General features: G+C 44.4%; 1 protein-coding gene across 7 annotated transcripts; it reads right to left on the bottom strand.

The window, feature by feature from the left end:
• Window positions 1-56,011: 56,011 nt before the first annotated feature.
• Window positions 56,012-278,995, bottom strand: TBC1D1 (TBC1 domain family member 1). 7 transcript variants are annotated; one of them, XM_022566225.2, is made up of 22 exons: window positions 278,768-278,992; window positions 262,464-262,971; window positions 158,559-159,017; window positions 156,525-156,614; window positions 155,042-155,146; window positions 154,027-154,159; window positions 148,959-149,050; window positions 141,492-141,602; window positions 136,166-136,294; window positions 134,352-134,438; window positions 130,590-130,870; window positions 128,605-128,763; window positions 127,640-127,759; window positions 126,515-126,654; window positions 92,777-92,962; window positions 86,703-86,864; window positions 82,288-82,446; window positions 77,272-77,516; window positions 75,083-75,242; window positions 67,448-67,617; window positions 60,178-60,351; window positions 56,012-56,520 (listed from the first exon to the last, which is right to left on the bottom strand). In XM_022566225.2, the coding sequence occupies exons 2-22, from the start codon at window positions 262,878-262,880 to the stop codon at window positions 56,320-56,322; spliced, it is 3,780 nt and encodes a 1,259-aa protein (XP_022421933.2). In that variant the 5' UTR covers window positions 262,881-262,971; window positions 278,768-278,992; the 3' UTR covers window positions 56,012-56,319. The 7 variants fall into 7 exon arrangements, with proteins under 7 accessions (XP_022421933.2, XP_089767899.1, XP_089767901.1 ...); XM_089911773.1 differs by lacking the exon at window positions 134,352-134,438 and having other exon boundaries at window positions 278,768-278,995; XM_089911775.1 differs by lacking the exon at window positions 156,525-156,614 and having other exon boundaries at window positions 278,768-278,993.
• Between the last annotated feature and the right edge of the window lie 9,363 nt (window positions 278,996-288,358).

Here is a 288,358-nt window from a genome sequence, read left to right as displayed (position 1 = left end):
TTTTCTTTTTGTTTTTGCAGGGCAGCCATCCTTGACACAAAACGAAACTCAAGCTTATGTACAGTTTTAGGAGCCCACTTTCTCCCACTTCTTGAAAAATGCATCTATTTGTGTGTGTCTAGTCTTCTGGTTCTTTCCTTACTACCCACGGTTTTTCAAAAATTACTGGCATCTCCTCTTCCATCACAGCTGAGACTTTTCTCACTAGAGTTGAATCAAGGCTAAGAATAGGGGCTTCAGTTGCCAAACAGACCTGCGTGTATGTCCCTGCCAGGCTATTTACTTCTGTGAGACTTTGAGCGACTACTCGATTTGAGCCTAAATTCTCTCATTGAAAAATAGAGATGACAATAATCCTACCACATAAGATTTTTGTGAGGCTTCAGCGAGATACTATATGTTAAGTACATGGCCCAATGCTGCCACCATGCACATTCCACACGTCCCTATGGTCGATGGCATCATTACTCCCCTCGATCACTCCTCCAGGGATTGATATCCTTTGCCATTTGCCTTTGCAGTTCTCCCCACTAGACATGTTATGTACTTCCCATCCCATGTGTACTGGGCTTGGCTGGAATGTGATTGGCTTCAGCCAATGGATTTGTTCAGAAGGGACAATGGATGATCTATTTCCTCTCTTCCCATCTGTGCTTCTGCCATCACCAAGGGAAGGACCTGCCCTGGAGGCCTGCTGGTACCAGCAGAATGCAAGACTCATGGAGCAGACCTGACCCAACCCACAGCTTGGAGCCATGCCCAACAGAGCTCAGCCTAGATCAGCCAAAGCCCAGCCAGCCCACGAACACAAAAACAAGAAATTAGAGCTTACTGTTGTCCACCACAGAGTTTTGCAATGGTTTTGTTAAGGACCATTACCGTGGCAGTAATTTATACTTACCTTGTCCAGGGCTTAGAGATTTAAGCTTATTTAAAGCAGTTAAAGGACTCATTTCTCTTAACTTCTTTTTTTTTTTTTTTTTGAGATACAATTGGTATATAACATTATATTAGTTTCAGGTGTATAAATAATTCGATCTTTGTACACACTACGAAGTGACCACTGCAATAAGTCTAGTTACCGTCCATTACCATACAATAGACCCCCTTATCCTTTCGGCCACCCCCAAATCCCTGTCGCCTCATGCAACCACCAATCTGTTTCCTGTATCTGTGAGCTTTGTTCTGTTTCATTTGTTCATTTGTTTTGCTCTCTTAGATTCCATATATAAGTGATATCACAGGGTACTAGTCTTTCTCTGTCTCACTTCTCTTGTACTCCAGTCCCCACTAAGACTCAGTGTAATGGAAAGGGAGAGGGTTTTAGAACCAGAGAGACTTAATTCGTATCTAGCTTCCACACCTTACTGGCTGAGTAGCTTAGGGCAACTCCTTTAACTTCTCTGAGCCTTGGTTCTTTGTCTATATAATGGGAAGGAGAATACCAGCCTCTATAGTGTGAGGGCTAAATGGCATTATCTATGTCATACATGTGGACATAACATGGGTTCTCAGGAAAGGTGAGTTGCTCTCCCCTTTTCATTATAAGTGTGTTGTCCTTTATGCAATTTGGAGAGCCTCATCTCCAAATCTGGACAGAGTAGACAGAAGTGAATAGAGTATGGTTACCTCCCCTAGAACGTAGGGGTTGAGGTATCTAACTTTGTCTCAGCCTTTGGTTCATTTCATTCACGTTTATGTGGCACCTGATACGTGCCAGACACTGTTCTAGGCCCTGGGAATCTGGTAGCCTGTAAGGCAAATGAAGCCACTACTTTCATGGAGCTTACATTCTAGAAGAGGTGAACGTAGATAATGAACAGGAAGATAATGAATAACCTAGATAATTCCAAATAGCGATCAACGCTATGAAGTAAACTCAAGGGTGATGAGATAGAGTGGGACAGAGTGGGGGTCAGGGGGCAGGGAGGGCTCATTGAAGCAGCGATACCCTCTGTTTTCCAAACAGCAGAAATGTTCCTCTCTAGTCCTTGCTCCACAGTCACCCAGAGAAGCTCTTTTTGTCTTCAACACTTATAACAAGTTGATTTTTCTTCTTTCCTTAACTACCTGCCACTGTTGGTACAGATGCAAGCAACTCTTCTAAATTCACACCTGGTCTTTTCTTTCTCCCTCCTCCCTCTGTGCACATCTGGATTCTATAAGGTACCTTGGGCAACCACATCCATCTTTTTAAGATACCACATCCTTTCCTTCCTCACTGGCACCATTTTTAGTTCCATACATAGTAGAGGCTCCATTTTTGAAGGCTCACACCGTGTCACGCCATCTTCCCTTAAAGAACCTCACACTGATCTCACCTTTGGACATTTTGAAAACTGCTTCTTTGTAGCCCACAATATTTGACTATCCCTCCAGTCCCCATCCGGGCTGTTGAGAACTTCACGTTAAATGAGAGGACCACCTTAATGGTCCCAGCCCACGTCAACCTCAGCCTTCTTCATGGGCCAGAGGAGAGCTCACATGAGCAGTTCCCCTCACTCCTGACAGGTGAAGTCGTCAGGTAGTTTTCTGAGGGGATGATGTTCAAGCTGAGAGCCCAAAGATGAGAAGCAGGAAGACCTGTGAAGAGTCAGAATGGAGGCGGAGGGAAGAAAGGTCACATCAGGGAGAAGGAACAGTATCTGCCAAGGCCCTGAGGTGGGAAAGAATCTAGTGGGTTTGAGGAACTGAAATAAGTCTGTTGGCTGGAGCCTCACACAGTGGGCGGGGAGAGTGGCAGGAGGGGAAGTTAGAAGGGCAGCTCATTGTCTCGGACATTTGTACACCAATGGATTAACCATGACTATTAAGCAAAATGAACTTGAAATCCTAACGCGAGAGGGTAAATCTACGATTTGGTAGGGTTGGATATTTTGGAACAAGTATTTCCAGAGTGCCTCCTGTTTCCAGGATTGGTATACGGAAATCCATGGTAGATTAAATAAAGTATCTGATCGAATGAGAAAGACCATCAGTCACTGGTCAGAAAGCTGTTTATTTGCTTGGATAGTAGATATGAAAATTTCAAAAACTCAAGCCCTCCATGATCTCACCAGCTCAGCCACACTTTTTCGTTTTTGCCGCCGCTTACTAGGACCTGTTCACATGCTGAGCGCCCTCCCTTGCTGTAGCCATCGCATGGGCCCCAGTTTGTCACTTCGTACTTGTCCTTGCAGCACACATTGCTCCCCAAATGCAGCATCTCCTACACCCCCGTGGCTCTACGGTCTCCACAATTACCACTTTTGAAGGGCATCCCCCGCATTTGTTAAGAAGAAAATAATTTTCTTCTCCTTTAGCAGTTATGAGGCCATGTTTTGGAATCAGACAGGTCTGGGGTCAGACCCTCATTTTGCCATTTACCATCGGCACAACTTTGGGGGAACTGGCCTCTGGAAGTGTCAGTCTTCTCATCCATGAAAAATGGGACAGGGACTCTCACGCCTCCCAGAGTGGCTATGAGAACTAGATTGAGAGAGCGAATACAGTCAGCCCTCGGTATCCACAGGGGATTGGTCCCAGGACCTCCTTCACGTAACGAAATCCATGGATGCTCAAGTCGCTTATACCAAATGGTGCAGTACGGCTAGCCTGCTGTATCCGGAGAGATGGAGGGCCAGTGACCATGTAAACTAAACCTGGAGGCTGGTACCCAGTAAGTAAATGGAAGCTATTTTATTAACAGCATTATGTTTATTATTCTCCTTTAGAAATTTCAAACAGGATATATCACAGCACAGAGGAACTCTGAGTGTAAATCCCTTCTTAGTTTCTCGGCAACATTCAAGACCCATTGTCCCCTCCTTGAGAAGAGCCAGAAGGGCTTGGGAGATCTTCTCCTCAAATCAGGCTACAGCAGTGCCCGGGCACTCACTCCACATTTCTGCAACCCACCCCACGCCCTGGCCCTGGTTTCCCTCCAAAACAGGGAATTACCTTCCCTAATCCTATTGCTTTCAAGGGGGGGGGGTCCATGTATCACCACGTTTTATAATACCACGTAAAGGCTTTACCGACACCAAAGCATTCCTCCGACCCCTGAAGGAAAAACATTTACCAAAGCTTCCTTCAGGGGGAGTTCAGAAGAGCAGATCCTTTACACGCAGAAAGCACTGCCCACCACCACTGTCCCCCTGACCCCCTCAGGGGCTCCTGCTTATTCATATCCTCTTCCTACAGGCCACGGATGCCAATCGTCCCTTTCTCCAAATTTAAGGGTGAATGCTCTTCGTAAAGTACCCAGAGATATTTGACACCTAACGTAATGACAGCAAGTTGTGTGTGTATATAAAATAGCCAATAGGACGGTTATTATTCCTGTAGGGAGGTATAAAAATGAGTCCGTATAATTCTCTTCAGCAAATCACTTATTAAGCACTCATTCATTTGGGTGCTTCTTATTGAACAATTATTGTGTGTTAGACGCTGAGGAGGGCACTGATACTAATCATGCATGGAAGAAACCTCTGTATGCTGACAGCCTAATGAGAGCCGGCGCAGGCAGAACACCTGCATAGGTATATATTTACACGTGTACTAATATGTATATATGAGTACGAGGAATAGACAGTAATGCCAGAAGAAAGGTTCGGACAAAGTGTTACAGGAGTCCAGACAGGGGACACATTCACTTCAGCTGAGGCCTGCCCTCACCACCCTACTTCCTATCACAACCTGCTCAACCCTCGCACTTCTAATCTGCCTCTTCCTGCTTTCCCAAGGTACTTATCCCCTTGTAGTATACCATACAAGTTATCTATTTATTGTTTTTTTTATCTGTCACCCCCACTAGGATGTAATCTCTCTCCACGAAGGCAGAGATTTTTGTCTGTTTTGATATATCCCAAGTACCTAGAATAGAGCCTGGCAGATAGCAAGCACTAAATAAGTTTCCCTAAATGAAAGACAGGCAGAACAAGTGTGAGAGACAGCCATGCATCCATCCATTCATGGAATAAGCATCTACTGAGCATCTTCTCTATGCCCAGCATTATGCTAGGCCCTGGAGATGTAAAGAAAGGACACTTTGCTACCCCTCTAATGGCTGGCAACCTGGACAGAGGGCAAGAGCTTCCTGTTTAGATAAACAGTGTGAGCAACGGCTCCAGAGACAGAAGTTTTAAGGAAGGTGCAAAGCGGCGTGTGATGGGGACTAAAGCTGAAGAGTCACCGTGGGCACCAAGTCCAGGGAGTGAGAACCCCTGACGAAGCAGTCCATGCTGACAGCTGAACAGTTGCAATCCTCAGCGATATAAGCTCTGTTTTTAAATAACTCCCTTCGATATAGACATAAGACTCCATCAAAACCAGATAAATCAGACTTAATCCGAGAGGTGAAGTTCAGTCCTTACAGCCTGTGTAGTTTTCAGGCTTCATGCTTTGCCTGTCTTTAGGTCACAGAGGAATGCGTTCACACATGCAGACACACACAGAACACACTCAGGCTGCTTCCAACTTTGCACAGATTATTCCAGCCAAGGGAGGAGAAGGCCAGGTGAAGTGAATACACCTGCCTGTCTTTAATTGTCCAGCCACCTTGAGAGGAGTAAGGATTGCTTATTCAAGCAGCACGTTTCTGGAAAGGTGTGGGCTGCAGCTCCAAGACACCATCCAACTACCCCCACCTCAGGCCTGAGTACAACCAGCCATCAGGATCACTTGCTGGGCCTTCTGAGGGCCGAGCTCAGAGCCAGGCACAGGGGAAAGTCAGAAAAGAAGTAGAAGAGAGAGTCTGAAAAGCTCACGTCTGACCCCAAAGAGAGAGAAAGGAGATGCTACAAAAATAGATGCTTATAGCATAATTAGATTGGATGGCTATACTGAGCGCTGGGAAAAAAAAATAGCATACAAAAATAATTCTGTTAGATGCTGACTCTCTCCTATATATAGCGAACACAAATAATCATCCATTTCCCCAGTTCACCTGTTTTCTGAGTGCCTGTTTTTAAATGTTGCATTTTCTTAAAAGCTCACCTCAGAAGCAAAAGTTCTAGCGGCAGTCACAGAGGAATGTCCAGCCATCAAGGTGAGCTGGAGGTCCCTGCAGGGGGAGGGGAGATCGGAGGGGGGTTTTGCAGGAACTAGGTGATTCATCCACAGGGGCAGTCAGGCCACTTGGGCAACATCAGAAGCATGCATTCCAACTGCTGGTACTACTGGGCTCTCAGTGCTGTTTCCTGGGACCCCAGAGCACTCTCCGAACGTTCCTGCCCCTCACCCCCTGCACCTGCTCTGGAGTTCCTTAACAGCATCACTATCAAATGCCCGGGATCAAAGGTGGGAAGAGACTACCTACGTTATGTGGTATACAGTCATTTGAAGAACACAAATCTCCAGGTAACCATGTGGTCCCAGGTTTGACACGCTGTCGAGGGTGCCTTTCCCTGTGTGTCCAAGTGTGACTGAAAAATCGCAGTCTCTCTTCCTCTAAGCAGCTCAGCCAAAGAAATGAGCCCCCATAACACATCAGCATGGCTGACCGGGCTGCGGCTAGGAATGCATGGAGGGAGGGGCCGGGCAGATGTGAGAGATCACTCTTCTGACGGACAACAAAGTGCTAAGAGACTTCCAAGCCGAGTCTTGTCAGGAAATGCAACCTGGTGTTAACCCTTGTAATTCTACCCAAGAAGCCTCATTTCCCATTTCTTTTTAATTGTTTCCTCCCTCTGTCCGTGGGAACAATTTAAGTCACTCTGATGCCCCATTAACAGCCTATTGGATGACAACAGACCAGAAAGAGAAGACATTCCAGAAATAGGAAACCACCGTGAAAAATGCCTGCTTAGAGTTTCATCAAGTCTCGGGTAGCAGGACCACTCCCTGGTCATTGAATTGTTCGGAATGTAAGGGACTCTGAAATAGCAGTGGAATATATTTCTGGTGGCCTTCCGGCTGCTCCAGACAGGGTGTGTGGGTCGGATCATCCACATCCAGCAACGCCTTGAGTGCCTGCACCATGTTAGGCATTGACCATTGCTAAGAGCTGATATCTGGTGGAACCTTACAGGCCAGATACTGGGCAAGTGCTTCCTTAGGATACATTACCTAATGTAATCCTCCCAAATATCTATAAGCATCTTTCCATCATGACTCCCAATTTATGATCAAGATAATGACGGCGGGGCTTCCCTGGTGGCGCAGTGGTTGAGAGTCTGCCTGCCGATGCAGGGGACACGGGTTTGTGCCCCCGTCCGGGAAGATCCCACATGCCGCGGAGCGGCTGGGCCCGTGAGCCATGGCCGCTTAGCCTGCGCGTCCAGAGCCTGTGCTCCGCAACGGGAGAGGCCACAGCAGTGAGAGGCCCGCGTACCGCAAAAAAAAAAAAAAAAAAAAAAGGTAATGACGGCACTGAGAGGTTAAGTAATTTTCCCAAGATCACAGAGCTGAATCCTGGAAGAAGCCAGGATGGAGCCCCGTTCATGCTCCAGCTTTAACTGCTACACTCCACAGCCCCTAAGAAAGACGCCCAAGGAAGATTGTGCAACCTGCCCTGAAAGTCTGTTCCAGGCTTTGCCCTCAGAAAGTCCCTTAGAGTGAATTTAATTGTCTCTAACTTCCCTTACAGTGTATTTCCTCCTGCTCGGCTGGAGAAGAATGAGGCAGGGACAGCTTCTGAGAAGAGTGAGGAAGGAGGGGGGGGTCCCCGGCGGCACTCTCCCCCGAGCAGAGTCCTATTTACATCCTGGTTGAGGTCCCCAGTCCTTCCCACACTGGGAGAGCTCAGGCTCATTTGCCTGCCCATAAGTCAGAATTCTGCCTCTGTTGCAACACTTCCGGCATTTTGTCAAGCTGACCCCGCTCCCGGCAAAGGACGCACTGTGCTTTTGTGTCCATTTAGATAAGAGGCTCTTAGGCCGACAGTGTTTTCCCCACTTTGGAACCTCCACCAACCTGGGGGTTCAGTTCTGCTCAGCACTGGCTAATACCACAACCTTAAGTAGCTCTCTAGGTCAATGGAACAGGCCTGAAACACAAGATGCTGTGTCCTACAGCACCATCAACTTGTTCCCCAGGTCTGGGATGGGGCCCAAGAATTTGCATTTCTACCAAGTTCCCAGGGGATGCTCCTGGACCAGGGACCCTGCTGTCTCCCGAGATCGCTTTACAGAATTCTTGGTGCTGCGGTAGCACCAACACACCATTCCTATACATCCCAGCTCCAAACACAATTCCGGTACAACGTGCTATTTAAAACCTCAAGGAGCACAGATAGGTGTGTGAGCTAAGAGGTAGAGGGAGTGGAGAAATGATGACACTGACCCCAGGCTGAATGGCCATTTACGAATAAACCGCTCAAGGCCTGGGGGGACGGAACGAAGAGTGAGCTGAAAGGGTTTTCGGAGAAAGCCTTGTTTACAGCCGGGCTTTCCACCTCCTTACTAAGAGTACCAGAGTTGGTCTGGGCAAAGCCAGCCCTGCCCAGCCCAGCCCAGCGCCTTCTCTACTTCCTCAGGAGGGAGTCAGTTGACCTTCCAGCCACAGCTCAGTGGCTGCATTTGCATTCTCTTGCCCGGGCAAGAAGGGACGGATGGATGGTCTCCCTGTCTTGCCCTGCCAGCTCGTTAGCATCCTTCATTGATGTCTTGGTTGGACCCTGGATTTCAGGATAAATCACTGAAAGGAAGAGATCTTGTCTCTCATCTGCAATCACTGACCCTTCTGAAAAGCCTGGAGGTCAGGAGCTAGAAAATAGAGTAGGGGCCTGACACAGTCCACCCAGGGACTCAAGCTTCTCTTGTCTTACACAAGGGGACGTTGCTCCCTCTGAGTGGAAATCCCTTTCTCCTTGGCCTCTTGGTGAACTCCTAGGCTTCCTTCAAAACTCACCTCAGGCCTTTTGTCTGTGGGAAGCAATCCCTCCGCACAAGGTAGAGTCTGTCATCCCTTCCCCTTTGCCTTGGATGTGCTGCATTTCAGGCTTCCATGTTGTTTACAAGTCTGAGTGACAGGAGAGGAATTACTAGCCTCTAAGTATTTGCAGCCTGGCTTCTCTCTCCTTATCAGCTAAATAGGCTCTTCCCACTTGGTTACCACCTCTCTCTTTCTCTCTCTCTCTCTGGGCATAGTGATCTCCCTTCCAGGATTCTTCTTTTCTGTGATGTAGAATCAAAGCTGGGAGAGAAAACTGAAGAGACAGAGGAAAGAGGTGTTGAGAAGAGATGAGAGGTGTATGGACTAGGGCTAGGAAGATATTTTCTCTAAGACAGAAAAGGAAAAATTGTATAGATCAGGACAGTTTTCAGGAGTCTTTTAAAGAAAGAGTGCCAGGGCAGGCTCAGGGTGTGAGGAAGTGGATTAGAAAAGGGAAGAGGTTGTATTGAGGGGAGATCTGGGTGTCCATGAGGATTCTAGTTACCAAGTTTGAAAGTACAAGTAATGGACTTAAGTTACTCTGAAGTATCTTTTGGTGGCTGGAACCCGGTCTCTCTGATGCTGCTCTGGGACTGGACCACATGAGTTATGCTTTCATTGGGTCACATCCTTGGGCTTCTCCCATCTTTCACTTTGCTGTTCCCAGTGTCTGGCACAGAGCCGGTGCATAAGAGATGCTCAGAAAAGTTCAGCTTTTTTCCTCCCTTCTTTCCTTCTGTCAACCCCGAGCAGCCCATCAGGCTGAAATGATGGCAGAATGGAGCAGGAACTGACAGGGCAGCTCGGGGGAGAGAGGTAAATAAAACATCCCACTAAGTCTCCCTGGACAGAGCGAGAACCAGCTGCATATTGCTGATCTTGGCTGGGAGCCCACCATTTACCAGCCCCCTCTGGGCCTCTGGGGTATGGCTAATTAAAGACATGGTTACTCATTTCATTCCCAAGTTGCTATTTAAGGAAGTAGAATCATGCCATTCCTATAAGGCCTCTGACCCTACCCTAGAGGCAAACAATGCCGGGGCTTGTCCGAGTGGCTGTAAGTACAGAGCTGTTGGGAGAGACCCGGGAGGGGGTGGAGGAGGGAGGAGACAGGAGGCCCTACCACTGGGCCAGCTGCTGGATTATCCCTCCTTCGATGCCCTCCTCTCTCCCTCCCCATAAGTGGCCGGGATCTAGTGACAACCACTCCCTGAGCCCCCTGCCAGGGCAACTCCTGTGTTTTCTGGACACACTCAGAGTCACACAGCTGACTCAGAAAAAAACACTAACAATCTCATTTTGGATTTCAGCAGCAACTTGGAACATTTGGGATTTTTCAGTTATTTTTTTTTTTAAGAAGTGAAGAAAACATTGCTTTTAACCAACAGACTTACTGAGATCTGCTCTATGTCAGGCCCAGTGCTAAGCATTGGGAAGAATGAATAAAAATAAGTCCTGCCCTCAAAGAGTGTCCAGTCTGATAGATGAAAGAGATGCATAAACAAATAAATTACACTAACATGGAATAAGTGTAAAGGTAGAGTTATGTGCCAGGCACACTTCAGAGAACGTGGTGATAACCTGTAACTGGTAGGGAAAGAAAGGTGTGTGGAGAGGGGGTGAGGGTGGGGAGGTCTGAAGTGGGTTTTGAGGTGCAAATAGGAGCTCATCAGGTAACCTAGCAAGGGAAGAACATCCCTAGCAGGGGATATTCAAAGTCATTTAAATCATGGAGAAACAGGTTGAAACCACTAGTTTCAATGGGTCTCAAACTTTCCTAACAAATAACTCATACAGAAGATTAGAGTGAATGGAAGTTCTCAATTTATTATTGAGAAATAATTGACATACAGCATCATATTAGTTTCAAGCAGCAAGAAATTTCTTAGACTTTTTAAAAAAATTTTTAAGCTGCACAAATTATGCATTATGGTTTATGTCCCACGTTTCAACATTAAAATAAGGTTTTCAATTTCTAGCAAGATTATTTAACTTTCCAAACATACATCGTCAAGTAAACTTGATCGTCCACGAAAGGCGGAAGATCTACATTGACCCCCTGAGGGAGAGAAAGGTAGTTTGTACCAGCTTGAGAACTAGAAAGCCTTTAAAAGAAGGCTGGAGACCAGAGCTCTGTCTCTGAATGTACAAGCGATTTTTCACTCTCATATTTAGCTGTTGGCTGGGTTTGACCCCAGTTACAGTATTTTCCAAACACCCCTGTAGAAGTAAGTGTGGCCTGGTGCCTGATGAACCATCCTGGTTTTTGCAGGAATGGAACTGCTCCCCTCACGCTTGCTCAGGCCACGACCCTCTGGGCTGTAGTGTATGTGGTAGGGGTGTGGTGCCCGGGGAGAGAGATCACAGGCTAGGAAGGCAGTGATTACCGCATGGAGATTTCAGAACACAGAGGAAGATAATTCTACATTTGTGCTAGAGCATTTCAAACAGCAAATTTAACATTCCCACTTTCTTCCATGCTAGGGAACACTTGGCATTTCGTGTTCGTTGTCAAGGGGGAGGTACAGTACAGCCTTTGAGAGGGTCCTGGGGAGCCCATCTTCACCCAGAGTACATGATGAGGCAGCTCTCCAGTAACCATGTAACAACCCTTAATTTAATGATGCTGGGGGAAAGCTGAAGGGAGAAGATCTATTTTTTTCAATACAAACCAGACTCTGAGAAGCCCTAGCACTGGAATAACAAAGTTGCTTCCTCCTTACAGTGGGGGGATGGGAAATTAAGCAGAAGGGTGCATTGGAGGATAAAGGACAGGAAGACAAGAGTGTCTGGACCCTACAAAGAACCTTCTATTCTTTACCCATTATTCTAATTTTTCTTCAATAAATCACTATAACTTACATGGGCCCATGGAATTTTGTAATACATTTTGTAATCAACTTGTTTCGTAGACAGGAGTCCCACCAGACAATATTGGCCCAGGCTCTGCACATGCTAGGGGCAATCCTGCTGGGCACCCTGTTTTGTCATTTTTTTCCAAAAGCTCCCCAGTTGATTCCAGTTTTGTCCCAGAGCCAAGTGTCCTTGTACCAAAGGCAAGCAGGTAGATGTCCATGCCTCTGGTTTCAGCTAGCAGTGTCGAAGCACTCCAGGTGGGGTTAGAGGACGAATTGTGTCGTTTCCCCCCTCCACCCCAGAATTCGTTTGTTGAGGTCCTAACCCCCAGTACTTCAGAATGTGGCCTTATTTGGGTATCGGGTCATTAAAGATATTAGTTAAGATGAAGCCAGACTAGAGTAGGCTGGGTCCCCTAATGCACTAGGACTGGTCCCCTTATAACTTTGGACACAGACACACAGAGGGAGAGCAGCATGTGAACGTGAAGACAGAGACCAGGGTGATGAAACTACAAACCAAGGAACGCCAAAGACCGCCAGCAAACCACCTGAAACAGACCCTCCCTCACTGTTCACAGAAGGACCCAACCCTGCCGACACTTTGACCTTGGACTTCTAGCCTCCAAAACTGAGACAATAAATTTCTGTTGTGTATGCCACCCAGTTTGTAGTACTTTGTTACGGCAGCCCCAGCAAACTAATAGGGAGACAGCCCTCAAGGGAACCGAATGGAAGTTCGGTAACAAAGGTTGAAAATGGATCGAAAGCAAAAACAGAAAACAGAAGCAGAATCTCTCCAGGTAATGAGAGAATTGGAAATCATTGGAAACTATCTGGAAACTCAGAGAACCAGTGTTTCGTTTTTTTTTAAGGCACTTAACTCTGCTTCAGGAAGCATCATAAATCTCCTCAGTGAACAGTCCCAATCTGCTGATAGCTGGTGAGAAAGCAGCTGTCTTGCTTTGTATAAAAGCTCCTACACTTCCTTCACTGCCTTGTTCGTTTCAGCCTGTCAGGCCAAGGAGAGATAATTGCATTAAATCACCTGGCAACTTAAACGCTCTCCTTTTTAGAATCAAAGAAGCCTTTCTCTTTAATCAGTTAAAAACCTGAGGTCTCCCTGGCAAGTGGGAAAGCCTTAGAATTAGGGGTTGGCCAGGAGCTGGATTCAGCAAGAGAATTTCTGCATACAAAAGGAAGCTTCTGGTGGGCCCTAATCAGGCCCCTTGCAGAGGAACCCACTTGGTGTCCCAGGGGGCCCCAGACAACCGTGCCCTGTCCATCTCCCACCAGATACTGAGTCCTTTGAGGGAGAGGACTGTGTCCCTCACCACAGGCCCTATTTTCATGACTGTGCCATTGAATTCCCCTATCCAGCCCCTTCCTGGGGCACCGAGATTGTTCTTCCTCACCTGATTCCCATATAACAGAGACAAGGATAAACAGAGCTTGCAGCCTGCAGGATGCAGAGAGAGGGCAGGAAATGAGCTTCTTAACAAGGCATTCGTGGCCATTTTCAGGGTCATGCAAGCCAGATAAAAAGATGATAAACAAATTTAATTAGGGTCAGTGAAAGGAGAATGGGTGTTGAACTTAGAAATTAATTTTTGTTTTTGAAGATGTAAAAAGAACCTTGGAGTCCTTTCCTTCTTTTGACCTATGGAAATCTTTCTCTAACTGAAGAGGCTGGGACTCACTCATCTTCCTACATAAGATGTGAGCAGATCTAGGGAGCTTTAGACAAGGCTTTTAAAATAAATGCAAAAGAAAGAAACATATGTCTTCCATCCTGACAGCTCTTCTCTGGTCCCCTCCTACTCTAGGACTTTTCAGTGGGTAGACTTGGAGGGGGGAAAAAGAAATTCAAATATGCAATTAATTGTTCAATCCCAAGTCAGTTTCATCTCCTAGCTCTTTAGCAGGTTGCCTGCCAAATCGACCACTATCCACTACTGTTCCCTAGACATGCCCTTGTTCAAATATGTGAACACCTGGTACCATTCTAAGTTGAGCCCTGCTGCTCTACTGACTGCCTGGATCTCCACTGCTGAGAGGAAATTCGGCCTTGCGTAAAGGGCTTCCATAATAACGTCTCAGATTTGAGTCCAGGTCCTTCCCTGGTGCAAGTTACTTGACTCTGTAGGACTTGGTTTCCTCTTCTAAGAATGGAGATTCGAGTGGCTTCACAATCTTCTTGTGAGGATCCAGCAGAAGAATAATAAACAAAGAGTGCTCCTTATATACTGTGTCAGGAGAATAATAAGTAAAGCAAGCTCCTGGTGTGCTCCTAATAGATGATAAATAAAGTTCCTCGTTCACTATAGTAGGTGCTCAAGAAAAGGGCCTCCATGCCACATTGTCTTCCCTGCAGCTGAGCTGTGGGTCTGATCCTTCTCCCCCTTCCATACGGACAGGGGATGAGACCAGTGTTCTCTATTCCCCCTGCCCCGACCCCTCTAGAGGTGGCTCTGAGCCTAGGCTCCTGTGCTGTGCCTTCTGAGAAGGGAGCTAGTGTGGATAGAGAATGAAAAAAGGCAGAAGACTAGCCCTTTCCATTTCCATTTCAGAGAATCAAACGAAGGAGACCCCGTGTGCTGGACTTTAGTTCCAATCAGGACACATGGGTGGAGTGCAGACCGCACGTCGAGGCTATGCTAGGGCCTGAGGATGAAGAAATGAGTAAGACTTGGTCCCTCCTCCGGCCTCTCTAGATCTCCACGTGCCGCTGTTTAAGAACGCAAGACGTCTTTCAGTACATCCATTTCCTAACAAACTGTCACGATTCCATATTTTATTACACTACTTCGGTTTATTTTTATTTCAACAAAAAGATTTATGTGTGCCAAAGAAAAACACATTATTTTTTCTACTCCCTTAATCCCTAAACCTCATTGACTTTTAAGATGGAATTAACTTCTAATGATATAAACAGGAAGTAACTTTCTTTTTAAGTTACTAAGTAAATAAAGCCAACCATGTTCTCCTTGTGATAATTTGACAAAATAGTTTTTAAGTCCTGGAGAAGAACTTGTTCTCGAATTGACTAATTAAAACTCACTTAATCTAATAAAGTAGATTGTTTATGGACCCCCTATAATAGAGAAAATTTTATTAATTTGAGTTGAGCTACAATATGAACGTAGAGGAAATAACCTGCCTTTTGTGAGGAGAACAAACATGCTATATGTGGAAACTCTCACTTATCCACACCGGATCTTCAACTGACCCCAACAGCTGTGTTTACAAAAAAGCCTCCACACGCCCTCCACCCCCTTTTTTAAAATTGTTTTATTTTGTTACTTTTGAAAATTTTTATTTATTTATTTTTGGCTGTGTTGGGTCTTCGTTGCTTCGGGCTTTCTCTAGTTGCGGTGAGCAGGCGCTACCCTTCGTTGCGGTGCGCAGGCTTCTCATTGCGGTGCCTTCCCGTTGCAGAGCACGGTCTCTAGGCGTGCAGGCTTCAGTAGTTGCGGTATGCGGGCTCAGTAGTTGTGGCGCACGGGCTTAGTTGCTCTGCTGCATGTGCGACCTTCCTGGACCAGGGATTGAAACTGTGTCCCCAGCATTGGCAGCACACGCCCCCTTTGACTGGGTGCTGTCTTCTCCAGTTAGGAAATGGAAAGCCAAATCCCCTCATTGATGGCTGGTCATGTTTTTCCTCTGGGAAGATAGCATTTGCTTTCCCGCTCCTTTTTCCAGGTCAGAGCGATCTTGTTCTGACACTTCCTCTCTTGTGCAGCAGTTTCCCATTGAAAAGTGAGAGCATTCTGGCCAGCTGGCTTTGCCCGTGCCAGCTAAGGGAGATCAGGGCAGAGTGGGAGCTGGCACAGTCTGGTAGTCCTCCCACGCGGAGGACGCGGCACAAAACTCTCCCTCCCAGGACCCCCAGAAGAGTGGCTGACACAAGAGTGGATCGTCATTTGGGTTATGGGGACTCTAAGAACATGCTCCTCGGAAAGTTACATGTGTGTGTTACTTATGTATATATCTGCAAAGATATAGCCATGACTCTCTCTACACGTTCAAGAAAGAAGCTTCAGCTGAGGCCAACAAACCTTTCCCTAGACCCTAGATGTCTCTAAGGAACTTGCTTTAATTAATAAATCAGAATAGTTTGCATTTAACATATCAAATAAATAGATGATAGATACATAGGTACATTGATTGATAGATAAATGGATGGATGGATGGATAGATAGCTAGCTTTGGAAGTCAGATAGACCTAAGTTTATACCAATTATTGGCTGGAGGAGCCAGTATTAAGTTTCCCTAAACCTAAATTTACTCGTCTATAAAATGGGTTCAATTACCTCTCCAGACAGTTTCAAGGCATAAATGAATGAGTGTATGTCAAGTGCTAATTAACGTAACTGCCATAAAATAAGCTTCAATAAACAGGAGCCATTATCAATTTCATTCTTATTGGAGAACAGTTAATTGGGGGCATCTCTTTGAGTTCAGGATTTCAGCTGCCGAGAGACAGACTGGTTTCATGGGAAGGCTCTGATACACCTAGGTGTAAATGGATACTTTCTGCAACAATGCACAGCTTAAGCGGGGCCAGTCACCTGGTGGTCAGATGTTTCCCAAGTCCTGAGGGAGAGACAGTTCTGCGGGGGGAACCCGGCTTGGTTTCCTGGTTCAAAAATCACACCTGTGAAACTTGATCCAGGTGGGAAGTTCTTCTGGTTGAGTCTGCTGAAGCAACGGTTGGTTATCAACTTATTTCTCTGGGTCACTCTGAGGTCATCTCCTTAATTAATTTAAAGGCCAAGGGAAGTCACAAAACCTAGCTGCTCAGCCTTTGCCTAAAAGTCCATCACAGCAGCTCTCCTGTGTTCACTGCATACGTACTTGGTGCCAGGCACCATGCAAACAGCCTTATGGCCATCAGTTTCTTTAATCCTCCAACAACCCTCCAGCGGGGCAGCTGCAATAATCCCCATTTATGGATGAAGAACCTCAGGCTTGCAAAGTCCAAGGTCACAGCTAGTAAGTGCTGGAGCCAACACTGCAGGTAAGTGAGGGAGCTCTTCCCAACTTCACAGAAAACCATTCATCCTGCTTCTCTCTCCCCTGTCACGTGTGTTGATATTGCACCTGAGAACAAAAGGTTTAAAATTCTGATTTTTCTCCCCTGCTAAAGAGCAGCACAGCCTATTGTAATCAGGCTTGTAACCTTGCTCCGGGGTCTCTAGACTCTTCCTCCAGTCCTCTTCATAGGGCATCTCTGTTTACCCCAGTCCCTGCTCAGGATTCTTTCTGGCCTTTCAAAAAACAACTGGCAACAATTTAGCAACTAGTTTAAATCCCTTTAGTTTGGCTAAGATGCCCCTTTTCAGGGGGACCTGGTTGGAGCAAGAGTGCCACCTGCTGGAATACTTGGGTCACTGCCAACACACATTCCTTGGGCCAAGGTGGGCAGGCGGGGTGGCTGAAGCTTAGCAGAGAGGGAGTCGCAGTGTTCGTGCTGCCCAGACCCTTCCTGGGCAGCTACGAGAAATAACTCGTGTCCGGGCACCAACTTACTGAAACTCAAAGTCTTGCTCAAATACAAGTTTGGGACTTTCAGGGAGTCCATTTCTTGGCTCCAAAGCCTAGGGCTGGGATAAGGCTAAGGCAAGTGGGGCAGGGCCATGCAAATAGAGGACTGCAACCCATCTTTGTTGAAAATTGTGAAGTCTTGTTTGTCATGGGTTTTTGCATTTATTTTGACCTCTTTTAAGTGCGTTAAGATATGACTTATCTCGGGCTTCCCTGGTGGCGCAGTGGTTAAGAATCTGCCTGCCAATGCAGGGGACATGGGTTCGAGCCCTGGTCCGGGGAGATCCCACATGCCATGGAGCAACTATGCCCATGAGCCACAACTACTGAGCCTGCGCTCTAGAGCCCGCGAGCCACAACTATTGAGTCTGTGAGCCACAACTACTGAAGCCCACAAGCCTAGAGCCTGTGATCCTCAACAAGAGAAGCCACTGCAATGAGAAGCCCACGCACTGCAACAAAGAGTAGCCCCCGCTTGCCACAACTAGAGAAAGCCCATGTGGAGCAACGAAGACCCAACACAGCCAAAAATAAATAAAAATAAATAAATTAAAAAGTATATATATGACTTATCTTGATTACTGAGTTGTTTGGCAGCACACACTCTCCCTTACATTTTACACCCACTGCAAAGCCCTCATTTGCCTCACGCTAGTATCGGCCCTGCTGCAAAAGGATTCAGTTTCCTTTCAAAGCTCTGTCTGTAGATAAGCTACACTCAAGAGTCTCCAGGCCGAACGCCCACATCAGGTCACCAAGCAGCTCTGTGTCTACACTGGGTCATTCCAGTCCCCTGACCTGCAGCCAGGCCAGATGGGGAGTTCTTTACCTGGAGTGTATGGGAGGGTTTGGGAGGGAGGATAGTTCTGGGAACTCCTGAAATTTTATGGAAAATTATGTGCATTTGCTGGGGAGATGGTTTATCACTCTCCTTCCAATCTCCGAGGAGCTTTGACCCCATAAAGGGTAAGAATCACTACAGTCTTTATAAAAGCTTCAGGCTTTATCAAGGGTCTATGCAGGAAAGAGCAACAAGAAATGTCTTCCCATGTCTGCCCTTGTAAAACAAGTGTCAGCTGCCTGATCTGTAGTCTGTAAACAGTGCTGGGCAACCGTGATACAAAGATCCAAGTGTTTCTCAGAGTTTGGAGAAGGGAAAAATTGCACTCTTTTGATAAACTGGAGTCTCAACTGGACATTGAGAACTGAATAGTTCCTCCTTTAACTTTGCCTTCCTTAACTTTCACTCCCTGCTGAAAATCTCTCTCAACCTTGCCATTGTTTTCAGGCAAAGCTCTTTTGCAAGCTCCAGACTCTCCTCTGGAACAGCCTTCCACCCTCTTGGCATCCTTTACCCATCCTTCAAGATCAACTTTCTCAACATTTCCAGGCAGGGCTGGGCCCTTACACACTCCCGTTACCCTGCAGATGACTTTTCTCCATTGATTTGCATATTGATCTACCTTGCCCACAAGACTGTGAGCCCAGGAGGGTAGGAACCCAGTCTTCATTTCCATAGCCCCAGCACCTGGCACAGAGTCGGGGGGGGGGGGAGAGAAAAAGTTGGACGAATAAATAAACAGATCTGTGAATGAATGAACAACCAACCCCCCCCCCACCCCGCGCCTTCTGATCCTAGATGAGGACGACAGTGAGGCTCCATAGACACTAACAGGTCATTGAGCCCGGCTGAGCAGGACCTCCTCCAGGAGCTCCACCCTGGCTGGCTGCAGGCCCCTGGCAGCTGTGCGCTGAGATCACACCGCAGCGGCCCTTCGCAGTCACTGCTACAGCCGGCCCCCTCGCCCTGCTTTTCCTTCCTTTTGCTGCTCCCTGGTCCAGAGGAAGAAGTAGGGAGACACTAACTGGGGCGAATTCAGAGGCGAGAGAGTGGTCGCTGCAGATGCCAGCTGTGCGCCTGGCAGGGTCCCGGAAACCTGAATCTTCTCCGGGGTTCTCTGTCCTTACCATAGTGAGGACCCAAACGGAAAAACTGTTTGACTCTTTCGAACTTCCTTCAACGGCAGGAGAGAGCGAGCCACATTTCATGCCCAGAAATGCATTGTCCGTGAACCTAAACAGCTCGCTTTTCTCTGCTTCCTCCCACCAGAATTAGAGTCACAAGAAGTCTGATAAAATCTCCGAACGGACGACCGCTCCAAGCGCTGCTGGTCCCAAACATGGTTCAGAAACTGGAAAGAGAGCAGGGAGGAGGGGCAGCTTCATCAGCTGTTTCTGTTCCTCCTCTGAAGGCGGCACAGGCCTCCGAGGAAAACCCTAGGCCCGGACATAGCTGTGCGCCTCACTGAATCGTTAGACTGGCCACAAACGAGAGAAAAATTTCAAACAACAAAGAGGATTTTTCCGTGGTCTGCTGAATGGGGTTGGCTTCTCTTTATGTTTTGGTTCCTTCTGGTGGCAAGGCCTCACCTACGTGGTTTCCTCAGCTTGGGCCGCCTTCCCCAGAGAGCCACACGAGCCCTACACAGCCCCCCGCGCGTTCTCCCCAGGAGCTCTCCTCAAGGAGGCAAAAGATTTTTTTCTTAATGTAGGTAAATCCGGAAAAGACTCAGGGTTTTAAGTCATTGTTTTGTAAGCAACCATTGCACCTTCTCTTGTCCGCTTCTCAGAATTACTGGTCCCTTCTCCGAAGAACACAAAAGCCCACGCAGGAAAAGAAAGGACTGTCCCAAATTTATAGCTGGGAAAAGGGAAATCTGTTACTATTTGTCCTCAAATGTTCACCCAGTCCAAAGTCCCCACCTCTTCCGGAAGTCAGGTAGAAACAGGCCACTTCTCCCAGACCCCAAGGTTCTCTGTCCTGCGCGTGTCTTTTCGGTCGCCCTAGATCTTAGATCTTTCTGTTCCCTTTTGTACCTACTAAGCGAGTAATAAATATTGATTGACTGATAATAGCCAAGTCTAAAGCCAAGGGCATTTCTATAAAAACAGAAACCGTTTACGAAGCGCCACTCTAAGCCAGGCCCTTTACTTCACGTTTAATCCTCACTGCCATCCTGTAAGGTAGGTGTTTTGATTCTGTTTTGCAGATGAGAAACAGAGGCTCAGGAGGATTCTGGGCTTGTAAGCAGCTCCTCAGGGGCGGCGCTAAGCTTGCGAGACTGTCTGACTTACAAAGCTTTGCTCTCCGTCACTTTGGAGTTCCCAGTGTTTCAGCAGATGGCCCAGGGAAGCTTTCACTTACTGACACGAGGGACTTAAGGGATCAGGACACCATGTAAAATGTAGCTGGGCCCAGAGCAGGGAGAGGCTCCCTATATGCTAGAGGTGCCAGTGCTTTTGCTGGCAGAGCTGCACGTCCTGCCCAGGCCAAGCCCTTGTTTCTAAAGTTCTGCCATTCCCTCCTAACCATAAGCAGCTCTTCTCACTCCCGTCCACCTTGGGTGGGTATCAGACTAACCCTTGCTTTGTCTCCTCCGACTAACCAGCCCTGTGCTGAGTGCGTGGCATGTGTGGTGGTTCTGAGGATGTGTGTGTCTGCTGATACTCTCTACAATCATGCCCATACCTGATATCTCTGAACCTATTCCAACATTCTCTACTATAGAAGACAGACTGGACCTCAGAATCCTTCTTAACACAGCATTCCAGGCCTAGCCACTACCAATCATTTAGCCTTGCCTGAGATTAAGCCTATTTGTCATCATTGGCATCACAAGTAATCAATAAAATTTAACTTCCATTTCCTTCTATCCTTCTTGCCTGCCTTCCCCAGCATTTCTGGGATGGATAGTGTGATGGATGGACGGATGGATGGATAAAAAAAGAGAAATTGAGTTCTCGTCTTACAGAGGAGCCCTGGTTGGCACCACTCTTAATTCTGCTGACTTCACTCAATGCCAATGCCTCCTTGACAAAACCTGCTCTAGCATGAGGCATGTTTTGTGGCATTTGTTACAGGAACTGGTGAGATTCCTGGGTCACTTGGAGGCCATGGAGGGTCCTCAACGTCAGCATTTTGCTTCTCACTCAGTCTCATTTCCTCCCCCTCTAACATATGCTTGAGCTTAAAAACATCCACTCACCCCAAACTTCCTTCTTCTTTTTAAAGCTCGAGCTGACAAGAGAAATTTCTTCTCCCACTCACCTTTTTTTTTTCTCTCTGCAGGGGAAAAATACAGCTCCGCTGTGGGGTGTGTAGGAATGGCCAATTAAAAACTCTTCTGCGTCTTTGGAGCGATCGGCATCTTTAACCTATGCCATTAGCTACATGGAGTTTCTGAATCATCCCATGTTTTTCCAAGGCCCTTTCAGAAGCCCTGACTTCTGGTTTTGAACCAATCCAATGATGGTGATATCAGGATATTCCTTCCCTTAGCAAAATACCACTCTGTGTTCAAGAGGAAGGAAATGTTAAGAAATTCTTATTCAAGAGAAGAGGAATAAAACAGCACTTACAAAGCAACATTTTTGAGAATTGAGTAGAAGTAAATCAGAAGCATCTGGACTGTGTGCTGTTAAAACATGCTTTTGTTTCCCTAGAAAGGAAAAAAAATACTTGGAAAATATACCTTTTATAAAATGACACGTATTGGAAAATAGCTGAAGATTTTTCAGAAAATCAAAATGTAGCATAGATGGCCCAACCCTAGTTATAAATATCCTGGAACCAGCTGGGGAGCAAAATTAGGCGGTAAAATGATTGTATCATTTGTTGTTCCAAGCTGGAAATGACACACGTACACACTGCTATATTTAAAATGGATTACAGGGACTTCCTTGGTGGTCCAGTGGTTAAGAATCCACCTTCCAAAGCAGGGGACACGGGTTTGATCCCTGGTCAGGGAACTAAGATCCCACAGGCTGCAGAGCAACTAAGCCCACGCGCTCTAGAGCCTGCGTGCCACACTAGAGAGAAGCCGCACTGCAACTAAGACCCGACACAGCCAGATAAATAAACAAGTGAATAAATTAATATCAATAAAATAAAATACAATGGATAAGCAACAAGGACCTACTTATAGCACAGGGAACTCTGCTCAATATTATGTAATAACCTACATGGGAAAAGAATTTGAAAAGGAATAGATACATGTATATTTATAACTGAATCAAGTTGCTGTACACCTGAAACTAATACAACATTGTTAAACTATATTCCAATATAAAATAGTTAAAAAAAAAACAGAAGAGGAGGGAACACTTCTAACTCGTTCATTCTATGAAGGCAGTACTACTCTGATACCAAAATTCTTCCCTCATTTCTTTCAAGAGTCTGCCCTCCCTGACCCTTCTATATAACTACAGCATCAGCATCAAAAAACAAACATACAGGGTTTCCCTGGTGGCGCAGTGGTTGAGAGTCCACCTGCCGATACAGGGTACACGGGTTCGTGTCCCGGTCCGGGAAGATCCCACATGCCGCGGAGCGGCTGGGCCCATGAGCCATGGCCGCTGAGCCTGCGCGTCCGGAGCCTGTGCTCCACAACGGGAGAGGCCACAACAGTGAGAGGCCCGCGTACCGAAAAAAACAAACAAACATACAAAGAAAACTATAGCATCACTCACACACACACACACACACACACACACACACACACACACACTTATTCCCTCACCCCGATTTGTTTTTCTTCATAGAACTTATTACAGTTGATACATATTTATTTGCTTATTTGCCGACTCTCTTGTCTCACTAGAATGTAAGCTCCATCAGAGCAGGAAATTTGGGATTATTTCCCACTATTGAATTCTTCATGCCTAGGAGAGTGCTTACCACATAATAGTTGCTCATAAAATTGAATTGAATGAATAAATAAATTGTCTAATCGTCCTTCACTGAGAAAGAAGAGAGGGAAAGCTAGAGAGGACCTAGGGATGGCAGAACTCCAGGACACAGCTGATGAGAAGAAAACAAGCCTTCAAAGCAGATAAGCAAGAAAGTGTTGTGTCAGGAAGACAAAGGGAAATGGGATTTCTGAAAAGCAGGGAATGGTCAGCAGTGTCAATTAACGCTGAGAAATCAGGTACAACGAGACCGAGATTGTCCACCGGGTTGAGCTGCGTGATGATCACTGGCCACTTAGAGAGAGTCATGTGGGACCATCAAACTGCCGGAAGCCAGAAGCCAGTCTGCCTTGAAGGGTGGATGAGGGGAGGCAGTACATTCTAGCAATATCTTAAAGATGTTTTCCTGTAAAGAAGAATGTACAGAGATGGGGAAGTTGCTGGACAGGGTGAGACAAGCGAGGATATTGTGTTTAAGTGGGAAAGACCTATGGCTGTCTACAAGGCAACGGGAGGAACCGAGTTGAGAAAAAAAAAGTTGAATATTCAGGAGAGGCAAGGTTCCCAGAAGGGAAGGCATGGGACCCAGATCAGGGGACTTGCCTAACAAGGGGTAACATCTCCTACAACTCAGACCGCAGACAAACAAGCCCCGCAGAACGGATGTGCCTCACCCACCAGCCCCAACCAGGACCCAGGTCTCCTGACATCCAGTCCAGAGCTCTTTTTACTATGTAGCTTTTCTCTCTTGCTCAGATTAGAGTGTTCAAGGGGCAGTGCGAAAGTGAGAGGAATAGAAACCAAATCCGATGAGTAGAAAATGCCAATGGTAATAGACTTTGGCATTTAAGACTTGGAGGGAAGGTACTTCTTCCCACGAAGTTGTTCCCATCCCTGTGGTGTGCAGCCCATCAGCACAATGGTCCTCCTGCAGCCCTCACTCACCCCTGCCCAGGACGGTGGAGGGACTTCCCTGATTGGTGAGTCTGCATGCACGGCCTGGCCCTTTCCTGTCTCCTCTTCCTCTTAGGAAATAGCAGTGAAGACATGCTCTAGTTGGCCCTTGATCCCATGGGGAACAGAGCAGGAAAGCTTCACTCCACCCCTGCCCTGTGTGGAGGCCAGCGGTGGTCCAACTCTGCCCGTGGCCAGATGGGCAGTCTTGCCAATACTTGGTCTCACAATTAGGAAATCCATTAGCTCACGGATACATTCCACTTTCTCCCATATCAACTTTATCAGTTGGAAAGATGATTTTGGTCTCCATCTGCCTTTCTCCTTTGTCTTTTTTTTTTTTTCCAGTGGGTTCAGCAAAAGATGAGGAAGAAGGATGCTAATTACTCCAACAGAAATTATACTTTTTTTTTTTTTTAGAAATTATACTATTAAAGTTGGCTTATGAAACTGGATTCTCAAAGTCATTCTTTTCATGGTATAAGGGACAAAAAAAAAATCGTAAAACACAATAGGAATATTTTCTGATGTAATTTAAACAATGACCATGCATTCTTTTCAGAGAAGAAGGGCACTGGTAGTGTAGAATATGAAAGCCTGATTCCTTCTGTGGAAAACCGCAAGGACCTGCTTTCTTAATTCAGTTGGATCAAAGTGCAAATTCACAGTTGATAACTTTTTCCAACTCATTCCAAGGTTCCACTGTTTTCTGTCTGGAAACAGACATGGCCACATCCACAATTTCAAACTTAAGAAAATGACCCAGAATCATCACAACATGTGAAGGGGCCTCACAGCAATAAGCGTGCTGCGAGGGCCAGAGAGAAACCTGCCAACATGCATTCTTTGTTGATGAGAAAAATGCGTCAGCAATTGTAAAACTAGGTGTTGGCACCATATTTAGCCATGGATCCAGACTTCAACTCCCTTCTCTCCAGCTTTTTCAGTGCCAAATACTCAATCCTAATAATCATTTCAGAAACAGGCACTATCACCTTCTCCAATTACTTCAGTCTCCATATTTCAAACTGAAAAACACTGGCCTTTAGTGTACAACTCCTCTCTGCTGCTCCTAAATGGCTCTTTGGAAATTTACCAGATAATCTTAAGTCTATCAGTAAAGACAAAGATTATCAGTAAAATCCCTCTTGCAATTTTGTTTGCAAGCTATATTAAGAAACGAAGAAGCTGGGGATTATTCAAAGACTTTATGGCACATCAGAACCCATGGGAGTTCAGAAGTCCAGGGTGGGCAGGTGGGCTGAAGGAAGCACTGCTAAACTCCGAGCAGGGCCATGTAATCCCACACCACCCGGGCCCTGCAGTGAATGGCCTCCAACTTTCCTCTAACCTTGCAGCCATTGTTCAGATTCAAAGTTCCCAGAGAGAAGATCTGGCCCCTTTGGTTTCTAAGAGGCAGGCACTTCCTCCACCTGCCACCCTCTTCCAAAAAACAGCCCACGGTGGGAGGCTCACTAAAAGGAAGATGAAGTGCTATTAAAATGGTGGGATTGGGCGTCAGGGTTGGGGGCAAAGCTGGGCAAGTGCCCCCCATACCTGGGCCCCAGTGGGGAGTCCTATGAGCATCAATTCAGTGGCTGCATTTATTACCGAGCCAAACATGGGTCTGCTCAACTACAGGAAGTAAAACCAATCTACTGACACCAGGTGGTGGTGAAGGAAAGCACAGCATTTATTGCAGGGCACCAAGCAAGGAGCTCAAGACAGCTAGTGCTCAGAACGCCCGTACTCCCCAAGGGGTTTCAGCAAAGCAATTTTTTTTTTTTGGCTGCACCGCGAGGCATGCGGTATCATAGTTTCCCGACCAGGGATTGAACCTGCACCCTGTGCAGTGGAAGCACGGATTCTTAACCACTGCATGGCCAGAGAAGTCCTAGCAAAGCATTTTTAAAGGCCAGGTAAGGGAGAGGCATCCCAGGGTAAGTGATCAGCTCGTGCACAATTCTCTGATTGGTTGATGGTGAGGTAACAGGGTGGTGTCACAGGGGTTAACATTATCAATCTTTAGGGGCCAGTAGATCCGGGGGCTGTGTGCTCACGGTCATCGAGTAGTTAATTTCTTCCATTTGGTGGGGTTTCACATACATCTGTAAAACAACTGAGGAAATGTGCATCAGATACTATTATCTAGGTCCTTCAGAGAGGAGCTAAAGCAGAGGATATGGGTGAGGGGTCTGTCCCAGGAAGGCCCCTAGGGTCCTGCTCGGTTAGCAATTCATCCAGGACTGTTTGCTGCATGATGATCCTGGAGCTCTCGTTCATTAAAAGTTCATTCACTACATGATAATTGAGCCCATCTGGGTGAGGACACATCGGTGAACAAAACAGACACTGCCCCTGCCTTCATGCCACTCACAACCTCCTTAAATCATCCACCTCGAATGACAGACCACTGAGCTCACCCTTGTCGTCAAGAGCCCACAGTTGCTGTAAAACAATCCCATCCAAACCTCAGCCCTGGTCTCATCATAGAAAAGTGAGCTCCGTGTGCAAGGAAACGCAGAATGTGATAACGTCACAGAGGACAGATCGCCAGCTGGTGACCCGGGGGGTCAGCACAGCTTGTTGGAAACTTTGTAACAAATTTCTGATATTGGCACATGGTAGTTCAAACAAATCAACATTCCCATTTCGGCAGATTCATTTGTAAGAAATAATAATTCTCTATTCAAAGAAAGCTGAGCTACGTGTGTGAGTGAACGTGTGTGTGTATCTAGATGTGTTAGCTCACAAGTATGAAATGAGGAAGAGTGCACTTTTCTCCTTGTTTTTTCATCTAGGCATCCATGGTGGTCAACGTCAGGGAAAAATTACAAGGGTCGGGGGCTTCTGTGTCCAACTCTCTAAATTAATTATCTGCATGGCCTTGGGGAAGTTACTTAACTTCTCTGAGGTTTTTTCTCTGAGGTCTGATGAGATTTTCCTCATCTATAATATGAGAATAACTCTACCATTTTTCATGCACTTACCTTGCACCAGATGCTGAAAATTTTAAGTATATTATATAGTTTAATTCACTCCCTCAAATCCATTAAGGTTTTATTTATACTGATTTTACAGATGAAGAGTCAGACACAGAGCAGCGAAATAACTTGCCTAAGGTCACAAGGCTGACAAGTGTACAGGAAGTAGGATTTTAACCAGGGATGTCTGACCCCAAAGCCCACACTCTCCAGCACCTCATTCTACTATGTTCTTGCAGGGTGTTTCTGGTAGGACAGGTTCGACTGCAGGTGATCAAAAAACTCAAAATTCTCCCTCACAATTTTCAGGGACTGCAGCTCCATCTTGGTGCTTTACCATTGCCAACAATGTCAGCCTCCTGGTCTAAGATGGCTGTTCACGTCCAGCCATCATGTCCACATTCCAGTCAGCACAGAAAGGAAGAGACAAAAAGGGGCATGTTCCAGGACTTCCCTGGTGGTCCAGTGGTTAAGACTCTGCACTTCCACTGCAGGGGGCACAGGTTCAACCCCTGGTCAGGGAACTAAGGTCCCACAGGCCCCACATGGTGCAGCCAAAAAAAAAGGAGGGAGGGATGTTCCTCTCCATTAGTTATACTTCCTGAAACTTGCATGCAGCACTCTGCTTACATCTCCTTGGCCACATGGGCACACACAACTACAAGTAAAGCTGGGCTAAATGATCTAATTGAAGGAAGTCATCTGCCTAGCTTAAAAAACAAGTGGGATTCTATTATTAAGGAGGAAGGGAAGAATGGATACTGAAGGACAAGCTCCATCACACGGGGTTACTGAAACTATGAGGGATAGTGTATATGAGATACACAAGTAGGGTACCTAGTAGGTACCTGGAAGATAACACTGTTTGCTATGTATTATTGTTGACCTATATCTGGCTTCCTGCGGAACACATGGAAAAAATCATGAATTCAAATCAGACAGGAAAAGGTCACAGGAAAAGGGTAGGAGAAGGAAACATTTTTAAATCACCATGATATATGTACTGGGACCTCCCAGTTCACTCGCACCAAAGTGCCGCCTTTGCTCGTTTGCAGCATCCCCGGGACTGTGTGGAGGCAGATGAGTAGATGCTCCAGCAGCCATCCCTAGCTGGACCGGTCCCCACCACATGACCTGCTGGATGATGCTATCACAGGCGACTCTTGGTAAGTAATGTCTACAGCAGCCGTTAATGGAAATGCAGTTTTCATCACAGTAAGAAATTGAAATCTCAGCCAGCCTCTGTGGGTGCCACCTGACCCATCCCTCATTTCTCATCAGATAGTGTGTTATTTTCATTCCCCCTCCCATGATTAACCTTTATCCTGAAGGGTAGAGGAAGCAGGGTAATTGAAATCCCCAGGAAATCTTCACATCATACTGCCATTTAACAATCTTCCTCAACCATCCTGATACCAGGGCTCTGAGTAAGTAGGAAAGGACCACTTTTAATTTGAGGAGGAGATATTATCTAGCACAGAAGGTTCCCAATGGCTGCCCTGAGTTGAAGTGACAGACACGCAGCCAGTCTGGAAGGGGAAATAGGAAGGGGAAAGAGAGAAAAGGGACCCACATCATTGAAAAGTTCTCAAATGTATGGGACAGCTTCCCTTGGGTGGCACGGACGTATCTGGGGATATGGACACTATGCCTGCCTCCCCCAGCACAAAGTATGTCTGCAGCTCAGTTTGGCTTTTGCTCTTTGAAATGCAAATGATCTGTGGCTGCACAAATTTTCTCCCTTGTTCAGAAAAAACTGAACTGAACACGATGCAGAGCTGCTCCCTCAGATGCCCCTTTCCTCTGAATTCCGGGTCATTGTCCCTCAGCTCCCGATCTCTCAGAGGCCCCGTGTCCTTCCTGTCACTGCGGGCTCCTCCCTTGCAGCTTTTATTTTTGCATCACCCACTCGACAGAGTAAGCAAGGAGCTAATAGATTTGCAGCAAAGAGAACATCTGCCAAGCCATGCAAGTCAAGACATTCAGTTCTTTAATTTTGTTGAGAAAGCAAAAGCACTGGTCATCCTCCTTTCGGCAAAGGCCCACTCTGCTTACAGCTTAAGGTCTTATCTCTTCCCTGTTTTTTTCTGCCATGGCTCATTATATGACCAAATAGATCCTGGCTGCCATTTTCTTAGCCCAGAACTGATCCCGTATCAACCATGTGCAAGTAATTTCCAGAAGGGAAACTATGGTAAAATCAGGAAGGAGAGAAACTTTGATTTTAGCAGACAGCCAGAATCAAAGGCTTCCCCTAACCTCCTGCACCCTGACATGTTGCAGCCATGACCAATTCGACATGGATTGGTGATGGGGAGATCCACCTAAGCATTCCAGAGAGCCAAAGTCCTTCTGCGTTTGATTGCTAAAGATGTTCGAAGGAGGAAAATTGTCCTATCCCTCATTTATTCATTCATGTGTTCTCAAATTCTTCTTCTTGCTTATTGTCTCTCTTTTAGGGGACACCTCTTTTCCCACCACTGACAGAAGTTCATGGGCACTGGAACTAAATCCATCTGTTCATCTCTCGGAGGGCATCCTACCCCGACTTACAGGTAAACTGGGATTCTAGGCTGGGGATCATTTCACTGTTCATTTAGTTGGATTCGAGTTCCCTCTTCGAGGCTGGAAGCGTCCTCATCCCCACTCTTACCCTAAATCATGTTTCATTTGCATCTGCATATCCAGGACACAGTTGAGCCTTTAATAGCAGAACCAACAGGAGACCAGCAGAGTCTGACTTATCCTCACCTTCTCCTTTGCATCTCTGAATCCAGTGAAACCACTTGATGCCCTCCAAGACCCCAGGTATGGAGCTGACCTTTTCTCCTTGGCCTCCTGCCAGCAGTGCCAGAGGACAGATGGTGAGCCAAGGAAGGACAGAACCACAGATCTTAGATTTCATAGTTATGAGGAAACTTGGAGACTATCCATGCTTGTCACGTTACAGAGGGGAGGGCCAAGGTCAAGGTCAAGCGCAAACCCGTGGCAGAGCCAGGCCCGGAGACCGAATCTCCTCCCAGTTCAGGGCTCTCTCTGATGTACCCTGATGAAATGCTGGCTGATTTGAACCAAATGACATCCCCCAACGCTAGAGCTCCCACCATCATGGAAAGATATCAAAGAGACATAAATGTAGAACAGTTGACAGAGAGAAAGGGGGAGGAGATTTTTTTTTTAATTTACGGACATCTGGTGCTACTATTGGCCTATTCACAATGGGGAAGACTTGAATGGATCTGAAGGACGGGAAGAGAAACTGAGCTTTGGAACAGGCCAGCATGGGTCTAAATCCTACCTCTCACGCTTACTAGCTGTGTTACTTAAACATTCTGTGCCTTGATTTATTCATCTGTAAAATGGAGATAATAATACTATCTACTCAAAAAGTGAGGATTAAATGTCATTTCATGGAAAGCACTTAGCAGAGTACCTGACACATAGTTAGCTGTTGTTACTATGACAAGGGAAGGGAAGCATGAGGAACAGCCAGGAGAAAGCCACAGCACATCTGTCCAGCCTGACTGTAAGTAAATCGCCCTCCCTATTTCTGGTAGTGTTGCTGGCAGACAGTAGAGTGTGATGAAAAGGGCCTGGCTTTAAAAACTGTATTAGTTAGTGTATGGTGAAGCTGCTATAACAAAAAGGCCCCCAAATACCAAGACTTAAAGAACAAAGAAGATTATTCCTCTGTCACATCATAATCCAGATGGGGACTGTGCTGGTAAGTAAAGCAGCTCTGTTATTTACAGTTGTTCTAGAATCTTCGTTCTTTGCAAGTTGTTGCTCTGCCATTCCCATCAGGATCTTGTCAAACTGAGTCACCACCACATCCAGATTTTAGCCAGCAGGGGAAAAGAAGAGAGCATGGAAGAGGCACCCATAAGCTTAAGGTTCTAAGAAGCAGCACAATGATTTCTGCTCACATTTAAAGTGGAAGAATTTCATCACATGGTCACATGTAGCTGCAAGGGACGCTGGGAATGGATTCTAGCTAGGCAGCCACAAACCCAGAAAGGTGGGGAGAGCAAAACTATGTCCAAATCCAGTTCTCTCTGTTACTAGTTGTGTTTGGGGGCAAGTTATGTGACCTCTTCCGCCTCTTTTTGCTCATTCATTTAATCAATCTCCATTGTTACTTCCTCTTTCTTTCCAAAAGTACTTCCTGAGCACCTGCTATGTGCCAGGCACTGGTCTAGGTCCAGGAGATACAGTTTTGAACAAGACAGAACAAGCCCCTTCCCCTCTGAGGCACACTCACTGCCAGGCTAATGAGGAGCCTTTCAAGGACCTTTTCTTTTTATTCTAAATTCATATTCATTTTCATGTTCAATTTTCTATTCTTATTTTTTAATTAATTTTCTAAACAAGGACCTCAGATATATGTGTTCTTCAGGCCCCACAGAACTTGGATCTGCCCCTACTGCTCTCATGGAGAGAACTTCCTAGTTGGGAGAAAGAAGGTAAACAAGTAAACAAATTGGGAATTCCCTGGTGGTCCAATAGCTAGGACTTTGCACTTTCACTGACAGGACATGGGTTCAATCCCTGGTGGGGGAACTAAGATCCTGCAAGCCACATGGTACGAGCAAAACAAACAAATGAACAAAAAAAAACAAGTAAACAAATAAACATATACTGCATTAGATGGTGATGAGTGTTAGGATGTAAAACAGAAAGGCAGGATAAGGGGAGAGAACACTGCTATATTTCACATGGTTTGAGATCCTCTCTGAAGGGGTATCGCAGAAATTGAACAAGGGGAGTAGTTCCTACTTTTTACTGTGGTAAAGACTACTGTGATTCATCTTCTTACACACAGATCTTTGTGTATGCCTCTGATTATTTTTTTAGAATTTATTTCTGGTAGTGGAGTTAATGAATTAAAGGGACAAATGTTTTTAAGGTTCTTGAAACCACGTGCTTCTGAATCCTCTCTTTTTATTGAGACTTCTCTTTAGGAGTATCAAAGAAGCAATGGTAAAGACCTAGATTTTGAGGAACTTTAAATATCCTTTTTTCAAAACTTAAAGAGGCTCGAGATTTTTTTTTGGCCATGCCACATGGCTTGCGGGATCTTAGTTCCCTGACCAGGGATTGAACCCAGGCCCCGGAAGAGAAAGTGCCGAGTCCCAACCACTGGACCACCAGGGGATTCTCAAAGAGGCTCAAGACATTTAAGGGTTACTTATATCTGAACAGTCTGGGCTTCTCCATGCCTTAGTTCCTACCTTACCTATCCCAAACACCTATATATAATTCCTTATTCGAGAATTATGTCTTAAGTCACAGAATTTTAGTGCAAGAGGGAACCTTGGTGCTGACGAGTCCATTCCAGTTATGCCTGGCTTACCCTAGCTTCACGGTGAGTTTATGGTCAAACTAAGATAAAGCCTCAATCTCTCGATTCCTGTGTCTGCAATCAAAACCGATCACAAAATGAAATATGCCTGCTGTGTTTTGTGACAACGGAACTTAAGGCAGAAGTTTTAAATAAATACCCACGGATAGGGCCTGCCAGATCTACCCACCTTGTAGGTGGTTGTGAGCATAACAAACGTAAAGTACATAGGACTTCAGCGCTGGAACACTGTAAGGGACATTTAAACGTTAGCAATGGATACTACTTTGGTGGCAGAGCAAGGGGAGCGTCTCAAGACCAGATGTGGGCCCCGTGGGAAGGGGAACAGGTATGGAGTGCTGTGGGGTGATCAGAAGACCTCGGCAGAGAGGGGCTGGCTGTTACACCTTTGGCAGCCCTGGAGCTGGGGCAGGAGTCACATGAGACCACCCAGAGGGATGGAGAACTTCAGCCTGGATCAAGGGAACCACAGGAGACAGGGGCCCAGCTGGAGACCTCTGCAGAGCCCGTGCCAGGGCTGGCTTTAATCATATGCCAGGCCACCCCACAGAGGCCAGCTGCCGGCCCAGAGGGCTTCGGCCACCCAGCCATGTGAGAACTATCTTATTCCCTTACCTCTCCCCTTTCTGGGCTTCATTCCAGGCATGGAGGGAAACAGCAGCTAGCAAGGGGAGGAGGGGAACAGAGGGAGAGGAGCGGAGAGGAGAGGAAAAGGACCATGTCCCCTCTCCCAGGGCAGGCTTCCAGGACCAGGCCGGTCTGAGCCAAGGGAGGAGGGAAGATTGAAGGCTCGGTTGCAGAGTTTTAACGGTTACTTGGGACTTGGAATGCTAAGATCTGAAGTGAGCCTACTTTTTGCAGCTCAAAGGACCTTTTTAATTGCCTGAATGTGACAGTAAGTTCCTTGGCTTGCCCAAGTCATCAGCAGAGGTAGAGGGCTTCTGTTGCTATCAAATAAAATTTAAAGAGACAATGGAGGACCCCACAAAACTCGAATCTGCCCGTACCGCTCTTATGGAGTAGACAGGTGATAGGTAGATGATAGATAAATGATAGATAGATAGATAGATAATAGATATATACATACATAATACACGGATGATAGATAGATATGTATATAAATGATAGATAGAGATATAGATCCATAGAGACATACATACAATGTATGATGATAGATAGATAGCTAGATAGATAGGAGAGCTGCATTTTGTTCACAATTCCTATTTCGTGCTTTTCCAGTGTGCCAGTACACATAATTTTAATAGTCATTCTGGTTGTGTCACACACATGCATGTTATTTTTCTAGACAACCACTTTCCACTAAGAGGACCCACTTTTATTCCACTCTAGCACGCTCACTCATGAGTTAAAAGTAATTCGGGGGCTTCTTTTTAAACTTCACCTTCCTGATTGCACACATGATAGTCTTATTTTCTATAATCCTTTCACTCCCTCGAGCCCACACACATTATATAGGCCACTATTACTCTGAACTCGACTTAAGCTTAAATTGCGATCATTGACTCCTAACGTCTCCGAACCATAGAGTCCCACACAGTGTTTTCATGGTCCTCGAGGTCTTCCCCATCACCCTCCACTGACGGCCTGTTCAGATTCCACTTAATCAGTTCACTTATTTATTCATTTACTCACTCATTCATCGTTTGTCGGATTGGGTACCTTCTTCATGCCAATCACCCTGTGGGGTGCTGGAGATATAAACTTGAAAACTGAGTGATACACAGTCCCTGCCCTCAAGGCACCTACCATCTACTATTCCATGATACAGTGGATATTAAAACATTGTGATAACAGGGGATAAGGACAATGTTGGCATTACAGGCAAGGTGCAGTGGGCGCACAGGAGGGAGTAATTGACTATCCTTGGTAATGGGTCAGATCAGCTGCACAGAAGAGAGCACCAAGGAGCTGAAAGGGTCAGTAGGATTTTCCCAGGCAGCTGAACAGGGTGGGGCAGGTGGAGGGGACATGCAGGAAACACCAGAAGCTAGAAGAGGCAAGAAAGGATTCTTCTCCACAAGTTTCAGAGGGAGCATGGCCCTGCCGACACCTTGATTTCAGACTTGTAGTTTGTGGTACTTGGTTAAAGCATCCCTGAGAAATGGATACAGGCATCCAGGTGGAGCTGTCCAGTTGAAAGGTATGGATGAGGTCAGACCAGTCTTCTTCCAAAAGCCCAAGGAGATACACCTGAAACTAATACAACATTGGACATCAACTATACTTCAATAAAAATAAATTAATTTAGCTATTTAAAAAAAAAGCCCAAGAAGAGATGACCAAGGACACAGAGCACACTGGGGCATATGCTGGAAGAGATTTATTCTGCCCAGGGTGGACAGGCGAAAAGGGGATTGAACAGGGAAGCTTCACGATGAAGATGACATTTGAAGAGGGCTTTGAAGAATCTTTTTGTCTCTTAGCTGATGATAAACTCCTGGGAGCCCGGTCTACAAATCTATTCAAGTATTTGACAAATATTTATTCAGCACTTTGTGTTGAGCTCTGTGCTAGGCTCTGAGAATAGAACGGTGAGCAAAACAGGCACAGCCCCTGCTCTCACGCAACGGATAATCTGACGGAGAGACAGACTAATTTCTGTGAATACAAATAACCACCAGAAAAATACGTAATCATCACTCTGATAAATGATATGAAAGGCAATTACCAAGTGTTAAGAGAACATATTGCAAGGAAGTTGTTCAAGCCTGAAGGCTGTGAAAGCGTTTTTGAGGAAGTGAAGGGGGGGAAGGGTGGCTCGTACAGATTTGAGGATCTGAAAGACAGCCAGTCTCACTGCAGGACAGAAACAGAGGGACAGCTGATGCTGGGAACAGGCAGCAGCCATGGCTCAAAGGACCTTGAAGGGTTTAGTCTTCATCCTACAAGTGACGGATGGAAGGGAAATGCAGTCAGTGAATTTCAGCAGGGGCGCCAACAGACAAGATCAGATTCGGGGGTTTTGTTGTTGTTGTTTAGATCACCTTGATGAGAATAGTGGGAGAAAGTCAAGAATGGAAGCAAACTGAACCATTAAGAAATTCTTGCACTTGTCCAGCCCAGAGCAGATGGTCTCTTGAACAAGGTGGTGGCAGTGGAGAAGGTGGATTTAAGAAGTGTTTCTCCAGGTTCTCAGTGAAGGGAAAAAAAATAAATGAATGAATGAAACCAATGGCCTTTATCTGCAGCTATTCCATATTCTTCTCTGTCTTCAGGTTTTAAAACACTGTCTCCCTGAAAAGTGACATTGATGTCTCCATATGAAACGTCTTGACATCTGATAATGACGACTCAGTCCAAGAAGAAGGGGACATTAAATGGCGTTCTGGGAGATGGTGAGACTCTCTCCAGTAGGGGAAAGGGAAGAAGAGAGAACAAGAGGTTGGACCCCTGAAGACTTTCAGAGGCCATGGAAGACCCAAGGCAAGGACCTATCTGAAGAAAGCGGTCCCTACATTACCTGCCAGCCAGTAAGCTTCTCTCATCTGATACTCCCCAAGGAGCATGATTCACAGGCACCGTGTTCGGAGGAAACATAACGTACAGTTGAGCTCCCCTGAAGCACCCTGCAACACAGTGTTAGCACCTAGAAAGCACCAAAGTTTCTACAGTCAGATTTAACTCCTTTGTTGCACTTAAACTCTGGACATCGCGGATGAGAATGGAGTCCAGACTATGGCTTTTGCATGGCAAGAGAGGGTGTGCTTCTTCCCAGGGGTGTGGCACACACCTGAAGTTCTCCCGAGCATCGGCTTCCCCGCGCCTGAAGGAGGCAAAGCGGTAGTCCTGAATGACGAGAGACTTGGCCAGCTTCTGCAACTTGGGATGTGTTGGGTTCAAATTGTTCACTCAGTTGGGTACCTAAGACGCTGCACTAGGTGGGCCTGGAATTCCCTTTCCTCCTCCATCGTGACAGGGAAGGATGGAGATTGGAGGAATGAAAGGCAGCCAGCCGTCTTTGAACACCCAAAGTGTCTCACAGCTGATAGAATCTGAAGAATATGGGGGAATTGCTTCAAATCTTACCCTCTTACTATTGTTCAATAGATGCTGGAATGGACTCTGGATTTAATTTAAAATGAATACTATGTTTTCATCCTAATTAACCACACAACAGAAGCTACTTATGAAGTGAACAGGTGACTCAATATTTGTTTAATAGTGACATCATATTCACAGTTTTGCCCAAATTCCAATGACCTTGAGCTCCCCTTGCCAAATGGCAGGACCTGAGTCCTCCTTTAGAATTTTCCCATTCTTCTTGGACAGTCCCAAAGGGGTGTTGGTCTCTTGGCCACAGGAACTGCACAGGGCTGTCCATTGGCTTTTTCTGCAGAAAAAGTCCACAAAGAAGACCCTTAAGGAAACCTCCCTGTCACCACGGCTGACAGTGCGGGGACTGTCAGCAGCCCCACCCCACGCTTATCCACAGAGAAGTGTTACACATTTATTCCTTTCACTAACTACATCAGAGCCTCAGCCCTCACCTGCCCAGACGCACGTGCACACACACACACACACACACACACACACACACAAATGCAAATTATTATATGCGTGGAAAAGGAGCCAAAAGGTCACACACCAAGGACTTTTCATAACGGTGAAGACTCCCGGAGCACGAGTGTCTGGGTGTTTCTCATTTTTGTCTGCTGACATATCCGCTTGCTTTGCTTTCTTGCCATCATTTTGCCTTGCAATGCTCTTTTTATTTTGTATTAAGGAACATTTTGTATTTTATTATATAGTGCTTTCATTTTTAAATATCGTTTTAGATATTAACATTTGGCTGATAACTGGAAGCCCTCCAATTTATTCTGGTCTTCCTGTAAGTTGCACTGAACCCTTTAGGAACTGCTCTGAGTGTTATCTGGCTTAGTGTTTCAACCTAACACGGAAGCTGGTGAGAGCTGGCATCTGTGGGCCCTCACTGCATGCCAGGCGCCGTGCCAAAGGTGCTTTCCACGCACTGGGCCATGCCGCCCTCCCCGGAACCCTGGCGGGCACTGTAACCCCCAGCACAGCGATGGGGAAACAGCGCCTGGGCGGAGTGGATGTCCTCTACAAGGCAGCACGGTCGATAACAGATGCCTTGTGCAGAGACCCAAGCTGTACTGGAGCCACGAGGTCTGCTGGATGCCCTTCCGAGGGCATCTGTTAGGGCACTAGAGTGGGGTCTTCCTCAGGCACTGGCTGGCTGCTCTCTCAGGGGAACATCTCTCCTCTTACCCCAAGCTCCTGCATCGCAGAAAAAACTGAGAAGGGCTGGGCCCCTCTGTGGAAACTTGCCCACTCCCCACCCACAGGCAGAAAGTCAGCAAAACTCAGCCAGCCCACGTTCAGAGCCGCCGTGGTCCTGCCAAGCCTGCCCCACCCAACCTCCTGTAAGAGCTCCAGTCGACAGGCCCAGAAAAGCAAACGGGCCTTCTTGGGATAGAGAAAGGAAAAAACCGCGCAGCTGCCGCCTAATTGGCATTCTAAACAGCTAGAAGCTTCCAAGCGCAGAAATGAATTAAATAAGCTTTTTTTCCCCTTTCAGGGTGGAGTACAGCCTCCAGGTTTCCACCCAAGTCACACCCTAGCAGCTGGTATTTTATAATATCTAAATGCCAGATGGAACCTGCCGGGGTGAAACAGAAAACAGAGAGCTGGACAACAAAGGCCCTTCAAGCCCTTTTGGGCCCGGGAGCAGATGCCAACCCCGAGGGAGCACCTGGGGACTGGGCAGGGCCCTGAGGAGGGCTGACCCTCCTGCCCAAGTGGAGCTCCCCCAGCCAGCAGAGAGCACGCTGTTGGATGCTTCTCCTACATCCCACAGCCCGTGGCACACGGCTGGGTGCTGGGCAGGGACTGGGGCTCTACCTGTTGGGTCAGGAGCAGCCAGCAGAGGCCAGGAAAGCTCACCCGGGCCAGCAGCCGGCTGTGGAGCAGGCCAGACCCAGCAGCTGGGTGGGGGGGGGGCCTCGGGTCCAAGCAGAGGCTGGAACAAGGTAGAGCAGGGTGCAAAGGGGGGACATGAGGCAAACCCTGATTTCCTCTCTTAGCTGGTGTGATTTTCTGCCTTATTAACCCCTGGGGGACTCTGCTTCCTTATTTGTGAAACACAGGCAGTAATTACATCAACTGAATGGGATATCTGAGAACACTGAATAGACAGTAAGCGCCTAGGATAGTTCTGTAGCATTGAAACAGCAGCTGTTCCTATTGGATTTTTTGCCCAGATACAAAAATGCCTCTGTGTGACTTACAGGGCAAACGCAGGTCCCTCTCCTCCTGGAGGGCTGACAGCCTTGGAGACGGATCACATCACAGCTTCCCAGTTCCTGCCCCTGATGTGCCAATGCAGACCGGAAGGCTGGCCTGAGCTAAACAGGCACCTGAATAAAATCCGGTTAGTATCCTGCTGCCCCTGCTGCCCCTGCCGCCCTGGCCCGCTGGTCGGCTAGCGAGTGAAAATTGTTTCTTCCAAAACAAAAAGCCCGTCTCTCATTCTCTGATGAACTCCTCCCTCCTATGTCAGTGTAGCTCCACTCTGCTTTTCTCTAGGAGCGTTCCTGACATTCAGACCAGTCCGAAGTTTCTTTCAGAGTTTCTAGAGCAGTGCTGTCCTATGGAAATATAATGCCGACCACGTAGGTCATTTTAAGTGTTCTACTAGCCCCATGAATGAAAAGAAACAGGTGAAACTAATTTTAATAACAGATTTTTATTTAACCCAGTATATTGAAAATAGTATCATTTCAAAATGTAATCAATATAAACCTTAGTAAGGAGATGTTTTACAAAATCTGGTGTGTATTTTATGGTACATCTCAGTTTGCTCTAGTTACATCTCAATTGCTTGGTCCGCACATGTGGCCAGTGGTGACTGTATTGGATGGCACATCCTACAGCGTTGGCTTGATTTACTGTTGGTCTACCGTTGGGGGACCTCCAGCTTGAGTCTTTGATGCCGCCTGCTCTGAGGTTCTGACAAGGGTAGGGATGTCGGGAGACAAGCAGCGTTCTGTAGCAGGCCAGTGTGAAGAGTCAGGAGAGACTGCCTTCTCCTAGCCAGTCCCTCGACAGTTTGGGTATTAGTCTTAGGGTGAAGATGGGTCATGGGCACTGTGAATAAAACATAAAAAGCTGGGAACCCCCTGGCAGTCTAGGGGTTAGGACTCAGAGGGCCGGGGGTTCAATCCTTGGTCGGGGAACTAAAATCCTGCAAGCCTCGCGGCGCAGTCCCACCCCCAAAAAAAGCATTTGCTGGGCTTCCCTGGTGGCGCAGTGGTTGAGAGTCCGCCTGCCGATGCAGGGGACACAGGTTCGTGCCCCGGTCCGTGAAGATTCCACATGCTGCGGAACGGCTCGGCCCGTGAGCCATGGCCGCTGAGCCTGAGCGTCCGGAGCCTGTGATCCGCAGCGGGAGAGGCCACAGCAGTGAGAGGCCCGCGTACCGCAAAAATAAATAAATAAAAGCATTTGCCCCCAGAAGAGCTAGGGAGCTGAGCTTTGAACAGCCCTCACCGCTTCAGAGGAGTTGGGTTCTTCCCCTCCCTCCAAGCTCTTGCAGCTGCAGTGAAGGTTGCAGTCGGGAGGAGGCTGTCACTGTTGAAGAATAAAAGGAACCTCCCAGGGAAGGGGTCCCATGCGGGAAGGAACAGGAAGAAAAAAGAGTGAAAGGGAAGAATCTTCAGATCACCAGCTGCAAGGACATTGGCAGCCTTTTCACACAGCCTCAGAAAAGCCTCTTTGGTTTCCAAAGAGTCTGCAACATTTTTAGGCTTGTGGCCTCTGAAGGCTCAGTGAGCCTCTGCCTGTTAGAAATAGTTTCCAAGACCTCACATGAAAAATATTTTCTTTTGGTGCTCTGAGGACCTGAGCTCACTGAGGTCTCCTCCTACCGGTGAATGCCGAGGAAGGCACTCCCTGACTGGTGAGCTGCTAACAGCCACACTCACCCCCATTAAACGACAGGATTACGATGCCTGTCTTGTGCAGAAAATGTGAGAACCTTCTGGAAAACTCTGGAAGGGGCCAAGATGGGACTTTGTGGCTGGTGGCTACCAGTCCTGAAGCCGTGGAGGCAACGCGTGGTTTTGCACGGGTCCCCACCCTGCCAGAGCCACTGGTTCCTGGCACAGCCCTGGCGGCCTCCCAAGCCCTGATTTGGCCTAGCTTTCCGAGGCATTTGCCCTCTCTGTTGACTGCTCTTAATGCAGCCTGCCAAGCCAGTTACTGAAAGGATTTGGAATCTGAGGAGTAAGAAAAATCACCACCTATGCTCTAGGGGAATTTATGGGAACAGCCTGAACAAAATGACCACTTCCAGGCAACCTGGCTGTAGTGCAGCCCTGCCCTTCCAGAAGCACCACTTGCCCCCAAATTGAGCCGGTGGGCAGAGCTGGGCCTCCCCTGATTTTGTCTGGGCTACTCTTATGTCCGTCCAAAAAAAGACCACACTGGACACCTTGTCCCAGAAGATATAAGGTCCCAGAGAAATTGCTACAGCACACTCTCCTGAAAAATAATTTCCTTTCTTCTTATCACCATAAAATCTCAATGATTAAAATGCTGAGAAAATGAGGTTTTTCTGATAACTGGCGTTTTCTGGTTAACAGGAAACTGGTTTTATTTTAACCAGTGATGCTGAAAATCTCTGTCCCCTGGACCAGGGCCTGGCCTGTTTTTAATCATACAGGACCCTGCCGGGCTCCAGGGCATGGTGCTTCTAGACAGCACGGGCCGTCGATGTAGAACACACTGAGTCAACCCTGATTCCAGGCCTGCCGCTGGCTTCTGGCATTCTGTTTCTGTTTGGTGTTAGCCGGACCCTTTAGACGAACTCATTTTGTTGTAGTTATGTCGCTTTACCCTAAAATCTAAGCATAACCCTTCAATTTGAGGGCCCAAGTTAACTGGGTTCCACTTGAGAAGTGGCTCTAGTCAGAGCAAAATGTTTTAGGCCCACATCTAGCCCCTGACCACATTTTGACTACAGGATGATTTTAGCATTCACTTGGCAAGGGCATTTCCATTGGGCTCCCCATGAATTTGCTGAAATTCTAGTTAATTCTGTAGTGTGTGATTGCCTGGTTTATTTGTAAGAACTACCCATCGGAGCTGAGCTATTCTGTTTCTGGAGCCGCTTATACGATCGCAGTTATGAAATGTTTATTTTCTTAGATCAGCTTAAGCTGATAAGGCACTTTTGAGCCATTAAGAATCTTGTAAGTCAAGATTGTTTCGATAGATGATTTTTCTGGTGGGGGGTAAATCAGATGAATCAAGGCCTCTCCCTTGATTGGGCTATTATCTTAAATGTGTGTGACCGTCACATGCTCCTTTGAGAAATGGTGCTGCCTCCTTAGGAAGATCTGCTGCCAGCTCGCTCTGTTTCCTTTGGCTCACACCCAAGGACCCAGAGAGATGAGGCCACCCCAGAGAGGCAGAGGGTCAGTCAGGAACGTTCCAGGGCCACAGGGCCCGTCTGCAACCACGCTGGGCACAAGAGGCCACAAGAAAATATTCCAAATTAATGAACATGGAAGAGGCTCACGGATTTAAATCCTCAGCACAAATCTATTTGAAGACAGGCCTTGCCCTCACAAAACTGACTTTCCTGTGACGGAGACAAATCGAGAGGGAAATAAATACGCAATCTGCTGCTGAGGGCTAAGTAACAAGGACAGAGAAAGCAGGATAAGGGGAGAGGAGGTAAAGGGGAAGAGGGGGCAGTGGGTACCTGTCAGGCAGGGCGGGCAGGGTGGCCTCTCTGAGAAGTGACCTGAATGGAGAGAAGAAATCCAGTGCTTCCAAAGCAGAGGAGCAGGGGGTGCACACGCCCTGCGGAGGGAGTGTGCTGGCCGCCGGAAGAGCAGAGAGATGGTGTGTCTGGAGAGCAGCAGGTGAGGAAGAGATAGGAAGGAGGGAGAGAGCGGGGAGGGTGCAGAGCTGGAGAGCCTCTCAGCAGAGCCACAGACTGTCCTGATGTCCATTCTTTCTGCCTCTTTTCAATAATGAAATCGCCCGCCGCCTCGGCGGGGCTCGTGGGCCTCTGCTAGCGACCACATCTTGCAGCCTCGAGTGCAATGGAGTGTGGCCACGTCATTAAGTTCTTGCCGTTGCACCATGAATGGAAATGGGTTCTGCTGCGTCTCGGTTCAGTGCTCACAGAGTGGGTAGTGTTCCTCCCTCTCTTTCACCCCGTCCTACAGGTGGAACCCAGACCTGGTGCTAGGGAACCACCTGGTCCATGTAGACCAGGGGAAGGCCCAGGCAGAGGTTCGGAAAGTGGGGTCCCTGGGCCTGTGACATCAGCATCACCTGGAATCTTGTAGAAATGCAAATTGGGGGAGCGCCCTCCAGACCTACTAAATTAGAAACTTTGGGGGTGGGGTGCAGCAATCTGTGTTTTAACACACCCTCCAGAGGATTCTGATAACCTCGGGTCTCACAACCACTGCAGGCTTTCTCACCATTGGTAATACTGACATCACGGGCACAAACTTCTTTGTTGTAGGGGTCTGTCTGTGCCCTGTGGGATGTTTAGCAGCAGCTCTGGCCTCTACCCACTAGAACACAGTGGCACACACCCTCCCCCTACTTGTTACCACCCAAAATGTATCCGTACACACTTCCTCTAGTATGTATATCTTCTTTTGGAAGAAGAGATAAGAAACTAATAAAGTGATTACCTTAGGGTAGTAGGACACGGGTGGAGGGGGCCTTGGAGGGCTTCGCTTTTGTTTTGTATATTTCTGTGGCACGCTCGAGTTTTTACCATGTGTATTGCTGAAATAAATCTCTAGGCCCAAGATGGGTCCGCTCCTTCCCAGGGTGCCGGGTCAGCAAACTGAAACTTAGATCTAACATCCACATCCCATAAATGCTCCGCTTGACCAGACACGCAGTGTGTCCAGTCAGCCAGTTCCCGAAGGCCAAGCCAGCTCCAGGCCTCCTCACCCCCAACAAGGGTGGCTATGTGGCCCCAGACAATCAGATGTTTTCTGTTTGTCTCTTGCTCGTTCTTTTGTTTTTTGGGGTTTTTTTTGCAATACGTGGGCCTCTCACTGTTGCGGCCTCTCCCGTTGCGGAGCACAGGCTCCGGACGCGCAGGCCCAGTGGCCATGGCTCACGGGCCCAGCCGCTCCGCGGCATGTGGGATCTTCCCGGACCGGGGCACGAACCCGTGTCCCCTGCATCGGCAGGCGAACTCTCAACCCCTGCGCCACCAGGGAAGCCCCTCTTGCTCGTTCTTTATTCTTTATCCTATAAAAGCTTCTTGCCGTCTGCCCCATTTTTTCAGTTCTCTGGAAGCAGATTATCCATTTCATGCAGTGTTAAATAAAGTTTGTATCATCTAACTTGTCTTCTTTAATCTTTTTTCAACAGGATGTAACAATAATGGGGAAGAAATGTTTTAGAAAGACTACGTATTGAAAGAGTGGAAACTAGGTTTCTTTACCACCGTTCTGACACCGACTCCAGCGTGTGTGGGTTTTCCCACACCACCAAGCAATTCCCGGATGCCTGCAGGGTGTCCTACAGTTCAACTCAATTCTGAGGCTACCTGGAGAGAGCATCAGACCCCGCAGGTTAAGGGCTCAGCCCTTAATGTCAGACCCTCCCGCCACTTCAGATGCCAACTGTCAGTCCAGGTTGACACCTGCGCTTCTGAGGGGCTGTAGATTGGAGGTTCCCACGACTCCCAACTTGGGTTCAATCAATTTACTAGAGTGGCTCACAGAATTCAGGAAACCAGTTTTCTTACTAGATTACTGATTTATTACTTAAGGATATAACTCAGGAACAGAGCCAGATGGGAGAGATGCATAGGGCAAGGTATGGGGATAGGGTTTGGAGATTCCAGCCCTCTCTGAGCACTCCACTCCCTGAATGCCCATGGGGTCACCAAACCAGAAGCTCTCAGAATCCAAGTCCTTTGGCGTTTTTATGGAGGCTTCATTACATAGGCCTGATCGGTTAAATTATTGGCCATTGGTGATTGATTCAACCTCCAGCCCCTCTCCCCTCCCTGGCAATCAGAGGTTGGGACTGAAAGTTCTAACCCTCTATTCCTGGTTGGTTCCCTTGGCAACCAGCCCCCCTTAGGTGCTTTCCAAAATTCACCTCATAACATAACAAATGACACCTTTATCAGCTTAATCACAGGAAATTCCAAGGGTTTTAGGAGCTCTGCTCGGAGATCAAATATATATTTCTTATAATAAATCACAAAATCACACTTCCTATAGAGCTTCTCAGCATCCGTAACATGTGCTAACACATTTTTAATCTCCAAGGGGAGCCGAATCCTGGAAATGCTGTGCCTCAAAACACTTCCAGAAGCACCCATCTGGCCAACACTGATGCCTTGAGCTTCCTCAGTGCAGGAAACAGTTGAAGGTGGCCAAGGCTGGGCATTTCACTGGACGCAGGCCAGTCCTTCCACTTGGGTGAGACATGCACTCTGAGATATGACAGTTCTTTCAGCAACTTTGGACTGGCCCCTGGAGTTTTTGTTCTTGAGAGGAGTCCTGCAGGTAGTCTTGGTCTCTCTGGTTTGTACCTCACTTTGTGGATGAACCACCTGCAAGTTCCCCAGGAGCTGGAGGAATGGGGGTTTGGGGGCTCCACCGCCCTCTAGACCCCATTCCCCACACGGCCCACGGCCCCTGGACTGAGCTAGCCATCGGCCCTGCAGGCTCCCTCCCGAATGCTTTGCCTTCTCCCGTCCCCTCCAGGTGTTGAGGCAGATTCTCCTCCTCAATCTGCCCCTTTTCAGGGGATGGGGAGGAGGGAGGTAAGGGAGGATGAAATTTTAAACCCTGGTGATCATTCATTTCTGATCTTTTCCACTATTTATCCCAAAGTTCCTCAGGCACACAGCACACCTAGTGGTCTATTAAAAACAGTGGAAGTTGGCTGTGGGTTTGTCATATATGGCCTTTATTATGTTGAGGAAAGTTCCCTCTATGCCTACTTTCTGCAGGGTTTTTATCATAAATGGGTGTTGAATTTTGTAGAAAGCTTTCTCTGCATCTATGGAGATGATCATATGGTTTCTCTCCTTCAATTTGTTAATATGGTGTATCACGTTGATTGATTTGCATATATTGAAGAATCCTTGCATTCCTGGAATAAATCCCACTTGGTCATGGTGTATGATCCTTTTAATGTGCTGTTGGATTCCGTTTGCTAGTATTTTGTTGAGGATTTTTGCATCTATATTCATCAGTGATATTGGCCTGTAGTTTTCTTTCTTTGTGACATCTTTGTCTGGTTTTGATATCAGGGTGATGGTGGCCTCATAAAATGAGTTTGAGAGTGTTCCTCCCTCTGCTATATTTTGGAAGAGTTTGAGAAGGATAGGTGTTAGCTCTTCTCTAAATGTTTGATAGAATTCGTCTGTGAAGCCATCTGGTCCTGGGCTTTTGTTTGTTGGAAGATTTTTAATCACAGTTTCAATTTCAGTGCTTGTGATTGGTCTGTTCATATTTTCTATTTCTTCCTGGTTCAGTCTCAGCAAGTTGTGCATTTCTAAGAATTTGTCCATTTCTTCCAGGTTGTCCATTTTATTGGCATATAGTTGCTTGTAGTAATCTCTCATGATCTTTTGTATTTCTGCAGTGTCAGTTGTTACTTCTCCTTTTTCATTACTAATTCTATTGATTTGAGTCTTCTCCCTTTTTTTCTTGATGAGTCTGGCTAATGGTTTACCAATTTTGTTTATCTTCTCAAAGAACCAGCTTTTAGTTTTATTGATATTTGCTATCCTTTCCTTCATTTCTTTTTCATTTATTTCTGATCTGATCTTTATGATTTCTAACTCAATTTCGTTTCTTTTTATGGCTGAGTAATATTCCATTGTATATATGTGCCACATCTTCTTTATCCATTCATCTGTTGATGGACATTTAGGTTGCTTCCATGTCCTGGCGATTGTAAATAGAGCTGCAATGAACATTGTGGTACATGACTCTTCTTGAATTATGGTTTTCTCAGGGTATATGCCCAGTAGTGGGATTGCTGGGTCGTATGGTACTTCTATTTTTAGTTTTTTAAGGAAACTCCATACTGTTCTCCATAGTGGCTGTATCAATTTACATTCCCACCAACAGTGCAAGAGTGTTCCCTTTTCTCCACACCCTCTCCAGCATTTATTGTTTCTAGATTTTTTGATGATGGCCATTCTGATGGCCATTCTGACTGGTATGAGATGATATCTCATTGTAGTTTTGACTTGCATTTCTCTAATGATTAATGATGCTGAGCATTCTTTCATGTGTTTGTTGGCAATCTGTATATGTTCTTTGGAGAAATGTCTATTTAGGCCTTCTGCCCATTTTTGGATTGGATGGACCTAGAGTCTGTCATACAGAGTGAAGTAAGTCAGAAAGAGAAAAAGAAATACCATATGCTAACACATATATATGGAATCTAAGAAAAAAAAGAAAATGTCATGAAGAGTCTAGGGGTAGGACGGGAAAAAAGACACAGACCTACTAGAGCATGGACTTGAGGATATGGGAAGGGGGAAGGGTAAGCTGTGACAAAGTGAGAGAGTGGCATGGACATATATACACTACCAAACGTAGGGTGGATAGCTAGTGGGAAGCAGCCGCATGGCACAGGGAGATCAGCTAGGTGGTTTGTGACCGCCTGGAGGGGTGGGATAGGGAGGGTGGGAGGGAGGGAGACCCAAGAGGGAAGAGATATGGCAACAAATGTATATGTATAACTGATTCACTTTGTTGTAAAGCAGAAACTAGCACACCATTGTAAAGCAATTATACTCCAATAAAGATGTTAAAAAAAAAAGAATCAATTGTTTCTAAATACAGACAATGAACAATTGGAAACTGGAATTTTAAAAACAATATATAATAAAAAATTGAAATAAAAATAAATAAATAAATAAACCCACAAACACAAAATAACTGTTAACGATGAAAACTTATTATGCCAGGCCTTAGTATGGCCTGACTTGGAAATTTAGTTTCAGAGGCTTTTGTGAATATACCAAGGAAAGAGGACTTAGGTGTATCTTATTCCCACAGGCCACCAATAAATATTTGCTTAACAGAGAAAATATTAATATACAGTACAGGAGAGAACCTGACAGATGCTTAAAATTACTGAGTGATAGCAATGCTCAAACTCATCTGTGATCAAACACTATGAAGTATCCTCCTAAGGATAAACTTATTACAAATAAGAAGTGAAAATTCAATTGTGGAGATACTTTCAGTTTCAGCTCTGATATGCAAAAAGCTTGGAAGTTGTCGCTGTATTTTGTCCTTACAAGATAATGCTGTACAAAATGAAAATCAATGACTTTTCTCAGACGTGATTAATAAAACATGTAACTATGAAAGAATTTTAAAACTGTAAAAAACAAACAAACAGTGGAAGTTAACCAAGCCCAGCCTTCAACCCTTGCTACCCAATCAACAATGGTGATCATTCTGCAGCTGCAAACATCAAATCCTAATCATTTCTTTCCTCATTAAATGAGTTGATAGTCATCTAAGGGGCCCATAACAGGGCCTGCCTGGCATGTTGTGACTGCCGGTTTTATTTTGTTTTGTTTAGCCGTTATTATACCATCATACGCGACACTCAACATCTCTCACTATTTAACAGCCTCTGGAATTATCCAGATTTTCAATGAACAGAACTACACCGTGATGTGGAATGAAGAGAGAAGCAAGTGGCATGACCCACAAAGTAAGAAAGATCTCTACAACGATGGGAAAGTGAGAGTAAAATAGAACTATATATCCACAGAACTGTAGATAAAGTGATCCCCTTCACAGCCACGGATGCTAACTCAGGTGTCTTCAATTCTGTACTCGTCCAGTGAGACTTCCCCCGCCCCCCCACATACAAGTGGTTCTCAAATTTTAGCACAGATCAGAATCCCTCGGAATCCCTTGGAGGGCTTGTTAAAAAAGAACACTAGCTCCACCCTCTACAGTTTCTGAATTAGTAGGTTGGGGTAGAGCCAAAGAATTTGCATTTTTAACAAGTTTTCAGATGCTGCTGATGCTATTGGTCTCAGGACTGTACTTTGGGAACCACTGCCCTTCAGGTGAACTTAGACCCTGGCATTTAAACATGCCTTTTGCTTGAATCAGGTCATGGGTCCGGCTTGTCAACATCAATCAAGGTCCTGTCACTCATCGTGTTTGCTCTGAGGCATCCTCGCATCTGAGAGGCACGCCCCCTTTGACAGGTCCTTGTACAGGTCACTGATGCAAATGTGGACCAGGCTGGCTAAGGACAAAATCCAGGTCAGGTTAATTAACCCCCTAGCTTTTAGGCTCACGTCAATTCACTATAATTACAGCCATAGTTCTCAATCCTGATTAAACTTTAAAATCACAGGGGAAGCTTAAAAAACAACCAAAAAAGAAAACAAACTTAAAAACTCCAGGTGATTCTAATGTGCAGCTAGGGCTGAGAACCACCATCTAGAGGTCTTACCGGTTTAAACTGTTAAATCAACCCAGATGAACTGTCCTGCCCATGTAACTTTATTTAAGTTATTGTGAGGGATGCTGTCAAAAGTTTTGCTGACATCAAGGTATGTTTTCCTACCCTTTCAAAACCATAAAATTCTATTGGCCTACGATGACATAGTTTTAGGGAATCGTACTAATTTTAAAGATCACCTTTTAAATATGTTTTACAGTCTGTTGAGGAATTTTGCCTGGGGTTGATTTCAAACTCACAGAATTGGATCCCTTTAGTTTATATAATCCCAGTGTAATGATAGCTAACATTTATTGCTTACTAACTTTGTCTCAGCCACAGTGCTCAGTGCTCTTCAAAAATATTCAAACAATCCTATGAAATAGCTTTTATTATTTCTATTTTACAGACGCAAAATCAGGGTTGGATTCTAGCTGACTCCAGGGCCCATGCTCATAACCACTAGTGTTGCCTCTATTTATAATTGCCAGGCTCCATCTTGTTCTTCAAATGTTTTATGATGTCTTACAAGGATGTTAAAGATATGAGGAGGCATGAAAGAACTGGAATAAAGACAGACCACAAAAGCTCAAAATGAGTCATGGGTCAGAGCAAAATTCTTGCACATTTGCTAGCTGAAGGGTCACCGGGTCTGGCTTTGAGTGTTCTGGAAATGTCAAGTCAAAATAGGATCACATGTTCAATTGCACAATTGACATTGGATTGAACACAAACATTGCTCAGAAGTACCTGGGAAGCCCTGGGGCTTCTTAAAGACACTGAGGATTAAAGGAATGTCTGCAAGAACATCTTCATGGTCCATGCAGACAAGAGTGTCACAGGACTCAATAAACCATAATTTACACCATCCATTTCCTCCCTTATTAAAAAAACCCAAAAAACTGGGAATTTTGGCTAGCTTTATAATTCTTCAAAGATTTCTGCATTCCCATTTCCAGTACCCCTTCCACCACTGGCAACTCACTCCAAAAGAATATTAACAGCAACTGAGCAAGTCTTTGCTCTCATGTTCTCAGTACCCCGGAATGTAATTTGAGCAGTCAAGACTTGGAGTTTCACAAAGTTTCTTGACTCGCCTTCCCTTTTGGACTCTCATGCATCAAATCACACCTAATTTTAAGGAATGAGGTTTCCCTTTGCATGAAGTTGATGTGGCCGTGTCCACAGGCTGGCTCTCAGGTCTGCAGGTGAGGTTAGCATAAACGGAAATAACAATGTCACTCCCCATCAGGTGCCCATCACAATGCCCACTGCACCAACTCATCCCTCCTTGTAGCTTGATGATGCCAAGTAAAGAATAGCAGATTCCCTTGTGTCAGGTGAAACAATCAGTGATGAAGCCAATAATTTATCATTTATATGTATGAGACTATACAATAATGGGAGTTTTATCTTGAAAGATATTAGTATTTTCTTGTCATCTGAAAAAGACATGGTGTTAAAAGTGATGGGGTTTTTGAAAGGAGATCTCTTGACACAAGATTCATGGTTAGAATTATGCATCCTTTGGAAAGTACTCTGCTATCTTCTAACATTAAACCACCCATCTCCTCCTTAGCTGGTTCCTTTTCCTTTTTTTTTTTTGCGGTACGCGGGCCTCTCACTGTTGTGGCCTCTCGCGTTGCGGAGCACAGGCTCCGGATGCACAGGCTCAGCGGCCATGGCTCACGGGCCCAGCCGCTCCGCGGCGTGTGGGATCTTCCCGGACCGGGGCACGAACCCGTGTTCCCTGCATTGGCAAGTGGACTCTCAACCACTGTGCCACCAGGGAAGCCCAGCTGGTTCCTTTTCTTATCCTTTGGATCCCATCTTGAGCACCGGTTCCTCAGCTGAGCCTTCTCTGACCACTCTGTGCAGGCAGCTCCCACCCCATGACGGATTTTTGTTTACTTATTTCCATTACCTATCTCCCCTGCTAGACGAAAGGACCGCAGGCATTTACCTTGTGGTCTCAGGACCTAGATCAGGGCTTGGTTCATAGTAGGGGCACCATAACCACCTGCTGGAAAGAGTGAAAACCGTCAAGCAGGTGCACATCAGTGACTGTGCAGTTGGGCTCTGAGGGGCAGGTGGGTCCAATTCTACATCATGAGAAGACAACAGGGCTGTCCCAGTATTAGGAGTGATCACAGAAGCATATGGGGGGAAAAAGAGGGATCCTGAGTGAAAAAACTCATTTTATCCTTTCTAAGAACCAAGATGAATAGATGATTAGAGCATATGAAATTCACGAGCAAAGCTGATTACCATGTACCGCAAAGGAAGGAAAATGGATCATGAAATCCTTGGTGGAAAGTACAGGAAGAGCTGAAGTGGGCAGAACAACATTACGTACATCGGTCCCCCCTCATCCCACCACCAAACACACCTGCCTGTACGTCCCTCACGTGCTGCTTTACACTCTGCCCAGATCCCCCGAGATGGCACCGCAGGACGTCACCCTGCAGGGGCTAAGAACCAAAGCCATAGTTTAACGGTGGCCAGCGTCAGCTTTTCCCGCAGTTGGAAGAAATGAGGAACACAGAGGTTTAGAAAGAAGTGCTGTCTAGAAGAGCAGGAAGAAGACACCCCAAACAGATCCAAATACGGAATAAGACAAAAACAACGGCAGGAAGATGTAGCCAGGAGAGTGAGGAAAAGCGGATGAACCTGACTGCGAGAAAGAACAGGACAAAGCGGTCTTCCCGTCCCCTCGTCAGACTGTTCAAGCTAAGCCAGTGGTTCTGAGGGGCGGCCCTGCAGTCAGCAAGTGCATGGCTCACAGGGGCTATTTGTACCACGCACACTGCACAGCTCCCCTCTTCTCTGCTCAGCCCAGCACTTTGCAAGCTCCTGGAGGACAGCAGGAAAGGGGCACAGCGGGCACAGGGGCGGGCGAGCGGGCAGCCACAGGGAGAAGGAAGACTCCCACAGCAGCGTCTCCTCCACCCTCCTCCTCCCCGTGATGGAGAGCACAGGGCTCCGAGGAGGGAGCCCAAGGAAAGACTACTGAGAATGTGCGATGGAGAGGGCTTTTTCAGAAAAGGATGTTTGAAGCGTTGCTACTGTTTAGGTCATCTCTTAGCCAAAAACTATGTGAAAGTGCTACTCAAACGATCTTGGAAATGCTTTTATAGCTTTCCAAATGAAGAGTTTGAGTGCTTTAAAGTCCCTGATTTAAAATATAAAACTCTTAACACATTTTGATTAGTTTACATTAGTCTGCCCTTAGAGAAGATGGAAATTTACTAGCCAGGTTTCAACAAAAAGCTTTGCACAATTGGCGAATACATGTGAATGAAAGACCAGCATGCTTCAATGTGACCAGAAGTGCCCTTTCTGCATTTAGAGGTTGGAAGCCACCCTGTTTTCAGCCATGGCAGTGTATTCAAACTAACCATCATACTTGGCTGAACTTGGAAATTCACATCTGAATTACTGTATCACAGTCTTAAAACAATATTTAAAATGAAGTGTTTATTGTCCTCCTCAGAAACACTGGATATCAAACTTTCTAATCATCAGTGGTTTTAAACTATTTTGCTCCACCTCATTTAAAACTTCTATCTTATGATAAAATTTAGTGAAATTTTTAAGTAACTATACACAGAGTGGTATAAATTCAAAAGCTTTGCTAATAAGGGTTTACAACCAAAACAGTTGATTATTCACTTTAGAGATATGAAGGCAGTTATCTATGAAGCCTAGGTTCTCAGAACATTCTTTTTTCATCTTTTGTTATCGATTTCAAATAATGACTGCGGTTGGCTGCTCTATATATCCTAGCTCTTACCTCTCCCCAACCCTTCTGATCATTTCTAAAGACGGCAACAAAAAATCTTTACATAGTGGAAAGTTTCACTTCTATAAAACCAAAGGCAATTAATTGTGTTGATTTTTTTTAACATGACAATGCAAGGGTTTTCAGACGTCTAAAAGTAAAAAAAGAAATGACTGTCAAGAGCAAAACTGTCCCCAGTCAATTCAGACCCTGTGGCAGTAGCGTTCCTCTGCCCTGGTTCTAACTCATGACAGATTAGGGCCCCTGCAGACCCTACATCTCAGGAGAGAAGCTGAGCTGGGCTTCTTACTATACAGATCGCCTTCCTGGAAAGTGAAGCAGAACTTTCCTGGCCTTGAACCTTAATGCCGTCAGAAATGATTCCCAAAACTCACTGGAATGAAAGCCGGGTGGTGTCAACTACCTGGCAATCGGGAGGCTGAAGCCCCACCCTGACCCTGCAGGCAACCATTAGCTGGTTTCTGAACCTCTCTTCTCCTCACTTCTTCCCTCTGTAAGATGAGGTGGAAGGTAGTTTTCCAGTTTGAAATAGCAGGTTCCCTCCAATCCAAGATAATCTGGAGCTATTCCAAACCCTTAAAGCAGTTTCAGTTTAAGACAATGTGGCCTGTAAATTATCTTCCCACACAGAAAGATTCTGGATCTTAATTTGTAGACTGTTTGGTAACACTTTGACAGAGGGAAGCAGGTGAAGGGTTGGGGGTGGTCCCAGTTGTCAGCTGTGGCTGCTGCAGTTTTTTTAGTCTTCAGCGTTGCACCATCAGTGACAAAGTCAAAATCAATCTATGAATCCGAGCCCTGCGGATCACTCATCATATATACTTAGCTGGAAGACCCCTGTCAAATAACTCACATACGCATGCTACCATTCGGGTTAGGCAGGTTCCAAAATTATGGTGGTTTGTCTTCCGTCAGCTTGGTTAAGTCAGGACTACCTTTCCTTGCGTCCCCTTCCCCAGTGGTTCTAAATGAGAATCGGCTCAAAGACATGCTTGTGTGATTTTTTGGAAGGTAAAGTGATGCAAGGGCCACTCTTCTCTGAGGGTCATCATAGTCAGGTGTGGCGACCGATACACATGAGGTGCTAAAGGTCCCAGCTCATCCTCATTCTCCTCCGCTCTACCTCCAAGTTCTTCTTCCCAAGTTCTGACTTTGAGGCATGACCTAGGGTGGTTCCAGGCCCACCACCAGACACTGGCCGTCGACGCGGAGATGGTTACTACATGGCGGCTGCAGCTGCCTAGGGCCCCGCGTGCCCCACCCCCCCGGCCCGCGTCAGCATCTGTGTGTGTTCCGCCGCTCAGGTGGGCCCCCTGGGGACTCCTCTTGGTCTGCACACCTCCTCCTGCACCCTCCCCTCTGCAGCTCCTCACACAGCGGTGTCCGCTCTCATTCCTGAAACAGCTCCTGCATCCCATAGCCCTCAGAGCAACTCTTCTCCCCAGATTCCCCAACCAAAACGAACACAAATCCCCAAATGGACACTGTTGTTCTATCTACGTGTAACTCCTCAGAGGGCCCCAAACCGAGTGTTCTGCATAGAAGCTGTTTTTCTATGTGTTCTATGTCACAGTGTGCTTCCCAGGGGCTCAATGTCTTTGTCTAAGAGGGTATGAATTGTACCAAAAGACAGACAACCTCCAAGTGCACACACACGTGTGCACACAGTTGTGTGTTGCGAGGAAAACATAATAGGAAACTTTCTTAGTTTAAAACCTTGCCTCTGCGAATCCTCAGGCAGTGATGTGAACTGAGACTCTGTCCCCAGCCGCCCAGAGGCACAGGCGGACTGCCCAACCTGTAATCACAGGCCTGTGTCCCCCGTCCTCTCCGCCCAGCGCGAACTCACAACAGTGCCCGCTGGCACACACCACGGGTGTGGCTGGTCTCAGCAGCCCTACTACGCACACCCGCGCACAGGTGTGCTGCACTTGGGTAGCAATACTGGGTGTGCAAGACGCCAATCCCTCAGAGATCTCACTGCTGGTTAGGCCACATTCATACTCTCACCCACAGGCGTTCACCGGGCAGTCCTTCACTCCTGGGCTGAAAAGCAGAAACCCAACGTTTAAAAAACAGAAAAAGAACACCGTAAAAGTGCGGGCATGAATTATTTGTTTTATTGCTTTTTATTTAACGCAGAGTCGATGTTTTTGAGTAATGGTAATAAGATGCCCCAAATTGAACATTATTGAACATTTACACAGTAAAGTATATGGAAAGAAGCCCTCAAATGTGAACTCCTTTAAGTTGTAGCTGGTGGAACAACACAGGATAAAGGCTACTGGGCTTGTCATCATGGTTTATGACATGGGGAACAGCAGAGCCCCCACTGTCAACCAACTGTTTAGGCACCAGCGGCAGCACGTGTGCCTCCCTTGGAAATGTCTTGGGAGATCTAGAAAGATTCCAGATATGAAAGCCCTTCCTCACCCCTCAGGCTTGAAAGAGACGCCCACCACGGAGGGTGTGTCGAAAAACTCCTGTGGAAGAGAAGTAGTTACGAAGATACAGTAAAGAAATGGTTCTGCTGTCCTGGAAGTGAACTTGCCTCCACGGCTCCTCTCTAACCCACCACCCGCTCCAGGAGATCATGGGGAAGAGCCTCACATGGCGACCAGATGACACCAGGGCCACTGAGAGCAGCCTTTTGCTGGCTGAAGGCACCGGGTCCTCATCATCCTGAGGGAGGGGGTCGCTGGGTTGTGAGTTACATTCAAAACTCACATCCCACCACAAAAAACTGCTCTCAGCTGCCGTACAGTTGATGCAATTTCAGGCCGAAAGTCTGAAGGCTTTGAAAGCCCCAGAATGTCTGGGACCCCTGGAAGTCCTGATATGCAGGGCGACTTCCTCAAGGAATCCGATTCCCAAGGGGTGGAGACTCAAAGGGACACACGGCTGCATTACATCACACGACAGCAAAAGTGAATACACGATTCTGAAATATGGATATGAAACACCACAACAAAGTAAACCTCTCAGACTCTACAACTGCAGGCCGCACGCTAGCAATACCTGGCAGAGTCTAAAAATTGGTGACTTTCCCATAAAACGTTTATCTACAATGACTGTGATCAATACTTAAGGGCTAAGCAAAAAGTATATGAAAACTATTCTTCTTAAAAGACGAACTTCATTAAATACCAAGCACAGTGATCAAATATAAGATGTCAAGTTTAAATAAATCGCTTCCGATTTTTCCCAGTGGTAATCGGGGCTTCCACAACAAGAATGGTCACGGGCCAACCGCACCCCTGCTGGTGACACTGAAGGTGTAAGTCACACAAACCCTCCTTGGAAGAACGAAGGGCCACATGTCGGCCAGAGGAATCATCGCCTCCAGCCTCGCCGGCTTCTGAAATCCCACAGTATTATGAATGCCCTTTACAGACACAGCGATACTGAAGAAGGAAACGATAAAGAAACACAAAGGTGCTTTATTTCAAGTCCATGCCATCTAAATCTACTGAGCACAGTAACCGGGACCGGAGAGGGGACGTATTAGAACCTAAACGACGACAACAACACCAGGACGTTCGCCCCCTGCACTGCGAATCTTAGTTCAGAAGAACCCGCGCGCTGGCAAGCCAGTCTCCTCCCTGAGAAGCACGCTTCACGCTCCGTTCTCCCTCCGGCATCTTCATCTCTCTCAGTTAAGGCCTGGACAGTGTCAGGGCGGTGGTGAGCCGGTTCTGGAGCTGTGCTCTGGCGGGGGCTGGGCTCCGGCCGTCAGTGGTCCGCAGGCTCGGGTGGTACGGGGTCAGGCTCTGGGCCGCCCAGCTCTGCCGTCTGCCCCTGGAGCCGCTCCACTGTCCGCAGCAGGGCTGACCTCTCCAGCTCCAAGGCCAGGGTCGCTTGCTTCAGCTTGCTTTCACTGGTCAGGAGCTTCTCAATGGTGGTTTCCAGGCTCTGGATCCTCCCATTAGCCACCTAGAGAATAAAAGAAATGAGAATGGAACTGCCCGGGGAGAACATGGGAGATCCACTCTGCACTCCACTGTCCATTCTCGAAGGCACTCTGGAGCCCTGTTCTGGCAGAGACACATCTCTCCACGTTTACTCTCAGTTCTGGCCACAGTGGAAGACTCCTCGCAGGTGGGCTGGGCCGCCCCGAGATCCTCCAGCACCCTCTTCCCCTGTCGTGGCTACTCTGGAAGCCGCCTGTGGAGATGGCGGCTTCCCAGTGCAGAGGGAGCCCGATTCCCGAGTCACCCGCTACAGGAGGACAGCTGTGAAACGGCCTGAGAATGCTTCGTGGAGACACGGTGGAGGGTCTGCGGTGCTGAGCCCTGGGGTCTGGAGCGTTGTTACTGCAGCACAGTCTGGCCCACTCTGACAAATACGTGTATTTACAGGTACAAACTGATTTCAGACAGACCATCAAAATGGTTTCTATGTGAAGGCCCACGTAGTAACAGCTCTCTACTCTGAACCTTTAACAGTAACAAGGACGGGCATTTCCCCGGGAACGTGTGTGGAGCGCTCAGGGTGGCCGAGCTCTGCTAAGAGGGTCACGTGCATGGCCTCACTGGCCACAGACGCCAGCAGTGTCCCCACTCCCACCCGTCCGCATCCTCAGCACACAATCAGTGTCAGGCCGACCTTCCAGGTGCTTCTCTCTTGCAACGGACCCTCCTCTTCTCTCTAGTCCCCTCGGGCTGGCTTCCCAGGCAACCAGTGAGTTGGCCCCAGTGAAGCGGAGGAGTTTCCGGAGAAAAGCAGCCTCCTACGTTGCTGTCCCCGGGCCTCCTGGCCAATTCCAGCTCTCCGCTGCATTCTCGAGTGCTCGGGCCCGGGGTCAGTAAGGCACTGCAGTGGCTCGCTCATCTGACCGGCCGTCTACGTGTCCCCGTAGATTTTAGGTGGGAACAACAGTACATATTTTTTCTCTCGTTTTCAAAACAAGGGAAGCAGCTTCTTGAACAAGACAACACTTGTGCTAGACAGACAATTCTATGACTCAAAGCCTAGGTCTGGCTGTGACACTGGAACACTCTAAACAGAAAGAAGAAAGGACTGAGATCCTAAGTTTGCCGGCTTACCAGGCAGGGGGCGGTCACGCTGAGTGGGTATGTCCAAGCAGTCCTCTCCGACCCTCACACTCCTCCCCACGGTCAAGGCCTGGGACGGGTCCCACCTCATCCCCTCCAGGGACCACTCCTTCTGAAGGCCACAGCACTCCCAGGGGCACCTCTCAGCTTAGCAGTGAGCTGATGTGCATGGTCATTTACTGGCCAGCACGAACATCAGGTCTCCTCCTCGGTGAGACTGAAGCTGTCTCACAGAAGAAAACACACCTCACCCTGCATGTGGGTCTGGCCTCCCAAAGCACCCGGCTCACGGGCACTCAATGACTGGTAGTGGATTATTCCAAAAAATGCACGTCCCTTAGCATTTGGCAACATCAGACATGTCTAAGCAATCGTCGTAAGTACGCTGCTGGACAGAAGAGCTAAGACAGTTTAGTCTCCAGCGGCTAGATGACATTCTTAAGTGTTTAACAAGAAAAGAGATGGGGTTTTGGTATGGTCCAACAACTGTATGAATGGAACAAAGCCAGGAAGCAGGTCAATTTTGATACTTGGGCAAAAAAGCAAAGATTTATGTTGGAAAATTAAGTATTGCATTGAACAGCTATCCCTGGACTCTGAAAACTATTTTTAAAAAAAAGAAAAAAGGGAAAAGAGGTGTGAGTCTCACAGAACTTATGTGGTCTGGCTGAAAGTAATTCCACATGACTCAGAGGGTAATGAGAAAACTATATGCAGGCACCCACAAACGGACACACCACAATCCCTAGCCCAACTCTTTGAGAGCAGCAGTGTCTTACAAATTTTGGTGGCCTCTGGCACCCAGCACAGCTGGAACCGGCATAAGCTCTAGTCTTCAATGATACGTCCAGAAGCACAGAGCCACGTGGTCAAGAGAAAGATCATTCCAAGGAGGACATCTGTTGTTACCAATCACCTCTTGATGCGTTTCTTGAGGACGGAGATGTCTGAGCAGCTTTTCACAACTCCCTCTCTTCACAAAAGGGGTACAGTATCACAGGAGCAGCGCAAAATTACTTCCCCTCTTCATCACAAAAAACCCACATGGCATCAGCCTAATAAAATGAACCTTTTATTTGCGCAGTATCCTAACGAGACACATGCTTCAACTTCAAATCTGGGCTTTGTTAGAAATGTTTCCATCCTGCCGTACTTCAGGGACCTACTGTTTGTTTGGAAGGCATTTAAAATTACCACCTACACTGCAGACCCTTACATGCAAGATAAGGCTCTCCGTTCCCCGGCACCTCCCCTTCAGGTTACAGCTAAGACACCCTGCAGAAATCGTACTCAGGCATACTTTCAAGTTAGGACAGCTCAATCTTAGAGGAAAAAAGAGCTAACTTTCGGAATGTGACTGGTAGGCCTGGGTAAGGATAGACTTTTCTTTGTTCCTCTACAGCGAATATCTACTAGGTTTCTACTGGGGTAAAAATCCCTGCTGGGGGAATACATTTTAGACAGGGGTTGATTTATTAAGCTCCAAATGCTGGCCTTTCTCCCATCACTGCCAAGCTTGTGTCTACAAAGCAGCAACTTTCTATAGAGAAAAACTAAGAGGCTTAGATCAGGATGGAAAGCTTATTCTCAGGACAGACCAGGAATACCACAGAATACATATTTTGGAAAAAATATGAAGTTTTCTCCACAGCAAGCTCAAAAATAATTTTTTAAAACACCCCCTTCCCCCCCTCCACACACAATTCGTTAATAATGACAGCTTTACCACCCATATTGACATTTAAAAAGCAGACTGTATGGTTAGTTTATTCTATCTGATTGTTAGAGGAGTGCTACCCCCTACCCCAACAAAAAGGCACCTTTTTGTCCCTGTCGCACAGATGAGGGAATCAGAGCAGAGCAGGTGACAGTATGGGTGACACTGGACCTAGCAAGATCTGGGTCTCTGGACTGCGCCTCTGTGCTAGCTCCATCTCTCCCTCCTGCACGCACGTCTGGGTTTGCCTTTCTACTTACTGTATGTCCTCATCCGCATTTATCCATGGTAAGACGGAAGCTTCCAGAGGGGAGAACTGTGTCCCTTCATGAACTGAATTTTTGCATTGGCACCAGGGACGCACGAATCCTGATCACAGGCTCTGGTTTACTCTGTTAGGGAGATTCTGTGGCACTTTCCTCACTCGATATCACTCCGAGGACCTAGCTGGTTTCGCTCCTGAAAGCTCATGCCTTTGACTGTCTCGTCATGACTCAAAGCGCAATCGCTGGCTATTCGGCTAATAGTGCGACAGCACCCTGAACCCAAGTTCAGCTCTGGGTCTGTCTCCTGAAAGGGTTAAGTGCAGAAATAGCCTCTCAGAAAGTTCCAGGACAGTCTGACCTTAGCAAAGGATAATCTGTCTGCTTCCTAACAAAAAGGAACAATTCTCCTGGGCTACCTTTGATCCCAACTACAAACAACCAGAAGAGAAAGGGGCTGCGGCCATGGGAAAACCCAGCCCGCCGGTGCCTCTGGTGAGTTAATGAACTACCATACACTCAAGGTTCGGGAGGCTACCTTGTAAATATGCCCTACCTGCAGTTGTTCAAGGAGGTCAAGGTTCTGTTTGCGTAAGCTGCTGTTGGTTTTCTCTAATCTGTCCATTCTTCGGTTGTCACTGAGAGGAGAGGAATCGATAAGTTCTTCCTGAAGCACATGGTACTCAACTTCATAAGCTTGTAACTGTTTAGAGATGTCCATCACAAACACCTGTGACACACAGAAAAGTCATCAGGCACTGAAAATGAGAAAAATCACACACACACACACACACACACACGACCACGTCGACGGGTGTCCACGAAGCACCTACTCTGTGCCTGATACTATCAGTGATAAACAAGGAAAACTCTCTGCACTGAGAAGGGAATAATTTTACTTGGGAAGAGAGGATTTAAGAAGCATTTGGGGGTCTTCCCTGGTGGTCCAGTGGTAAAGAATCTGCCTTACAATGCAGGGGATGTGGGTCTGATCCCTGGTTGGGGAAATAAGGTCCCACAGCCATGGGGCAACTAAGCCCGCCCACCTCAACTACTGAGCTGGCACGGCTCAACTAGGGAGCCTGTGTGACGCAAACTACAGAAGCCCACGCACTCTGGAGTCCATGCGCCACAACTAGAGAGAGAAAACCCGCACGCCACAGCTAGAGAGAAGCCCACGCACCACAATGAAGAGCCCATGCGCCACAACGAAAGATCCCGTGTGCCACAACAAAGATCTCGTGTGCCACAACCAAGACCCAATGCAGCCAAAAATAAATTAAATAAATAATATATTTTAAAAAAAGAAGCATTTGGAAATAAACCAAAGGTAACAGCAAGTGTAGGTCTCCGATACTCATTTTTCAAAAGCCAAAACCTTCTTTTTTAAAATGCTTATGTGAGTTTATTTTTACTTCTTATTTCAGTACTTAGATCATTTTTCTCTGAAAATTCTATTAGATTAGATTCACAACTATGGGTCAAAGAGAGAATAAAACAAAACAGAAGAATCACAACCCCATTTGCTCAGTCACCAGGTCAAAGTTTAATGATAGTTCAGTTGGATTTTCAGAGTTACAAGAACAGCTAAGTAATGGAACTGTTTACTAAAAAACCCTATTCTGCACACAAAATATGCAGAAATGAGCCAAAACCCAAATGTCACCCACATAGATGAGTGAATACAAAACAATGCCTGAGTTGCCTTCCTTTCCATAATAGTAACAGTCATGAAAAAAAAAACCACTCGTGTGAAAAACAACCCCAAAGCGCAGAAGTGAGTGAGCTGTTCATATCTGTACTTTCTCTTGATGAGTGAAGTGAGCTGGAGGGAAGCTGGGACGATGAGGCGTCAGAAGACGGAGGCTGCTGCTGCCCCAGGCGTGACGCCCCAGTGTGGATTTGAGAATTCAGTCACCACATTAAAAAAGCCAGATCAGAACACACATCTAAAGAATGAAATGAGTCTTTATAAGAGCAGAAACTAACTCTTCACAGCATCTCCTTAAGAAAGAAATTCCAACACAGTTAAAATCAATGAAAAACTCACTGCCCTTGATGGTACCCTGTTAGCATTCAAACACGAATGAGTCCCATCTTTCCTGAAATCAATTTTCAAAAACCATGTTTACTTTCTCACCATTCCCAGAAATCTTACTTTCTCTTCCAATCTTATTTTCTCTTCCTTGAGATTAATTTTTCAGCTTCCTGGTTTTCAATTTAATTCAATGGCTAATACTAATTAGGCACAAAAGTCACTATAGGCCAAAAAAGTAATACACATTGTATTTGTGACGTGCGTGCGTGCGTGTTTGTGTGTGCAGTTGACTGCGTTGATCTGATTCTCTGCTGCCCCTCAGAGCGACCGTGAGCTGGCAGGGATTATCATCTCTATCCTACAATCAAGAAAACTGACTCAGAAGCTTTCAGTCAGCCCTTGAATGGGGGCTCGGCTGGCGACTCCCTGAATGACCCTGAGCAAGCTACTTGACCTTTCCTGGCCTCAGTTCCTGGCCTCCACCACATGGAGGTGGTAACACCTACCTGACAGCATAGCTGTGGGGAATCACGAGACACAGGCCTGGCAAGCTGAGCTGGTGCCCTAACTTTTAGCTAAGGGATCTGCTTCCACACAGCTGTCACAAAACCCCTCCCATCCAACCTTGTGCTGCAGCAAAATGACAAAGGATGTCACACCATGGAACTTCTGAACAGCTCAGAGCAAAGACCACACACATTAAAACCGAGATTGCTGTGGCATTAGTGTGTAATTATAAACACGGTGCGGGATAAATGTCACACACATTTTTTCTTCCACAGAGGTTTCTAAATGAGCTCCTAACCTGGAAAACCTGGGGACAAAATCTCTGGCCTTTGATCCAGATTGATGAGCAGTATGGTTAATGGCTCTCAACCGTGCACAGAGCGGAGTGCTCGCCGAGGCCTACGTTAATCCCCAGGAACCATCCTGGGTCACAATCATCTCTGCTTAACTGCATCATTACCCTCCTGGCTGCCAAAGCACACACACAGCCCTTGCAGTCGTGCCTGGGAATTTATTCCCGACCATGGCAGCATATGGCTGGCGGTGACAGGAGCGCCCTGGTCCTCAAATGACGCTTTCTCACGTTGCTGTATATTCTTCATAACCATAATTATACATGGCTTCATGGTATTCTACCAACTCGACGTATCAATAACCATGTTAATCCAGGCATCAAATGCTGGATATCCAGTTACTTGTAAGTTTTTGTTATAAACGACAACTTTAAACATCCTCATATGTACGGCTTTTCCCATATTTTGGATTATTTCCTAAGCATACATTCCAAGAAATGGGATTACTGAGTCAAAGGGTACAAATATTTTACTGGCTCGTGATACATATTGCCAAATTGCTTCCCAAACGGGAATAATCCACATACAGTGCCATTAGCAACGTAAGAATGTGCCAGATACAGTATACCCTTGGCACTGGGTATTGGGATTAAAATGTTTCATTCTGTTATTCTAGGAAGGTAAAGCATTATATGTTATTTAAATTTAAATTATGCACGAAGCTAAATATTTTCCCAGATATCTGCTTGCTAGACGAGTCTCCTCCTTTAGAGAGTTCGTTTCTGTTCTTGGCGCGCCTGCTCTTGGAGACTTAGTGTTTCTCTTTGCTGTCTGTGGACACTCTGTAATGAAGCCATCAACCCTGATGGCTGCAGAACTAGTCACATACTTTCCACCCTCCCCACCCCCAGACCCGTCCCCCCAGCCTGGTGGTCCCAGTGGCATACCAAGAGCTGGATAGGGGAGCCTCTGCCTGGGTATCAAAAATAAGGGGGTGCAGTGTCTGTGGTGAATTTAAAAACAAAAATAAACCCAACTAAAAGTTGGTCTGCTTTTTATTATCACCACATGCAAGCAATTCTAAACAATGTCAGTAGTAAAGCACTCCTCCCTGCCGTACCCCACCCTCTTGGTACGGCACTGACTGGCCTTTTAAAAAACTAATTTTCAATAGTGCAAGCTGCTCAAGCAGTAAGGGCTCCTCCCAAGGCAGAAGGGGCAGTCTCACCACTGTGGTTCTGAAGAGCATCTTTTGAACAAAGGAACGTTGTTAAGATTCTGGTTTCTCTCCTACAAGCTCAACTAGAACACAGACTTGTCTGGTGTGCTTACTATGAAGTCGCTCACAGCAGAGCTTTCCAACGTGCTCGTGTGTGTGTGTGCACGCGGGTGTGCGTGTGTGTGTGTGTGTGTGTGTGTGTGTGTGCGCGCGCGTGCGCACGTATCTCCTGGGCATCTTGCTGAAATGCAGATTCTGACTCAGCGGGTCTGGAGTGGGGGGCCCAGATTCTGCATAAGTTCCTATGTGATGGTGCTGGTCTGGGACCGCACTTGGAGCAGGGCCCAAAGGACGCTGAAAATAGGCTATTTGCCCCGTCCTCCAAAGCCCCCCTTCACCTGCTCTCTTCCTTACACTGACCTGAGGCTGCACAGGCACACGGCACTTGCTGTGATGAGATGACACCCCTGACCTCCCTCCTCTTCCTTTCTGTTTATTCCCAGGGCTTCCCCCTTCTTGTGAGGCGATTTTTATGGCTCACGTTCAACTGACAGTTAAGTCACGCTGAGGAGCTGCCACAGAGCCTCAGAGACCCTTGTCTCCACGCCCTGGACTCTGTCAACTCTGGGCCTGCCCCTCGGTGGCGGCTCCCAGCCTGGCTGCGCTGAGTGGGAGCTCCAGGGCCCTGTCCTTGGGGACTCTCCCCACCCTGGATGCAGACTGTGTCCCAGCGGCTCGAGCTGAGGCTTCCACGGAGACGGTATTTAATGAAATGGAGCCTGGCTATCACAGAGATCCAGCCCAGCTCCATCCTTCCACACACAGGACAGCAGCACGCAAAGAACGCAATGTCACTTCCACCCTGTGGGCTCTCCAAGGCTGCAGAGAAATCACGCTGCCCCTCAGGCCTCCCCACTCTGAGTAGAACTTGAGACTAGAGCACCCTCTGCAGGGAGGGGATGGGAGGGGGCAGCGAGCAGGCAGAAAGCTTGACAGCCTGCAGAGGTCAAGTTCCAGATGGAACACGTTGGAGGCAAGGAGGGCGGAGAGCTGCCGGGCCTTGAGTCTTGTTTCCCAGTGAGACCTGTGGCAGGCTGAAAACCTGGACCTCAGATGCAGGTGCTGTGTCCCTACTTCCAGTCCCCGCGCCTCCGCCCCCCCACCCCGGGGAAAGCTGAACCGGCACCTAGAACGTCTCTCTCGCTCCCGTGCCTTTGCATGTACTATAATGGGGGGTTAGCTGACTACAGCCCGTGGACCAAGGCTGTCCCGCCACATGCTTTGCAAATAAAGCTTTACTGCAACACAGCCGCTTCATTCTGACCAATACTGGCTCTGGTGGCCTTCATGCTACAGAGGCTGAGCTGACCTCACGTGACTTTACGGTCCACAAAGCCTGAAACACTTCCTCCCTGGCCCTCCGAAGAAAAGGCCCAGCTGAACTCAACTCCCTCAGCTCCCCGGTCCCCACTCCCCACTCACTGCTCACTCCCTGCACAGCCCGCTCCTGCAGCCCCTGCACAGCACCACTGGAGCTCCCACCACTCTTGCAGTTACTGGTTACACGCTCCTTTTCTACACAGGATGGGCTCTGGTGCCCCAGAGCACGTTACACTCTTGGCTCTGCCACCTCGTACAGGGTGCTGGGCGTTTACTCCCTCCGGGCCCCAGAGTTGTTAAGGAGCCAATGGAATAAAGCATGCCAAGTTCAAAACGGATGCCTCGAACAACTGAGGCACACACACAACTGTCCTCTCTCCACACTGTGTCCATTTCTATTCTCCCAACATTAAAGAGCACCTTCACACCCTCAGTAGGTATCCCTTACAGACGAGGGGAGGAAAATGGGTTTTTTTTTTCTGGGGCTCCATATCCAGAAGGTAACCACATGGGTGAGGCTGCCTGCCTTTTAGCCAGGCCCCAGGCAGCAGGTCAGGGCACTCACTGGCACAGACTTGGCTTTAGGGAACCAAGGCTCTTGCATTCTCCCCTGCAGCCAAAAAACATAGGTATGTGCAATGAAAGCTCTAAAAGGGAGGAAATGCATGGAAATGTCAGAAAGTAAAGAATCAAAGGGTGGAGAATTCAGTCTTAATACACAGGTAGAGTCCAGAAAATCTCTGATTAAATGACACCCGCAGGCACTTGGTGGAGCTGAGTAGCTGCGAAAGCTTTGAAGTGAGAGGGCCTGAGTCTGAAACCCTACTTTTCCACTTCTCGGCAGCATGACTGTGGGCCAGCTAATCAACCACTTTGAACCCTAGGTTGCTCGTGGGTTAAAACCACTTGTCCTCTCAGGAATTCAGTCACGACTGAATGAAACCATGTGTGCATATGCAGAGTCACAAAGAACCTGGCAAAAAGCAGGGCATCAACAAGCCAGAGCTATTCACACTGAGAGGAAGGCTCCAGGGAAGTAAAAGCCTCTCAATTAACTGAAGAAGAAAGTGCAGAGACGAAAAGAGCTGCTCCTTCACGTAGGCAAATGAAATGTGCAGAGACCCGAAGTGGCACCCAGACGAAACCGTCTCCCTCTTCCAGCCCAGACTTGCCTCCTTTTCTGGGCTCAGCACCTAAGGAGGGGCAGCAAATGAACCACAAACTGCTGCAACTGCGTGCAGCCCACCACTCTCAGACTATCAGAAACCCTCAGAAGAAGGATTTTTTAAAACACGGCTTTGGGCTTCCCTGGTGGCGCAGTGGTTGAGAGTCCGCCTGCCGATGCAGGGGACACGGGTTCGTGCCCTGGTCCGGGAAGATCCCACATGCCGCGGAGCGGCTGGGCCCGTGAGCCATGGCCGCTGAGCCTGCGCGTCCAGAGCCTGTGCTCCGCAACGGGAGAGGCCACAACAGTGAGAGGCCCGCGTACCGCAAAAAAAATAATCACGGCTTTATTTCACTATTTGCTTTTACCCAATTGCTCTATGTTTTCATTACATTTGCAGGTGAGGTAAGTTCTAGGCTAATGAGAGGCCCCGACTGCTGAGTCTGTGGGATCTCTGCACTGGGCACCTTCTGGAGCACTCGCCATCCAGCCTCCGGACACTTCCAAGGGTGACCTCACCCCCTGTCAGGCAGCTGAGTCCTGCATGGTCAGCAATCATTACTGGAAAATTCTTCCTGATACACAGTCAAAATCTGCTCCCACTCCTAAGCCAGGCCATTAACAACTGGTCGAGCTGCAATTCCAGGATCACCTCACCCTCAACCCCTAACATTTCAGAGAGTGATACATGCATACATGCAATGCAGTTCTGCTGCATACAGATATCAGAGGGACTAGAACCACAGATGAATGTGGGACTGAACTCTATAAAACACACACACACACGCTCTCCAGAACAAAGTTATAGAATATACACTCTTTATCACAACTTCATATCAACAAGTTAAATTTTTAGAAAATTCCAATTAATGCCATTTCAGCACAAAAATCAAAGCACTCATTTTACAAAAGCCTACGTTGAATAAAAATGTATGTATTTCAGAAGGACAAACGCCTTTTAATTGTAAGAAACTACCGATAGTTTGTGCTGGTTATCACACCTACACACTCTCAGCACGCGCACGCGCAGACACACGTCTGATCATGGAACAGGGATTCGAGATGTGCCTCCCACGAGCGGAGCATTGCTGCTCAGGACACAAAGCGGTAGGAAACTGCTCCTCCTCAACAAAAAAAAAAAAAAAAAAAAAAAAAAAAAAGGAAATTCAGCTTCTGCATATCCAGAATCGCTGGAACATTTGGAAGGTCCAGACTGAACCATACCTGACTGATGGTCTTTTCCATCTGCACCAAGCCCAGGTTGGGTAGCGTGCTTTTTATAAAGTCAACTATAGTTTCTAGGTTTTCATGTTGCAGAATCAAGGGCTTATGGCTTCCCAACAGACTTAAAGCCACTTTAAATATGACCTCTGATCCCTGAAGAAAGATCATATCTGGGAAAACACAGAAAAGCAGAAAGTTAAGCCGGACCAGATTCTGATGAAATGGCACTCCATTCCCCTTCACACACATCGAAGAGCAGGACTGTGGGAAATGCAACCCCAAATTATAAGATCCTGGTATTTCAGACAGGGCTGTCAAGACAATATAGCAAATAATAAGTAAATATGTAAATATATATGTAAATATACATATATTATATATACTAAACTACTGCTAAAATTTTGTCACAGGTTCAGATAAATCTGTTTTTCACTCCAAAAATATATTAAATTCAAACATACCTCAAAAGTTGAAACTGTGAAAAAGAAAACTTTTCATTAGTCTATTTTTTCAGGAATCCTCTGGATTTCAAAGGAGTTATTACTAAAACATATATTTTTATGAGTAAAACAAAGATGTGTATAAACACTCTATCCTAATCTCTGCTGCTATAAGTGAAGAAAACGCCCCTGTTTCCTCTGCTTTGAAATAAGGGGTTGAATTAAAAGATCTCTAAAAACTGTAAAAAGCCTGCACCATTGCAAAAGTACATTATTAAACACTTAACAAGTATACTGAATTTTAGCATAATAATGGAATAAAAAATTTTTTCCCTCTGAAGAATTCAAAGAACTCTATCAGGGTTATTTTCTAGTTCTTGCCATTTTTTCCCTTAGAATGGTTGGCGAATGTTAACAATCCCCACACCTACGGTGCACAGGGAGAGGGAGGGCAAGTGGGGCCCCAGCCCAGCCCAGCCCAGCCCAGCCCAGCCCAGCCCAGCCCAGCCCAGCCCAGCCCAGCCCTGGCTCCACCTTCCCCAGAGTTGAAGCCATTCAGAAAGAGACTCCAACGTCCTGGGGCTCAAGCACAGCCCTAATAACTAAATGTTGGGTGACTAAATTGGGGAAAGTTACCTAACAACTGGAATAATAATGTAAGAAGAAATGTAATTTTAAAAGATGGGAGCATAAATCTAATTAGAGGCAACTGTCAATATTCTCTTTTTTTTTCTGGGGTTGCTGCAGGAGAATGGAAGGGACAAAGAAGCTGTACTTTCCATCAAGTCAAGGAGGACAGAAGCAGGTGAGAGGGAGAATTCCCAGCCTGTGCCTCTCTGGGTGGTTTAGGGGGATGAGAAGTGAAAGCCGTTAAGAAACAAGCCACTGAGCGCAGGCTGGACGTGTCCCAGGGTGGTTTGTGGATGGCATAAGGGAGACACCCAAGCACCGGCTGGCTGGGTCAGCCCCAGAGATGCTGCGAGACCATCACGTGAGCAGACCTGGCGCCCGGCTGGGTGCAGCCCTGCAGGCAGCCGCTCCCAGAGAGCCCAGGGCCACACTGCTCCCTCAACTTCACACTGCTCCTGGTTCAGGGCAGCTCCACGCAACTGAAAAGGACAGATGCTGCCTCCTCAAGTCTGGCTGTAGGGGCTGGTAAGATAAACCGGAGAACAGATCACATCTTTGAAATCTGAGCTTCTTAGGGGGAGGAGTACATGTATCGAGGCAGTGCTATGGAAGAATAGTCCTGTGAAATGTCTGATTTAAAAAATATGCAGTCTACCCATGCAATTCACCACTACAGAAAACATAAAGATCTAACATTGCGCTACAGGAGCTTCCCTGGTGGCGCAGTGGTTAAGAATCCGCCTGTCAATGCAGGCGACACGGGTTCGAGCCCTGGTCCGGGAAGATCCCACATGCCACAGAGCAACTAAGCCCGTGCGCCACAGCTACTGAGCCTGCGCTCTAGAGCCCACGAGCCACAACTACTGAAGCCCGCGCGCCTAGAGCCCGTGCTCCGCAACAAGAGAAGGCACCGCAGTGAGAAGCCCGCGCACCGCAACGAAGAGTAGCCCCCACTCTCCGCAACTAGAGAAAAGCCCTTGCGCAGCAACGAAGACCCAACGCAGGCAAAAAAAAAAAAAAAATTTTTAAATAAAATAAGATTGCGCTATAACTAAGACATATTTTTAAACAGAAATGACATTTCCAAAAACAAAGTAAATTTGAAGTTTCTTTGGTTTAGACAGTAAGACTTCCTTTCAATATATGAACATTTATAGCTGAATGGCATCTATCAGAATCAATGTCAAGGCATTCTTTGCAGGGATCCTGGGGAGTGGACTGCACTACCAGACCAATGACGTGCTATATAGCTCAGAATCTTCAGTCTCTGGGGCAAGTACCTTAAATTTAGATATAGTCCCACATCTAAGCCAGCTAAAATAAATAACAACTGGGGAACTTTTATGAGCACAATCAAATACACAATCCACATCAGGAGCCTTAAGATTAACAACGGTCTTCCAAGTTTTCTTCCTTTAGGATCTTGGTTTTTATAACAAATCTACTGACTAGTAGAGTGCTTCCTGTGATTCTGAACTTTTCCAAACTGTAGGAAGAAAACAAAGGGAAATCTGGAGAGGTGGTTTTTTTCTTTAACTCTTTTTTGGTTATCTTAAAACCAAAACAAAACAGAATACAAAAGGGAAGAAAATGCCCCAAGGAAAGGTGGCTGCCGAACCCAGCCTTAAAGAACCAACAGAAACTCCCCAGTCAAGAAGTCAGGGAGTAATACTCTGCGCAGAAGAAAAAAGAAGGTGGAAATGCAGAGGTGTGAAAGCACACAGCGCGTACAGGAGCCCACAAGGGTAGGTAAGGCAGGAGCCCTGGTCATGGGGCCAGGCCATTCTACCTTTACCAGCGAGCACACACCAAGGGCACAGAAGGCCTTCTCTTCCTCGCTCCTGAGTAGGTCAGCGTATTCCTTGGTTGGGAGATGATGCCAGTGAGACCCCGGTTATGGGTCTGAGCCTTGCAAGGAAGGGCTAGAGTTAACTTTAGATGGAGAAAAGCCACCTTTTAAGAGCCACTGACAAGACCATGCTGATTCCCAGCAGCAGACGCCCCTGTGCATGCTGCCAGCGGCAAGATGCCTGACTCACCAGCACTCCTGGAGGCCCGCCCCAGGTGCCCATCCTTCTGACGACAAGCCGGCCAGTGGTCTGCACGAGTGAGGCTGGGAGAGCTCAGCCCCAGAAGCTTCTGTTAGACTAAGGAGGCTTCAAATAAGGACTGCCTTTCGGGACATGATTGAGGAATGTGTCTGAAGGATTGAAGGAAGGACCCCTCAAAGCTTTGCTGAGAAGAAGGGGCTCCTACATTTATCTGACTACACTTAGGGGCAGCATCTGTATCCCTCAGAGACAATTAGCACACCTTTTTCTCCCTCTGCAAGTTTTAAAAATTAAGTAATTTTTAAATAATACTAAAGAAAAAGGTTACCTATAAACCCACTGCCCCAACCCAATTACTGTCATTTTTGCCCATTTCCCAATCCCTATACATTTACATACTAGAATTTTAAAAAGTTTTTTTAAACAATAGTCTCCTTGGAAAAGTGAGTTGATTTCCCTCATTTGAAAATCACTGCACAAGGAAGTGAGCTGCTAAGTCTTTCAGCAGCGCGGCAGGAGCCCAGCTCACAACGCTGTGGCCGACTTTCCTTCTCTCCTTTTTTAAGCCCACCTAGAAACAGGCAGAGGGGCTCATCAGGCAGGCAGTAGAGGGACCTTAAATTCAGCTGACTCCACCACTTTGCAAACTGTTTGCTGAGAACGCCACAAATAACTACTTTGCTTTGAAGATACTTCGGCAACCCTGCTATCATGGTAGCATGTATGGGAACTCTACCTGAAACTCCCCACGACATTAGAAGTGCCCCCTTTTCCTATGGGGGGAAATGACCAAGGCAAAGCACACGGCCAGGAGGTGAACTTATCCTACATCCCTTTCCAGCTACATTTGTCTCTGTCGCGGGCCAGCCCTCTCCTGAACTTTCTCTGGGAGGCTGCGGTCCTCCAGCTGTGATATCCCCACATTTCACCAGGAACAGGCAGGAGAGAGATCAAGGATGCTGACAGCCTTGCGGTAAGATGACAGGGCAGACTGCGCAAAGACTCACTTCATTACCGCTGTATCGCGTTACCCGGAAGAGCCCTTTTCCCTGGCCACCCAAACAGTCTTGTTTCCCCAGGCTAGTTTAGTCCTGAAGCCTCTCAGAACCCCTCCCTACATTACAGGTGGCTTCTGTGTTTGGCCAAACCCTGATCTTTAGATTCCACCTCCTCTCTCATCTACTTGGCAGCACATCCTATAGAAAACGTCAGGAGCCTAATAACAGCACAGCCACCACCTCCATCAGGAGCAAGGCAGGTCCTACTTTTCAGACTTTCTTCCCCCAAAGGCAGACATCAGGAGGTGAACAGAACAAGCGTCTCTCCCAGGACCCCTCTACACCCAGACCGGAAAAATACAGGAGGCGGCGATTTTACATTATGTGACACCTGACATCCAGAAGAGGGTGGTTAATTACCATGTAAAGGTCGAGGCACGGGCATCACTGGCAGCTGTCCCTCCAAGTAGCGTATACTTAGTTCGAGGTAAGCTATTAATCTATATATGAGCTATGCTGACTGCGTTACTTACATATAAAATAGTGAATAGTTAACAAAAGTCCACCTGTTTTTAGGTTTGATCCAGGCCTAAGGGCCTATAATGAAATGGACCCCAGGCCAAAAAAGCCTACAGTATATGTATGAATGGCAGGCTTTGGGATTTAGAACGAAGCTACCCACCAATGCGGAGCTAAGTCACCGATGCTAAATACAGAAATGGTTTTTAAAAAATCCTATCTTTTCTATGCACCTTACCAATAAAATGGTTCACTTTTAACTACTGATAGATGGAATGACCTCACAACACAGTGCTGTCTTGAGTCCCCACTTCCTGCCTATAATCTCAGGAGCCCTGAGCCCTTAGCCAGCTAGACACGAACCCACTCAGTGCAGCGGGGGTCTGTGGGCTCCAGGACTCACAGAGACTGGCATCGTTATGCATAATGTACAAGAAACTCCAAGACCCACCTCTGACTACATAATATCGAGAAGAAGACCCTGCTTTTACTGGCTTCAGCTTTACTTATGACGTCATGAGGATGAGCAACACAAGCGCTGTCATTTCCAAAGCAGATTTTGTCTGTCTGATTGCTGTTAATGCCTCTTACCCACTTCTGCAGTGAGGAAAGAGCTCTTCCCCCAGAGCTTTACGGCCCTAGAGCCCAGAACTCTGGGCAGCAGCAGCTCCCGTGCCTGCGGCCGGGGCAGTGACACTCGGCGCTGACCCTTCAGCCCTTCCTGCTCAGACCCCTCTGTAGAGTTTTCTTCGCAAACAGTGTAATTCAATGCTTGAACTGTTTTCAAACCATCTAATAACACTCTCTCCTCCCCCTTTCAATCTTCACTGCTCTCCATTACCCTTTCGGAAAAAACACAGTAAAGAATCAGGAGAAAAAGTGAAGCAGACTAATGATTTTCTTTTCATTTCCAGAGTAAGAAAAGTAAGAAACACAGAAATGTTTGGCAAGAAAGACTGAAGCCTACAGCTAAACATCTTGTAGTTTCTGTGACTCTTTTTTGGTAAACTAAGCAGGTAATTTTGAGGACTTTTAAAAAAAAATTATGGTATAAAACCTTCATGAAATCTCACTAATGATTTGTTTAACCAGGGAAAGGGTGTTTAGTATCAATTATTTTCAGTGCTTATTTTTTTTTTTTAGGGACGGAAAATAAAAATCAATTTGGGGGGCTTCCCTGGTGGCGCAGTGGTTGAGAGTCCGCCTGCCGATGCAGGGGATGTGGGTTCGTGACCCGGTCCGGGAAGATCCCACATGCCGCAGAGCGGCTGGGCCCATGAGCCATGGCCGCTGAGTCTGCGCGTCTGGAGCCTGTGCTCCGCAACGGGAGAGGCCACAACAGTGAGAGGCCCGCGTATCGCAAAAAAAAAAAAAAAAAAATCAATTTGGGGAGGTAGCTATGCAAAAATGGGGAGAGTAGTGAATATTTTAAGAACCTAGATTCTCCTAGTAAAGCCAAATGGTAAATTCCTTAAAAGTTCTTGTGGACAGAAGTAAATGATAATAAAAATCTAGTACCTTGGTGTGGGGGGAAGAGGAGGAGAGAAGATGACTCACTGCCCACTTAAAAAGCAAATTTTAGGTGGGCTTCCTAGGTGGCGTAGTGGTTGAGAATCCACCTGCTGATGCAGGGGACATGGGTTCGGGCCCTGGTCCGGGAAGATCCCACATGCCACAGAGCAACTAAGCCCGTGCGCCACAACTGCTGAGCCTGCGCTCTAGAGCCCGCGTGCCACAACTACTGAAGCCCACGCGCCTAGAGCCTGTGCTCCGCAACAAGAGAAGCCACCGCAGTGAGAAGCCCGCGCACCACAACAAAGAGTAGCCCCCCCGCTCACCACAACTAGAGAAAGCCCGCGCACAGCAGCAAAGACCCAATGCAGCCTAGAATAAATAAATTTGTTTTTTTAAAAAAAAGCAAATTTTAGGATTTCTAGAATCTAGATATACGAGTGGTCTGCCCAAAGCTGCCTAAAGTGACTCTCTCTTTTGTGAACAATCCCTTTAAGATGGTCTCTAATTCTAAAAACGAATCTAAAAAAGTGTAAGAATACATGTTTTTAAGCTATCAAGTGACTCAACATAAATGGTACTTTAAAACCACTTGGTATGTGATGACAATCAATTTTTTAATAACCTCTTCCTCCACAGTAAAAAGATAAAAAGAAGCTGAATTGTCAGAATTATTACTTCATCCCGAAGCAGGGGAAGCACACTGTACAAGAGCTGACTGCTCACAGCGTGTCACTCGGCTCCTATCCCTGCCAGGTCAAGGCAGCCTTTTACACTTTTTTAATTTTTAGTTTTTTAAATTGAAGTCTAATTGACAAGGCAGTTTTGAGACTTTGCACGTGAATATTCATTTAAAACTCTGACAGAGACAATCTTCTCGAAAAGTAAATCAAGTAAACGGGAGATGGTTTGAAATGTGACCCACCCTCAGTTACGGGGGCACAGCCGTGGGAAGATGACGCGGGGGGCGCGTGAGGACGGACCGTGGGTCGGCGACACAGAGGTGCCTTCGAGAGCACGCCGGCAGAGGAAGCGAAGAGCCACGGGTAGGGGAAGCGGAGCGAGAGGAGAAGATGCAGGCGAGACCTAGAAAGAGCAGTGGCCCAGGACTCCCGGGGGAGAAGTCTTAGGGAGCTCAGCGAGCAAGGCCCGGGCCACGGAGGTCGAGGAAGAAACATCTCTGGGCCCTGCGCCAGGCTCCTCGGCCCAGCCTGCAGCAAGTCTGCTCCAGGGGGAGCCTGGGGGGAGGGAATCGGATCTAAGCCCACAAGAAGGCATCGAGGCGAGGCCCTGATCATCAGAAGTTGAGCAGGTCCTGAAACTCCCGAAGCCTGATCCTCACTAAACTGAGAATGACAAATACCACCCTGTTTCCCGTAGAAGACCCGGGCATAAAAATGAGAAGAACCACCACGGAGCGACGACACACGGTTCCCCTCTAACTCGAGGACGCGGGTCGTGGCGAACAGACTCACACACACTCACCAAAGACTCTGGCTACGAACCCCAGGGGGAACTGCGAGGCAAACACTGTGAGGAACCAGGGCGCGGCGTAGAGGCTGGGGCCGATCTCGTGCTCCTCCAGGTGATTGTACAGGTCTCGGTGGTAGTCGTGGAGCAGCCTCGAGAGCTGGTACATCTGGATCTGCAGGGACACGCACACAGGGTCACCGTGGGAGAACAGCATCCACCCCACTCGGAGGTGGAAGGACCACGGAACTCTCTTCGCGGCTCCTGAGACCCCCCCTGCTCTCGCCCTCCGTCATCCAGCGAGTGCTGTGGCCAGGCAGGGGCTGGGCTGGGCCCGGGGCGCTCACGGCGGGGCTCCTCCGGCCACGGCCTTTCTTCTCACTGTTCCCTCGCGCTCCTTGGCTGGGAGAAGCTACGCATCTATCCTGAGGCAACATTTCGTAAACGCACATTCTTAGCAAAACCCAAAGCCAGGGGAATCTGAAGTAAAAAGGCAGCCTCTCGCCAACAGCGAAGTGAGAGCACAGATTCTGCAGAAGGATGCTACTGTATCTGTTCCCTAAGTTCCTGCTGAACGCCCTCCAAACCACTCAAGAGGCAGGACAAGTGTGACTTCTTCAGGTTTACAACACAGGAAAGTTAAAATAAGCTGACAAGCGTTTATCTCGAGATGGAGAAACCTTTTCCAACTGGGCTGGACGTGAGCTCAGGGGGCTCCCTCAGAGTGATGCGGCCCTGGCAGGAAGCCCATGAGGGTCCCGGGGCTCACAGCTGGCCTAGAGCCAGCCCCGACTGAGCAGTCCCTGGCCTGACCCCAGAGGAACAGTGACCTGGAGAGGGCGCTACAGCCGGATATGTACTGCCCACAACGGGAAAAACTGTTTCCGGGAGGCCAGACAACATAGTTCTCTCACGTACCAGCTGTGGCTCTTTTGTATCAAAAAGAAATCTAATCTCTAGGCCACCAGCCCAAACACAGCCGTGTGTATACTATACTACACACGACTTGTGTAATATACTATATCAGTATATACTGTTGTATACTATACTATACAAATCTGAAAAATTCCACTCTCTTCGATGGCAGGCGCACCTACATTAAATACGCTAACGGAGTTATGTAGGAAGAACCTGACAGCATGTGTGGCACGTGTTACGTAGGCCCAAATCTCCTAATGAACGGGATGGCTTCCTTCTATGGGATTTATGTTCACGCTGTCCACACACACAGGTGGAGGTGAAAGGATTTCTAGCCATGTTGTTCAATGCTCTGGAAGAGTCCTTGGCTCTAACGTACACTTTCTAAGGCTCTGAAATCAGAGTATCTTGCTGGTAAACAAACACGTAAACACATATTCCAACATTTAGGAATATCCTCAAAGCAGGATCCAGAGTTCTCCCCACCTCTGAAAGGCGGTGGTAGCAGCAATGGAACACACTGTTGTATGGGGTTTTCTTCTGACATGACCTGCCACCTGTCACTCATTCATTCAACAAATACGGACGAGGTACCCACTTCATCCCAGGCACTAGCCTAGGAACTAGGGACTCAGCCCCAAGACAGGTAAGACCCCTGCCCTCTCATGATATACGCTAAGGAGAGCCAGAAAATAAACAAGTAAATAAATAAGGAAACAAGATAATTTCAGGCAGTAAGTGTGTTATGCAAAAGGAATGAGACAGGATCACGTGACACAGCGAGCCAGGGTGGGTGGAAGAGGGGGGGGGACACGGCACCTGCGTGAACAGGTGATATCTGAGCTGGACATGGGATGGCAGGGGTTGAGGGGTAGGGATGGGATCCCCGGCAGAGGAAGGAGCAAATACACTGGGAGGTAGGAATCAGACCACCTGAAGGTGGTTTGACAAAGGGTAAAAGGGAGGGCACTCCGGAGTCAGACAGGCCTAGGTTTAAATCCCAGCTCTGCCACCTGCTAGCTGTGTGACCTGCTCAAATTACGTAACCTCTCTGAGCCTTAGCTTTCCCATCTCTAAATTGAGTTGACCAACAATGTCTTCCTGAAGTTTGAGGAGGTAAGTGCACATGCAACATTTGGTGTAAGGCCTAGCACAGAGTAACTTCTCAGCAGCGACAGATGTTACAGTGTTAACTGATGGTGGGACAGTTCCTTAAATATACCTGGAAAGGAATCATAAACATTTTAGAGTTCATCTTTATCAAAGACTTAAGGAACGCTCTCTACCTGTAAAATAATCATGTCTGGCCGATACTGTTTCCGCAGACCCACGTCAAACATCAGAAACTTGAGCATGTTGAATGCCTCTTCTTCGCCCATATGAAGCAGCAGAATGCCTGCTACAAAGCTGAGACCTTGGCAATAGCCTACTTCCTGGTCTAGAAGCGAGTAGGCCTTCAAAATGTTGTAAAGTGACAGCTGCCCCGCTCCTAGCTGAGCAGAGAAGTATGGATGTGTTGGAAAGGTTCGCCCTGTGAAGACAAAACACATTTGTTGCATTTTGAAAAAAAGAAAGCCTACTGAACCAGAAATCTGATGTGCTTTAGGTTAAAGCGACAGATCTTTCCAAGTGGGATCACGTCATCCATCAGCTCTATAAACAAGGTCAGCTGGTTGTTCTTGGAATAATGCTTGCAATTAAAAAATCAGCAATTAATCATGCTTTCAGGTGAAAGAAATGAGAACCGCCTTCGGGCCTGCAGATACCTGGACTTCCATCTAAAACAGGAAGAAGAGTGTCTATCCTCTGAACAGGAGTCTAGTGTCCAGATGAGCGGTCAGCTGTGGTTCTCTACCCAACCCCGCTCCAGCACACGCCCCGATCAGCTCTGCCCAGACTGCTCTTTTCCCTGCAAGTGCTTCACACCGCACGCACATTTCTCTTCTTTTAAACCATAGGCAGTGCTTTGAAACACAGTGGGGAGCAGTAGGTGTTTCCTTTTATACAAAACAATTACCTCTCAGCAAGAGGTTAAAATAAAACGCTCTCGACATCCCGATTTTCACAAAAAGCTGGTACTCAGATAAAGTTTAAAAAGACTTCTGTCCAGGAGGCTTGTGTGGTTGATACCTGTCAAATCCCACCTCCCCCTCTCCTTTTGGAATGTGACTGATGGGGAAGTGTGTTTCTAGGGAGCAGAAAAATGGCTGATTAAAGAGGTGCTCAGCCGGGGCCACGCCTGGACCCAGGTGAGAATTACGGCCTTGTCTGGATCAGCAAAGGCAGAAGTGCATGGAGGCCACGAGGGGAACATTCACCTTAATTATGTGGTCTCAGCAAAGGGAGGAGGATACATTCGTGTGTTCTTCCTCAGCCCCGTGAGAAAGCACTGAATCAATCCAGATCAGTTTACCTGAACTTGACTTAGGAGGGCAGCAATAGTCTTTGCCTGATTTCTTGTCCTGTGTTCATTTCTCTCTCGCTACTCTACCTCTCCCCGCAACAAACCTTCCTATACGCACCCTGCACAAGTCACCCCACTGCTGGAAAGCCATAGGGAGCAGTTTCTAAGTCTGCTCTCTGATTCGATGGTGTCCCTCCATTTCTGGACCTGTTCCAGTGTCCCGGCCAACCTGCCTATCGTGGGAGAGGCCGGACAGCGTCCCAGGGGAGGCACTGACAACGGGATACCCAGGAGAGCAGCAGCTGACAGGGTGGAGGGTGACCTGGAGCCCGAAGGGGGTCTCTAGCTCGCTGCTCAGTGTCCCCTCCCCCATGGCCTTTCGTGTGGCCACGACCAGATGGGAGGCACAGCCAGAAGGCAGGATACTGGGCAATACGGATTGTCCACCCAGGATGGAGAGCCGGAGAAGAGAAAAGTTACAATTACCTGAGGGCAGCACAAATGGATGTGCTGGAACCACGCCTAGAGGGTGGGGCAGGTTCCGGAACTAAGGCCCCAGCATGACTTGCTAAGTGTCATCGGGTACACTGTCTCCTCCTGGCTCAATGGGGCCAGCTCTGACAGCGTTTCTCCACCTAACCAGAGGAGGGGAAGGCTGCGTTGGTCTGCAGTGGACAAAGCCAAGACAGAGAAAAGCCATACAGTATGTCCTAGAGGGAACATGATATTCAGAGACTAAGAAGAGCAAGGTTCTAGAACTTTCTGCCACTGAGTAGTGGCCTGTAACTTGGGCAAACCACATCACCTCCGAAGTGGAAATAACGTGTCCAAGTTCATACAGGACCGTGTAAAGCTGAAATCCAGCAAAGCTAGAGAATATGGTTCACAAACTGTAAAACACTGCCCAACTACAAAGTCTATTATTCTCACTCCTTGGAGGAAAACATATTGCAAACCTGATTAGATTAACAGCTAATTTCGGAAAAGCCAGGAAAACAAAAAATCCTTGCAAACCCCAAATACCTCCAACCAATAAGCACTCTGTTCTTCTGGCCAGGATACGGATGTCACTTTTTTAAGAAAAACTGAAACGTGATTTGTGTTTGCTCTGCCCTACACACCTCTGCTGGGCCTTGAGTGAGTCACACTGTAGACTAAATTAAAAAGTGCAGACAAAACAACTGACTTGGCAAATACCACCTTGGTGAGAGGTGAGGGGGAAGCAATGGGCAAAGTTTGGAGGAACTTCTAGACGAGGCCTCCGTGAACCCAGCAGAGCCAGAGCCTGGCAGGCAGGGCACCTGGTCCACCACTGGACCTGGGCCAATATTCGGCTCTCCCAGTTCAAGGGAGGAGGGAAGGCTGGCCCTGGAGGAAGCCTGGAGAGACGCACAGATGTCACCTGGGAAACGCCCTGTTGGAAACAGAGCTTCTTTGGGACCTTGGGAGGGCACTGAGAAGGCATCCGAACTGGGGGCCGTGACTGGGAAAGAAGTGAGGTGGAGAGACAAGGCTGGCGCAGTCGGGGTGTGGCGTGGGGCTGCAGCTGGCCTTCGGGGTTGCAGAGGGTGAGGGTGGGAGACGGGCAGCGACGGAGAGGACATGAGTGCAGCCTGGCCCTGCCTGGGAAGGAGGAAAGGCCGAATCTCGGCTCTTGCAGACTCCGGGCCAACTAGAGGAGTGGCAGCCGCTGGCCCCTGGGCAGGGCGGTGCCTGAAGGTGGCTGCGCAAACACAGGTCCCCGGGGGACAGCCCTGCCCGAGCCCGTCGTGCTGCTGACGTGGCCTTTTCCTCCCTCTGCAGAAGAGTAACTGCATCTGAGCTACGGCAGGCAGAGGCCCAGTCCTGCGCGTGGAACAATGAGGAATATTTACTGAAAGAAAACTGAGAGAAGAGAGGAGTTAGGAGGAAACATCGTCCCCACCTCCTCCTCCCATCCCGGGTGGGGGCAGAGACCACGTGTGCTCCTTACTCCCTTTCAACCTCCTACCCGAAATTTATTTTCTTCTTCATTTCACATGATAGGAACATGTCACTTTTTCTGTTACTCACCACATGAGCAAACACTGCTACTGCCAATTCACAAAACTGCTTCCTTAGGGTCAGCGGGCCAAATGGGCTCCAGCCCCAGGCCTCACATTTTCACTGTCCCCAAGGCGCAATCACGGCCTGTCAGCATCACCCTGCACCCAGCCAGCCATCTCCTAGGAACGCATGGGGCTCCTGGGCAGAGGGCCTCAGGGATGGAGGGGCCTACTGCAGCACAGAGCCGGAGGGGGTTTAGGTCCTGGCACTCAGCTGTGTGACCACGGTCAACACTTGACCTCGCTGCGCTTCAGAGACTTTTCTCATTTCTTAAAGAGGATACAGGGCCAGTTTTCCAAGGCTGCTGTGAGGGTCACGTGAGACTGGGATGCCAGTGCGGGGCCTCACAGTCAACATCAAGAGATTTAGTAAGCATCTACTATGTGACAGGTTCTGTCCTAGGAGCTAGGGTACAATGGCAAATGGCCCCAGTCCAGCCCACAGAGGGAGGGCTGCATCCTACTGGGGAGAAAGGCAATAAAAAGGCACTGCCACATAACTAAGGGACAGTGGAGGGGGGGGGTTACAAGCACAGGCCTAGAGTCACACTGTTCAGTGGCACACCAGCCGTGTTACTTTGGACAAGTGACTTAACCTCTCTGCATTTCAATATTCTCAGCTCCAAACGAGGATAGAACAACACCTCCCTGATTGTGCTGTGAGGATTAAAGAAAAGATTTTAAGTAACTTCACCCAACATTTGGTCCAAGGTAAAGTTAAGTACTAGCTTTAAACACTAATGATAATTGTCATAATGATAAATGTGATAAGTACGCTGAGGGGAGTGAAGAGGGTGGGACAAGGCTTAGCAGAGGCACCTAACCCAACCTGAAGGTGGGAGAAGAGGCTATATCAGGGACAGCTTCTCAGGGATGACATTCCAACTTAGACCTGAAGAGGGACATTTACGAAATCTACCCTGACGAAGTGCCGTGTGGCTGGACAGAAAAGCCTCGGTACTGCCTGATCCGGCTCGCACCTCACACGGCTGGGAACTGTGCTGCCCCCTCCCGGGTGCAGGAACCCGGTGGGCCCAAAACACGGACCGGGGAGCCCCGGGGTGGCGGCAGCCAGCTGGAAGCAGGACCATGTGCCCTAGAAGCGGCAGGGCCGGGAGCCCACGGGGTTGCCCAGGAGCCCTGCTGCCAGCAGAGCCAGAGACGGAGGCCGCTGGGGGCGGAGCAGGCAGGAAAGGATGTCCCCACCTGGGGCTGCTGACAAGACAGAAGGCCTTCTGTCACCATGGCTACAGCCTGCCTCCACAAGTTCTCCACTGTGGCAACTGCAAAGGTACCCAAGACACCGTTTCCACCTTAGCGTTTTTAAAACTGCTCAAGAGACGAGGCGCCTCCCCGTTCCCAGAATAAAATCACCCAGGGTGCACTCACAAACTCCTTTCTCCAATTTTTCTAATAAATCCTGTTTGTAAACCGTAAAGACTAGGGAGTGGCTCCTGTAATTAAACGCAGCCTCAGCTCTGACACTTGTGTTTCCAGGATGTTCCTTGGGTTGACTGCAAAACCTCCTATCAATATCTGAGTCACTGAACTGAACCGTGGTCAGAACTGGCACCTCCACGCCAGCCACCCTCCATGCTGAGCAGAGGTAACAAGCCACCCGGCGCAGACGGAGGTTTCTTTATAGACCTGAGAAGACATTTGTGATGACTCCAGGGCTTTGTTAATCGAAAATCTCAGCAGCAAATTCTGGTTGCTAAACCTGAAGGCCGAGCACTAAATAACTCGGACAGTGTCTTCAGGCTTTTCAAGTGAGTGAAACTTCCATTTTCATGTCAAATCGACTGCAGGCTTACCGAGGTCGATGAGAATGGCGTGCTGGTGGGAGGTGAGCTGCTTTAAGAGCTCTTTGTATGGCGTGTCCTTTGGCTGCTGTTTACTGGGAAACGGGTGTTTTAGGTGGTATTGCTCTGCTAGGAATTTCCAGATTTCGCCCCGGTGATGTCGCGGCACACCTTCAAAAGCGGGGGTGGAAAAGAGAGAGAGGGGCTTCATGTACAGAATTCAACTTAACAATAAAAACAAGTTGTGCTTCAGTCCACTGATCCAACTTCTAGTTCCACTGTGAATTAACTGCATAGGAATGGAAATAAAGCAACCAGAATTCTGTCGTATTTGCTCCCTTCCTTCCTCCCTCCACACTCCCCGCCATTCTTCCCTCACCTCCCTGACCCCCTCCCACCTTTCGTAGTACATATCTAGGTACTATGTGCAGACTGTGCTAGACTCTGCGATAACCTGATGAATGACATGAACCCCTATAACTGGCACCAATTACTAACGTCCTTGGGAAATAACTGCAAGCATGTAAAATGACACTGCAAAATGGGATCTCAGGGACTTCCCTGGTGGCCCAGTGGTTAAGAATCCACCTTCCAATGCAGGGGACGTGGGTTCGATTCCTGGACGGGGAACTAAGATCCCACATGCCGCGGGGCAACTAGGCCCACGTGCCGCAACTACAGAGCCTGTACGCTGCAGCGGAGGATCCCACATGCCGCAACGAAGATCCCAACGAAGATCCCACGTGCCACAACTAAGACCTGACACAGCCCAAAATAAAAAATAAATAAGGAAAAAAAAATTTTTTTTAAGTTTAAAAAAACAAAAGTGAACTCAGAGAAGGGACAGATCCAAAGAGGTGAGTGTGGACGAAGGAGATCTAGGTTTCCTGGACTCCTTCACTCGTGCCAAGACTCAAGAGTGGGAGAAAGAAGAGAGAAGCCAATTCAGAGGAAGGGAACCAAGAGCGTTTCCACAGGTCTCCCTGGGCACACGGCACATGCAGGAGGGAGCAGGTGGCAGTCAGGCTGGAAGGGCTTTACTAGAGGCAAAACTGAGGGCAAGAAACCTGCACTTTATTTGGTAGCCGAAGGGAGCCACTCAATGTTTTTGAGTTGGGGAAGGAGTAGCCGAATCAAAGCTGAGATTCTGGAATACTGATTGGACGTCTTTCTGCAAGCGTGGGCTGGAGGAAGGGGCCAGTGGCTGCACAGGGGACAGTCTGCATGAACATGCCCTGGTGGGCATTCAACATGGACCTACAAACAAGAAAAATGATCTAAGAGCCTCTACCTAATGTTTTAGACGTGATTAACTTAAATACTCAAAGTAATTTTAAAATGTCTAAAACTAAGAAACGTCCTCTTAAAGTCAATGATGTTACTCAGGTCAAACCTCATTAGAAGAAGTGACTGTTTTGGATCAAAATTCTTGGGTTCGTGATTCCGCTGTTTCAAGGCCCAAACGTGGAAATGGGGAGACAAAGAAAACGGCAGGATAAGACACCAAACCCTCCTCATCTCTGAGGAGTGCTCTTCAGAGAAAAGGAGCCTCGTAATCAGGGATTAATCTCCCTTTCCATCCAGAAAAAAACCGTGAGCACTTTGTACCCTTCCCTGCCACTCGGACAGCCTACCCAGGAAGGTCATTTGCTAGTTTCCCCAGCCGTCTCTGAGAGCAGATCCTACTCCGGGAAAGAGCAGCAGCTAACCCTCCCTGTGAGGTGACCAGGCACCGTCACCATCCTGAACACGTTACATCATCCCCACAACCCGCTGAGGGAAATACGATGATGCTCCTGCTCCACATGGTGCAGATGGGGAAACAAAGGTCCCTTGCTGAGAAGAGGTGCCCCAGCTCGTTGCTGGCAACCCAGGGAAACTGACTGCCGTTTTCTCTCAAAGTTCTCACTGTCACACAAGCTGCTACTCAGATGGGTACTGAGGAAAATATCTTACGTTCCTACCTGGCAATTAATAATAAAATCATCATTTGTGAATCTGAACCAGAAAGCCAATTTCATTTATTACAGATTCACAGGAGCTGTTTAGAAAGCATCACTCAGCCATCTCTTGGAAATACTTACAGTCTAGTCAGTAATTTGGCTTTACACTATGGGAGAAACACAGGGACACACTTAACTGTGACCACATCCTACACGTTCTCTGAATGTTTAACTCGGAGCCAACTGGATGACCCTGTGTAGTGGGCTGAGTGGTGGCCTCCAAAAAGGTATGCCCACGTCCTGATCACCTGAGGCTGTGAATGTTACCTTATTTGGGAAAACGGTCTTTGCAGAGATAATTAAGTTAGGTAAAGACCTTGAAATGAGGCCATAACCCAGAATGACAATGTCTTTAGAAAAGAGTCACACAGAGGAGAAGACAAGAAGAGGAGGCGATATGCCCACAGAGGCAGAGACTGAAGTGACGCAGCCACGGTCAAGGAGTGCCGACAGCCACCAGAAGCTGGGAGAGGCCGAGGGCGACCCTGTCCACGCGCCCTGACTTCAGACTTCTGGCTTCCAGAACTAAGAAAACTTTCTGTTGTTTTAGCCACCAATTTTGTTATCATTTGTTATGGCAGCAACAGGAAACTAATCCACCCTGATATCTGCTTTTTTATACTGTTCTGTTTCTTTTCTCCTGCTCAGAGATGTATCTGGAGGGGTGGGGAGATGTACAGACACATACACACCTCATACTTCACACTGTATTAGCAACAAATGTGGGCTGAAAAACAGTCAGCATGTTACGTGATTAATAGTGGGGCTTTTCACAAAATATTTTTGTCACACTGGGAAATTTCCCAAGTTATGAGATGAACAATTTCCCCTTATTACTAAATCATTCCCATTATCTTATCAAACCTTTATTTTGGGGAGGAAAAAAATACTGGCCGTCCCTGGACAGTACCACATATTCTGGTGTTTAAGAGAAAGCTTAGATTTTACGATTTAAAAACAAAGGGTCATGCAAATCGGTGCCAATGTGTTTGCTAAGAATGACCTGGAACAGCCTTCCGCACGCTCGTTTTTGCCTCCACTCCTAACCCCAGAAAGAAACCTGGCAGTGGACTGGGCGCGCAGGCAGGAAGCCACCCTCCCCCCAGATGTAAATACTTTTTAATTTTTACTCACTTTAGAAGTAATATATGCTCCCTATTTAAACGTGAGAAAAACAAACAAACCTTCTGAAAATACAGGAGGTATAAAGAAGAAAGTGAAAAACCATTCATAACTAGAGGGGACATATAATTCACCACCCAAAGCGGGAAGCTTTTGAAAGCGAAGGGGAGGAAGGCTATTAATTACTGGACAGGTTGTAAAGCAGGGCTATGCCGGGTAACCCGGATGGATGGCCATCCTGTCTACAACTCAGGTTATCTGCAAACACGTCAAGGATGTCTTTCTACATATACACATATGGAGATACACAGCTGTACATGAGGCCACGCTGTCCTTTCTCATTTAACGATTGACCTCAGAAACCTTTTACTGCCGTCAATATGAATCTGCTGCGTTATTTTCAAGGAATGTGACATACGTGTGGTCACGCAGTTGGGGTTTTTCGGGTTCTGCTTTGTTTTTTGGCCATTAAACACTGCCACAATCTGCACTCTTCCCACTGCAGTACATTTTTGACTGATTCATTTCTAGAACGGGTTTCTATACGTGGCAGTGCTGGGTCAAAGGTGAGCAGAGTTTGCTTCTGGCCCATATTGCCAACTGCTCAGGTAGCCTCTTTGCAATCCCACTCCTAGAAAAGTACGCTCCAGATTATAAAGTTCTACACCTTGATACCTTTAGAGAAATCCTTTAAAACCAAAGTAAACTTTGAATTATTTAAAATTCCCTAGAATTATTCCTCCTTCTCCCAAGTTGACACCCTAAAATCCTGCCACCTTGATCGAACTTTAACTTGGGATGTTTATAAATCTCTTTATTTCCGTCACTTAGGGGTCTCATTAAGAGGAGAGGCCTTCTTAGCCACACGGCGTCTTTTATTTCAAGGGCTGCAAAGTAACTGGAGAGCTGGAATCCAAACCCGAGCCTACCTGCCTGAAGTCCGGGCTGGACACTATGTTACCTCCTGAGAGCATCCAGACAGAAGGCACACAGTTCACTGTCAGTTTACTATTTCACTCAGCTTATCATCACATCATTACCCAGTTTGTAGGCAACTAAGCCCTTAGGTATTCTTTTGTCTTCTTCCTCTTTCCTTAATTAACCTAATTAAGAGGAATCATGAAAGGTAATGAAACTCACATCAATTAACTAAGACATCTGGAAACAGATTAGGTAAAGACATGATAAGTAGGAGAGAGATGGCCACCGAAAATGGACTTAAAAATTATTTTTTATTCCATACTTCTCCCCAGTCATCAGTGAGGGGTGAGGCCGGCTGGACTGATTCCCAGTTAAGCTCACCTTGCCCAACAGCCGAGTGCATTTTTTCCATGTCAAACTTAATTTTTGATCTTCCTGGAGTGGTAAGCATCTTTTCCCACACTGTAGTTACTTCTTTAAGACAAGGAGTGATTTCTTCATAATCAAGCTTTAGGCGCTTGTTCAGCAAATCATTCTCAGAGGCTAGAACAGACAATTTAAGAGCACGTTAGTGAATGCTACAGCTCCGTGTCTCCTACTTCACAGCACAGCTGCCTGCTCATCACCACCGCTGAGACGTCAAGCGGCTACAAGCCAGCTTAACAGGTCCAAGGTAAAGACACGGTTCCTGCCGCACCACAGCTTCCTTACCTTGGAAGAAGCTAAACACCTAGGAGGCATCCTTGATTCCTCTTAGTCCTTCACCCCCAATGGATTCTGCTGGCTCTACTGCTAAAATACACCCCACACCTATCCAATTCTACCCATCTCCACAGCTACCCTATTAACCAGAGACATCTCAAGGGCAGGAGCTATGTGTTGGAATTCCCAGCGCCTGGCATGACGAGCTCTCAACAAAACTTCATCTAAACTACGATAGGCTCTCCGAGGACAGTTCCTTCTTATTTAGAGCCAAACCTCCTTTAAGTAGCTTCTACCCTTCGTCACATTTCTGCTGCCTGGGGCTGAACAGAATAAATCTACCCATTTCATGTGGCATCTCCTCAAATATATGAAGATAGCTATTATTTCCTACCAAACTTATTCAGCTTACAGCTGCATTAAGAATTATACCTAAATTACCAAACTTGGGGGGGGGGGCGGGGGCAGGGGATCTAAGAAGGATTAAAACTGACCACCTCACTCCCACCTAAAACCACTAAATCCTATTCAGACAAGGTGGTAATGTTGTCAGCCCCCATATCCACTCCACAACCTATCTCCGATCTAGACTGAGTTTATTGGGAAAGCAGGTAGGATACATAGCTCAGCATAAGCCAACATACAGGCTTCTGCAGAGCTGTAAACTTGTCTTCTTTATGATAATAATAAACACTATATGTCTTAAGTACTCTATATTTAGTAACATTTAATCTTTTTTTCTCTTTTCCTTTCTTTCTTTTTTTTTATTGGGGTACAGTTGCTTTACAACGTTGTGTTAGTTTCTGCCGTACAACGAAGTGAATCAGCAATATGTACACACATATCCCCTCCCTCTTGGACCTCCCTCCCACCTCACCCCCCATCCCGCCCACCTAGGTCATCACAGAGCACCACGCTGAGCTCCCTGTGTTATACAGCAGGTTCCCACTAGCTATTTTACTCATGGTAGTGTATATATGTCAATCCTAATCTCCCAATTTGTCCCAACTCCGTTCCCCCGCCCCGTGTGCACGCATCTGTTTTCTATGTCTGCGTCTCTAGTCCTGCCCTGCAAATAGGTTTATCTGTAGCATTTTTCTAATCTTCAGGACGCTGTGAGGCAGGGTATCTTTGGATGAGAAGACTGAGCCCCTCCCCCAAGGCCCAAGCAGGAGGCGGAATGGGCCTGGGCCCCTTGCCTTTCTCCACCACACTGCAGAACTTGCTGTGATTAATTATACACGTTTTCTGAGACTAGGCAGGTATCAATTAGGGGCCTTAATTGTTTGATAGAATCCAGTAGAGCTATCTGGACCTAGACTTTTCTTTGTGTGAAAGAGTCTCAATGCAAATTTTATCTCTTTAACAGATATAGGGCCATTCAGACTTCTTTTCCTTCTTATTTCAGTTGTGATAAATTGCACCTTCCAATAAGTTTGTCCATTTCATCTAAGCTGTTAAGTTTACTGGCGAAGAGTTCTTAGTCCCAGAGACACTAAGTCAGTGGACACCTCGCACAATCTGCTCTCCCCCCATCCCACAAATCCATACTCCTCCGCCCCAACTTTTATTCTGGAGGAGACCAAGGCTGAGCAGGTTCATTACTTTGTCCAGGGCCGCAGAATCAGGATGTGCTGGGTGCAGGATTTTTGCACCCTGGATTATTTTCTAAATAGGAAATTACAGCTATTTCACTGAGTTGCTCCTGTGAGGATTAAGTGAGATGAAATATACCAACCATCTACAAGATGTCTGCTAATTAGCAAGTGCTCCACAAATTACCAAAAATATAAAAGCAAAAAAAAATCGAAATAATGTTGCTTTACAAACCAAGTGCTGATAACATGAAATATTTTCTTTTTCCCCATTAGAAACTGAGCAAATGATAATAACTCAAAGAATCTGGCTAATGCTAACCTGACAGTAAGATCTTAGTCATCTTATGCATGTTTTCTGTACTTAACTGACCCAGTTACCGCCTTTAAGAGTACAAACGCATCAAAAGATGGCGCTGAAAAGGGCTGCAGAGATCCCTCGTCCAGCCTCTCACTTCATGGACACAGAAACTGAAGTTCAAAGTGAGCAAGGGACCTGCCCAAGGTGATTTACTAGCTGGTGGGTGGCCAGGAGACTCTAGGCCTACTGCTGCCTCCTTCTCATCTTCTGTGATTTTTCATCTTCTGTCTTCATTCTTTTCCTTCTTACTTTGAAGAACACATTTTCAAGGTCCTACTAAATAATTCCCTGCGTGTATGTGGAGTTCAAATTTTTAAAAAATGTCAACCCTCAATTTCTCTCAGCTTCTCATCTACACATAGTAGATGCCGTTAGAGCTGAGCTAACCCTTGTGGCACATAAGGTTCAGGACCAGCCCTGCCAAACAGTGACTGCAAGCAGTACAAGGCTCTTGGGGCCAAATGTACATTTCTCTGGCAGTGAATTCTGCTGTGAGCACGTCTGGATACTAAAGAGTCCAGAAAGCAACAAGAGGAACCTCCTCTGAAGTCAACAGAACAGAAATATCTGGCCAGAAAATGCAGCTGAAAAGGCTTATTAAGCTATGTATTTTGCTGTTGGCCCAAGCAACAGCCTGCCGTTTCAGTATCCTGACAACACTGCTCCCTAAACCAGTGGCCTCCAAAACGCCTTATCAAGCAAGGCAGATGGTACAACCCCACAACAAACATCAAGGCTCTAAGGCAAGAACTTGAGATACAAGACCAAACTCTTCTATTAAATAAGTGTCTGCAAACCCACGTTTAAGAGTTTCTGGGGCTAGGAGAAACCAGGACTAAATGAGATCAAAATGTTAACTTTGCAAAAGAGTCATCTAATCGCCATTGAACGTGAATGTGAGCTACAACCTGGACTGCAGACTAATAATGTTCAGGTCTGATTATGTCACCGCACAGGGTGTGCTGTGGCTGCCTGTCCCAGTTCTGCTCTTTTAGCAACTGCCTTCACGGACAAAATGCTCTTCCAACTGCCACCATCTCCTGAAAACTTAGAAAGGGAAGGAAGGCTAAGAGGCTGGGAGTCTCAGTAATTAAATGACGCCCAAACTTGTAGAGATTTTAGAAAAACTGCACTCAATATCTAACTTTTTTTTTATAACCAACGTGTAGTACTTGTTTAACTAGGAAAACCTTTTAAAAATATCTTCAGTGATAATCAATTAAAACTCAAAATTCACTGTGTTATCGTTATGCCGATGTAGTATCTGCAACATTAAATTATATGACTCAGTCTAATAAGCAGTATAGTGCTGACCAAAACCCATGGTTGTGGTGAGTCACCCTGCTGTCCTGCGTCAGGCTGCTCCATCGTCATTTATAATGGGGGAAATGGCCTTGCAGAGGGTGCTGCAGAGGACTGAGGGCCGGGGAGAGAGGCCATGCATTTCAGCCCCAGCACCACTGAAAATTAGCTGTTTAACTTTTGAGGAAATCACAATTCAGCTTCCAATGGTCTACAATGAAGTGAAACAGATTTAGATGACGTGGTTTGATTCTTTCTTGAATGCAGTGCTCCCGGAATAGTAATAAATATTTGATCCGTATATTCAAAAGCCAGGAAAAAGGCTTAACCATAGGAAGAACCTCCTCCTATATGTTCCTCTCATTTCTTTCCCAAAAAGCATGCAATTCAGCCTGAATTCTTGATCAACTGCAAGCGCCACTTCCAGCTGCAATTTAACCTTCCTTTGAAAGTAACTGAAAAAAAAAAAAAAAAGCGATAAAATGACTGCCTCTCTAGTGCACTCCTGGTTGGTTCTTGTCAAATCTTGCCTCTGTATTTAATGATTCTGTGCCCCCCATGCCACCCCAACAAAACTTACTACATGTTTTTAGGCCATTCATGATCAGGCTCTTATTGCTGATTAGTTTTCTCAGCAATACAGGTACTGTACACACTGACACGCTTCCTAAACGATATTAGCAAGTTTATTACGCTTTCACCACCAAGATAAGCATATGTTGGACCTGACAGAGCTAAGGAGAGGAATAAATTCAAACAGCAAAAATAAGAGACCACACAGGACGGAACTCTGCTGGATGAAACAAGGAAGCAGCAAATGAGGACGCTGGCAAGGGCTAGTGAACATAGGGCAAGGTGTTCTAGGTACCCTAGGAAACTCTTCCCTGCCCATTCTAGTCTGCCTGGTCACCATTTACATGGCTTTACAAAAGCTTTGCCACTGTGGCAATCTGATCTTGTCTCATCAGTCACAGTCACGATTCCTCCCAACACTCCCAAGAAGCCAGCCAGCGTCCTTCCCATTTTACAACTGTGCCCTGATCTTCCGTAGCTGCCATCTGCAAGAAGACGGGCCAGGAAAAGCATTAAGGTTTATGACCTACATGATGAATATAAGTGCCTTTTTACCTTTCAACAAAAATCCCCACCAACATACACATGATTATAAGCGCGGTGCTCCAAAGCTGTCATTTAGTCGATGGAACACTCAGCGATGCCATCACTATTAAATCTCTTTTAGACACCTGCTTTTAGAATTACCTTCAAGAACATACAGGAAAATGGTAGAAAAACAGACTTGGAAGAAAACTTAGCATTCACTGCTCTAAACTCCCCTCGCCATGGCATCCCTTTCCATAGCAGCCTCATGGGATGAGCTGTCTCTCTCAGCTTCAATACTGGGTACTGGAGAGCCCACTACACCCGTAAGTAGACAATTCCAACCGCTCAACTACTCTCTTATCAAAAGGTCTTATTACTTTGTACTTGACTCTTGTTTTTGGTCAAAGATGACATATTTATATGGACAATGAACCTTAGTCACCAGATTTGGTGTCTTAACTTTCAGCTCTATACAAACATCACAATAAAAGATGAAGCTCTGCAATCAAGGCGGAAGTTAATTCCAGAATTGCTCTGGACAGGGCCCCCATGTACTACTTGTATAGCCTCCCTTTTAAAGAGTATGTTCGGACTTCCCAACCAAAATCCTCCTTATTTTATATCCAGGCAGCTCTCTGCACTCCAAGACCCGTGCTCTTTGCAGTATACCACCCAGGGTACATACAACTCAGCTCCTTAGCTACTTTGCAAATAATATTTATTCGTTCAAATGACTATGGAAACAGGAAATGAACAGAATCTAAACTTTCAAAGTTCATGGCTTATTTTGACACTAACATAACCCTGGGCTTCTCTGAGCATTAGAGCATTTCCTCTTCAGGCTATACCCGCCTTCTTGAGTTGTCACCAGGATTAAATGAGTGTGTCCTTATAAAACCTTGTTATCAGTACAGGTACAGCTCAGCTAACGTGAAGTCTTAGTTCTCTATTTTTCAGGTTGCCTGCCACTCACTAAAAACGCACATAGAGTGAGGTTATGAACTTTAATGATTTAGGTAGGATCAGTTCATACCTAGTACCAGGCAAAGACTACAGTTGAGGACAAAGCAGGGGGAGAGAGAGAAAGAAGAAAACAAAAAACACTTTTCAGAGAGTTAAAGCTTACATTTGAAGGATGTCTCTCAGAAGATTTAATTTAATATAATTGGCGAGATTATCATTAAATCTCTAGAAAGTGAAAAGTACTAACTTTGCTTTGGAAAAGTAACAGGTATTTAATATGCATGTGTGTATGTATGTATGTTAGAGTACCTTGCCTTTCTCTTTTTTTTTTTTAAAAGAATAACACGCTTATGTCTGATACGCTTCACTTTAGAGCCAGGACAAATTAAATCAACATCAGGCCTGTTAAATATAAAAAGTGGCAAACCAACCTTGCAGCTTCTGATTTTCCTTCTCCATCCTGAGGAGCAGTATCTGTTGTAGAATGGCCTTTTGCCACAGCTCTCGAAGTTCACGAGATGTCCTTTTCTTTTCCTCTGGGACAGGGCCAAAGGGTCCATCTTCACAAACTGGTTCTAGAGGAGATAGTGGGGGAAGCTCTCCCAGCTCTGAATAATCTGGGGAGGAAAAAGGACATTTCAGAATGGTCATTTTTCTTTTTTTTCCTTTTTCTTCCTCTTTATTTTGTTTTCTTTTTTTAAGTACAGTCGCTGTACAATATTATATAAGTTACAGGTGTATAATATAGTGATTCACAATTTTTACAATTTTTTTTTAATTAATTTATTTTTTATTGGAGTATAGTTGCTTTACAGTGTTGTGTTAGTTTCTGCTCTACAGCAAAGTGAATCAGTTATACATATATATATCCCCTCTTTTTTAGATTTCCTTCCCATTTAGGTCACCACAGAGCACTGAGCAGAGTTCCCTGTGCTATACAGTAGGTTCTCATTAGTTATCTATTTTATACATAGTAGTGTATATATGTCAATCCCAACCTCCCAATTCATCCCAATCTTCCTCCCCCCCCTTGGTAACCGTAAGTTTGTTTTCTAATCTGTGTGATTCACCATTTTTAAAGCTTATACTCCATTTATAGTTAATATAAAATATCGGCTATACTCCCTGTGTTGTACAATATATCCTTGTAGCTTATTTTATACATAATAGTTTGTAGCCCTATTCCTCTTCCCCCTCATTCCCCCCCCCCGCTGATAACCACTAGTTTGTTCTCTATCTGTGCGTCTGCTTCCTTTTTGTTATATTCACTTGTTTGTTGTATTTTCTGGATTCTACATAAGTGAGATCATACAGTATTTGTCTTTCTCTGTCTGACTTATTTCACTTAGCATAATGCCCTCCAAGTCCATCCGTGTTGCTGCAAATGGCAAAAATTCATTCTTTTTTATGACTGAATAGTATTCCACTGTACACATATATACCACAGCCAGAATGGTCATTTTTCAATAAAAATTTATATTTAAACATAGTGTCTGATCAGAAAATTCTGCTTATTCAGATATTACACAATGGTATCACCAAATCTAAAAATCAAGTTTCAATATGCATTGAAAAAACTACACCTGAGCCACAAACATCAAACAAATTATACATCAAATAGTAATAAGCAAAAGTCGCATCAGCTGAGGAAATGTTCAAAGATATCTACTTTGTAAGGTATACTACTTTATCTTCTTCTGAGTTAATGACTGTATTACTGATAACAACAGCAAGCATTCATACAGTGCTCTATACCAGACTGTTCTGAGGGTTTTATATATAATAATTTATTTAACACTCAACCACCCTAACATGTAGGTACTGTAACTATTCAGTTTTAAAGAGAAGCAAACTAAAGCACAGGAGTTCACGTGCCTTGCCCAATGCCACACAGCTGGAAAATCGTAGAGCCAGGGTTGGAACCCAAGCAGTCTGGCTTTTATGTACATTCTTAACCACTGTGTTGTATATAAGGCCAGGTGTTTTTAAAAAAGATTAAAACTTACTTAACAGCCAAGAGTAACTGTGACCATTAATAAACCCTCTACCAAGTGCTGGGCACCATGCCAGGTGTTTTATATGGACAGACTCATTTCATCCTGATGCCAACTCCAGAAGGCAAGTATTAGCCTGAAGAGAAAACTATGGTTCAGAGAAGCCAAGTAATTTGCCCAGGGTGAGACAATGAATAAGTTCATGCTTTCTGTAGATACCCCTACAATTTAGATATGCCTACAATTCAAATGTCTCCTATGCCATCAATTTTGAAATTTCTATTTCTTAGTTGAAATCTCTTTACAGTTCAGGAATTTGTGCCTTTCCCAACTGCAGACACTCTGCTGCTGGTACAGTGTTGTTGTATCTCACTAATACCTTATGGACACGCACAGAGACCATCCCACCGGTTCACTATGAAACTAGCGAAGTTCCCACACACAAGTGGACCTCATCTGACACAGTGCATTCTTAACACATGCCGTGAAAAGCCCCGCACAGGCAACCTGAGTCTCACAACTGCCCCACCCCGTAAGACAATACACTGTCTCTTCCATTCAACATCTCCAACACAATTCCATGTTATGACTAATTTATAGAACAGTCATCACCATTGCTCTTTATCTAAAGCTAGGTTTGTTTTCCTGCTACAAAATCAAGTACAAGCTACAAAATGTTTAATTTCCTAACGTAACTTGTCCATCTTAACTCCCCTTGAAAGTACAGGATCTTTAAACAAATGATAAGCCATTAAGAATGCCTTATAATCTCTGTAAGCATTTAAATGCTTATCATCACATTTTTATTTATGTTTATTTCATTATGACCCTGTTAAACAAATGAATTAAAATTCTACTTCTTTTGGAGGTAAGAAATAGACCGTTTATGCACGTTACAGGAGGATGCTCACGTGTAATGGTCAATATAAAAGCAAGAATTAAAATTGTCTATATTGTATGATCTCAATTTTGTAAGTATTATGAGAGGCAGTACAGTTCTGTGACTAATAGGGTCAGGCTCTGGAGCCTGGCTGCCTGGTTTTTAATCGAGACTCTGCATTTATGGATTTTGTGATCTTTAGCAAGTTGCTTAATCTCTTTGTGCCTCAATTTCCCAATCTGTTAAGTGGGAATAACAGCACCTCCCTCAGAGTGGTGTTATAGGAACTGAGTTAATACATACCATACAAACCACCTAAAACAGGGTCCAACGCACAGTAATACAGTGAACATTAGCTCTTATTGTTTGCTATCACATATTCACTAAGGGCACAGAAAAAAATACTGGAAGGAAATGCATCAAAATTTAGTCACTCAACATTGTAAGCTCTGAGAAGGCTAGAACCTTGCCACCTTGTCGACGGGGGTCTGTCCAACACCAAGCAGTCCCTGGCACCCAGCAGATGCTTGATAAATAATTGTTGAATAAAAGAAGAGATAGGTAGGTACCGGGATTGGTGTGCTTGCCGTTCTTCTTTGTATTTCCTGTATTTTCTAAATGTGTGACAACAAACATTTTTATCATCAAAAAATTAAAGAAAATGCAAACGTGTTCTGATTTAAATCAAAGATTAAAAAATGTTCTCTTGCAAAACACTTAGAAGACAAGTCACCCCTCACAACCTGTATACTTAGGATGACTCACTATTGAACACAATATAGTCTAAATTAATCCCTTTTGCAAAAGGAACTTTAGTCAGTATTCCTATTTAATCTTACTCTGCAGCTTGAAGTCTTCTACTTGAGCCCTTTCCCTTTATTTTGTTTTTGTTTTGTTTTCTTCTTTTACCATCTTGGCTGTTGAAAGACGGTAAACCATCACAACCACATGAGAGGTGTCACAACCACCTCATGAGATAGGTGATGTTATCCCCTTTCTACAGCCGAAATAACTAAGGTGCAGTGAGGTTTTGTAACACGGTCAAGGTCACACCTCTGCTAAGAGTCAGAGCCACAATCTGAACCAAGGTATATTTTCCTCCAAAGTAAAAAATGCTTACCCAGTGCCTCTAACTTCCAGATGCACAAACATCACGTGGGTATCGTGCTGAAATGCAGATTTTGACTCAGTCTGAGGGGAGCCTGAGAGTCTGCATTTCCATTAAGTGCCCAGGTGATGCCACTATTGCTGGTCTCAAAACATACTCCCAACAGCGGGCTCCACATCACATTTTTACTCTTCACTCCCTCACGTAACCTTAGGCACTTATTATCGTGACAGCTCTTCATTTTCTTTCGCTGTGACTGCTAGAACCCAGTCCAAATGCTGCTGTCAGCTGCCTGAATTCAGGCCTTCACACATGGTCAGAGTGCGTCCCAATCTTGGTCAGGGTGCCAAGGCCCACTGCAGAATACAAAGACGGATTAGGGGCACTAGTGTTAATTTCACCTCTGAATTAACTAAATAAAGGCTAATCCACTGTAAAGGTCAGCAACTAAACCTAACAACTTACAGCAGGCTTTCCCTATCCAGCACTACTGACACTTCGGGCTGGCTGATTCTTTGTCACGGGGGACTGTTCTGTGCACTGTAGCATGTTTCTCCGCATCCCTGGGCACCACCTACTAGATGACGATAATATCCGCCCATGCCAGCAGCGACAATCAAAAACGCCCAGACATCGCTAAATGTCCCCTGGGGAGAAGGGGGAACAAAATCATCCCCAGTGAGAACCTGAATCAGAACAAAACACCCATCACTTACTTTCTCCTAACCCTGGGAAGGGGTAAAATATATCCCCTTTGCCCAAGTTTATTTTACGTGGTAACAATTATGGATGTTATAGTCTATAATTAACAATTTTTAAAAATATACTATCTTTTGTTCATATTAAGAGTAGCCTAGTTACAAAGTAGTTAGTGACTTACAAGAGGGGGATAGTTAAATACCTGTTTATTCTAAATGTGGCCCGGCTAATCTTATCAATGCCCAAAGACCCAGATTTGGGACAAGGCTATAGCTCTGTGATCAGTCCTCTTTCACATGTGCGTGCGCATACGTGTTTGGGGTGCAGTCTTATGAGATGTGTACTCATGTACACAGGGGGTTGAATGGAGCGGCAGGGTGAGGATTACAACGTGAAAATGTTGGACAGCTGTTGACTGAGAACCTTGTTCTAATAATAAATATGTTCACTGTTTGAACTTGGATAATTCCTAAGCCATTTTACACTAGTATTTGTTGAGTCTCTTATATGTACCCAGGATGTGATGTGCTCAGTGGTCTAAGAAAGGCTTTGCTGTTTCTAACAATCTCCAGAACAACAGTGGGGCTCTGGCTTCTGTCCTCGACTTCTATTCTTGCTGAGAGGCAGCCAGCTAGGGGCTCAGGTGGAAGAGCGCGCCTTAGTGCAGCAGAGGCTGAGCAGGGGCCTGCCCCACCCCTCTTTGTAAACCTCTGTAAATGCGTACGCCTTTTGGGTTCCAGTCCCTCGGGGCAAAATGTGAGAGGTGACATTCACCACCAACTGCCCCAACTGTGGGGACCACAGGCACCGACAGACAGCTTTATAAAGTCTGCAGAGCCACAAAACCACAGGGTTGCAGGAACAGGTCAGCCTGGGATTGGCTTTTACTATTCTGACATCTCCTGTAATGACAGGATGTAGAAGGCTTAAATTACGTAGACTCTCAGAAACAATGGCCTTCAGTGGGTTCTAAGAATTTTAAAACCAGCCATAATTCAGGGGCCCTAAGAGACAACTGCCTGCATCTAAATCACTGCTGTGACATTCTCAATAGAGTCGTAAATATGACCTCTGCTGGTGTGTCAATATCGCAGATGCCGAACTGCTCTCTGACCGCTCCGTGCTGCTGTGTCCTCTCTGCACACATGTGTGTGGGGAAGAGCGTGACATCACACTGCTGGTGTGACAGGGCAGGAGGAAAAGGAACATGCACATGGCCTCACACCTGTCCAGCCTCCGGCTCTGCAAAGTCTGGAATACAGGGCTCCTTTCCTATGTTTTCACAAGACACTGATACCAAGGTTGAACTGCAGTTCTCTTCCCTTTAAACATACAACATTAAATCACGCGTCAGGTGCCCTGTAAGAAAGAGAAGCCCCAGGAAGAAAATGAAGAGACAGATCCTTATTCTCCAATATGCCGCTTTTTTCTGTTATCCCACAACAGAGCAGGTTAAAACTCTCGCCATTCCTCCTGAAAAATCCTGGTCTCCCATGGCAGAAGAAAAAGAAAACGTTTAAAATTCCAGTTATTCTCAAACTTCTGTTTGAACGACATGAATAGACCTTGGAAACAAGAATTAAAACTGAACATTAAATCTCTGGAGAAAAGTTAACAACAGCAGGGATTAACATCTACAGCACCTGTTGTTACCAAGAGCTGAAGAAAATTTCTCAAAAAAACAAAGTAAAATGAATGTGTAGATTTAAGAAAGAAATAGGCAATCCTCGAATGAATGCCGTCCAACTGTTTACAAAGTGCAAACTTTACCTCTACTACAACGGAACATAGATGCCAGGAGAGCAGAGATTTCTGCGGTCCCTGCCGTATCCCGTGCCTGGGAAACAGCAGAGGCACATGGAAAAGTCATGAACAAACAGATTCATTTACCCGAGATCTCTCCACACTCTGACTACTTTTGATGTTTTATGGAAAATAACCCAAAAACAATAACCTCGCTATTTTTCTACAGTTGCATTATATCATGGTCTAGCTACAGGAAAACATAATTTTTAAATAATAACATTCTTTTTTTAAAAGAAATATTTCTAAGTTTTTTTCACCTGCTGCTAGAAATCCAGATATGAACATGCCACAGTCCCTCAAATTTCAAGCAGGGTGATTGGGAGAAGTACACAAGTGCTGAGAAATACAAAGAAAGTATTCTAGAAGTTCAGCAAAGAAAACGAATTTCTCCTGTGTACCATGTCAAGGGCATAGGCCCTGGAGCCAGATACCTGCGATCAAATCCCTGCTCCACCACTCATCTAGCTACTTAACCTCAAACAGGTGGTTTGAACACCTTATACCTGTATCCTCACCTGCAAAATCTGCATTCCAGTGCCTCTCAGAGGATTAGTGTGAGCATTAATTAGGCAAACGTGGAAAAAAAGATAAGCCTGGCACATAGCAAGCATTCGATAAAATGTCAGCTATCATTCTTCTTATCAGCATCAGGTTTTAGGAACTGGTAGTTGTTCTTTAAGGACAAGTAAAATTCAGACAGGTGGAAATGACGGGCGCCATGCCTGGTAAAGGGAGCAGCATCACGGGGTATGCAGGTGAATATCAGTTATCATGCACGGACCCATTCTGCTAATGACCAGATGGTGCACGTGCAAACAGAAGAGAAGAATATGGTCAGGCCCAGACTACAGACAGCAATGACTGCCTGGTTCCTTTAGGTATTAATTAGTGGGAATCATGGAAGATTTGGGGTTTTTACAGTTTTCAAAAGAAAATGTATTTCATTTATGCATTCTTTAGCGTTGGAAAGATATCCCGGTCAGCAGGGAATGGAGAGCTTGGTGGATGCGACAAGTGAAGGGCTATTATGAAACAATGTGAAAAAGTGCTAGGGTTGGGGGATAAGCTCTGAAGACAGAAGAGCGAGCCTAACTCTGCCTGAGACGGGGTGCAGCAGGGTGGGGATGGGGGTGGTGAGGGGATGTAATGGGGAGGCAGGCACACAAGTTTTTTTTTAGAAAAACAGACAAGAAATGCAGAAACTAAAAACAGCAGCAAGAGCCCTGCAGATCTTTATCCCTATGCCCTCCCAAATTAGCCATCTGGGGTGAGTTTCCAAGGCTCTATTAAGATGCGTTTTGTGCTCAGCCTGGCGAGGAGCTGTGACAACAGCTCACAGCTCGAGGGGAAGCAGGAAGGCGCAGGGCGGGGACGGGGGGGGGGGGGTGTGTGGGGGTGGGGGGGGGGAAACCCAGGGAGGAGAGCCAGACAGAGGCACGGAGATGACTGGAGGGAAGGCGTACAGCGGGCGCTCCTGGGAGCCGGAGGTGGGGGGGTGGGGGTTGGGGGGGGCGGGCAGCCGACAGCGCCCCCCGCTCCCTCCCTCCCTCCCTCCCTCCGGGGCTGAGCTGGGAGTACAGGCAAGAAGCACCCCCGTGGGGGGAGGTAGTGCCTGGGAAAGTCAAGGCCTACATAAGCCTGAAAAGAACCAAGAAAAGGCTGTAGACACATGAAGTTTTATTTAGTGCACTGGATAAAAGTATCCTTTGAGAGGGACTTCCCTGGTGGTCCAGTGGGTAAGACTCCACCCTCCCAAAGTAGGGGGCCTGGGTTTGATCCCTGGTTGGGGGAACCAGATCCCACATGCATGCTGCAACCAAGAGTCCGCATGCTGCAACTAAAGATCCCGCGTGCCACAATGAAGACCCCTGGCAGCCAAAATAAATTAAAAGAAAAAAAATTATCCTTTGAAATGAATGGCATTTGTTTTTGTATCTGCAAAGGGGATAATATTGTACTTTTTGGGAGGGCCGAAGGTCAGGGCTCTCGTTTCTTGATTAAAGACAATAAAACTATAAAGAGGAACAAACATTCAGCCTCAGTTGGCATACGAAATGCTGATCTTCGTCATAGTTTGATCTCTTCTATTACCACTTATAGAACCTTGAATTTCAAACTGTGGTTCCTGCAGTTTTATGAGACACGTTGAGGTGGAAAAGAGCCACCACCACCAAAGGCCCTTGGGTCAGGGCCACCAGGACAGGTGAGGGGGTGAGTCCAGGACCCAGGGGACCCCCCTGCTCACTCTCCTTCCTTCCCCTGGCCTGTGAGGGAAATCGTCAGCACCCACAGGAGCACGGAAACGTAGGGCTGAAAGGGGCACTAGAAGATGACTCAGCTCAACCCCCCTTCCCTTCCCAATGGGGAAAGTGAGGCTCAAATAGCTCACCCCGAGCGCTTACTCTGTGCCAGGCAGCGTGCTTCACAAGTAGCCACACATCTCACCCTCACCACCGCCCAGTAAGTGGGGACTGTTGTGACAGCCTCGGTGACCAAGGCCTGAGACGTGGAGCTGGTTTGCTGGTGGAGCCGGACTGGCTCATCCCAGTGCCTCGGGGCGATGGGAATGAACACAGAAGAGGGGAAGAAGGCCCTCATTCCACCTGTGCTGCCACTTAGCAACCTGGAACGCAGCATGGCCCTGCCCGCTCCGTGCCTCGGCCTCCTCATCCAGAGGCCACAGTCGATGACAGCATCCACCTCCCACAGCGCTGATGCAGGGATTAAATGAGAACCCTTGAGAGCGCTGACAGCAGCGCTCGACCAGGGGTACTCGACCAGGGGTATGTGCTGAACTGCTCTTATCCTCATTATTCTATTTTAATCTAAACCTGGCAAAATCTTTGTGCTGTTTAGACTTCTCCACAGTCAGACTGGGGCTGGGGATAAAAAAGAAAACTGGTTTACTGAAGGACACTGGGGAAGACAGACACGTACTCTCTATGAAGAAAATAACAGTGTTGTCCTGGTCACCACCTTAGTGTGTCCAGGACCTGTGGTCACAAGAGGCAGGAAGCACTGGAGAGACCCAGCCACTCTTAGAGCGGCTGGGCTGCCCTTCTGGCCTTTCTTTGTGTGGCTGACTTCCTCCTCCAGAGCTCAGCGCCAAGGTTACGTCTGGGAAGTCTCCTCCTGTCACTCCCTGCCAGGCCCTTTATGCTCCCTCAGCACCGTGCAAACCTCAGCCGAGCCTCTAAGAGTCTGAGAACGGCATCCCTGGGGCTGACAATCACTGCCCTGAGCACAGACGATAACGCCAGAGCAACTCAGAGAAGCAGGAGGTCAGGGCAGCCCTGGAGCATCTTAGGAAAGGTGAAGCAGAAGGGAGAGAAGTCGAGGGGGACAGTCTAGGCGAAGTGAACAAGGAAAAACAGGCACCGAAGGAGGAAGAAACAAGTGACGCCCCCACATGGCACACAATTCCAGGCCCAAGTGACCGGGGCTCAGCTCTTTTCGACAGTTTTATTCTCAAGTTCATGAAAAACTATTTTAAAACTTTACATACGTCTATCTATATGGAGATATGTGGATATCTGACATTTAAGAAGATGCACAACGTTTTATATATAAAGCTTTATAGAACACATTACACATCAAGGTGTTGATCACCTCTCGGACCAAACAATCATTTAGTTCATCCCGAGAACAATGATGAAATGAAACCAACTTCTGTCCCCCAAGGGGACAGCTGAGTAGGCCACCATGACAGGGGTGACAAGTGGCAGGACAGGAGCCCACAAGGGTGGCCAAAGTAAGTGCAGAGGGCCATGATGGAAGACCCACCTGTAGGAGAGGTGACCCTAGTCTGCCCCTTCCATGGGGAGTGGGCAAGGGGCAGCGGTGGAGGGACTGGTCACGTCGTAAGTCCTGCAGCGCGCCCAGGAAGGCCACCCCCTGTGAAGGGAGGGAATTAAAACAGCCCATCGTGGTGAGTTCCTGGGGAGTTTCGAGCAGTTCCACACGACCCTGGGAAAGTGCGGGTGGGGTGAGGTGGGGGGAGAGCATGCAGGGAGTGAGAAACGAGTCTGGTCAGACAGTGAAGGCCTCCTGTGCGAGTGAAGCAAGACTGCCATCCTACAGAAGCTCTAGAGAAGAGGTGAAAAAATGACCAGTCAGTAAGTTCTGTTTCCAAGAGCCCGAGAGCGTTCACCACGTGGCGATCTGCCCCAGCTGCTACCTCAGCCCTTCGATCTCATCCACATGGATTCTTTTTAAAGGGGTCAGACCACCCAACATGCGTCACTTACACGATTGACTCTCCATGACGACAGCTGCTGGCCAAGCCCACCCTGCTTGGACCTCGCTGTGGGTGTCGAGGGTGAGATGTCTTCCTGACCCCACTGCCCACACCAGCACATGGGATCACCATCACCAGAACCCAGGCCACAGGTTCAGTCCACGGGAGTTGTTCTCAAAGTGAGGTATGCAGACCAGTAACATCCGTATCACCTGGTCACTTGTCAGAATTGCAAATTCTTGGCCTCGCCTTAGACCTACTAGATCACAAACTCTGGGGCGGGACCCGGTATCCTGGACGATTGGAACACTTACTTTAGTATAAGTAAGTTATACTATTTAGGTTTACCTTAATTGGCGGTTTCACATTATATAACACTTGGGAACAGGGATCCTTTTTAAATAAATTATTTCAAATTAATTCAGCAATGACTCCATCCATTATAGATGATCTGACCATTAAATTAAAATTTTAAATGTAACATACCTTGCTTTTCAAACACTAGCCAAATCTTGCTTTTCTCTTTGTCGAAGGCAACTGTTTAAACTAAAATTAATACCATTTCTTAAGAAATGCATTCAGAAAATGGTCCCTCCCCGCTGACCCAGATAGACTACCCACACTGTTACAGTGATAATAAATTTCCTTCCAGAGAACTTCCAGATATGAACATAAATAGTCAGAAACACAGACCCAGGAGTCCACTCAACACAAACAGAAAAATACACTACTAAAAGCTAAGATCACGATTTCTCAGCTCGTGTTCTTTAACCATCTGCAGAAAAGCAACTCATCTGTTTACCGCATGGCTTCCAGGACCTCCTGGCCTCCCAGCAGGACAGGCCCAGGCACCCCACCTGCGCGCAAGGTTTGCACGGTCTCAGGGGCTTTTCTGTGCCTCAGTTCTACTGGGCAGGTGAAAAGAAGCCTACAGAGGAAACCATCGTTCTCACCCTCAAATCCCCCTGGACCACAGCACAGGGTGTTAGGCGGGTCACAGTGCGGCCTGGTGAGAGTGACGTGGCTGCACTACGGAGCGCTGGCTTCCAAACTGTATCCCAGGATGCTCTGTTAGCAAAGGCCACACGGGGGGCCAGGAGAGAGGCGGGGGGCAGAGTGGGCTTAGCTGAGGCCGCTAAAACAACATACCATCGACTGGGTGGCTTAAACAACAAACATTCATTTCCACAGTTCTGGAGGATTCTGGAGGGAGTCCAGAATCGGGGCACCTGCACGGTCAGGTGCTTGGGGAAGGCCCTCTCTCCGGTCTGCTGCACCCTCACATGGCAGAGAAAGAACTCTGGTCTCTTCCTTCTTCTTCTTCTTCTTTTTTTTTTGGTCTCCTTATCAGGAAGGAAGACACTAATCCCATCATGGAAGCTCTACACTCATGGCCTCATCTAAACTTAGTTACCTCGCCAAGGGGGTCCCACCTCCAAATACCAACACACAGGGTATTAGGGCTTCAACATATGGATTTAGGGGAGACGTAAACACTCAGTCCACAGCAGGAGCAAATGTGGTTCTAAATTACTCCTCCACTCCATTTCAGCATAGCAGGTCTGAGTTAATGTTTTACAGGGCCTCTGTAAAGTTTCCTTAAAAAAGAGGTCAGTAGCTACGAAAAAAGTGAAAAGGTTTGAGAGCACAAGGCTTTATTATGACCTAAAGGAACAGGCTGATCTTCTGACTCTTGGTGGATTGGCAAAATGCAGATTTTTTTTTTTAAGGGGGAGGGGAGGCCCGGAGACCAGAACAAGGGATCTGCTTGAACTTGCCACCTGTGTCGTGAACGTGGCTACTGGTCTGCACTGCCATGTGGCTTCTATTATAAGCCGGGTCCTGGACTGGACTTAGAAGTGGACTGTCACCTAGGCTACCTTTTATCCTGCTTCCTCACCTTGCCTGCTTCCTTGTCAATGCAGGGCCTGATCTACCCTGCTGCACGAAGCAGATCTGGAATGCTTCTTCCAACCAACAAGCTGCAGGGCACCACCTGGGCACACACTCAACAAACACGTGCTTCCAAGCCCTCAGACGATCTCGGAGTGTATGCCAGTGCCTGCCTTATGAGCCCACCTTCCAATTAAAATCGCTTGAACAACCCATAAGGCGATGCAGAAAAAAAGAACAACAACTCCATAGACTCAGGACATGAGACAAACGCAGGTTTTCAATATAAGATCGGAGAAAATACATTCAAGGCAAGAAAGCATTAAGGTTTTGTGAAAGAATCAAGAGTCAAGACATAGTTTCTGTCACACATTTATAATATAGATGGATAGATTTTGTGTATTTAATTTGTACTTAATACTTATAAAGCTTGGGGTGGAAAAGGATCACTTTATCCTGACAAAGTTATAACCCCCAAATCATTAAGGCTTATGCCACAAAACAGCACTGCATCAACACAAGACAATAAGAGAAATCCTCCGGGGAGTTTAAAAGGCTCTTCCCCTTGGCAGCCACAGCTTTCCAATTCAAACCTGAACTTGGCTATAGTCATACTCAGCAGTTCCCATCCTTTTTTCTCCCTCGGTATGTATCTGTCTCCCTGACTACACTTCATGCTCCTGTATCTAGCATTAAATCCACTTTCATATCAATTCCTTGTACGGCACTCTGTGTACGACTCGGCACTCAGAACCTCTGCGTGCTAATTAAATGACACATGCTAAATCTCCTTCGTCCTGTCACTGGCAGGGGATGGATCCTGTATGTAAATTTTGGACTTTCGCTGAAAACAACATTATTGTCCTTGACCACAGGATGCCAAAGACTGAGGTATAGAGAGAGCCTTTCTGCGAGGCACAAGCGGCAGCCGCTGCAGCCACGGAGGCCTGAGAGCCGACTCGGGGGCAGTGGAGGAGCCAGCCGTGGAAGGAGAGAGGAGGCCGAGAGCGGCCTCCACGGCGTCCAGTCTCAGAGGGACCGGTAAGATGGTAAGGTGCTGATTTTCAAGAAGGGAGGCCCTATTTTTTACCCTCCAGCTCAGGCGAGGGTTTTCAGGTATGTTGACTGGTTTTTTTTCTTTCCCCATGAAAAGAGTAATATTTTAACTGATGTGCAGAGAAATCAGAGACACTAAAAATGTGAAAACAAAGAAAGAAAAAGTTACCTATAACCCCAGCTCCCAGAGATAAGTGCTCACAGGGGTCTTTGCCTGGATTTTCACTGAAGATGTAAATGTGGATTCTGGACTGTTGTCAGCACAGCACTGTCGCCGCCACCTGGGTCCACAACCACCCTTTGCAACCGTCACAATGGGGCCAGGGCCTAAAGCCCTGAGGCACGCCCAGTAGGGGCAAGACGGTGGGATCCTGACCCCAGGCCCATGTGAAGGGGTCAGGCAGGGTGGGCACACTGAGGACTCATCTCCACAGAGGAGCATCTGAAGCCACTCAGCTAGAGATAATCAAAAATGAGAAGGTCACATCACAGTCCCGTAATCCCCAGAGAAGAGCTGGCAAAAACATTCGGTGGGAATTGCTGGGAAAGCGGAAGAAAGTGGGAATGGGAAGCAGAGGTCTCTAAAAGGGGCCTGGGGAGAGAGGAATGTGTGACTAAGGAAAAAGGTCAGAAGGAGAGTGGGAAGAAAGGTCCCAAAGGCAGGACAGGTGGTCCATGAAGGGACACAACAGTCCTGCAGTGAACTCTGACTTAGACGGGATGAACTGCTAAAAGCCCCATTACTAAGTCTGCTAACCTCCCTCCTGCCTCTCATGCATCTGTGACTAAAAAAAAACTAACCCCACCCATCCCATTACACAATGCTTATCTGGATATGCTCTAAGGTCGGAATCCATGAAAGGAAGCTCACTGACTTAAAAGTTAGGAAATACTTTTGTGCTTTACTGGGGAGAGGGGATGGGGAAGTCCACACTATGAAATAAGAGGTTTAAAATAGTGAACCCAATTCTTCCCCCAACTCAACACAATGCTCGTTGGGTTACATGTGGAAATGTGACCTTTCTACCTGGAAAACCCCAGCCTCACTGCCTGGATAAGGGCCCATATCCTGAAAGAAATCAACTTGGGAAGTAGCATTCTCCTTGGGTATCCACATACCTTGGGCAGTTGGGAAACTTGGGTTTCAGCATTAGTAAAGTTTCGAGCTTTGATGTCTTCAACTAGAAAATGGAAGCAAGGGCTTCCCTGGTGGCGCAGTGGTTAGGAATCTGCCTGCCAATGCAGGGGACACAGGTTCGAGCCCTGGTCCGGGAAGATCCCACATGCCGCGGAGCAACTAAGCCCGTGAGCCACAACTACTGAGCCTGTGCTCTAGAGCCCGCGAGCCACAACTACTGAAGCCCATGCACCTAGAGCCTGTGCTCCGCAACAAGAGAAGCCACCACAATGAGAAGCCCGCACACCACAACGAAGAGTCGCCCCCGCTCACCACAGCTAGAGAAAGCCCGCGCGCAGCAAGAAAGACCCAATGCAGCCAAAAATAAAAAATAAATAAATTTATTTTTTAAAAAAATTTAAAAAAAAATGGAAGCAAACTACATGATCACTGAGAAGGCTTCTTCTGTCCCTTAAAAGTCAGTACACGGATACTCATTCAAAACTTCAACAGATTTCAATCTACTTAATCTACGCGTTTATAAATAATATAACTTAAAGTGGACATGGTCAAGTTCAAACGGTCTTTGAAAGCTGATTTTGTAGTAAGCAAATTTCTTAAATATTATTTCTTAAAAATTACCATAATTCATTTTGCCCAAAAAACTCATTAAAGAGGGCAACAATCTGAAATTCTCTAACTGACCATAACTGAACATGACAAATCCCAGCACACTGAGTGCGCTTCAGTTAGTAAGAAATGAGAGGTGTTACCTGGGCACAGGACAAAACAAAGAGGGGAGAAAATGACTGACTGAATAAACAAAGTAATTCGGTAAAGAGTTACATATCTGCCACTCCAAAGGGCCGATACTTTTTTAAACATCCTGGCACAGCACAGATAAACCAAGCACAGCCACACTCTGCTTAAAAGTGGCGCCTTAAACTCCAAGGAAGGTTTCAGCACAGGGGGAAATCTACCCTCTGGAGCCTGGCAATTGTGGGCCTAGTTGGCCAGGCCGCACCTCACTGCACTTGCCAATCTCCAGGACCACTTGAAAGCTGCATGTTATCTAACCTTTTGCTGGGACGATTTTAAAGAGTGAAACATCTATGACTAATTTCTTCACAAGGACTCCGGGTCTTTTGTCTCTCCCATCAAGAGAGTTTGAAAAGAAACCAGACCCCTGCATCCGTCAGCACTCTTGGCCTGCAGTTTTTCCACCTCTGAATTCAGAGCACAGGGCCACTCAGTGAGGCGGGGGCCTGTCCCCACAGGCGTGCACCTGGGGTGGAGCAGGGACATCAAACCGCTGCTGCCTAAGGACTCACGTTTCCTCTGGCTGTGACTTCAGGCAATGACGTGCACTTTGCCGAAAAGCTGAAGCCAGCATGCAAACCACCAGCACACCGCCCAGGATGCCCAGAGAGCATGGCAACATGAGTGTCCTCCACACGCCACCGAGCCTCTGACTGTCCAAGCACATCCTTTCGCTTGTCCTAAAAGTCTGGTATGATCAAAGGGAAGGCGGTGGGGCGTGGAATTAAAGAGCGGCTGCCATTTGTGGGGGGGACTGAGAAGGCAGCTGTTTTTATTTCCTTCAAAACTCTGTTTGGAACAGACTGCCTTCCCTCTAGCTCCCATTTCTTGGGTCCTTCCTCAGTGGTTGCCCAACATCCCTAACTCTATGAGGTGGGTGCCACTACTACACCCAAGAGACCGCTGAGGATTCTGTGGCAACCGCCTCTAGTCAAACAGCTCATAAATGGAGGAGCCAGGGCTAGAGCCCAGAACAGTCTGATTTTCAAATCCATACTTTTCAACTCAACAACAACAAAAACCAAATAACTCAATTTAAAAATGGGCAAAGGGCTTGAATAGACCCTTCTCCAAAGGTGATATAAAAATGACCAACAAGCGTATGAAAAGATGTTCAACATCGCTAATCATCAGAGAAATGCACATCAAAACCACCATGAGATATCACTTCGCACTCATTAGGAAGTCCACTTCAAAAACGAAACAGAAAATACAAGTGTTGGTGAGGATGTAGAGAAATTAGCAACTCTTGAGCACTGGCTAGTGGGAATGGAAAATGGTGCACCTGCTATGGACAACAGTACGGCAGTTCCCCCAAAAAATTAAAAAGAGAACTACTCTATGATCCAGCAATTCTATTTCTAGGTACATATCCAAAAGAATTGAAAGCAGGCTCTTGGAAGGATACCTGCACACCCATGTTCAATGCATCATTATTCACAACAGGCAAGAGACATAAACAACCTAAACAGCCACTGACAGATAAACAAAATGTACTCTATACATACAGTGGAATATTAAAAGGGAAAGAGTCCTACCATATACTTTAACACTGATGAGCCTTGGGGACACTACGCTAAGTGAAATAGGCCAGTCACAGAAGGACAAATACTGTATGATTTCACTTCTATGAGGGAACTGAAGTAGTCAAACTCTTAGAAACAGGAAGTAGAATGACGGCTGGCAGGGGTGGGGGGAGGAGGAATGGAGGGCTACTGTTTCATGGGTAAAGAATTTCAGTTTTGCAAGATTAAAAAGTCCTGCAGACCCATCACACAACAATGTGAATATACTTAACACTACTGAACTAAAACACTTTAAAATGGTTATGATAAATTTTATGTTATGTGTTTTTTACCACAATTAAAAACTTACAACCATTTTTCAAAAATCCACACTCTTAAGCAGGATGCTACGGTGACTACCCAGTCATCTCTCTCTGAAGTTATACACAACCCTTTCTCCCTCAAGCGGCCAGGAGCCATTTGCAGGCGTATTCACTACAATGGGAGTCAATCCGCTAGCACTGAGTTTCACTTTATTCTGCCTCGTGACACAACAAGAAAACAAAGGACCACAGGGCCCTTTTTTAAAACTCTGGCAACTCAGAAAGGGCAGGTGTGCAAGGAAGGAGTCTTGATATAAATGAAGACCTGAGATTCCAGGATATCCTCCCAAAGGTCACTCCAATTCAAAACACGAAATCACATTCCCAAGTCCTGTCTCTCCACCCGGCAGACATGTGAGGGTTTCCCAGGGCGTGCACTTTTGCCTCATTTAGGCCCAAGCTCACATTCATTATGCAATACTGCCTCTCATGGAAGGAGACAGTTAAAGCTCACCTCTCTGACAAAGGAAGGAAGGAGGTGAGGTAGTAGGCCCAAGGTCCTAGAGGTGGGAAGCAACACAGCAGCCCGCAGCCCAGACCCAACCCCCTCCAGGGCTGTAACCAGGTTGCTCTGAGGTCGGCCAACTCCAGGGTGCTGACTCTGCACATGATTTCTAAATACAATGCAGAGGAAGGCTCCTGTGGGTATTATGGTCTTTGAGCCTCAATCTTCTCATCTGTAAAATAAGGTATTGGGTTAAGAACCCCTTTTCTTTCTAACATGAAAAGCTCCAAATAATTTAAGCTACCAACAATATCAAGGAGACTTTATTGAGCTCCACAGACTCAGGGTATCATAATTGGAATATGAAGTATTTAAGTGAACAAAAGAGCCCTTTTACCCACCATCCAAGAGTCTGTAGTCTCAGCTAAAAACCAGTGCAGACACACATGCCAAAGACAATGGGGACAGAACTATACCGTTCCAGAAAGAATGAAGTAGCAAGAGATAATGAAACCACTTCTGACCCACAGCTGGTAGCAAAGTTATAGATCACAACCAAAGGAGCTGTGAGAGGTTGAGCGTGGGACAGCCAGGGACTGTGGCAGTGGACTGGAGTTGATATTAATATGGGTGACCAAGAAGGCAAAAGCCAAAAGCCTCCACTGAGAAGTTTCTAGTGGGGAGATGACCCGGGTCACTATGCCACCACAAAATAGACACCATGATACGTTTGCTTTTTTCGTATCACTGAGACATTACTTCTTCAGAAAAAACCAAAACATTATATTATCAGGAACCTTAAAATGACTTCAACCACAGAGTTTAAACTTTAACAAACTGTTATTTTAGAAATAGAACATACTGATTTGGACTAACCTATTGATTACAATTTCAGAAAAAGTTTTTAGTTGTATGGAAAGAGCAATCAGAGATGATGGAACACGGTACTTTTTTTTAAAGATTTATTTATGAGGCTTCCTTGGCGGTGCAGTGGTTAAGAATCCACCTGCCAAAGCAGGGGACACGGGTTCGAGCCCTGGTCCGGGAAGATTCCACATGCCGCAGAGCAACTAAGCCCGTGCGCCACAACTACTGAGCCTGCACTCTAGAGGCCGCGAGCCACAACTACTGAGCCCATGTGCCACAACTACTGATACCCACGTGCCGCAACTACCGAAGCCCGTGTGCCTAGAGCCTGTGCCCCGCAACAAGAGAAGCCACCACAATGAGAAGCCCGCGCACCGCAAAGAATAGCTTATCCCCCCGCTTGCCGCATCTAGAGAAAGCTGCGCACAGCAACGGAGACCCGACGCAGCCAAAAATTAAAAATTTATTTTTTAAAAAAAGATTTTTTATTTATTTATTTATTTATTTATTTAATTTCACTTTTGGCTGCGTCGGGCCTTCGTTGCGGCACGTGGGATCTTCATTGAGGCATGCGGGGTCTTTGGCTGTGGTGCACGGGCTCTTCGTTGTGGTGCGCGGGCTTCTCTCTAGCTGTAGCATGCAGGTTCCAGAGCACGTGGGCTCTGTAGTTTGCAGCACGTGGGCTCTAGTTGAGGCGCGTGAGCTCAGTAGTTGAGGCGCGTGAGCTCAGTAGTTTTGGCACGCAGGCTTAGTTGCCCCACGGCATGTGGGATCTTAGTTCCCTGACCAGGGATCGAACCTGCATCCCCTGCATTGGAAGGCAGATTCTTTACCACTGGACCACCAGGGAAGTCCCCAACATGGTATCTTTTAAGCTACCAGAAATAGAGAAAAGGGTTCCATGGGCTTTTCTATTTCCTAATTTAACTTTTTAAACAATTTTTTTATTATATCAATTCCCAAACTATTCTCTGAAACTATCAACATCCTGAAATCTTATTTCTGCTGGAACCAGAGAAATTTGGACTCTCAATAAGCATTAGGCAACAAGTGCTTTGGGACCTCTGAGGCTCCTTCCCGGGGCGGGTAAGCAGGTGGTAAGTGGCCCTTGGGAGCAAAGGTTTTTGAGACAGGCAATAGCAGTGGCGGGGAGGCCAAGCAGAAGAACGCTTCAAACGAAGACCGTGTATCTCTAACCTTTAGGCTTGATTTCTGCAAACTAAGGCTGTCATTTTCGCAGCTCAAATTACTGGTCATGCCAAGTTTAATAATTCAACAGAAGAAGTGGGAATCACCAAGTGATCACCAGTAGTTTAAGCCCACAAAAGAGAAGTGATTTTACAACTGGGTTCATTTCCCATAAATCTGAATACCTGGTAGCATCATGATTTGTGACAGAAATGTGCTTCCATTTTAACCTCCATAAGCCTAAACATGTACTGAATGTTTCTTAATGAAAAATAGTTTTTCCTACTATCAAAATGTAACTACACTGTAAAACTGAAAAAGAGAAACAGGAAAATACCACCTCTGACTACAACTTATCAAAACTTCTGTAGAATATCAATATGTTTTCTCTGTATTTTTTCCAGGTATATGTTATTTTTTACACAGTACAGTCTGAGTAGTTAACAACAGAATACCCATGTTTGGTTAATATTCCAAAATCACATACCCCCGCCTCCAACAGAAACCAAGCACCATCTATAAACCAAGCCCTGTGCCAGGTCGCAGAACCGTAACGAGACAGCGTCCCTGACTCACGGAGCTGGAAATGGGTGTCGGAAATGGGCTCCCAGCGCGTGCAGCGGTCGGGCAAGAGCGAAGCAGACACAGGCGTGTGAGAGGGCCCCAAGGCCAGCTCACACCCACACACGGCTGTGCCCTAGGTCCACGGGAAGCCCAGAGTGGCCGGCCTTTCCTCCTCCAGGGATCTTGACCACCTCTGGCTGCTGAGCTGCGTGACATCTACTTGCTCTAAGAATTCCAAATTCTTGTTACTGGGTAAATATATCAATCGAGCTTCATTCCCAGCAGAGGAATCTTTAACAGGTCACTCAGCTTCTATCCAAGTACTCCTGGTAATAAGAAGTTTACATACATACTTGCCCACACACATTTTCACCTACTTTTGGATAACCACCAACTGTTAAAAAGCTTGTGAGCTCCGGTTACTTTCACTCTCCTGGTTCTGCCTTTGGTTCGTCAGCAATATACATAAAGAGAACACACTGACTTGTGGTGGCCGGAGGCTATGCCCTTTCTTCCCAGCACTGGCCCTGCTCCTCTCCTCCTCACAGCCCAGATAATACCTTGGGTGGGTCCCCACTGCCATGCTGGTACCATGCTTCTCCCATCCCTCCCTGGATGAGCTACCATGACTTGGGCCAATCAGCTCCCCAAAACCTGGCAGTCAGGTACAGGTAATTGGATGCCTCTGGAGCTAAAAGATCATACGGACCCGGGGGGCTGGCAGACCGTGTACAATGATGAGCAAGCTGGGAAGGCTGGTGTGCAGGAGGAGGAGGAGACCAGGAAAAAAAAAAGAAAAAAGAAAAACTACAGGATACAAAAGCGAGGGAGCCAGAGAGACTTCCTGGGTTTCTGACAACGTCCCAGTTCCTGACTCTTGGTCTTATCTTGAATTTTATGAGCCTCCTTCTGATTAAGCTTGCTTGAGTCATATTCTGATTCCTGCAACTAATCACTGACTGACTGAGGCAGGCTTACGCTCACCTGTCTCCTGAGCATCCTCTGAGCACTGCCTATATGCGGAGGGCATCTGAGGACAGCCAAGGGCAAGAAACAACTTCCTCTCTCAAGAAGCTGGAAACTGGCTGAATAAGCAAGAACAGAACTTAATTAGGGAAAACAAACAGGTTGGTGACACTCCATCAGGTCTGGTTTAATGGAAAGAGAACCACAATTCTAGTTCATTCTACCACTGACTACCTGTTTGACCTTAAGCGGGTCCCTTTCTCTCTCTGAGCTTCAGTTTCTTCATCTGTAAAATAAGGAATGTGGAACAGATAACTTTCAAAGTTCCCAGTTACTTTTAGGATTCCTCGAAAGCAGTGGACTCACCTTGTACATATCCAGTAGCGATCATTTTAGAAGCCGGGTGGGTCACAGAATACCTTGCCTCTGCCCAAAGTCCACCACTTCGGTTAGGAGGGAACACAGCACAAGCGCCACCTGCAATGTGCTGTGCTTGTGATCCTGAGTCGAGTCAGGACGAAGGGGGACCTCAGAGAGCTCACCACCCAGAGCAGCGTGTCCAGAAGAACACGAATGAGGGGAATGGCCCAGAGCTGTGCTCTCCAACCCGTAGCCAACCAGCCACACATGGCTCTCAAGCACCCGAAATGAGTCCAGCGCGTGGAACTGAATTTTCACATTTGAGTTTAAATAGCTCTAGGTAGCTAGTGGCTACCATGTTAGACGGTACAGATCTGAAGGTCAGGACAAAGGACCGCAAGGCAGAGCAGCAGCGGTCCAACAGGGACAAACGAAAACCCTAAGGAACATCGGGAATGGAGAGGCTGACCACGCCCGAGAGAAAGGAGGAAGAAATGACAGGGAAGTGGGCTGAAAGATAAGGCAACTGTCAGTGCTAGAGTGTGCTGGGCTGGGTGTAGAGGGGAGGAGCTTTCTGGGCACAGGGAAGCAGCACAGGGGCGGAGAGACACTCTGCCTGGGCAGGGCTGCAGCCCCTGGGCCCCGCCCCATGTCCACTCTCCCCTTCATCCCCACGGCTGGGCGCCCCTCGTACAAGGTGGCCGTGTGCTCAGCCAAGAAACAGTGTCGCCCAGCCTCCCTACAGCCATGAGTGACCAGGTGACAGAGTTCCGGATGATGAGACACAAGTAATGCTCGTCTAGGGACTTCTTGCAACAGTTCGCTCTCTTGGTGTAGAGGGGTCACCCACCCACGCCCACCCCCCACTCCTTGTTGCTTCCTCCATCATTCTGCTCAGAGCTGTAGGGGAAACTGAAGGTGAAGCAGCCATGTTGTGACCAGGAAGCATCCAAGAGGATGAAACAGAAAAGGAAAAAGGACCCCAGCTCACTGGGGACATCACGGGGCCAGTGAATGACCTTGCCTTATCATCATCCAGACTTCTTGTTATGTGAGAAAAACTAATCCCTCTCCGGTTACACCAGTGTGGCAGGATTTCCAGTACATTCAGTCAGACACAATCTCTAAATGATGTCAAAAATCTGGTACCTGGAAGTGAGGGGGTGAAAAAGGTGGAAGGGGCCGCACAGAGGAAATTAGGCAAATGAATGGAAACCCGGTGACTTTGCCACGTGCTGGTAGAACATCCGGCCTAACGGTATGTAGCCTGCTGTACGCTGGGACATATACCAGGTGTGACTGAGACAGGAGTGTTAAGGACAATGGAAGAAAACTTCCAGGATGTGGTGCACAGATTTCTCTCAGGCGGAATGATGAACTCAAACCACACTAGCCATTTAGCAGGGATAGAAGAAATACCCCTTTGTTAAGGCAGGTATCCCCGCCTATGGCCTCTAATCTAAGCCCCACAATCTAATGAGCCTTGCAGGGCAGAAAAAGCCCACTGTTTCTATATCCCGCCCCCAACACAAGGCTTGGCAGGAGACAAGGCTGGTGCTAACAGGAAAAAAAGAAAAACCTCGCCTTGGAAACTGGGGAAGATGCTGCCGCAAAAGACAATTCCAAAAACCAAACCGCAGAGGTAAGGCTGTAACCTCTCATTGCCAGAGCTGTCCTTAATCAAAGGTTCTCAAGCGGGGCTGCCCTGGTGGTGCAGTGATTGAGAATCCGCCTGCCAATGCAGGGGACACGGGTTTGATCCCTGGTCCGGGAAGATCCCACATGCTGCGGAGCAACAAAGCCCGTGCGCCACAACTACTGAGCCTGCATGCCACAACTACTGAGCCCACGTGCCACAATTACTGAAGCCCACGTGCCTAGAGCCCGTGCTCCGCAACAAGAGAAGCCACCGCAGTGAGAAGCCCGTGCACCGCAACGAAGAGTAGCCCCGCTCACCACAACCAGAGAAAGCCCTCTCACAGCAACAAAGACCCAACACAGCCAAAAATAAATAAATAAAATAAATTAATTTATTAAAAAAAAAAAAGTTCTCATGCTAACACACCTGGAGAGGGAGAGGAAATGAAGCACACTACTCAGACTTACTGTGGAAAACCCATTATTCTCTCCGGTATAAAATGCATACTTGGGACTACTAGTTATTTTCAGAATTCTATGAGACCATGATCACATTATTCCTACTTTGGTAAATGACGTTTAAAATCTTGTTAGTACTCATTCTGCAAATATTTTCATTTATATGAAAGTGATAAAACACATTTACTCGGAAAAACATCCATTCAGAAAGCAGTTTAATGTGTCCCTTTGCTTTATCTACGGATTTTACAAAACCACGAGGGCGCTGAGTGTGCCAGCAGCTGTAATTCTGGGGCCGCCTGCTCACATCCGATGCAATGCCCGGCCTTGCCCCTGCAGGAGGCACAGTACATTTTTCATTTTAAATGAATGAATTTAACAGAAACCATTCAACTAGGAAGCTTCTAATTCTGTTTTTTTAAAAATTAGAATTACCAGTAAATAATGCCCCAAACACGTGCTACGTTAGCAGGAGTTAACATTTAATTCTAGAACACTTCCAACGTAAGAATTGTTTTTTCACTCTAACGCAGCTTATCACCACACAAACGCTAACTTAAGTGAGTAAACCAGTCGAAACTCCTGATAATTTATTCCTAAAACTGTCAACAGCTCATTACTGTGATTAAGATGCTGGATCTAGAGCAGAACTGACCTGACTGGAAAAGTAACTGTGTGAACTAAGCGCCGTGGGATAACTGTGAATAACTATGGGCACGTTATTCAATATTTCTAGCCTCCTCCCCAAAATAATGGGCACAGTACCAACTGCACGGAGCTGATGTGAGGATTATCAGCCAACTCTGAAAGCGCAAACACTAAATGCTCAATACATAATAAGGATAATGACGATGGCTATTTCTAATGTTCAGTTAGTTTTACTGCAAAGAAGGTAGAATTTGTTGGCTGTTTCATAATCTGCCATAAAATACATTTCTAATTTTCAATCTTTTTTTTTTTTTTTTTTTAACTAACAACCACTCAGGGCTTTTTTGGCTGGAGTTTAAATCAGAACAGGACGTACCCTTCCTTGCCCATCAGCTCAAGAAATTCAGAGGACCTCAAAGTGTGGTCCCCAAATCTGCAGTGTCAGCATCACCCGGGAACTTGTAAGCACTGCACATTCTCAGGCTCCACCAAGAATTCAGAATCGGAAACTTTAGGGATGAGGAACAGCAATCTGTGTTCCCACAAGTTCTCCAGGGGGTTCTGGGCACACAGTTCTGAGAACAGCTGAAAGAAATGCAGCCCTGGGCCAGTGTCACTAACCTGCGGCCCTGGGGCTATCTCCCCTGCCTCCCAGAATGGGAGAGCTGTGGAAGCCCTGACGGAGGTTCCCCAGCCCTCGCCTTCCCAGGAGCTTCCGGGGGAAACACCAAAATCCCCCGCACCCGCCCTCTCAGCCTAGAGGGGAAGAAAGGCAAACGCGGCCAGCAGCAGGGAGGCTCACCCACCCCCACTGGCCTAACCGTCCCCATGGGCAGAATCACGGGTGGCAACTCAAAGCCCCCCAGAGAACGAGGTTCCACACTCACCCTTAAAACCCTTTCTTAGCACATGGCCACACAAAACCGTGTAAATGAAAGTTCGCAGCAGCACTATTCAGAAACGGCCAAGAGGTGGAAACAACCCAAATGTCCATCGACTGGTAAATGACTATATTTGAGGTCTATCCATACAATGGAGTATTGATTGACCGTAAAAAGGAATGAAGCACTGATACGCGCTACAACACGATGAACCTTGAAAACATTAGGCTAAGCGAAAGCAGCCCCACTCGTGGAACCACATATCGCATGATTGCGTTTATATAAAATGTCCACAATAGGCAAATCTATAGAGACAGAAAGATGATTAGTGGTTGCCTAGGGTTTGGGGGGAGGGGGGTTGGTTTTGGGAAGTGACAGCTATGGGTTTCTTTCTGGGGGACAAAAATATTTTAAAATTAGATTGTGGCTATGGTTCCATAACCGTGTAAATACAGAAAAATACACTGTATACTTTAAATGGGTGAATTGTATAATACGTGAACTTTAGCTCAATAAAGCTGTTTTTTAAAACATAACACGAGCCTTCCTGCCAAGGACTCCTCCTTTGAGTTAATCTACACTCCCCTGGCAGTGCTGTCCAGGCTGTAGGGTACCATCATTCTCAGGGCCATGTAAGTGAAGGGTCCATACTTGCAGGGCCCTAAAAGTTGAGTGCCTCCTTAAATTTTGCACTCAGGGTGCCTGCTTGCCTCACCCTAGTCCTGCCCCGATTTTGAGACTGCTTCAAGTTCAGATATGTCTACAGACTCTATCCCCCTGAGAACAGTTTCAAACTACCTACCATTCATTTCCTTGCTTTACAAACTTCAGTGGCTTGCCCCAGTCTCTAGAGATTACAGTTCAAGGGTGACAAATCTAGATCTTCGACTTTGGACTCTAATCCCGCAGGCGCACAGGCTCTGGAGTTAGATGAGCCCCGAGGAGGAATTCCCTGCCAGCCAGGGTGCCGTAAGCAGGATTCACACCCAGGCCTTTGGGCTCCAGAACCTCCAGTGCCCAAGCTCTCGGCCCTCAGCCCCTGCAGCCTTCCTACCAACAGCAGAGGTTAAAATTTCCTCTCTGTATCACCATCAACCCTTGACCCCAGCCTCTGCACAAAGCGTAAGGGACTGACTGTTTAAATGCCAATGGTTAATTAGGAAAGGCTCCATCAACGCTAACTTACAACTGTTACCAGGCACACAAACAGCAAGCTGAGGTAGAATCTTGCCATTCACTGTGGCTTCCCCATCTGTAATCACGCGCCAAGAAGCACAATAAAGGAGAAAAAGCTAGTAGCTTCAAACTACTGAAATCCATGAACAATCAATCCCTGGCCTGCAATACTTTATCTTGAACCTGGTCTTTCTTGGCCACAGAAAAGCAAAGTTATATGGAAAGTAAGTTAAGAACAATCTTAAAAAGTCATGTATCTGGCAATCAGAGACCATTTTTTTCTTCCTTATTTTGCCCACTCCCTAAAACCTTGTAGAAAAGGAAAAACATCCTGATTTCAGAAGGTAGCTCTCCCCATTCAATTAAGTTGCAAATGAGCGAGGAAGGTACATACTATAACCAAAAGAAGGCCAAAAGCAAAAACAATGGAAAAAAAGAAAGCACACTTTTGTGGGATTGGAAAAAGAAAGGAGGGTGATCAAGACACAGGGAGCAACACTGCCACCAAGTGGTGACAGTGCCTCAAGTCACCCTCTGACATCTAACTAAACCAGCGGTTTCACTCAGGGTCCCAATCAGAATGCTTTGGGTGGGTTTAAAAACAAAGAAGAGTTCAAGCGCAGGCCCATCCCCACCCTCCTGACACAGTGATAGCAGGGGGGCAGGTGCAGCCCGCCCATATTATAAGTCTCCCCACGTGACTGATACACAGTGAACGCCGAGAACCAGGGATCAAAACAAAGGGTCATACAGATGTCACTGTGATGCTTACAGGCTCCAGTGAAGTCCTACTTGCAGCTATTCTGCTTAGACCATCCGTTACAATTTCCCAATGGTATATAAATTTTTGAAAATTTGGCCATGAACAATACAAATAAATCATAGTCACACAGCAGTTTCTACGTTTTTCACAATAATATAAAATAGTCATTATAAAGATTCAGGTTATATTTCCTTGGTTTTGCCATTACTATTTACATCTAATATCTAATCCAATCGACTTAACTGTATCATAAATTAGGCATATTGACACAGCTATACTCAACACAAAAACCCTTTGAACTTTAGTTTCAGTGGACTATTTACTTATACAATGGGTTTCAAATCAATAAATCTTATCTATATTAGATGGGTTTTCCTTTTTTAAACAAGACACGTAAAGCCTGAATGCTTCTATTGTTGGCGAAATCGGTAAATGCACAACGTAATCTGAAATGCTTAAACGAAAGGCATTAGACCGAGACTAAAATTGTTCCTTGGCACAGAGGTAAGTAAAAGAATTTTCCCCCATTCCACAGTTGGGAGTTACCTAAAACATTATTTCTTAACAACAAAGAATTATTTTTTGTATGAAACACTACGAAGAAAAACTGTGGAGTATTTCTACTACCAAACATCTAAGTCAGAAGTTGATTTTCAGCATTTTTTGCAGGCCTGACAATTAGGGTCTGAGCCCACAGCTAAGAAAACAAACACCTGCACACTCTCTGTGCCCCTCTGCCACCCAGGAGACAAAGCTTCCCTAAAAAATAAAGCGGCAGGAACGAGGCAGAGGCCAGATGTTTGGTTTCACTTGGCACATTGTCAGATTCTTCTTTATCCCTATTGCCATGTGTTTTGTATCACTGCATTTTCCCCACCAGACCAGCTCTTTGCTTCTCCAGGCAGCACAAATCCTCTCAAAAAATGTCACTGACGACCCAGATTTATTTGAGGTCTGACACACACGGGTGACGCCTTAGGTTATCTACAACAGCAGAGAGACACACAGGAGTCCTAAACCTAGGACTAGATGGTCTGGGCTGGACGGACCATGGTCACTCATTCTAAGCCCTTGCCACTCACAGTGGACCAGTATCATCAGCATCACTGGGGAGCTTGTCAGAAACGGAGACCATCTGGACCCACCCAGACCCACAGCACCAGAATCTGCCTCTACCGAGATCGCCAGAGGACTCTGAGCACACAGCAGTTTGTGAAGTGCTGCTCTAGATCAGGGTCCGGAGAAAGCCATTTAATCTACAGGTGTGTTCACTCTCCATCTGAGGAATGAGCGCACCTCTACTGCTTCTACCTTCAAGCAGGCCTGTGGTGGGGATCAACAGTGGGAAGGCTTGAAAGTGACAAAGGGCGGTTATCAGGAACAATAACGTCTGCCCGCAGCCCGCTCTACAAATGCAGTCTCAAACACACCCGACCTTCAGGGCTCTGCCCTGTGACAGATTTAACTGGACCCCCATAACACCACCCTCTGTCGAGTTTATAGTTTACCAAGTACGTACCTTAGTCTCTCACAAACCTTTCACCCAAAGAACCGGTAACACAAAGGAGAGAGAATGCCTTTCCCTGGGGTTTCTGGGGCACCAGTTATAAGTGGCCACAAACTTAAAGCATCACTGAAGACGCTGCTTTAAATTTAAACCACCATGCAACTCATAGTATTCTACTTTACGATCTACTTATGTTTGTTTTATCACAAAAATAAACTTGCCTTGCCAAGTCTCCAAGCACAAACTGGTGGTTGCCCTATTGATCACAGAGTTCCCCAGTGATGCGGTGATGCTGTACACCTGACCTACCAGTTGAGAAGCAGACACCCGCCTTTCTCCAAGGGTCACAATGGAAACCACCCTGCTAGACTCTGGTAAACTAACTTCAAGTGGGAATCCCTAGAAGAGGCCAACTGGTCTCTGTTGAGTTAAAACAAACAAACAAACAAACAAACCAGACTGGGATTTGGGAATGTTTGCGCTTGTTCTACTAAACATTTGTAAGTAAATTTCTAAATGGAAATAAACTGCCTACCAGTTAGGTCTCCAAAACATGAAATTCAGATTCTTACAGCTCAATTATTTCACAGGAATTGTGCACAGAGAAAGCCACACACCCCTGAGGAAGGGACAAGCTGACTTTGAGACAGTATCTGTGCAGTCTAATCTCTCCATTTCTGTCCACACTGCCTGGCTTTGGACTTTCCTCTCTTTCACACTATACTTAATTAGAGTCACACTCACTAACATGTTTCTCTCTAGAATTTAGCCCATCTATGAAAACCAGAACCCCAAAATTACAGAAAATTCTATTTCTCCTTCCCTTGTATCCTTACAGCTCTGCAAACACCATGGTTTTTAAATTTCTAATTTCCTTTATTAGTTTTTTCCAAAGAGGATGAAATGGATGGGACAGTACAAATATCCCTGTCTCACTTTTTTACCTTGAAGAAAGGTTAGACCTGTTTCACTGAAGTTTGCAGTGCCAGAATACAAATGCAAAAGAGCCACAAAGAGCCACTCTGAGTACCTGGAACATTTTAAAAGTTCCTTAAACTTTTAAAGGAACTGCTAAAGTGTTCCTTACAAGTAGACTTACAAGTCCCTCATGCCACCGGCTGCAGACACCTGGGCCGCCCATGGGTCCCACCCGAGGCAGAGCTGCAAAGAGGCCTAGAGGCGCCTCTAGCAGCACGCTCTCTGCCTGGGACAGCCTGGCTGACGCAGGGACCTCTGGGACCCTCAGCTGCCTGAGGATCTGGAGGTCTCACAGCTGGAGGGGAACATGCAGAAAGCATGTTGGTCCAAGTGGTCCCCGACCACTGTGGAAGGTGCTGCTCTCTGCGCCCTAAGGATGGGAAGCAAACAGCGGCAGAGAATGAAGATGTCTGATTTGGGAGGAGAAAATTTAGACAGATGTTAAGAAATCAACCTCCCTCCCCGGCACACTCCAGTCCCAGTGCTAACATGCAGGGAGGGGTACGATTAACTGAAGGCAAGTCCACATGTTAAAATGCTCTGAAACGTGTTGCTGCCTGGCTGGCAAGGGGACACAGGAATAGACTGAGAACAAACGCCCGACACAGGGAGGCTCCAGAGGAGGGAGCAGGCCCGCAGGGCCTATGTGCAGCTCACCAGGAACTGCAGGGCACAGACCCACGACCTCTGGTCCTGCCGCCCAGCTCTGTGGTTTGGGGAAAGTGACTTCAGCCACTCCAAGCCTCTGCTCCCTCATCTGTGAAACTGGTGTAATAAAAATGTCGACCGTCTTAAGGTTGACTGGGGATTAAAGGAAATAACTCATGTAAAGCTCTTGGCAAAAAATGGGGCATGATTAAGTTATTATTATTATACCAATTCAGAGTTGTAAATGCTTTTATTTTCTCTTACCTCTCTCTTTCATACGCAGAGTACCTACCACATAATTTAAAAATTCAGGCAGCATTTCTTAAGTAAGAGCAGAAAGGACATAAGCAGGAAGAAGAGGAAGGAGGAGGGAGTTGAGAAATCACTAAGGACCAAATATTAAGCTTGTAAGAATCTGAGCAATTTACTTGCCTTCCCTTAAAAGTCATATAGCCTGTGGACTGGGGAACCTGGTGATAGAGATAATGAATAAGTAAATAACTAGAGTATGTTTCAAAGAGATAAATGCTATGGGAAAAATCAGGATAAGATTAGGAATGTCTGATGGGGTGGGGTGCCACTTGAAATAGAGCGGCCAGTGCAGCTTCAGTGAAAAGGTGATTTTCAGCAATAATCTGAAGCAGGTGAGGGACTTAGTCATGGTTATATCAGTGGAAGAGCATTCCAGGCATGGCCATGGCTCACACTGGCCGCCAGAGAATCAAAACCCCGGCCGATCAGCACAGCAGCTCCTCCGGGGCTCCAGCGGCAGGACGGCGCGGGCCAGTGGCTCCACGGCAACCCCCTGCAGAGGGGCCGAGGCCAGAGAAGCTTCCGGCAGGAGCACCAGGACTTCCACACAGGGAAGGTGACTTGATACCAGAAACGTGTGCACCACTGATAAGTCTTTCTAATCTTGTGAATTCTTCAATTCTTAAAAAAAATGCCAATAAAAACATCACGCTCCCCTATCTCAATCAGTGTGGCAAGAGGCATAATTAATCCTATATAATAGGTGAGAAATTAGACAGCTGGTTCCAGATCACGGCTCCTGAGGGGAAAAGCTGGGATTTGGATGCAGGCACTCAGCTCCTGCTTTCAGAGGAGGTTCCCTGAATGAGCTCTAAATTCTTGCCCTAAGTTCATCTTCATAACCACCTCAGACCACGATGAAGAAGTCAGCTCTCCGCTTTCCTACAAACAAGCAGGTGATCCTGGGGGGCCTGTCAGGCAGACATTGGGGCACTACTTTTAGTACCATTTCCGGCAGGGGAGATGGACCCACCAAGTCCTGGGTTCCCAGTTCCCTGGAGACCATGCCGCCCGGCCCGCAGGGTACTGGACGGACCTGCTCAGCGCTCTGACCTCTGGGGGCAATAACAACTTATCCCATCTCATTCCCTGCAAACTTCTGCCCAGCTGGGTCCGAGGGCCCAGGATTCACCGAAGAACCCTGTCCACGGCAAACATTATCAATAACAATGCAACATGGAGTTAAATATCCATTTCTTACAATCTTCCCAGACTAAACCAATTAAAAAGAGAAGTTTTCTGCTTAACTTTTAAAAAGAGAATTCAGACACAAACTATGGCGTTCTTCCCCATTCCCTTCCTACCTGCTGGGGTGACACAAGATCACATTGTCTCACGCCGCCCACAGCGCCATCTCCTTGCCTATTTTATCCTGGGGTTCTCCAGAGAGTTGAGCATTTGCCAGCACCGACTAATCTTCTGACTCAGGCCCCCCAGACGCCGACCAGGAGATACCAGTGCGGGTCCCGTCTAGAAACTCACTGTACTTCCAGGAAGTATGGGAAAAGAGTGGCACCAGGGTGGGGCCTGTAGACACCAGCCATTTCCTCAGAGGCCAGAGCTCCAACCGGGAGCTGCGCATTTTACGAGCCTGCTCTTTTCTACAGCCACTACTGCAGCAACCCCTTTGGCTTAGAATTTTACAAGTTTAAAAAGGAGGGAACTAGTCACACCATCTGGCTGTCGGACATTAGTAGGATATCTACAACATGAAAATGAAATCTTTAAAACAAAAGCGTCTAAAATGATACAAACTGAAATAACTCAATTTACTGAAAATGTTTTTAATCACACTGAATGAATAAAGCCAGCACCCCTTTACATTGCTCCTGCTAGGGAACACTGGTATAGGAAGCTAAACACACCACTGCTGCAAACGCGGTAACAGTAACAAAAATGTTACCACTTGACACGTGATATGTCTTTAGGTTTTCAAAGCACTTTCACATTTATCATTTAATGTAATTCCATGAGACGGGAAGAGCCAATACTACTGTAACCATTTTATAACCAAAGGAACTAAGTACAAATGAAGTTCTATGATTTGTATCACAAAGCGAGCTGAGTCCAAACCAGACTCTTGTTTAATTTGGCAGAGGACTCATTATCCGAATCAAATATTAAGAACTCTGGGGGAGAGAGGCGGGGAGGGAGAGAGGCGGGGAGGGAGAGAGAAGAAACAACAATGGGGGGAGGGGAGCAGGAAGGGAGGGTTCCTCCAACAGCACCTCCTCCCCCAAGACAGCTGCAGGGAACCTAGTCTGAACACTCTTGGGTCAGCCTTGGCTGCTTCCTAAGAGACATGAAGTGTGTCGAGGGACAAGAGTGAGTCTCCACTACATGCAGTCTTGCAATCTGAGGAATTCAAGTAATCTTTGGAGGTCTGTTTTGCGTGCTTTTATAAAGAAAAAATGTTTTCTGATTAAGGAACACTAAGGAAAATAAATATCTACTGTTGAAAGTTTAGATCACTGGGCAGAGAAAAATCTTAATTTTACTCAGATGAACTGCATTTAAACTCCTCTTTTACATTGTACCTCAGCATACAAAGGCCTAAAGATAAACTTTAGCACGTCCTATACAGGCATACCTTGCTTTATTGGGCTTATTAGCTCTACTGTACTTCACAGACACTGCACTTTTTAGAAACTGAATGTCTGTGGCAACCCTGAATTGTCAGATGATGTTAGCATTTTTTAGCAATCAAGATTTTTTTAGGTAAGGTATGTATGTCTTTTAGACATAGTGCTGTTGCACACTTAAAAGACTACATTATAGTGTCTATACTATAGGGTAAACGTAACTTTTATGTGTGCACTGGGAAATGACAAAATTTGTGTGATTCGCCTTATTGCAATATTATTCTTATTGTGCTGGTCTGGAACCCTAACCCATAATATCTCTGAGGTCTGCTTGTATTTCTTTAGGGGACACAAGAAGGATGAGAGAGAGTCCTCCTGTGACACCAGATTGAGTGACAGCAAACGACAAGGCACAGATCATCACAGGTGTGACCAGTGGGATAGAGGTACCTCTGAAACCACACCATGCTGAGGTAGGGTGGAAACCTACACTTCAGTTGCAGACAGGGAAAACGGATCCGCTGGAAACAGTGACAGGCATTGCCATTTGAGCTTCTCAACCAGGGAACTTTAAAATCAGGGGATGATTTTGACTTGAGATCTCACTTCACCTCTTCTTCCACCAAATGTGCTTTTGCTACAGATGAAACTCGAGCCAGGACCTAGCTTTACGTTGGGGGTGGGCCTTACCTTCGTGTCTGCCGGGAGAATCGCAGGCTTTCTGTGGGGTGGCCACTCGAAGGAAGATCTGCTGCCTCCACGAGTGTCTCCGTGTCTTTACGGGGGTCCCGCTGGCATCACCAAGATGGCTGGCTTTGGACTCAAAGTCCCTAAAATTACAAGACAATTGTTTTATGACTGGTGAGGAGATATAAGCAGATATTTTAGCTTGACTTTTTTTTGTTTTTTAAACAGAGCACTAAATTATAAATTATCTTTGTACCAGCAAACATAACTAGATAATCACAGGCATCAAATCAAACTCGCAGTGGGGCAACACTCCCACAGGACTGCTTTCTGACAGGGTGCTTTTTATGGAAAGAGTCAGGGTACATGTCCTTAATTTATTTTTATGGTAAAAGATATTAAGAACTACACTCCATGGATCTTGGCTTCCAATTGGGCCTCTCTTGGTGCCACTTCAGAAAAGAGAGACGGCCTAAAGGGGGCGCTGTCACCCGGGCCACAATCTCCCCTAGTCTGTGTGAGGGGAGATTTTCTTAGCATAGGCCTGCGTCTCCAAGGATCATCACACACAAAAAAAAGAAAAACGTTAAATTACACAGAACCAGCAAGGGCAATAATTATGCAGTCACTTGCTAATAATGACTTTTACCATCTGTATGTTTTAAACTGCAAAATAAAGTATAGTTTTCAATATACATAAACACAATCACTAATTTCCTTTCTATTCACGGGACAACTTGGGGAACCCCTTGTAACTTACACCTGAATATATACCAACAACTGAACAATCATCTGAACTTGGAGATCAAACATCCTGACTGATTTACTGGCAGCCATATATGCTCCTTATCCAGAAACACTTCTATCATTTAGAGACAACGGTTAAGACTTCCTTTAATTTGCTGAAAATAACCATGTATTAATAAACTAATCCTAGTCAAAGCTGGATAACAGGTTGACTCCACATTTTTTTAAATCACATCATCAGTAAGAAAAATTATAAGAAAGAAGATACAATAGATCTAGCGAAAATGATTTTTTAATTGGCAAAAGTACAGATGAAAAATCCCTATATGTCTAACAATCAACACTTCTACCCAGACTTGATATATCTAAATTAAACTCTACCTTTTTGTGTTCATAAAGTCAGAGGTGTTATTTTCATCTACAGGAGCCAGAAATTTTAGAAAATTTGGCACAGAGGAAGAAGAATGAAGTTTTTTCCGCAGGGCATTACGGTAGGAGATGCTGAGAGTGTGGTTGAAAAAAAGAGTTTAGGATAAAGAAACACAAACACACAAAGTATAAAACATAACCTTCAAAACAGAAGAAACATTTTATAGTTCTAAGGCTAAGAAAATTAAAGCGGGTAAGAAATCAAAAATAGTTTACAAATGAGATTTAACTTGCATTTCAGTCAATAAAATTCTATTATTTTATATGAATGGAATCAATGAACTAATTAACAGACGTCAGTCCAGTTATATAAGGTGAATAAATTCTAAAGATGTGCTGTGCACCATTGTGCCTACAGATACAACACTCTGCCCATAGTTAGTAATACCGTGAACACGCAAAAAATGTGTTGAGGGTAGATCTCATGTAAAGCTTTCTGACCAAAATAAAAACAAAACCACAACAATAAAAAATTCAGTCTATCATCCAAAATGACTCCTTCCTTCCAAAGTAGAAAAATAATTTTCCTAAATTAATGAGGAAGTTTCTGATATGGCACAAATTGCAATGCATATGATCAAGCACATTGCTGTTAACATGTGTGTGTGTGTGTGTGTGTGTGTACACTAGGGCAGGGGAATGTGAAAATAAGTATATAAAAAATAATTTGCCATCAAGACTGTTTTCATAATAATTTTGAGGGAATTAATCAACAGTAAAATTAAGTAGATTCAAATGATAGACTGAAAATAGGAAAACCAAAACCAGACAAGCACACACACACACACACACGCACACACACACACACACACACAAGCGGTGGCCCCGGGGTCCTTGTGTGGACATTCAGCACACTCTCTCTGCGTGAGCATCTCAGGAAGACGAACGACACTGAACTTGCCATGCGGGTGGCTCACCTCTTTGGCACGGCATTGCCACTCTGTTCTCCACTTGGTATATGTTTGAGGTACTTAAAGAAATTGGGCGAGGAGGCGGAGGGGGTAAGACGAGGTGGAGGAGCAGCTGAGGACTGACCTGAGCCACCTTCAGACTCGCCGACAGGGGGACGATTCCCACTAAATAGCAATTAGAGAGAAAGCAGGGGAGTTAAAGGCGGGGACGGAGCCGCGCAGGAAACGCAGAGGACACACGGAGGAAACAGGAACTGTCACAGTTAGAGGGTGCTCTCCTCTTCTGCGCCCCAATTCCTGCTGGCAAATGCAGCTCTCAGTCAAGAGGGCACCGTGCAAGGTCCCTCTTGATCACTTCCCACATGCCTATGTGCGCAAGAGACCCGTTTCCTCTACTCCTTTTTTAGGATCTGACGGGGGGAAAATTTTTTTTAATTAAAACAAAAGCAAAGGAAAGCAAAACAAAATCCAGAGTTTTAGAAATACATCTCTCGTCAAAATGAACAATAACCTGCCTTGAATGTCCAAGTCTCATTTCCTGTGCATAAGTGAGCAGAGAGTTCATGAGGGGGGAGCAAAGCCAAAGAGGCATGCTGGGGGACGGAGGAGGAGGGGGGACAGTACCGCGCCCCCTCATCACCCACGCCCCACAGGACCCTTTAGGAAGCTGCATTCTTAGGGGAGAAGGGAAACGGACTGTCAGGGACTTCTCATTTCCTGCCACCTCTGGCTTGTGTGAAACAGTGGGCTTATTAGCAAGAGGACTAGAAATCTCCAGACAGGAAAAGTTCCATTATCACTAAAGTGCCAGAAAAAGAGGGGTGGGAGCCAGTGGAGAGGCAGAATAAAAGGAGTGTGCGCGCAGGCTTTTAAGAAACATGACAAGAAGCCACAAAGCCTCAAACAAACTATGCTTGTCTCCAAAACATCACAGAATTGGATATTAGCTTCTGAAGCATGTCCTGCTTTGGGATCACAATTATCCAGCCAAATTCCAAAGAACCATCATATCTATTTTCAATGGCGTACGGAAAACAGAGCTGAGCGGCTCTACTAGCTCGTCTGAGATTGCTAGCACGTGTCACTGCTTCACCAGCAACACCTCCAACACCCACCCCCGTGTGGACTCTCCCTCCTCTGTGCAGGGCCTGCACCGAGACACACGTCCTGGCTTCTGTTGTCACCAAAATCAGGCAGCAGCTGCACACAGGTGTGGCCTACTTCAGCCTTCTAAGGTGGCGAGTTTTAAAATATTTTTAAAGTGATTTTTAAACATACCTCTGTGTCCATTCATGGTCTCTGACACTCGGAGTCAAATTAATTGCCAAGGGACCCCAGAAGGAAGCGGGAGAGCTTCTACTACTGTACTGCTTCCCCAGCTCTACAGCCAGGAAATCCCAACTGCTCACTAGAGCCCAATTATTAAAATTAGTAAGTCTTGTTCGAAGAATCCAGAACTCTCACATTGGAGGAGATTTTAGAGACCACCTATTGTGTCATACAGTGTCAACTGTGTCATACAGTGAAGCGAAGCAACTTTGCCCGGGCCACGGCCGGCTTGGGACAGAGCTAGGACAGAGGCCCCGGCATCACTGCGCCTCCAGCCAGGGCCTCCAAACGAGCAGACTCACCTGACCGCTCACTCACTACTTCCCTCCAGGCCAGCGGCAGAGTTCACGGTCAGGGCTGCCTCTCACTGTGTGAGGAGGGACCATTCTGCATCTTAAGGGCCATTTCTGCTCGTCTTACCTGCTTCCTCACTGTACTTGCACTTGAACAGGTAACAAGTATCTCTTACAACTACATATTTCCCAAGGGAGGAAGACGGAAGGAACACACTGCTTCGAGTTTTACCTTTTTAAGCCAAGAGTGAAACCTGCCTCAGGTTTCTCTTTTCACCCAACAGACATGCCTGGGATGCACATACCTGGTTAGTAACAGATATGCCCCAGCCATTAATACAACAAATCTACATTTTCAACAAATCTTACTTTCGTTCATGAGGCGTCTCTGTGCTCACTGAGTGGTACCTCACAAGTTTCCTTTGCGAGACCCCTGGAGATCCCTGTGCCTGCTGCAGAGGCTGCTGGCATTCCACGGGGACGTGACTCAGAGTGTTGGCGCGCCTCCTGAAGCCCTGCTGGGGTGACAGCAGGGCTGGCTCTTCTGCGGTGTGGCTCTCTGAGCCACTGGACAGGTCATCCGAGGAGCCCAGGAGTCTGAAGGAGCTCTCAGAGATGGGAAAGGCCTCCTTTTCACACACAGACGGCTCCTGGCAGCAGAGAGACAGCAGATCAGACACATGGCAAGGCACTTGTGGGATTTACACATCTCTAATTCCAGCGGCAGGAAAACATTTCAAAATGTAGGCACATCTTCTGATCACAGTGCCCTCTAGAGGCCACCAAAAGTATAAGGCGATAAAGGCCCACTAAATGTCTGCTCCTCGGAGACAAAACGTTAGCGTGCAGGACAAATGGGGAAACCGTCCAAGTGCAAGTGTGAAGGACATAAATTATAACAAGTAACTGCCCTAAGCAAAGCTGAAATAGTTCTCTTTCTAGAAAAGAGAGCTCTTTACTACTGCCTATAACAAGTATAGCGAGTGCCGTGTAACTTGTCTGCACAGTCTAAACAAAGCAAGTTCTTTATCTTGGCCAAGTGTGTTCATCCATGTGATACCCGCGTTTTATGGCTCTCTCTGAATGTGATCTAATGTTTGGATTTAACTTGGTAATCTTGAGTGTTAAAAATTACATCCTATATTATTCTTAGATATGGAAAATCTCTCTCTAGGCACTTATTGACACGATTCAGGGCAAATCACTTAACTTCTTTCTGCACCTCAATTTCCTCATCTGTAAAAGGGTATAGTGAAAATTTATCTCACCAGGTTTCAGAATTAAGCAAGATAATACAACTAAAAGTACTTGTCTGCTGTTAAATGTTGTATAAATATAAGTTATTGTCTTATTAGGCACTCAGTGAATTTCCTGAGTGGGTACTCAAACACTTGTTGAGAATCATGACAATATTTTAATATCGTAGGCTCTCAAGATGCATACTTTTTCAAAGGAATGAACTACCACCACTCATGCTTAGCACTGCATGCCCAGGACGTGGTAGGGGCCAATATATTTTTCTCAAGTCAAAAAATATAAAATAACTGATGTGTAAAACATTGATGACTAATAAGAACCTGCTGTATTAAAAAAAATATATATATATATATAAGAAGAAGTGTACCAGCTTGTCCCTGCTGAAATTACTAGAAGGGATGAATAAATCAACATGAAAAGAGCAAAAAGGAATGAATGCATCTAATAACGGTGGACTGGAAAATCTAAATTCCACCTGCTCATTTGACCTGCAGTTTGAGTGTCTCTTAGATGATAGGTATTAAGGATTTTAATTTAAAAAATTAAATTTATGTTTATTGAGGAGAAAGGTTATATACACTTAATTTTGTAGGAATTAGATTTTAAAAGCTTAATTCCCAACACATTATGAAATGTTAAACGGTAACTTAAATTTTTCATTCTTCAGGACTCTACAGTTACCAAGATTCTTTTAATTTAAGGATTTAAAAATGTGTTTAAGACAATTCATCAAGCAATCTCCATCACGCAAACCTATTCATCTCAACTCTCATTAACGTCCTTCCAAATTATGTGGAAGAGCTAACCCTTAGCTTCATCTAACACCTGAAAGGGCCACTGGATGTTCAGCTTCTTTGCTTCCAGACGATCAATTTACTGGAAGAGATCCAATTACATAAAAGCACACTTTTAACAACAGTTTCTCAACGTCAGGATGAACAAACGACATAAAGAATAGCATAGAGCCACACACACAATACACACAAATAGGTTCTGAAAAGCTGCATTTCCCTTAGAATTACCCTAGAAATTCAAACCATGTGTATATTCTAGATCTGTGATTTGAAGAAGAATAAAAAACAAGCAATAAGACTTACTGGAAAAGTCACTTGAGTGACATGAATTTCTTCACAGCACCTTTATTGGAACTAATCTGGAACGCCCTCTTTCCTGTCCACTTCCACGGGTGCAATTCCTATACTTTCTCCAAGATTTATCAAAAGCACTACTGCTCCCCTCTCCAAGCTTTCTCTGGTTCCACTGACCAAAAATAGCTCCCCTTCCTCTTGCTCCTGTGACAGCTAAGCTACCATGGCTCTTATTTGAACTCAGGCTCACAGCTACTCTACTCGACGCTGGTGTATCTGTCGCCTCTCCTACCAGATGAGTTCCTTCCTGCAGGGTAGAAGCTGTCTTTTTCATCTGTATCCAGCAGAAAAAAAAAACCCAAAACATTTCCAAACTTCAAATGAATTGTGGGTAGAATCAGTATGGAGGAGATGAATTTAAATAGACCACTAGATTCTAACTTAGAAAATCATATTCAGGGCATTCCCTGGTGATCCAGTGGTTAGGACTCCACACTTCCACTGCCTAGGGCGTGGGTTCAATCCCTGGTCAGGGACCTAAGATCCCGCAAGCCACACAGCACAGACGCCCCCCTCTCCAAAAAAATAAAACCATATTCAGAAGACTGGCGTCTAGGGACTTGCTCCCCTAAGTGGGTCCACAGACCAGCGGCATCAACATCACCTTGGAGCTTGTCAGAAATTGGCCATTTCAGGAATCACCCCAGGCCTACTGAATCAGAATCTGCATTTTAACCAGATCCCGTTAAAGATGCACCTTAGAAATTGAGAAAGCACTCAACTGAGGCAGTGTTTCTCAAACTATAGGCTGTAACACATTGGTAGGCAGTGATATCAATTTCGTGGTCTGCCACAAACTTTTTAAAGCAATAGCAAATACCAGTATGTATCACATGTTTACAGTAAATATCATTTTGTGAAATCTTATTTTCATTTTATGTGTGAGCATGTAGGTATGTGTGTTTCTGAACTAGTTTGCAATGTTAAATGTGTAAATTACTGTTGGTTATGGTCTAAAACCTTTGAAAGCCACATGCCCAGGAGGAAGCACAGAAGAACTTTGATTCCTGTGGTAAGGAGCTGGCCTCCACAACAACTCCCCCTCTTTCCATCCCAGGGCACTCTGACATCCCCAGCACAAAACCCGAAATCCACTTTTCTGGTGGGTAAAAAGTTGAACTAACTAGGTTTAAGTACGCTTATATATTTAGAAAGCAAGAAATTAAAACAAGGACATAGACACAGGTCTGCTACCAAAGAGAACCGCTGGCTTGCTCACTATCACAAAGCTGTGCTTGGTGGCAGACGCGAGGCGTGAGGCTTATTTATAAAAATAGTGATGTTTAATTATAATCATAGAGTCAGGCAGAGGACAGAGTAAGTTTCAGGAATTTAGGTTGCATACTTCTCATAATTCGTAAACCCACGTTTGAGGTTTTCCCAATTATTCTTAATATTTCATTTCGATTTCACTGGAAAACCTACTAAAGAAAGAAATCCATTGATCACTTGTGATTAATTAGATCTCAGTGGCCTGAAATTGTGCTTTTTCCTCTTTGCTTATGCAGCAGCCCTCTGTTTTGGTATGTACAACTTTTTGGCTAGAGTAGGACTGCACAATCAGCCCTCCCCCTGCATTATCAAGTCCAGAAGCACCAAATTTCTCATGATTGGAGCTATGAGGCTTCTTTTGTTCCTTTTGATAGGCCCGGTATATAGGAGATGAGCAAGACCCATTTGCTGGTTTCTTCAGGGTGTCATATAAAAAAAAAAAAAACGTGCTTACTTTGCTGGTGCTACCTAATGTGCTAGACACGGAGCTGTCCAGATCCAGACTGGCGGAGTGCTCCTGGAGGCCTCTGGCTTTATTACCCTACGGAAAGAAAAGCACTCGAGTTATGACCCCTGAGGCTTTTGCAAAGGCATCTGCTAGAAGCAACCTGGTCTATTTAAATAAGTTCAGGAAAAATGCATCTACTGGGAAACTCTGCTGAGCACATATGTGCATGAAGACAATCAACATTTCTGTCTTTTTTTTTTTTTTTTTTAACCAAACTAAATGTTCCAAAGCACCTTGTGGGTTAGTCATTTGGCAGGGATGATGGGCAGAAGAGACAACACGTCTAGAAGAAAAGCAAGCACTGAGGTGCGCACACTCAACAACAGAGTCCCCCCTCTGAGTCACACGGTGTCATGACCCACCAGCCTATGACACACAAACCACAATCTCTCGGTCTGGGAGCTCTCAAAGGCAGCCCCACCCCAACTCTGGCTTTGTAAATGAACTGCTTTTAATTATCTGTAAGGCTGCTGTGAAATTCTCAGAAACATCTCCATACAAAATAAAATTTGTAACAAAAAAAAATGTTTCAAATGGAGTGGTTCGTGAAATAAAAGATAACTATAAGAAGATACTGCAAGCTCCAGAAAGGTGTGAAACTTTGAGAGAAAAGAGAACTTTTATTTCTTAGTGTAAAAGGTATTTACACTCACGCTGGGGTTGGCGTGTGGGGGGAGGGGAGCGGGGGGTGGTAGTAATTTCTTAAAGAACTCCCAGATCGGTACACACGTATACTCTGTTCTTCCTATAGAGCTGCAGGCCACAAACTTTTTCCGTAAAGGGCCAGATAATAAACCTCTTATGCTTTGTGGACCATATGGTATCCGTGGCAAGTACTCAACTCTGCAGAAAAGCAGCCTTAGACAATAGGTGAATGAATTGATGTGGCTGTGTTTCAATAAAACTCTATTTACAAAAACAGGAGGTGAATGGTATTTGACCCAAGGACCACAGTTTGCAGATCCTGCTATAAACAGTTTCAGACACATAACGATAGCAGCTAACGATAAAAATTTTTTTTATAATGTAATCAGAATTTTTATTTATTTATTTAAATTTATTTATTTATTTATGTATTTTATTTTTGGCTGCATTGGGTCTTCGTTGCTGCACGCGGGCTTTCTCTAGTTGCGGCGAGCGGGGGCTACTCTTCATTGCGGTGCTCAGGTTTCTCATTGCGGTGGCTTCTCTTGTTGGGGAGCACGGGCTCTAGGCGCATGGGCTTCAGTAGTTGTGGCTCGCCACCTCAGTCGTTGTGGCTCGCAGGCCCTAGAGCGCAGGCTCAGTAGTTGTGGCGCACGGGCTTATTAGTTGCTCCCCGGCATGTGGGATCTTCCCGGACCAGGGTTCGAACCCATGTCCCCTGCACTGGCAGGCAGATTCTTAACCACTGCGCCACTAGGGAAGTCCCACGATAACAATTTTTAAACTGTACCTAGTGACACTAGGGAGAATGGAACCCACACCTTGGTGTATCTAATCCATGCTCTTTACAGGGACTGGCCAACAAATAACATTCTTTTGGGAGACAAAAATTCCATAGAATACAAAAGAGTAGAAAACACTTTTTAACCTGGACCAAGTTAAAAACTGAATTTTCAGTGTAGGTAACATTTTTCTAACACTGAGAAGACACCAAAAAAGGTTTCACCCTTCTAAACTGTATGATGAACCCTGATGGAACGAAAGCAAAGAACTGAATTTCATGCTCTCTCAAAAACAGTGATTTAACTTAAACTAGGAGGAATTATGCCACTTACCCGGGACAAAATACTTTCTAAAGACTCCGTTAAAGATCTCTTCGCTTTGTTTTTCAGCATATCTAGCCTAAATCGAGTGGCACTAGATGGTAATTCACTTCCAATATTCTCTGCTGCAATCTGTGATGCCTAAAAGGCGAAACAATGGAAAATTAAGTCACTTAGATCTTCCTTCCCTCCTTCTTTCCTTCCTTTTTAAAGGACTGAAAAATCTCTAGAATGCATCTTTTTGACCTCAGGTCACTTTTTCTGTGACCTCTTCTCATCTGCTCCTTGGTGACATGACTGCAAGTCCAGGAAATAATTTTGCCTCAAAGAGTTGCTTTGCCTACTCCAAACAAAATAAGGAAAAGTGCTTAGAAACTAATCAGTTAACAAAGCAGTTTAGAGCCTGGGCTCTGCGGCTGGATCAGGGACATGTCATTCACTAGCTGTGGCCTTGAGCAAGTTTCTTACTTTCTGTGAGCCACAATTTCGTCTTCTGTAAATTGAGATCAACCTCACGATCTAACCATAGTGCTATGTTGTGAGATTAAAACACGTAAAGCATGTAAAACATTGGGCACAGCTTCTGGTACAAAGGTAGCTATGATTAGCTTTTCAAAGTAAAGTAACAACTTACTTTTGGGGGCATTTCAGAGGGTGAGACAAAATAAATCTAATCAGCTGAAGAATCCATCCTCTCTGCCTACACTAATCCCTTCATCCCCTTCTACAGAATCCTGTCTTTTTCCTCTCTCCCACCTATTGTTTCCATCATCCCATTCATTCTCCTCTGCAACCAAGTCTCTCCCTTAACTGATGGGAACATGAAACTGACAACATAAAAGTTTGTTTGCCAATCACAAAATGAAGTTTAATGTTACTTATTAACAAAGAGGTATGCTTAAAAAATACAAAAAGAACCTCTACTCTAGATTAAATTGTTTCTTCTATGGATTCTTACCTGAATGCTTCCTGCTAGATGATGATTTTGTTAGAAAAATACTCAACCACATCCTCCATTACTCTAAACCCCAACTATTCTTTGTTGCTGTTACATAGTCAAGCATACAGAAAAATGTGCAGATTAATACAATAAATGCCTTCATACCACCTCCAGCTTTGGCCAAGTTAACATTGTGCAGCTGTTGAGAAGAACAGTGATGGGCACAGGCTCTGGCAGTCACTCAACAAATACTGACTAAGTCATGTAGCATGGGTGGATGCCTTACTAGTTGCAATTTGGTCCTGTGCAATCATTTACCAAGAGTAAGAGTCTATCCAGACTGCAGTCAGCCTCTAGAGCAAAGGGAATTACCCACAAAGAACCCTCAGGGGCCTGCATTTGACTCAATACCAGTTCACTCACGAAGTTAAGAAACTGTAGACCTGCTTTCAAACTCATAACCAAAGTTTTCCTAAAAAAGAAGCATTTTTAACTGTTCTGATATATACAGAAAATACTGGCTAAAAGACTAGTAGAACGTAGTAGATCCTACATAGAAAGAACAAAAACTGCACTTGTGTTTTTCTTTTTATAAACCAGGCCATAAGAATCTCTATCTACTTACTTCAATGCTGCTTCTGCTCTCCTCTACCATCTAAAAAGGTTCTTTTCTATGTCTATCACTGTAATTCAAATGCAGTCTGAAAATAATTCACATTTAGAAAATAATTCACGTTTAGAAAATAATTTGCACTTAGAAAATAACACACTCCTTGTTTATTTTAAACTAAGCATCTAGAAGTTTCTCCTTTGAAGATGATGCTGGTTCTTGGATAAGTTTCTAGTGTGGGGCTCTAGAGTGAATTTGTACTGCAGTCCTCACATTGCCCATCCCAAGACAGATGGGTAAACTCTAAGCATGAACGTTTGGAGCCAAGTTTTAAATTCTGAAGCTACTATGAAGTTCTCAGTTCAGAGCCCACCATCCAGTAGTGTCACAATGTATCCACCATCAGCCTTATTCAGAATAACCAGCACCTAGAAATAGCTAAGGTGCCCATCAAAAGGAGAATGGAGAAACAAACTGTGCTATTGACACAATGGAATAAAAAGGAACATAATTACTGATTTATGAAGCAACAAGGACGAATATCAAAAACATTATGCTAAGCGAAAGAAACCAGAACTAAGAGAGAACATACTGTATGATTCCATTTATAGAAAGTTCTAAAACAGGCAAAACTAATCTGTCGTAGAAAAAAAAAATCAAAACAGTGGTTGCCTGGGGGAGGGAGGGAGTGAAGACTGACTGGGTATGGGGGTACTTTCTGGCATGATGGAGACGTTCTATACCTTGATACGGGTCTGGGTTACCTAAATATACGAAATCCTCAAAACTCAACAAATGGTACACTCAAGATTTGTGCAACTTACTATATGTAAATGTTATCTCCAAGAAATTGTAAATAAATACCAAATTCTAATTAATGATATGCATACTGAAGTGTTTAGGGATCAAGAGTACTAGTATCAGAAACTTACTCTGAAAAACATCAAAAATAAGGTGGAGTAATAGATGGATAGCTATATGGGAAAGCAAACATAACAAAACGTTTAAAATGGTTTCACCCAGATGGTGGGTACGTGAGTGTTCACTGTGTGATTCTTTCAACTTTTTGGTATGTTTGAAATTTTTTGTAATAAAATGTCAGAAAAAAAAAAAAAAAGAAAGAAAAACTTATCTACTGGATAACGGACCCAGACAAATCGATGAGTGGTTACATAACATTAGATTTTGTTAGTTAATCATTATGCCCTTTAGGAGCTTAAGATAATGTCCTTGGACCTCAGACACGTGAGCTCCACACTCTCTAGCAAACGACTTGACCTCTGTTCCTCATGTCCTTGTCTCTAACATAGGTATTATACCACCTATCTCAAAAAAGTTGTTGTAGAAAAAAATGGAATAATTCATGTAGAGAATTAAAACTATACCTAGTACATGGGAAACGTTCAATCAGTGGCAGTTGATTTAATATTATTAATTTTTGTACCAGCTCAGCGAATACAAGCAGAAATGATATGTCCACTGATTCAAACATGACACTCTCTAAACTTTATTAATTTATATGTCCTTGCCCAAACTGAATCCTTTCCCATAAGATCAAAGGATTCATTCAGTTTGTTTTCTACTTTACGGAACGATTCCTCCGACAGGTATCCAACACTAACGCTTCAGTCTGAAAAGCATGTACAGTGTGGCATCACCAGAGCTCTGAGAATTACAGCCCTGAGACTGTGCTCATTGCCTTCCATCTACAATTTTTTTTTTTTTTGCGGTACGCGGGCCTCTCACTGTTGCGGCCTCTCCTGTTGCAGAGAACAGGCTCCGGACGCGCAGGCTCAGCGGCCATGGCTCACGGGCCGAGCCGCTCCGCGGCATGTGGGATCTTCCCGGACCGGGGCACGAACCCGTGTCCCCTGCATCGGCAGGCGGACTCTCAACCACTGCGCCACCAGGGAAGCCCTTCCATCTACTTTTGAAGGCTGGTGGACGCAGACCACAATTCTACCTCTCTCTAGGTCAAGTCAAAACACATTTTCAAAGGTTACAGGAATTTTTAGGAGCGATAAGAACATAACCAAGTCCATGTGGTTAAATTATCTGGTAGCAGAAAGTGAGAGCAGGAATCTACCGGTGAACTCTCAAAAGTTCATCTGATTGATCTATAAAGCAGCTGCGGCTCTGAAAAGCCGAGCTCGGAGCCCAAGAGGGTATCCAGCCTAGGGGACACCCAACTACTGCCCAGACACCAGTGCCACTTGGTGAGACTTGGTCTTCTTTACATTAAATTCTGTTTTCAAATGAGGGGAAGAAAAAAGAAACATTAATATATTTCTTTACTGTACTAGTCTATGCCCAAATCATAAAGATACTACCCTGTTCCACAAAAATGAGATTGCATTTAGGGCAAAACTTTCCATCCACCATAAACACTTCATTCTCCTTTCTAGCCATTATAAATTATTTCAGAATTATCAATTTCCTGTTGGAACAAGTTAGAGTGACTCAGGAAAGAGAAAATCAAACACAGAATAACTATCAGTGGCACAAGAGAAAAAAGGAAAGAAAATGAGAAAAGAAATATGTTGAAAAGTGAACTAGGGAATTAACTGAAAACTTAGACTGGGTGGCCCATCCAAAAGTGAACAGGAGGATAACAGAACTTGCCCACTCTCTTAAGGGTACCGGCTGAGAAGGGAGGAAGGTCAACACACAAAGGCCAAAAACACAGTGTACTGATATCAGGGTCACAGCTAAGGGGCCCTAGAGTTGGCCGATGAAATTAAAAACAATGTTGGCCACTGTATGTGACCAGGAGTTCAGCAAAGGCACATAATTGCCAAAGCCAGCTGGAAAGCAGAAAGCAAACGGGGAGAGTTGCTGTGTGTGCATCCAAATAAGACTGCATCACGGTTACGTTACCGGAAAAGCAGGGGCTGTTTACAGGGAAACCAGCAAGAGGAGAGCACACAACTGAGCATTAAAACACCTTGAGAATAAGCACTCAGGAAGTGTTCTCTTTATAAAAAAGGCAATATACTTCTGGAAATTAAAGACCCTTTGAACATACTTCACTGATTCCTCTCTAGGCCTTCTGGCCTAACAGTAACTTAAACAAATATAAAATGCATGTTTAGAAGCTATAATGCTTATTATAAATTGACTTACAGAGAGTCCAAAAGAAATAGGAAAATGGTCCTGAATCCCAAACTCGAAGCTCTTCAAAGACAGAGCCCTGCAGGCACCCCCAGCCTCTGAGATAGCACCCCTCACACAGAAAAGCTGAACAGAGCTGTGGAAAGAGAGGATAGGAGGCCAACTCTGCACCTCCAGCATATGAAGTGGAATTAACGGAAGCTCCATATCTGAATAGCACGTAAACCAGGCTAATACTGTATGTGATTTATCAGTAGTGCTATCTTCTATTCACATTGCATTTTTATTACAAAGAGCTTCCGGGCACTTTATGTAACTCTGAAGGCAGCTGTACAATGTCAGTCCCACTTAATCAAGGAGAAAGGTGAGGTGACAGGGACTGGCTCCCAGCAGGTCAAGGAGCTTTCCTTGCTAGCATCCACTCGTAAACTCCACTCTCGATGCTCTACACCAGTCCCCTCGTCAGAGCAACTACTCTGCTCCCACTACAACACAGACAGAAACTCTCCTCACCTTTTCTAAGCACAATCTAAATATTCCCCAATTTCCCCTACATGTGTAACAAATGAAAATAAAATTCAGGGAGAAAAAGAAGTTTCAGAGCTTCAGAAAATCCTCAAGACTCTGTTTTACACAGTGTCCTGGTAAAATTTTAAGAAGAGAGAAAAATGCCATACCTGCTTTATCTCCCCAATATGGACGTGAACTTTTTGTTTCTCTTCATATAAACATCTCAGGAAAGAAACAATCAATTCATTCTCTCGCTGCTCATTTCTTGGTCTCAATTTCTTAATGAAAAAAAAGAATATATTACATTAATTTTTAATTGTCACCAAAACTGCTAACCCATCCCTTTGAAAATGCTACCAGCTTCCACTCATCAACTAGTGCTTTTACCCAACCACCTCACTAGGGGGCACCAATGATCCTACAACTGGAGATAATTTTTAAAAAGAAACAGATAACGAAGCCAGTGGGCCAGATTTAGCCTCTGACCTATGATGGCCTTATACCTAAAATAAACATTTCACATCAGATAGAGGCATAGTCAAAATATTTAATAAACAGTCTTAAAAACATAAGAAAAGGACAAAAATCTGTGTAAACACCCAGAGGTCAAGAGCCACAATGGTTACTTATTTATAAGCTCTTATGGTCAGGGAACTGGAAAGGAAACCAGCAACTGGATCCAGGGCCATGGTTCCTTCCACATGTCAAACACGTTCATCATGAAGCACTTCCTGGAAGCCCCACAAGGCATACACTTGCACACAAAATTTCATGGCATGGACTCAATTTTTTCCCTCTGGTTTTTAAAAAATTATTTGTATGCCTTTTATTTTTCAGGCAAGGCGGTGGCAAAGCACACTGGACTAGAAATCAGGTCATGTAAGTTCAAGGTGCTGCCTAGAAGTGAGGCCAAAGGCTTGTCATTTAAGCTTAGCTTCTCTGTCTGTTCAAATGAAGATTATGCACAAAATACACTCCAAGGTCTTTTCCAGCCCCAAATTCTTTGGATTTGAAATACCAAGAGTTCATGTTTAGAAGACCATCTAATTTAATGCATTCAATTATTTTCCCTGAATATGAAGAAAACAAAACTGAATTACTCTGGAGATAAACAAAGTTTCTGGTCTATAAACTTTAGAAAAATATCTTTTTTTTACAATGACAGTTATCCATTGCCCTGCTCCTCCCTCCCTCCCTACCCCAAACCTCTAGCCTGCCCTTTAAATCAAAGTCAGGGTGTCTAATAAACAGATCAATTACACAAGCATCCGAGTCCGGGTCAATGCCGCTCTTGGCAGCCCAGCTGACTAAGGAACAATTTTACCCCTCATGTCACAGACGAGAAGCATTCTAACATTCCTCTCTTAAAGACAAAGATCATTTTAAATAAGTTGTTCCTGTTACCCAAGGAAACTGATAGTAAATGATTAGAAGAGGTTGTTTTCAATGAGGACTTCCTGTTCTTTCAAATTTCAGATTTAAGGATTAAATATTTTAAAGGTCAGAATAGATGTTCTCAATCTGGATGCCAAGCCATGAACCTTGATGTTATAAATTTTTACATGTTTTATGCAACACGCGGGTTGTTCCAGAGGAAGTTTCCATCAGATCTTCAAAAGAGGAAAGTGGTAGTCACATACCACAATCCTAACTTAATTTTGCTGACCTCGGGACGGTTACAGATATACTGTGAGTCTAAAAGCCCCCAGAGACAACAGGAACTTTCACTCATTGCTGGTAGGAACATGATATGGTTACAGCACTTTGGGAGCCAGTTTGGCAGCTTCTTACAAAACTAACCATGTTCCCACCATGTGATCCAACAATCATACTGCTTAGTGTTCACTTGAATGAGTTGAAAATTTATGCCCATACAAAAGCCTGCACAAGAATGTGTATAGCAGCTTTATTCATAATTGCTAAAATTTAGAAGCAACCAGGTGTCTTTAAACAGGTGAATGGATAAACTGTGGTACATCCAATGAAATATTACTCAGCACTAAAAAGAGCTATCAAACCACAAAAAGACATGGAGGAACCTTAAATGCATATCGTTAAGGGAAAGAAGCCCAACTGAAAAGGCTACACAAAGAGTATGATTCTAACTATGTGACATTCTGGAAAAGACAAACTATGGAGACAGTAAAAGATCAGTGGCTGCCTGGGGTTTGGAACAGAGGTGGGGGGCTGGGGAACAGTGAAAAGGTGGAGCATAGAGAATCTTTAGGGCAGTGAAACAATTCTGTATGATACTATAACGGTGGATACATGCCATCAAGCATGTATCAGAACCCACAGAATGTACCACACCAAGAGTTAACCCTAATGTAAACTACAGACTTTAATCACTAAAGATGTATCAATATTGGCTGATCAACTGTAATAAAGGTACCACACTAAGACAAGATATTAACAGGGGAAACTGGCTTGGGGAAAGGGCATGAGAAGTTTTATGGGAACTCTCTGTACTTCCACCCACTTTTTCTGCAAAACTAAAACTACTCTAAAAAATAAAGTATATATATATTTTAAAGTCCAGGAAAGAGAAGCAGGCAGGAATCACGAAGCCTCTGAGCAGGCACCCAAGAGCTGACCCATTCTTTCTTCTCCTATTCGTCAATCAAACCTTTGGGCTGCTCTCACAAGAAAATTTGTATTTTTGTTGGAGAAATTCTTCGTAATCACTTATTTCAACATATCAAAAAAGGCTAAGAATGCAGTAACAGGAGAGGAGCATTATTAATACATTCTCTTTCCCTCAGCATATACGTGAAAGAAACTACTTGAATGGACAGAAAATGAGACTAAACTGAGCACAATGCACTACCACAGCTGCTGCCCAGACACTGCATCAAGGAGCTCGTTAAACATCACAGGGGAAAGTCAGTGAGGCTGAGAAGACCGTGTCTGTGGTGTCATACAAGGTCAAGAAATAAACCCTTTCTTAAAATAACTGAAACATGACTAGGGGCTACCCTGCTATTTAGTGAAAACGATTAGCAAGGTATCATCTCCTGAGTGCCTCCCAGGGAACTTCACCATCCTGCAAAGGGACAAATCATTATTTCCTGAAGATGATTTAACTTTATAAACAGTCATGACAGAGAGACAGGTCTGAGGAAAATAATGGGGAATGAAGTTGGATAACATCCCTTTGCAGTCAAAAATTAACTTGCTTATTACTCAAAGTTAACCTCCGGAGTCAGGAGTCAGGATGGTGGTCACCTGGGGCAGGACCCAGGGGGGATTCGGAGGGACTGGACACGCTCTATTTCCTGATCTGCGTGCTGCTGCACAGGTGTATTCATCTTATAAAAATTCACTGACGGGGCTTCCCTGGTGGCGCAGTGGTTGAGAGTCTGCCTGCCAATGCAGTGGACACGGGTTCGAGCCCTGGTCCGGGAAGATCCCACATGCCGCGGAGCAACTGGGCCCGTGAGCCACAACTACTGAGCCTGCGCTCCGCAACAAGAGAGGCCGCGATAGTGAGAGGCCTGCGCACCGCGATGAAGAGTGGCCCCCGCTTGCCGCAACTAGAGAAAGCCCTCGCACAGAAACGAAGACCCAACACAGCCAAAAATAAATAAATAAATAAATAAATAAATAAATATTTTTAAAAATTCACCTACAGCCAATATTTTATAACTATAGAGTATAACCTTTAAAAATTGTGAATCACTACGTTGCACACCTGAAACTTATGTGATATTATAAATCAACTATATCTCAAAAAAAATTTTTTTATTTCATTGAACTATATACCACTGATCTGTGTGGTTTTCTATAGTTATATTTCATTTTTAAAAAAAGAACAATATAAAACAATTAATTGCCTGTTAAAAGCAACAAAGCCATTGTTGTTACGTGTTTCTTAACCTCATTTCTATGAGGGCGGGCCTATAAATTGGTTGTAAAAGCAACTTGAAATCCATTTCTAACACTGCCTAATGAATACCAGAATGCTGAGAAAGCCTATGGTCTTCTGAGGAGTCTACTGAAAATGGCAGTGCTCACCTGGACTACAGCCTGACATCTTCTTTAAAAAGTATAATGAAATCTTGTAAGAAATAATTTTAAAACCATGGAAAAATCCAATTAAGCTGCTCTAGATTCTGTATAAAGTGAAAAAGAAATTCCTCCAACCACTTACCGTTAACTTGTGAAAAGTCACATTATTTAATCCGTTATCGACATCTACTGACTATAAATCTACTTGATTTACCTGCTGAGTATTAATTCATTCCCTGAAATACACTCATTCAGATGAAGAGAATTCGACTTTGAGACAGTTTCTTTACTAGCCCAACTCAGACTGAAAGCAACTTCTCCCTGAGGACGACCTATGTAAACTCAGCACACTCAGCCAGCAGGGGACAGCACCTGGACAGAGCCAGACCCCACCCAAGGGTCACATTCTCATTCGCCCACTTAGACATGTTTGAAAAATGTACACTTCAAAAAGGTCCTAAATTAAAACGTGGCTCTGCAGTGTCTTGAGTCCTCTTAGAAGGGTTAGCACACCCACAGGCCCATCTGGCACCAAGTTCTCCTCCCAGAGCTCAAAGTCAAAGCCGGCTTACGTGCAGCAGTGATACTTCCCCAGCATCATTCGCACAGGGGTTAATGATTTCTTTCTCTTTATGGTTCTGTTTGGGTTGCACTTTTTTTTTTTTGCATGAAACATTTATTTACAAAAACACTGAATATATATGTTCTAATAACTATTTAAGCAATCGTGTACTACTGATTTCAATAGTAATTACATTTGTTTTATAAAAATTTGCCCTCGGAGAATTTCCTCAGAAACAAATCATTCTCCAGGAAAAAAACCATACAAAGGAAAATATTAACCATTCTATTTAAAAGAGGTATCATGACACTGCAAAGCCACCTTTTTCCTTATGATCTGTTTGAAATGCATGATTTTCAAATGCATTAGCAGGAACTACTACCTAAAAAGAAACTAGTGACTTGGTTTATAAAATATTTTATAAAAAAACAAGAATGGTCATTGAGTAAATAATAAGACTACCAATAAGCCATCAGAAGAAGAGATCCATGTTAAATTTGTATTATTCAAAAAAGAGCCACACCTACAATGATGGAGGACAAAGTACGAGCTGGCTTTTCAAAGCCAATGAACAATGACTTCCCTTTGGTCTTTAAACCAATCAAAAAATTACAGAGCCTTCTACAACACCACACAGGGATCCCAGGATATTAACTGAATCCATTTTTTTAAAACAAACTTTTGTCACTGATTTTCTCTAAAGCCTCTTTGCCATTTTTTATATTGAGTGTCTCACACTCACATGGATCAAAGAGAATCTCAAAATCACATCCATCAGGAACATAATCATGGCTGCAGAAGGGTATCTGGGGTACTACCTATCCTGATTCACCACACTGTTTTGGGGAAAGCTACACAGTGCTATCTAAATAAAAAAGAAAACAAACTCACATTAGGGGAGGAAGGTGCATCTTCTATGCTTGCTAGAAAGATATTCCCCAAAGTGACTTGATGGCACTAAAACAGCAAAGTGGGCTAGCATCAGATGAAAAAGGACCCAGCTCTGGGCTTCCCTGGTGGTGCAGTGGTTAAGAATCCACCTGCCAGGGCTTCCCTGGTGGCGCAGTAGTTGAGAGTCTGCCTGCCGATGCAGGCGACACGGGTTCGTGCTCCGGTCTGGGAAGATCCCACATGCCATGGAACGGCTAGGCCCGTGAGCCACGGTCGCTGAGCCTGTGCGTCCGGAGCCTGTGCTCCGCAACGGGAGAGGCCACAACAGTAAGAGGTCCGCGTACCACAAAAAAAGAAATAAAAGAAGAATCCATCTGCCAATGTAGGGGACATGAGTTCGAGCCCTGGTCCAGGAAGATCTCACATGCTGCGGAGCAACTAAGCCCATGTGCCACAACTACTGAGCCTGCGCTCTAGAGCCCGTGAGCCACAACTACTGAGCCCGTGTGCCACAACTACTGAAGTCCACGCGCCTAGAGCCTGTGCTCTGCAACAAGAGAAGCCACTACAATGAGAAGCCGATGCACCGCTACGAAAAGTAGCCCCCGCTCGCCGCAACTACAGAAAGCCTGAGCGCAGCAACGAAGACCCAACGCAGCCAAAAATAAATTTAAATAAATTTAAAAAAAAAAAAGAAAAAGGACCCAGCTCCCATCACAAATGCATTAACAATCAGAAGCAAATTGTCCATCCATTTATGAATTCCAAGTACAAATCACATTAAATTTGTCTGAGAGTACTGTGTACTTAGAACGCTAAAGATCCTTTAAGAAAAAACAAAGTAGTGTGTCTCAAGTCAATTCAAAAGAAAATAAGAAAACTTAAAGGCAATTGGAAATTGTGAAAGTTACATTCTAAGCGATTTATGAAATTAAAAAACCCTTCCTATGCTCTCCTTCAAACATACATATGCCAATCCTACTGCAGAAGATCAAGGGAAGGAGAACTCGAACATGTGATTAAAAAGACAAAGACAATTCTTTAATTTTTCACTCTAACAGAAAACAGATCACGGGCCCTGTCTGCAGCCTCTCCCTCAGTGAAGAGGGAGAGGGAACCTACAGTCTAGACTTGCTAGCCATCTTGTTTTGTTTAAAGACTTCTCTATGTGCAGAACCCCTGGCACTCTCCTCCCCACTAGAGACTTATGCTTTGTTCTGATGTACTCTCCTCCCTAGGAAAGTGCCACAAAACCACAGAAAATGCCCCTCGGCTAAAGCAGACATGAAATTTTTGATGAGCTCATTAAAGATTCATAATGAACAGACTATGGGCATGCCAGCACACACAGTGTGGTTTCCCAAGATAAGTGCATCTAAACGCAAGGACGACAGTGCGGTTCTGGGCTTAATGCAGAAAACCGATGAGCTTGGGTTTTCTTCTGTATTTTGTTTTTATGTTTAGGTTTGATATACCATATAGTAGGTAACACCTAAATTTATTTTCAAAACTGAAAAAAAAGAGCGAGGAAGAAAAGTTATGTTCAATTTCATGTACAAAATGTTATATCCTTAAGACTCTCACACTTAGGGATGAAATCCCAAGCGGGAAGGAGCTAGCAGAGGTCTCCCAGGGAGGGCTTCCCTGGTGGCGCAGTGGTTGAGAGTCCGCCTGCCAACGCAGGGGACACGGGTTCGTGCCCCGGTCTGGGAAGATCCCACATGCCGCGGAGCGGCTGGGCCCGTGAGCCATGGCCTCTGAGCCCGCGCGTCCGGAGCCTGCGCTCTGCAATGGGAGAGGCCACAACGGTGAGAGGCCCGCATACCGCAAAAAAAAAAAAGAGGTCTCCCAAGGAGAGCAGTGTTCAGGGACCAAAATCCAGGTCCCCTGTCTCCCGGGCTGAGGCTCTCTCCACTTTATTATTTCCTTTCTCTCGTTCCTTAAGGGAGAGTTCCCCTGGTTTAGTAGTTTTCACGTGAAAAACCAAGCCCTGATAGGAATCTGCAATTCTGACCTGGCCCCTGTCCCGAGGCTGTTAAAGCTTAAACCTAGAGGAACTCAGGCCCACTTACTTGAGGATCTAACAGGTTTGCTTTGCTATTTTTTATAAATAAAATTTCACAGAGAAGCTGCCTCCTTTCTTCCTTCTGCAAATTTAAAACCAGTACTGTACCTGAACCTCCTCAAAAATAGTTGCTTGCTCCTGATTAGTTAATGTTGTCAGGTGCTTCTGGAGTTCTAGTTTGGTTTTGGAAGAATTCATTCCTATTAAGAGAAAATAAGAGACATGAGAACACTCTAGGTAACAGTTACGAGGTAGAGTTAACACTTCCCATGCTCACTCCCCCCTCTTACATGACTTAACCACCTTCTTAAGGTTTCTGAGGTTTTATGGAAAGTCTAATCAATAATGTCGGTGATGATGATGACCCTGACAACAAGCAACATTTTTTTTTTTTTTGCGGTACGCGGGCCTCTCACTGTTGTGGCCTCTCCCATTGCGGAGCACAGGCTCTGGACGCGCAGGCTCAGCGGCCATGGCTCACGGGCGCAGCCGCTCTGCGGCATGTGGGATCCTCCCGGACCGGGGCACAAACCCGCATCCCCTGCATCGGCAGGCAGACCCTCAATTACTGCGCTACCAGGGAAGCCCCTAAGCAACATTTTTTGATTGAGCCCTCACGTGGTAGGCAGTGACTTAAACATCAGGCCTGTATCATTTCATTTAATACTCAGAACAATCTGGTAAAGAGGACTCGATTGGCCCCATTTTACAGTTACGGAAACTGAGACCCAGAGAGCTCAGTTAATTCCCAAAGACCCCATACTGGACTCTACGTCAGCTTTGTGTGGTTCCAAATTGCCTTTTTTCGCCACTACTCCATGTTAGAACACCTCACACAGCCAGAACATTGTCCGCAGGAAACGATAAATTCTCAGGGAGTATTTATATGTAAACTAGACAATCTCCCTTAAGGATAAACAACTACTGCCCCATTTGAAAACTGACCAACATTCTTCTCTTATAGGTTAGGCTAGGCTCTTTCGCAGGAAAGTGATTTGTGTGGCTAACAACTTTCCCTTTACCACCACAGGCTTAGTAATAGTCTTATGGCCACTTAAATAACATTACAAAGGATTCTGAGGGAAAGTCATTAAAATAAAGTTGCAATTTTAATGTCCATTAGAATCTGGTATTTCAGAAAGTTCCTTCTCCACACATGTATGGCTCAGACCCTGTTTTGCCTTTTCTTGGCGCCAGACATAAATGCTACCCATGATGAAAAGATTTGGGATGAAAGGATTTGTTGGCCTAACTACCGTGGAAAGAAACTGCTGCTGATTACTTTTATTCCCAGGGCAGTCCTGTCCCCATCCACATGCCACCCCGTCTTCTCCTCCTGAGGGTGAGCCACTGGGCAGGGCCTTGGCCAAGTCTCTGGGCCAGATTTATCTACATTACTAGGATGGCCAGAGGGGACAGCTCTGAACAGGGACTTGGAAACCAGGCCTCTGTTTTACAGATGAGTTTGCTGAGGTCCGGAGAAGCCAGGCGACTGACAGGTCAGGAGGCCAATCAGCAGCCAAGCCTGCCCCAGCGCCAGTGCTCCTCCATCGCCCACCCCGCCCCCTGCAGCAGAAGGCAGGGCCCTCACCCTCCTAACAGGCGGTGGCGGCGAGGTCGCTGCCCCTACTCAAACCGCTGCAGCTCCCAGAAGTCCTTCCTCTTTCCACCACCGTTTTCTTTTTTTGGCCAAGAAAACCCTAAGAGGCCACCATAAAAATAAAAGCCAGTATTTCTTAAGTGATTGCTGTGCCACTTCATGCAAGACTACATAAATAATCTCATCTGATCCTCAACATAATCCTGGGAGTGGGCACTATTTTTAGCAATTCCAAGGTCTATAGATGAAGAAACTGAGGCACAGTGAAGTCAAATGTCTTGCCCAAGGTTATCAGCTAAGGAAGGGACAAAGTCAGAATCTGACCCACATCTGTCTGCCCCCAGAGACCACCCTAGGACACTCCACTGCTCCTTTACCCAGGCAGTCAAGCCACCTGATGCCACTGCCTTCAACACAGAAGTGAAGTGCTAAGTGAAATAAGTCAGCCAGAAAAAGACAAGTACTGTACGTTTCCACTTGTATGTGGAATCTAAAAAACAAACAAATATAACAAAACAGAAACAGACTTAACAAAGGACTAGTGGTCGCAGGGGGGAGGGGAAGGGGGGGAAGGGTGAAATAGGTGAAGGGGATTAAGATGTACCAGGGGATTTAAACTACCAGTTATAAAATAAGTAAGTCACAGGGATGTAATGTACAGCACAGGGAATACAGTCAATAATGTCATAATGATATTGTATGGTATATAAGAAATAAAAATACTGACTCACTACGTTGTACATCTGAAACTAATAATATTGTAAGTCAACTATTCTTCAATAAGAAAAAAAGAGGTCAGTAAAAGTGCAGAAAGGACAGGTGAATTTTATCAGAGCACAGTTCGGGTACTCCTCAGGCAAGCTGTCAGGTCATACAAGCCAGGCAAACAGAGATGCCTTTACTGCACTGACTACTTACATGTTGAATGAAAACAGTGTTTAAATTTACGAGTAAAATTAGCACTTAGAAATCATTAAATAAAAATCCTCCCTGCATATGGATGTCAATGACACAGTGCAAACATCCCCTCTTGGAAACACTGTACTGCTTGATGAGACATTCACATGTGGAGAAAATCCCCAAGAAGAGTCAGACTAATTATATATACTTCTAACAATCTCAGGTGAAATCATACAGACTACTCTTCATATTCAGCAGGTCTGGAGAGATCCGTAGACAGTTCTATCCTTGTCTTCAGGGTGCCTCAATTCATTAGGTCCTTCCTGCCCCATCTCAAACCAGAGGTGGTCTTTGTGGTCCCAGCGCCTGCTCTCCACTGTGCACCCTCCACAGGGCTTCTCACTACCTTCAGCCTTGGCGGTGGGGGGTGGGGAACGGGAGTTTCTGCAGCAAGAAGGTGGCACTCCCCAGGTGATGCCAAAAGGTTTTAGAGGGGAGACGCAAGGCAAGTGAGCCTGCCTTCACGATGTCTGGTTGAAAAGGCTCTTATTAAAGGGAGCTCTGATGAATGCCTTTGCTTTGCTGAAGGCAAATTTACTTAGACAGCAAAAGGAAACCTCAGTAAAACTTTTTTTTCCTTTTAGTGAAAGTATAATTCATTCCAAGAATTCCCAAAATGCTCCTCTAAACTTTAAAATAAGCAAAACACTATATAAATACTAGCAGTTGTACATAGTTCAAACACAGAATCCGCACAGCTGCACCCCTTACATGTTGTAAGTGTCCAACAGCACCCATACATACAGTGTATTTATTCTATTTTACAGAGTCCAGAGCATACTGACTGTATCAATTTATTAAGAAAACAGTCTTGGGACTTTCCTGGTGGCACAGTGGTTAAGAATCCACCTGCCAATGCAGGGGACATGGGTTCGAGCCCTGGTCTGGGAAGATCCCACAGGCCGCGGAGCAGCTAAGCCCGCGAGCCACAACTACTGAGCCTGCGTGCCACAACTACTGAAGCCCACGCGCCTAGAGCCCGTGCTCTGCAACAGGAGAAGCCACCGCAATGAGAAGCCCTCACACTGCAACGAAGAGTAGCCCCTGCTCACCACAAATAAAGAAAGCCCGCGCGCAGCAACGAAGACCCAACTCAGCCTAAATAAATATATTAAAAAAAAAAAAAAGTCTTTAAGTCTTTCTTTTTGTTGCCATGTCACTGGTCCTCTCCACAGTTTATGGAGTTCCTGGCCAGATCATAACTTCCTATTAGAACTACTCCTATGGGAACATACAACGAGCTTTAATAAATGACTTCATTCTACTTATTAGGGATGCAATATAGCAAAAAGCAAGAACCTTGAACTGTTCATAAAATAATCAGCATCTCCCCTACTAAGGATGGCTCTAATAATGTGCCATCTATACTTTAGAAATGCTTCCCATCATGTAGGCAAAATATAACCCTCACTAGACTTCTAATTGTGCTATTTATTGGATGTTTTTACATTAGCACAGCTTTCTGCTTTGCTTGGATTTTATCCAGTAAAAAGATAAATGAAATGATAATTCCGAAACGATAGCAGCAAAATCCCCACCACAATTAAACTTTTCAGCTATATTTTTCTGAAAGCTAAGCCAGACCAAAGAAAGATGTATCAAGTGGAACTCTGGAACCCTTCCAGTTCCTGCAGATCAGGATCTGCTTTATCTTCAAGGCCAAAGTCATTGTTGGCTTCTTAATAAGCTCATAAGAGACATTTCTGTCATCATTTACCTTATCTTGACAACCACTAAGGAAAGGGTTAGTGATCCTCTCAGATGGGATCTCTTGTTAAAGCACACGTTTTCTTGTTCCCAAATGTATTTTGTATAATGTCAGCAAGGAGTAACAGCTAGGAAAACACAGTTGAAAATGGTAATCATTTTGATTCATTTTAAAGAGCACTGAAATGCCAGCAAATGAAACTTCAAAGACCTTAAGATGATGTCAATTTGTCTTTCAAAAGGGAAATCAGATACGACTTCAAACCCATCAGGATGGTATCAACCCCAAATCCCAGAAACTAAGTTTGCTTATCCCTGAAATGTGCAAATAATCCCTTTTCCTCCCAGAGGTGGTGAGGATTAAGTGGATGATAATACATGTTAAAGAAAACACTTAGTACAGTGCCAGGCACATCTTAAGTATGCAAAGCGTAACATGTACTGCAGTTTCTCCCTAAGCCAAATTTCTAGAAATCGTAGTCCATACTCGCAGCATCACTTCCTGTGCTCTTTCTCATGGGCTCCTCAGCTGCAACCTACCTTACGGCCGCTCCCTCCACTAAAACTGTTCCGGCAGAGGTTATCGATGACGCTGTAATTGACTTACCCGGTGGAAATTCTTAGCTCTCTTGTTACGAGACCCCTCCGTGGCAGCTGAAGTGACTGACCACTCACACCACCTTGCTAACAATGCAACTGGTCTTGTTCCCTGTGGTCCCCTTACTCCTCCACTGCCCTCAGAGCCCCTTGAGGGGAGACGGTCTAGGCACAGTGCCTGACATACAGAAGACATCCACCTATGAGCCCTGTAACTAACACAAGCCTCCACGGGGCAGAATCTTCCAACGAATTTGCCCAGGACCCTTAACAGCCCCCCACCCACCCTGCCGCCCTCCCACCCCGGCTCACCCTCAATCCGCTCACAGAGCTTGTGCAGGCCCTGCAGGGGGCAGCCCTCACACAGCTGGGCCGTCGCCTTCGCTGTCTGCTGCACCGCGGCCACTGTGAAGGCCTGCTTCAGGGTCATCATGATCTCATCCACCTGATCGAAGAGAGGAGACTATAGTCATCAAAAAGTCCATTTAAAATGAGCTGGGCAGATGGGACTTCCCTGGTGGCGCAGTGGTTAAGAATCTGCCTGCCAATGCAGGGGACACGGGTTCGAGCCCTGGTCTGGGAAGATCCCACATGCCGCGGAGCAACTAAGCCCGTGCACCACGACTACTGAGTCTGCGCTCTGGAGCCTGTGAGCCACAACTACTCAGCCCGCGAGCCACAACTACTGAAGCCCACGCGCCTAGATCCCACGCTCCGCAACAAGAGAAGCCACCGCAATGAGAAAGCCTGCGCACTGCAATGAAGAGTAGCCCCCGCTCACCGCAACTAGAGAAAGCCCATGCGCAGCAACAAAGACCCAGCGCAGCCAAAAATAAATAAATAAAATTAAAAAAAAAAAAAAAAAGCTGGGCAGAGATTTCAGGACTCTGTGGAAAGACTCAGTACTTTAAGATTCTTCTGGACTATTAGTCACAGGTTAATGAATAATCATCATAATACCTGCTAGGATTACGCGTAGCCTAGAAACACTACAAATGCTCAAAGCTCTTCAAGGAGATAAGGTAAAAACTAGACGCAAATTAAATACTGAACGAAAACCAACTCTTCTGATCAAAAGTCCAAAATGACATTTGAAAAATGCTAAAGCAGAGGGTGAAAGTGAGCAGGCCTTTAAGAATGATGAAGATTGAAAATGCACATCGAATTAAGTCTCGGGTATGTACTAGCTGGTTATCAAATAGTGACAAAAGAATAATTAAAGCCAAATAATATGTCAATGAAGCCATATGGCTTTGCTAAGTAAAGATATCAGTGAGGCTGAAATCCCTTGTAAAGGAGACTTTAAGAACGGCCCCTTCTCACTTACCAGAGCTTCATTTGTGCACTGAAACACGTAACAGACAAAATGAAAGCCTCCACCTCCCGAAGACTCTCGGCAGATAAACCCAAAGTGGTCCACATGTCTAATACCCTGTTGAAGGCAGGGACAAGAACAAGGAATGGTCACTTATATCCAGAAAAGGCACCACTGCCAGACATGCAACTGAAGATTCACACAGCACAATTTTAAAGGACATTATAAAAGTATTATTTTCTCAGATATTTTAAATGTCTAAAAACATCTCTCAAATATGAAGTTCTACTAAAATGTTACTCTGATTATCCCCACAATAAGAGAAGCAGGATCTGAAAACTGGAGTTTTTACTGCTCATTTTAGTAGTGAAAGGAAGTGGAGAAAAGCTGACACAAAAAAATGAGAATTCTTCTTCAGTATCAAGGAATAAGCAGACGAGAGATTAACATACAAACACATATGCACACACACGCAAACACATGCAGACACAAAGTTTAAAAGATTTAAAACATACATAGCACTAAAATAACAAATATGTAAATACTGAAGTAAACTGGTAGGAAGAATGAGTCAAAAATTATACACACAAAAGAAGAGAGACGCTTTTAAACATAAGATATGAAGGCCAAAGTTCTACCACAGTTTCCTAAGAGCTCTTTTTAATAAATATTAATATGTACGCTTGTTTTGAAAGTATCAGCTAAGAGGCACCTTAATACAGATCAGACATCACCCATAAACATTAATATGCAGCATCTCCTGAAAGCAGCAGCAGGCAGAGACACGAGTGCTGACCGCTTGGAGGGCAGGTGATCGTGTAAACTTGTGAACTGTGTGCCCTTTAGGAAATAATTAAACTATCACATGAAAAAGCCGATATTTAATACTAACATTACAATACAGATAGCAGCAAATCAAGATAAAAAGTATCTTGAGTAAAACTGGCATAGCTCGTTATAATTAACAGATTCTCCAAAATCTCTCTATGAAACACACCCAGGAGATCTGCAAGCAAGAACTCAAGTAGATACCGTACTCTGAGGAAAACATCCTCAAAAGTAGTCACTATTTATTATATTTTAAGGAAGAAGAAATAATGATCTTGGTACCTCAAAAGTTATGAATTTTTATAAAGTAAAAATAAGTATTTAAAAATATTAACTATGTGTGAATGTATATATAAATATGCGCGCGCGCACACGCACACACACGCACACCCCTGGAAATCATGACTGTGGAACATTACTACCAATGCCTGAAAAAAAAGAAAAGGAGACCTATTTTCTCCAGTAGGTTACGGTTGCTAAAAGCAAAATTCTTAATTTCAAAATTATATTTATAGTTTGCCTTAATACACAAAAGGAAATGCAAGATCACAAACCCAGTACTTAGAAAGCATACATCTTGTGACCGTAACCACTTCTGCTGAATGACGGTAAAAGTATTCATTAAAAAATCAAATGGCAATTGAGCTGATAACCCATCTCCATTTACCTGAGAGCAAAAGGATATCTCCTTAAAATTTTTCTCCAACGCTATTTTTTTGGTGTCAGGACTGATGAGGTAAACTTCAGACTGACCAATCTTAAAAGACAAAAAAAGAAACTAGCTTTTTATGAACACTGAATTCAGATTTATACACGAACTTTCTCATTTCATAACCTATGAAAATAAAGACTCAATGGGTCAAGCTCCTATAGAATTCTGACCATCTCATGTAGAAAATCACTTCAAGGTCACAATCTATCCTACAGATTTCAGGTAGCACAGACAACCATCAGTGTGTTCACCTACATCAGGCAGCAGTCTTGAGGTGAAAGGACCAAATATATAGAAGTTGGCAACTAAGCCTCAGGTTCCCACATCCCCCCTTTGTAAGGAAGAGAGGTTTCTACATAAGTGAACCTCCCAGGAAACAGGAGCTTCTCTTTCAAGATTTCTAGAACACTTCCTAATGATTAGAAAAGTCTTCTTAAATTATTGTTAAAACTATCTACCATTTGTTGAATGCATACTGTGTTAGGTATTCACTACTGCTTACCTGACTTTCTAAAAAAGCTAGAGCGTTAGCACAAATTAACACTGTCTTACATACCTGGGTCAGCATAACAGATCTCCATTACAGCAGGGGACTGTGTTGCAATAACCACACTGTTAACTGTGCAGCACCCCTCCCTCACCTTGCTGCTCCCTGAACCCAACTGGCCACAATGAAACCTCTGCTCAGTGAAAATCACTTCCTCAAGAAAGTCTTCCCTGATTCCCCAGATGCCCTCACAGCATCCTTTACTTCTCCTTTACGGCATTTATCACAATTTTAGTGAGACAATTACCTGTACAATCGCCAGTCTCTCATTGGAATCTAAATTCCACATGGGCAGATATCATGCCTGTCTTGTTCACTGCTGTATTTCTAACGTATTACACAGGACCCTGTATACAGCAGTCACATAATAAGTACTTGAAAATAAATGCACTGAGCAGCTTTCCCAATGACACCAAGAGGGTTTTTGCTTTGTTTTGTTTTTTTAAAATATATATCACACATTACAGCACCAGACTGGCTGCCAACGTAGCACTCTTTTCAGTATACTAGGTCAACCATGAAAAGAGGAAGAAATCGGCCCTCTGACACCCCACCTTGATCTTGAACCTGCATACACCCACACAGCCAGCTTCCTCACCCCTGGGCCATCCTCTGCCCCGAATCAGGCACAGACGCCAAGACTTTACATTTAAGCTCAGGTTGCTCTCTCTGTAGTCAGTCGGCCTTAGGCCAAAGAAGAGACAGAGGAGGCCGAGGAACAATCCACTCCCTATATTGTCAGAGACCAGCTTGCTACTGGGCCAGCTGAGTCCCATCGGCTCAGACCCAGAGGACTCCCAGGGAGGGCAGCCTGACCAGAAGAGCCGAGATCAGCATGGAACCCAGGAGCGGCGACTGCCAGGGACAGCTTCCCTGTCCATGCCTTTTCTGGCAGTTGGCTGTCAGTTTACCAAACCATTTCTAGAAAAAAGTGAGTGAGCAATTGGCTAAACTAATATTTCAGCTTGGGTATCAATTTCAAATATCATGTTATCCCCAAATCTAATTATCCAGATAACAAAGGGTAAGTATTTTACAAATTAGTAAAAGTAGTAAAGAAGGGGTATTTTCCAAAAAGATTTTGTTGAAATACATTACTTGAAATTAATATCCATTTTTAAAATCTCCTTTGGGGGCCTCTTTTACGCATATTAACTCTTCTTTCCACATTGAAAAGGTGTCTTCACAACCATGGGGGAGGGGGATAAAAGTCATAGAGGATATAAGATAGGAGTCTCTTTATGTGACCCCCTGATGAATTCCAAAGGCTAATTAGGGACTAAATAAGGATTTTATCTTAAGAATTATTCAGTATAAAAACATATGGATTCACACATAAATCCAAAAGAAATTCACAAAGAATCTTCGCTTGATAAAGCAGATTTTCTTTTAAACACACAGATCAGACCGGGGATGCGCATGAGGCTTTGATAATATTTTACCGTGAAGAGCATAGTTCGATTTTCCTCAATATCCGTCGGCTGCACAATACTGTGTCCACTAATCAGGTGGTTCTCGATGTCGTTCTCCTCAAAGGAGCTGAAAAAACTACTACTCCGCAGGCCTGCATCCTGAAACTCCTTCCTGAAGGCCAAGGAGCGCAGCCCGGGCTGGGAGAAGGACTTGCGCATCGGCCGTGGGCCCCGCTCCCGGTCCCCCGGCGGCTGCGGCGCAGCCCGGAGCTGATCCGAGGAGAAGCCGCCGCCGCTCACGTGGCTGAAGCCCTCGATGCACTCATCGATCAGGGCGGGCGGGGCCTTCCGGTGCGCCACCGCCACGCGGCCGCAGAACAGCACCTCAAACTTCTTGGCAAACGTGTCATCGAACTCGGAAGGGCAGCGGAGCTCGTCCTGGCGGGCGATTTTCCCGGCCTGCCGGATGGAGCTGATGATCTCAGGCACCTGCCGGGCAAGGAAGGAGTGTTATTTGGAACCCGCAGTGGTTGGCGCGGCACAGGACCCTCATCCACAGGAGCCAACGCCGTGCTCTCCCCATCGGCACAGGGCGTATTCCATCAGCCTGAAGGTGCATCCCACTGGGAATCTGGGACCAGGAGAGGGAAATGGGCAACTTACACAGAGACAAGAAGGGGAAAAGTATTTACTAAGCACCTCTTCCGCGCTGGGGCTACGCTAGAGGATTCGCGCACCCAACATCCTGCAAGCTTAAGTAAGGAGCTCACAGCCACACAGCCACACGTGGCAAGTCAAACCCAGGCTGGTCCCCCCACTCCAAAGCCAAAGGTCTTCTCCGGGAAGCTGCCACCAAAACATTATGCAGTTATTCTAATTTCATGGCAGTGCATCTTGGCAGTGCATCAAGTCTTCCAAAATAAATGATGGGATGAGGAGAACAAGACTGTAATTATCTTATACAACCTTTCTTCTAATCATAACATCATTATTTTCTCTAATGACAACTAACAATTTATTCCTCAGTCTTATATTCTCCAATAGTTGAATAGTATTGACTACACAGCTAGGAGGTTTTAATCGAGGAGTAAGCAACCCATGGCAGTATCAACATCAGGGCAACACACTGGGGCTTCTTTCCACTGAGCTTCTAAAGCCTTTGATTCCTAATGTAAAGTCATGATCAAGAGAATGAACAAAAGGGTCTCGTGTGCTACTGTCGGCACTACTGCTACACCCTCTCATCATTAGCTTCTGACAAGATCCCTCAAAGAAGCCACAGACCGAGATGAGTCCTCAACCGCATGAATAAGCATCTGTGCAATCATCTGGATGATGTACAGCCTCAGTACTAACACAAAACAGGCACAAATTCAATGTTCATAAGGAAGGGCCTAGTTTTTGTTATGCCCTAACACCCAAAGCCAATTTTTCCTTTTCTCTTTGTAAGAAAATCCAATTTAAGACCCAATACCCATAGGCCCAATGTCTTTTTAATGACATAGAGGGAAAAGAACCCCTTTTCAATTCAAGTCAAAGATCAGTACATACAGTAAAGGGAGGTGGTTTTAGTGGATTTTAAGAAGCAAGCTTATATTCTGTGTTCATAACATAATCCCCAAAGACCCAACGACTCAAAAGACTTTTCTCTTTGTGATTTCGTACCAAGCACACCTTAAAGACAATCTCTGCCATAAAGATTAAGATATATCCTTTCAAGATCTTTTATCGTACAAAAGTCAGTTTTATCTTCAGAGATTTTGTTTTAAAAAATTAATTCCTGAAGCATAAGACCTAAATGACACTAAGGAAGCCAGAATTTCAACGTCAAGCAACCATGTGCCCTGAGTATTTGCTTGAGCTGTAGCTCATTCCTCCACTGACAAATAATTACATATCCTGTGGAGGCCTAAAAATTGTTTATCAATATAAAAGGACAGAGAGAAGAAAGCAGAAAGTCTAGATTTCACTCACACCTTTGCCAACCAGTCACTACAGGAACTTGGCAAAAACAGCCTGTTTTTCTCTCTGGGGGAAAAAAATACTTACAAGATTTTTCAGGTAAAAGTTGTTTCTGTAAGGGTAAAGAATAATGACTTTTTCAAAAAAAAGAAAAACGATTTATGCAAGTGAAAACCTTGCCGCTTTTCTGAGCAAGTGGGTAAAATTATTTTATCAGGAGCCATGTGAATCTTCCTAATTATTAACCCCACTCTCTGAACAGAAAATTCAAAGCTTACTCAGTCTTTTGAGGCTTTTTTTAAAACAATAACTGACATTTCTATATGCTGGGTCTTCCACTGCATCTGAAGTGAGTAATGAATGGTGTCTTTCGTTACATATCAAAGGGGAGAGAAAATGTGTGAAGTCACATGAATTTATGGTGACTCAGCAATAAAAGGTACAAACACAAGTAAGACACAAAGTAGAGAACTTGCTTGTTCCCTCGCTTCACAAGGTCAGAGGAGGCTAACGAGTACATCGTCCTTGGTCAGAGTTGAGCTGTGGTCATTTTTCCTACCACCAGTCTCTCCTATCCTTTGATTAGAATCTTCGAAACACACGCTTTAGTCAAAAACCAGTGCCTCTCCCTGCTCTAGCAGGTGCCTCTCCCTGCTCTAGTGAGCTGTGTGAATATGGGTATCAAGGAGATAATTGGGGTTAAAAAAAAAATCTCAGGGATCCTGACAAGAATATAACAACTTCAGAATATTTGAAGGCGTATTGCCAAACACAGTTTCAACAATAAATTGTAAATAGTTAAAAATCTAACGTTTTTAAAACATTTCTGTAAGTCATTCAAGTATACTAGGAGACTAAATAAAAAGTGGACTCCACATGTGCCTAAGTTTGCAAAACTTTGATAGTTTAGTTCCCTTAACCAGAACAGACCTGAGCACCATTTTTTGAAAAATGAAGGCATATGACAAACCCACAGCTAACGTCATACTCAACAGTGAAAAGCTGAAAGCACTCACTCTAAGATCAGGAACAAGACAAGGATCTCTCGTCACTTTTACTCAACACAGTTTTGGAAGTCCTAGCCAAGCAATCAAAGAAAAAGAAATAAAGGAATCCAAATTGGAAAGGAAGAAGTAAAACTGTCACTGTTTGCAGATGACATGACACTATACATAGAAAATCCTAAAGATGGTACCAGAAAACTACAAGAGCTCATCAATGAATTCAGTAATGCTTCAGGATACAAAATTAATATACTGGGGACTTCCCTGGTGGCACAGTGGTTAAGAATCCACCTGCCAAAGTAGGGGACATGGGTTCGAGCCTTGGTCCGGTCAGATCCCACATGCCACGGAGCAACTAAGCCCATGTGCCACAACTACTGAGCCTGCTCTCTAGAGCCTGCAAGCCACAACTACTGAGCCCATGTACTATAAAACTCCTAGAGGAAAACATAGGCAGAACATTCTTTGACATAAATTGAAGCGATATTTTTTTGGATCCATCTCCTAAAGGGAATAAAAGTGAAGACAAACAAAGGGAACCTAATTACACTTAAAAGCTTTTGCACAACAAAGGACACCACTGACAAAACAAAGACAGTCTAGTAGATGGGAGAAAATATTTGCAAATGATATGACCGATAAGGGATTAATATCTAACATATATAAACAGCTCATACAACTTAACATCAAAAAAACAAACAACCCAATTTTTAAAATGGGCAGAAGAATAGACATTTTTCCAAAGAAGAAAGGCAGATGGCCAACAGGCACAGTAAAAGATGCTCAACATCACTAATCATCAGGGAAATGCAAATCAAAACCACAATGATCTCACACCTGTCAGAGAACGGCTATCATCAAAAAGAACACAAATAACAAATGTTGGCAAGGATGTGGGGAAAAGCGAACCCTCGTACACTGTTGGTAGGAATGTAAATTCGTGCAGCCACTGTGGAAATCAGCATGGAGGTTTCTCAAAAAGCTAAAAATAGAACTACCATATGACCCAGCAATTCCACTACTGGGTATACATCTGAGAAAAACAAAAATGAATTTGAAAAGATACATGCACCCCAATGTTCACAGCAGCATTATTTACAACTGCCAAGACATGGAAAAAAACCTAAGTGTCCATCAACATATGAATGGATAAAGAATAGGTGGTGTATATATATATATATACACACACACACACACACACACACACACACACACACACACACAGGAATACTACTCAGCCATAAAAAAGAATGAAAGTTTACCATCTGCAGCAACGTGGATGGATTTGGAGGGCATTATGCTAAGTGAAGTAAGTCAAGAGAAAATCACTTATATGTGAAGTCTAAAAAATACAACAAATTTAGTGAATACAACAAGAAAGAAGCAGACTTACAGATATAGAGAACTAGTGGTTACCAGTGGGGAGAGGAGCAACATAAGGGTAGGGGAGTGGGAGGTACAAACTACTGGGTGTAAGATAGGTTCAAGGAGGTATTGTGGAACACAGGGAATACAGTCAATATTCTGTAGTAACTGTAAGTGGAAAGTAACCTTTAAAAATTGTATAAAAATTTTTTTAAAAAAGAAAAATGAAGGCATACTGTCCACCTGTGACGAAATCCTGAATTCTCTATTTTTTTTAAATAAATTTATTTATTTTATTTTTGGCTGCGCTGGGTCTTCATTGCTGTACGTGGGCTTTTCTCTGGTTGCGAGAGGGGGCTACTCTTCGTTGCGGTATGCAGGCTTCTCACGGTGGTGGCTTCTCTTTTTGTGGAGCCTGGGCTCTAGGCGCGTGGGCTTCAGTAGTTGTGGCACGCAGGCTCAGTAGTTGCGGTGCACGGGCTCTAGAGCACAGGCTCAGCAGTTGTGGCGCACGGGCTTAGCTGCTCCACGGCATGTGGGATCTTCTGGACCAGCGATCGAACCCGTGTCCCCTGCGTTGGCAGGCGGATTCTTAACCACTGCGCCACAGGGAAGCCCCTGAATTCTCTATTCTTTGTAACTCTGTCCTAGACTCACCTATACTGTTGCTTGTTACATAAGGGAACTGGGCCACTTACTTCATTTTATTTTCAAACACTGTCCTTGGTATGACTGGATGCCAGAAGGTAGGGATTCAGAAGTGTGAGATGAACACAAGGTAGCCCTCTGCCTTGGAAGGGAGTGGGGCCTGGAAGGAAGTTTGGTTAGAACCCTTTACAGTAACAGAGATGGGGTTTGCTGGGAACCTGAACTAAGCAGCAAGCACTGAAGACAGAGAGGAAGGCTGCGTGAAAGATTCTGGAAGACAGACCCACAAGACTTGGTGATTACCCAGACAGGGGCATTGAGGGTGTGGAAGACTGCAAGGGACTCACAGGGCTCTGGCTTAGACTTCTTCAGTAGGGAATACAGAGGCAGCAGGCTTGAGGAGAGATTACAATGAGCGCTGCTCCTGTCCATGCTGAGTACGAACAAGAGGACTTGAACGTAAAGGCATCTAGTGGGCAGTTGGACAAGCCAGCCTGGAGTCCAAGACAGGAGAACTAGACCGGACATCACCAGCACATATACACGGACCAGAGGTGGCTGATGCCTTGAGAACAGAAAAAGGGAAGGTAAAGGAAGAGGGCAAAGATGAGATGTTTAGGATACACCAACATTTCAGGTATAAAGAAGCTGAGGAATCACAGGCAGAGAAGCAGGAGGACAGGCAGGCAGGCAAGGATGATGCCAGAGATGGCAAAGGAAACAAGCACTCCTTCAAGAAAGGGAGAGGAGGGGGCTGAAACTAAACCAAGGGCTGAGACGGGTCTGCTGAAGTTGGCAGCTTACAGACAGACATATATAAAATAAAGAGGGGATGCCCACACTGACCGTCCAAAGTAAGCAAGCAACTGAAAAATGTCTCAAGGTGACACTTTAGTCTATGAGAACGTATACTTCAAGTTACAATATTTACTGCAAATATACAGACACTTTCAGGGCAAATAGGCTGAGGTCAGTGGAGTTTATTCCCACGATATGATCTGAGTACTTTGAAAAAAATCTTTTTTTAGTTTAGTCACAGCAATAATATCTACGTCATTTCTGATTGCAGATAAGCAGATAAAGTAAATCAACTAACGGCAGCAAAAACAAGAATCTGAAAAGCATTTTGTTGAGATAAATTCAATGAGGGTTTGATATTTGGTTTTCTTTCAATAACAGGGATCACAACAAAAATGTAAATTGAAATGAATCGCCAATAATGAAGAAACGGGCCCTCTTTTAGACATATAAAAATTTACTGAACTGCTCTTCTGTCAACCTATTTGAATTTATACTAAAGGTCAATTTTAAAGCAAGTCTGCACTTATTTCACAGCCAAAACAAGTTTCTTTTGAATTCACATACTAACAAATGCACAGTATAGTATGAAGTTTCTGTAGCAGGTTTGAGTGAATATTGTTGTATAAGTAGCCAGAAAATGATACTCTAAGAGAATTAGAAATATTCATTTCTGTAAATAGAGTCCTTATTTAAACCTGTGGGTCAAGTTTCTTTTTAAGGATTTGAGGATTTTAAAGGATTATAAACACACGGCAAGTGTAATTTTATTCACAAGGACTTAGGAAAGAGCTCCTGAAACAGTATTTAGAACAAAAAGCCATCTTGCTGTACGTTTACACGTTTGTTTTTCTGCCAACTAGTAACAAATAAAATAGTAAATGAATCTAAAGCAGCCCATATTTGCATTTAGAACTCTAGCATTTCCTCCTGTTATTTAAGATTAAAGCATTCCAAAATTGCAAAAACATGGCAGGCCACACTGTGTTTTGTCCGTTGGATTAAATGTTCCCACACTGCAAGGAGTTAAAACAAGCACTTCAAACAGAAAATAATCATTCCACATAATTATTTTCCAGAAGGAACAGACTTGTGTTTTGTTTTTGTGGATGAGTGGTTATTTGTACTTGTTGGTCATAAACAACGTAAATAGGGGAAGAAAACGAAATTAAACCGTGTCGCCTCACTCTATCTTACATGCCTTGAATTTCACACAAAACGACTAAGAAAATACCTTCTTACTAGTGCTCCATACTTAAGTTATTTAAAGAGAATAAGACAGCTGTCTAATGCTCTCTATATAAAGCATGCATGAGCATTCATATTACCCAACGGTCCAGCCTGTCAAGACTAGACTCAAAATAAAGATGTGAATACACCTCATACAGTGAATAAGACGAGATTCCTCCTGGCCTTAGTAGAGGTTCACAGTGCAGGGAGGAAGAGACACGTCTGCATGTGCAATTTCCAATGCGTGCTGGAGAAGGCTGGTCCCCAGGAGAGGTCTGTCGTGACTCCTCAAAGGGAACCAATGCCTCCACTCCTGCTGTGCGCTTACAATTAGCCAAAGGGCAGATGAATGCATTACATCTTCCCAAAATAAAGATCAAACGTGCTGTGAGCTGGCTGGGGAAGCGCCTGGCACGTCAGAAACGCCGATGACGCAGGTCTCACACCCTCAGTCAGGACTGCCTCATCTTTCTATCCTCCAGGTCAAACAGAAGTAGTAGTATTCAGCCACTCTAGTTCTGATATGGCAAACTGGATAAACTCTTATCTTAGTAGCTTTTAAACCCCATGAAAGGTGCAATGCAAACACAAAACCCAGCGTCATGTTCCAAAATAATCGTTTGAAAGGTTCACTACAACCTTCTGGCTAAACTGGCGCTTTTCTACAAACACTTAAAACAATGAGACTAAAATCCAACTCGAGAAGTGATTTAATAGCTGCAGGAGCTAACAAAAGAAGGTGGGAGAAGAAAGGGAAGAGTAGGAGAAGATATTGCTGTGAGATTAGGAAGTTGTTTCGTTAAGTTTTCTAAAACAATTTTTAGAAGCCAAGACGTTTTCAATGGTCAGCATAAACACTGACAGAAATCACTGGATGTTCAACTTGGGAACATGAGTCCTCAAAGTCCAACCCTCTTCATTTAATGCACTGATTCGCAACTCAAATGTGGCCGCACATCAGAACTGCCAATAATGTTAAAAACGAGTGACTGCTCATCAGTTGAGGTGAAGCAGCCTGTGGAGGTGGGGCCCTGGCACCTGCAGTTTTCAGAAGCACCCGACAGCTCTCAGCTCTCTTACCCCCTGTCCTCTGTCATGCCCCGAGGTAAGGAACGCGCTCCTCTCCCTGCCCGCTACACCATCACACCCAAAATCCATGGGATTATTAAGACCCTAGGCAAGCTGTGAACAGCAATAAAGCGGCCCAACTGCACAGATCCAGACCCTGCTCACAGCACAGATGAACGAACTAGTGAAGACAAAAACACAAGACTCGCCACACAGATATCTGACAAGCTATTTATACCATTTAAGGGCAAATCTGATTTGCAAATAAACTGACTGTATTTCAGAGGTCTCAGGTTGTTAAACACGTAAGAGCAAATGCCTTATAGGAAATGCTACTCTATAATTTTGATTAAAGTTTACTTCAAAATAATCTCTCCAAGGTTACAAAACATTCACAAATATAATGAACTAGCAGTTAACCACAGCAATCACCCGGTATCAGTTATGTATGTTACATAATCTTTGAAAAGGGCTACTGCGGTCTCTCTTCTACAAGGCAGGGCAACTAAAAACGTATAAACGTGCTATAAGAAACCGTTAAACAGAGCGCTGGTTCCTTCTCCAGGACACACGCCATAATTAGTTTCTATAAATGATGCCCTTTTGAAATTTTATCACTGAGGAGAGATCTTCAATAAAGGAATATTTGGTCACACAGTGTGCATTTATAAACAAAACAGTGAAACCAGCTAGAGCACTGGGCACCAGTAGTGTTTTGCTTCTACCTAAAATCACCCAGGACCAAACATATTAAACTCGTTAGGTGGGACACACAGGCCCACCCAACCCACAGTTCATGAAGCCACAGTTCCCGGACCATGTCCCCTGCAATGGAAGCAAGTAGTCTTAACCACCGGACTGCCAGGGAAGTCCCCAGACTCCTTTTTAAACTCAGCAGCAGAATGTACTCTTTAGTCATCTTTTATTTTCAGTAACAAGCTTAATACACATCCATATAAAAGAAAAATACAAAAACATATGAAGTTAAAGTTGCCTATAATCCCAAGCCCAGAAATATCACAGTTAGCAGTTTTTTTCTTACCTATGGCTGCTTGTGTATACTAAATGGTCATTTCCTTTACTTAAAAAAAAAAAAAAAAAAAGGATCATAGTGTTCTGCATTTATCGTCATGGGCATAGTGTCAACCCATTCTAGAACCATCTCATTCCTTTCCGATCACAGCATCAATGTCATTCACTGCAAGCAAACACTGTACACAATGGAAATACAAAAAAAAAAAAAAAAATTTTTTTTTAACCTATTCAGGATCCAATTCCAATTAACCTCGCGCTACCTGTCGTGAACTCTGCTCAATCAGAAGCCGTTCTGGCAAATGTGTGAGGAGCACCCACCACTTAGGCTCCCCATAGCTGCGTTTAGAGCACGAAGTGTTTGTGTGCATGGGGGAAGGGGGGAGGTAAGTAAGAGAGATAAGAGTGAACCCAGTATTGCTTTTCAGACCACAGAGACACATTCCATTCAGAGGGAGATGGGGGAGAGAGGGCATGTGGGAGCAGAAACAGAATAAACTTTAAAAAGACAGAAAAAGTCAGCCCTAACTCCTCCCCCAGCTGAAGCCAAGAATCTACTGCACTGACAGTTCCTACAGGGAACTCTGGAGCTGAAATGCCAAAATAAGCTCCAAACTCTGCCACTTCATGTGCAAGTCTGAGCAGGACATCCAGCTTCTTAGAAGCTCGGCATCCTCTTATATCAAAATTGGATATTACCAGCTACCCTTTTAGGTTGTTTTGAGAAGAAAATTAAACAATGTGAAAGTTGTTAGTGTAGAGCCTAGCACATATTAGTTTCCAAAAAATGCCAACTGTGACCTTCACATTTGCCAAGTAAGAAAAGGTCAACTCTCTATTATTAAAGTAACAGCACCTAAAGGCAATGAGCTTGCTATTACTCCAACTGCCTTTCAGTACAGAACTGGTAATAAGTGACAAAAATTTATTCCGTATCAGCCAGCCACAGATAATGCCAACCACATTTTTAATGTGACCAAATTTCCAAACATCCTGTAGGCAATGAAACTCTCGCCCAGCTCACCCCAAAATATAAGAGTAGCAAAGCTCTGATTAAAATGGAGCTGGGGAAGGAGGACATTCCCTTCTCCTTCCTCCTGCCAGCCCTGAGGTGTCACAAGGCCCACAGGAACAGAGAGTGAAAACCACTACCTTACAAAACTACACAGGTCTGTGAGTGGCAAACAGTTTCTGTGGCACTTTCAGGACAGCCCTACAAACTTCAGAGCAGAAAACACCTAAATTCTTGAACGTCAGCTATAAGACAGCAAAATTATTGTCTATTTTGCTCACTGATACAGCCCAAAGTGCCTAGGACAGTGCCTGGCATACAGCAAGTATGCTCAATGTATGAATGATTGCAATTGAAAATGAAAGTTTAGTGATTTCAAGGTTTTTAAGTGATAAGAGATATCTCAAGTAAACCTTAGAAGAGAAAGCATGATAAACCTGTGGAATCTCCAACACAATGCCTGTGCATAGTATACATGCAACAAATATTTGCAGAAGGAACAAATGCTGTAAAAATAGCAAACCAGAAACACTGAGGCTAAATCTTTTTGGATTATAAGATTTTTCTAGACAGCTGAAGGCTGCCCCTTTAAGCACCTAAGCTATTTTTACTTTAACCATTTTTGGATGGGAAACATTTAGCGTATTTTTTCAAAGGCTATAGAGAATGTACTTTAACGCTTTTTTTTTTTGTGGTGAGCGTATATTACAATGACCACAAGAGCTACCGAGGCTGTGCAAAGCTCCATGCTGCCAGGGGTTAAGACAACAGGCAAGGATGTATGGGAATGAGAGACGGTATCTCAGCTTTTAATTACATACCCCACATTCCTACCAGTTCTCCCAAAGTAAATGTTGGTATGCTCTCTCAAATGCACCCCAGGGACCAAAGCAGAGGCTCCTAAACTCACTGTGCCACAGACACCCTCTGACAAACCCCTACGGACTCTTCTCAGAGTTAGATTTTTAAATGCCATAGGCATTTACACAAAGCAATACAAAAGAATTATACCAGGAGGGAATTATCCAAATAATTATGATAAAGCATTATGTGCTTATCACCAAACTTAACAAGGTCTAGCGGCAAATCGTATGTCTGCCATAATTCAAAGTAATGATGAGCATATACAGTATTTTTGAGAGATGTGTAGCAACTATAATGCAATATGAAAACACGTGATTTTATTGATGTTACTATCACAGGAGTTGCTAATGCTATGGGGAGGGTGATGACTCATAACTGAAGATGTTAAACTGCAGTTAAAGGTTAGTGGAAATAAAGGTGAATTTTTTTCCCCATCCAAGTTCAGGGACCCCCACTCCCAACTTCCATCCTCAGATTCCAGGTTAAGGATTCTTGGACTTAAGGAAGAGGGGGTGTTGGGGGGCAGATGCAGCGGAGGGACCAGCTACAATAACTCAAACATAAGATCACCACCACCGCCAGCCATCTCTCTCAGGATCATGGTGTGTATATACTGCATAGATGAACAATAAAACAAAGCCATCCCACCGCCCCAATGCACACATAAATCTAGCTGAAAATGGGAAAACTATACCAGAAGCTTTAGCCATCGAAGTCTACAAAGGGATATTACAATGTTATGATGCAGCCCATAAGGGAAGCAAAATCTAAGTGGGTTAAAACTCAAATGTCCATTACTTAGAGTTACGGAATTAATTTCTATGTAAATTTCTAAATAAATTTCACCAATATAAAAACGTTACAACTCTTTTCACATGTTATAAGTACTCAATTTGAGTCTGATGTGATGTATTGCCTAGCTAGTCCTTGATTATGACAATTTAGTCTAATATACAAACAAATGAAAATAATTTTCAACCGTCAACTTTACGTTAGCCCTGCCGATGGGACGGTAGGAAAATATGACAAAATAAATACCTTTGAATTCTCATTTCAAGAAACTGTCATTTAAGCTGCAGCTCACATCTGACAAGTGCAGGCACGCAGGGCAGCCTTTACTCTAGAATCTTCTTCCATCGACTCTCCACTAGCATCTGCTGATTCTTCCAGACCCGTTCAAGCACCTCCATTCCCACGGGCCCCGGCCTGCTGTGGTAATACAGGTCACAGCACTGACATTTGGGGCTGGGAATGGGGTGTCTTTTGATTCATTTCTGTGGACCCTGCAGGTTTGTGTCAGTGTTTACTAAACACACACACTTTAATGTGAGAGGCAAGTGAACGGCACTTTTCTGTTTCTCTATCTTAAAGTGTAAAATAAATAATGTAATCTAATTAACCTTAATTTAAATATATTTATTTGAAAATATGGGGCTTCCCTAGTGGCGCAGTGGTTAAGAGTCCTCCTGCTGATGCAGGGGACACGGGTTCGTGTCCCGGTCCGGGAAGATCCCACATGCCGCAGAGCGGCTGGCCCCGTGAGCCAGGCCACTGAGCCTGCACGTCCGGAGCCTGTGCTCCGCAACAGGAGAGGCCACAACAGTGAGAGGCCCGCGTACCGCAAAAAAAAGAAAAAAAATGAAAGAAACAAAAAATAAAATGACTACTTTCATGAACCTTACCTAATATGAGGTAGAGAAAGTGTGACACCAATATTCTATACAATCATATGCACACTGTCCGGGGAAAAGCTGAACTTCTGAGACCTTCATCGAATCAAGTAGTTTAAGCTAATATCATATCTCGGGCACTAACCCCCACTTACGGAAGCCAACTATGTGCCAGACACCATGCTTCACACAGATTACCTCGCTGCATCCTCACACCAACCCTCGGAGGAAAACCATGCTATTTCCATTTTACAGAAACACAGAGTCTTCTGGATCAGTGTTGGGCACTGGGGCTGTCGATGAAAGTGACCATCTAAGTGGAGAAAGAAACACAGCACTTTTTAGAAAATCAGGCACTGGAGGCCACAGGAGCGGTCACCAGTGAAGGGAGGAGAGGGCAGGACAGGAGGAGAGGCTTGGAGGAGAGGAGCCCCGGGCTGAGCCTTCAAGGAGTCGAGGCTGGTCAGGAGAGGCAAGGAGGGCGCTCCCCTCGCCTAGCACATGGCGGGAGGCTGACACAGGTGAGGCTGGGCCAGCAGAGTTTCCAACAGGTCACACGGCTGCTGTGGAGAGAATGGGTGTGACGGACAAAACAGCAGAAGGAGGATGACAGGCAGGAGGATGCTGAAGTGGGAATGGCTTAGTTCCCTGCCCTCACCCTGCTGAGAAGCTCAGTCCCAGAACCAAGGGCCTTGTCACCCCAGTGCCTGGCCCTTTTCCTCACATCAGACCGAATAAACGAATCCACGTGTGAACAAAGGAGCATCTGAGCAGGAAGAAATGACGTCCTCCGGCTAGGGCTGTGGCAATACAGATGCAGAGAAGATGATGAGGCAAAGCACAATTCCGAAGGTCAAACAGGCAAGAATTAGTAATTCACTGGATGTGAGAGTTGACTGGTTGGATGGGAGAACCACCCACTGAGACCAAAAAAAAAGTCCAGAAATCTGAATACAAATTACAATTCCCTATTCATGCATATGAGTTCTCTCTCTTTTCAAGGTCATTTTATTCCTGAAGGAAGCATGGAAATTGTGTACGTAGCGTGCGCTGCAGCCCAGAGAACAAGTCCCCACCCCATGCACCCAGTCCATTTTGGCATGCTGGGCCAAAACTCTGACAGGTTTTTTTAAAAGTATGTATGTGTGAAGAGCTGTTACCTCTTCTACTTATTTTCAGCAAAAGAGATGCAATTTTAAACACTGCTCATCACTAAAGATCTGGAAGGGACTGCCCATGGTTATCTCTGGGTAGCAGAAATTCGGTGGTTCCTTATTTTTGCTTATCAACATGTTGTTTTTCTGTATTTACATACACTGCTTTTGCAATCTCACAAAAAGGTTAATTTTAAAAGAGTACATTTTTCTTAAACTTTAAGAAATGTTAGAGGTTACTGTCTAATTTTATTAGATAAAGCCTTCCAGGGACAAAATTATTTGGAAGAAAAAAATCTTCATTTTAAACATATGATAAATTATTTTCAATGCAGAATTTCAGCATACATTTCTAAGTGACCCCAAATGCTTCACTACATAACACACAAAATTTAAGTCATGGGACACCATCTGAAAAATAAACTTCCATATCCACAGAAACTAAAAACTTCAGACGACAGTCTAAAAGCGATATTCAAAAGACTGCCCTTTTACATGCATAGGTAATTACGTAAGACAAAAATTTGTAGCTTAAATAAAAATTGTGATAATAGTAAGAACTGGCCTGTTTTATGAAGCTGACAGTTCAAACTTGAGTTTAGATAAACCATTAGCCCTCTTAGTCAGATAAATACTCTTGCTACTTCCTAGGAATTGCAGTAAAATCAACCTAATTCAAATTATAACATTTGTGAACACAGTATGGAATCACCTTGACAACATCAATATTAATTTTTATAAACACAAAATAATTTATAGCATAGAGCTACCCTCTGCATATACGGTGCCTTTGTCCAAATTACTGAAAGCCAAAAACCCCTGTCCTCCCCAACCTCACAAACAAAAAGACTCTGGTATGCCAAGTGTGGGCTGGATCTCAGCCCCTGCTTGCCCTGTCAGCTGGATGCTTTTGTGCAGTATGCAACCTGCACACACTTACCTGGCAGCCCATTCACAGCCCTGTCACCCGTATCTGTGAGATCCATAGTAGTTTCCAGGAGCATGTTAGAAATTTAAACTTACTAATGCATGACTGTCCGACTTAACTGCCAGAAGGGCTTCTGCTATGGCTTATAAATACTATTTATAAACCACATTATTTACAGTTTTAAAATACTGCACCACACTAGCTTTTACAGCATTGACTGCATTCTTGAATAAAACCTATCATGTATGTTCAAGAATCCCAAATTTCATTCAGATGAGTGGTAGAAACAGGTCTTTTCTCTCGTATCATCTCAGTCCATTTTTGGAAATAAACTATACTCACCAAGTGGCCATCCCCTTTCTTTCATCTTGATCAAAAGGCACATCAGAACTCTGGCCAGTAAAGGATATTAGTTAGAACTGGTCTAATCTATTTTCCACCTAACATATTTTATACTTTATGTCTACCAAGGATGACAATAACAACACTATTTGCTGGTCCCTGACTTTCTCAGAAGTCATGTTAGATAACTTCAATAAATGTTTAAAAAACTCAGACTGTATCCCAGCACAGGATACCTCAAAAGCAGAATTAAGTGGCAAATACTCTCTTCCTGAATTTAGAGATGAAGGAAATCAATCAAGAAAAGTACACAAGGGGCTTCCCTGGTGGCGCAGGGGTTGAGAGTCCGCCTGCCGACACAGGGGACACGGGTTCGTGCCCTGGTCCGGGAAGATCCCACATGCCGCAGAGCGGCTGCGCCCGTAAGCCATGGACGCTGAGCCTGCGCGTCCGGAGCCTGCGATCCGCAGCGGGAGAGGCCACAACAGTGAGAGGCCCGCGTACCGCAAAAATAAAAAAAAAGAAAGAAAAAGAAAGAAAAGTACACAAGACGAAAATGAAACAGTGTAAAGTTGCACATAGAATGAAGTTGTCCAAGTGTCAATTCCTAATGGCACCCAGCCCTCAGCTAATGGTTCTCCCCCTCCCTGACCCACCTACACTCCTGGTGTGTGAGAATGAAAATCCGATCTCGTCCAAGCACCCAACCATCCCTCCACTGCCAGTTTCTCCAAGACCAGAGACTCGTGTGTCACACTGAAGGGAATGAACTGCAGTACTCTTTAAATCACTTCCAGTTCCAAAATCCTACTATGCTATATAAATAAATTGGCTAATAGAATGAAAATACCAAAAAAATACCAACATCAGGAACATGGTGATATGTATAAAATATGATAAACTCTCAGCTGGGAAAGTACCCACAGGGTAGACCCAGCCTGCCAAAGTTCATGTGAAAAAGATTTACAGATTTTAGTTGACTGTAAGCCCAGGATAAGCCAACAGAACAGCCTGGATATCAAAAGAATGAAAAAGGAAAGAAAAGCCTATGGCAGTAGGAGAAATGTCATCCTTGCGTTAAAGGGGTCACAGCCCCACCGTCCTCCCTGCCCATCATGCCACACAGCAAGTTTCATTTTCGGTTTCAGAAGACTTTAAAAGCAGAGGCAATAAGAGTCGCAAGGTGCCTGCAGATCCATGAACGGAGGCTGGAGGACGGAGCTATGGGCTTGCAGCTCGGGCAGGGAAGACGGAAACTCACCACTGCCTTTGCAAGTCTGTCGCAGGGAAAAGGCACAGTCTCCCGCACTCGCTCGCTCGCTCGTGCTCTCTCTCTCTCTCTCATGGGAAGGAAAGAAGGTGAGACACAGTGAGAGAGAGTTCTGCTCAGGATACAACAATCTGTCTTTCCATTTGAGCTGTGTAGAAGGGCAGGGACGTCTTGGGGATGCTGAGCCTCCTGGGAGGTGCGGGGAGCACAGCCAGGCGGCTCAGACCTCCAAGCCCCCGAGTCTAGGGCCCTCCAACAGACAGGCATCGGGACCTGCCCCCTCCAAGCGCCCCGGAGCCACACCTCCCAACCTGTCGAGTCTGACCGTGTGGCTCCTCCTCCCCGCCCCCACTCCCCCAGGGTCCTCGACTGACTTCATCTTCATGAGACCAGATATTTTACAATCAGGAACATTCCTAGAGAACCAACACCGAAACCAAGGCTGACAAGAGATAAAGGCTCGGCTGTGCCGGCCAAGAGCTGCTTGGGAATGCGTCCAAGGCTTTGTCGTTTCTCCCATGCCAAGGGGACGGCTCACGGGCAGCGAGAAGCCTCTGTGCCTCACTAAAACTCAACTCTGATCTCTACATTCCACCTACCAAGCAGGAACTGCAGTCTCTGAATCCAAAAGACATTTCCAAAAGTAGGGCTTCATCTTGGTTTACAAGGGTTAAGAGGAAAAAAATAAAATAAAGTTAAGCCCTGAGGGGAGGGATAAGGAAATCTTGTTAGGGTAATTCTCTCCTTTAGACTGTATTAGTAAAATGCACCTCCATTTCACAGGCATCTCAGGGAAGACTCTTCATAGCGTTCTGCTTTTCTCTCTACTCTATCTCCAGGGACCTCACCCACTGCCCCAAGGCCGACAAAGATAATTTAGTGTACGTCTTCGGTCTGAATTCATTCCTAAACTTGACTCAAATTTCTAATCACCTAAGAATCACCCAGACTTTGGACACCTTGACCTTAAAACATCCCAGTCAAGCTCATCCTCTTTGCCCTAAAACAGGTCTCTCTCATTTCCTTGTTTCCCAAATGCCTTCCAGGCAAGTAGTTTGAAAGCCTGGAAAGTGCCTTCTAATCTTCTCTCTTGCTCCATTTTTCAATAAGCCATCAAGGTACAGTCTCTCACTAGGAGCCCAAAACCTCAAGCACTGGTCTAGGCCCGCACTTAACTCAGACCACAGCAAGACCCCCAGCCCTGCCTCTGGCTTCTCCCGGTATATAAACCCGCCCGCCCACTCTCCACTGGCAGCCTCATCTTCCAGAAGGCCAGCTTGGATCACATCAGTCTACCACTCAACAAACTTTCTAGGGCTCCAATCACTACCAAAATACCAACCTCGCAGCCTGACCTGCCGAGCCCTCCACGCGGGTGCTCCAACCACCTCTTCCCTGTGAACCCCCTAATTCATCATCTTTGGCAGGGAGGGAGGTCCACTGAGCTCCACTCACACACATCCTGGGCTTCTGCTCATTCGGAGGTCCGCCTCCATGCCTTTGCTCGTACTGCTTCTTCCGGTCAAGCGTTCCTGCTCACCCCCTGGATGGGACTCTCAAAAACCACTCATTTAATCTGTTCATTTTCTCAGGAAACAGAGGCTCAGAGGCCTGGAACGACAGGCCTCCAGTCACAGGCCAGGCTGGACAGAGCCAGACCTCCCCCCTTCAGGGCTCTTTTTCTAGACCACACCAGGTCCCCGTGATTTGCTTTTAACAGGGATGAAATAGAGACTTCGGCTTGAAATGTCCTTATTAGACTAAAACCTCTAAGCCCACCAAATTAAAAAAAGAGCACAGTGCCCACATTTCTAGTGACTTAGGGTATTTCTCTTAGACTCACAAGCCCCACTGGTTACACCTTCCAGTTGAACTGCTAATACCATGTGGATGTGAAGGACTCTGTTGCCCAGCCTGGGGTCTGCCCCAAGGGCTTGAGAGCAGACTCACCCTCTCCCCCAAAGAGAGGAGCCAGCTGCACTCTACTGCCTGTTTATTCAATCAAGATTAAAGCAAAAAATTGTTACATCTACAGAGCCTCGAAAAGCTGCAGAGAGAGGTGCTCCAGGACACTATATATAGGCTTTTCTTAACACCTACATCCAAACCACATCTCTGGCTCCTTTTGAGAAGGACAACATTTAAGTTAACAGTGTACAATCGGTTCTGACTATGCCTGCTGATTAAAGTCAACAGGGAGACCGTCAAGTGGGATTTACTGCATTTGGAAAATTATTACCTCCGTGTACCAGAAGACTACTCAGAGGTTGAGCACCCCCCCCAGCCCACTGGACTGTGGGACTTCTGTGTAAGGACCACTGCACACACCCACCTTCCCCTCCGAGAGGCAGGAATTGTGTCTTTCTCATCTGTGTCCCAAGTGTCTGGCACAGAGAAGATGCACAATCAATGTGGTGACTGACACTGAACTTGAAAGAGAAGCTGTATTTCTTGGCCAAAAATATCTGGAAATACCACAGGACTCCCCTAAGTAGTGTGGTAACTGCAAAATAATGAATACAGTATCGTACGTATGCTTTGGTGGTCTAGCTCACTGAGCTCTTCCCTCTGGGGGAAAAGATCCAGAGATTACAATCTCAACTAGTTTAAACACTACAGAATTCATAGAAATCAAACTCTGGTACCATGTTCTTTCAGCTACCCTAAAATTGGGTGATACTGCCTTGACTGAAACTCCAGTGTACTCTAAATTCGTACATTTTCAAATGTGGGAAGAGAATCCCTTCCATTCACCTAGAAACAGTAATATGGCTATTTGGGGAACTATAAGAGGGTTCTGACCATACCAAAAGCACTAGCAAACTTCATGCTCATTATACAATTAATCTGGTAATCATCAAACACAAGGGGCCACAAACTCATAAGCAGGTTTATGGTTTGTGTTTCTGAAATCACATTTTACAAAATTAAAGCTCTAATATTTTAAATTTGGAAACTTACATGTGTAAGAAAACAAAAAGCCTGACACAATAGAGACCATCACAATAGCATGTGTAAATGTCTCTAAGCAAATACTGTCTCAAAGATCTTATGATTTATTTTCACCTAATGACTGATTTCCTCTGGGTCCACCCTGTGAAAAGAACTTCCCCAAAATACTCATTTGGCTGAGTCTCTGCCTTCGGCGGGCCTACAGTTATGAACTCTGCTAAACAAATAAACTTCCTTCCTATTTTTAAAGTTTTCCAAAATTGGAGAATCTACATCTTTGGTTGGCACACTATTTCCTGGGCTTTAACAGCCCTGGCAGTGAAGAAATTCTTCGCGGTATTTTGAGAGATGAAAAGTACTTCAGAAACAGTGCAGCAGCTGCTCCCTACCTCTATTTTAGGGAAGGGGAAATCAAGGCAGAGTTGTGACCCTGGGTGAGGTCACACAGGCAGCTGGTGGCAGAGGCCTGTGTAATTCTCTCTGCCCCTCTATCCCCTTATCGGATCTAAATGACCTGTGGTCTGACGAAAGCATTTTGCTCTCGTTCTGTACTCGTGAGCCACGGCTTATGTTTAATTCATGAAGAATGTGATAAAACAACAGGAAAAAGTCTCAGTATCATGCTGAGTACCAAGTGATGCAAAGAGCTGCAATGCGCTCTGGACGAAGAGTCAGAACACCTTGTCTTAACCTCAGCTGTGACTTTGGGGAAACCACTTCACCTCTGGAGGACCCAATGTTATCATCTTTCAAAAGAGGGAACAGAACTAATAAGCAACTGCAAAGGTCATCTCCACCCCCTAAATGCAATGAAGAAGATGACGGTGATGGCTCACTCTTATTAAGTGTTTAATCTCAGCCAGACATTGTTCTAAGTATGTTATGTGGATAAATCCTCAACAGCCTGGAAGATGGTTCTTATCCCCAATTTTAAGGATGAACACATTCATGCACAAACAGAAGTGACGTGTCCAAGGTGGCATCTCCACTGGGACCAGATGGAAAGGGGATATGTCCCAGGCCACTGGCTCCAGGGGCCCTCTCTTCCTTATCAGAGGTGGACAGTCTAAGATGACCACCCTGACTTGCAGTAACAGAGACATTCCAAACTGAGAACAATCATCGTGATCACTCAACACGATGTTCTATGAGACCAAAGGCCCAGGGAAGTGTAACCTGAAGTGTAAGTCAAGAAATTTAATGGAAACATACGGCTACATCCACCCCATCGCCTAGACGAGCTCACCCTAAAGACTGCTTGACAGTTTACATTCACTCACCTCATCTCATGTGACACCCAAACAGGACTACGTGCTGGGCAGCAGGGCAGAGATCACCACTCCCATGGCATCGAGCCAAGGCTAAACAGCAACACAGGCAAACCTGGGCCTCCAACCCATGCCTTTAACTTCCCGTCTGGTGTCCTGTCGCAGGCTGGAGGAGATGCCACTGTGGCAGGATGCTCTGGAATAATTCCTAACATAAAGAGCACTTTCCAGAGAAGCTGAATAACTACAAAACATGGTTCCATGGTGCTTGCAAAAGGACATCAGATAATGAGTGATAATTCTCTAAAGCTCAAAACTCAAGTCAACAAGAAAATTGAAAACTCAGCCTCAAGGTCACCTCAAAACTGACCTCTTTCAGTCTTTCATTTAATTGCCCTAACGTTTCCCAATTTTGACCCATCTTCAATTATCTATTGGTGATTTTCCTCTTATTTCCTGTTTTCTTCCCTCCCTAACCAAGAACACCATGAAATTCGGGCATTCAAAAAATATGAGCTCCTTCTTGAATAGTTTCAATCTTATACACCTATTTTTAAAAGCAGCCAATTTGAACGTTTTTTACCTCTCACCAATGGGAGAAAAAAAAGTTCAGTCTTTCAGTGGGAAAGGGTATTTTTCTAAGTTCTGACCACCCTTGTTTCAAATCCTGAACATGTGTTGTAATCCACTTATTACAGAGGTAGCATAGGTACAACAGATAAAACATGAATTCAGAACCAGACAGTTCAAGCTTTAATCTTAATAGCTATGACAAGTGACAAGCTGCCTAACTTCTGTGAACTTCAGTTTCTTCATACATCTTTCCCAAAAAAGGAGGGAAGGAATAATACCACTACTTCCAGGATTACTTGGAAGCTGACTACTCCCAAAACAATGGCTGGCACATATTAACTGCTCAAAAATGTCATCATCTCTTCCTTTCCACGGTTGCGTCAACACTATAAATCCACTCTGCAAGTGACATTTCTCTGAGAAAACTCACTCCCCCTTACTGGAGGAGAATAGATACGGTACACACACCTGCTTCATCTCCCACAGGATGCCCTCCTGGGAACAGGAGCCCAGTACTGGGGAGCTATGTCACCACACTGGACTTTGGCAACTTGCACTCTCTTGAAATACTCAAGCCCTGGTTTCTTCCTACACACAGTTCACACAACTGCCAGGCCTCCCAGGCTCTTGAGCATTTATGACAATGACACCCTTCATGTGTCATGTCAGAGAATCTCCATCCACCCCAACAGACTACTCACTTCATGCTTCTTTTCTTTGCCTTTTCCCTTGCAGGCCCCTTGACCTACTCTGAAATGCACATGCATAAAGTCAGGTGACTAAATAAAATATTCTTAACTACAACCTACTGATAGACATGCATACTTTTGATTTTAGTAAAATAATTTAGAGAGAAAAGTACAAGCAAATCAGCAGGGCAACATTAACAAGGTGTGCAAAACCCAGGGGTCCGGGACCTTGGGTTTAGTTCTGCCCCAACTAGCTATATGATCTATATTGTCACCTAATTGCCCTGAGTCTCAGTTTCCTCATGTAGAAAAGAGAATTATATTCTGGTTACACCAGAATGACCACCATGCCACAATTACCAACAGGTGTGTCCATGCCCTAGGGTGTGCTGGGATGAAACAAAGCGTTGCTCTTAATTCTGAATCTCCCTGCATCTGGGTAGTTTACTTAATGTGACATGCCGTCCTTAAGGTTAAAAAATCATTCGTCTCAAAAGAAAGGTGAACAGAGTTAGAGAGTAACCCTGAATAATTCCAAAACATGCTAGAAAACTACCAAGAGTATATGCTAACTATTCTTTTTCATAATCTATCACATCGATGACCTACAACTCAATCATCTTTCTTTAAAGACTTAGCTCAGGGTCTTCCCTGGTGGTCCAGTGGGAAAGACTCCGCACTCCCAATGCAGGGGACCCAGGTTTGAGCCCTGGTAGGGGAACTAGATCCCGTACGCAGGCCGCAACTAAGACCCGGCATGGCCAAAACAAATAAATAAATAAATAAAGACTAAGTTCAGATATCCTCTCCTCTAAAGTCTCCCCAGACTCCCCGGCTGAGTGACCCCCTGTGTATACAACTGTATTATTGCACTAAATTAAATTATCTTCACAGGGGCCCTCTCCCTGATAAATTGCAAGCTGCTCAAAGGCTGAGCCTGTCCTACTCTTCTCTGGATCCACAGCACTTACCACCAAGCATTCAAAAAGAACCATGGACTTAAACTGCAAACTCAACCACATTTTAAACAGTTTACATTTGCAGATGCTCTTCATAATTTCTTAAGCAAATTTTGACATTATTTTATTTTAAAATAGGAACTATTAAAAAAGAGATAAATACAGAACACATTATTAATTTTATAGGTGAGAAAGGCTCAGCAAAGTTAACTTAGCCCAGCTCAACCAAAGTGAACAAGCCCTGTGAGTCTAATCCCATTGTAACACGTGACAGATATAAAAATAATCTGCATAAGTACCAAAGGTCATGAAAACTAAAAATTCTTTTTCATCACATCTTTCTTATAAATCTAACAAACAGTATAGACTGCTGGTTCATCACTCTTCCAATAGCAAATACAGAGGTAACAGAAATAATGGAAAAATGAAAGGTACTTAAGTCTAGATTCACAAATATAACCAAATAATTTTTTCCTTTTCTATAACTTTTATAAATGTTCCTGAATACCAATACATATATTATGAAATAAAATTCAAAAAGACTAATTTATTATTTCTACTCTTTAAAAGTTATCAAAAGAAAGGAAGGGCTCCACATCACATATCATTAGGGAAATGCAAATTAAAGCAACAATGAGATACCGTTACACACCTATTCAAATGGCCACAATCTGGAACACTGACAACACCAAATGCTGACGAGGATGTGGAGCAATAGGAACTCTCATTCATTGCTAGTAGAAACGCAAAAGGGTACGGCCACTCCGGAAAACAGTTTGGCAGCTTCTTACAAAGCTAAACTTACTCTCACCATATGATCCCACAATCGTTCTCCCTGATGTTTACCCAAAGGAGTTGAAAACGTATGTCCACACAAAAACCCACACAAGGATGTTTATAGCAGCTTTATTCATAACAGTCAAAACTTGGAAGCAACTGAAATGTCCTTCTGTAGATGAATAAACTGTGGTCCATCCAGACAATGGGATATTATTCGGTGCTAAAAAGAAACGAGTGATCCAGCCATGAAAGGCACTGGAGAAACTTAAACGTACATTACTAAGTGAAGGAAGCCAATCTGAAAAGGATACATACTTTATGATTCCGACTATATGACATTCTGGAAAAGGCAAAACTATAAAGATCAGCGGTTGCCAGGGGCTGGAAGAAGGAAGGGATGAATAGGCAGAGCACAGAGAATTTTTAGGGCAGGGAAACTATTCGGTGTGATATTACAGATACATGCCATTACACATTTGTCCAAATGCATGGAATGTACAACGCCAATAAAACACAGTGTAAAACATGGACTTTGGGCGATAATGATGTGTCAATGCAAGTTCATCAATTGTGACTCATGTACCACACTGATTGGGGATATTGATGATAGGGGAGGCTCTTCCAAGTGTGGGAACCGAGGCTGCATGGGAAATCTCTGTACCTTCTGCTCAATTTTGCCATAAACCTAAAATTGCTCAAAAAATAAAGTCCATTTAAAAACAGAAAGGGGGCAATTTGAGTCTATTTTTCAATAATAATCTGATGCCTAGTCTGTTATAATATCCTAATGGTATTTGGGGCAAAGTTAAATATCCTGAAAAAGAGGAAAGGCCATCAAAGTATTTTTTAAATTTGATAAGCTGAATAGCTAATACCTAAAATGTTCAAGTTTTTTAAACAGTGCAAGAGTATGCAATGCAAATTTTTCCTTTCACTCCTATTCTCCAAACACCCAATTTTCAAGGTTGTTGATTTTTTTTTTAAGTTTTATTTCATGGGACACTATTTCTACTATTGTCCTCTCAGACACAAGTGACTATTCTGAAATCATGGCATTTGTTCTAAAAAATATGAGTAGCTCCCATGTCTAATAGTAGGTATAACAGAAAATATTTAAACTGAGAACCTTGCTCCTCAAAGTGTGGTCCCCAGACTGGCAGCATTAGCATCATCACCTGTGAGCTTGTTGGAAATGCAGAATTTTGAGTTCCATCCCAGACCTACTAAAGTAGAACTACGTTTTAACAAGATGAAGCAATCTGTATGCACTGGTATACATGACAACGCCACCTCTGTTTTCATAGAGCTTACAGGCTAAGGAGGTAAAATATTCAAATAACTGCAACGAAGGATAGACGACGCAGCTACAAGAGTTTGGGGAGAGATCAGCTTTGGCCCCTAAGGGGTCTCCACTGCCCCAAGATAAAATGCCAGCTACTGTGAAGGGGTCTGTGTGCCGTGCACACCCTCGTCCCAGCACATCGGTTCAGCTCACCCTCTGCTACCCCCTACAGCAGATTTCCTGCCAGCCTGACCAACAGCCCGTCACTGAGGTTCCTCAACACGCCTGCAGGCCTCTGCATGTGCTACCCCGGCACACCCTGCCCCTCCCCGGCTACCTCCTCCTTGGCCACCTTCCGGAAGGGGCAGGAGCCCCTCCAGGCTCTCCCATGGCACAGCCCAGCTAGCTGATGTCTACCCTCCCCAGCCAGAGGAGCTCCTCCAGGGCAGAGGAAATGCCTAGGGGTTATTTTCTTCCCAGTTTAGTATGCTCGTCCAATCGGTGAATGAAGGAACGAGAGACGCTTCAGGGAAGGGATGAAGACGAGAAGGGCTTAGTCAGAAATGGAAGATCACTGCAGAGGCACCTTTAGGCTAAAATCGGATTAGCGAATCTGTCTCGGGAGAACAAACTATAATTTGCTTTTTACTCATTATGAGATCTGCTCCAGGCAGTGTTCCGTTGTGGATTAGGTGGGGTTTCTACCCCAGCTTTTCTCCATTCTCTACTTGTAAAACCAACCTGTGCCCGAATTACTGTCACCCTAAGCAACTCGAGCTCCCGAAGCGCAGAGAGAGGCTGCTGCCACTACCCAACAAGCACCCCACAGGAGCGCCGCTGGAATCTCGGTTGGGGCTACACCAGCTCCACTTAGCAGACGCAGCAAATTTTTCAAATTCAAGGAGTGGCTTGACTACGACAAGTTCTTCCCTCTTCGTTCAACTCAAACATGTACTAATTAAAAGTAATATAAGTCTACAGACAAAAAAAATGTTAATACATATTTTTAAATTTTCCATCACAACCTAGGACACAACCTCAGCAACAAACCGACATCAGACTGACTTGAAGCAAGACAACAGAACTACCGCCTACATACTAGCTACAGGCAGATTCACATCTTCAGGAAGGCTGCTGTGCGCTAACAGGCAAAATAAGTCCAACTGGTCAGAGGCACCCAAGGTGGGCTGATCCAGTCTGCAGGAAACCTCAAAGGTAAGTAAATAAGCCCAAAGCCAGGACACAAGTGTGCCTGCAAGCTGTCGTTAGAGGCAGCTGAGCAAAGTACAAACTGTGCTTGTATTAACACAGAAGAAGCAGTTGGTTACTCGGTCATTTGCACCAGCCTCAGACGCTGGGTCACAATCATTTCATATGTATCTGAGGTAGCACTACCACCTCCTGCCTGACCACACCAGCCTCCTAAGCGGTGCCCTTGGCTTCCACCCAAAGCAGACATCACTCCTCGCTTTCAAGCCCACAGCACTTACAAGCAAACCCCGCACAGTGCCTGCAGAGCCTGGCCCAGATCAGCCCTCCCCGACCCAGGGCCCAGCTCTCTGGGCCCAGCTCTCCACGCTTCACCTGCCTTCTTCCTGCTGCTCTACCAGGCCCACCTCCAGGCCTGTTCCCTGCTGCTCCCTCCCCCCGGAACATCTTCAGGGCCCTCTTACCGCTCCGGTGAAATGCCACCTTCCTGCCACCCAGGCCCCACGCACTCTCAACCGAACCACCCTGCTAACTTCCCTTCCTAATACTCACCACCATCTGCAATTACCTTGCTTAGGCTTGTTTCTTTCTTCACTGTCTCTCCCACCTAGAATTTGAACGCCATGAAAACAGGCACCTGGTCTGCCTGTTCACTGCTCAACTCCAGCTCCTCAAACAGTACCCGGCAACTAGTAGGTGCTCAATAACTGTATCCGTGTTGAACACATTTGTTAAATAACTTGTTGAATGAATAATGGCCATAAAACCCATGTTTTAAGCAAAGCCAAAATATGAAAAACCTGGTTTTACATAAAATATTGATCAGCGATTGAGTACAAGTTTACAAAAGGACTCCTTCCCTAATGCATTTTTAAATATTTGGCTTAAAAAGCTTCAGTGTGCACATTTTTAAAATATTTATTTATTTGGCTGCGCCGGGTCTTGGTTGAGGCACGCGGGATCTTCGTTGTGGCATGTGGGATCTATTTCCCTGACCGGGGATCAAACCCGGGCCCCCTGCATTGGGAGCACAAGTCTTAACCAGTGGACCATCAGGGAAGGCCCGCCCATTTTTAAAAGATAAACCTTTGGCACAAAATGAACTAACTCCTTCAGGGCGTGTACAGTGCCTGGTACACAGAAGGCACCCACTAAGTATCTGAATACATATGTAAGCACTGGAAAACAGCTTAATACGAGGCATGAGCTACATGAAACTGGACTTGGATTTGAGAACACAGTAAATTTAGCTATATTTAGGTCCCATTTTCCATTTCATCTGATAAACTGACATAGATATTTTTAAAATCCACTAATTTGAGATACTAGCAGTAATGTTAGCCATCATCTTTACAGGCGGGTGCAGATCCAAGGAAATTCAGAAAGTTACCTGGCAGTTCTGTTGCTGTTAGTCTTCACCAATACGTAAGTGGAGGCATAGAAACAATCAACAGAAATACTCAGAACTGCCAGGGATGTCTGTGGACTTCGTATTAAAATCACAAACCTTGAGAAACTTGTTTTTATTTATACACTGTAATCTACGTAAAAACTCCATTGTTGGGACTTCCCTGGTGGCGCAGTGGTTAAGAATCCGCCTGCCAATGCAGGGAACACGGGTTCCCAGCCCTGGTCCGGGAAGATCCCACATGCCGCGAAGCAACTAAGCCTGTGCGCCACGACTACTGAGCCCGCGCTCTAGAGCCCTCAAGCCACAACTACTGAGCCCACGTGCCACAACTACTGAAGCCCACGCGCCTAGAGCCCGTGCTCCCCAACAAGAGAAGCCACGGCAATGAGAAGCCCTCACACTGCAATGAAGAGTAGCCCCTGCTTGCCACAACTAGAGAAAGCCCGTGCGCAGCAACGAACACCCAACACAGCCATAAATAAATAGATAAATTTATTTAAAAAAAAAAAAAACAGGGCTTCCCTGGTGGCGCAGTGGTTGAGAGCCCGCCTGCCGACGCAGGGGACACGGGTTCATGCCCCGGTCCCGGAAGATCCCACATGCCGCGGAGCGGCTGGGCCCGTGAGCCATGGCCGCTGAGCCTGCGTGTCCGGAGCCTGTGCTCCGCAACGGGAGAGGCCACAACAGTGAGAGGCCCGCGTACCCGAAAAAAAAAAAAAAAAAAAAACCTCCAGTGTCCCCAATGAATGACCAATCAGGAAACCGCACCTCTATAAGCCTGGCCTCATTTTAATATAATGCACACCTGCCTTAATGTTCCAGGGCACGTCTAATTTTAAGAAGTGTATCTTAATTTTTCCCTTAACAGATAATCTCTTTGAAATAAAATTCTTCCTTATTTTGGCTTTATTCTTACACCATGAAGTTACATGTTCAGTATTCACACACTACTAATGCATCACCCAAGAAAAAACAAGTTAATGTTCAGGTAACCACCTGCATCAAGTGACACCCACTCCCTTTCTTCCCTAACAGGTGTTGGGCTGCAGTTTACAAAGGTCAAAGCAGGAATTTGATGTGCAAGCGTTTGTGTGAGGTGTGTGCTCATATGCATTTATGTGTTCTTGAAGGGTCATTCTAAAATCTAATATAAATGCACTTTGGGAGTATGCAGTTCTGTGTATTATCTGTGCCTCTTGTTTATACTTTTAAAACATTTCCTAGTCTAAAATGCAAAGTGTGTTAATGACTTGTCTCTGAACTGAACACCAAACAGGTTCCATAGAAAGCCACTCTTATAAGCTATAACCCCAAGAAATGAACTTTCAAAGAGTACCTTCATATTCTAAAAGCTCTCACAGAATAACACACTGTCTACAAAAATCAATTACAGGATGCAATTTACAACAGCAAAACACCTAGAAAACATGAAATACAAAAGAACTACACTTTTTAAAATTATGCTGACAACTGACATAACTTTACTGGAAAAACATTTCATAGTTTTTTGTTGCTGTTCTGTAGTTTAAACAAATTTGGAATAACATGATTCAGAACTCAGATCAAGTTATCAACATGTTCATCTTTTACATGAGCTTTTCAAAAGTACTGCCAGTTGCAGAAAGCTGACAATCCTTGATTTCTTTTTTAAGGCTTTGGCTTGCTGTTTTCACTGTCACCTCTGTAGGCCAATGTAAACAGAAGTCCACCTCACTCCTGTAAGTGAAAAGGATCTTATTAAATATGTTTTAGGAAAGTAAATAAAACTATAAAACCGTACTAGCAGTAAGGTTTTCTTAGATTTACCTCTTGATTTTCAAATAAAACAACACAATGAGCCTATTTTTTTCCTCCTTTTGGCCTTGCAGTGTATAACAAAAGTAGACTCAAATCCTCAACCGAGTAATATACACACCCTGAATTACTTTTTAAACTATATAACATTCTTAAATTTTAGCATTATTTATAAAAGCCAATTAGCTATCACTTCAAGCCAGAAAACCTGGGCATTATTAATTTTTCTTCAGTTCAAAACTACCTTATAACAACTGACAACTTGTTTGAAAGTCACTTCACTTTACTACTAGCTATGTCTCAGGAAGTGAAGATTCTGGTGAGGATGGGTAGTGCCCGTCTAATAACTAGTGTTATCCGGTTTCTGTGTCTCCAGTTTATTACCACTTAAATGATAGGCAAAGCTTTACCTGTCTCATAAATAGGTATTTATAAAAATGTACTTTAACACTTTAAAAGCGCTGCATCATAACTAGAGATACCACCACCTATTATTTGTAAAGGGTCACAGAACGGCTAACAGGTTCTCCCATCATGAGTTTATTGCTCAACCAACCTGCCATACACCAAGAGCGAGCTCTGCGAAGGAAGGGGCTGGCAAAGAGAGGAGCCCGTGGGGCGCGAGGAAGGTGCCCCATTAACCCGCCGACCTGTGGAAGCTTTGAGAGCTGCATCATTCAAAACACACAAACACCTGGTACTCCGGGAGGGTATTATTCTATTACTGCCTTCTCAAACTGATGAGAACTCTAGAAATCCACTCCAAACCCTTCATTTTTGCGATAGCGGAATTGGCCCGGACTCGTAACGCTTAGTGATTCTGAAGGCGCCAATGTTCTGAAAATAAACTTTAAGGAAATAGAAAGAACTTACGTTTAAAATTCAGACTCCGTGCTCGCTTCGGCAGCACATGTACTAAAATTCAGACTCCAAAACTTGCCCCTGGAAACCAGCGAGTTAAAAACAAAAGACAGACATCCTCTAAGCGCACCAAGTTCAGCCTTCGGGAATCCTCAGGGCACTATCCCAGACAACCGAGCACAAACCTGTACCCGGGAGGCTGACGCGCGAGGTCCCGCCGCCGAGAAACACCTCGCGGTGAACCCGCGGCGTGAGGGTGGGGAGACTTCGGGAGCCGGAGAAGCCCACCCTCCCTGCGTCGAGCCTCACTCTCCCCACCTGTGAAATGGGCGTGACGCCATTAGCCCGTTCGCCCGACGGGGAAGAAAGGCTAATGAATGAGAACCACCTGGTGAACGGCCCGGGCCGCCTTGGCCGCTCTCCGGCAGCGGTCCTCGGGCAGCGGGGCGTCCTCGGGCAGCGGGGCGTCCTCGGGCAGCGGGGCGCCCCCGCCGCGGTCGGATTCCCCCCCAAGGCCGCGGGCGCTCTCCGCGCTCCGGACTCCCCGCGACCCGACGGTTACCAAGGTTCCCCAAGCCGCGCCGGCCCGGACGCCGGCTCCCGGGCCGTCAGCTACCGTAAAGGGCGCCGTCCCGACCCGGCCCCGACGCCGCCTACCTTGGCCACCCAGCTGAACAATGGTGACATCGCGGGCCGGGCGGAGGCTCGTCGCCCGCAGCTCCGGCTCACTCCCGCCGCCGGCCCGAGGGGCGGCGGGCAGCCGGGGGCGGGCTCGGGGCGCGACGGGGCCCGGGCATGGCTCCCCCCGCAGCAGCGGCGGCGGCGGCGGCGGCGGCGGCGGCGGCGGCTGCGGGCTCCTCCCCGCTCGTCACTGCCCCGAGAGGTCGCGCCCGCAGGGCTGCCCGGCCGAGAAAGGGAAGTGGGTGGGGAGAGTGGAGGAGGGGAGCGGAGGGGAGGGAGCGCGGCCGACCCCGCCCCCACCCCGCCCACCCCCACGCTCGGCTCGCGGCGGGAAGTTGGGACCCGCGGGGGTCGCCCTCCTCCGGGACGCCCCCGGCTGCGCGGCTACTGGGGGAGGAGTCGTAAGCGCTAAGGGCTAGGGACGCGGCTTTCTAGGCCTCTGGGGTCCGTTTCGCCCAACTTTCAGAAAACTAAGAATTCCTCTCCTTGAGGTTCGGTAAAAGCCCCAGAGTTGGAGCGAACACAAAGCCCGCCCAGCGTTCCAGGGGTTACTGTCGCCCCCGCAGCGTTTCTTCCTAAACGCTCCGGATTGCTGGTAACAAAAGGGCTAGTGTTCCCCTAACTCCTAATACCTTTATATAATCAAAGGTGGTTTTCTTGGAGCCAGAAAACTCAGCTGTTGAGACTAGAAAAGGGGCGGTGGATAAAGAACCTTCAGTTCCTGCCAGCTGGGAGGTTTCAGCAACGTGAGAAATGTTGGTTTCACCAGTTTTCTTCTCTCCCAAAGCAAGATGATAAGCAGTGTAGTCAGCTTATAGCTACAGAGGTTAAGCTGAGTTTCGAACTCAGACACCCAAGAGTTGCACTTTGGAAAAATAAAAAAGGCCAAAGGACACATTAATAACCAATGTGTAAATATATGTGTCATGTGGAGCCACTCACTGAGTTCCTCAAGCCAAATAGCCACCCTAACCCCATAATTTTGCTTCTTTCCTCTTGTCATATTAATTGTGCCTTATCTTCATGACAGGTCAGTAGGACATTTTAATGAAGTTCCCCAAATGCCTGGCATCTGAGTTAGGTGGGTATATTCGTTATCTATTGCTGCATAACAAATTACCCCAAAACTATGAAGCTGGAAACAACTGTTTCTGTGGGTCAAAAATCCGGGGAGTATCCTAGCTGGTCCCTCTGACTCAAGGTCTGTTAGCCGGGGCTGCAGTCATCTCAAGACTGGGACTGAAGGATCCACTTTCAAGCTCATGGTTGTTCCCAGGATTCAGTTCCTTGCAGGCTCTTGGACTTAAGGCCTCAGTTTCTTCCTGCAGCATGTGGATCTCCCCGTAGGGCTGCTCACAATATGGCAGCCTGCATCCCCTAGCACAAGTGATCCAAGAAAAAGCACGTGTCCAAGAAGGAAGTCAATGGTTTTATAAACTAATCTCAGAAGTGACATCCCAAGACTTCTGCCACATTCAGTCTAGTCCACACTTAAGGTGAGGGGATTACACAAGGACATAAATACCAAGAGAGGACCATGGTAGAGGGAGGGGTGTCATCTTTTTTTCTCCTCCCAGGTAGGGTACATGGGAACAAGATAAATGATAAAGGCATGGTGAAAGTCAAGAGTGATAGCATTCTAACAAAGCCTACCTGGGTACTCGAAAAGGGCCTTCAGAGCATCTTAGGGAAGTGCTATTCTTTCATTCTTTTCAGCAGTGATGTTCCCAAAAGAAATTAAGAGGTGGAAAATGGGAGTGCATTTGCAGCCATTTAACCAAATCTTTCTCTGTTATCACATTACTTCCCCAAGCAAGTGGAAGAGATAGAGGCTGAGAGCTCCATCAAAGTAAGAGCCTTTATGGCCACTACAGCCTCGCTACTCAAAGTGTGATTCATGGACCAGCTGCCTTGGCATCACCTGGCAATTGTTAGAAATGCAGACTCTCAGACCCTGCCCTAATACCCCGTCCTACGGAGTCAGAACCTTCATTTTACCATGACTTTAGGTGGCTAGGATATACATAAAGTTTGAAATGCACTAGTATATGAGATCCACTGACATTGACCTTAAAACAATGTAACAGACCAACAGCCCCTTGAGAGAACAGCTAAAACTGTCCTTCGTCCTTGCGATGGCGTGAACTAGCTCAGCAGAGGGAGACCTGGAGAACTACGGGGAAGCAACATCGTTGTGATGGGAGTGGCTGGGCAGCTGAGGACCAGGCATGATAAGCTGGATGGTTGACAAATGTCATCACACACCATCACTCCAATCCCTAGCCTGAGCTCTACGAAAATGCCCAGGACTGAGAAGCAACTCAGGGGAAAGGATGAGGGGAACCCGAAATGGACTACAGAAACCTGAATTACCTCCAACTGACTGAGATAAACTTTCTACTTCTTCAGGAGGAGGTAAGAAGGCAAAAAAGAAAAATTACATTAAATTTAGAAGGAAAATTGCACTTCTTGCACACAAAAAAAGGTTAAGACTAAATCCTGAATATGACAGGTGAAATAGGGACATCCAGACCTCATTGTTTTAACCTGGACCCCTGGACTTCCCTTAAGAATCCTCCTGCCAATGCAGAGGACACGGGTTTGAGCCCTGGTCTGGGAAGATCCCACATGCCTCGGAGCAACTAAGCCCGTGTGCCACAACTACTGAACCTGCGCTCTAGAGCCCCCAAGCCACAACTACGGAGCCCATGTGCCACAACTACTGAAGCCTGTGCGCCTAGAGCCTGTGCTCCACAACAAGAGAAGCCACCACAATGACCGCAATGAAGAGTAGCCCACACTCGTCGCAATTAGAGAAAACCTGGCGCACAGCAATGAAGACCCAATGCAGCCAAAAATTAATTAATTATTAAATAACTAAACCTGGACCCAATTCTCCATGTATATACACATCAGTGTGGAGTCTCCTGCAGTTTCTGGTTTGCACTTGCCTAAACCTTACATGATTTTAGACTAAGGTCTCCATCTCCATCTGCTCCAGGTCTCCCTGCCTGATCTGGGCAGAATCACTCATTTAATGGGAAAGTAAGAACCTTTCGAGTGGGTGGACTTGATAGTAACGTATGGGGCTCTAACACTAAATATTACATGAAAGTTCTTCATTCCCTGCCAACATGTAGCTTGCCAACAGAAATTCTATTGTAATCTGGAAGTTCATTAAAGGGAAACTTTTACATCAGACAATCTAACAGATCTCACATTCAAAACAATTTTCCTTAAAATCTATTTCTCCCATCTGAAAAATGTATCCTTCTCTAAGAAACTGTATATTTCCCCAGGGAAGGACTGTACGTAGAGGGGGCATGGGTAATTTTCAATAGCTCCCCATTGATTCTTTTTCAGCCAGCATCAAGAACGCTTACAGACAGAATAATCATTGCTCAAAGATGCTGATGGCTCCCAGCCCTGATTTTCTATCAGTTACCTGTGATGACAAGGTGAGTGGGTGAGGAAGGAGGGCAGATGATATGGCTGCTCTGTGGCAGGGCGGAATGCTCAGAGACCTCAAAGAGCAGGTAGGTCATATAAATGTGTGCAGAGGGCCAGGTGTGAGACAATAAGGAATGAATGAACTGTGGCATCTTGGAGAATGCGTGCTCAATTATTAAAACATTCCACCCAGCCAAGCAAAATGTGTGAGCTTGGAGGAGTGTGTATCGTGTGTGTGTGTGTGTGTGTGTGTGTGTGTGTGTGTGTGAGAGAGAGAGAGAGAGAGAGAGAGAGAGAGAGAGAGAGAGAGTGAGGGGGGGCAGGGAGAGAGAGAGAGATTCTGATTATCAGCCAGGATTGAGAACCACTTGCATAGTTCTAGATCCCTTATTTAAAAAAGAAAAAAAAAAAAAACAGCTGCTCTGTGGTGAGCAATAGGCCTATCTGAATAGGACTGCAGAGATCTAAATAAGTAGGATCTACAGAAAATCTGAGACTAAGTAACTTTAAAAGGAAGCTTTAATGTCTCACCATCAGTTTTCCTGAGACATTAAAGGAGGACTAAAAAGGGGGGTCAACCCAGGAACTGGAAGAGGTGCTCATCTACTAAGCCTGACCATAACTCCCCGAATAAATCTGACACTCCTGCCCTTCTGTGTTCCTCCTTTGAAGAGGAGCAAGGGTCAAGGACAGTAATACCTCCTGAGAGTTCAGGAGATGCTGACAGGCTGCTCTCCACCAACTGAACTGTGGAGGGTGCAGAGGTAGGAAGCATGACCTCACTCTGCAGCCTGTTCCTCCCCACCACAAGACCTGGTTAAAAATAGAGCCATTGTGACACCAACTCCACAAGGAAACTGGACTTGGTTTCAAGTGAATCACAACCACTTGGTAACTAGGATTCTAACAGCAGTTACAATGTGTTTTGTTTTGGCTTTTCTTCCCACATCACCATGCTATTCTGGGACACCAGCTAAGTGTCCTACAATTCAACTCAATTCTGACACTATCTACCTGGAGATTGTATCAGATCCCAAAGAATATGGGCTCAGTCCTACAAGACTGCCCTCCCTCCCAACTTCAGACACCAATCCCAAGTCCAGGGTGTCACCTGTGCCTCTGACCAACTGGTCACCAATGACCGCATCCTTGGGTTCAATTAATTTGCTAGAGTAGCTCACAGAACTCAGGGAAACATTTTACTTACTAGATCACCAGTTTATTATAAAAGGATATAACTCAGGAACAGCAGAATGAAAGAGATGCACAGGGCAAGTTATGGGGAACAAGGTGCGGCGGGGGGAACATGCTCTTTCTCAAATACCTCTCCTCAAATCCACCTGTTTACCAACCCCAAAGCTCTCCAAACCCCATCCTTTTGGGTTTTTATGGAGGCTTCATACATAGGCATGATTGATTACATCATTGGCCTTTGGCAATTGAACTCACTCTCCCGCCCCTCTCCCTTCCTCCGAGTTCAGGGGGTGGGACTGAAGGTTTCAACCCTCTAATCACAAGGTTGGTTCCCCTAGCAACCATCCTGCATGCTAAAGAGACCTAGGGGCTTTCCAAAAGTCAACTGATTAACATAACAAAAGACACCTCCATTGTTCTCTTCGCAGGAAATTCCAAGGGTGTTAGGAGCTCTGTTCGGGGGAAAGGGGGACAAAGCCCAAAAATATATTTCCTGTTATAAATCACGATATCACAGCAACTGATCAAGAATCTACTCAGTTCGTGAATATTCATTAGCACCTATTGTGTAAAGCAAACACGTGTCCTAGCAAGGAATAGCAAAGATGATCATCCCTGAAGCATAGGCACACAGCGTAGCAGGGAAGAGTGAAAAGTGCCAAGAGAAGGGCCCAGGTGAAGCTCCACCGAGTCCCAAAGGAATGAAAGATAACTTCCGGCTGCGAAGGAAGAGCCAGCATCCTGGCTGGAAGACATCAGGACTTTTACAGATGGAGATGAGGGAGCGGGGTTTCCAGGAAGAAGGACCAGCTGGCATGAAGGATTGGTGCTCATCTCTGAAAATCAAGCCCTACCAGGACAGATAGAATAGAAATCGAGCTCACACTGCAGAGAGAGCATTTTAGTAAATGGTAGTTTGGGGGTGTGCAGTCATCCTCACTGGCATAAAAATTTGTTTCCAGAAAAAAAATATATTTTTTAATATTTATTTATTTATTTGGTTGCACCGGGTCTTAGTTGCGGCAGGTAGGCTCCTCAGCTGTGTCATGAGAACTCTTAGTTGCGGCACGCACGTGGGATCTAGTTCCCTTACCAGGGATCGAACCCCGGCCCCCTGCACTGGGAGCGCCGAGTCTTATCCACTGTGCCACAAGGGAAGTCCCCAGAAAAAATATTTGCTGAGATACTATCAAATCCAAAAAAGTCATGAAAAAAGTCCCTCCGTATGAATTGAAAACATATGTCTGTGAAAACAATTGTAATGAATGTTCACAATAGCATTATTCATAATGGCTAAAAAGTGGAAACAACCCAAATGTCCATCGACTGATGAATGGATAGTGTACCCACACAACAGAATATTATTTGGTCATAAAAAGTGATAAAGTACCAATGCATGCTACAACGTAAATGGACCTTGAAAACATTATGCTAAGTGAAAGAAGCCAGACACAAAATACCATATATTGTATAGTTCCATTTATAAGAAATGTCCAGAATAGACAAATCAAAAGAGACGGAAAGATGCGTAGTTTCCAGGGACTGGGGAGCAGGAAACATGGAGAGTGACTGCTAAAGAGTATGAGGTTTCTTTTAGAGGTGATGAAAATATTTTGGAATTAGATAGTGGTTATGTTATGGTTACACAACTTTGCGGATATACTAAACCCCCAAATTTCATGGCATGTGAATTATATCTCAATTTTTAAAATCCCTCTATGTGATGATGGTTTAATGACTTTACATAAATTATCTCCCTAAGCTTGTATAATAATGGAACCCACACTTCAAAGGGCTAGTTTCAGGATTAAATGGGATGCATATAAAGCACTCAGACTGAATCTTTGCACACAGTAGGTGCTTAGGAAATGTTAGCAGATGTCAGCTATAGGAGGAGGAGGAGGATGAGGAGGGGGAGGGGAAGAAGAAGAAGGAGGGGGAGGGGAGGGGGAGGGGAGGGGAGGGGGAGGGGAGGGGAGGAGGGGGAGGGGAGGGGGAAGAGGAGGAGGAGGAGGAGGAGGAGAAGAAGAAACTTCAGTAGCAGCAGTAGCAGTGATTGTCGTAGGTTAATGATGGGTATGTGTGACGGTTAATCTTCATGTGTCACTAAGGGCTGCCCAGATAGCTGGTCAACATTATTTCTGGTGTGTCTGTGAGGGTGTCTCTGGAAGAGATTAGCATTTGAACTGGTCAACTGAGTAAAGAAGATCGTGCTCAGCAATGTTTGGTGGACATTATCCCATCCATTGAAGTTCTGAATAGAACAAAAAGGTGGAGGAAGAGAGAAAGCGCTCTCTCTCTCTCTCTCTCTCTCTCTCTCTCTCTCTCTCTCGTTCTGCTTGAGCTCAGACCGCCATCTTCTCCTGCCATCAGACATCGGTGCTGCTGGTTCTCAGGCCTTTAGACTCAGACCAGGACTTACACCATCAGCCCTCCCGATTCTCAAGCCTTCAGACTTATACTGAAATACACCACTGGCTTTCCTGGTTCTCCAGCTTGCAGATGGCAGATCATGGGACTTCTTGGTCTCCATAACCACATGAGCCAATTACTATAATAAATCTTCTCTTACATATCTCTCTCTAATATATCCTATTGGTTCTGGTTTTCTGGAGACCCCTAATACAGTATGACTATTGTAAATACAGAAACAGAACAGAAGTGATGGGCTGGAGATCTCAAGTTCACGGCTGGGTTTATAGACAAACAGTTGAGAGCAAAGAAGAGATTGTGTGTTAGCCAAAACTAATTCTGGCACGGGTGGGCCCCCTGACATATCCCAATATTTTCCTCTCCCTTTTTACGGGTTGCTATGTCTAGCGGTATGACTGTGCTCCATTTGTTACTTTCATTCTATAAGCCATGCCGTGAATCATCCAAGTCTCGCTGGTAAATTCCTGTCATTCCGGGCAGAGACTTGGTGTGCACAAGCATTACGAGCCTGTCACACTTTCAGAGAGTTCAGATATTCCTCACTAAGAAATGGATCCTGCTCATTCACGCTGCTAATCTCGCTTTTCTCTTCCCCACACATACTGTGTCTCATTACCTGTCTACATCTCTTGCTTTCTCTCAAGCACACACTTGTACTCACATTTTAAATGATGCCAGATTCAAAATGGAGTCTTTGGGTGGCAAGGCTATTTGAAGACCAACCTGAGAGCAAAGAATGCTCAATAAATTGGTGAATAAGTGAAAGTACAGAGTGGAAAGATAAATTTTGTGAAGACTTATTTGGAGGTAGACAATAAATTCAGGGAATTAGCTGAAGAACACTCTACTTTGATAGAGCTGTGTCAACGTTTAAATTAAGGTCTCTGACGTCATGTTTTGATTTTGTGCATCAAGTTGTAGTTTGTTAGCCAGAGTAACAGTAAACAAATTTAACGAGAACATTTTTAGTGTTCTCAAGCTCCAGCCACCTTCACTACATTGCAAAATTAAAAGCTGGCTGGGAATTCCCTGGCTGTCCAGTGGTTAGGACTCGGCGCTTTCACTTCCAGGGGCCCAGGTTCAATTCCCTGGTCGGGGAACTAAGGTCCTGCAAGCGGTGAGGTACAGCCAAAATAAATAGATAAATAAAAACTGGATGAAGCCCAGCTGGAAATCCTGAGAAGTCTCTGCAGTGTAAAAAGGGAGCCATTGAACTTGTAACTCTAGAGCTCTAGAGGGAACCAGAGAGTACAAATCCCCCCCAAAATAAAGTTCACACCAGTGAACATTTTGGGGTTGCCATTTTTTCTTTCTGCACTCAGCATTCTTATTAGAACAGAAATTTACTTTATGACGCAAACTTCTCTCTTCAGTAGAAATAACAATCAATTCGTTTCACTGTGACATTTCAAAAGCAGCTAAATTAGTATATTTTGCTATTGAAATATCTGTTCTCATCTCAATATTCTGCTTAATATATACAGTAGCTGTGTTCACTTTCTAGCTGGTAAGACATTCCAAAAATAGAAACAGTGTTTCTCTATTTTTAGCTCAGTCTATAAAGTTTAAGCAAATAATCTTTCCAAAGTATTGCACACACATGTTTCAAATTCATGGAAAAACCCAGTGGCAAAGAGCTCATAAAAGAAAACACAGTGAAAATTTGGAGTCAAAAGATTTTTGATATCCTCACCCTGTGTTAAAACTAAACAGAGATGCTTAGCTTTCAACTCAGATATTTTAATTATAATTTATAACAGGAACATGAAAAACACCACTTAGCATAGCACTAATTTCACCAGAAAATAACTTTTTTTTTCCTACACTGAAAGTTATGTTTTTCCTTAAAAAATTAGACTGAAAAATGTCAATTCCTGTTTCCTGGTCAAATCTATTAGTGAATAAAAATCAGACCAAAGCTTCCTTTTCCCCTTCTTTCATACTAAATCATAATTTCCTTTTTTCCCCAAAAAAAGATGGTTTAGTTTACCCTTGATTAGAGTGATTTCTCACTTCTAAAACAATTTATTTGTTCAATTTCATCCAGTTCTTTAAAAGTGTTATGTTTCAATCCAGCAATCGCACTCCTTGTTATTTACCCAACTGAGTTGAAAATTTATGTCCACACAAAAACCTGCACACCGCTGTTTAGAGCATCTTCATTCATGATTACCACAACTTGGAATAAACCAAGATGTCCTTTAGGAGGTGAATGGATAAATAAACTGTGGTACATAGAGACAATGGAATATGATTCAGTGCTAAGAAGAAATGAGTGACCAAGCCATGAAAAGACATGGAGGAACCTTGAATGTACATTACTAAGTGAAGGAAGTCAATCTGAAAACACGACATACAGCATGATTCCAACTATATATGGCATTCTGGAAAAGGCAGAACTATGGAGACAGTAAAAAGATCAGTGGTTGCCTGCGGTTGGGGGTGGGAGAGAAGGGGTGAGTAGGCAGAGCACAGAGGACTTTTAGGGCAGTGACAGTACTTTGTATGGTATTATAATGATGGATACATATCCATCATTATGGATGTATTTATGCATATACATACATTTGTCCAAACCCATACAATGTACGACACCAAGAGTGAATCCTAATGTAAGCTATGGACTTTGGGTGATAATGATGTGTCAGTGAAGGTTTGCCAACTGTTACAAATGTACCATTCTGGTGAGGGATAGGGATGTTGATAACGCGGCAGGCTATGCATTTGGTGGGGGGGGAGGTTATATGGGAAATACCTTCTGCTCAATTTTGCTATGAACCTAAAACTGCTCTTTAAAAAACCCTGAAAAAAACCAAGTTTTAAACATCAGTGAAACTCTCTGTCAATGCTCTCAGTATTTTGTGTGTGTGCTTCCGTATTTTGGATCAGAACTGCACAGCAAGCACCCAGAAAGAGGCAGAGTGACTCTTCCATGTCGGATACCTGTGCCTGGTACAGAGCCACGCACTCTGCACAGTCATGCAAAACAGTTCGTATCTGTTTCCTCACCAGAGCTTGAGATTCCGATAAAAAGTCCACCAAGCCATGTACACACACACCTCCCCAAGAGGCGTGTGCCTGACTCTGCTCGGCACAATGCTCAGGTGCACCGAATGAGTATACTTTCGAGAAGCTAAGATCCACGTGCTAGGTTCTTAGGTCCATGCCCCTCTAAAAACTTTAAGATTAAACAGTCTCTCTGGGCTCACTCCTTAGCAAAGGAATGCATACGTTATAAAATAAACCAGCACCTGCTTCCTGGTCTCTATACACAGCTGGAGAAGGTGCATAACTTATGTTGGCTTTGATGGGAAATGCAAAGGCTGAGAAGATACAAGAAGGAGGAAATGGCTTCTCTTTTCCATTTGTGTTGGAATCACCTTCCGTTTCTTGCTTGTAAGTGGAGAAGCCTGAACACGGCTCTCCTCACCTGGAGTTTTTCAAACATGGTAGAGGTTATGCTCTGAGTGAGGTGAAGATAAATTCAACCTTCAGGTGATGGTCAGAATTTATCTAAAGTGGCCAGATTGATTTGCACCCAGCCCTTTGGAGCCTTTCTCTCTGCGGAGGCAGTGTGGCTTCAGAGACAGCCCAGGAGGAACAGGGGGCTGGGCATCCAGGTGGGCACAGCTAACTTCTACTCACCCACGACTGGCTGTGTGACCTCAGGCGGCTCATGTTGAATCTCTGGACCTGTTTTCACCTTCTAAATTTTGGAGGTTAGACTCATGATCTCCAAGGTCCCTTCCAACCTTCCCTCAGGAACGCTATGGAATATGTACTAAATTAAATGCCCATGATGAGTTTGTTCCTGGCAGCCTTAGCTCAGGGTCAAGGTAGAAATGAAACATACCTGCTCCCCAGTCTCAAGGTCTCAAGGGTGCCAACTTGGAACTTTTCCAACCTACAGTTGGTATCTTGCCTCAGGGGAAAAGATGACAAGAACAAATGCCTACAGTACAGTGGAGAGGTCACCTGCCTCCTGTTTGAGGCACTCCTTCTCCAAGATCGAGGGTCAGGAAGGAACAACATCCACTGAACACGTGTTACACGCCAAGTGCTTTCATATATTCTCATTAATGCTCACAACTCCAAAGCCATGGGGACTGGACCTCCCAGAGCCCTGGGGGTCAGACCCCTCCCTGAAAAGCTGTAAGGGCAGAACTTCTGCCCCACTGTGTCCAGAAGGTGGGACCTGTGCCCCAGCGGGGCTGACGGGCAGAGAAGCAAGCCAAAGAGGATTATGCTAAAGGCTTAAGGTCTCATGGAGTTTGCCTTGTAGTTTCGACTTACTTGGGCCCTATCACGTTCTTCTCTCTTGATTTCTCTCTTTTGGAATAGGATTGTCTATCCTACGCCTGGCCCACCATTGTACTCCAGAAATACGTAACTTGTTTGATTTCACAGGTTCACAGCTAGAGAGAATTTGCCTCAGGTTGAATCATATCTTGACTCTCACCCATACCTGATTTAGATGATATTTAGATGAGGCTTTGGACTTTAGACTTTTGAGTTGATGGTGGGATGTAATGAATGTATTTTGCATATAAGAAAGACATGAATTTAGGGGGATCAGAGACAGAATGCTATAGAATGAATGTTTGCATCCTCCCAAAATTCCTATGTTAAAACCCAATCCCGGACTTCCCTGGTGGCACAGTGGTTAAGAATCCGCCAGCCAATGCAGGGGGCATGGGTTCCAGCCCTGGTCTGGGAAGACCCCACATGCCGTGGGGCAAGTAAGCCCGTGCGCCACAACTACTGAGCCTGCACTCTAGGGCCTGCAAGCCACAACTAATGAGCCCTCGTGCCACAACTACTGAAGCCCGCAGAGCCCGTGCTCCGCAACAAGAGAAGCCACCGCAATGAGAAGCCCGTGCACCACAACGAAGAGTAGCCTCCGCTCACCACAACTAGAGAAAGCCCGCACGCAGCAACGAAGACCCAACGCAGCCAAAATAAAATAAATAAATAAATGTATTAAAAAAAAAACAATCCCCAGGGCCTTTGGGGATGATTAGGTCATGAAGGTGAAGCCCTCATGAATGGGATTAATGCCCTTATAAAAGAGACTCCAGAGAGATCTTTCTTCCCTTCCACCACGTGAGGATACAGCAAAAAGACAGCCGTGTATGAACTAGGAAGCCGAATCTGCCAGCACCTTGATCTGGGACTTGCCAGCCTCCAGAACTGTGAGAAATAAATTGCTACCGTTTATAAGCAACCCAGTCTCTGTGTGTGTGTGTATATATATACATATTTTGTTTTGTACATTTTTGTTATAGCATCTCAAACAGACGAAGACAAGTACTAATAATAGTAATAGAACATGATGTGTATTGAGTGCTTACTGTCTACCTGACACTGCTAACACCAGCAAACCTTTGCATCGCGCTCTTTAGGGATAAGGCATTTGTTCTAAGCATTTACAATGCATGAGGCTGGGACCCGGATTACCCTGTTTAGGATGGGGAAACTGAAGGGGCAGAACCAGGATTCGGGCTCAAGCACTATGTCAACTTAACCACTTTATTACCCTAAATATCTCAAAACTCTGCTGCAAGCTGTTATTTATTATTTTGCAAGCAAGGAAGCAGAGGTTGAGCAATGTAAAATCAATCATTCACCCAAGGTCTTACTTGGGTAGAGCTGAGGCTCTCTTCAATGTCAGGAAAGCAAATGGCCCTAAGCGCTATCAACACAGCTTTGTGCTCTAAGATTTCAGGTATCTAGTCTGGCCAAGAGAGGTTTTCGAAACAGCCACCAGCTTGCAGCCAACAGCGGGCTCTGTCAGGGCAGAAGTTCTGCCTCTCTCTTAGAGCCAGGGGCTGAGCCAATGCCAGCTAGACTAGATGGATGTGAGCTTGAAATGGCAGCAGATTTTAATGAATCAACAAATGAATAAGAGAGAAAGGGAAGGAAGAAAAGCTAGTTCTCTTTGAGGCTAAGGCAGCAGGGCCCTTCCCAAGGGTCCAGCTGGGCCAGGGGCTAGTAAGAAGGAAGTGAGGCTGCAGCAGGCTCCCCAATGAGGCCACGCTGGGGGCTGGCAAGACAGACCCGACCTGAAGCCAGAACAAAGCATTGACTGGGCTGTTGGGTGTTGGGGAGGTGGGAGCAGTGGTCCTCCCTGTGAAAAGCTGGCCTGGCTGATGGGCTGGGGACCCTGACCTCCCAGTGCCCAGGAAATTCAGCTGGATGGGGTATGGTCCCTGCACAGCTTAATGAGAATCTGATTCTTGGATTGGATGTATCAGTGGATCCAGGACAAGGTTTCCTTATGTGAAAAACATCACCGTGCCCTTTCTCTCCAAGGGCCCACAGCTGGCCAAATCCAAGAAAGAGGCACAGGGCTCCTCTGGGCCAACAAATGCTGCTTTATAGTTTTAATCCAACCAGCAGTGATTTCAGGTATCCAACCCTGGCCCACCATGTGCACAGCAATGGAACTTAAGCCACTGAAGTATCTCCATTAATTCACGATGTCACTTGATAAATATCTATTGCACACATTCACACACCCGTCCCTAGGCATGCTACAGTAAACAAGCCCCCCCCCCCAGAGGAATGTCATAGGGTCCAGTGGGCCCATACAGCAAGCAAACAGGAAACTGCATGACCAAGTGAGAAGTGCCACTAGAAGGAAAAGAGAAGTTGCTAAGAAAGCATGCAGAGAAGGCATTGCGGGGCGGGGGGTGGAGATGGGGAGTGGTCTAAGACTTGCAAGCAGCATATGAGGCTGAAGGGCTTAAGGACACACCCAAAGGCCAAGTAGAAATCACCCACTGCAGGGTAAAAGATGATCACTAATGTACAAAGGAGTAGAATCTGATACTGGACTTTTTTTTTTTTTTTTGCGGTACGCGGGCCTCTCACCGCTGCGGCCCCTCCCGCTGCCGAGCACAGGCTCCGGACGCGCAGGCTGAGCGGCCATGGCTCACGGGCCCAGCCGCTCCGCGGCATGTGGGATCTTCCCAGACCGGAGCAGGAACCCGTGTCCCCTGCATCAGCAGGCGGACTCTCAACCACTGCGCCACAAGGGAAGCCCTGATACTGGACTTTTTATTACGTATGGCATTCTTGTTTTCTAAGGTTTTCTCCTTAATTATAAAATATTTCAAGAAACTTAAACAGAATAATATGACAGATACGCAGGTAGTTACCACTCAGTTTTAACAGTTTTAAATATTTTGCACATATGTACATTTTTTTAAAAGAAGTAAAGTGTTACTTATAGAGCTCTTCCCCTCCATCCCCAGAGGTAACCACCATCCTGCACTGGGTGTATCTTCCCCCGCCTCTGTTTTTATATATTAACCACATAGGTATCAATCCACAAACAATATAAAGTAGCATTTTGTACTTTTACATTTTTTCCTACATGGTGTCATAGTGTATATATTCTTTTAGAAATTGCTTTTTTATATTCAGTACTGTGTTATTTTAACTGCTGAATGGTATTCAATTGTATTAAGTTGCATGATTATTGCACAATTTAATTATCTCTCCCCTTTTTGATGGAAATTTAGACACCTCCCCTTTTTTTTTTTGCCATAGCACCAACACCCTTATACTTGTCTCTTCATGCACATGTCCATGATGTATCCCTAGGAATGGAATTGCTGGGTTAAGGGTATTCACATCTCCAGCTGTACGCACATGGCCACATTCTGCTACCACTGGGCCAATTTATACTCCCACCTGCATGCTTATGATCCTGTTTCCTCACATCCTCACCAATCCTGATGTTACCAAGCTCTTAAATTTCGCTAATCTGCAGTGTGATATGTTATTTTTCTCACTTTAATCTGCCTTTCCTGGGACTTCCCTGGTGGCGCAGTGGTTAAGAATCCGCCTGCCAATGCAGGGGACACGGGTTTGATCCCTGGTCCAGGAAGATCCCACATGCCGCGGAACAACTAAGCGCCACAACTACTGAGCCCCCGTGCCTAGACCCTGTGCTCCGCAAAAAGAGAAGCTACCGCAATGAGAAGCATGCACACCGCAACGAAGAGTAGCTCCCGTTCACCGCAACTAGAGAAAGCCCGTGCGCAGCAATGAAGACCCAATGCACCCAAAAATAAAAATAAAATAAAATAAATAAATAAATTAAAAAGTCTGCCTTTCCCTAGTTGCTAGTGACTTGCCCATCTTTTCATATGTCAAATGGCTATTCAAGTTTCCTCCTCTGTAAATTGCCTATTCACATTGTCGGGCCATTTTTCTACTGGGTTGTCTTTTTTAAAAAATTGATTTGTAGAAATCCACTATATATTCTGGATATTAATTCTTACCAATTGTTCTTTGACTTAACAATTATTTAGAAGCAATACTATTAAGACAATCAGTTAAAAGGTGAGTGTAATCTCTTAAATATATGCACACCTTCAACCAAATGCTTTTTTATTGACTTTAGCAGAGGACCTGGCTTGTATTTTCTTAATGGTTTCATATTCCAAGGCCAAGGGCAGCATATGCAAACAGATGTCTGAAAAGAAGAGTTCATGTTCATTGCCAAAGAGACACCTACACTAAATGATTAATTACTGTCCTGGAGATGTTAAAGGCCCTCAGAGAAGCTGCAAGCCCTGTGCTGACAACAGACATACTTTAAATCAAAGACCAGGTTATCATTGGATTTAGGGTGATTTTTAAAACATTTTCATTTCTATTCAGTTTTTTGTTCAATTTGCTTTATTTCAGTTTAGAATTTGACTTTTTATCATTCCTCATAATAATCCTGAAAAAAAATCAAAATAATAACCAAAAATTATCACAACTATTAACATCCTCATAACTAAATCCACAGACTGGAAAGTTATCATCCTGTTAAACCTCTTTATTTACAGGTGATGAAACTGAAGTCTGAGAGGCTAAGAAATTTAATCATTCATTCATTGAACAAATATTTAGTCAGCTTCTACTGTAACAAATATCATTTAGGTGCTTACTGTGTATTAAGCTAAGAATTTCATTTGAATTTAGATATTAAACATTTAAACATCTAAACATTTAAACAGAATTTAGACACATTTAGTGTCTCTAAAGACAGTTTTAAGAGGTAAAATTTTGGAAGTTACATAGATTGCACAAAGTCCATGGCCCATCAGTGGAGGAGGTGGGGTTAAGACCCAGGGATTCTGACGCCAGCAATACTTCCAGTCTTGTCATAGGATATGCCTGTGGTGCTTGGCCTGAGTTTGAAACACAGAGATATGAAAGCTGCAGGAGAACAGGGCCCTGGCATTCACACAATATCATGTCCTCTTTCATAGATGAAACCCAGTTCTGGTGAAGGTGGCAATGGATAGGCAGGAGCTTATGCCCGTACCTAATAGAAACTCATCTTTGCGTGGCACACTGACCCAAGACAAAGATTACTTACATAGAGAACCCCCCAGAGGGTCAGCTCCTGGGAAAGAGTAAGTACTTAGTCTTCATGGTGAACCAACCAGACATGGTCTCTGCCCTCATAGGGTTCACAATCTAGTAGAGAAGATAGGCAATAAGCAAATAAGGACACCAGCGAAATGTGTAATTACACAGTATGGCTAAGTGCCATGAAGGAAGGGAACAAGGTAATGTGGGAGAGAAAGGCTCGTGGGCAAGGGACTTACTTTAGAATGTGTAGTCAATAGGCCTCTATTAACACTAAAACTGAGAACCAAATGAGTCAGCCATGGCACAAGTTAGGAGAAAAGCTTGTGCAAAGGAAGGAAAAAAGTATCTCTGTGGGTAAAGCAGAGAGAGTCAGGTAGAAAATGGCTCAAGATAAAGGCAAGTGACAGATTTCTCAAGGCCTTGAAGGCTACGGTAAGGCGCTGCACTTTTTTTTTTTTAATTTTACTTATTTATTTATTTATGGCTGTGTTGGGTCTTCGTTTCTGTGCAAGGGCTTTCTCTAGTTGCGGCAAGTGGGGGCCACTCTTCATCGCGGTGCACGGGCCTCTCACTATCGCGGCCTCTCTTGTTGCGGAGCACAGGCTACATACACATAGGCTCAGTAATTGTGGCTCACGGGCCTAGTTGCTCCGTGGCATGTGGGATCTTCCCAGACCAGGGCTCGAACCCATGTCCCCTGCATTGGCAGGCAGATTCTCAACCACTGCACCACCAGGGAAGCCCCTGTGCTTTTTTCTAAATGTCATGGGGAACTATTGGTGGGTTAGGTAGTGGAGTTACATGATTGAATTCTTTACTCAGTCACTCTGACCATTAAATAGAGAAAGGAATACTGGAGTCAGAGGTGGGAACAAGAGACCAGTTCTCCAGTTAGGAGGCCATTGTGATGGTGGCTTGGATCAGGATAGTGACAGAATTAGGTAGAAGCAGATGGACTCAAGACATATTTTGGAAACAGAACCAACAGGACTCACAAACAGATGGAAGGTAGAGTATGAGTGAGAGAGAATGATCAAGGATGACCTTTAGATTCAAAGAAATGTGAATAAGAACCACTTATAATTATTTTTCAAACATTTTATGATCTGTCTCGAATTTTTAAACTTAACAAACCTCCAGGGAGAAATGTGAGGGGAAGAGACGGTCACAAAATTATGACTCTTCTATAAGGAACAGTGTGGCAGTCTAGGACTGAGACTTTGTATCTCTTCTGGAGGTCAACTCTTGAGCATCCTTTGCTTGGGAAGGAATCTGGACCCTTGGCCTCTGGCTGCCTCATATGGTTCTTAAGCAGCCATATCTAGCCGGCGTTTTGTGAAATAAGATGCTCAGAGACATAATTATCACCCACTTCAGTAGCAGCAGCAAAACTACTAACATATACAATAAATACAAATTCCTGATTTAGAAAGCTCACTAAATCCTGGAATTCAGCAATCACGGAGCAACTCCTCAAGCCTCGCAGGTGATCTAGATTGACATGAGACGTCTACCAAAACTTTGTACAGAATCCAAGACACGGGCATAAAACTGCTTTAAGTTATAAGACGTTAGAAGCAAGATGAGAGTTCATGAATGTTATTTAACCATGCGGACATTTTAAGATAATCAATGTTAGTCCAACTACAAATGTGTTTCCTATTTTTTCAGCATTCTACTTCACTCTCAGTCTTCTCTTGATTATCTCCTTTGGCTTCTAGGACCCCCTTAAGGCTTCTATCTTGTTCCTGTAGGACTGGAAAGAGACGATGTGGGAAGCTCTTGACCTGACCCCGGCCTTTTCTCCTTTATCCTTTGCTACTTCCTGTATGCTGATTTCTCTGCGGGAGCAAATCTTGTTCACACATCCCCCAGAGTAGGAGCCTCAGTATGGAAGGAGGGTAGAACAAGGCGACAGTTCGGGAGAATAAGAAGGAACGTGACCCACTTTATATTTAAGTAGAATGTTAATTATAGCAGAAATTGTTATCGTAATAACTAACTTACATGCCTAGAGCATGACCTGGGAACCCCGTGACCTCGTGCAAAGAGGGAAGCCCCAAGTCAGATAGAGCTGGGCGGGGTCTCAGCACGCAGCGTACTGTGAGCCTGGAGACTTGGGCCAGTTTACTTAACATCCAAGCCCTATTTCCACAACCATAAAATGGAGCTAATGCCCATCGTTCAGGCATTTGAAATGATCAAAAGCACTTAGGTAAAGTGGAGGGCAACCAATAAACAAACAGCAACATTTATAGTATTTCCTAATTTTGGATACACGGTTTCACTTCTTACTAACCTTGAGTAGATCCAAGTCTTCCTTTTTTTTTTTTCAAGTCTTCCATTTTTGACTAAAGCAGCACCCCAACGTTCTTCTAACTGTGAGGTGCCAAATTATTTTTCACCCTGACTTCTCTCTTTTGCCAACTCTGATCTATTGGGAGCATAAATCTAGCACTTAGTGGTGAATAGAGTTACAAGGCCCTGTCTGGGCTCAGCGGTGATGTCATAGGTAATGAGGTCTGGCATGGGCACAGGACACAGGAGGGTGGTACTGACTGCATCCATTTGCCAACCCTCCTCCAACCCAGTCCAGCCTCTTGATTCACAGCAGCAAGGGGTCACTTCTGTTACTAAGTCCTAGAGATAAGTTGAAAGCAGTTTTGCAGGGAGTTCTTTCAGTTCAATAATAAATATGCTTGTTTTCCAGTGCATTCCAGGAATCTCTGACCCATGTCCATGTGCAAAAACATACCTGTTTCTTTGCATAAGGCCCATCTCAAATACAAAGGCCATTCAAAGATATTAATAGAACTCTTACTTCTAACCCGAGACAACTAGCTAGGAAATGACAGAGCCATGACTTGGACCTGGTATGTATCGAGTAATTAGCCACATGCAGCATTGAACTTGAGGTCAGGCAGTGAAATGCCAGGCGGAAGGCAACAGGGAGTGGGGACGCTGGGGAACACAGTGTACATGCAGGCATTCAGATGGAATTTCTTTGCTTCAAACACTATGGTTGACAAATTTTAAAAGTCTGCAGCCCACCTGTCTGCAACCTTTTACCATTATACCCTTAACAGAAACTATTGCTACTGCTTTCATTCAAAGTGTTTTGACGCACTCATTTTAAAAAAACGAATAGCCTTAAAATGGTTCTCTGAATTTGGGCAGAATAAAGTAAAAGATGTAGTATAAGTGTCCTAAAGAAGTGATAAACTGGTGAGGTCTAGAGGTGTGAGAGCAAATCCAATCCAGGAAAGCTTTCTGGAAGAGGTGGTATTTGAGCTAGGAGAGATGGAATAAATGCTTTACTTAAGTAAAGAAAGAAAAAAACTGTTCAGGTAAAAGAAACAGAGGTGAGCAAAAAGAGGAAAGCTTGACTATGTCATAAAAATAAACAGTCCTATTTTGTTGGAGAAGGGAACACAAAACCTTGGAATTAGAGGGAAAAGTGTGAAAAATCATCTGAGACCAGATGGGCAAAGCCCTTGACCACCAAGCTAAGGAGTTTGGCATTTATTGGCTGGGAATGGGAGCTAGACAGGCCAGAAAGCTTTGGAGATAAAATAGCCTGATCAGAGAATGGGTTTTCTAGGAGATAAATCTGCCTCTTTTAATTTTACAGACTGTTTCTTAAGCATACTTTTTTCCTAGACAACTTCAATCTGAAAAATATGTCATTCTTCTTAGCATATGTTTTTAAAAGTAAACTTGGTCACCATAAATGTATATGAGGAAAGGAAGCATAAAAACTAGCAACAAATAAAGCAAATGTGGCCATCTGTTTCTGTGGCTCTAAGTAGTGATCAGCAAAAATTGCATTTTAAAAAACATAGAACTATAGCTGAAATCATATTTTCCAGTGTAGGTTTCCACCGGTGACTACTTATAATTTTATTTGTATGGCATTTTCAACACAATATACCATCTCCAGCACATCATGAAAAACTATCATCTATTGCCTTATAAATGCAAGAAATGAAAATGGCAGGAAAAGAGGAAGGGAGGGGAGGAGGAAAATGATGCGTGGCTTGTCGGGAAATGTAAATCAAATGTCAGAATTGACCTTTTCAAAGTAATGATGAAGAAAAAGAAACATCAAACAATCTGTTCTGAACTTTTACGAAAAAGTAGTGTAGGATTAAAAAAAATGGAGTTTGGAGTCAGAAAAGCTGTGTTGGGATCTCAACTGTTTCCCTTTTTTATTACATTCTTGTGGTGAGATAAATTTCCTCCTTTCTAAAATGATGATTTTATTTATTACTTTATCCCTCACTGGTTGTGAGGTATAAAAGTGTCACACAGTATCATGGATCATAGGTATTCATCTCTTTCCTTCCTTTGGAAAGGAAGGGATATGCCTGCCATATTGTGCTGCTGCTGTGATATTACACAAACTCAACAGCTAAGTTCTCCCAACCTACAAAGGGAGTCTAAACGTCCCTTTGGTCAGCTTGGGCCTGCAGGCAAGGGGAGGGAGGGAGCGATGCAGCTAACCCCAAGGACCAGGTAACAATATCCTTTATGTTTCACTGTGACAGGTATCAAGTGACCTCTCTGGGGGAATTCATTACTGTACTTCCCTTTTCTCTAGATTAATATTAAAACTAGTTGACCCCCTTGAGCACACCGTATGAGGCCAAGGGGGAAAGGCACAGAAGGGAGGTACAGGGAAAAAACATTTGGAGATTTCAAATGTATTAAAGTAAAGCACAACGAGGATAATGTGCTGGAAATTCATTCATTTATCGCAAATATTTAGTGAGCACCTATTTGGGCCAGATACTGTGTAGGCTATGAGGATGTATCTGGTAACAAACAAAAAAGTCCCTGCCCTCAACAAAACTTACATCCTAGTGAAGAAAGAAACAATGAACAAAACAATAAATGCCTATTCACTTTTTTCCTATTTTACTTTTTACAACTTCTTAAACTTATCAGATTACATATGGCTCTTAAATTGCTTGTGCTTTACAGTATTTTTCAAATAAATAAAAATTAAAACAGAGTTAAAGGGACTTTCCTGGTGGCTCAGTGGTTAAGAATCCGCCTGCCAATGCAGGGGACACGGGTTCAAGCCCTGGTCCAGGAAGATCCCACGTGCCACGGAGCAACTAAGCCCGTGCACCACAACTACTGAGCCTGAGCTCTAGAGCCCGCAAGCCACAACTACTGAAGCCCGCACGCCTAGAGCCTGTGCTCCACAACAAGAAAAGCCACCGCAGTGAGAAGCCTGCACACCACAACGAAGAGTAGCCCCTGCTTACCACAACTAGAGAAAGCCCACGCGCAGCAAGGAAGACCCAATGCAGCCAAAAATAAATAAATAAATTTATAAAAAAAAAAAACAAACCAACAGACTCCCAGGTGATGCTGCTGTCCAAGGACCACATTTTTAGAGAAATGAGGATGTAAACCACTACAAACTGGACATTCCATTACTTTCAGCTGAACTCATCCTTACTGCCTACTGTCCCTCCCCATATACCAGGCTAATCACACTAACCATCCAAACTTCTCAATGCATAGGACCAACCTCTTGGGCCTGCCTCATGCTCAACCTTTTTTTTTTTTTTTAAGTGGTTTTTATTTATTTATTTGGCCACGCTGCATGGCATGCAGGATCTTAGTTCCCCGATTAGGGATCGAACCCGTGCCCCCTGCAATGGAAGGGTAGAGTCTTAACCACTGGATCACCAGGGAAGTCCCTCAACCTTTTCTTGAAGGAGCTTCTGTAGATTTTACCACTATTCCACACATCAACCTGGGTCACTTTTCTCACTCATTAACTTATTTGCACTTACTCCCATATATGTTTCTCTAGGATGTTTTATTCAAGTCGTTCTTTTTTTTTAACATCTTTATTGGAGTATAATTGCCTTACAATGGTGTATTAGTTTCTGCCTTATAACAAAGTGAATCAGTTATACATACACACATGTTCCCATATCTCTTCCCTCTTGCGACTCCCTCCCTCCCACCCTCCCTATCCCACCCCTCTAGGTGGTCACAAAGCACCGAGCTGATCTCCCTGTGCCATGCGGCTGCTTCCCACCAGCTATCTGTTTTACGTTTGGTAGTGTATATATGTCCATGCCACTCTCTCCCTTTGTCACAGCTTACCCTCCCCCCTCCTCATATCCTCAAGTCCACTCTCTAGTAAGTCTGTGTCTTTATTCCCGTCTTGCCCCCAGGTTCTTGATGACCTTTTTTTTCTTCTTAGATTCCATATATATGTGTTAGCATACGGTATTTGTTTTTCTCTTTCTGACTTACTTCACTCTGTATGACAGACTCACCTCACTACAAATAACTCAATTTTGTTTCTTTTTATGGCTGAGTAATATTCCATCGTATATATGTGCCACATATTCTTTATCCATTCATCCAATGATGGACACTTAGGTTGCTTCCATGTCCTGGCTATTGTAAATAGAGCTGCAATGAACATTTTGGTACATGACTCTTTTTGAATTATGGTTTTCTCAGGGTATATGCCCAGTAGTGGGATTGCTGGGTCATATGGTAGTTCTATTTTTAGTTTTTCAGGAACCTCCATACTGTTCTCCATAGTGGCTGTATCAATTTACATTCCCACCAACAGTGCAAGAGTGTTCCCTTTTCTCCACACCCTCTCCAGTATTTATGTTTCTAGATTTTTTGATGATGGCCATTCTAACTAGTGTGAGATGATAGCTCATCATAGTTTTGACTTGCATTTCTCTAATGATTAATGATGTTGAGCATTCTTTCATGCGTTTGTTGGCAATCTGTATATCTTCTTTGGAGAAATGTGTATTTAGGTCTTCTGCCCATTTTTGGATTGGGTTGTTTGTTTTCTTGATATTTCAAGTCATTCTTAAACAATTACAGCAACATGTTTAACAGCCAAAATGATTTTGAAAGACTTGAAATTTAATTGCAAAATTATTGAATTCCCTAGTAGATTTTATATATTATATTATAGTTGTGTTCCATTTCAGTAACGTGAAATTAAAAACTACATAAACAGTGTTCTTTGCCAGTAATGACATGCATGTGCCTCTCCTTGATTAAGCCTTAATTGCACATGGCACTTTGACACATTTTTTATAAAGCTTGATATTAACATGTATCAGCTTAAAACTGAGCTCATAAGAATTATTCATGCTCACTCTCAGGTTATAAGATTATACCATCCCTCTCTTATCTCTTCAAGAAATTCCTACCTGATTCTATTTCATCAATTAACAATGTGCTTCTCATATCACATTGTATTTCCATGTATCTTTAAAAATATTACTCTGAAATTTAGCATTCATATTTTCAGCCCAAACTTGCCAGAAAAGGCACTCAATTATCGGATTTGAATGCAAGATATGTCGAGTGCCAGGGTAGGAGGGGGATGGAGGAGATGAGTGTGGGCGATAAGTACCTGCAGCTGTCACAGACTGCACATCAATCAGCACATCATCCATCAAATGCGTTGACTGCTTTGATTTCCACTGTAAATGAGGACGATTTAGCTGTGGCCCCAATCAACCCAACACCATCGCAAAGTCTGTGCAAACGACAAGGATATAAGGGAAAACTGAAAAACCAGGACTTCAGAGATGGAGGTTTTCATTCAAATTCTACCAACGACTTTGCACAAGAATATCAGCCTCCCCTCGCCCCCCCAGACCCGCACCCCACCCCCGCCAAGTCAGCAGAACTTGAAGTCACACACTGTAAAAGTGAAGATCTAAAACCACCCTACGACATCCACAACTGATTCAGTAAAGACCGAAACAAAAATCTCAAAGAACAGCGTGAGGATACCAGTATGAATAAATAAATAATCTCAGGGCCACTGGTATGAACTGGAAGCCTCCGGGCTATGAGTGACCACAGGCTCTGTGACAGTGTCAGCCTTGCCAACACTGGTAGCTCACTTTTGCTTTCCAGGTAGATCTTCCCCCTCCTTCTCCGTCTCCTTCAAATCTCACCACAGTAATGGTGAGCAGTTAGAATCCAAGGAAAGGCTTATTCATAGTCTGAGGACTCTTAGGTACTAATGTATAGATTTGTACACTGGCAGAGTGGGGTGGCATGGTACAGTACATGTCCATTATCATCTAAGCCTGAACTTCATGGTAATATTCTGAAAGCTAAAACTTGTAACTTACTGCCTTACTCGTCCAGGCAAAGACTGTCACCTCTTTCTAGATCTTCAGTACTAAATCCCCTTGGACAAATACTATGATCACTTTACAGATCCTAAGTGCTTTACTGAGCAGATACCCTGATCTCTTTCAAATATTTGTTTTGAACATCCCTTTCAAATACCCCTTTTGAAGTTTGTTAATTTATAACCATAAGGTGCACTTTCCCATCTCGCTAAGTGTCATCATGTCTTATCTTCTCTAGCTGAGGGTCATGAGGCTCCTTCCCCCCACTGCTGACCACATAATGTGATACGTTTGGACATATGAACATCTCTGTGAAACCAATGCAAGTTACCAAACATTTCCATCACCCCCCAAAATTCTTGTGCCCCATTGCAATCCATCCCTCCCTCTGCCCCATCCCATTTTCTAGAGTTTTATATTGAATATAAATGGAATGATATAGTGTGTACTCTTTGTATTGGTGAGGGGAGAGCTTGTCTCACTCAGCAAATGATTTTGAGATTTTCCACATTGCTATGTGCATCCTTTTTACTGGTAAGTAGCATTTTACTTGCCACCTGTTGATGGACATCTGGACGGTTTTCAGTTTCAAGGCTATTTTCCGTTTTGGGCTATGACATATAAAGCTGCTAGGAGTGTTGGTACACAAGGCCTTGTGGGGACATGTATTTTTGTCTCCACTTAGATACCTGTGGCTGTACAAAAATTTTATAAAGCCTAGTAGAACACCTGGCTTGTATTCCCCGGGCTGAAAAGACAGATAGCTTTGGCATCACCACGACTTCCACTCCCACACACCCTCTCCAGACACCACTGGTCCCCTGCTGCTCCCTCTACAGCCACCACAACTCAGCTTCCTCCTTCCATAGCTGATGCCTCTAATTATTTTCCTGGGGCCACTGCTGACCCTTCAATGCCCCAGTCACGGTCTAGCCTCTCCTTGCTGATATGACAGAATTGTTCACTTCCTGCTCAGACAAAACGAGGGTATTATTTTAACAGATTCATATGATATGGGCTTTTCCAACACTTCTAGTCAATTCAGATTGTCTGTATAACAGTCAAGACACCAAAGCAAGAACAAATTAAATTCAAATTAAGATATCAAAGTGTACTGCATTCACCTATTTTTTAAATGTTACCACTTTACCTGGCACCTTCTTTTAGAGAGCCAATGTTTCTTTGCAGAAACAAAATAGTATGGCTTTCTGTCGTATTCGTTCCAGCTTTGCTATAAACACGTGGTAAAATAATATTTTTAATGAAGGCCTGTCTCTGCTGTCAACACTCAAAATATCCACGTTCCCGAATGAATCACAGCTGACTTTTATTTTGGCTGTGATTCCAACCTGAAATTGTCTCAGTGAATCCACATTTCAAAATTTCAACCCATATCCATTCACTAGATTCTATGAAAAAGACCTAAAACGTATTTCATTTCACAAGTGTAAAACAGAACTGCTAAGTTTAGGTACTAATATGGCATTGATTTCAGATATAAAGGCTTTGTATGGGGATCCTGGATGTCACATCATAATCTTATGGTATCTGCTCCCTTCTGTGTAGAAATACTGTGGACTGTTTGTTTGGTAAAGAAGAAGCACATGGCATGGTACTTCTAAAATTACATATGTAACATCTTTCATAGATGTATGTGATAACACAGAGCAAAGTAGGCTGGACCAGGGTGCTAGCTTTTGCTCCTAGGTTCTTCAGAGAGGGGTCTCTGAATACCAGTCCAAGGTTTTGTTTGGGGGCCAAACTCGATGACCGATTTGGGTCAGCCATGCAACAACCTGAGATGTATTTATTAAGATGCACTTAAGTATTTCATTCTGTTGACAACTTTAATATACTTTTTCATATATTTCTTACAAATAAGATTTTTAACAACCAGCCTTACTTTGTTAAAATTCAGATTGCTTATTTGAGCCCCAGTTCTCTGTCTTTGTGTGTAGTTGTCTGATATAAAAGAGTCTTAGGTCTGCACCGCCAACCCCTGCAGAGCACCTGAGCACTGCTTCTTGGGTGCTGTAGACCAGCCAACCACCAACACAACGGGGATAATTAACAGCTACACGCCCAGAATAATTGCCCTGGAGGTGAGTTGAAAATGGGTTGGTTCCAGAACTTTATTTTTTTTTAATCTCAGCAAAATATTATTTCAGATATATATATATATATATATTTTAAGAACACAACTCTCTACATGTGACATCCCGAATAGGAGGTTGTCCCTTTGGCCCTTCAGATCAACTTGGGCAAAGGCAGAGGGAATACCTTCCCTTTAAATTTTGCTTACCTATCAAAATGACAGATGCCATCACATCCCTGATCTCTCCCAAGCAAGAAATACCTAGCAATATTTAACACTCCACGTGCAAAGCAGATGGTTTACCCTTCATAGGGCAGGTAGCCTCCCTCCGGGAATATGAACCCCCAGGAATGCCAGACGTGGCCAGGCCTAGAGACTCCAAGCAGCCACTTTATTTCCAAGTAAAAAATATCAGACTACAAGCCTTACATATAAATTCTAAGCACCCGGTAATAACTCTGAAGTCCAGTCCTGTACAGTTTAAGAAACAATTCTTATCCAAGAAGTCTCTTGAAGAAATGAGAACCTATTCCCAACTGATAAGCGTGGTTATGTCTTGGGTGGAATAAGGATTGGGAAGTAGAGAGGGACTTATACTTTACACATTTCTGAATTGATTGAGTTTTTTACAGTGAGCATTTATGGTAAAATGTTTTACATGGAAAAATACTTTTGTTGGTTCTGAATTTTTCTGTCCAGTCCTCCCACAGTGGACACTTACAGCTTTTTAGGCTGCCCAGCATTGAATAACTGTCTTATTTAGGGAGAAATTCTAAAACAGGTGGCAGCATGGCCCCCTCTGCTGACAGGGGACAAATATTCACTCTCTCTCATTTTCTGGCAACAGCTAGCGGCCAGCGGTGGCACTGCCGAGGATGGTGGCGTCTGGTAGCAGGGGTGCCAGGGGTAGTGTCCTTAGCAGGTATTCCTGTCGAGTGTGCAACCTTGGCCGTGGTTCCACCTGGCAGGCTCCCCTAGGTTGCTGTTCATTTGCGAGGCTTGATTCTCTGGTCTTTACGTTGATTCCGAGAACTACCCTATATCCTTCCAATAAATTATTTTTCTGCTTAGGTCAGCAAGGTTGGCTCCTGAAGCCAAGAATTCTGACCCAGAATTTGTTCATTCATTCATCCAATAAAGTATTTATTAACTGCTTAATATGTAACCAACGCTGTTCTAGGCCCAGGGATTCTGCCGTGAACAAAACAAAAATCCACCCCCTCGAGGACGTAGCCTAGTGGATCTCACTTCTTCCCAGCCCTGTCCCTCCTCTACCCTTCTCTGGAAGTCTGTTTTACTTTGATACTATCCCTCTAGCCCTAAGCCAAGCTGGCCTTTCCCAGTTTCCCTTGACATTAAGGAAGTTAAGGACCTTTTCATGTCTTCCTGGCCTTGCTCTTGAGTTCAGGCCAGACCTACTGTTTGACACCACAAACGGTCATTTATGGTCATTCCATAATCACTGGCCAGCTCCTAGACTATCGGAGACACTCTGCCAGGAGTTGGAGACATAATATTGAAGCAGTCACTGCCCTCAGAGATTATAGTGAGGCAGCAAAGACAGACAACAGACATTTAAGTAAGCTCTAAAGGGTGATCTGTGCCAGAGAAAAGGAAGTACGGTGCCATAGAAATACATAACAGGAACACCATACCTGGTGGCCAGAGAAGGCTTCCTGGGGGAAATGATGTTTAAGCTGAGATTTGAGGGGTGAGTTAAAGTTAGCCAACTGAAGAGGATATAGAGCATAAATCAGAAGGAAACACACACACAATATTCTAGAAGTGAGAGAGGGCACAGCACGTTAGAGCAAATGGAAGGGGTTCAGTACGGTGGAGGCAAGAGACATAAGCAGTTGTGAAGGGTGGACAGTGGTTAAGGTGTGATTAGAGAGGCAGATGAAGAACCTTATTAGCGCTTCACAGCTTTATTCTCAGGACAGTCGGAAGCCACCTGCTTAAGAGCTCACACAGAGGTGGCAACAGAAGGGTATATTGTTGGTTCTGCAAATTAGAAAGATCAGCAGATGCCAGGAGGAATGAACAGGGGAGGAGAAATACAGAGGCATCGGGATTATTTCAGAGCTCACCAAAGTAGTCCAGAATAAAAAAAACTACATCCTGAACTAGTTGGGGTAGGAGAGATGAAAAGCAGCAGAAATATTCAAGGGACATGTACTGGGTACAATTAAAAGGACTTTCTGAGTGATGGGTGGATATGAGGTGAACAAGGAGAGACAGAAGTCACAGATGACCCCCAAGGGTCTGATCTGGGTAACCAGGTGGACGATAGGCCTTTAATCAAACGAAATGCTGAAGAGGAAATGACTTTAGTTTGGTCGCATTCAGTTTGAAGTGACCAAGGAGAACTGCCTGATTGGCAGCTGCAGATGTGGGCCTGGATTTCAGCACAGTGATCTGAGCTAGAGGACCGGAGCTAGGATCATATGAGCAGTGACTGAGGTCTGGGAGTATTGAGATGCCCCTGGGGTCAATATAATCATGAGGTGGACTGTGTTATTCTTATAAAGATTCATTGCCCCTTCCTGGGGAAGGATTCAATTTTGCCACCTTGATGTTGGGCTTGCTCACATGACTTGCTTTGACCAATGAATGGAAATAATATGTGTCACCTCCCTTCTGTGCAGAGGCTTTAAGGTCAGGTCAGGGTGCTCCCTGGTCTCTTTTCCATTTGCTATGATGAGCAGCAATGTTCCAGAAAGAGGCTGCACAGTCAGCCTGACCTCAGGATAAAGATTATGAGTAACCCAGTGATAGCCAGCTCACGATGAATATGTAGCTAGAGCAAGAGATAAATGCGTGTTGTTGCAAGTCACTGAGATTTGGGGATCATTTGTTACCGCAGCAAAACCAAGCCTACTCGGACCCATATAGGTGGGAAGAGAAGCAAGTCTATGACAGAAATCTGCAGAAGAGCAACATTTATCAGTAGAGAAAGTAAAGCCTACAGAAAAAGCCCTCTCCTGCCCCAGCCTCTGACTCAAAGAAACCTCTGCAAATTAGCCTTTGTCCGACTCCTCTCTACTGGCTAACTCAGGTTTCCAACCTAAGAAAAACAAACCCTTTTTTCCTTCTGCTCACTCTGCTGCCTTCCTTTTGTCAGAAGTCATTTGCATCAATTTTCAGGTCTGTGGGCACAAACTCTGCACGGCGAATGTCTGGGAACAGATGACAGTAGAAGCAACACACCTTCATCTCCTCGCTCCAAATCTGTCCTTGCCCTGGTCAGGCCTGTGACTTACTTACTCTCTTCATTCCCTCTGGCTTGTGACCAAATTCTTGGATTCACTCCTGGCTAACCTTGCTCTTGGTCTTGGACCCACCCTCAGCCTGGGGGTTGTCTGGGCAGCCTGATGTACATTTGCCCCTGGCACAGGCCCGGGGACACCTTGCACTGTGGTGTCTGTGTCTTTTCTGACTCATTCTGAGCTTCTGGTCTTGGCTCCCGGATATGTTTCCAAACCAACAGCTGTCCTGCCGGTGGACCTTTCCAGGTTCCAATCAGTCTGGCTCCTCTTGCTTTCACACTCACATCCCTGCAGTCTCAGAATTCAGACCATAACACACTGGAGGCCTCTTGCCAAAGCTTCTCACGCACCAGCTTTCTCCAGTTGATCCAGAGGGTCACTGTTCACCCAGTACAAATTGACATGTGTAGTGTCTTCATTTATACCGAACACATGCAACACAGGTGGCTTCTGCTCACCTTTGACCTGGGACAGGGCTATTCAACAGCCCATCTTGCTCTCCCACCTCCTAGGCTCCTGAGATGTTCTTCTCCATTCACCATAGATCAGGACTGAGAATGCCACCCTCTGTTTAAAAGCCCTTTTTTTCCCAGATGAATAAAACTATGCCACTTCTCTTGGTTTAGGCCCAGTCCCCAAACCAGAGGTACCAGCCTGTCGTGATGATTATAATCAACTTGGAGGTCAAGATAGTGAAACATACCTACCTTTTCTTAAATTTACTCACTGTGCAACGTTTTGGACATTTTGTTCACCACATTAGCTATTAATATTTATTGAAAGTTTATTAGATGGCAGACAATGTGCTAAATACTTAATGTATTATTTATATTGTTTCTCACAGTCTGTCTAAGAATAGTATTATTTTCCCTATTTTACAAATGGTAAAACTTAGATTTTAAAAGTTCACATATTTGTCTGAGGAAACACAGCCAATGTGAGTAGAGTTGTAAGTCTGCCTGATTCCAGAGCTCTTATTTTCTACTATTCTGCTATATATATGTGTGTGTGTTTATAGATACATATATGTTTGTGTGTATACATATAGGAGTGTGTATATATACACACACACAAACATGTGTCTATGTCTCTGTATATACACACACATATACGTATGTGGGTGCATTGGCATATATGTGTTATGTATAGTGTATATGTATAGGTAAATATGTGTGCAGATGTATATATATGTAGGTGTGTGTATATGTTTGTGTTTGTGAGTGTGTGTGTGTGTGTGTGTGTGTGTGTGTGTGTGTAGCTGTAGGTAAAAAAATTTTCCAAGCTCAGGTTAGAAAGTAGGTAATACATTGTGTTTTAACCACCTGATAATCACATGTAGTACAGTACAGTAGTCCAACAGAAGTTTTACAACTTATTTAAATTTATTAAGTTTTAAGGTTATTAAATAAACTCTTTTAAAATTATATTTTATGTGAAAGTCATTTAGAAATTGCTTTGTGAGGGCTGGAAGCCTGGAGTCCTGGGTTCCAGTCCCAGCTCTGCCACTGCCTGGCAGCACATAGCTTCTTTGAGTAAAGTTTCCTTATCTGTAAAATGAAGGAGTTTGAATTGAAACCTTATCAGGGCCATCCCTGCTCAGAAGAACTTAAAATGTCAAATCAAATCGCTCTTAAAAGAATAGCTTTATATTTAAAGTAGATTTCCGCTTTTGGTTTTCTAGTGCCTTCTTCCATCCTGAAAACCTTGTAAAATTATTTTTCCCAAGTATCAATGAGAACAATAAAAGTTGATTTCATATGACTTCCAGCCTGATGCATGCATTAAAGCAGTACAATTGTGAAACATCACTGATAATTTTTTATGTTCCACATCAATTAAAAGCTCACAGAGATGAGATGATGGTTCAAGATGGCGGAGTAGAAGGACGTGCTCTCACTCCCTCTTGCAAGAACACCAGAATCACAACTAACTGCTGAACAATCATTGACAGGAAGACACTGGAAGTCACCAAAAAAGATACCCCACAGCCAAAGACAAAGGAGAAGCCACAATGAGATGGTAGGAGGGGCGCAATCACAATAAAATCAAATCCCATTAACTGCTGGGTGGGTGACTCACAAACTGGAGAACAGTTATACCACAGAAGTTCACTCACTGGAGGGAGGTTCTGAGCCCCACATCAGGCTTCTGACCCTGGGGTCTGGCAATGGAAGGAGGAATTCCTAGAGAATCAGACTTTGAAGGCTGGTGGGATTTGACTGCACGACTTTGACAGGACTAGGGGAAACAGAGACTCCATTCTTGGAGGGCACACACACAAAGTAGTGTGCACATTAGGACACAGGGGAAGGAGCGGTGACCCCATAGGAGGCTAAACCAGACTTACCTGCTACTGTTGAAGGGTATCCGGCAGAGGCTGGCTGTTTCTTACTGTGAGGACATGGACACTGGCAGCAGAAGTTCTGGGAAGTACTCCTTGGTGGGAGTTCTCACAGAATCCGCCATTAGCCCCACCAAAGAGCCCCGGTAGGCTCAAGTGTTGGGTTGCCTCAGGCCAAACAACCAACAGGGAGAGAACTCAGCCCCACCCATCAGCAGACAAGTAGATTAAAGTTTTACTGAGCTCTGCCCACCAAAGCAACAGCCAGTTCTACGCACCACCAGTCCATCCCATCAGAAAACTTGCACAAGCCTCTTAGATAGCCTCATCCACCAGAGGGCAGACAGCAGAAGCAAGAAGAACTACAATCCTGCAGCCTGTGGAACAAAAACCACATTCACAGAAAGATAGACAAGATGAAAAGGCAGAGGCCTATGTACCAGATGAAGGAACAAGATAAAACCCCAGAAAAACAATTAAATGAAGTGGAGATAGGCAACCTTCCAGAAAAAAAATTCAGAATAATGATAGTGAAGATGATCCAGGATCTCGGAAAAAGAATGGAGGCAAAGATCGAGAGGATGCAAGAAATGAAATGTTTAACAAAGGCCTAGAAGAATTAAAGAACAAACAAACAGAGATGAACAATACAGTAACTGAAATGACAAATACACTAGAAGGCATCCATAGCAGAATGACTGAGGCAGAGGAACAGATAAGTGACCTGGAAGACAGAATGGTGGAATTCACTGCTGTGAAATAGAATAAAGAGAAAAGAATGAAAAGAAATGAAGACAGCCTAAGAGACCTCTGGGACAACATTAAATGCAAAAACATTCACATTATAGGGGTCTCAGAAGGAGAAGAGGGAGAGAAAGGACCCAAGAAAATATTTGAAGAGATTATAGTCAAAAACTTCCCTAACATGGGAAAGGAAATAGCCAGCTAAGTCCAGGAAGTGCAGAGAGTCCCATATAGGATAAACCCAAGGAGAAACATGCAGAGACACATAGTAATAAAATGGGCAAAAATTGAAGACAAAAAAAAATTATTGAAAGCAACAAGGGAAAAATGACAACATACAAGGGAATTCCCATAAGGTTAACAGCTGATTTCTCAGCACAAACTCTACAAGTCAGAAGGGAGTGGCATGATATACTTAAAGTGCTGAAAGGGAAGAACCTACAACCAAGAATACTTAACCCGGCAAGGATCTCATTCAGATTCGATGGAGAAATCAAAAGCTTTACAGACAAGCAAAAGCTAAGAGAATTCAGCACCACCAAACCAGCTTTACAACAAATGCTAAAGGAACTTCTCTAAGTGGGAAACACAAGAGAGGAAAAGGGTCTACAAAAACAAACCCAAAACAATTAAGAAAATGGTAACAGAAATATACATATCGATAATTACCTTAAACATGAATGGATTAAATGCTCCAACCAAAAGACACAGGCTTGTTGAATGGATACAAAAGCAAGACCCATATATATGCTGTCTACAAGAGACCCACTTCAGACCTAGGGACACATTCAGACTGAAAGTGAGGGGACGGAAAAAGATATTCCATGCAAATGGAAATCAAAAGAAAGCTGGAGTAGCAATACTCATAGCAGATAAAATAGACATTAAAATAAAGAATATTACAAGAGACAAAGAAGGACACTACATAATGATCAAGGGATCAATCCAAGAAGAAGATATAACAATTATAAATATATATGCACCCAACATAGGAGCACCTCAATACATAAGGCAACTGCTAACAGCTATAAAAGAGGAAATCGACAGTAACATAACAATAGTGGGGGATTTTAACAAGTCATGTACACCAATGGAAAGATCATTCAGACAGAAAATTAATAAGGAAACACAAGTTTTAAGTGACACAATAGATCAGATATATTTAATTGGTACGTATAGGACATTCCATCCAAAAACAGCAGATTACACTTTCTTCTCAAGTGCGCACGGAACGTTCTCTAGGATAGATCACATCTTGGGTTACATATCAAGCCTCAGTAAATTTAAGAAAATTGAAATCATATCAAGCATCTTTTCTGACCACAACGCTATGAGAATTGAAATCAATTACAGGGAAAAAATGTAAAAAACACAAACACATGGAGGCTAAACAATACGTTACTAAATAACCAAGAGATCACTGAGGAAACTAAAGAGGAAATCAAAAATTATGTAGAGACAAATGACAATGAAAATACGACAATCCAAAACCTACGGGATACAGCAAAAGCAGTTATAAGGGGAAGTTTAGAGCAATACAAGCCTACCTCAGGAAACAAGAAAAATCTCAAATAAACAACCTAACCTTACACCTAAAGGAACTAGAGAAAGAAGAACAAAGAAAACCCAAAGTTTCCAGAAGGAAAGAAATCATAAAGATCAGAGCAGAAATAACTGAAATAGAAACAAAGAAAACAATAGCAAAGATCAATAAAACTAAAAGCTGGTTCTTTGAGAAGATAAACAAAATTGATAAACCATTAGCCAGACTCATCAAGAAAAAGATGGAGAGGACTCAAATCAATAAAATTAGAAACGAAAAAGGAGAAGTTACCACACACACTGCAGAAATGCAAAGTATCCTAAGAGACTACTACAAGCAACTCTATGCCAATAAAATGGACAACCGGGAGGAAATGGACAAATTCTTAGAAAGGTATAAACTTCCAAGACTGAACCAGGAAGAAATAGAAAATATGAACAGACCAATCACAAGTAATGAAATTGGAACTGTGATTAAAAATCTTCCAACAAACAAAAATCCAGGACCAGATGGCTTCACACGTGAATTCTATCAAACATTTAGAGAAGAGGTAACACCCATCCTTCTCAAACTCTTTCAAAAAATTGCAGAGGAAGGAACACTCCAAAACTCATTCTATGAGGCCACCATCATCCTGATACCAAAACCATAAAAAGATATCACAAATAAAGAAAATTACACACCAATATCACTGATGAATATACATGCAAAAATTCTCAACAAAATACTAGCAAACAGAATCCAACAACACATTAAAAGGATCATACATCATAATCAAGTGGGATTTATCCCAGGGATGCAAGGATTCTTCAATATATGCAAATCAATCAATGTGATACACCATATTAACAAACTGAAGAATAAAAACCATATGATCATCTCAATAGATGTAGAAAAAGTTTTTGACAAAATTCAACACCAATTTATGATTAAAACTCTCCAGAAAGTGGGCATAGAGGAAACCTACCTCAACATAATAAAGACCATATACGACAAATCCACAGCAAACATCATTCTCAATGGTGAAAAACTGAAAGCATTTCCTCTAAGATCAAGAAGAAGACAAGGCTGTCCACTCTCGCCACTATTATTCAACATAGTTTTGGAAGTCTTAGCCACGGCAATCAGAGAAGACAAAGAAATTAAAGGAATACAAATTGGAAAAAAAGTAAAACTGTCACTGTTTGCAGATGACGTGATACTATACATAGAGAGTCCTAAAGATGCCACCAGAAAACTACTAGAGCTAATCAATGAATTTGGTAAAGTTGCAGGATACAAAATTAATGCACAGAAATCTCTTGCATTCCTATACACTAATGATGAAAACTCTGAAAGAGAAATTAAGGAAACATTCCCATTTACCATCACAACAAAAAGAATAAAATACCTAGGAACAAACCTACCTAGGGAGACAAAAGACCTGTATGCAGAAAATTATAAGACACTGTTGAAAGAAATTAAAGATGATACCAACAGATGGAGAGATATACCATGTTCTTGGATTGGAAGAATCAATATTGTGAAAATGACTATACTACCCAAAGCAATCTACAGATTCAATGCAATCCCTATCAAATTACCAATGGCATTTTTTACAGAACTAGAACAAAAAATCTTAAAACTTGTATGGAGACACAAAAGACCCCGAATAGCCAAAGCAGTCTTGAGGGAAAAAAACGGAGCTGGAGGAATCAGACTCCCTAACTTCAGACTATACTACAAAGCTACAGTAATCAAGACAATATGGTACTGGCACAAAAACAGAAACATAGATCAATGGAACAGGATAGAAAGCCCAGAGATAAACCCACACACCTATGGTCAACTAATCTATGACAAAAGGAGGCAAGGATATACAATGGAGAAAAGACAGTCTCTTCAATAAGTGGTGCTGGGAAAACTGGACAGCTACATGTAAAAGAATGAAATTAGAACACTCCCTAACACCATACACAAAAATAAACTCAAAATGGATTAGAGACCTAAAGGTAAGACCAGACACTATAAAACTCTTAGAGGAAAACATAGGAAGAACACTCTTTGACATAAATCACAGCAAGATCTTTTTTGACCCACCTCCTAGAGTAATGGAAATAAAAACAAAAATAAACAAATGGGACCTAATGAAACTTCAAAGCTTTTGCAAAGCAAAGGAAATTACAAACAAGACAAAAAGACAACCCTCAGAATGCGAGAAAATATTTGCAAATGAATCAATGGACAAAGGATTAATCTCCAAAATATATTAACAGCTCATGCAGCTCAATATTAAAAAAAAAACAGCCCAATCCAAAAATGGGCAGAAGACCTAAATAGACATTTCTCCAAAGAAGACATACAGATGGCCAAGAAGCACATGAAAAGCTGCTCAACATCACTAATCATTAGAGAAATGCAAATCAAAACTACAATGAGGTACCACCTCACACCAGTTAGAATGGGCATCATCAGAAAATCTACAAACAACAAATCTTGGAGAGGGTGTGAAGAGAAGGGACCCTCTTGCACTGTTTTTGGGAATGTAAATTGATACAGCCACTATGGAGAACAGTATGGAGGTTCCTTAAAAAACTAAAAGTAGAATTACCATATAACCCAGCAATCCCTCTACTGCGCATATACCCAGAGAAAACCGTAATTCAAAAAGACACACGCACCCCAGTGTTCATTGCAGCACTATTTACAGTAGCCAGGTCACGGAAGCAACGTAACTGCCTATCGACAGACGAATGGATAAAGAAGAAGTGGTACATATATATAATGGCATATTACTCAGCCATAAAAAGGAACAAAATTGGGTCATTTGTAGAGACATGGATGCATCTAGAGACTGTCATACAGAGTGAAGTAAGTCAGAAAGAGAAAAACACATATCGCATATTAATGCATATATGTGGAACCTAGAAAAAAGGTACAGGTGAACCGGTCTGCAGGGCTGAAATTGAGACACAGATGTAGAGAACAAACGTATAGGCACCAAGGGGGGAAAGCAGTGGCAGGTGGGGGTGGTGGTGTGATGAATTGGGAGATTGGGATTGACATGTATACACTGATGTGTATAAAATGGAGGACTAATAAGAACCTGCTGTATAAAATAATAAATTTAATTTAATTTAATTTAAAAAAAGCTCAGAAATGAAAAAGATTGTATATTCTCTCTACGTTTAGTGGGCTACACAATGCACCATGAAAGGAATCAGTTATAGAGACCTACCAGGAGCTATTTCTGTAAAGGGCAAACTAAAGAGGCCCAGTCTTGACACATCATTTAGAAATGACTGGGAGTTAGGTTCCAGAGACCTCACTGAAGATTCAGCGTGTTTATTCTGGCAAAAGCCCATGAATGCAATCTTTAGCTGCCACTGGGGAAAAAACAATGACAAATGAGTTTAAGACTTTCTCAGATGATTCCAAATTTGTTAGTCAAAATCCTACCGACTGAATCTGATGGGGGAAAAAATGGAACAGATACAGAACTTTTAGATCTAATTCATTATTTCAAAATTTGTTTCTCTATCCTGGTTAGTTACTGTCATCAGGGCAAAGTAAATTAGATTTGAGGCACAGGAAAGAGTAAAAGTTATTTTACATTAAAGGATAAGTTTGTAGGGACTTCCCTGGGGTCCAGTGGTTAAGACTCCACGCTTCCACTGCAGGGGGCATGAGTTCAATCCCTGGTTGGGGAACTAAGATCCCACATGCCGGGTGGTGCGGCCAAATAAATAAATAAACAAAAGGATAAGTTTGTAAAACATCTGGCATGAGTGGGGACAACAGTACTTCATTCTCGGGAATTTGTGTGACAATTGGAAATAAAATACCTACATACCTGTGGTGGAGAATGGCATAAAGTAGGCATGGAAGTAATGGTAATGGCCATCATTATCCTTATATAAACCCAGTATCACAAAGTCTACTAATACATTCTTTCTCCGTAGGAAAGGAAGAGTACTCAAAGTATAACTCAGTATGGTTTTCTCTACCTTTGTTACAGGGAGCTTTTATCTTGTGAATGTGCCTAATTTCTCACCTTTTCATCACATATACAGGCATACTTCGGAGATACTGCAGGTTCAATTAGATGGTCTTGGGACTTCTCTGGTGGCGCAGGGGACAAGAATCCACCTGCTAATGCAGGGAACACTGGTTCGATCCCTGGTACGGGAAGATCTTACATGCCGTGGAACAACTAAGCCCGCGCACCACAACTACTGAAGCCCGTGCACACCTAGAGCCGGTGCTCTGCAACAAGAGAAGCCACCGCAAGGAGAAGGCTGGGCACCGCAAGGAAGAGTAGCCCCCACTCGCCACAACTAGAGAAAGCCCGTACGCAGCAACAAGGACCCAACCCAGCCAAAAATAAATAAAATTAAATCTTAAAAAAAAAAGGAGATGGTCTCTAATTGAATAAACTGAATGGTCTCCAATTGAACTGCGATAAAGAAAGTATCACAATAAGGCAAGTCACACGCATTTTTTGATCTCCCAGTGCATATAAAAGTTATGCTTACACTATACGGATAGTCTATTAAGTGTGCAATAGCATTATGTCTAAAAAATGTACATACCTTAATTTAAAAACACTATTGCTAAAAATGGCTTACCATCACCTGAGCCTTCAGCAAATCACAGCAGTAAAATCAAAGATCACTGACCATAGATCACCATAACAAATACAATAATAATGAAAATGTTTGAAATATCGTGAGAATTACCAAAATATGACAGAGACATGAAACGAGCAAATGCTGTTGGAAAAAAGGCACCAGCAGACTTGTTCGACAGGGGGTTGCCACAATCCTTCAATTTGTAAAAAATGCAGTATCTGCAAAGTGCAGTACAGTGAAGTGCAATAAAATGAGGTACGCCTATAGTTTAATAATTTATTATTATTTATCTATTTTAATATCTGGCACATATTCCTTTAGAAAAACAAGTACATGTTTTGTATTTATTTCATTCAATATCAAATCTTCAGATGATTAAAGCAGATTCGCTTAAAAGTGCTACCGATCCTTCTAGAAACCTGTAACCACAGAGCTTAGAATTTTAAGGAAAGGTTTAATAACTTAGTTTATCCTACCTTTAAAAAGTTTATTCCAAATCTTTTATCTAGTCAGTTTAAATACTTGGCATTGGGAATTCCCTGGCAGTCCAGTAGTTAGCACCCCATGCTTTCACTGCTGAGGGCACGAGTTCAATCCCTGATCGGGGAACGAGGATCCCACAGGGCCCTCGGCGTGGCCAATAAATAAATAAGTAAATAAATGAACTGCCCCCCCAAAAAAGATAGTCTAAAAAAAATACTTGGCATTTAGTATTTTATTTTGAGTTAGGTATGATTCCAAGAAATGATTTTATTTAAACTTATCTGAGAAACAATTAAAGCTAAAGTATAAAGAGAATAATACACAATGCAGTTGAATTTGTTGAGCTCATGAAAATCTGTGCTTTTTGTGGATACAAATATTCATGTTCTATCAACATATAGATCTGCCTTCCAAGTAGATTATGTTAGTGAGTTTCCAAAGATTTAACACAGAAATACAATACACTTCTTGAAAATTTTGTATTTTAAAAAGTGTGCATATAGGGGCTTCCCTGGTGGCACAGTGGTTGAGAGTCCGCCTGCCGATGCAGGGGACACGGGTTCGTGCCCCGGTCCGGGAATATCCCACATGCCGCGGAGCGTTTGGGCCCGTGAGCCACGGCCGCTGAGCCTGAGCGTCCGGAGCCTGTGCTCCGCAACGGGAGAGGCCACAACAATGAGAGGCCCGGGCACTGCAAAAAAAAAAAAAAAAAAAGACAAAGAAATCCTGTCATTTGCAACAACATGAATGGACCTTGAGGGCATTATGCTAAGTGAAATTAGCCACACAGAGTAAGACAAATACTGTATGATCTTACTCATATGTGGAATCTTAAAAGAAAAACAAAAAAAACCTCACAGAAAAGGATCAGATTGGTAGTTACCATTGTAGTTACCAGAGGTGGTAGGTAGAGACAGGAGGGGGAAATTGGAGAAGGTGATCAAAAGATATAAACTTCCAGATATAAGATAAATACTAGGGATGTAGTGTACAACATGATGACTGTAGCTAACGCTGCCATATGATATACAGGAAAGTTAAGGGAGTAAGTCCTAAGGGTTCTCATCACAAGGGGAAAAATGTTTTCTCTTTCTCTTTTGTTTGTGTCTATATGAAATGATGGATGTTCACTAAACACTGTGGTTGTCATTTCATGTCGTATGAAAGTCAACTCATTATGCTGTACACCTTAAATTTATACAGTAATGTATGTCAGTTATAGCTCAATAAAACTGGAGAAATCACAAGAAATAAATGATTGTCATCTGCCCCGAGACCTCCGTGTGTCCCTTCATGATCCCAATTCCTTCTTTCCCTGGAATGGTAATGATTCCCAATTCTAAGTATGCAACCGTAAATAATGTATCAGTTCTCTTTATCCACCCACTTTGAAATTTATATGGAATTTTCTTCTATCTGGCTTCCTTTGATCAGCAATATGTTTTTAAAATCCATTCATGTTTCTGCACATAACTGGAGTTGATTCATTTTTGTTGCTGTTTAGTATTCCATCGTCCACAATTGTTCCCTTCTACTGCTGAAGCAGTAGAGTTGGGCATTTGAGTTGTTTCCAATTTTTGGTTATTATAAACTATGCTGCTATAAACTTTCTGTTCCTGTTTCCTGGCATTAGTGTTCACAGATTCATAGGGTATATTCTTAGGAATGAAACCATTGGCTTATAGAGTATGCAACATATTCGCTTTTTTGGTAGATAATACCAAACTATTTTCCCAGTTCCCCCTCCCACAGCCCCACTTTTTTTTTCCTTCTATTCCTTTCTCCCTAAGAGACTTTTGTACACATTGCCAAAAGGTCAGTTAATACCATTTAATTGAATACAATAGACTCGTTGACTTATTTCATGTGAGGGAGGACTAGAGAAGACATTTCCTTCCTGAATTCCAATTCAAGTCAAGGTCCTATTCAGGTATTAAAGTTGATGTAAGCAGAGTTAAACCTTCCTTTATACCTTATGCCAAAGATGTTATCTTCTGCACACTATGAAAAGACAGACTTCCCTTTTCATGTTGACTGTCAGAAAGGTGGGAGCCAAACTTACCCATTGGCAGTAAGTAAATAGGTCAGTGCTTCTAGAGTATTGCTACACCACTGCAGCAGAATCCCCTGGGGGCATGTGTTAACAACGTGGGTGTCAGAGTTTCTGCGGTGAGGCCAAGGAACCTGCTATTTTAAACAAATACTCCCAATGCGAGGCCAATGCCCTCTAAACTCTGAAACCGCTGGTGTAATGCTACATGATATTGCATTTTTTTAAGTTACTTTTTTTTTGGCTGCATTGGGTCTTCGTTGCTGCGCGTGGGCCTCTCCAGTTGCGGCGAGTGGGGTCCACTCTTCCCTGCAGCGCGCAGGCTTCTCATCGCGGTGGCCTCTCTCGTTGTGGAGCATGGGCTCTAGGTGCACGGGATTCAGTAGTTGTGGCACGCAGTCTTCAGTAGTTGTGGCATGCAGGCTTCAGTAGTTGTGGCTCACAAGCTCTAGAGCGCAGGCTCAGCAGCCGTGGCGCACAGGCTTAGTTGCTCCACAGCATGTGGGATCTTCTTGGACCAGGGCTTGAACCCGTGTCCCCCGCATTGGCAGGCGGATTCTTAACCACTGCGCCACCAGGGAATTCCTGATATTGCATTTTAGCTTTCTTGTCTGACTCGATATTATGTCCTTATCATTGTGTTTCTTTCCTCTGTCACCCAACTTTTAATCATGGAATAGTGTTGTATTTTACGTGTACGTATAAACCACCCATGATCGTTTCTGGTTCAAGAGCTGAATTGGTAGATAAATAGATAAATGCTAGACTATATATACAGAAAGAAAAAGTTTCTCTGGTATCCCTTAACTACAGATACCACTAGTCACTTATGAAATTATCAAAAAAAGATTAGAAAGATACAAATTACTGGGTACGGTTTTACATTTTACATTAAGCCAACTTATAGTTTCATCATGACAAATTTAAAGCACCAGTAGATAAAGGGAGGTGATGATGGGTTTTGACTAGCAGTCCAGAAATAAATTCTTTGTTTCCTGCCCACAGTTCCTAAACCAAGCCTAGAGACTGTTCAGGAAGAGCTCACAGCGCTTCAGGTAATCCTGCCTAGGGTTTGTATGACCTTGAATTTCAAGAACTTACTTGTTAAAAATAACTACTGTAGTGTGAAATAGGAAATTAACTGGCCTTCATCAATTTCTCAAAGTTATGATGATATTATTTTCTGCAATAGAAATGACTGGAATAGTGGAAAGTTGAATTTCTTCTATTTCAGCTCAGACTCTGGCCACTCACCAAGGAGCATGCAGCATTCCTGACCAGAGAGGCCAGTTGTCACTCCTGGGCCAAAAAGAGCCTGGAAGAAAACGGGCACAGGTTGGCTGTTTATTGTGCACAGACAAGCTGCAATATCAAGATCTAGATTTTCTAAAGTTTACCGACTGCAAGAGCTGGCTGCCTTATGCAGTGAGGAAGAAAGAGAGCAGAACCGAAACAAACTGTGTAAGAAGCAAAACAGAGCAGAGGATCTTGCCACAGGGATTAAGGAAGAGTAACAGAGACTCAAGAATCAGATGTAAAAAGAAGAAATATTAAGGTTCTACTTATTATGCTTACGTTGACTCTGACAAATACATCCCACCTGAAAAGGAAAATTCCTAGGGTAATTCAATTATCAAACGTTTGCTAAACAAAACAAACCACCACTCTGCTTTAAAATATTTAAACATTTGGTATTCGTCACTGTTGGATTTAATCAAAATTAGCTTGGCCAAAGCATTAAAAAAGGAATACTACATTATAAAAATGCATACCTAAATTTTGTCTGGCTTCCAAAAGATAGTCATACAGCAGTTTTTGTGTCATAGCTAACATTTATATGCTAGTTGCTCTTACTATGTGCCAGGCCCTATTCTAAGCACTTCGCGTTTAACTCATTTCATCCTTGCAACAATTCAAGATAGTGGTATTGTTATTATTCCCATTTTGCAGATTAGGAAACTGAGGCACAGTTTCCCAAGATCCTTCAGTTCTAGAGTGCAGTTTTTATCACATTTGCCATACATACAGCAATCACTGTCATTTTTGTGAAGGGGCAATAATAACCTGAATTTCATCCTACCCATATTTTTGAGGGTACATTAACTGGACAAAACACAAGGATTTGTATTTAAGCAGCTCAGCTTGACGCTGTATCACAAAATTTGAGATGCTCCACAGAATTACATCTCATCTGCATAATGGCACACAGATCGTTTCTAACATGAAAAATTCATTCACGCCTAAGACATAATAACAAACATCACTGTGGTAAAGCAAAAACTAAGGGTGCGTAGCACAGCTGGAGCCATGGATCTGGGCTCCCCAGACCAAAGAAAATATGAGTTAAACAGCACTAGTTATAAGAGAGAGACTCTTCAGGTGTAGCTGAAAAGAGGGAGAGGCTTGACACCAAGCAGCCTTGGCAAGTTTAAGAACCAAAATCCAAAGAAACAGAATTTGTTTTAGCAGAAGGAGAGTGGACTTTAGCTTCAAGTGAAAAACAAATTAGAAATGAGGAGAGTTTTAGACGGGGCCATGGTTTTGGAAGATCTAGCTGATGTGTCTGTGACTACATTAGGAGTCTGTTCATTTGAATAGTGGTGAATTCAGTAATTACGCAGTGATATTTCAAGCACCTGTAGACAAAACAACTTCTAATAAATTCAACTGAGACTCAGAGGACTCTGTTGAAAGTTCTAGTCTCTAAAAGACAGAGTTGGTGGCAGTGGCCAAAGAGAAGGTGAGAAGCAGGTAGCTTTCCATGGGGACTAGGCTTGGATAGTAAGAGCTCAATAAATACCTGTCAAGTTGAGGACCACATCACTAGGGCTCACCTACAGTGGGTGCTGCATCACCTAGACCTAGAATATCTACAGCTTCCACATCCCCAGAGAGGGATGAAACTCAAAAGGGCAGAACCAGGACCATTAAACAGAGTTTCTGGTGCTGTTCACTGAACAAGGGTGCCCGGCCAAGGAAGCAGGTGGAAAGTGAACTCAGCACCGTTCCACTGGCCACACCGTAGAGCACAGCCACCTCCTGCCACAGGAAGGAAGGGGCGCCTTTTTCTAATTTGGACAAAGGTGCCATATGGCTTTAGCAGCTCTGGAGAGCACTGAAGTAAGGAGTGACTGCAACCCGGCCTACAAGGATAGGAGGCCGAGAGGACGCTATGGAGGCACAAAGGGAGAGAATCTGTGTCCTGATACTGCTAGAATCCACCATCTTCTCTAGGGAAGCCTCCTTCTATGTTTTCCTCACATGGGATCTTTCTTCCAAAGCACACACATTCCTTCCAAAGTTAATGCTGACAGATTATGGAGCATTTCCTTCTAATGATGATGGATAATCATAGAGTTTGCAGGGCACCATCTGGCAAATTCTGCAGGATGAATGCCCTTCAAATAGGAAGGCATAAATCTGCAGTAACAGAATTGAGTAATTTAAACATATTAGAGGTAGCTGGGGGGGACTTTCAGGGGCCGATTTCTCCCCTTTGTTTTACAGAGTAAATTGATACCGAACTACTTTGATCTTTTCTAATAGAGGATAATATAGCATTTTATTAATTTATTTTAAACTTTCATTAAAACAATTATCTCTGAATAGCTTGATTATAGGGTGATTTCTGTTTTCTTTGCTCTGTGTTTCTATCATTTTTCCAAGTTGTCTGTAATGGTTATGTGTCGTTTTTATAATCAGAAAAAATATATAATTTTTTTTTTTCTTAGCTTGTTTCCTTGTTCCCTCCACGTCCAGACAGGACTGGATTCTTGCAAGAAAGCAGCTCTGAAAGAGTCTGACAGAATGGGTCACCTGCTGGGCGAGAATAAAGCCCAGTGGTGTAAATGGAGAAGATAAGACGCTGTGAGTAAAAGACGGGCCAGGCACCTCCTGGGCCAGGCTACACGGAACAGAGTGACTGCACCTCCTCTCGATTCACTAACCAGCACTCCAGGCGTGATGAACACGTGACTACGTACTCCAGCATTTGATCCAGCGCCTGTATGTGCTCCACGTGCGCTTCTTGAGGAGACTGAGGGCTGATTTTATAGTAGCCTCAGCATTCTAAGAGCACAGCCTCTGGAGTCCAACAGGTATTGGTTGCTCATGGAAAAGGATGTGTCCTTAGTCATGTTAATTTCTCTGAGCTTCAGTTTCCTTAACTGTAAAGTAGGAATAATACTACTACTTCATAAAGTTATTGTGAATATTAAATAATGTTAAATAATAATGTTAATGTTAAATAAATAAAATAATGAGCATAACATACATATAGCACAGTGCCTGGCACATACAAAGTGCTGGGTTGATCCAGTGATTCTGATTCCACTTCTGGGTATACACCCAAAGGAACTGAAATCAGGGATTCAAAGGGATACTTGTGTATCAGTGTTCATAGCAGCATTACTCAAAGTCGTCAAAAAGTAGAAATAGCCTAAATACGTATCAACAGACGCATCGATAAACAAAACGTGGGATATACGCACCATGGAATATTATTCAGCCCTAAGAAGGAAAGAAATTCTGATACGTGCTACAACACAGAGAAACCTTGAAAATATTATGCTAAGTGAAATAAGTTAGATATAAAAGAAAAAAATATTATATGAGTCCACTTATATGAGATACCTAGAATAGGCAAATTCATAGAGAATAAGTATAATGCAAGTTACTAGGGAGAGGGAGAAATTGGGAATTATTTTTAACGGCTACAGAGTTTCTATTTGGGATGATGAAAAAGTCCTGGAAATGAATAGTTGTGCAAATGATAGTTGCAAAACATAGTAGATGTACTTAATGCCGCCGGATTATATACCTAATAATGGTTAAAATGGTGAATCTTATGTATATTTTATCACAATAAAAAAGTGCTGGGTTAATGGTAGAAATTTCCTCTGTCATCATTAACAATATCAAGAGTCAGTTCATACAAAGTACAGGCAGCTCATAAACTCATAAGCTCTGACTCCTAGCAGAGTGATGAGAAAATATCCCATGAGAGTGTTTGGTAAGGGGCAACAGGGAAGGAATGGCTGATGGGACAGGAACCGGCAAGCTACGGCAAACTTGAGTAAGAGGACTGGTCTGAAGCAAATCCGAGAGAATCTGAGACTCAAACTTGGTGAGTCAAATCAACACACAGGGGGAAAATGGGGCTGCAAAAAGGAAAACGTTAGTTAAGGCTCTTGTGGTTGCAACTGCCACTCAAAAGGATTAAACATAACTGGGGACTTTAGGGCTCGTGCATTGAAAGTGCGGGGAGAGCTCCAGCTCCAGGCAGGCTGCATCTCGTGAGCAGATGCTATCATCAGGATCCAGCAACACATCATCTCTGTGCTGCCTCCATGTTGGCTTCCTTCTCCCAGGCTCTTTGCAGGCAGGGGCCACATGATCTTCAGCAGCCCCAGCAGAGAGACTCTTTTTCCAGAATGGACTCTGATTTGCCTGGCTTGGACCATAAACCCACCCCTGAACCAGTCATTGAGGCCAAGGTAACAGAATAGGCTGATTAGCCATGAGTCCCCCCAGTGAACCATAAGGAAGGGATGTTGATAAATTAAGTAAGAACAGATGCTGCTTTGGCAAAAAGAATTAATGTCTACCAACAGAGGACAGGAGTGGGAACAAAGTGAGGGAGTCTTAGGCAGTCACCACAGATGAGGCTGTAGGGTCCATGGTTTGGTTTTGTTGCTTACCAGCATTTAGCACATGAATGAGTCATGAGGGCTTAAAGGAACAGGATCTTATATTTGGCTATGGGTCAAAGCTCCTCCTGTACTGAGTTCCAACAGGGCTGCCTGAACCTCACCAATATTCCCACCCTGTAATTAGAGTCGTGCAGGGAAAATCAGAAGGTTGGTTCCTAGTGCCAGGACACACCAAATAGCAGTGAAATTGACATTGAGCCTCAGTTTCCTCGATATCAAAAGAGGGATTGAGGGACTTCCCTGGTGGCACAGTGGTTAGGAATCTGCCAGCCCTGGTCCGGGAAGATCCCACATGCCGTGGAGCAACTAAGCCCATGCACCACAACTACTGAGCCTGCGCTCTGGAGCCCGCAAGCTACAACTACTGAGCCCGCATGCTGCAACTACTGAAGCCTGTGCGCCTGGAGCCCGTGCTCTGCAACAAGAGAAGCCACCGCAATGAGAAGCCCGCACACCACAACAAAGAGTAGCCCCCGCTCGCCGCAACTAGAGAAAGCCCATGCGCAGCAACGAAGACCCAACGCAGCTGAAAAAAAAAAAGAGGGGTTGAATTCTAAGGCATCTAGGACCTTATGTGTCCGAGCCTCAACCCTAAACAACTATAATTCAGTTAAAATACCAACTCAATGGGCGGGTGAGCATATTATATCCAGTGATATATGTGAAAGCATTTTGTAAATTATGAAGAGGCATGTAAATTTGTTACAGTTATTGTTTTTAAGGTCAAAAGGTAGGTGAGGTAAAATACAAAAGGTGGATGGGCTTGAGTGGTGATAAATAAGAAAAGGAAATAAATGTAGGTCAGGCAGAATGAAAATTTTATAATCTATATCTATCTAGATGTGTGTGTATGTGTGTGTATATATATATATATATATATATATATATATATATATACATATACATATATATACACACATATAATGTATTTCCTGCCCCCTCCCCTCCCAGGCTGGGTTAGAAGTCACAATGGCATCTCTATGTCTTTGCCTTTCATTCACTCTTCACCAGCCTCTGGCATCCACCCCCTGCTACTCCAGTGAAACTGCCAAAGGCCATCAGTAACCACCTGCAGGACCAGATCTAGGGAGCATCTGTCAGCTATTATCTTTACTCCATGACTGCTCTTGACACTGCTGTCCTTATCTTCATTCTTGAAACTCCCTGTGCCTTGGCTCTGGGGACACTCCTGCCTCATGGGTCTCCTCTTATCTTAATATTGGGTCTCATCTTAATATTCCTTTTTGGACTCCCCTTTCCCTACCCACCCCCTAAAACAATCATGTCCCCAGGTGCTTCTTTCTCCTTGGATGTTGTCAACCACTCTCATAGTTCTGACTACTATGTACACGCCCCATCTATGTATCTCCAGCCCTGACCACTCCTCTGAGCTTCAGCCCATGGGACATCACTCAGCCACTCCAACATCCCCCAAGCCCCAAATGGAAGTCATCCGCTCCCCTCCCTCAAATCTTTTCCTTATTCATCCTATTCCCTGTCTCAGGCAGACATTAAGATCAGAAGCCAACTCACTCGTTCTCCCTCATTTTTTGGCCACGCCCCACCTCACCCTCTTCATGGCTCTGTGCCTTGTCTCTCGGTTCTCATTCCTCCTCAAAGATTCCTCTCACACCTCGTCTTCTCCAAGATGGCTTTCCCAGAACCCCAGGTGGAGGAGAGTCCACCTAGTGCCCTGGGCATAACTGTATCTCTTTATATCTTACCAGATAATATTGACACAGCTGTTTGGGACTGTCCTCCAAACTCCCGCCCATCCTCACGGACCCCTAAGTTCTTCAAAGGCATGAGCTGTTTGATGGTTTTGTATCCCTTAGGCCTGGTACAGTATTCAGTTCATATTGACTGAACTAAACCAGTCCTCACCAGTTGTAGTGAAGCTAAATAAGAACATTCTTCTTGCACTGAAAAGAATTTGTTGGGGAATTCCCCGGTGGTCCGGTGGTTAGGACTCACTGCCGTGGCCCCTGTTTGATCCCTGGTCGGGGAAGTAAGATCCCACAAGCTGTGCAGTGCGGCCAAAAAGAAAAAAAAAAGAATTTGTTAACTTTCAAGTGTCAGTATAATTTAATGTAACCACTCAGCACTGATAGAGTCGAAGAATCGGAGGCTCATACATCTAAACTATGAAACAGAGGATTCGGCATATTCTAAATTTACACTAGGTTGTTTATTTTGAGAAATATGCACATGCATTTTTTAACCAGTGATCACACTATGAGACTTAAATAGAAGCAGTTGTTCTTTTCCTAGTAGTTAACTGCATAGAAACTGTCTGACAAATTAAAATCTATAATCTTAAAATTCTTCGGGTTATTGCTTCTTTTGAAACTTTCATTTCCAAGATGCACATTTCCAGTTTAAAAAAAGAGAGAGTAAGTCTTCAAGCCTCTATATAGGGATCATCTTCTTTCACATCTTTCACCCTGTTGTTGACATTTGCAATAAGAAGTAAAATGTCACCTAAAACCTTAAAGGAAAAGTTATTGAACAATTATGTTGAATTATGCTAATTAACATTTTAAAGTATTATATATACCAGAAATGTAATAAGAAGTTTAAAATAGTATATTTGTATATCTATTTTTAAAAATAGTATCATATAAAGTTAGTTGATAGATGAAGTATACATTGGTACATCTGGTTTTGGATACTGATCAAAAATTGTAAGTCTGGCTTTACACAGAAAATGCCAGAAACACTCCATGATGGCATTGGTGTGTTCACTATTTAAAACATAAAAGCCAAAAAAGAAAAACCTCAAATCTTTAGTGTAATTTAATTTTCTTCTTAAAACACAAATGCCAAATGCAACTTTCCAATATAAAACGATTTTTCTTTTTTTCTTCTGCATTGAAAAAGTCAGTGGTAGTCACCTCATTTACTACGAGCAGTCCTGAGAAAACCCAGAATACCATGCAAGGAGAAAGGCAAGAACAGATTTCAGAAATCCAAGTGTTTCAAATGAAGCTTTGAGAATGGAAATCACAAGGCTGTGACATTTATGCACATGCGTGTGCAAATTATCTCCAGTTGTTTTTTTTAAGCTGTGAATCCCATTAAAGCGTGCCATCATAATTAAAATGTGATCTGGTTTAAAATTTAACATCAGGGAACTAACACAGGGCAACTATGGGTTCCAAGCCATGCCTGCTGCTAAGGGGATGATATTCAAAATATTCTTAGTCTGTTTTTCGAGGGAGGCAGCATTGTTTCTATTAATCTATATTAAATAACTCTAACTGCTTAGAAGCAGATACAAAGCTCTGCAAGATTTTGGTTGCAGAGAAAACTATAGCAAAGATAGGAAAATGGGGAAAATCTAAATGACCATTAATAAGGGTTTGACTAAATTATGGTACATCCATATATAGGCCAGATGGCAGCAGGGGTCATTCTGCCATTTAGGAGATTAGAAAATTGCATCAAAATCTCTTCTGGGAAAGAGAAGCCCAGCATCCACCCCCAAATTCTCCAAGGGTTCCTGGGAGTCCACGACCCCTCCTGTTCCCTCTGCCTCCAGATTTCAGCCCCCAGGGAACACTGGTTCTCTTCCCTGTCTTCCTTTTTATCACTCTTATAACTCATCCCTTCTCTGTTCACTGTGTGCCACATACCACATAGCCCTTTTTCTTTGATGTATGCAAACAATGCTCACATGATCTCTTATGCTCTTCTGTGTCGTAGACTGTAATAGCTATTTGGGGATATCAGAAAGGGAAGGCCATGGTGGGAGAAAGACAGAGAAAGAGATTACTGCAACATAATCAACATAGCAACTAACCAACAATACTAAGCTTCCGGTCCTTAGAAGACCTTCATCATTCCCCCAACTCTACCATCAAAAACAGGAATTTCCCGGGCTTCCCTGGTGGCGCAGTGGTTGAGAGTCTGCCTGCCGATGCAGGGGACACGGGTTCGTGCCCCGGTCCAGGAAGATCCCACATGCTGTGGAGCAGCTGGGCTCGTGAGCCATGGCCGCTGAGCCTGCACGTCCGGAGCCTGTGCTCCGCAACAGGAGAGGCCACAACAGTGAGAGGCCCACGTACCGCAAAAAAAAAACAAAAAACAGGAATTTCCCTTCAGCTTCACCATCCCATCCTGTTGAGGCTTGGCTTTCTCCAAAATCTTTTTTTTGTTATTGTTATTATTTTTATTTGGGGATTTTATTTTAGTATTGTTCTTCTTGTATCTTTTTTTCCAGCTTTATTGAAGTATAATTGACATATAACACTGTGTAAGTTTAAGTATGTCCTGTTGACTTGATACACATATGTTGCAAAATGATTACCACCATAAGGCTAGTTAACACCTCCATCTCATTAGATAATTACCATTTCTTTTTTGTGGTGAGAATATTTAAGATCTATTCTCTTAGCAACTTTCAGGTATTTAATACAGCATCAGTAACTATAATCACCATGCTGTACATTAGATCCCCAGAATTTATTCATCTTTTAACTGGAAGTTTATACTCTTTGACCACCATCTCTCCATTTCCCCCACCCTCAGCCCCTGATAACCACCATTGTACTCTCTCTTTCAATGACTTCAGTTTTTTTAGATTCCATATATAAGTAATATCACAGTATTTGTCTTTCTCTGTCTAACTTGTTTCACTTAGCATCATGCCCTCAAGGTCCATCCATGTTGTCACAAATTACAGAATTTCTTTCTTTCTCATGACTGAATAATATTCCAGTGTGTGTGTGTGTGTGTGTGTATCACATCTTCTTTACCCATTCATCTGCTAATGGACACATAGGTTGTTTCCATATCTTAGCTATTGTGAGATCCTGTTTTCATTTCTTTTGTATATATACCCAGATGTGGGATTGCTGGATTACACAGTAGTACTGTTTTAAATTTTTTCAGGAACCTCCATACTGTTTTCCACAGTGGCTGCACCAATTTACATTCCACCAACAATGCACAAGGGTTTCCTTTTCTCCATATCCAAGCCAACACTTATCTTTTGTCTTTTTGATGACAGCCGTACTAACAGGTGTGAGGTGATATCTCATTGTGGTTTTGATTTCCATTTCCCTGATGATTAGTGATACTGAGCACCTTTTCACGTACCTGTTGACCATCTGTATGTCTTCTTTGGAAAAATATCTATTCAGTTTTCTGCCCATGTTTTAATCAAATTGTTTTTTTTTTAACTGAGTTGTATAAGTTCTTTATATACTTTAGATCGGGGTCCCCAACCCCCAGGCTGTGGACTGGTCTGCCACCTGTTAGGAACCCGGCCGCACAGCAGGAGGTGAGCAGCAGGTGAGCGATCTTAGCTTCATCTGCCGCTGCCCACCGCTCCCCACCGCTCCCACCGCACCCCACCGCTCCCTACAGCACCCCACCGCTCCCCACCATACCCCACCGCTCCCATCCCTCTCCATCGCTCCCCATCGCTCCCATCTGTCCCCATCTCTCCCCATCGCTCCCATCCCTCCCCATCCCTCCCCATCGATCCCATCCCTCCCCATCCCTCCCCATCCCTCCCCATCGCTCCCATCTGTCCCCACCGCACCCCACCGCTCCCTACAGCACCCCACCGCTCCCCACCATACCCCACCGCTCCCATCCTTCCCCATCGCTCCCCATCGCTCCCATCTTTCCCCATCTCTCCCCACCGCTCCCATCCCTCCCCATCCCTCCCCATCGATCCCCATCGCTCCCATCCCTCCCCATCGTTCCCCATCGCTCCCCACCGTACCCCACCGCTCCCCATCGCTCCCAACCCTCCCCATCGCTCCCCATCGCTCCCCATCCCTCCCCATCGCTCCCCATCGCTCCCATCTGTCCCCATCTCTCCCCATCGCTCCCATCCCTCCCCATCCCTCCCCATCGTTCCCATCCCTCCCCATCCCTCCCCATCGCTCCCCATCGCTCCCATCCCTTCCCATCGCTCCCCATCACTCCCATCCCTCCCCATCTCTCCCCATCGCTCCTATCCCTCCCCATCGCTCCCCATCCCTCCCCATCGCTCCCCATAGCTCCCCATCCCTCCCCATCGCTCCCTATCACTCCTCATCCCTCCTCATTGCTCCCCACCGCTCCCCATTGCTCCCCACTGCTCCCCACCGCTCGCATTACCACCTGAACCAACCCCCACCACACCCCCCACACACACACACACCCCCGGTGTGTGGAAAAATTGTCTTCCACAAAACCGGTCCCTGGTGCCAAAAAGGTTGGGCACCGCTGCTTTAGATATTAACCCCTTATCAGATATATACCTTGCAAATATTTTCTCCCATTTCACAGGTTGTCTTTTCATTTTGTTAATGGTTTCCCTTGCTGTGCGGAAGCCTTTTAGTTTGATGTAGTTACACTTGCTTATTTTTGCTTTTGTTGCTTCAAATCTTGTTTCTTTCTTATGGTAGGCAGATCACACATCTCTGAGTCACTTCCAGCCCATCCTGGCCATGCTCTCTTTTCATTACCAAAATGGCTCATCACAGCTTAACAAAGATGATGCTGTCACCTGACAGCACTTCTGCCAGTCATGAAACTAGCCTTTCCTTTCGTCCCGCTGCACAAAACTGGGCAGTCACTCAAAAGGACGCATCTTTACTACAGTAAAAAATGTCTAAAATATATCTATACCTATACCTACGTGTGTGCATATATTTTCTATTATATAGATAGATAGAGATCGAAAGGGAGGCTGAGTTTAAAATATATGCGTAGAAATGAATATATAAATTGATTACATATAGAAACATTTGTTTGTATAATAAAAGAATAAAATCTATAAGGATATATACCAATCTATTAATGTTAGTTTCTCTCTAGGAGGTGGGATTAAACGGGAACTTTTAATTTTAACTCTTTGTACTATTTTTTTAATATTCAGTATAAATGTCTCTATAATCAGAAAATGTATTTATCTGGGGGGAAAACAAAGTTGATGCCAAAAAATATGGGCTCAAATCACAGCTAAAAGGACTTAACTTATACACCACAAAGTTAACCAGTAGTAAAGACTGTTCAGCAATCATGAAATATTTCCCCAAGCTATCAGCAATAATAATTCCGTGGTAATGGACATTGTCATCCTCTGTCTCCCTGTGGCAGGGGACAGTGAGGTATGACACCAGAAAGATTCAGATATCCAATATCTCAGCCTCAGGCATCTAGAACAGGGACAGAATCTTCCTCCTGGAGTCCACATAGGAAATTCACAGGATTGTCTCCCTGGGACCTATGTCACCCCTTTGTTGACCACTTGCGACAGAACAGAGAGTAAGGAGTGACCCATCCTGGACTCCCATGGAGAGGAGGGGCTACACTCCCAAAGGAAGGAGGTCCTCTTTCCAGCAAAAGACCGGGAGGGATAGGAGCGGAGGAAAGCGCCAGCTGTCCACTGCAGACGGCCAGTGAATGCATTATCCTGTCATGCATGTCCAATTAAAGGACAATTCAGTTTTCTCACTTGCTACCAAGTAAATGTTAATAGTGACAACTATTCCAGCTGAAAAATAGATTCTCTTCTCCTGGGGCATTAATATTCAAAGACAGCATCCAATAGAGGCTGCTCTTGAGTTAATTTCGTTAGGTGGAGGCAGTAGGGACATAAGATTTGGCTTAAAAAGAATCAAGGCTGCTGAAATAGTTTTGACATTTTCCTTCAGAACTGATAAATAAACTTTAAGACATTCTAAAAAAAAAACAAACAAACAACTATCACCAATAAATGTTCCCAAAATTTGTGTTCATAAAAACCAAACAAGAGAACTGTGAGCTGAGAGCCAATGAATATTATCTTATGAACAAAGACTCTGAGGGGAAAGAGGCTCAGGAGGGATAGGAAGAGAGGGATGGTATCTAAGACTGAAATCCTGACTTAAGAGAAATCTGTCCTAATGAGGAAGGAGAAGAAGAACAAAGAAATAAACTAATATGACTGCCTAGAGGGTTTCCAGATGAGATTTGACTAAAAAACTAAAAATAAAAAAGGGGGGCACATCCCCAAGAATGAATACAAAACGGTAACATCCACTCATTCGTTCATGAAGCACCCACTCTGTGGCAGGCACGGTTCTGGGCGCCAGGGTCTGGCCAGGAACAAGACAGGCAAGGGCCCTGCTCTCTTGTTTCTCAGGCAGGTGGGGAGATGGTAAACAAGGAAGCATATGAACCAACAAGATAATTCCAGATAGTGGTAAGTGCTACAAAGACATTAAAACTGGATGGAGCGTCAGTGACTGGTGCGGGGGTACTCTCCACTGGGACGCCAGAGGATGAGGTTGAACTGAGTTCTTAATGATCTAAGGAACCAACCACATGAAGAGCTGGGAGCAGAGCCTTCCAGGCAGAGGCAACAACAAATACAAAGACCCCATGTGACAAAGGAGGTTGTCATATTTTAGTAAAGTGAACACCAGGGTGGCTGGGGTCCAGAGAGCACTGGAAAGAGTGTGAAAAATGAGATCCATGTGGAAACCCCAGCAAAGATCCAGGATTTTAGTCTAAGTACATGGGGAAGTCTCCAGAGAGGTTTTGAGCAGGGGAGTGGCATGAATTGATAGGTTTTCTAGAGATGCCCTGGATGCTCGCTTGGTGGACAGAAGAAGCAAGAAAGGAAACAGGGAGAAAAGTTAGGAAGTACTGCAGCATTCCAGATGACAGATGATGGAGCTGTGGGCTCGGGATTAGCCATGGAATCAGAGAAGTGACAGATTTGGAATGGGTCTTGAATAATTTGGGTAAGAGTGTGAAGGAAAGAGAGAAATCTAGGAGAAAATCTAGGAGAAAGATGACTCCTAGATTTTGGCTGTAGCAACTGTCATTGTCACGTAAGAGCTGTAGAAGGCTGGGAAAGCCATGGGTTGGTGGGGAGTAAATTCAAGGGTTCTATTTTAACCAGGTTGAGTTTGAGATGTCTATTTAACAGCTAAGTAGAAATGTCAAGTTCGGAGCTGGGTAGACGAGTCTGGAACTCATCGGTGAGTCTAGGCAATAAATTAACTTTGGGAGTCAACATCAAATAGGTGGTATTTAATGCTATGACGAGTTCATCTGGAAAGAGTGTCTACAAGAGAAATATAGAAGGCTGAGTCTCAAGGGACATAAAACTCAGAATTAAGAAGAAGAAGAACAAACAAAGGAGACTGGGTAGAAACCACTATTGTAGTCAAAGGGAAAACAGGAGGATGTGGTTTTCCAAAAGCCAAGAGAAGAGAGTGCTTTAAAACAGAAGAAACACTCCCCTGTCAACTATGCCAAAAGCTACTGAGAAACTGGATAAGAGAAATGCAGAGAACGGATCACCAGATTTCACAGGCTGGAGGTGGCGGGTGACATGATAAGAGCCATCAGTGGAATATGATCAGGACAGAAGTCCAATTGGTAAACCTAAGGAGAAAATGGGTGAGTGGAAGCAAAGGTAGCCACCATGGCAACTCTTGAAGAATGGAGCAGAAAGTTGGGCCAGTAACTGGAGGAAGCTGGAATGGGAAATGAGGTTAGGGGAGGGTTTGTTGGTAAGATGAGAGGTACCAGGATATACATTTTAGAAGGCCAAGCGGAAGCAGATCAGGAATTTCACTTCTATGTGGTTTTTTTTTTGTTTTTTTTGTTTTGTTTTTTTGCAGTACGCGGGCCTCTCACCGCTGCGGCCCCTCCTGCTGCAGAGCACAGGCTCTGGACGCGCAGGCTCAGCGGCCATGGCTCACGGACCCAGCCACTCCGCGGCACGTGGGATCTTCCCGGACCAGGGCATGAACCCGTGTCCCCTGCATCGGCAGGCGGACTCTCAACAACTGCGCCACCAGGGAAGCCCTATGTTATTTTTTATATCATTCCTTAGGAACCAAGGAGGTCAGCATCAGTAGGACAGGAAATCAGGATCTGACTGACTTTTTCTTCCATTAGAGGCAAATAAACTATTAAAACCTTGCTGGGAGCAGAGGGGAAAGTGATCAGAAGACATCAACATGGGTTCATCAGGAACAAGCTACTTCATATTATAATTATGGATCAAGACTGCTTGGTGACTTCCCTGGTGGTACAGTGGATGAGACTCCACACTCCCAATGCAGGGGGCCCAGGTTCGATCCCTGGTCAGGGAACTGGATCCCGCATGCCGCAACTAAGAGCCTACATGCCACAACTAAGAACCAGTGCAGCCAAATAAATAAATAAATATTTCAAAAAAAAAAAAAGACACTGATTTTTCACAAAACTACTGCGATAGCTTCCTAACTGGCTTCCCTCCTCTGTCTCTCATCCCTCTACTCCATCCTCCACTGCAAAATCTAAAAACAAATCCAATTATTTCACTTCCCTGATTAATGCGTCTCATGACTGACACTTACAGAACAACCTTCTTAAGAAGAACACCCAACACCCTTAGCAAGGCAGACCAAGCCCTGTAAAATCTGACCCCAGCCTTTCCTTCCCGTCTCATCTCTGACCACGCAATTTGCAAAACATTAATCGCAGCAGCTCCAGCCACAGTGGACATCTCTGCACTTGTCCCGCTCTGGCTTGGCACATGCTATATCCTCTACTTAGGACATCCATTCAATCTGCACCCAACTGAGGGGAGTTTGGGGAAAAATGGATACATGTGTGTGTATGGCTGAGTACCTTTGCAGTGTACCTGAAACTATCACAACATCGTTAACCGACTATATTCCAATATAAAATAAAAAGTTAAAAAAAATCTGCACCCAACTCATCGCCCTGGGAAATTCCTAGGGGGTCTTTAATACCCACTCAAATGTCTCACGGAAAATGCATTACATTCCAGAGGGTCCTTCCAGAAGACAGATCTATGACAAACAACTAGACATCACAGGAAACAACTTCATCTCAGCATAAGAGGTTTAGGAACAACTCAGTTGTCTGAAATGAAAGGGAACATTGTCAGGTAGTACCTTCCTCCCAGTGGGGCATGTGGACACAGGAAGATGATGTCTTGCCAGGTGAAACCTCCATCCACGTCTACTGTTCAATAGAACCCATTTAATTATTTGATGGCTATCATTGTGAGGAGGAGGCAAAAATCTGTCTCTAGAAACTTCTCTCGTTCCTGGTTCTACCCTCTGGAGCAATTCAGAATTTGTCTATGTCTTTTTATACACAGCAGCTTTTCACAACGGCAGACACTTACTACACTAGGCCTCCTCCCAGTCACTCAAATTTGCTCTTTCATAACTTACAGATGTTTGCTGACTCCTGGCAGTGCCGCATTCAGAATCTCTATTTGGCATATAAAGCATCTAACGCATCATGCTACTTCTTAAGGGGGCAATCGCAGCTTGATTTTGTACCCTAGCCCCCAACCAAGTACATGGTACACTGGTCACATTCCAAAGAAAGAATTAATGTAAAATCTGCCACATTTCACGTTCATTGTAGCTCTGTTTACAATAGCCAGGACATGGAAGCAACCTAAGTGTCCATTGACAGATGAATGGATAAAGAAGATGTGGCCCATATATACAATGGAATATTACTCAGCTATAAAAAGGAACAAAACTGAGTTATTTGTAGTGAGGTGGATGGACCTAGAGTCTGTCATACAGAGTGAAGGAAGTCAGAAAGAGAAAAACAAATACCGTATGCTAACACACATATATGGAATCTCAAAAAAAAAAAAGGTTCTGAAGAACCTAGGGGCAGGACAGGAATAAAGACGCAGATGTAGAGAATGGACTTGAGGACTCAGGGAGGGGGAAGGGTAAGCTGGGACGAAGTGAGAGAGTGGCATGGACATATATAGGCTACCAAATGTAAAATAGATAGCTAGTGGGAAGCAGCCGCATAGCACAGGGAGATCAGCTCAGTGCTTTGTGACCGCCTAGAGGGGTGGGATAGGGAGGGTGGGAGGGAGGGAGACGCAAGAGGGAAGAGATGTGGGAACATATATATATGTATAACTGAGTCACTTTGTTATAAAGCAGAAACTAACACACCATTGTAAAGCAATTATAGTCCAATAAAGATGTTAAAAAAAAAATCTGCAACATTTCAAATACCTACATCACTTGACCACAGGAAAGGAAGACTTCTGATGTCCTGCTGGAACTGAAGCAGCCGGGAAAGGGCTCCTGCAGGACAGGCTGCCCTGAAGTCACATGTAAGTTTTCTGGTATGTCCTGCATCAGGCTCCTCCCCCGAGCCCCACCCCCAATCCAGCCTCTTCTGAGGCTTTCTCTGAGCCAGGCCAGCTCTCCAGTTGCTGGCTGTGGTTGTTGGTTCAGGATCACAGGCAGCAGTAAGTGGGGTGGACCCCTAAACATCCAGAAGAAAGAAAACTATTCAAACAAGAGAAAAAGCAGAAACAAGAGATTTACCTCTTTAACCATATCCCAAATTAGTGGCCCACAGAGCATTCATCCACTGCAATATGCATCTAGAATTAAAAATAGGTTCTTGGGGCTTCCCTGGTGGCCAGTGGTTGAGAGTCCGCCTGCCGATGCAGGGGATACGGGTTCGTGCCCCGGTCCGGGATGATCCCACATGCCACAGAGTGGCTAGGCCCGTGAGCCATGGCCGCTGAGCCTGCGCGTCTGGAGCCTGTGCTCCGCAACGGGAGAGGCCACAACAGTGAGAGGCCCGCATACCGCAAAAAATAAATAAATAAATAAAAATAAAAAAATAAAAAATAAAAATAGGTTCTTGAATTCCCTGGCTGTCCAGTGGTTAGGACTCTATGCTTTCACTGCCGAGGTCGCAGGTTCGAGCCCTGGTCGGGGAGCGAAGATCCCGCAAGCCACATGGCGTGGCCAAAAAAAAAAAGAAAAACACAGGTCCTATCGAACCCGGGCCCACTGACGTGGTAGTGCGGAGTCTTAACCACTGGACCACCAAGGAAGTCCCCAGGTCCCAGTTTTTAATGTGGTTTTTTCAGAGTAACTTTGAGCAAAATTCTATCATTAACAAACAGAAGGCAGCAAAGAAAAGGGGGAAACTTGACATCACTCTGTGATAAATGTTCAAATTATTTCCAGAAATCCTTGCTAGGTAACTAGTCCAGACCTGACCAGTAAAAGGAGGATGCAAGCTACATATGTAATTTTAAATTTTCTTGTAGGCACATTCAGAAAGGTGATAGTATTATATTTGATTTAACCCAATATATAGAAAATATTATAATTTCAACATGTAACCAATATAGAAAATTATTAAGATACTTTTACATTCCTTTTTTCAAACCAAGTCTTTGAAATCCACTGTTTTGACACAGTACATCTCAATTCGGACCAGCCACACTGCAAGTCCTCAATACCCATAGATGACTACTAATTATTGTACTGGACAGTGGAGGTCTAGGCTATAAATAAATCCTTTTAAGATACAAGTCAACTTTAGGTTCAAGATACTTGTAAAGTCTATTCTTAGGAACAGATTTATATTATAAAAATAATTATCAAATGCAAAGCATTTGGTGAAAAATGCAAAGCTATAGAAAGTGATATGCATTGAAAATAAAGACTTCTAAAAAATTAAGCACTTATCACAAGGTGGATGCTTCTGAAACCCTCAGACTCCTTTTTCAAAGTCAAAAATAAATTACATAATCAGTCCTGTGTCATGGACCCAAACCTTCCAACAAATACTTCGGAGTTCATGGAGTTCGGGACATTCTTTTTATAGATGAAAAAGAATCCCTACCAATCTCTGCACCCAGCAACCGACCTCTGTCTAGTGTGACAGACGGTCAAGTGCTGATGGACTGACATGGATACACTGCTCTGTGCAACCATGCACTGAGTCATAGTCGCCGAGTGGGCCCCCAAATGAAACCTTACATAACAACCAGAATGGATTAAAGATGCCCAGTGGCAATTTTAACATCGATTAAAAAATCCTCCAAAACATATGCCACAAAGCCTTCTCAGAACCATTCCCTGAGTAGCAAAGAAAGACTATTGTCTGATATTTAGAAATGAAGACCCAATACAGAAAGGGCACTAGATAAGAAGAGTTGCAAAATAATTCTATGAGCTTCAGGATAATCACCCTCAGGAACAAAACGCTCCAGCTCAATGTTATAATTTCAGTCTTCGCTCCAGCAAAGAAAGTAACGAGCTGGCAAATATAACAGCCAAGCAAGAGACGCCACCGAAGCCAGCCTCTACTGAAAATCCATAAATAAGTGGTGCATATTTTAAGTCATTAACTTAAAATTCCAAGCACACGGGGAATTATTAAGATCAATGAGTAATGGGTAAAATGCAACTGAAACAAAGCTACGATCAAAAACAAGATTTTTTTAAATTGTTAATTAAATCATAAAACTCAGCCAAAGCAACTTGGGCTTTTAATATAGGGGACTTAAGTATTAATCCTGCTAATCAAAGGAAAACAACTTCAGGCCACCTTTTCTATTGATATGCAACACAACGAATCCAGAGAGTCTAGGTGAGGTCGCTGTCCATAAGTTACTGAGAAAGACAGTGTGCTTACAGGGCCTCATGACAGAATACACTGGTTCTTTACTGAAAATTTCAAAAGGAAACCTTTATTGATCTTAAATTTCAAAAGGAAACTTTTATTGATCTTAAATTAAGTCTATAAATAGTCAAGTACTCTTAAAATTAGCAGTATGGGAGCCCACAGGGTTCAGTCTCAGATACAGATCATCCTCAAGAAATGAACTTTCGGCAGAGCTGGAACTCCCAGCTCGGGGTCTCTTCCCTCTGCCGTCAAGGAACTGTCCCGGAGCCCGAGGCGAGGGCGGCCTCACTGAGGCTGCCGGCTCTGGAGGGGCCCCGGCGGCCAAAGCCGCAACAGTCCTGGGGACCGCAGGCCGGATCACTCATCCTGGGGTAAGCCAGCTGCCACATCATGAGGACACTCAAGCAGCCCTAAGGAGAGATCCATGCGGCAAGGAACTGAGGCCTCTTACCTACAGCCACGTGACCATGTGGATGAAAGGCTCTTGGTGCTGCAGCCAGGAGTCAGTGCTGTGCCTGTGAGGTGGGAGAGCCAACTTCAAGACACTGGTCCACAAGAGACCTCCGAGCTCCACATAATATCAAACGGCGAAAATCTCCCAGACATCTCCATCTCAACACCAGCACCCAGCTCCACTCAACGACAAGCAAGCTACAGTGCTGGACACCCTATGCCAAACAACTAGCAAGACAGGAACACAACCCCACCCATTAGCAGAGAGGCTGCCTAAAATCATAATAAGTCCACAGACACCCCAAAACACACCACCAGACGTGGACCTGCCCACCAGAAAGACAAGATCCAGCCTCATCCACCAGAACACAGGCACTAGTCCCCTCCACCAGGAAGCCTACACAACCCACTGAACCAACTTTAGCCTCTGGGGACAGACACCAAAAACAATGGGAACTACTAACCTGCAGCCTGCAAAAAGGAGACCCCAAACACAGTAAGATAAGCAAAATGAGAAGACAGAAGAACACACAGCAGATGAAGGAGCAAGATAAAAACCCACCAGACCTAACAAATGAAGAGGAAATAGGCAGTCTACCTGAAAAAAAATTCAGAATAATGATAGTAAAGATGATCCAAAATCTTGGAAATAGAATAGACAAAATGCAAGAAACATTTAACAAGGACCTAGAAGAACTAAAGATGAAACAAGCAATGATGACTAACACAATAAACGAAATTAAAAATACTCTAGATGGGATCAATAGCAGAATAACTGAGGCAGAAGAACAGGTAAGTGACCTGGAAGATAAAATAGTGGAAATAACTACTGCAGAGCAGAATAAAGAAAAAAGAATGAAAAGAACTGAGGACAGTCTCAGAGACCCCTGGAACAACATTAAACACACCAACATTCAAATTATAGGGGTTCCAGAAGAAGAAGAGAAACAGAAAGGGACTGAGAAAATATTTGAAGAGATTATAGTTGAAAACGTCCCTAATATGGGAAAGGAAATAGTTAATCAAGTCCAGGAAGAACAGAGAGTCCCATACAGGATAAATCCAAGGAGAAATATGCCAAGACACATATGAATCAAACTGTCAAAAATTAAATACAAAGAAAACATATTAAAAGCAGCAAGGGAAAAACAACAAATAACACACAAGGGAATCCCCATAAGGTTAACAGCTGATCTTTCAGCAGAAACTCTGCAAGCCAGAAGGGACTGGCAGGACATATTTAAAGTGATGAAGGAGAAAAACCTGCAACCAAGATTACTCTACCCAGCAAGGATCTCATTCAGATTTAATGGAGAAATTAAAACCTTTACAGACAAGCAAAAGCTGAGAGAGTTCAGCACCACCAAACCAGCTTTACAACAACTGCTAAAGGAACTTCTCTAGGCAGGAAACACAAGAGAAGGAAAAGACCTACAATAACGAACCCAAAACAATTAAGAAAATGGGAATAGGAACATACATATCGATAATTACCTTAAATGTAAATGGTGCTCCCACCAAAAGACACAGATTGGCTGAATGGGTACAAAAATAAGACCCATATATATGCTGCTACAAGAGACCCACTTCAGACCTAGAGACACATACAGACTGAAAGTAAAGGGATGGAAAAAGATATTCCATGCAAATAGAAACCAAAAGAAAGCTGGAGTACCAACACTCATATCAGACAAAATAGACTTTAAAATAAAGACTATTAGAAGAGACAAAGAAGGACACTACATAATGATCAAGGGATCGAGCCAAGAAGAAGATATAACAATTGTAAATATTTATGCACCCAACATAGGAACACCTCAATACATAAGGCAAATACTAACAGCCATAAAAGGGGAAATCGACAGTAACACATTCATAGTAGGGGAATTTAACACCCCACTTTCACCAATGGACAGATAATCCAAAATGAAAATAAATAAGGAGACACAAGCTTTAAATGATACATTAAACAAGATGGACTTAATTGATATTTATAGGACATTCCATCCAAAAACAACAGAATACACAATTTTCTCAAGTGCTCATGGAACGTTCTCCAGGATAGATTATATCTTGGGTCACAAATCAAGCCTTGGTAAATTTAAGAAAATTGAAATTTTATCAGGCTTCTTTTCCGACCACAACGCTATGAGACTAGGTATCAATTACAGGAAAAGATCTGTAAAAAAATACAAACACATGGAAGCTAAACAATACACTACTTAATAACGAAGTGATCACTGAAGAAATCAAAGAGGAAATCAAAATATACCTAGAAACAAATGACAATGGAGACACGACGACCCAAAACGTATGGGATGCAGCAAAAGCAGTTCTAAGAGGGAAGTTTATAGCAATACAATCCTACCTTAAGAAACAGGAAACATCTCAAATAAACCACCTAACCTTGCACCTAAAGCAATTAGAGAAAGAAGAACAAAAAAACCCCAACATTAACAGAAGGAAAGAAATCATAAAAATAAGATCAGAAATAAATGAAAAAGAAATGAAGAAACAATAGCAAAGATCAATAAAACTAAAAGCTGGTTCTTTGAGAAGATAAACAAAATTGATAAACCATTAGCCAGACTCATCAAGAAAAAAAGGGAGAAGACGCAAATCAATAGAAATAGAAATGAAAAAGGAGAAGTAACAACTGACACTGCAGAAATACAAAAGATCATGACAGATTACTATAAGCAACTCTATGCCAATAAAATGGACAACCTGGAAGAAATGGACAAATTCTTAGAAATGCACAACCTGCCAAGACTGAATCAGGAAGAAATAGAAAAGATGAACAGACCAATCACAAGCACTGAAATCGAAACTGTGATAAAAAATCTTCCAACAAACAAAAGCCCAGGACCAGATGGCTTCACAGGTGAATTCTATCAAACATTTAGAGAAGAGCTAACACCTATCCTTCTCAAAATCTTCCAAAATATAGCAGAGGGAGGAACACTCCCAAACTCATTCTACGAGGCCACCATCACCCTGATACAAAAACCACACAAGGACGTCACAAAGAAAGAAAACTACAGGCTCATATCACTGATGAACATAGATGCAAAAATCCTCAACAAAATACTAGCAAACAGAATCCAACAGCACATTAAAATGATCATACACCATGATCAAGTGGGGTTTATTCCAGGAATGCAAGGATTCTTCAATATATGCAAATCAATCAACGTGATACCCCATATTAACAAACTGAAGGAGAAAACCCATATGATCATCTCAATAGATGCAGAGAAAGCTTTCGACAAAATTCAACACCCATTTATGATAAAAACCCTCCAGAAAGTAGGCATACAGGGAACTTTCCTCAACATAATAAAGGCCATATATGACAAACCCACAGAAAACATTGTCCTCAGTGGTGAAAAACTGAAAGCATTTCCACTAAAATCAGGAACAAGACAAGGTTGCCCACTCTCACCACTCTTATTCAACATAGTTTTGGAAGTTTTAGCCACAGCAATCAGAGAAGAAAAGGAAATAAACGGAATCCAAATCGGAAAAGAAGAAGTAAAGCTGTCACTGTTTGCAGATGACGTGATACTATACATAGAGAATCCTAAAGATGCTACCAGAAAACTACTAGAGCTAATCAATGAATTTGGTAAAGTAGCAGGATACAAAATTAATGCACAGAAATCTCTGGCATTCCTATACACGGATGATGAAAAATCTGAAAGTGAAATCAAGAAAACACTCCCATTTACCATTGCAACAAAAAGAATAAAATATCTAGGAATAAACCTACCTAAGGAGACAAAAGACCTGTATGCAGAAAATTATAAGACACTGATGAAAGAAATTAAAGATGATAAAAACAGATGGAGAGATTTACCATGTTCTTGGATTGGAAGAATCAACATTGTGAAAATGGCTCTACTACCCAAAGCAATCTAGAGATTCAATGCAATCCCTATCAAACTACCACTGACATTTTTCACAGAACTAGAACAAAAAATTTCACAATTTGTATGGAAACATAAAAGACCCCGAATAGCCAAAGCAATCTTGAGAACGAAAAATGGAGCTGGAGGAATCAGGCTCCCTGACTTCAGACTATACTACAATGCTACAGTAATCAAGACAGCATGGTACTGGCACAAAAACAGAAAGATAGATCAATGGAACAGGATAGAAAGCCCAGAGATAAACCCACGCACACATGGTCACCTTATCTTTGATAAAGGAGGCAGGAATGTACAGTAGAAAAGGAACAGCCTCTTCAATAAGTGGTGCTGGGAAAATTGGACAGGTACATGTAAAAGTATGAGATTAGATCACTCCCTAACACCGTACACAAAAATAAGCACAAAATGGATTAAAGACCTAAATGTAAGGCCAGAAACTATCAAACTCTTAGAGGAAAACATAGGCAGAACACTCTATTGCATAAATCACAGCAAGATCCTTTCTGACCCACCTCCTAGAGAAATGGAAATAAAAACAAAAATAAACAAATGGGACTTAATGAAACTTCAAAGCTTTCGCACAGCAAAGGAAACCATAAACAAGACCAAAAGACAACCCTCAGAATGGGAGAAAATATTTGCAAATGAAGCAACTGACAAAGGATTAATTTCCAAAATTTACAAGCAGCTCATACAGCTCAATAACAAAAAAAGAAACAACCCAATCCAAAAATAGGCAGAAGACCTAAATAGACATTTCTCCAAAGAAGATATATAGACTGCCAAGAAACACATGAAAGAATGCTCAACATCATTAATCATTAGAGAAATGAAAATCAAAACTACAATGAGATACCATCTCACACCGGTCAGAATGGCCATCATCAAAAAATCTAGAAACAATAAATGCTGGAGAGGGTGTGGAGAAAAGGGAACACTCTTGCACTGCTGGTGGGAATGTGAATTGGTACAGCCACTATGGAGAGCATTATGGAGGTTCCTTAAAAAACTACAAATAGAACTACCATATGACCCAGCAATCCCTCTACTGGGCATATACCCTGAGAAAACCATAATTCAAAAAGAGTCATGTACCAAAATGTTCATTGCAGCTCTATTTACAATAGCCAGGACATGGAAGCAACCTAAGTGTCCATTGACAGATGAATGGATAAAGAAGATGTGGCACATATATACGATGCAATATTACTCAGCCATAAAAAGAAACGAAATTGAGCTATTTGTAATGAGGTGGATGGACCTAGAGTCTGTCATACAGAGTGAAGTAAGTCAGAAAGAGAAAGACAAATACCGTATGCTAACACATATATGTGGAATTTAAGACAAAAAAATGTCATGAAGAACCTAGGGGTAAGACAGGAATAAAGACACAGACCTACTAGAGAATGGACTTGAGGATATGCGGAGGGGGAAGGGTAAGCTGTGACAAAGCGATAGAGTGGCATGGACATATATACACTACCAAACGTAAAATAGATAGCTAGTGGGAAGCAGCCGCATAGCACAGGGAGATCAGCTCGGTGCTTTGTGACCACCTAGAGGGGTGGGATAGGGAGGGTGGGAGGGAGGGAGACGCAAGAGGGAAGAGACATGGGAACATATGTATATGTATAACTGATTCACTTTGTTATAAAGCAGAAACTAACACACCATTGTAAAGCAATTATACTCTAATAAAGATGTAAAAAAAAAAAGAAATGAAGTTTCGTTGTCAAAACTCATGGAAAAGGAAACCCATTCTTTCAAAGGACATTGACATTCTCTCAAACACATCTTCCTAAGTAACATTTAGTAAAGTCCTCTTCTAGAAGTCTACCTCCCATGCAGTTACTCCAGCTCCTCCAACCCCCAACCCAAGCTCCTTGGCCACACTTTTCCCTCCTCCTAATTCCTAAGGATTTAGTACTTTATTATGTCCCAGCAAGAGATAACACTTCCTCCTTGGGAGGAGGAGGAAAGAATCTAACAAGATTCTAGGGCTTCCCTGGTGGCGCAGTGGTTGAGAGTCTGCCTTCCAATGCAGGGGACGCGGGTTCGTGCCCCGGTCCGGGAGGATCCCATCTGCCGTGGAGCGGCTGGGCCTGTGAGCCACGGCCGCTGAGCCTGCGCGTCCGGAGCCTGCGCTCCGCAACGGCAGAGGCCATGGCAGTGAGAGGCCCGCGTACCGCAAAAAAAAAAAAGATTCTAACAAATCCAAGATGCTCTTAGGGAGGGTGCAGAAGGGAAAGCACTGTTGCATTAATGACACCAATCCCATCACAGCTATGAAACCCCTGCGCTGTGCCCAGACTGGACACCAGATTCAGAAGATCAGATCTGACTAAAGTCAGGAACAGTGTTTGAAAAGCCAGGACAGGTTATAGGTACGATAAGTCAGCTGAAGAAGAATGGGCACTTATAGCAAAACTAGTTCCACACACCCAATTTCTGCCTTACGCCGGGTCCCTCGTACTGCCCACTGAACACCAGCCTACACTTCTCCTCCACTTATTACCAGCTCAGTAATCCTTGCCATTCTCCATTCAGAATCCATTCTTTCCTTTTATTGGCATAAGACAGCAACATACAATGTCAGAAGCCTCAGCCCAACACTTCTGCTGCCTGCAACTCATTGCTGGAAAGTCTCTTAAAGGAAGCAGAGCTTTTTACTTTGTAGATTAAAAAAAGGAGTAAAATGTAAATATTCTTCTGAGTGATCTACAGTAATACTCAAGGGATTGGCAAATCTGATGTTCTTCTTAGAAGAGACAAAGCTGAAGAACTGGAGAAGGAAAGAATCTTGAGATAATTTTCTAAGACTTTACACTTTTTCTAGGGCTGAGTCCAGGAGGGACTCTTGATTTCTTTGCCATGTGATGGGGTATAGACCTAGTCAGGGTCACCCATGCATCCATATGTTTCCCAGAGTGGATGTTTTCGTTTCCTGCCACAGCCCCTAACTCAAAACTAAACTTCAACCCACAACCTTATGCCACTGTGTTCACATGCGTGCTGAGGGATGTTCTTGGAAGTTATGAGAAAATGTAATCTATGGTCCAATAAACTTGGGGATTTAATGAACTAATGTACAATTCAAGACTGCAATAGAAAGTACAGTGTTTCCCTAATACAGCAGTTCTCAGACTGTGGTCTGTACAACTCAGTGAACCAATATTTTCCAAATAATCAATGCATGATGTTACAGAATCATTCATGCTTAAAAGATTCATTAAAGCACAAGACAGACTAATGGATTTTAATATAACAAAGTGCAAAAAGGGCTCTGATACGCTTTCAGATGTCATATTGCCACAAACCTTTAAGAAACTACCATTTGTCAAGTTTTGGTACAGTATTAAAGAAAAATATCCACAATTTTCTAAAAAGGTTATAAAATATTTCTCCTTTTTCCTACTACAAATCTGTGTGAGGCCAAATTTTCTTCATATGCTCAACCAAAACAACATATCACAAAAGAATGAGTGGAGAAGCAGTTGAGAATGAATATCTGACTATTGATCCAGACATGAAAGAGATTTGCAAAAACCAAGCAAACAGAAAGTAAAACTATGCCACTCTTATCACTAAATGTTTGGGAAAATACAATTATTTTTCACAAAAAAATATTGTTTAGGCTTCCATATATGGGGCTTATTTTGTTTTTCAATAAATTAAAACCTTTATAATTTTTCAGTTTTAATTTCTAATATAAAAGTATTAATAGATATAACCCACATGAAACTCTTTGGGATACTCGGTAATTTTTTAGAGTGAAAAGGGTCTTCAGATCAAAAAGTTTGACATGCTTCCCTAATATATTTTGATCATGGAAGCCTTTCTGTGTGGAACACCTTGAGCATATTCTATGGAACATACAATGGGAAACAGAGTCTCATGTTGTGCTTATCAAACTATTCCGGGGGGCTTCCCCGGTGGCGCGGTGGTTGGGAGTCCGCCTGCCGATGCTGGGGACATGGGTTCGTGCCCCGGTCCGGGAGGATCCCACATGCCGCGGAGCGGCTGGGCCCGTGGGCCATGGCCGCTGAGCCTGCGCGTCCAGAGCCTGTGCTCCGCGGTGGGAGAGGCCGCAACAGTGAGAGGTCCGCGTACCGCAAAAAAAAAAAACCCAAAACAAAACAAAAAAAAAACTATTCCTTTTCATGTCTCTTCTCCCTAGACCTTCTTCAACAAGTTAATTTATATGCTGCTCAAAGGGTTTCCTCTCACACAGTAGTTTTGTGCTTATGACCCTGGCAGTAAATGCATATATCTTTTCTGGCAAATACAGGGGGATACTGACTTCATTTATTTAGAAGAGGCCATAATCTACAGAATTATTTCACTGAGCAAATGCTACAAATAGGAGAACTGATGACATAGGTTAACGTGCTCCTATAGCAGATAGTCTGCTATGAGATACCGCGCCAGGATGTCCCAAGAGCGTAAAGGATATCATGTCAGCTAGAATCGGGGCCAATTTGGTTTACCACTCAGTTTCCGACAACAGGAGAGTCACTGACTGAGATGCTTATGTTACAAATTACTCTTTTATAAAATCAGCAGGATGACAGTAATTTATTACTCTGAGTACCGACAATTTGTTTGTAAAAACCGTAAGCAAGCCAAAAATAACTTAAGAACAGATTCATATTTCTACCGTGGCTTTTTAGAACACAGAGTAAGGCCAATTCTTTACTTTCAGCACGACTCGAAGCCCCAGTTCCAGAACTTAGTTATAAATCTCTCCTCCTGTCAGGTAGCTGAATCACTGGCTAGAAGCCTGTTCTCAGATGGCTATAAAAGATTTTGGGCAAGAGTCAAAAGTGTAAAGTGTTGAACAGCTATTCCATGCAAAAACTCCCCCCAAGGAAACTCAGTCCTTCTATAGAGCTGGCACGGAGTACGGGCTGTTCAGTCCTCTAATTTTCATTCTGGAATTTACCCAAATAACAGCAACCATTAAATATACTTATGCAGTTTTTTAAGCATCTAGTTTATAAAAATGTTGCTCAAGGATGACCGGGATCTCATCCTGAGAGCTGAAGACGCTCATCTTGGTCTCTTTTTCTTTTTACTTAAGACTAGAAGTGAAATTAGCATGTAATCTGCTTCTGGTAAAACTTTCTTTAGTGAAAAATTTTTATAGCCATAAATGCTTACTAGTTTTAGGTTCCATTCTAGTTCATTTAGTCCTCCCAGGAACTCTACGAGATAGAGACTATAATTATCCCCATTTTACAGATAAGGAAACAGGCTCAGTGTTGCCTGAGGCCACCTAGTTTACAGGTGGCAGATAGGACTAGAATCCCGGAAGTTAGTCCCTCTGAACCAGACGCTGTCCCACCTGAGATGCATGATCAATAACATCGAATGCTTTTTATTAAGAAGATATCCTATTCTGTGCATAAAATAGTGGTTTTTAGCTCCAGATGAACCATTATTCCAAAAAGCCTTCCTTACACTCCAGTGTGTTAAGCCCCATTCTCTGTCTTCCCATCACGCCCTGTCCACAGACCACGTGGTATTTACCTGCTGCTGCTTCTGTCTCCCTTCTAGCCTGTACTACATCCTCCCACCCAGTACCTGGAGCAACAATCTGAATGAGTGAGAGAACCAAGGAAAGAACAAACAAAAGTGAGTCTCCACAAATCCACTTAGTCACGAAGAACATTAATTTCCAAATGAGGTTCGTGCATCATGGAGGGTATGCAAAAAAAAACCCAGTGGAGTGCAGGGAGAAAACATTAGCATTTCTCTTTCTATTCACCGACATTTACCACAAGGATTGGCATTAGCATCCTCAGAGTCTGCTCCAGTGCGTGGGGCAGACAGCCACACAGGCCGGCGAGGCACTCAAGGCCTAGCATGGGCATTCCTCAGCTTGTGGGGTTAGCAGCAAGGCCCTCACCTGCTTGCTTGCTTTCTGTAGCCAGTTTACATGGGCCGAACTGAGAAAGTGGCTGTCGGGATTATATTTTCAATTGTATCTAAAGTAACCCTCACAAAACGGCCAGGTGGCTTTGAATGAGTCCTGCACAGAACTGCAAAAAAATGCTAGCAACAATACAAGCACAAATAAATGGGAAAATAGTAGAGCTGGCGATATTGTTTTTTTTACCATTTCTCATATAATATCTTTCTCACCCGTATCATAAGATATAACAACAAGCTGGTCAGATCGGACTTGAAGTTAGCCAAAAAAACCCAAAAAAACAAAAACCCTGAAAGTATCAAAACTTAGATTCATATCCACTATTTTTTACCAAAGGTCTCTGCCTAAGTGAATATGATACCTTGGGAAACTGCCTAATAATACTCTTCTACAGCTTATAAATAAATATATTTTTGTTAACAAGATCAAAAATGTGGAGCTCGCTGATCTAGAACTTTGCTACTCAAAGTGCAACCTTCAAACGAGCAGCGCCTACGTCACCTGGAGGCTTGTTAGAAATGCAGACTCTCAAGGTCCATCCCAGACCTACTGAATCAGATTTTGCATTTTAACAAGATCCCCAGGTCCTTCATAGGCACATCTCTGTTTGCGAAGCACTGCTTTAGAACACACATCTTAAATGATCTGAATCCTAATAGTTCAGCTCTTATGTATACGCTTAGAAAGATTTCTCTGTTGAATTTTTGAACTCGTAAACTTCTGATTTTAATACCTATTATCAAATGTTCTTCAAGACTATAAAGAACTATCCCCATGAACCAAAAATCCAGTGAAATAATCTACGTATAACTACAGCATTAACTCCTTATTAATTCCAGTATCTTAAAATAAATGTTCTGATCCTGTTCAACAAAAACTATCCAGCCACACCTTCATCTTTTTGATCCCCACCTCCACTTACTTTTGTTTGACCGTCGGCTTTGAACACATAGCAGATACTCTGCTGACTGGCTGCATCGTCTTTAATCAGACAAGCAAAATAACTTGGGTCGTGACTGTTATGAATCAGTCTGTGAACTCGCTGAGGCTTACACTCGAAGATGCTGGAACAGATCAGTGGATCCCATTGTTGGCTTTTCCCTGGTTCAGGCTCACATCTCAGTCCGGAGGGCGAAACACAAAGGTGGACTTGCTTGGTACCAGACTCCTTTGTGGAGGACTGCCCGCTGAGCCTTCGCACCTCTGCCACGACCCAAGGCAGCATGGGCATGGTGGTCAGAGAATGCACGGGTAAGAAGCCCACCAGCTGGAGGCTAAATTCCACCGAGACCTCGCTAGGAAATGGATGTTTCCTTGCTGTGAAGGTTATTGGTTCCATGTTGGGAAAGGTCTGGAAACTCAGCAAAACATTGCCGCTGTTTTCTATTTTAGACCAAACAATCTATTTTACATGCTTCTGATGCAGAATCCTGCGGGAGAAAAACAGAGGCATTAGAATTTAATGAAGTTGCAGCATTTCAGAGCTTAAGAGGCTGAAGCCCAAAGAGAGGAAGAAATAGATATTAGTTCACATACGCTGCTCTGCCTAGAAAGAGCTTTCTTGAAATCGTATTACATATAAAACCTGAAAATGCCGTAACTGTCACACTCACTACGGGTTACAAAGATCCCACCGGGAAGACTCCGGTTAAACATAAGCCTCATAGAGCCAACAAAGGCCAGCACCATAGAAAACAATATAGTGCTGCTTGGACGGCTTTAAACCCTGCTGCATTATTTAACATACTTTCAAGGAATTTTTTAAGATGATTAAATTCAGTACTGGTGGCTTCCCCCAAGAAAGTAATCTTGCAAGAAAAATATATCAGCTCTCTATCATCACAGTCTATTGAACCAGTCCAGTTTTCAACAACTGACCTTATCACTTATGATACCACTGAAGCTTTAAAACGCTCTTCCTGACTTCCCTGGTGGTCCAGTGGTTAAAACTCTGAACTCCCAACGCGGAGGGCATGGGTTCCACCCCTGGTCGGGGAACTAAGATCCCACATGCCACACGGCTGCGGCCAAAAAAAAAAAAGAAGGCTCTCCCTGATGTAGCCCAGAGGTTCTGAATCACCAATTCAAATTCCATTAACATGTACTTGGCAACTATTATGTTCTGAACACCATCATAAATATTTTGTTTCGTTCATGTGCTACAAGCACCCCAACACCTTGCATCTCCTCATCAATAGAGGGTGTTTCCTGTACTAGGACCCGAACTCACTCAGTGGGAAATTTTTCCTTCTCTATGGGTGATTTTCAAAAACCACATTTGACGTATCTTAACACCCTCCTGCTCCATTGGATGACAAAACCCTTTTGTCCAAAGCTGAGTTGTCTACAGGATTTCAAGCTCTATTCCTTACTCATTTGCTCCCTGGACCTTCATTCTCTCATGTATTCCCTGATCATATATACACACGCTAAGAAGAAATTCTATGAAGATGGAGACTGCATCTTATTCACCCACAGAGCCTGACTCAGAATAGGCTCAATAGATATTTTAAGAGAGTGAATGAAGTCTCTCTCCCATCCAAAAAAAAAGATATTTTCCCTTGACCTCAAACCTCCCCCGGCCTCAACTCTTCTTTCCCTACACAACTGTCTCTAAGGTAAAGTCTACACTTGCTGTCTCCACTCCCTCCTGCCCATCCACAATCTAGATTGCAGCCAGAAGTAATGAAGAGCCCCCGCAATTGCTCCCATTAGGGTCGCCCACATCCTCTGGTTGTGAACTTCAAAGGGGGACTTTTAGTCCTTAGCTGCCTTGTCCCTTCTGACGAATTTCTCAATGTTGACCACTCCATCCTGCTTGAAACTCTCCTGGTTCTCCTCTTACCTCTCTGGTTGCTTCTTTTCAGTTCCTTAATGGCTTTTCGCCCCTGCTTGACTCCATCCTCCCCCCTCATTCCACCTGCATCCTTTGGACAATTTCACCTAATCTCTTGATGTCAGTGACCACATTCTAATACTCCTGCTGCCACTGATAACAGCTTACTTTCATTAGGTACCAGGCACTTTGCAACAGTTCTCATTTCACTTTCATAACAACCTTCATCTCTCACCTTGGTCTCAGTTAGAGACTACTATTATTGCCATTTTTACCACTTAGGAAACTGAGGTCCAGAGAGCGTGAGTCGCTTATCACAGGTGATTTGAGTTTGCACCTGATTCTCAACCTGTCCTCCTGAATGCTGCACAAGAATGCATCTACCACATAAACCCTGATGATTCCCATATGTTTGTCTCCTTCCTGAGTTCCAGTTCAGGATAGTCTATTAAGTATTTCTATCTGGATATCCTACCCAGATAGCGCCTCAGCCTCAATTTAGCTGTTTTAAAACTAATTCAGTCTCACCTCCCTCCTTTCCAGAACTTCTCTTCCTTCCCATAAGCTACATCTCTGCAACAACATCACAATTTATTTTATTGGCCCAGTCAAAAGCCAGGGAGTCACAGCTGTAGACTGAATGTTTGTGTCCATCCTCCCTCCATTCATATGTTGAAATCCTAACCCCCATTGTGATAGTGTTTGGAGGTGGAGCCTTTGGGAGGTGAACCCATATGAATAGGATTAGTGCCCTTATAAGAGACCCAGAGAACTCTCTTTCCCCTTCTACCATGTGAGGACACAGGGAAAAGACAGCAGTCTATGAACCAGGAAGCCAGCCATCACCAGATACTGAATCCACCAGCACCTTGACCTTGACCTTCCCATCCTCCAGAACGTGAGAAATAAGTTTCTGTTGTTGGAAACTACCCAGTCTGTGATGTTCCGTGACAGCAGCCTGAACAGACTAAGATAGTCATTCAGATCCCTTCTTCACCCTATCACTACTTCTAAGCTGACTTCACATCTAAATATATCTTATCTTTTCTCAGCTGGAGAAAAGGTGCCCCCATCTTCAATCCAGCCTTCACATATTTCCTAGAGTAATTCAGCTAACCCATAAAATGGATCACGTCACTCCTCTGCTAAAATTCCTTAATCACAGACCCCGTAAAATCCAAACTCCTCTACAAGGCATTTAGGATCTCTTCAGAATCTGGTCCTGTCTATATCTGCAACTGCATATTCTCCCCTAAAATGCCCTCCTTCATGCACTTTTTGGCTCTGAAGATAGGTAAATAGGCACAGTTCCCCATATGAGATATGATTTCTCACACCTCTGTGCCGCAGTGCATACTGTTCTCTCTCCCAGGAACACAGTGCCTGTCACCAACTGTAGAGGGCCTGAGAATTTACCCTACTTGCAAGCTAACAAGTCAGGCTGCCACAAGTTAGGCTGCCACAAGTTAGCCTCCTGGTAGAGGACATGAGACTTCCAGGTCAGAGACAAGGGACCATTTATTACTCAGAGCAAAAGCAGTAGCCACAGAGGCAGCATTTCTGCTGGTTCCCTGACCCTCAGTCCCCACAGGCAAGGTGACACCTGTATCCACAGTGGGTTACAGGAAAGGCACCTGAGTTTCGGGGGACTGAATATTTTATAATGGGGAGTAAGCATGTCTGTCCTTCAATTCTGGAGTGTCCTCCAGAGAGAGAGACTATTTCTATCTTCTATGGCTGCTGCTATTAAAAAAAAGAAAAAAGAAAAATTGAAAAGGTAGTCCAGAACAAAGCAGTCAGTGCCTCTGCTCACAAAATAGAGTCACGACAGACCCAAGAAGACTCTCCCAATGACTCCCACTCTTGTCCTCTAACCTAATCCCAACTCATATACAAGTCCTAGTTCAAGCAACTATCACCTCTTCCTTCCAAGGTGATTTAGGCCATCCATCCTGTCCTGCTGCACTCTGTACCTATCATCATATTTACTTTTAAAAGTTTGAATAGGTTTCCCTCAACAAGTCTGTAAGCTTCTTAAACTCATAAGGTTTGGGGTCTCTAAAACCAGTATTCAAATTCTAAACCTTTTCTGAACTAGAACTGAAGTCTATTCTTTTTACTCTATGTTTTTGTGTGTGATATATATGCATATATCCTAAGAATTAATTCTTATAATATAATTTGAACATAGTTAAGGGCTAATTTTTTAACTTTAAATGTTCAAAAGTTCAGAAATAAACCCATATTTTATTTAGAGTGCTAAAGTATTTCATGAAAGTGTATTCCCTGTCTCTTTTCCTTTAAAGTACAGTTTCTCTTGATGATGAAAACAGACTTGAAGTTCATATAACCCCATAAATAATGATCTCTCTCTCCTTTTTTTTCTCTCACCTACAGGTGAAAGTGGCATTAAATGTCTGGCTCAGCTTCCACTCCTATAACTGAATCTGTTTTAAGTTCTAACTGTTGACAGCTGGTAATCCCAAGACATGTTTAAAGCAGTACTAGAATTATTACAAAGGACAGACCCAAGAGCTCTCAATTAGTGTAGATGAGGCAGTTATTAATATGGTGGCAACAAGCGTAGCAGAATTACTTTGCTTTCTTGTAAGGGAATATATGCATAGTGCAATAAAAAATTACACAATTTAATTGTTTGAATCATTTGGTAAATAATCAGTCATCAAATTAGTTCTGCCATTTCACTGACAAAACTATTTGGATGCCTTGAGTTTTCACTTTTCAACCAGCTGGAGCACATCACAGTTTCTTTTTAAAAATAGATTGGACTTTAACACTGTTAATAAACTATCAAATAGTAAGTTCTACTTCAGACATAGTCATAATTATTTATAAACAATTCAGATTCTGCTGACATAAGATTCATGGTAACTTAGACTAGGTAATTATTTACTGTTCAATAAAAAGTTCCATGAGGATTAGATAGCAAGACGGCAGAGTAGAAGGATGTGCTTTCACTCCCTCTTGTGAGAGCACCGGAATCACAACTAACTGCTGAACAATCATCGACAGGAAGACGCTGGAACTCACCAAAAAAGATACCCCACATCTAAAGACAAAGGAGAAGCCACAGTGAGATGGTAGGAGGGGCACAACCACAATAAAATCAAATCCCATAACTGCTGGGTGGGTGACTCACAAACTGGAGAACACTTCTACCACAGAAGTCCACCCACTGGAGTGAAGGTTCTGAGGCCCACATCAGGCTTCCCAACTTGGGGGTCCGGAAACGGGAGGAGGAATTCGTAGAGAATCAGACTTTGAGGGCTAGCAGGATTTGATTGCAGGACTTCAACAGGACTGGGGGAAACAGGGGGCACACACAAAGTAGTGTGTGCATTGGGACCCAGGGGAAGGAGTGGTGAGCCCATAGGAGACTGAACAAGACCTACCTGCTGGTATCGGAGGGTCTCCTGCAGACGTGGGGGGTGGCTGTTTCTCACCGTGAGGACAAGGACACTGGCAGCAGAAGTTCTGGGAAGTACTTCTTGGCGTGAGCCCTCCCAGAGTCTGTCATTAGCCTCACCAAAGAGCCTGGGTAGGCTCCAGTGTTGGGTCGCCTCAGGCCAAACAACCAACAGGGAGGACACTCAGCCCCACCCATTAGCAGACAAGTGGATTAAAGTTTTACTGAGCTCTGCCCACCAGAGCAACAGCCAGCTCTACCCACCACCAGTCCCTCCCATCAGGAAACTTGCACAAGCCTCTTAGATAGCCTCATCCACCAGAGGGCAGACAGCAGAAGCAAGAAGAACTACAACCCTGCAGCCGGTGGAACAAAAAAACAACATTCACGGAAAGATAGACAAGATGAAAAGGCAGAGGTCTATGTACCAGATGAAGGAACAAGATAAAACCCCAGAAAAACAACCAAATGAAGTGGAGATAGGCAACCTTCCAGAAAAAGAATGCAGAATAATGATAGTGAAGATGACCCAGCACCTCGGAAAAAGAATGGAGGCAAAGATTGATAAGATGAAAGAAATGTTTAACAAAGACCTAAAAGAATTAAAGAAAAAACAGCTACAAGAATTAAAGAACAAACAAACAGAGATGAACAATACAATAACTAAAATGAAAAACACACCAGAAGGAATCCATAGCAGAATAACTGAGGCAGAAGAACAGATAAGTGACCTGGAAGACAGATTGGTGGAATTCACTGATGTGGAACAGAATAAAGAAAAAAGAATGAAAAGAAATGAAGACAGCCTAAGAGACCTCTGGGACAACAAAAACCTCAACAACATTCGCATCATAGGGGTCCCAGAAGGAGAAGAGAGAGAGAAAGGACCAGAGAAAATATCTGAAGAGATTACAGTCGAAAACTTCCCTAACATGGGAAAGGAAATAGCCACCAAAGTCCAGGAAGCACAGAGAGTCCAAGGCAGGATAAACCCAAGGAGAAACACACCGAGACAAACAGTAATCAAATTGGCAAAAATTAAAGACAAAGAAAAATTATTGAAAGCAACAAAGGAAAAACAACAGATAACATACAAGGGAACTCCCATAAGGTTAACAGCTGATTTCTCAGCAGAAACTCTACAAGCCAGAAGGGAGTGGCATGACATATTTAAAGTGATGAAAGGGAAGAATCTACAACCAAGATTACTCAACCCAGCAAGGATCTCATTCAGATTTGACGGAGAAATCAAAAGCTTTACAGACAAGCAAAAGCTAAGAGAATTCAGCACCACCAAACCAGCTCTACAACAAATGCTAAAGGAACTTCTCTGAGTGGGAAACACATAGAAGAAAAGGACCTACAAAAACAAACCCACAACAATTAAGAAAATGGTAATAGGAACATACATATCGATAATTACCTTAAACATGAATGGATTAAATCCTCCAACCAAAAGATACAGGCTTGCTAAATGAATACAAAAAGAAGACCCATATATATGTTGTCTACAAGAGACCCACTTCAGACCTAGGGACACATACAGACTGAAAGTGAGGGGATGGAAAAAGATATTCCATGCAAACGGAAATCAAAAGAAAGCTGGAATAGCAATACTCATAGCAGATAAAATAGACATTAAAATAAAGACTGTCACAAGAGACAAAGAAGGACACTACATAATGATCAAGGGATCAATCCAAGAAGAAGATATAACAATTATAAATATATATGCATCTAACACAGGAGCACCTCAATACATAATGCAACTGCTAACAGCTATAAAAGAGGAAATCGACAGTAACGCAATAATAGTGGGGGACTTTAACACCTCATGTACACCAATGGACAGATCATTCAGACAGAAAGTTAATAAGGAAACACAAGCTTTAAATGACACAATAGACCAGATAGATTTAATTGATATTTAGAGGACATTCCATTCAAAAACAGCAGATTACACTTTCTTCTCAAGTGCGCACAGAACATTCTCTAGGATAATTCACATCGTGGGTCACAAATCAAGCCTTAGTAAATTTAAGAAAATTGAAATTATATCAAGCATCTTTTCTAACAACAACGCTATGAGATTAGAAATCAATTACAGGGAGAAAACCGTAAAAAACACAAAACACATGGAGGCTAAACAATACGTTACTAAACAACCAAGAGATCACTGAAGAAATCAAAGAGGAAATCAAAAATTATGTAGAGACAAATGACAATGAAAATACGACAATCCAAAACCTATGGGATGCAGCAAAAGCAGTTCTAAGAGGGAAGTTTATAGCAATAAAAGCCTACCTCAAGAAACAAGAAAAATCTCAAATAAACAATCTAACCTTACACCTAAAGGAACTAGAGAAAGAATAACAAACAAATCCCAAAGTTTGCAGAAGGAAAGAAAGCATAAAGATCAGAGCAGAAATAAATGAGACAGAAACAAAGAAAACAATAGCAAAGATCTATAAAACTAAAAGCTGGTTCTTTGAGAAGATAAAATTGATAAACCATTAGCCAGATTCATCAAGAAAAAGAGGGATTTATTCAAATCAATAAAATTAACTTATTAACCAATAAAATTTTATTTTATAATAAATTAATTTTATTTATTAAAATTTTTATTTTAATTAATATTTTATTTTTAATAAAATTTTAAATTAATTTTATTTATCAATAAAATTAGAAATGAAAAAGGAGAAATTACAACAGACACTGCAGAAATACAAAGCATCCTAAGAGACTACTGCAAGCAGCTCTATGCCAAAAAAAATGGACAACCGGGAGGAAATGGACAAATTCTTAGAAAGGTATAAACTTCCAAGACTGAACCAGGAAGAAATGGAAAATATGAACAGACCAATCACAAGTAATGAAATTGAAACTGTGATTAAAAATCTTCCAACAAACAAAAGTCCAGGACCAGATGGCTTCACACGTGAATTCTATCAAATATTTAGAGAAGAGGTAACACTCATCCTTCTCAAACTCTTTCAGAAAATTGCAGAGGAAGGAACACTCCAAAACTCATTCTATGAGGCCACCATCACCCTGATCCCAAAACCGGAAAAAGATATCACAAATAAAGAAAATTACACCCCAATATCACTGATGAATATACATGCAAAAATTCTCAACAAAATACTAGCAAACAGAATCCAACAACACATTAAAAGGATCATACACCATGATCAAGCAGGATTTATCCCAGGGATGCAAGGATTCTTCAATATATGCAAATCAATCAATGTGATACACCGTATTAGCAAATTGAAGAATAAAAACCATATGATCATCTCAATAGACGCAGAAAAAGCTTCTGACAAAATTGAACACCCATTTATGATAAAAACTCTCCAGAAAGTGGGCATAGAGGGAACTGACCTCAACATAATAAAGGCCATATACAAACAACCCACAGCAAACATCATTCTCAATGGTGAAAAACTGAAAGCATTTCCACTAAGACCAGGAACACGACAAGGCTGTCCACTCTCGCCACTATTATTCAACATAGTTTTGGAAGTCTTAGCCATGGCAATCAGAGAAGACAAAGAAATAAAAGGAATACAAACTGGAAAAGAAGAAGTAAAACTGTCCCTGTTTCCAGATGATGTGATACTGTACCTAGGGAATCCTAAAGATGCCACCAGAAAACTACAAGAGCTAATCAATGAATTTGGTAAAGTTGCAGGATAAAAAATTAATGCACAGAAATCTCTTGCATTCCTATATACTAATGATGAAAAATCTGAAAGAGAAATTAAGGAAACACTCCCATTTACCATCGCAACAAAAAGAATAAAATACCTAGGAATAAACCTACCTAGGGAGACAAAAGACCTGTATGCAGAAAACTATAACACACTGATTAAAGAAATTAAAGATGATACAAACAAATGTAGAGATATACCATGTTCGTGGATTGGAAGAATCAATATTGTGAAAATAACTATACTACCCAAAGCAATCGACAGATTCAATGCAATCCCCATCAAGTTACCAATGGCATTTTTTACAGAACTAGAACAAAAATCTTAAAATTTGTATGGAGAAACAAAAGACCCTGAATAGCCAAAGCAGTCTTGTGGGAAAAAAACGGAGCTGGAGGAATCAGACTCCCTGACTTCAGGCTATACTACAAAGCTACAGTAATCAAGACAGTATGGTACTGGCACAGAAACAGAAATATAGATCAGTGGAACAGGATATAAAGCCCAGAGATAAACCCACACACCTATGGTCAACTAATCTATGACAAAGGAGGCAAGGATATACAATGGAAAAAAGACAGTCTCTTAAATTAGTGGTGCTGGAAAAACTGGACAGCTACATGTAAAAGAATGAAATTAGAACACTCCCTAACACCATACACAAAAATAAACTCAAAATGGATTAGAGAAATAAATGTAAGACTGGACACCGTAAAATTCTTAGAGGAAAACATAGGAAGAACACTCTTTGACAAAAATCACAGCAAGATCTTCTTTGATCCACCTCCTAGAGTAATGGAAATGAAAACAAAAATCAACAAATGGAACCTAATGAAACTTAAAAGCTTTTGCAAAGCAAAGGAAACTACAAACAAGACAAAAAGACAGCCCTCAGAATGGGAGAAAGTATTTGCAAATGAATCAACGGACAAAGGATTAATTTCCAAAATATATAAACAGCTCATGCAGCTCAATATTAAAAAAACAAACAACCCAATCCAAAAAATGGGCAGAAGACCTAAACAGACATTTCTCCAAAGAAGGCATACAGATGGCCAAGAAGCACAAGAAAAGCGGCTCAAAATCAGTAATTATTAGAGGAATGCAAATCAAAACTACAATGAGGTACCACCTCACACCTGTTAGAATGGACATCATCAGAAAATCTACAAACAACAAATCTTGGAGAGGGTATGGAGAAAAGGGAACCCTCTTGCACTGTTGGTGGGAATGTAAATTGATACAGCCACTATGGAGAACAGTATGGAGGTTCCTTAAAAAACTAAAAGTAGAATTACCATATGACCCAGCAATCCCACTACTGGGCATATACCCAGAGAAAACCGTAATTCAAAAAGAAACATGCACCCCAATGTTCACTGCAGCACTATTTACAATAGGCAGGTCATGGAAGCAACCTAAATGCCCATCAACAGACGAATGGATAAAGAAGAAGTGGTACATATATACAATGGAATATTACTTAGCCATAACAAGGAAGGAAATTGGGTCATTTGTAGAGATGTGTATGGATCTAGAGACTGTCATACAGAGTGAAGTAAGTCAGAAAGAGAAAAATAAATATCGTATATTAACGCATATATGTGGAACCTAGAAAAATGGTACAGATGAACTGGTTTGCAGGGCAGAAATTGAGACACAGATACAAAGAACAAACGTATGGACACCAAGGCGGGGGAAAGTGGCAGGGGGTGGGGGTTGGGATGCTGTGATGAACTGGGAGATTGGGATTGACATGTATACACTGATATGTATAAAATGGATGACTAATAAGAACCTGCTGTATAAGAAAATAAATAGGGCTTCCCTGGTGGCGCAGTGGTTGAGAGTCTGTCTGCCAATGCAGGGGACACGGGTTCGAGCCCTTATCCGGGAAGATCCCACATGCCGTCGAGCAACTAAGCCCGTGCTCCACAACTCCTGAGCCTGCGCTCTAGAGCCCGCGAGCCACAACCCCTGAGCCTGCGTGCCACAACTACTGAAGCCCATGCACCTAGAGCCCGTGCTCTACAACAAGAGGAGCCACCACAGTGAGAACCCCGCACACCGCAACCAAGAGTAGTTACTTACAGCAACTAGAGAAAGCCCACACAAAGCAATGAAGACCCAATGCAGCCAAAAATAATAATAATAAAATTTTTAAAAAAGAAAATAAATAAAATTAAATTTAAAGAAAGAAAAACAAAAGATCCATGAAACAGAAGAACCATTCGAAGAATCCTAACAAACCACCAGATTATTTTTTAAGCCATCTCAATCCACGTCATTTTCACGCAATCTGTGACCATCCTTTAGGCCCCAGGTAGAGCCACTTATTCCAGGAAGCATCTTGTGTCTCAGACCTCAGTAAGAAATACTCTGATCTGAGACAGCCTTCACTGATTTCTCCTAGATTTGCGTGGCTAGGGCAGTGCCATGGACAGGTAAGAGGGACTACAAGGAAAACATAAGAAGAGGAAAACATAAGAAGAGGAACACAATCTAAGTGCTTGTCCTACTTCACCCAAACGATTATTTCCCAAACACTACCATAGGGGTCTTGAATAAAATAAAGCTGAAATCTTATAAAATACGGTAAATTTTATTATTTAGGGACTTCAGGGGAAGGAAGAGCTGATAGTGCCACACTTCTTAAAAAGTTACTTCTTCGCTAATTCTCTGTAATTTGGGGGGTAGAAAACTTAGGTACCCAGCACAAATGGGTAAATAATTCATATAAGAAAATGTTTTCAAATAAATAAGATTTATCTCTGTGTGTGATTTTTTTTTTTTTTGCGGTACGCGGGCCTCTCACTGTTGTGGCCTCTCCCGTTGCGGTTCACAGGCTCCAGACGTGCAGGCCCAGCGGCCATGGCTCACGGGCCCAGCCGCTCCGCTGCATGTGGGATCTTCCCCGACCGGGGCACAAACCCGTGTCCCCTGCATCGGCAGGCGGACTCTCAACCACTGCGCCACCAGGGAAGCCCTCTGTGTGATCTTTTAACTATATTTTAACAGAATTTTAAAAATAAATTACATATATATACATTTCATTGTTTAAATTCTTAATTAGAACCCGGTAAACGTAGGTAACATGTTTTACACAGAAGAAATAAAATAAATTGTCCTTTTCTTAATTCAAAATTATCATTATGAAATCATCATGATCCACCTGTTATTATTCTATGCATTAAAAAGTAATGTCCTCAAGAAAAAGAAAAAAGAAATACCCTGATCTGTTATTCTGGTGAGCATCTAGTCGTGTTCCCAATAGTAGAGTCATCTGTGGACAAGCCCTATCCCTTACAGAGACCGCCTGTGTTCTACACAACTCCTACCCACCAGAGCCCACAAACATGGTAGAACTCACAACACAAAGATACTCTCTTATTAGAACAGTTCCAATAACCTTGTTAGTGAGTCCTTCTATGCTAAGTATCCCTGGAAGCACGCACCTAGAATCCCAAAATTTTAAAGCTAGAAAGGTCCTTTCAAGACACTCAGAAATTTCCCTCATATGTGAGGGAAAGGAGGAAACTGGAGAAGCCAAATGGCTTGTCCAAGTTTGGTGACAGAATTAGGACAATCCAAGCCCCTGACTACCATCCACGTGCTGCAAAGAACCTCAGTTTTCTTACGAAAACACTTTCAAGTGTGAAGTTGAGAAAACAAGTTACTTCTCCAAATCTCAAGTTTATTCTTATAAAAGAATGGAACAAGACCATCCTCAAGTTTTCTTCTGTCTCTAAAATCTGGTGAATCTCATTTTCATAATGTATAATACCACATGTCCCTGGCATGGTGTGGGGATAGAAAGCTGCTCTCATCTTCCCTTCAAGAATATAAACGTGGGAGAGGTACGTGAAGAAAGGGTGGGAGGAAGCGAGCGAGGTGATGGTGGGAGTTAGCTGGACGCCATTGGGAATCCCCTCTCTTCGCAGGCCCCCTCCACTCCCTCCCAGCAAGCCACAGAGAGTAGGATGGGGACTTCCCAGTAGCTAACCATACCACAGCCCCTGCTCCAGCCTCCCCTCTCACCTCCTCAGAATGCTGGTGGGAGGGCAGGAGGGCGAGATAGATGGATGAAGGAGGGCTGTTGGAAGCTTCTAGCTCCAGGCCAGGTTAGGAGCCAGTCAGTACTGATTAGCTGTCAGGGACCTGCAGGATAGACAGGGAACCCCGAGTGGCCACTCATTTCCCCTTGAGAATCAATGACTTAATTTTTCTGTTCTTTACCCTAGAAAGAGTAGGCATGAGGCCGAACAGGATTATTCTGCCACCTGAATAATCTCATGCAGTGGGATCACTGGCTTGGCTCAGCTGTTTGTCCATTTCCTGCACAGAATCCCACCCAATCAGAGCAGTGTGCTGCTCACCCAGGAATCGCCCACAAGTCCCAAAGATCCTTGGAGCCGTCGGCTATTTCAGTATCACGCAGAGCTCCTGGAGTCAGTGCTTCTAACATTCACATCATCAAGGATGCTCCAGTACTAGGCTTTGCCTCTCTAATTTGACACATAAAGTAATGCAGTTTTGAGTGGTTCCCTTCCCATATAAATCAGAGCTAATTCAAGCCTAGTCCTTTAGAATGCCACTGTCACTTCTTGTATTTTCTACTGTATTACACAGGATAAAGGGGTTGGGGGGGTCCCAGTTGGCCTCTAGGGGTTATGTCTAACCCTCCCTGCTGCATGGATGCTTTAAGTTATTCTCTTAAAAGTAATAATATTAACTGTTAACACATAATACCACTAACTGTGAGTCTGTTAACAGGTTTAGCTCTCACAACAACCCTGGCCAATAAGGACCATTACTGATCATATCCAAATAAGGACTATTATGGACTATAATGATCATTATCGGCTCCAGTTTAAAGATGAGAGACCAGAAGGAAGTTGCTGGCACAGAAAAATGAGGTCACTTGCTCAAGGTCATACTAGCAGCAAGTGGCAGAACCAGGATTCGAACACAGGTCCCTCCACTTCACCCAGGTGAAGGTGGCCTCCTAGGGGAGTGGGACACAGAGACCATCAACAGCTGGTAATAAGGGAAGAGGGGCAAGTTGAATTATTTCTTCAGAGTTGCCCTTTTCTTCCTCAGGCCGCCTGGTACTATGACAAGCAATGTCACATGGGATAAAAGGTTAACACCCAACCAGAAATGTTACCATAGCGAAAGGAGAAATCTCCAGAGCTCTCAGTGGGAAAGATAAAGGTAGACTAAGTGGAGAGTTCCATTTACAAAATTTTACTTTGATGCTAATAATTTATACCTACACCAATGGACATTTCCCCCATTTTACTGGCTTGCCAGTGGCTGGACAAATCCACATGAAGGCATCTATCTTAAATATCGCTTATTTCATTTACTACTTTGAGCCACACTTAGTCCTTTTATATCTCCTTGCACTCAGCTGATAATCTCAGGATACTCCACTGTGTTCACTTCAGAAAATTTCCCCTAAACATTTCCACAGCGCCCTTTAATTCACAGCTGTGCTCACTTTCCAGTAGCTCATGTTTTGTCAATGGGTACTTAATAGAGAATTCTGGAGAGCAAGCACTTTTTATGGCCTTTTTTCCCTATACCTTGGTAGGAAAAAAAAGAAACTGGCAGATTCAAGACTGCCATAGCTTTCCACTTCAAAGAGCTGTAAAACACTTGTTTACAAAAGCAGTCAGTCCTATTTTATTTATTTATTTATTTTATTTTTAATAATTATTCTATTTTTATTTATTTATTGGCCACACCAGGCGGCTTGCAGGATCTTAGTTCCCCCACCAGGGGTCAAACCAAGGCCCCCTGCAGTGCAAGGGCAGAGACCTAACCACTGGACCCGGAGAATTCCCAGTCAATCCTATTTTATGCAAACTTTTTCATGCAACGTCCTTATTCCTTAAGACATTCTTCAGGGTTCCCAGAAAGGGGACAAGCAGGAGGCAGACCTCCTCCCCAAGCAAGAGAAGCCATCTCAACTCTAGGAAACGGTGCGGAACCCAGCTGTTTCAGGGATCCCTGACCAAGATAGTGACAGAACATCAGGTGTTCAGAAACATGAAGAGTCGTTCTGCAAGGTGGATTCGCAGCCTCTTGGAACAGCTCTCCGTTCATTCCTCATCCCGACCCCTCCCACCCACAGCAGGCTCCCAAAACACAACAAAATCCAGAGGTGGCCGTGCTTCAGCTCCCACCAATCTCATCTTAAGTCTGGCGAAGAGAATGAATTTCTGCTTTCCCAAAGAAGGGGTTTTTATCAAGGCCTCTGCAGTTCCATTTAAGGACAGAGCAAAAAGTTTAGAAGTTTGGACTTGTAGAGACAGCTGAGTTTCGTGGATGTGACCCATTTAAACCAGGTCATTTTAAAATGCTCTTTCAAAGTCTGATTATATTAATAAATGAAATCACCCAATTATCTAAAAGGACGAACGAGCGATCTATGAAGTGAATACCCATGAATTAATGTAGGGCACTCTGAAAACTAAACTGTTTGGTGGGAGGAACAATCATATCAGTTTCGATTTTTTTTTCCTTTTTAAGTAATTTCCAGAGAACAATCTAGTTAAATGAAATCGCCACACGAAAAGCCGCCTCTAGGTGGATTTCAAAGTTAATGACATCTCTTTTAAACACACACACACACACACACACACACACACTCACACCCACAACAACGTGTGGCGAAGTTTGAGGGGTTCTCATTATCACAGACCGATCCGGAAGCTGCTAGAAACAATTAAGCAGGATTTCAAAATGACTGGTACAGGATGTGCCCATAGAAAGAAAGTAAAGTTGAGCGCACTGGTGGAGCTGCCAAAGTTGCTACTGCAAAGTACCCTGAACTTTTACAGGGTGACCTGGGGTCACTCTGACCGCCCTTCCTCCGTCTGGTCGCCTTACAAACACACTAGCCCTAGTGGTATCTGGCGGGAGCGGGGAGGGGGGAGATGCGAGAACTGCGAGCGGGAGTGAAGGGCGGGGCAGAGGGAGGGTGCCTGCAGGAGCTCCAGGGTCCTTCTTAACTCGAAGAACGAGTTTCGCTGTCGTCCAAGTAGGGGACAACGAGGTGGCAATGAGCTTCCTCCCCCCGAGAGACCCACGCGCGGCAAGGACAGCAGGAACGTCCCTGGAGCGCTCGATTCCAGCTTTTCCGCGGGCCCGGGCGCGCAGGGGCCTGTTAGGGTTGGGGTCGGCAGGGATGCCCCGCGAGGAGCTGGCGGGCTGGCGTGGGTGAGGCCCCAGGAAGCGCCTACCTGTGCGGCGGCGCGCTCAGAGCCCGCGGCCCGGCCGCGGCGCGCAAGTGCTAGAGGCAGCCCGGGGACGGCCTGGGCGGGCGGGGCGCGCATCGCGCCCGGCGGGCTGTTCTCTTCCCGCCGTGGGGCGCCGGGAAGACTCCCGCCTCTTCTCCTGCCGGCTGAGGACACGGCGGGTCCCGCGGCGGCGGTAGCAACAGGCACCGAGGCGCGGGTGCGGCGGCGGCGGCGGCGGCGGAGGAGGAGGTGTCTGCGCGCGACTCGCGTTTCCTCCTCCGCGGCAGGGCGAGCGCAGGGGAGGCGAGGGGAGGGCAGAACCCGGGAATCTCCCAACTCGGTCCCCATGGACCTGAGAGGGAGAAGCGATGCTTCCTCCCTCTCCACTGCGCTGTTTGACTTGCGAGCGGCATGGCCGGGACGGGAAAGTCACACACGGACAACAGCTGCTGCAGTGCGGGTCCGTCGCGGCCTCCCTCCCTTCGCTCTCTCTCCCCTCCCCAGCTGTCCATCCTCAACCCGCCCCCTCGGCCTCCAGCCGCGGCCCGGGAGACGGTGTGCCGGGCGCCGCCCCCACCCAGCCCCAGAGCAGGGTCTTGGCCGCCGAACGCCTAGGGCTCCGGGGACGCGGAGCCCCGCGCGTGATTAAGGCCCTCGAGGAGGGATGTACGGTCGCACACCCTGTCTTCGGCGGCCTATTTATAGCAGGTGGCACTGCCCGCCGCGCTCTCCGCCTGCGAGGCTCTCAGCAGGTGGCACTGCCATCCAGCTCTTCGCTCCCCTGCAGTAGCCTCGCCTCATCTGCACTCTCGCCTTCTCTCTCAGAAATGGACCGGGTGAAGACTGCACAGAACACAGCAAGGCGATCAAGCCACCCGACTCTCCCCCGCATCACCCCTTCTTCCCGTCCTAGGCAGGGAGTGAATTCGGCACTGGCATCCTATGCGGCGCTTGCAGGCAAGGGTCGAAAATCGGGGACTCAGGGAAGAGCCGGAGGCTGAAGTGCCCTCCCCTATTAAACACCAGTAAAAACAACAACAACAACAACAACAAAAAAAAACCCACCAGTAAACCCGTTCCCGAACTGCGGAGTGACGCAGAGGCTACATTGGGCGCTTTTCCCCTTCCTCCTGGTCTAGCGCACGCACGTTTCTCTCTCTCTCTCTCTCTCTCTCTCTCTCTCTCTCTCACACACACACACACACACGCACACACACACACCTCGGTGTTCCCAACCCTCGAGTCAGGTTTGGAGAAATTCCCAGCGGCCTAGGAGAGACACCAGGGAGATGTAAGACGTCTGAGAAAGCGGGCTCCTAGGATTAGACGGCAGTGTGCAGGAAACAGGCAAACCTCCCAAATCCCTGTCCCACCAGGTAAAAGGGGGCAGTTTCACTCCGGGAGGTAGGTAGAGGGATCTGAGGAAAGTGGGGGACTTAGCAGAGAGGGGAAAGCAGGAAGAAGGGCGAGCTGGACGTGGGGTAGGTGGGCAGGGGGCTAGGCAGCGGCAGAAGGGGACGGCATCTCTCAGGATTTTTTGCTTAGTGTTAGCTGCAGGCTAACTTTAGGGAAGTAGCTGAATTTGAGCTATAGGGTTGGACGTGAACCCAAGTCCCAACTCTACCACTGAGTGGGCTTAGACAAGCTGCTGGACCTTTGGTCTCCATTCTTTTACCTGTAAAATGGGACCAATACACACTTTAAGAGACCATTGTGAGGCTACAATGGCGAAGTGTACATAAAGTGCTTAGTGCAGGGGCACATATATGGACCTCCGCTAATGGCGGCACCTATTGTTACCGTGGCTCAGGATGCAAATACAGGTCCAAGGTTCTCCCCTCCCTCCTTCCTCCCTTCTCCCTCCAGCAACAGTGAGTTGCTAGAAGCTGAGGAGGCTCTTGGAGCCTTTTCTTTTTTAAGATTTTTTTTTTTTTTTATGCGGGCCAATCTCAAAGTCTCTACTGAATTTGTTACAATATTGTTTCTTGGCCAGGAGGCACGTGGGATCCCAGCTCCCTGACCTAGGATTGAACCCACACGCCTGGCAGGGGAAGTCTCAACCACTGGACCAGCAGGAAGTCCCAGGCAATTGGAGCCTTTTTGATTAGGACTACCTTATGGTCCCTGATCCCATTTCCCTGGATGCTCACATCCCAGGGAGTTATATTTAAGTGGGATACAAAAGTTTTATCCACAGCTTTATTTAAAACTTATAATACTGGTAGCTATTATTCGTCGAGGGGCTAGTCTATTTGGGGCATTGTGGAAGCCACTTTATATATATTGTCTCTAATCCTCACAAAAATTCTTTAGGGCAGAGATGATTAAATCCACTTGACTAATGAGGAAACTAAGAGGTTAATGCCTCTTTGGACCACAGAACTAGTAGGTTCTGGGATCTAGATCCAAAGACTGTTATAACACACTTCCTCTCTGGTCACTGTGTAGCTCTCTTGTAGCACTCAATTCATTCTTTGTTATAGCACAGTTATTTGTGTACTTAGCCTCAAATCTCTTTTAAAAAAGAGGTAAGAGGACTTCCCTGGTGGCACAGTGGTTAAGAATCTGCCTGCTAATGCAGGGGACACAGGTTCGAACCCTGGTCCAGGAAGATCCCACATGCCGCGGAGCAACTAAGCCCGTGCGCCACAACTACTGAAGCCCGTGTGCCACAATTAGTGAAGCCCACGTGCCTAGAGCCCGTGCTCTGCAACAAGAGAAGCCACTGCAATGAAAAGCCTGCACACTGCAATGAAGAGCAGCCCCCGCTCACCACAATGAAGAGTAGCCCCTGCTTGCCAAAACTAGAGAAAGCCTACGTGCAGCAACAAAGACCCAACACAGCCAAAAATAAATAAATAAACATAAATAAATAAAATAAAACTAAGCATGTAATTTGGTGAATCACTTATTGTGAATAAAACCTCATTTTAAAAAAAGGAGGTAAAGGGCTTCCCTGGTAGCGCAGTGGTTGAGAGTTCGCCTGCCGATGCAGGGGACACGGGTTCGTGCCCCGGTACGGGAAGATCCCACGTGCCGCGGAGTGGCTGGGCCCGTGAGCCATGGCCGCTGAGCCTGCGCGTCCGGAGCCTGTGCTCCGCAACGGGCGAGACCACAGCAGTGAGAGGCCTGTGTACCGCAAAAAAAAAAAAAAAGGAGGTAAGGAATATATGCAGACATAAATAATGATTAGAATGTTTACTGGGTTATGGAAATTGTTCTTCATTAGGTTATAAGACCAGGTAAACCCGTTAAACCGTATTGTTACCTCTTGGATCACACCATAATCATTTCCCATTTTTGTCTCCAACTCACTCGAACAGTTCTCATCCCCTCTCTGCAGCAGCCTGCTGAGCATACTTACCTCCAGAGTGCTAGATGTCAAGACAGGCACACTCACCCATTTCGCTGACATCCCCAAACTGCCTTTCATACGCGACTGGCCAGATGATAGTTGAAACTATTACCTAACAACACTGGTCAGGGCAAGGCTGGACGCTGCACACATCCTGGCCAGAACTCCCTTCCAACCTGCCTTTTACTCCCTTTGCGTTTCCTCATTAATCCCCTTCACACTCACTCCATCCACACCCCCAGTCCCAGAGTGCAGGAAAGCTTAGGTAGAGGTATGCTAATCAGGCCACAAAGGTAGGAAGTGGAAGGGGTGGAGTACAGAGGCAGACCCGGGCCCCATGTCTCTCATAATATTCCTTCCCTCCACTCCACTGCTGTAATCTAGCAAGTTGTGGCTCAGAGGTTGACAACTTAGTGGCAAATGACCATTTCCCTGACCCTGTAACCTGAGTTAGGGAAGCGTCACGACCTTGCGAGAAGCAGTGATTTCTGCATCACTTTTCCAGTTCCCAGGGTCAGTTAGTGCCCTAGGGATAATAACAAGGGATTTTATAATACTTTTAGCTTCCTGGAAACAGAACTCCCTTGATAATATGTGATAAACATTTTCAAACTTTTTTGCTGCAAAGCATTGTCTCAGAGGGTAGAGGAGAGCCTGCCATCAACCTCATTGGCACTCATTTCTAGCAGCTCTGGAAGAAATAACAAAGGGGACTTTGGGACTAATGGTGTTCCTGGGATGGCAGGATAAAGACTGTTGAACAGGAAGGGGACATCCATGTGCAGAGCAGAAAGGTAAGAGTGACAACCCAGCTCTTAACCTGCAAGCGCCATTGCTCTAGGAAGGAAGTGGCTCCTTTCCCTTGTCACACAAATGTGTGACTCCCAGCAGGGCTGGGACACTGCCAAGGCAGAGGCTGGGGCAGCAGGGCCTTGGTGATGGCAACAGAGAGCTCTCTGGGGCCTGAGATGGGAGTTCTTTGTCACCATTAACAAAACCAGGTAGGGAATGGGGCCAGACACTGTTGTGACTCTGCTTCCAGCCCCTGATTCTCCTGAAATCCTGCCATGGATCATTCTGGGGGGGCTGCCTCTATAGATTCTTTCTTAATTTAGCTACTTGCCCCGTAATTAGTTGTTCATTCCCAAAAACCAGGAGCACTGATATCAGCTTTAAGATGGTTGTGGAGCTCTAAAAAATTGTGAACCACTGGCACCATTAAATCAAGTTGGGAGGCCCAGAGGCTGAAAGAAAACAGAGGCCACTTTACTTTTAAAAAGATAAGGGCAGGGGGGCTTCCCTGGTGGCGCAGTGGTTGAGAGTCCGCCTGCCGATGCAGGGGACACGGGTTCGTGCCCCGGTCCGGGAAGATCCCACATGCCGCGGAGCGGCTGCGCCCGTGAGCCATGGCCGCTGAGCCTGTGCATCCAGAGCCTGTGCTCCGCAACGGGAGAGGCCACAGCAGTGAGAGGCCCGCGTACCGTAAAATAAATAAATAAATAAATAAATAACGGGACCATATATAAATCTAGAATGAAAAGTCTAATGGTTAATGTAGAAAAGAGACCTTTAATAAAATTACTCATTATTATTACATCTATCAGTTACTTATTTAAATGTTCATATTAGTTGGAAATCCAAACTCTGATTATTGCTATGATATGTTTTCACCTAACTTCCAAATGTACAAAATAAGGTAAGAGTTTTAAACTAGTGGATCTATTTCCAAGATTGGCGTAGAGGCAAGAAATTAAGATTGTATTGGATAGAACCCTAGGAGAGTAAAGTGGTTCACTGGTTGTTTGGTGGTGGCTTCCTGGAGCCCTCGGTGGAGAAGGTTTCTAAGGCAACTCTGAGCTCAGTGGGAAAGGCTGCGAGATGGAGAAGCAGCATGCCTGCCTGGGGCTAGGAAGAGGCAGCATCGCAGCACAAATGCTGGGTCACTTGCCAATCTTGCCAACCCAAGGCATGACTATTAGCATCTAAAGAGTACATAAGTCATGCCCAAGTATCTTTATGAGCTGTAAGAAACATTCTTCACAACAAGAAAATGAAGTCAAGCGCAAAGAGTACATTACATTGACTTGCCTACAATACAGGGGCCTTGAAATTGCTTTCCGAAAAGCTTGAGAATGATAAAATATACTGGAGTAAATAAAACAAGTAGATAACCGACGTAGATTTTGAAATTTCACCTATTAAAATAAACAGAAATGTTACTGCCCGGGAGAACTTGCACTTGTGCTTGCAATGGATGAGACTGCATAAATCCATGCGGTGTGAGAACGAGTGAGCTACGTCCTCAAGCCCCAGCGTGACTGCTGTGAGAGCCTCCTCTCCTTTTATAGACAAAGCAGATAGAACTCTGGGCACTGGTTCCACTTCCCTTTTCAGCTCCCTCTCCTCCTTGTTAAATCATTGCTCGTCACAAGCAGCCGTCCCACACAGCTCTCTGACATTATCCAGCCTTTCCATGAGCTGCCCCCTTCCCACCTGAGCTGGTTTGGTGGGCTGGAGCATCAAGCACAAAGCTGAGCGATTGTTAGGTAACACGCCACCTTTTGTTATACCTATATTTGTCTAAACTCTCTGAGGATCTCTTTGTAAATTGTCAGAGTTACGGATCTCAGGGATTTTACCCAGACTGGTAAGATGACTAAACTTCCAACACTGCAAGACCCCCACTTTATTTGATCCCAAATGCCATTATGACCTTGCTGGTACTTAATGTGTAATCTCATTTAGAAAATGCAGTAGGCAGCTAACTGGTCTCCCTGCTGCTGCCCTTGCCACCCTACAGTCTATTCTCAATACAGCAGCCAAGTGAATCTGTGAAAATATTAGTTGGGCCATGTCACTGCTCTGCTTAGAATCCTCCCATGGCTTCCCAGATTTCCCAGAGTAAAAACCAAAGTCCTTATAATGGTTTATGGAGTTTATGGGACCTTCCCCTTTCCCCATCCCCACACCACTTCATCTGACTTTATGGTCTGCTACCAGTCTTGGGTCACTCTGCTCTAGCCATATTGGCCTTGCTGCTACTCAAACCTGTCAGGGACACTCCTGCCACAGGGCCTTTGCACTCACTATTCCCTCTGCTGGTCATGCTCTTCCCTTAGATATTCACATTGCCCCCACCCCCACCCCACCCCTACTTACTGCACCTTCTTTAGTCTTTGTTTAAATACTACCTTCTCTCTGAGGCCTTCTCTGACCAACCTTTTGAAAATGGAAACACACACACACACACAAACACACACACACACTTAGACTTCTCATCCCCCTTTCCAGTTTTATATTGCTCCAGAGCATTTATCACCCTCTAAGATACTGTATTAGTCACTTGCATTTCTTATTTGTCATCTGTTTCCACCCTGCTCCCCCTCTATGAGGGCAGAAGATTTTTCCTGTTTTATTCACAGCTGTATCTCCAGTGCATAGAGGCCAGCATGTAGTGGGCATTGAATAAATATGTGCAGAACGAATGAAAATAACTTGTAACACATGACATTTGTGAATCCACTGAATGTCTATGTAATACTTCCCCTAGGTTAGAAACATTTTAGGTTTCCCTCTGTTTACCCCTTGCACCCTCATCAAGTTTCTCAACTGTCCTAGGAGATATGTCAGTCCTTCCCCCAAAGTGAGCTATTGTTAAAGCATGTGACTCCTTGTTTATCCATCAACAGAGGATCAGATTTTCCAATATACTGTACAAGGATTGCAAAATCTTGGAACAACTGAGAACTCATCCACGCTCAATGTTTGTCAAAAATTTCGTTAAGGAGAAGATCATTTTGGAAAACATCCTGAAAGCTATACAGTCCAACTGGCCCTCTAGCATCTGTATCCTCTAAAATCAGTTCCTGTGTCAGATCAACCCAAGTGAAGAGCAGTTTGCCTAGACTGTATCCAGAAAAATTTCTTTTATCGAATTGTACTTTGACGTGATCCCATTTGCCAATATTGGGGGCATACATTTTATAAAAAGGCTCTTTTCAGTCTGAGATATTGTTTAATACCTTACACAATGTCCTTTCAAGGAGAATCCAGGAAGTAGTTTCTCACGGTGCTCCACCAGGAATAACTGTTCTTGCCTTGAGCAACTAGTTGTATTTCCATCCCTGGACTGACTAACGGGCTCAAGGGGTTCATTGCTTGGCAAGTATCCAGGTCATTTTGTATAAAGTCACAAGTACTCGTTCTAAGCCCTTGCCAGCTTGTGCCAATTTTCATCCATCCAAGACAAAATGAATATGAATAACAATGTATAATTTCATAAGACTAAACTGGGCTATCCTGTATTCTGAGATCACATTCTTCCTGCTTTGTAGCTATTAACAAAAGAAAGTCTTTCTTTTATGAAATGATGGTGAGTATCAATGTGTAGAAGCTTCTGTTCACTTGTTTTAGTTTTGTTTTTTAGTGTCTTTACCTGGCAAAAGAACATGATGGCATGTTTTGTCAGTTCCCAGTTTGGGGGGAAATTTTACTGGCTTGTAAAATCCAAAGTCTTGGGAGCACTGGTTTTCTACCTTACTCCTAGCTTCATTCAACTTCACCTACATTCTCTTCCTTTAGTCCGATTTTCTTATTTATTTATTGTTAAATTTTTTGTTGCCTTGCACGCGTTTAAGCCCCCTTCAATCATTTCTGGGATCTAGCAGACGTGAATGAATGTATGAGTGAACGAATGAACGAAAGGCCAGGCAAAGGACATATCAACTTGCTTGGTACAGCCTCCAGCTCCACGCTGTACCAGATGCTCTCATTCAACATCCCCTGCCATGGTATCTGCAAGTGTGCAGTGTGTAGTGCTATGTAATTGACATCTCACGTTACTTAACCTTCTTGGAGGCCCTCAAAGGTAAGTGTTATTTTCCCCCTTTCCCTCATTACATACATGAAGAAATTTAGGCTTAGAGCATTTGAATTCTCCTAAGGCAGAAAACTTGTGGGGGAGAAATTGGAATTTTAACCTAGATATTCTGCCTCCAAGCCTAATTCTTTTCCTCTATAACATATTCCTGGCTTTTAAAATAACCATTTTTGAGGGTGGTAGTGTACAGAGTTGTTGTTTTAAGAAGACATAAAGAGAATCTGGTTATTTCCCTGGCTTGCAGAATAACCTTCCTGTTGCAAGGTGTTCTATGGGAGCTTCTGCTGGGCTCCTCTGACCTCCCCCGCTTTAGCTCGGGGGAATGTCCAGTGAACTGAAACCAGGTTCCCCTTATCAGTGCATACTGAAGAAATGCGCTGCAGGGTAGTTTCCTTTTGATCACTTTTTCTATTGCCTAGTACTTCCTATTGTGCAACAACATTATAGTGGGAGCTTGCTTCACTACTTTAGTAGTTTCCTTTAATAGTAAATCCGAGCTAGAGACATTCGGCCCTCTTCTCATTTTCCTGTTGCTAAGTATAAAATGTAAGATGAAGTTCTCCTACTATTCAAAGGAAAGGAAATTGAGTCCTTAAATTTGAAGCTTAGAGAAAAAATTAAGATGGAGTTAGAATTTACCAAGATTCCCAGATTGGCAGGGATGTACCACAAAAGGCTTAGAAGAGTCAACCAGCAGAGAGATTTGTTGATTAGTGATTCTTTGTATGGACTTGGATGAGACACTGAAGTGATGTAAAGAAATGTGAGACATCGTCCCTGTCTTCAAGACTTTAAGCTTTTCTAACTCAGGGTCAACAAACTTTTCTTAAAGGCCTATTTAGTAAGGCTTTTAGCCTTTGCAGGCCATTCCGTCTCTGTTCCAACTTTCAGCTTTGTCATTATAGTGCAAAAGTAGCCATAACAAGTAAGCAAATGAATATTGTTGTGTCCTAGTGAATATGGATACTACCATTGGAATTTCATGAATTTTTGCATATCAGGAACTATTATTCTTAAAAAAATGTTTTTCAATCATTTAAAAATGTAAGAATTACTACATCAAACTAAAAATGTCCTGCACAACAAAGGAAGCCATCAACAAATCGAAAAGGCAACCTATGGAATGGGGCAAACATTTGCAAACCACGTATCAGATAAGGGGTCAATATGTGCTTCATTGTCAACATATTAAATAACAAAATCTGGCCACGGGTCTAATAGGGTCTAATAACTACCATGATTTATGGTGATGAGGATATATGGCAGTCTGAGATACCTGTGTCAGCTGAAATGTGACATGAACATAGATGATTTCTATTGATGACAAAGTTGCAGGGCCTGATGATACTTCTGTGGTTTG

The sequence above is a fragment of the Delphinapterus leucas genome, chromosome 5 (genome assembly GCF_059928025.1).
Source record: "Delphinapterus leucas isolate spDelLeu-1000000601 "Yukka" chromosome 5, BTC_Dleu_Yukka2, whole genome shotgun sequence".
NCBI classification, from domain to species: Eukaryota; Metazoa; Chordata; class Mammalia; order Artiodactyla; family Monodontidae; genus Delphinapterus; species Delphinapterus leucas.
This window is presented reverse-complemented; position numbering and strand designations above follow the sequence as displayed.

Bases quoted from the DNA above. Each gene is read 5' to 3' on its own strand.
- TBC1D1 (XM_022566225.2), bottom strand. From the start codon at position 262,880: ATGGAACCAATAACCTTCACAGCAAGGAAACATCCATTTCCTAGCGAG. The intron at 136,295-141,491 runs GTATGGCATTTT...TTCGCCTTTTAG, and splicing joins ATATTGGGGAGATAAAGCAG to GCATCACAGATTGCAGCAGA. The intron at 82,447-86,702 runs GTGAGCTTAACT...CCGCTTTTGAAG, and splicing joins GCACTCGGCTGTTGGGCAAG to GTGTGCCGCGACATCACCGG.